Source organism: Nycticebus coucang, chromosome 19, assembly GCF_027406575.1.
Source record: "Nycticebus coucang isolate mNycCou1 chromosome 19, mNycCou1.pri, whole genome shotgun sequence".
Classification (NCBI taxonomy): domain Eukaryota; kingdom Metazoa; phylum Chordata; class Mammalia; order Primates; family Lorisidae; genus Nycticebus; species Nycticebus coucang.
Window position 1 is genome coordinate 36,552,114 of NC_069798.1, and position 288,358 is coordinate 36,840,471.

At 37.9% G+C, this 288,358-nt stretch overlaps 1 protein-coding gene and 1 non-coding gene across 8 annotated transcripts; one reads left to right on the forward strand and one right to left on the reverse strand.

Annotated features, from left to right (window-relative positions):
* The first annotated feature begins 22,248 nt into the window (after window positions 1-22,248).
* On the forward strand, window positions 22,249-211,755 carry LOC128571651 (phosphatidylinositol 3-kinase catalytic subunit type 3-like). 7 transcript variants are annotated; one of them, XR_008375948.1, is made up of 25 exons: window positions 22,249-22,390; window positions 24,943-25,131; window positions 30,602-30,745; window positions 44,856-44,985; window positions 67,622-67,708; window positions 70,422-70,517; window positions 73,286-73,357; window positions 77,399-77,503; window positions 79,104-79,196; window positions 96,828-97,013; window positions 104,998-105,152; window positions 106,909-106,999; window positions 116,871-116,938; window positions 125,046-125,151; window positions 126,686-126,802; window positions 130,676-130,807; window positions 134,803-134,931; window positions 135,786-135,855; window positions 137,983-138,047; window positions 139,334-139,418; window positions 152,627-152,701; window positions 185,799-185,967; window positions 191,604-191,797; window positions 193,578-193,668; window positions 199,163-199,206. XR_008375948.1 is itself a non-coding variant. In XM_053571250.1 (25 exons), exons 1-25 carry the CDS (start codon window positions 22,323-22,325, stop codon window positions 211,489-211,491), a joined length of 2,664 nt encoding a protein of 887 aa, XP_053427225.1. In that variant the 5' UTR covers window positions 22,249-22,322; the 3' UTR covers window positions 211,492-211,755. The 7 variants fall into 7 exon arrangements, 6 of the variants coding, with proteins under 6 accessions (XP_053427225.1, XP_053427228.1, XP_053427227.1 ...); XM_053571250.1 differs by lacking the exon at window positions 191,604-191,797 and adding an exon at window positions 211,477-211,755 and having other exon boundaries at window positions 199,163-199,288; XM_053571255.1 differs by lacking the exon at window positions 191,604-191,797 and adding an exon at window positions 211,477-211,755 and having other exon boundaries at window positions 22,293-22,390; window positions 25,061-25,131; window positions 199,163-199,288.
* Window positions 40,268-40,383, reverse strand: LOC128572249 (U5 spliceosomal RNA). Its single transcript, XR_008376142.1, has one exon. It is a non-coding gene; the product is annotated as a U5 spliceosomal RNA (small nuclear RNA).
* Window positions 211,756-288,358: the final 76,603 nt, after the last annotated feature.

The following is a 288,358-nucleotide window of genomic DNA, read 5'->3' on the forward strand; positions in this document are numbered from 1 at the left end:
GGACTAATTGGAAATTGCATTGTGCTTATCGGCCCCAAAGTTCAGGGCAGGTAGAGCAGATGAACTCCACTCTAAAAGAGACCCTGACCAAATTAATCATAGAGACTGGTGGTGACTGGGTGTCTCTCCTCCCCTTTGCCCTGTACAGGGTGAGAAACTCACCCTACTTAATAGGAAAAACTCCCTATGAAATTCTCTTTGGGAGGCAACCCCCTATAATCCCTAAGGTATACTGCAAGGCCCTTACCTCAGAGGATCCTGACCTTAAAACTTGGAAAGATTATGCAGTAACTTTGCATTTTTACCAAAAGGCACAATGAGCTGATTGGGAGAGACTCATAGCCCTCTACCGCTCAGGACCTGTCCCTGAACTGCACGCTTTCCGACCTGGAGACTGGGTGTATGTGAAACATCACTGACAAGAGACGCTGAAGCCCCGGTAGAAGGGCCCATACATCGTGGTCCTCATCACCGCCAAAGCACTCAAGGTTGACGGCATCACCTCCTGGATACATTACACGCACGCTCACCTAGCTGACCTGTTCGCCACCAAAGAGGACTCCACCCCCCAGTGGAAACTCTGCCGGGACACTGACAATCCATTGAAACTCAAGCTGCAGAAATGCCAAGACCCCTGAGGTATGTATTACTTACTGACTTACTCTGCCTTATTGTCTATTTCCCTCACTACTAACCCCCATCATCCCATTCAAGTAACATGGCTAGTTACCTATGCTGGCACAGGAACCGTGCTCAACCAAACCTCTGGAATTCACTCTAAAGTTACTTGGTTCCCGGAGCTCGTGGTAGACCTCCATGATTTACTAGGCATCACCAAACTTTGATGTCATCCTAGAATGACCAAGTGGATTTATATCTGCCCCGGGCACCTTCCTGATAAGTGTGGAGGAGCATATTACTATTTCTGTAAGTCATGGGACTGTGTCTCCACGGGGCAAATATGGAAGGACCCCCCTAGAAAAGGAGACTTAATTGAAGTAAAGTGAAAACATAAATGTCCTCCCATGAAGCCAGGGACCTGTAACCCAGAAGAAAACCCCAGATGTTATAAGCTTAGCATCAACTTCACTAAAAGAGGAAAACAGTCAGTGGAATGGGAACGTGGCAAATTGGGGGGTATACAATTGTATGACTCCACTCACACAGATCCAGGGGCTGTTTTCCAACTCAGAGTCATATATACCCAGTTAATGACAGGCCCGCTGCAGTAGGCCCCAACATGGTGCTTAAACCTCCCCCAGTAACCACACCTAAGTCTCCCGACTCTCCTAACTCCCTAGGCCAAGCACTCAGCACTCAAGGTTTAATTCTAAACCACACATTTGCATCTACCTCAGATACATTTGCATCTACCTCAGATCCTGATCCACTTGGGAAATTAGTTGCTGCTACATACCAGGTTTTAAAAACTTCCAGACCAGACCTTACTAAGTCTTGTTGGTTGTGTGTAGAAGCTAAACCCCCCTATTATGAGGGAATTGCCCTAATAAGTAAACCTAAAATCAACTCCCAAGCTAGTGACTGTCACCGGCAGCAGTCAGGACCACGAGTAACCTTACAGTCCATTCTAGGACAAGGAACCTGTATAGGTCAAACACACACACACACACCCCATACCAGCATTTATGCAATCAAACTTTCTTCTGGGATGGAACGGGGTATGTGATTCCCACCAACAATTCCTGGTGGGCTTGCTCTACAGGAGTCACCCCATGCTTGCATGGGGCAGTTCTTAACCTAACCCAAGATTTTTGTGTATTAGTACAGCTCATCCCCAAGCTGCTCTATCACTCGGAAGAAGATCTGTGCCGAGCATATGAGCCGGTTATGAGTACAATTAATAGAATTAAAGGAGAACCGGTCACTGCAATAACCCTAGCCATGATCATGGGACTTGGCATAGCAGGGGCAGGTACAGGAATATCATCCTTAGTTCTCCAAGATAAAAACTATGGTACTTTGCGTGCTGCAATAGACTTAGACATAGAAAGAATTGAAAATTCCATCTTCCACCTTCAAGAATCTCTAACTTCCCTCTCTTAAGAGTGCTCCAAAACAGGCGGGGGCTGGACTTACTGTTCCTTCAGCAAGGTGGATCGTGTGCAGCCTTAAAAGAAGAATGCTGTTTTTACTTGGGAGTAGTTAAGCAGTCAATGGAATTAGTAAGAGAAAGTCTGTGTAAAAGGAAACTCGAATGGGAACAATCCCAGAGCTGGTATGAACCTATGTTCAGCAAATCCCCCTGGCTCACAACCTTAATTTCGACTATAGCAGGCCCACTTGTAATCCTATTACTACTGTTGACTTTCGGTCCCTGCGTAATTAACAAGTTACTAGCCCTCATCCGATCCAGGATCAATGCAGTTCGAATAATGGTTTTACAAGCACAGTATACCCCTCTCAGCTCTGGATTCACTGGCGATGGCATAGAGCTAGAGCCCGTAGAACCTGCTGAAGACCCATGATTGGATCTTCTATGCACTAGAAAAGGGGGGAATGAAAGGACCAAGCTAACTCCATTTTGTTAAAACTAACTCCATTTTGTCTCACAGCCTTCACTGACCCCACTTTGCCCCGCTGCCTTCAATTTGCAGCTGCATACCAAAGGTGACAGGCAACCTACTTCCTCCCCCACCCCCGCCCCAGTGTGTCCGCCCCCAGAGATAACGGCACCCACCCTCAGCCCCAGTAGTAGTAAATCTTTCCCCTAAGCAATCAACCCAACTCAAACATTGTTTAGGTCCCTAAGCCCCTATCCTCCCCTCCCTTTTTCCTTTCTGTATCTTAAAACTGCTCTTCCCTCTGCGGTCGGGGCTTCTCTGCCCTCCTGCTGCACCAGGAATGAGAAGTCCAGACCTGGGTCTGTGAATAAACCACCTCTTGCTTTTGCATTGGACTTGGTTTTCGGGTGATTTATGAGGGGTACCCCGTGACCTGGGCACAACAAGTGCATCCTGTAGAGAAAGCAAATGTTCATCAAAATGGAGGTAGAAAAAATGTTCTGAATCCTTATTTTCCCTGAAGCTCCCTAAATTCTTGAAGTGCAAAGTAGAGAGAAGAGCTCAATGCATGTGCAGAGAGCTCTTGATGCTATAAAAGCCAGCCCACTGCCTGTGGCTCAGTGAGTAGGGCGCCGGCCCCATATGCCAAGGGTGGCGGGTTCAAACCCAGCCCTGGCCAAACTGCAAGCAAAAAATAGCCGGGCGTTGTGGCGGGCACCTGTAGCGCCTCCCAGCTACTCGGGAGGCTGAGGCAGGAGAATCGCCTAAGCCCAGGAGTTGGAGGTTGATGTGAGCTGTGTGACGCCACGGCACTCTACCAAGGGCAATAAAGTGAAACTCTGTCTCTACAAAAAAAAAAAAAAAAGCCAGCCCAAGAGAATGACAGGCAGCACTCATTAGGCAGGTGCAGAAGAAAGCCTTTTCTTCTAAAGGCAGGAGGCAAGTTAGCAGCTGACTGGGCACACATGTTTGTTTTAACTTAGGCTTGGTCCTGGGACTGCTCAATGGGGAAGAATGATTGCCTGGGGTCAGACAATGACCCTGCCCCAGGCATCTCTCTCTCTTCCTCTGTCTCTCTCTGTTAAAATGCAGATTTATATTAGGAACAGCCCAGCTTTGTAATTATGGAGACTGCCTCTGTGCAGACATAATCTCTAATTGATGAGGTTTGGGGATAGAAGGAAAATGACAAAAAAGAGTTTATGAATTCACTCTGAGATTCAAATCACATCAATGGCCCTGCTAGCCTACTAGGTATAAAATTTGGCCCCACAGAAATCAGCACTTTTTGGGTTGATGTTTCTCTTTCTCCCCCTTTTCTCTGAATCTCCTCTACTCTCTTAACAACCTACTGAATGTACAGAATAGAGCAGTGATTTTCAACTGGTGTCCTGTGGCACACTGGTGTACTATGAGAAGATCTTAGATGTGCCACAAAAAATTTTAAGGATTACTATATTAATTTTCGAAAGAAGTTCAAAACACAGTAAATATATTCTGGTTTTTACTTTTTTTTTTTTTGATCAACATAATTTAAGTGTGCCATGGAAGTTTAACTATAGGTTCAAGTGTGCTGTGAGATAAAAAAAAACGTTGAAAAATATTAAAATAGAGCCTTACCACCACTTCTTCCCTTCCCAACCTTCTTACCTAAAGCAAAACAGAAGTGGAGATTTTTACTTTTTTTTTCTCTCTCTCTCTCTCTTATGTCATCACTCTTTCCGGGGCTACTTAGCATAGCAGGGGCAGGTACAGGAATATCATCCTTAGTCCTCCAAGATAAAAACTATGGTACTTAATGGAAAAATGAACTTAATGGCTCACGTTTGAAGAAATTTTTATTCTAGTTGCTCCAATGGGATGCTGTAAAGTTATTTATTTTACTATTTGCTTCACTATTTAAAAGATTAGCATATTGATAAAGCTGAGGATTTATAAATGCTTTTACTCTCCTAGAAGCAGTTACTTGAAAGATAAACAATTCTGCTAAACAATTTAACATCAACACTTTTGTGTTCGAGTGCCAATATCTGTCAGGCACTATTCTGAGATCTTTAGTAAAATAAGTAAAACATAGGTCATATGCCAGGTACGATTGATTGATGTGCAGTGAAAAAGCAAACACATGTAAAAATAGCAAAGAAAAGGCAGCATGCTGGCTCAGCACCTGTAGCTCAGTGTCATACACCAGGGCTGGAGGGTTCGAACCCGGCCCGGGCCTGCCAAACAACAATGACAACTACAACAAAAAAATAGCTGGGCATTGTGGTGGGCACCTGTAGTCCCAGCTACTTTGGAGGCTGAGGCAAGAGAATCGCTTAAGCCAAGAGTTGGAGGTTGCTGTGAGCTGTGACGCTACAGCACTCTACCAAGGATGACATAGTGAGATTCTATCCCCCCCACAAAAAAAGAAAATACAGCATGCTAAATAAAAAAGTGCCAGTGGGCACAGCAATGTACCTCATGCATTCTAGGTGCTGCACATCTGTGGTATAGTTTACATATAGTAATACCCATAAATACATGGGGGCATTTTGTAGTTTTGGGAACCTCACCCATGTTAACATGCAAGTCTGATTCAAATGGATTTTAAAAAGATGAGGTCCTTTTACTTTCGAGCTAAGGCCATTTGTTTCACTGAGGGGAAAAAAAAATCAGCAAACCATGGAAAGATTATAAGTCATTACAGGATTATTCAAATTACTATTAGAAAACTAGCATTTGAGAACAGCACCTTCTATAGGAAACTAGACTCTTTAGCTTCTGTACTAAAAATGATTCCAATACAGTAATACTGAAAGAAAATATTACCATGAGAATGTGACCACCTCTCACTCCCTACCATAGGAATGTGACCACCTCTCACTCCCTACCATAGGAATGTGACCTTTTGTAACTGTTCCAGGAGATAGCCCCAGGAGCTGCAGCAAATGTTTACTATTAAGCAAATATTTGACTGTTAGTCTTGTCTTAAGACAGTTGAATAATGAACCAGAGTTCTTCTTATCTGGAGAGCCCCTGCTATGTCTACACCCCCCCCCCCACTTTATGGTTAGAGTCCCTGCTATGTCTGCTATTCCCGCCTACTTTGTAGTTTTTGCCTTTATAAGCTTGTAAAAACTGCTGTGCAGGGCTTGACTCCTTGGCTTCTAAAAGAGTTGTGGGTCAAGCCCCGGCATGCAGGAATAAAAATCCTCTTGCGTTTTTGCATCAAGTGCCGTCTCTTGCGGCTGATTGGGGTGGTCAGAGCTCCGGGCAGAGTGGGGGGTTCTGCCCCAAGTCTTTCAATACTACAGTTGATGGGGAAAGTGAATACTAAAATGCATTTAAAATGTATTTGTATCATACTAAATATGTATTATCAGGTACTATTAAAAATAAAAATAATGGCACATTGTATAATTTTACCATCAGAATATTTTTCTTTCTTCATATAGTTTTATCCTTTTGGTTTAAATTATAAATATTTAGATACACGAAGATTTTTTAAAATTTTTATCAGAGGGGTTATTGTATTAAGAGAAGTCAGCCCCTTTGCAGAAAGTCCCAATAACAATATGTTTATCAATAGATGTAAAAACTTCAAGATGAAATTCCAGCTATCAAAAGGGAAAAGAGAAGGTAGATAGAGGTGACAAGAGTACAAAGTGGATGGTGGGTGCAGTGGCTCACGCTTGTAATCCTAGCGCACTGGGGGAGTTGAGGCGGTGAATGGTTTGAGCTAGGGAGTTCAAGACCAGCCTGAGCAAGAGCAAGACCTTGTCTCTGACTAAAATATAGAAAAACTGGGCAGCGCCCGTGGCTCAAGGAGTAGGGCGCCAGTCCCATATGCCAGAGGTGGTGGGTTCAAACCCAGCCCCGGCCAAAAACCAAAAAAAAAAAAAAAAAAATAGTGGGTGTGGTGGCACACAACTGTAGTCCCCGTTACTTGTGAGGATGAGGAAATAGGATTGCTGAAGCCCAACAGTTTAAGGTTGCTATGAACTATGATGTCACAGCACTTTACCCAGGGTGACAGAGTGAGAGTCTGTCTCATAGAAAAAAAAAAAAAAGAAAGAAAGAAAGAAAGAAAGAAAGAAAGAAACTAAGGTTGTTAGAGAGGAAATAATTTCAGTGAACTAACAAATCGTCAATTACATACAGGGTTACATTCCAGGGCTGTTTGGAGGCACTTGGAATCTGGGACCCAGAAAAGTAAAGAAATTGATTTTATTCAGGCTATTGAAATAGGGAGAATACCACAAATCTAAAAACCACTCTTTCCTGGCAGAATGGTTTTGCTGGTACTCAGAAAACAATATCCAAAATAAAGGCCTCGGAAATATTGTAAGAGACAAAAGATTTTTTTCTGGATTTATCTTGTTCTCCTGTCTCTCAGTCTCATTTCCCCCTGAAGCCAGTCATTAAAACTAGACTCCTTTTTCTCCAGGCCAGAAAAACCAGAATCTCTTTTCCCCAAAGCCAGTCATGAACCTTAAAAATCTTACTGTAACTTTTCCTCACCTTTTTGTGTAAAAACCGGCCATATAAAAATTATTCGACTTACTTTGTTTTACCATAGGTCATAAGACCCCATTTCAGAGAGCATCCCTTTCCATACCCAGAAGGAAAGAATGCATACTTACGGAGGCCAAATAAAATTTACATAGACAGGCCTGCAAGGCTTTTCCATTCAGCCATTAACATTAGATTATACCTCTTTATCTAATTATATATCTATGTGGCTGTCTATATTTTGTTAAACCTAAGTAGAAAAAATACACAATTTCCCATATTTTGCATCTCTTTTCTGAAGGCTCCCATGTATACATTAAATAAATTCATGTTTGTTTGTTTTTTTCTAATCAATCTGCATCTTGTGAGATTAGTTTTAAGCCAGCCTTCAGAGGACAAAAGGGAAGTTTTCCTTTAGCCTCAAAAAAGTTTGGTGTCCCAACACTATTAAACCTCTACTCTTCTGAAAGCCATAGTTAAGGGACTCCAGTACCTGATCATTTGGCAAAAGATAAGAATTTCTTACCAGGTAGGTTCCTAGCCTTTCTCTCTGTACAATCCGGTTAAATAGATGGTAAAAGTCACCGTTTCTTCTGCAAAAAAATGTGTTAGATAAGCTTCATTCAGGCATGAGTTATAGTGCTGCTGGCATGAGTTCAAGTCAATTAACAATATATACTAAATAAGGCATATGTAAACATAAACACACATAGAACAAGGTTATGTATCCATCATTTGATGAAAAATTTGCTACCAGAGGCTTGCAGAAACCTGATCTTGTACTTCTCCTAGGAGCAATGGCTCTGTGTTTGCTAATTCAGCCTTTGCTGTAACTTTAGGAATATTACCTGTTTCATGTTTCCATGGATGGAGCTGGAACATATTCTTCTTAGTAAAGTATCTCAAGAATGGAAGACAAAGTACCCAGTGTACTCAGCCCTATTATGAAACTAATTTAGGGTTTTCACATGAAAGCTGTAACCCAGTTACAACTTAAGAATGGAGGAAGGGGTTGCTGGGAAAGGCTGGAGGAGACATTGGACATGGCTTCCAATGTCCACAGGCACAAGAACTTAAAGAGCAAGAGGAAGTGAAAGGAAAATTAGGGCAAGGAAACAGATAAAAGAAATCACTCATGAGGAAGAATCAGCAGAAAACTCCAGGCAACATGAAGAACCAGTCCAGAACAACCCTGCCAAGGGACCATGAGGTAGCTACTGCAGAGGATTCCACCTATACAGAAATGTTAGGAATGACAGAAAGGGAATTTAGAATACACATGTTGAAAACAATGAAAGAAATGATGGAAACAATGAAGGAAACTGCTAATAAAGTGGAAAATAACCAAAAGGAAATCCAAAAACAGAATCAAATCAGAGATGAACGATATGAAGAATATAAAAAGGATATAGCAGAGCTGAAGGAAATGAAACAGTCAATCAGGGAACTTAAAGATGCAATGGAAAGTATCAGCAACAGGTTAGACCATGCAGAAGAAAGAATTTCAGAGGTAGAAGACAAAGTTTTTGAGATAACTCAGATAGTAAAAGAGGCAGAACAGAAGAGAGAGAAAGCAGAACGTTCACTGTCAGAATTACGGGACTTTATGAAGCGTTCCAACATACGAGTTATAGGAATTCCAGAAGGGGAAGAAGAATGCCCCAGAGGAATGGAAGCCATACTAGAGAATATTATAAAAGAAAATTTCCCAAACATCACCAAAGATTCTGACACACTGCTTTCAGAGAGATATCGGACCCCAGGTCGCCTCAACTCTAACCGAGCTTCTCCAAGACACATTGTGATGAACCTGTCCAAAGTCAAGACAAAAGAAAAGATTCTGCAAGCTGCCAGGAGTAAGTGCCAGTTGACCTACAGGGGCAAATCCATCAGAGTGACCGCAGACTTCTCTAATCAAACTTTCCAAGCAAGAAGACAATGGTCATCTACCTTTAATCTACTTAAACAGAACAATTTTCAGCCCAGAATTCTGTACCCTGCTAAGCTAAGCTTCAAAATTGACGGAGAAATCAAATCATTTACGGATATACAAACATTGAGGAAATTCGCCACAACAAGACCAGCTCTACAGGAAATACTTCAATCTGTTCTGCACACTGACCACCACAATGGATCAGCAGCAAAGTAAGAACTCAGAAATCAAAGGACAGAACCTAACCTCCACACTGATGCAAAAGATAAAACTAAGCAATGGACTCTCACCAAATAAGACGAATAGAATACTACCACACTTATCAATTATCTCCATAAATGTTAATGGCTTGAATTCCCCACTGAAGAGACATAGATTGGCTGACTGGATTAAAAAACACAAGCCATCCATTTGCTGTCTGCAAGAAACACACCTGGCTTCAAAACACAAATTAAAGCTCCGAGTCAAGGGTTGGAAGACAATTTTTCAGGCAAATGGAATTCAAAAGAAAAGAGGAGTTGCAATCTTATTTTCAGATACATGTGGATTTAAAGCAACTAAAGTCAAAAAAGACAAAGATGGTCACTTTATATTGGTCAAGGGAAAACTACAACAAGAAGACATTTCAATTCTAAATATCTATGCACCCAATTTAAATGCTCCCAGATTCTTGAAACAGACCTTACTCAGTCTGAGCAATATGATATCTGATAATACCATCATAACAGGGGACTTTAACACACCTCTTACAGAGCTGGACAGATCCTCTAAACAGAAATTAAACAAAGATACAAGAGATTTAAATGAGACCCTAGAACAACTATGCTTGATAGACGTATATAGAACACTCCACCCCAAAGATAAAGAATATACATTCTTCTCATCACCCCATGGAACATTCTCCAAAATTGATCATATCCTGGGACACAAAACAAATATCAACAGAATCAAAAGAATTGAAATTTTACCTTGTATTTTTTCAGACCATAAGGCACTAAAGGTGGAACTCAACTCTAACAAAAATGCTCGACCCCACCCAAAGGCATGGAAATTAAACAATCTTCTGTTGAATAACAGATGGGTGCAGGAAGAAATCAAACAGGAAATCATTAACTTCCTTGAGCATAACAACAATGAAGACACAAGCTACCAAAACCTGTGGGATACTGCAAAAGCAGTTTTGAGAGGAAAATTCATCGCTTTAGATGCCTACATTCGAAAAACAGACAGAGAGCACATCAACAATCTCACAAGAGACCTTATGGAATTGGAAAAAGAAGAACAATCTAAGTCTAAACTCAGTAGAAGAAAAGAAATCTCCAAAATCAAATCAGAGATCAATGAAATTGAAAACAAAAGAATCATTCAGAAAATTAATGAAACAAGGAGTTGGTTTTTTGAAAAAATAAATAAAATAGATAAACCATTGGCCAGACTAACTAGAAATAGAAAAGTAAAATCTCTAGTAACCTCAATCAGAAACGATAAAGGGGAAATAACAACTGATCCCACAGAGATACAAGAGATCATCTCTGAATACTACCAGAAACTCTATGCCCAGAAATTTGACAATGTGAAGGAAATGGATCAATATTTGGAATCACACCCTCTCCCTAGACTTAGCCAGGAAGAAATAGAGCTCCTGAACAGACCAATTGCAAGCACTGAGATCAAAGAAACAATAAAAAAGCTTCCAACTAAAAAATGCCCTGGTCCAGATGGCTTCACTCCAGAATTCTATCAAACCTTCAAGGAAGAGCTTATTCCTGTACTGCAGAAATTATTCCAAAAAACTGAGGAAGAAGGAATCTTCCCCAACACATTCTATGAAGCAAACATCACCCTGATACCAAAACCAGGAAAAGACCCAAACAAAAAGGAGAATTTCAGACCAATCTCACTCATGAATATAGATGGAAAAATTCTCAACAAAATCCTAGCCAATAGATTGCAGCTTATCATCAAAAAAGTCATTCATCATGATCAAGTAGGCTTCATCCCAGGGATGCAAGGCTGGTTTAACATACGCAAGTCCATAAACGTTATCCACCATATTAACAGAGGCAAAAATAAAGATCACATGATCCTCTCAATAGATGCAGAAAAAGCATTTGATAAAATCCAGCATCCTTTTCTAATTAGAACACTGAAGAGTATAGGCATAGGTGGCACATTTCTAAAACTGATTGAAGCTATCTATGACAAACCCACAGCCAATATTTTACTGAATGGAGTAAAACTCAAAGCTTTTCCTCTTAGAACTGGAACCAGACAAGGTTGTCCTCTGTCACCTTTACTATTCAACATAGTGCTGGAAGTTCTAGCCAATACAATTAGGCAAGACAAGGAAATAAAGGGAATCCAAATGGGAGCAGAGGAGGTCAAACTCTCCCTCTTTGCTGACGACATGATCTTATACTTAGAGAACCCCAAAGACTCAACCACAAGACTCCTAGAAGTCATCAAAAAATACAGTAATGTTTCAGGATATAAAATCAATGTCCACAAGTCAGTAGCCTTTGTATACACCAATAACAGTCAAGATGAGAAGCTAATTAAGGACACAACTCCCTTCACCATAGTTTCAAAGAAAATGAAATACCTAGGAATATACCTAACAAAGGAGGTGAAGGACCTCTATAAAGAAAACTATGAACTCCTCAGAAAGGAAATAGCAGAGGATATTAACAAATGGAAGAACATACCATGCTCATGGCTTGGAAGAATCAACATTGTTAAAATGTCTATACTTCCCAAAGCAATCTACCTATTCAATGCCATTCCTATCAAAGTACCTACATCGTACTTTCAAGATTTGGAAAAAATGATTCTGCGTTTTGTATGGAACTGGAAAAAACACCGTATAGCTAAGGCAGTTCTTAGTAACAAAAATAAAGCTGGTGGCATCAGCATACCAGATTTTAGTCTGTACTACAAAGCCATAGTGGTCAAGACAGCATGGTACTGGCACAAAAACAGAGACATAGACACTTGGAATCGAATTGAACACCAAGAAATGAAACTAACATCTTACAACCACCTAATCTTTGATAAACCAAACAAAAACTTACCTTGGGGGAAAGACTCCCTATTCAATAAATGGTGTTGGGAGAATTGGATGTCTGCGTGTAAAAGACTGAAACTGGACCCACACCTTTCCCCACTCACAAAAATTGATTCAAGATGGATAAAGGACTTAAATTTAAGGCATGAAACAATAAAAATCCTCAAAGAAAGCATAGGAAAAACACTGGAAGATATTGGCCTGGGGGAAGACTTCATGAAGAAGACTGCCATGGCAATTGCAACAACAACAAAAATAAACAAATGGGACTTCATTAAACTGAAAAGCTTCTGTACAGCTAAGGTGACGATAACCAAAGCAAAGAGACAACCCACACAATGGGAAAGGATATTTGCATATTTTCAATCAGACAAAAGCTTGATAACCAGGATCTATAGAGAACTCAAATTAATCCACATGAAAAAAGCCAACAATCCCTTATATCAATGGGCAAGAGACATGAATAGAACTTTCTCTAAAGACGACAGACGAATGGCTAACAAACACATGAAAAAATGTTCATCATCTCTATTTATTAGAGAAATGCAAATCAAAACGTCCCTGAGATATCATCTAACCCCAGAGAGAATGGCCCACATCACAAAATCTCAAAACTGCAGATGCTGGCGTGGATGTGGAGAGAAGGGAACACTTTTACACTGCTGGTGGGACTGCAAACTAGTACAACCTTTCTGGAAGGAAGTATGGAGAAACCTCAAAGCACTCAACCTAGACCTCCCATTCGATCCTGCAATCCCATTACTGGGCATCTACCCAGAAGGAAAAAATTCCTTTTATCATAAGGACACTTGTACTAGACTGTTTATTGCAGCTCAATTTACAATCGCCAAAATGTGGAAACAGCCTAAATGCCCACCAACCCAGGAATGGATTAACAAGCTGTGGTATATGTATACCATGGAATACTATTCAGCCATTAAAAAAAATGGAGACTTTACATCCTTTGTATTAACCTGGATGGAAGTGGAAGACATTATTCTTAGTAAAGCATCACAAGAATGGAGAAGCATGAATCCTATGTACTGAATCTTGATATGAGGACAATTAATGACAATTAAGGTATGGGGGGGGAAGTAGAAAGAGGGAGGGAGGGAGGGGGGTGGGGCCTTAGTGTGTGTCACACTTTATGAGGGCAAGACATGATTGCAAGAGGGACTTTACCTAACAATTGCAATCAGTGTAACTGGCTTATTGTACCCTCAATGAATCCCCAACAATAAAAAAAAAGAAAAAAAAAAAAAAGAATGGAGGAAGGGGGAAAGGGAGGGAGGGAGGGGGGAGGTAGGTAGAGGGAAGGGGATTGGTGGGATTACACCAGAGGTGCATCTTACAAGGGTATATGTGAAACTTGGTAAATGATCTGTGAAGCTAGTGAATGATGCCCCATGATTATATCAATGTACACAGCTATGATTTAATAAAAAAATAAATAAATAAATAAAAAGAACAAGAACCAACTCTATAGACAGACAACAACCACAGAGAACAACAATCAACTGGGTAAAGAAAATGATCTGAATATTAAATATGACAAAAGGGTATTAGTCAGAACTCATAGACTCAAACATTTTGATACATATAAAAAGCAGTAATTTCAAAACAGCTAAAACTTTGCTCCAATTCTATGTATTTCATTAAGCTCTGGAAAGCCTCTGTTCTTAACTGTGGTGAATAGCCTTGATGTAGAACACTTTTGTCTTTAGACAGAAAAAGAGACAAAGTTCCACCCTGCATGCTGGTTTGACTTGGTTTCTTGGAGAAGATGATGTTTTATTTCTCACATTCTCCTCATTTGAATCTTTCTCTCTCTAATTACTAATTTAATCGTTAGCCCAACAAGTATCCCTTTCTTCCTGGAAAGTGTATTAACTTTCAGAATTCTTAAACTAATACTTAGCTGAAATCTGAGCAGATTCTCAAGTCAACAATTCTCTTGTTTCCCCTCCCACCCCCCATTCTTTTTCATTCTAAGGTTTATTCTTAGTGTTTCCATAAGCATTTTGTTCTATCATTAAAAGGTATGTTCCTAAAATACAGTGTGTGTGTGTGTGTGTGTGTGTGTGTGTGTGTGTGTGTGTGTGTGTGTGTGTGTGTGTGTGTGAGAGAGAGAATCTTTCCTTCTTTTGAGGGCCTCTGTCAGTATTTTCTTGTGCATTTATAGAATTAGAACAGGAAGCAAAATAATTTAGAATGATGCCAGGAATTATGGGGAATTACTTGTGCCACTAATTGTTGTCAGTGGACTCACCTCTGCTCCTCCCCTTTACTGTCTCAGAGATGCAAGTGTAAGCGTTAGGTCATTAACATTCCTATGACCAAATATTCACCAATAAGCACAACTGCATACAGCGCAGGGCAATAAGTAGTGACAAAAAATAACTTAGCACAATAACTAAGAAAATGCCAGGAAGGCTATGTTAACCAGTGTGATGAAAATCTGTCAAATGGTCTATGAAACTAGTGTATGGTGCCCCATGATCACATTAATGTGCACAGCTATGATTCAATTAAAAAAAAATACATGGCTGTGTAAAAATAAGCATGTATAGATGCCTACATATGTAACCATAAATGGAAGGTACCAATTCTGTTTAGATAAACATACTGAGCTTTGGCATTTGGCATTAAGTTGATATCTGCAGTAAACTTGTAATTAAAATTGACCATCTCAGGCGGTGCCTGTGGCTCAGTGAGTAGGGCGCTGGCCCCATATGCCGAGGGTGGCGGGTTCAAACCCAGCCCTGGCCAAACTGCAACAACAACAAAAAATAGCCGGGCGTTGTGGCACGCGCCTGTAGTCCCAGCTGCTTGGGAGGCTGAGGCAAGAGAATCGCGTAAGCCCGAGAGTTAGAGGTTGCTGTGAGCCGTGTGACACCACGGCACTCTACCCAAGGGTGGTACAGTGAGACTCTGTCTCTACAAAAAAAAAAAAGAAAAAAAATTGACCATCTCTATTTATATGTAATAGAGAACATCTACAACTATCTGTTAGGTAAGCTACCTACACAATACGTGTATTCGTCCTCCCTTTTCCTTTATAATAAAGCCCTGGATTCATTTGGAAAAAAAAAATAAAAAAATAACAGCAGCAACTCTGTACTGTGAAATGTGTAAAAGTATAAGAATGAACACTGATTAGAACTGTAGCTCAAACATAATGCAGGCTGGAGATACACTCACTACCATGGGTTTCCCTACAACATGAGTTCTTAGTAACGTCCAAAGTTATTACCATCCCACAATATTTATAGAAAAAGTTTATTAAAGCTTTTCCAGGCCTATGATCTTATAGACTAGGTTGCATGAAGACATAGTAAATGCCAGGAGTTCCACCCTATACAGATAAGGTAGATACAGAGGTTGCAAAAAAAGAAAAATATGTATATATTCTTTAAGAAAGGAAAAAATGTATTAAAATTGTAATAATTATACTGATAACAAAAGATAAACACAAGTCACACTGAGCACCTCTTATAATTGCAGAAGTCAAAGGGGAAAAATTTCCCCTTTGAGTGTTGCAAATTTAATACAGTTTTTCCTTTCTTAAAATGTGCATACATTTTTTGGGGGCACCCTCTGTATTTTCTTTCTAGTGGGATTGAGGGAGCCAATATCTAGTCCAGTGCTAATGTAGCTGGTGGCACATTTTAAGCACTTACTATTTGTGAAATAAATGGATGGCCTGCAAGATGCTGAATGAGTCCAAATTTTTCCCCTCCATACAGCTCATATGTAATAATGAGTCTAGATATTTGCCTGAGACTATGAGAGGCAGAGGGATCAGTTGGCAGTGCTAAATAACAGAAGATTTTAAAGATACTGGCATTGATGATTTATTTTCTGTTGTAAAAGTTAGTTCAAGAATTGTTCTGAGATATTTCTTCACAGTTTGATGAAAATATCATGGCTGTTGTAAGTCAAGCACACTTGGCTTTGTCATGGATTAGCACTTAATCATATACAAATCACTTATAATCACTTTTCTGTAAAATAGGGTAATAACTTACTTCACTGATTTATTGAAATGATTAAATAAAATAATACACAAGAAATCATCTAACAGGACAGGTAGTTTTTCAAGTGCTATCTTATTTCCTACCTTCCTTATTTTAACACATGCTCTTGGCCAGGAACTAAATAAAGTAGAAAATGGGATAAGTGGTGTACTACTCTGCTCAGGTTGCTATCACAAATTAGTATAGACTGTCTTATTTAAACAACAAACATTTATTTTTTATATTTCAACAGCTGGAAGTCCGAGATCAGAGTCCCAAATGGTCAGGTTCAGGTTCAGGCCTTCTGCTGAGCTGCGGACCACTGATTTCTCATTGTATTCTTTCATGGCAAGAACACAAGAGAATTATCTGGCCACTTTTTTTTTTTTTTTTTTTAATTCAAGGTAGTACAGGATTAACTCTGACCTCTTTCTATAACAGCACTAATCGTATTCATGATGGCTCCATCCCTATGACCTAATTATCTCTTAAAGGCCTCAGCTCCAAATACCTCCATACTGGGGAATAGATTTCAACATGTGAATTATGGAAGACATAAACATTCAGTCCATAGTAAGTGTTAAGTAAAACTGACACAAACCCTTCCCTCACAGAGCCTGTAGACAAGTAAGGAAAATAGCTGTCAAACACATTATTTTGAAAGAAACTCCAGAAAGTGCTGTGCAAGAATATAAGAGATAGATTTTTAAGTGAGATGACTTAAGTATTGTTGGGGGAGGAGGGTGGCATCAGCTGAGGCTTTTAGAAAGGAATATTCTTAGGCTTGCAATGCAAAGATCTAATAGAAGTTCTTTATTAGGAGTAGGGGAGGATAGAAACTTTCTCAGGTTCCGGAAGGATTTTATAAAGGCCTGGAATTGATAGGACTTAGAGTTTTTTTTGTTGTTGTTAAATTGAAGTAAGTCTACAGTACCTAAAGAGAGCCATCTAAGCCAGAACATGCAAAGCCTTTAAATTCTGTTAGCGTTAGTGAAAGACTTGGGACAAGACCCCCACTCTGTCCTGGGCTACTGCGACTCCCAATCAACCGCAAGAGACGACACTTGATGCAAACAGCACGAGGATTTTATTCCAGCATGCTGGGGCTTAGCTCGTGACTCTCTCAGGAGCAGAGGAGTTAAGCCCCCAACAGCAGATTTTACAAGCTTATAAAGGCAAAAACCACAAAGTGGGCAGGGGTAGCAGACATAGCAGGGGCTTTAACCATAAAGTAGGAAGGGGGAGCAGACATAGCAGGGGCTTTAACCATAAAGTAGGAAGGGGGAGCAGACATAGCAGGGGCTTTCTAGATAAGAAGAACTCTGGTTCATTACTCAACTGTCTTAAGACAAGATTAACAGTTAAACATTTGCTTAACAGTTAAACATTTGCTTAGCCCTTTTATCTGCTTCAGCTCGGGGCTATCTCCTGGAACAGTTACAAAAGGTCACATTCCCATGGTAATACTTTCTTTCATTAGTAAACTTTTAGTTATATATAACAAAAAAAATTTTTTTAAGTGGCTTATTTTATAAGCATAATTATTGTTAACTTAATAAGAAATCCAGACTTAGTTGACTTTAGAGTTATTCAGTGTCTCCATAATATCACCAAAAATGCAGGATCTTTTTCTTCTCCCATTCTGGCAATTTCAACATTTTGGCTTTTATTATCAAATGCACATGTCAGGATTTCCAAATGGTAACAGATCTACACTTTACGTCATCACAAAAGAAAAAGGGATGGAAAAACGTGCCTCTCAAAGAAAATTGAAGCGCTGGTAACAAAGGAAAAAGGGAACAAACAGATCGTTTTTTTGGTCAGGGTGGCAGACAACCAAACCTGATGGCCACACCATGTTGAAGACTTTCAAACAGGATGGCAAACGCAGCACAGAATCAAAATTGCAACTCCAAAGGCAAGTTAAAATGAGATAATATAATCAATGGAGTAACCTACCACACTAAGAAAAACCCATGCCAATTAAGTTATTTTTCTACAGGCACACCATGGGTTCCTGCAATGAAAACTATGTTTTGTAAGTGTGTGCTATTTTCACGAGCTGTTAAAAATCATTCAGGAATGAAAAAAATTATTCGTCTCAAAATAAGATGCCTAAGGTTTCTGTCTCACCTTTGGAGATGGACTTGCTAATTGGACTATAGTACTCAAATCTACCAAAGAACATTTTCCTAAACTATGGTTGGTTTAGGAAAGAGACTGCTAGTTGTAGCTTCTGAAATTCTTACCACACATTTGTGACTTACTAAAATCTTTCTCCTTACTGGCACGTTAGTTTTTCTTGATGTAAATGTGATTTCTTGTGTTAAATATGATTACAATCAAATCTTCTAAGATTCCTCTACAATAAATTTTCAGTGTTATTTTTCCTCTTTCCTCTTGATGATAACCTTCAAAAAGTTAATAAATTGATCCTGAATTCTATGAATGAATATCTTGTAACTAAGTAGTGACATATGATTTTCAGGCCTTTATCTACATTATGTTTTCAACTGTTTGGGGGACAATTAATACTAGAAAAGAATAGAACTATGCTTAAAAATGCTTTGGAACCAATTTAAAGCCAAATGACATCATGCTGGTAATATTAAGATTTCATAACAATTGGGCAGCACCTGAGGCTCAGTGGGTAGGCACCGGCCCCATATTCCAAGGGTGGTGGGTTCAAACCCAGTCCTGGCCTAACTGCAACAAAAAAATAGCCGGGCATTGTGGCTGGTGCCTGTAGTCCCAGCTACTCTGGGAGGCTGAGGCAAGAGAATCGCCTAAGCCCAGGAGTTGCAGGTTGCTGTGAGCTGTGTGACGCCATGGCCCTGTACTGAGGGCTATAAAGTGAGACTCTGTCTCTACCAAAAAAAAAGATTTCATAACAATTTAAGTAGAAAAAAGAGGCTAGAAAAAGAAACTGTCATGAGGAATACAGCAGTATAGATCTGCTGAATTTCGAAGAACCAGTTCTGTGAGAGCAGGCAGTGACACATCCCACAATCACGGTACACTGCAGTAAGTTTCAACAATAAAACACTATCATATTAAGATTGTTAATTTGAAGTATTCATGTTTAATTTGTAAATTTGTTTGGTTTTATACATATATAATTTATGTAGCTTTATAATTAAATAACACTATAATGAAGGTGATTTAAGTCAACACATGGATCAGATAATTTAGTTCTTTACACATTGTCAATATTTTACTCAAATTTCAAAAACCTGTTTCACATTAAACTTCACACTGAGTGCTGCAGTGATGACATAAACAGAGTACTTGTGACAATTTGTTTTACTGTTGCACAACTCTAATGATTAGAAACTTTAATTTTTATTGTTTGTTGAAATTACTTTCCTGTAAGTTCCAAACACAGGTGGCAGCTGTACTTTGGAACAAATCAAATGTTCTAACTATCATGTTCATCTTTAGTCTGTTTGTGCCTTCCATGCTTCACAAGTATTTTTGATAGCTCACTTTTAGCAAAGCATAGTGCATTATCCATTGTTTTCCCCTTTCCAGATTAAATAGCTCTACAACTTTCAACTTTTCTTCGAAATGTTTTTTCTAGATCCCTCAACATTCTAATTAACCTAATTTGATGTCTCTCTGGTATCCTGCACCTAGAAATAAACACATAGAAAATGGAGACCGTACGGCGGCGCCTATGGCTCAGTGAGTAGGGGCGCGTCCCATATATCGAGGGTGGCGGGTTCAAACCTGGCCCTGGGCAAACTGCAACAACAACAAAAAAATAGCTGGGCATTGTGGTGGATGCCTGTAGTCCCAGCTACTTGAGAGATTGAGGCAAGAGAATCAGCCAAGCCCAAGAGCTGGAGGTTGCTGTGAGCTGTGATGTCACAGCACTGTACTAAGGGTGACAAAGTGAGACTCTGTTTCTAAAAAAAAAAAAAAGGAAAATGGAGACTGTCATGAGTAACAATTAATAAGGAGGAATTATAGGGTGGCGCTATGGCTCAGTGAGTAGGGCGCCAGCCCCATATACCGAGGGTGGTGGGTTCAAACCCAGCCCTGGCCAAACTGCAACAAAAAAATAGCCGGGTGTTGTGGCAGGCACCTGTAGTCCCAGCTACTTGGGAGGCTGAGGAAAGAGAATCGCCTAAGCCCAGGAGTTGGAGGTTGCTGTGAGCTGTAATGCCATGGCACTCTACCGAGGGTGATAAAGTGAGACTCTGTCTCTAAAAAAAAAAAAAAAAAAGAGGAATTATTAAACCCAGCAATATTCACAAGCATGGAAGGAGGTAGACACAAGAGTACATGGCACACAGCACACTATTCTTGCCTTCAAAGGGTTTTGAATCTAATTGGAAATAGCGATTACAATTTTCGATTTTATTAAATGTTATAAAAATAAGCATAATAGGGGACCAGAGGGTTCACAGTTGTGTTCTAGAGTTATTGCCATAAGTTTCCAGGTTAGGGTTGGGTCCCAAACAAAGCACCCAGGTATTTTGACCAAAGTAGCATAAATATTAGTAGTGTGTAAAATTGATACCGGAATTTTGCTTTTCAGTAGATCTTTGGTCTCGGGGATTCGAAGAATGAACCCACAGACCACAGATCAGTGGCAAGATAGGACTTTTATTAGACCTTAGAAAGGAATATAGAAGAAGTAAAAAGCTCTCGAGCTTCTGGAAGGGGCAAAGAAGTGAAGAACTCAACTTGGGAGTCTCCACGTGGGCTAATCCTGGCTCCTCAAACTTTTTAAACGGGGCCAGTTCATTGTTCAGTTGGAGGGCCAGACTATAGTTTAAAAAAAAACAACTATGAACAAATTCCTATGCACATTGCACACATCTTATTTTGAAGTAAAAAAACAAAACGGGAACAAATACTATCACACAGCCTCATGTGGCCCGCAGGCCATAGTTTGAGAACCCATGGAGGGCTGGCAGTTGGTAGATAGAAAAACATCTTTTCAAAGTTCAAATGAATGAATGTAGCTCCTCCTTCACTAGGGCAAGGTTATCAGGTCCTTTACAGTCTTTGTTCCTGAGAAGGGATTAGGGTGTGTATTCCTGCCCAAGGTGGAACCACCCAAAAAACCATTAAAGGCTGCTTTGTTCATGATCTTAGCAGAGCCCAGAGGGTGTGACCCAAAAAAGGCAGTCTGCTCCTGCCTAGAAATGCGGGTCTGACCTCTGAGCTCACCTGGGCCTAGAGAATGAGGGGCTCCCTGTCTAGCCCTGAGTGGTGGAATCCGGTATCAAAATAAAACCCAGATTTTTTTGTTTCCTGCTTAGTCTTTTCTTTAGTCTCTAGCAGGATATCTAACCTGTGCCCCGGCCATATCCCCATCACATTAGAACTTTTTGTCCAATTTGTGGTGTAGGGTATCCCCAAAACTATGCATCGACTTCTTCTTCTTCTTTTGCACAACAGCCTTCTTTAGCATTTGTGTATTGCATATGTGGCCCAAGGCAACTCTTCACTCTTCCAGTTGCCCAGAAAAGCCTAAAGGCTGGACAGCCCTGCAAGAGAAAATCTTTGCTTGACATAGTAAATTAGTGATCATATCTACAAGTTTTGAAAAGACCAATGGAATTAAAACCTGGCAAAATTCTAATTTTGTGCTTGTTACCTACCTGTTTAGTCTGCAGCAAAAGAATCGAATTTCCTTTGGGATTTATTTTATTTTGTTATTATTTTTGAGACAAAGTCTCAAGCTGTCGCCCTAGGTAGAGTACCGTGGCATCACAGCTCACAGCAACCTGCACCTCTTGGGGTTTAAGCCATTCTCTTGCCTCTGTCCCAGGTAGCTGAGATTACAGGCGCCCGCCACAACGCTGGGCTATTTTTTTTTTTGCTGCAGTTGTCCCTGTTTTAGCTGGCCCGGGCCAGTTCGAACCAGCCAGCCTCGGTGTAGTGGCCGGCACTAACCCACTGAGCTACGGGCGCCGCCCTGGGATTATTTTAGCTGCAGCAAATCAATCTAGGGCAAATAACAGCGCCTCTGTTTCCAAAAAGAAAAAAAAAAGAGTTTGTCTAGCGAAACTGGAAAACTGGCATGGAAACCGACAGGCTACATTTCCGGAATCCTACTTACCCTTAAGCAAGATGGTGGACACGTTTGCACATGCGCCCTAGGAAATCTAGGGCGGGGATTTCCTTAGCGTCTAGTCGCGCTCCGGGCTGGGATTGGCGGCTTGCAGGCTGAGGGGAGGAACAGGAAGCGCGTGTGTCGTGGGGCGCAGCAAGTTCACTTCTCCGGTCTTTCCTGCGCTTAGTTTCTAGCAGTAGGTGGTGCCTTTGCCGGGAGTGCTATGGGTGAAGCGGAGAAGTTTCACTACATCTATAGTTGTGACCTGGATATCAACGTACAGCTTAAAATGTAAGAGAATCCTGGGGACAGAGAGCGGGATTGCATGAGCATAGGGGAAGGAGGGGCAGGGGCCTGTGGAAAGTAAACATGGTGACTGATTTGAAGACCGGGATAGGGTTCTCAGAGCGGGCTGTAGCCAGATTAGGGGAAGAGTGAATAATGGAGAGGGGCCATGTAGGAAAAGGATTGAAGACGCACAGCGGCAAGAATAAGCTTATAAGTTCCACAGTGTTTTACAGTCTACAAAGCATTTTGATGTTCAACGTTATGAGGGTTATTACTGTTTTATTTTACAAATGAAGAAATGAAATCTTGCTGTAAATAAAAGAGACGATCTTTAGAACGGGTCTGGAGGATGGAAAGGAGGCAGCAGAAATGATGGAGAGGCAGACTTAAGCAGATGTGATAGTTGAGAATAAGATGAGCACATGGGTGTAGTATTAACAGCATGGGAAGTGATAAAGGCTTAAGTTGAATCTTTGGGCAGTCTGGCATCGTTAAGACAGGGTGGTTGGGAGTCAAAATAAGGGTTCCCGGTGCAAAGGGACCCAGACAATATGAGAAAACAATCTTGCAGGAAAACCATGGGGGCGCTATAGTTGAAATAAAGACCAAGAGCATGACATCTTGAGATGAAAATAATGGAACAAATACAACAATAGGGGGTGGGCAAAACCGAATTGGAAATTATGTCGTTGTAAAAGTGGTTATGTAGGAGTATTGTCAAAGGTTTTATACGTCACGCCACGTCATTCATAATCAGTCAACATTGTGTATATTCAGTCAGTTGTCAGCAGACATGTGTCAGTAAGAGGGCCACATGTCTTCAGTGTGTGATAAGTCCATTTTCTTAGTTGTCAGATGTGCCTTGGAATGATTATTTACTTTCATTTTCGGAAGTCACTTACTTTAGTCTCTGACAAATCCTTAATTTTTCAGTTTGTGGTAGTAGTAAAAATAATAATGTCAACAACCATACGTACCTTTGTATGGTGCTTTACACACTTGTTTAAGGTCATTTTTGCAGCACTCTCCACTAGATTATATGTATAAGACCCATATTATCATCTGATAAAGGGCTTCCGCTCAGTCTTGTGTTTCTCAGTATTTCTTACACATACGAATGCATTTTTCGAAATTTTTGAATATTAAAAAGAAATGCAAGAAATGTGACCATTATTAACATACACACAGGCACAGACAATTGAGTATTTTGAGCTAAAGGTAAAGCATAAAGCAGGATTGGCAAAATTAAATACTAACAGTGCTGTAGCTTCTGAGACTGCAATTGTCAGGTGGTGGTTTTTTTTTTTTTTGGTTTCGGGGATGGAGGCAGAAAGTGTCACTTTGGAGTCATTGTCCAAGAATAGTAATTTTTTATTCTATTTATTCTCCTAGACCTTTAATTTTTTTTCCAATGGCTTCAGTAACAACTTGCACCTGTGATATTTCTTTTCTTAGTGTCATAAAAACTGCCCATAGGACATGGTCGCTTCAGATATCCTAAAGCTTGTCCAAAGTTGAGTATGTCATTACTTACCCATAACTGACCTTTCTGTCTTTTCTCTCACCTATTTTGGCGATTATTAGTTGCATCATCCAGCAAATTTGTTAACACACAAAACTGCAAGTCTTGCAGTCATGTGCAATTTATGTCCACCTGTATATTGTTCAGGCTCATTTCAGGCTTATATCTGGGATACTAAGTTCTTGCTCCCAAGCCAGGGTAAGTGCTCCTGAGACTCTTGGATTTTTTCTTATTCTAGGCAGAAATTCTCCTTAGCCTGGATTTTATTCTCAACTTTGTTACTTTCTTTCTAACCTTGGTTAATGAGTTTAATCTCTGAATCTCTGCCTCCTCATTTATAAAATAAGAATATGGTGAAAATTAAGAAATATATAAAATACCTGGCATAGTATTGGATAGAATCTTGATGTCCAAGAAATGTTGCTACCTCTTAAATAGTATCTTGTGGCGTCCATCTTTTATGAACAGATAATATATGTACATATATATAAAAAGGAAAGAATACAAAAAAAAAGAAAAAAAAAAACACATGTAAAAGTAAGTTTTTCTCCCAGAAGTAGTAGTTTAAAATTTTCTTTTAGTACTGGATTGTTTTCCTAGTGGTTAAAAAAAAAAAAAAAAAAAAAATACTGTATTGTTTATCTTGTCATTCATTTTTGGGCCCCTCTGCCTACCACAGTAAACATTTTTGGAAGAATAGGTGAATAAATGGGAAACTTGAAATTAATAAAATGAAACTAAGGCCTGGTAAGTTGGTGTCTTCTAGATTGTAGATCAAGAGTTGGTGGCAGAGTTTAAAATTCCATAGCCTGAAATAGGGAAATAGTTGGTAAAGATACCAATGAGCTTAGATACTAGGACTTTAAGAGATCAATATTACATGTAAAAGTGACTTTAATTTCATATACAGGGAAATGTTCCTTGACATAAAGCAATCTTATACAAAGAGCATGAAGTCTTTTTATTACTTGTGCATGTATGTATATGCTTAAAAAAATGCATGTTTAAAAGATTGTTGTTCTTGTGCTTTCAGAGGAAGCTTGGAAGGCAAGAGAGAACAAAAGAGTTATAAAGCTGTCCTAGAAGATCCAATGTTGAAGTTTTCAGGGCTATACCAAGAGACATGCTGTGACCTTTATGTTACTTGTCAGGTTTTTGCAGAAGGGAAGCCTCTGGCCTTGCCAGTGAGAACATCCTACAAGGCATTTAGTACAAGGTGGAAGTAAGTTGTTTTCTTGCATGTGGTGGATTGTTCTACCATTTCTTTATGGATGTTGCAAATGTAACTTATTGGGAATTACAGTAAATCCTTAATTTAATAGCTATATGCATTGATTGGATGGTTTAAAGCAGTAACATTAAGTATTATGCTTATCAGTATTATAACTGAAGTTGAAATGGAAGTTTTTTATTTGTGCTTGTATTCAATATATTGACATTTTGATAAACACTTAACTGATTTACGTGACTAAAACCAAAAACATCTGTAGTATTTTAAATTTCTACCATTCTCTGCCTTGTAAACTCTTCTGGATAGCCTGGAATATTGTCTAATCTTATGTTTGGAGCTCAGGTCTGTAGAGAGAGATCTACTGTCATCTGTTTAGATAAAATTTTTATTATTTAATGTATGATAATTTTTTTAAATTTTCATGATTTCAGCATTGTACGTAGCTAAAACATTGTCAGGATGCCGGGTAAATATGATGAACATAAATTTCTTGTTTTTCAAGAACAGTATTGTGGGTCCATAATCTAACCTCTTTTGACACTTCTTTGATAGACTCTCTAGTTCAGTTCCAATGTTCAGTCAGTGAATTTTATTCACTACTCCAGTAGGCTCGTTGCAGGATACATAGGTTGTATGCTTTTAAGGAAGGACCTTATGTCCACGGTATTCATGGAAGACAAGATGAGGCCACGTGGATAGCCCTGTGTACCAGGGATCACCCCGAAGCCTGAACTGTGGTGATTGGTTTACATCAAAACCAATTATTTTAGTGGTATAATTTCCTTAGAAGACTTTTTGTGGCTATATATAGCTATACATACACAGCATACATAGTATATATTTAATACTTTTTATTCTGGAAAATTTTTCTTTTTTTGTAGAGACAGAGTCTCACTGTACCACCTCAGGTAGAGTGCCGTGGCGTCACACGGCTCACAGCAACCTCTAACTCTTGGGCTTACGCGATTCTCCTGCCTCAGCCTCCCGAGCAGCTGGGACTACAGGCGCCCGCCACAACGCCCGGCTATTTTTCTGTTGCAGTTTGGCCAGGGCTGGGTCCGAACCCGCCACTCTCGGCATATGGGGCCGGGCGCCCTACTCACTGAGCCACAGGCACCGCCCTATTCTGGAAAATTTTAAACCTACAATGTAGGGACAGAATAATACAGCGATCTCCTAAGTTTCCATAACTTAATTAGTGAATAATTATTAACTCATGGCCAATCTTGTATTTCCACCATTATTTTGAAGCCAATTCTGAACATTATAGCATATTATCTATAAGTATTTCTGTATATCTCATTAAATTTAACTATACTACCATCATCACACCTAAAACAATGGATCAGATATCAGCATTTCTTAAAATGTAGTCAGAAAAATCTTTAAAACTCTTTAGATTATATGCAAAATTTTGTGCTTGTGTATTTTTTCAGGGACAGAGGTCAAAACTTTCAATAGATGTTTTTGGAGGCAACCTGTTACTCAAAAGAGAGTTAAAACAAATTTAGGTCTAGAAAGTAAAAAACTATGGTGAACCTCACTTTTCCTGGTAAGGAAAATGGTTTAGTGGTTCTGTTCCATACTTTGGCAAAAAAGGAAATTAGTGAAACCAAATTCCTAATTAGAGGAATGTTAAAATTTTTCTCCTCTTTGAATTTCTTAAATCTTCTTTGCATTATTTTTATATTATATATTTTCAAGGATGTGTAAACTCCCATGTCTGCTCTATAAAAGTTTGAAATTTTTAATTTATATTTTTTAAACTGTGAAACTACTCAATAAAGTACTATAAAATTATTAAAAATGACATTTTGAAATTAAAATGTCTGAGAGCTGTGTAGAAAATGGATTAAGAAAAGTGCCTTATTTTGGGTAGAGTAACATGAAAATAGGTTTTATTTAAAAATATATATATTTTTTAAGAAATTAAGGGAAAATATTTGTAAATTTTGTACATCCTACTCTTTAGTATTCAGAAGACGAATTTGTTACTAGTTTATCAAAACAAAAATTTCCCTTCTAAAATGAAGGAGAGAAAAAACAAAGCCATTATTCCTTATAAGTACTTACATAAAAAATATCCTATAAACTGGAAAGAATAAATTATGTTGGGCAGCGCCTGTGGCTCAGTGAGTAGGTCGCTGGTCCCATATACTGAGAGTGGCGGGGTTGAACCTAGCCCCAGCCAAACTTCAACAAAAAAATAGCCGGGCGTTGTCGCGGGCGCCTGTAGTCCCAGCTACTAGGGAGGCTGAGGCAAGAGAATTGCCTAAGCCCAGGAGTTGGAGGTTGCTGTGAGCTGTGACAGCACAGCACTCTACCAAGGGCGACAAAGTGAGACTATTACAATTTTTATATTTCCTTAGTTCAGATAGTATTTTGGGGGTATTATGAGATTCTAAATTATCTAAATCTATTTGAGAGTTCTAATAATGAGGAATTGATCCAGAATTTGTCTAAGTCTGTTCTATCATGTTCTATTTCACCCACTTGGAAACTTGTACTTTCCTTTTTTTTTGGCTGGGGTTGGGTTTCAACCCGCCACCTCTGGCGTATGAGACTTTCTTTTTTTTTTTTTTCTTGTAGAGACAGAGTCTCACTTTATGGCCCTCAGTAGAGTGCCGTGGCCTCACACAGCTCACAGCAACCTCCAACTCCTGGGCATAAGCGATTCTCTTGCCTCAGCCTCCCGAGTAGCTGGGACTGCAGGCACCCGCCACAATGGCCGGCTATTTTTTGGTTGCAGTTTGGCTGGGGCCGGGTTTGAACCCGCCACCCTCGGTATATGGGGCCGGCGCCTTACCGACTGAGCCACAGGCGCCGCCCGGGACTTTCTTTACTTACATTAAGGTATTCTCATTTTTAGATGTCTGTTCTATAAACTTACAAGTTTTTTTATGTGAATATCATTCTGTAAGCAAGTAGTTTAAATTCTTAAAAACATTTATATTCTACCTTGTCCCGTAAAGGATCTGAAATGGCTTTAAAGAAATACATATAATAACATTCTAATTCAAAAATTACTAAGTTAGGCTTTCTCAGTATATTAATCAGGCTAGAAAGTTTAGTATAGTGTTGTGTGTGCCTGAGCGTCACGCACGGGGGAGGGGGGATTGCAACGTCCAGATTTAGGTTTTACAATCTTGGGACGAGTTGAAGGTTGTCAGGTAAATTTAGTCTTGAGATTGGGGAGGGATAGGGAATGGGGAAGGGATGGTACATGAGCCGGCGGAGAACAAAATAGTGTTCAAAATATGCAAATTGTTGGTGTTACATTAGATCTTTCCTTAATATCAAGAAAAAATTTTCAAACTTTTTAGCTGCAGAATTATTTCCTTTAGAAGAACTCTTCTGCAGAAGCTTGGTATGTAAAGTGGATTAACAGTGTAGTTGCATTTATTCAAAGAGATGTTGTGGCTTGGTGTTGAGTACCAAAAGGTTTGAGACAAAAGATTGGTTGGTCACAGGTATTGTCTTCTAGTCACTAAAGGACAGAACATAGAGGTGAGAAATTTCATACTTAATTTTGGATATTATCACTGATTTTTTTTCTTTAACTTTAACCAGTATTAATTAACCTGTATGGTTTTTTCATTGGCAGAATGGCATTGTCTCTACTTTATCATATGGATTGAATTAAATAAATTCATTTAGTTGCATAAGCTTATCTGTAATAGGTGTGGCTTTCTTAGGCATGTGATTTATTATTATTATTATTATTATATAAATATAACAGCCTCAAGCTGTTACCCTGGGTAGAGTGCCCTGGCATCACAGCTCACAGCAACCTTCAACTCCTGGGCTCAAGCGATTCTTCTGCCTCCACCTCCCAAGTATCTGGGACTACAGGCCCCTGCCACAACCTGGCTATTTTTTTGTTTGCAGCCATCATTGTTGTTTGGTGGGCCCGGGCTGGATTCGAACCCTCTAGCTCAGGTGTATGTGGCTGGCACCTTAGCCGCTTGAGCCACAGGCGCCGAGCCGTGATTTATTTTTTAAGACCTTTATGGAAGGAAAAGCTTTAATGACTTTTTGCTTCTTTTTGAAATTGATAGCCATCTCTAATTTTCCTAAAGGTCTTTACATTTTTTTTTTAATTTATTTATTTTTTGTGTGTGTGTGGTTTTTGGCCAGGGCTGCGTGTGAACCCGCCACCTTTGGCAGATGGGACCAGTGCTCTACCCCTTTGAGCCACAGGCGTCACCCAAAGGTCCTTAGATTTATATGGTGAATATAAATGATTCCTTGTTTAAGACTTTGAAAATTGTGTTCAATTTTTTATCGATGTAGATGCCTTTGACCTAGACTGGGATGTGCCCCTTTGAGAATAATTTTGTGTAAATAGAGAAGTAGAATTCTCTGTGTCTGCTAGGTATTAGTTTATGTATTGTTTGTATGGTATTTTTTTGAGATTTTAAAAGCCATCTGCTGTTTTTAAGACAGTTGTAATTATCAAATGAATGCAATGTGAAGTTTAAATGCAGAAAAAAATACAGAAATGAATAGATGCTAAAAGAAGAGCTCTGCTGTCATTAGCTATATTATCAAGAACAAACATTCCTTAGTGAGATGATATATACAGATGTGGTTTGAAAGCATAAGGCACTAATAACTAAATGTTACCAATATTAATAGAATAACTTAAGGAAAAAAATCTCACATAAAAAGAAAATTGTTTGTCTAGGGCAGTCTGGTAACTTCTGTGGTATAGAAGATATTCTATGTTGATTTCTGTCAGGTTATGGTTGCTTTTTTTCTGTTTTATTCTCAGAAGTGCTTTTAAGTGTAACGTAATTTTCGTTATTTTATGTTCATAATGTAAACTTATGTTCTGAAAGTGGTTAATCACAGTTTGGTTCTAAAGGTCTCTAATAGGTTGAAAATGTTTTCCGAGGTTTTTATTAGCCATTTCCATATTCTCTTGTGTTTTGGTGGTGGTGTGTGAGTTTTTGAGTAAAGGTTGAACATTGCCATTCATTTTTCATGAGCTCTTTTTTTAAAAAAAAAAATTTCATGTCTCCTATATTTAAAATTGAAGTTCCCTTTAGCAAAATTGATGTAACTGACACATTATTTTTTAGAGTACTAATCTAATTTTTGGGAACCTTTTCCAAAGTTCTTGAATGATTTTTTTTTTTTATTTTTTGAAACAGAGTCACTCTCAGTAGGAGTGCTGTGGCATCATAGCTCACAGCAACCTCCAAATCATGGGCTTAAGCAGTTCTCTTGCCTCAGCCTCCCAGTTATCTGGGACTACAGGCGCCCACCACAACACCCAGCTATTTTTTGTTGTTGTTGCAGTTGTCATTGTTGCTTAGCTGGCCCGGGCTGGGTTCGAACCCGCCAGCCTGGGTGTATGTGGCTGGCGCAGTAGCCACTGTGCTATGGGTGCTGAGCTAATGATTTGTTAGTTTAAAAGAAAGATCTATATCTGTTTATGTTAACTTTATTTCTATAGCTGGAATGAATGGCTAAAACTGCGTGTGAAATATCCTGACCTGCCCAGGAGTGCCCAAGTGGCCCTGACCATATGGGATGTATATGGACCAGGAAAAGCAGTGCCTGTAGGAGGAACAACAGTTTCACTCTTTGGAAAATATGGGTAAGTATTCTATTTGTCAGATCTATAGGAGCGTTGTAGCTTTCGGGCCTTTTACTTTCTGCAGGGCTTTAATAGTATATACCCAGTGTAGTTTTCCAATGGGAAAAAAAGGTAGGTACATATGATTTGGTCATTCATGAGACTGAATTTGACATGTTTCTTTCAGGATATGCAGATAGATTAAGAAACATAGTTAACCTTATTCTGGTATTAGTGGTTATTCTGGTTGTAATATGATTTCTGTTAGAAATAGGAGTCATTGGGAACTAGAACCTGCTTTTACAGAAAAAAAGACTATTTGGCATGTACTATAACTTTTGTTACAGGGTTCTGCTTTGTCATAACAATGAACAAAAAGGAGGATAAACAGGATCGAAAAGCATTAACTTGCTAATGATACTAATAGGTTTTTTATTTTTTTTTGCAGTGAGAATGTTTATTCAAAATGGCTCATTACAAACAAAATATATTTATGTATAAAATCTGTGCAATGCAAAAGATCCCGTTCGTCCCCCTGTGGCTAGAGTGAACAAAGCCCACTGTTTCTCATGGCTTCTGAGGCTGCACTGAGCTCCAGGGTGGACCAGCTGGGCAGCTGTGGGTGAAAGTCCCTGAAATCCAGGCTCTCTCTCTGGTCTCATTTTGTGACTTGTCTAAAAACCCAAGTATGGCTTGCATACTGTCTGTGACCTTCCAGTTTGTTTGTTTGTTTGTTTGTTTGTTTTGTAGAGACAGAGTCTCACTTTATGGCCCTCGATAGAGTGCCATGGCATCACACAGCTCACAGCAACCTCCAACTCCTGGGCTTAAGCAATTCTCTTGCCTCAGCCTCCCGAGTAGCTGGGACTACACGTGCCCACCACAACGCCCAGCTATTTTTTTGGTTGCAGTTCAGCCGGGGCCGGGTTTGAACCCGCCACCCTCGGTATATGGGGCCGGCGCCTTACCGACTGAGCCACAGGCGCTGCCCCGATATTAATAGTTTTAATACAAAAGTTTATTTAGGTTTTTAAAAATTTACAAGTAAGAGAAATTATTAAAAAAGAATCCCATAGTCTTAAAGGGTATTTTCTGTATCCCTTTTCTACTGCAACAGAGGAATCACTGTATTTTTTTAAAAATTTATTTATTATTAAAACATTGCTGTGTACATTAATGCAATCACGGGGCAGCATACATTGGTTTTATATACCATTTGGCAGATTTTCATCACACTGGTTAACATAGTCTACCTGGTATTTTCTTACCCTGTTTCCCCGAAAATAAGACATCCTCTGAAAATAAGACCTCCTTATAGGAAAGATAAGACGTCCCCTGAAAATAAGACCTAGTGCATCTTTGGGAGTACACCTTAAAATAAGACACTGTCTCATTTTCGGGGAAACAGGGTAGTTATTGTGTTAAGACATTTATATTCTACATTTAGTAAGTTTCACATGTACCCTTGTAAGATGCGCCTTAGGTGTGGTCCCACCAATTACCCTACCTCTGCCCATCCTCTTCCCCTCGCCTCCCCTTCCCCTTTCCCCTTATTCTTAGGTTATAATTGGGTTATAGCTTTCATATGAAAGCTATAAATTAGTTTTATAGCAGGGCTGAGTACATTGGATACTTTCTCTTCCATTCTTGAGATATGTTGCTAAGAAGAATGTGTTCCAGCTCCATCCATGTGAACATGAAAGAGGTAAAGTCTCCATCTTTCTTTAAGGCTGTATAATATTCCATGGTGTACATATACCACAATTTATTGATCCATTCCTTGGTCAGTGGGCACTTGGGCTTCTTCCATGATTTAGCAATTATGAATTGGGCTGCAATAAACATTCTGGTACAAATATCTTTGTTATAATGTGATTTTTGGTCTTCTGGATATATACCTAGTAGAGGAATTCTAGGATCAAATGGCAGGTCTATTTTTAGATCACTAACTGTTCTCCAGACATCTTTCCAAAAGGAACATATTAGTTTACAGTCCCACCAGCAGTGTAGAAGTGTTCCCTTTTCTCCACACGCATGCCAACATCTCTGGATTTGGGATTTTGTGATATGGGCTAATCTTACTGGAGTTAGATGATATCTCAAAGTAGTTTTGATTTGCATTTCTCTGATGATTAAGGATGATGAGCATTTTTTTCATGTGTCTGTAGGCAGTGCGCCTGTCTTTTTTTTTTTTTTTTGTAGAGACAGAGTCTTACTGTACCGCCCTCGGGTACAGTGCTGTGGCGTCACATGGCTCACAGCAACCTCTAACTCTTGGGCTTACGCGATTCTCCTGCCTCAGCCTCCCGAGCAGCTGGGACTACAGGCGCCCGCCACAACGCCCGGCTAGTTTTTTGTTGCAGTTTGGCCAGGGCTGGGTTTGAACCCGCCACCCTCGGCATATGGGGCCGGCGCCCTACTCACTGAGCCACAGGCGCTGCCCGCGCCTGTCTTCTTCAGAGAAGTTTTTCTTCAAGTCCCTTGCCAAGCCTGAAAGGGGATCATTTGTTCTTTTCTTGCTAATACGTTTGAGTTCTCTGTGGATTCTGGTTACTAAACCTTCGTCGGAGATATAACCTGCAAATAATTTCTCCCATTCTGAGGGTTGTCTACTGACTTTACTTACTGTGTTCTTGGCTGTGCAGAAGCTTTTTAGTTTGATCAGGTCCCAGTAGTGTATTTTTGATGTTGCTTCAGTTGCGGGGGGGTGGGGGGTGGTGGGGGGTCCTCCTCATAAAATATTCGCCCAGACTAATCTCTTCAAGAGTTTTCCTTGCAGTTTCTTCTAGTATTTTTATAGTTTCATGTCGTAAGTTTAAATCTGTAATCCAGTGAGAGTCTATCTTAGTTAATGGTGAAAGATGTGGGTCCAGTTTCAGTATTCTATAGGTCGCCAGCCAGTTCTCCCAGCACCATTTGTTAAATAGGGACTCTTTTCCCCACTGAATGTTTTTAATTGGCTTGTCAAAGATCAAATAACGGTAAGTAGCTGGGTTTATCTCTTGGTTTTCTATTCTGTTCCATACATCTACCTCTCTGTTTTTGTGCCAGTACCATGCTGTTTGGGATCACTATCGATTTATAGTATAGTCTGAGGTCTAGTAGTGTAATTCCTCCTGCTTTGTTTTTATTTCTGAGTAATTTCTTGGCTGTTCGAGGTTTTTTCTGATTCCATATAAAATGAAGTATTCTTTTTTCTAGATCTTTAAAGTATGATGGTGGAGCTTTAATAGGTATTGCATTAAAATTTTATATTGCTTTGGGTAGTATGGACATTTTAATAATGTTGATCTACCCAGCCATGAGCATGGTATGTTTTTCCATTTTTTAACATTTTCAGCTATTTTTTTTTTTTTTTTTTTTGAGTTTCATAGTTCTCCTTATAGAGATCCTTCACGTTCTTTGTTAGGTAAACTCCCAAATATTTCATCTTCTTTGGCACTATTGTGAATGGAATAGAGTCCTTGACAGTTGTTTCAGCTTGACTATTGGTATATATAAAAGCTAGCGATTTATGAGTGTTGATTTTGTAACCTGAGACGCTGCTGTATTCCTTGATGACTTTTAAGAGTTTTGTGGTAGAATCCCTGGTGTTTTCCAGATAAGCAATCATATCATCTGTGAAGAGTGAAAGTTTGATCTCTCCTGACCCTGTATAGATACCCTTGATCGCCTTTTCTTCCTTAATTGCAATGGCTAAATCTTCCATTACAGTGTTAAAGAGCCTGGAGACAATGGGCAGCCTTGTCTGGTTCCTGATCTGAATGGAAATGATTTCAATTTAACTCCATTCAATACGATATTGGCTGTGGGTTTGCTGTAGATGGCCTCTATCAGTTTAAGAAATGTCCCTTCTATACCAATTTTCTTAAGTGTTCTGATCATGAAGGGATGCTGGATATTATCAAAAGCTTTTTCAGCATCAATTGCGAGAATCATATGGTCTTCGTTTTTTAATTTGTTTATGTGCTGGATTATATTTATAGATTTACATATATTGAACCAGCCTTGAGACCCTGGGATAAAACCGACTTGTTTCTGATGTACAGTTTGTTTGATGTGTTCCTGGATTCTGTTTGTTAGGATCTTGTTGAATATTTTTGCATCTATATTCATTAGTAATATTGATCTATAATTTTCTTTTCCTGTTGGGTCTTTTCCTGGTTTGGGGATCAGGGTGATGTTTGCTTCGTAGAACGTGTTGGGCAGTATTACTTGTGTTTCTATATTTTTGAAAAGGTTGAGTAATATAGGTACTAGTTCCTCTTTAAAGGTTTGGTAGAATTCTGACGTGAAACCATCTGCCCCGGGCTTTGCTTTTTAGGGAGATTTTGTATGGTTGATGCTATTTCAGAACTTTATAAAGACCTGTTCAACATTTCCATTTGATTCTGGCTAAGTCTTGGAAGGTGACGTGCTTCCAAGTACTGGTCAGTTTCCTTCAGATTTTCATATTTCTGAGAATAAAGTTTCTTGTAATAGTTATTAAGGAATTTTTGAATTTCTGAGAAGTCTGTTGTTATTTCATCTTTGTCATTTGTGATTGATAAAATTAGAAATTTTACTCTTTTTGTCCCTGGTTAGGTTAGCCAAATGTTTATCTATTTTATTAACCTTTTCAGTAATCCAACTTTTTGAGTTATTGGTCTGTTCTATAATACTTTTGTTTTCAATTTAATTTCTGCTCTAATTTTGGTTATTTCTTTTTTTCTACTGGGATTGGGGTTGAAATGTTCTTCCTTTTCCGCTTGCTTCAGATGTCCCATTAAGTTGTTAACTTCCTGTCTTTCGGTTCTCTTGAGGAAGGCTTGAAGTGCTATAAATTTCCCTCTCAGGACTGCCTTTGAGGTACCCCAAGTGTTCTGATAATTCGTGTCTTCACTGTTGTTTTGTTCCAAAAATTTGGTAATTTCCTTCTTAATCTTGTCTGTGACCCAGTTATTATTCTGCATTAGGTTATTTAACTTCCATGTTTTTGTATATGTATGCAGATTCCTGTTGTTACTGAGTTCATCTTTTATTCCATGGTGGTCCGAGAAATGCAAGGAATAATGTCTATTCCTTTAAATTTAACGAGGTTAGACTTGTGTCCTAAGATGTGATCGATTTTGGAGTATGTTCTGTGGGCTGATGAGAAGAAGGTGTATTCAGTTTTTTGGGGATGAAATGTTGTGTAGATGTCTGGTAAGTCCAAATGTTGAATGGTTAAGTTTAAATCTAAAATATCTTTGCTCAGCTTCTTATCGGAGGATCTATCCAACACTGCCAAAGGAGTGTTAAAATCTCCGACTATCATGGAGCTGGAGGAAATAAAGTTGCTCATGTCTGTTAGAGTTTCTCTTATAAATTGAGGGGCATTCTGGTTGGGTGCATAAATATTAATAATTGAAATGTCATCCTATTGAGTAGTACCCTTAACAAATATGAAGTGACCATTCTTATCCTTCCTTACTTTTGTTGGTTTAAAGCCTATTGTATCTGCAAATAGAATTGCAACACGTGCTTTTTTCTGATTACCATTTGCTTGAAATGTGGACAACCATCTTTTCACCCTGAGTCTATATTTATCTTTTAAGGTAAGATGAGGTTGTTGTATGCAGCAGATATGTGGCCAGAGTTTTTGTATCCAGTCAGCCAACCTGTGCCTCTTTAGAGGACAATTTAAGCCATTCACATTAATGGAGAATATTGGTAAGCCTTGTACAATTTTTGGCCTCGAGTTTTTTGAACGTCCAGTGATCATTTTTAATTTTTTCACCACTGTGGAAGTTGGAATTTGATCAAAAGTTTCTGAGTGAGTTTATTTTTGTGGTAGAGGATCATGCTGGTCATTATGGAGGACAGGTTTGAGAATATCCTGGAGAGCTGGTTTAGTTATGGCAAGTTTCTTCAGCATGTGAATGTCAATAAAGTATTTAATTTCTCCATCATAAATGAAACTCAGTTTAGCTGGATACAGGATCCTGGGTTGAAAGTTATTTTGTTTTAGGAGATTAAAAGTCAATGACCACCCTCTTCTAGCTTGAACGGTTTTGACAGAGGTATGCAGTCATTCTAATATTCTTCCCTTTGTAGGTTATTGTTTTCTTATGTCTGACTGCTTTCAGAATTTTCTCCTTCATATTAACTTTAGTGAACTTAATTATGGTGTGCCTGGTGGATGTCTTATTCAGACTGAGTCGTGCTGGGGTTCTTAAAGTGTCTGCTCTCTGAATTTCAGAATGTCTGGACATGTCTGGGAAATTCTTTTTCATAATTTCATGTAGAAGAGCCTCTGTGCCTTGCGAAGCCACTGCATGACTTTCAGGGATTCCTCGAGGTGAATGTTGGCTTTCTTCGAATTATCACAGAACTCTGAGAGAATGATCCTTTTTCGTTCTCCATTTCTCTTCCTCTTTGAAAGTTTGGGAGCGTTTAAAAGCATTGTCTTCTATGCCAGAAATACTTTCTTCTGCTTGCTCTACTCTGTTACTGAAGTATTCTACTTTATTTTTCAAATCTTTGAGGACTGCAGATTCTTGTCTCAATGTGTCAAAATCTCTGCTGATTTTGTCTTTAAATTCGTTGAATTTTTGAGACTTTTGATTTCCTCCTGGAATTTCGAATTCTAACTTTTCCTCGTTTGCAATCCAAATTCTGAATTTGATTTCTGACATCTCGGCCATCTGTTTATGAATGGGATCTTCAGTTGTGTCTGCCATATCTTTCCTTGTGGGGGTTGATCTACTCTGGTTATTCACATTACCAGAGTTTTTATGCTGATTCCGCCCCATGATTATTTTACACTGTTTTAGTAGATGAGCAGATAAATAGAAGTTGGGTTGTGGGCTCCAGGAACAGTCATTAACCATCCCTTTGCCCAAAAGCTGGGACTGGTATGTGTACCTTTTCCCATGGAGCTTTGCGAAGGACCCGTGTAGTGCTATGGCCTGAGACACTGTGGACCTGCTTGGTGTGGTGGGGCTATGTGGCTCTGTCTTGTTTTCAGCTGGTCTCTGTACAACCCTAGTGAATCAGTTACTCTGGATTGAAGCCTCAGCTGTGGAGAAATACCAGCAATGAAGTCACCTCTCCCCCATAGGCAACAATTGGAAAAGGAAAATCAAACCTTCCCACAACCACACACCCACGGTACTACTTGGATCGTCCTCGGGCAACTGGCCCAGTTCAAGAGGTCCAAATCAATTGTCTCAGTCAGCACCTATCTCAGGTGGGAGAGTTTAAAATGTCTGGCAACTAGATCTCAGGGGTCTGCTGACAACTCAAATATGACTTGCTCTGGTGCTCTGTGAGGTCAGGAGGACCCACGCAGCAAATAGATAAGTCTGGGAAGGTTGATGCCTCCTTCCCTACCTTGCACCTCTGCCAGACCCAGTCATTGATAACCCCGCAGTGCTGTGACCCAGTTGCCTCCAATGAGCAGATCCTCCATGGATTTGCCCCTGCCTGAATCATAGGGAGATCTTTGTCTCCTCAGTCAGGCCGTTTCTCTCTGCTACTATCCGGCAGGCGGATGTGAGTCCTGACAACCTCGGGTGTTTAGTTCCAGCCCCGCCCCTGATTGATGTTACTGACAGAACAGAACAACTTTGTAGAATTTGTTTCTGTCCTGGCTGTATTCCCATGCAGAACATTCCCAATGCTGTTTGAGTTCACAGACTCTGGGACTCAGCCCCTGTCTATTCCGCTACCCAGTCTTGGCTGCAGTTTGTATTTGAGCAGCATGGTTAACTGTCAGTTCCAGCCTCTGCCTGTCCTCCTTTGTCTCAGCTAATGATCCCTGAGGGCCGGTTGCATCTTGGGCTCAGTAAAGTAGTCCTCTGGGTCAGCCCCGCCCTGGGAATCTTCCGGCCGTTCGTGTGTGTATTCTAGGCTCCATGGTCCATACCCGTTGGTACTGCCTCAGGGAACCCCTTTACTCTCGGGGCCTGCGTTTCCATCCCAGAGCTTTTCCTCCAGTGGCTGCCACCAGAGAAGATGCCCAGCCTCCTCTGGTTGCCCAGAGAGACAGGGCGTGTGCCTCCGCAATATCCATGGGTCAGCCCTATTTTTGCTGCTTCTGCTGGTGCTGTGTGCCTCGGAACACCGCCGATCCTGTATGGTTCCCTCTCAGCTGACTGTCGTCTCCTCACTCCTGTGCAGCATAATCAGCACTGACTAGCAACAGTCCATGGCCTATTCACCTCTTGAGAAAATACCCAAGAATCTGTACTCCTGGGGGACAGGCTACCAGACCTCAGAGCGAGAGTGGAGGGGAGTGCTGGAAGTTCAGAATTACAGGTAGAGAATATATACAGTTTTATGCCTGGCAGGAGTGTGCCATGGCATCCTAATATGGGAAATAGATCCAGTTTTTAGAGGGTCTCTCCCGTGGGATATAATGGGAGGACTTTTGAACTCTGCTCGCTTGTTTGTATGGAGTACTCTGAGCTGTTGTCATGGGGCAGGGGACTCCCGTCTGCTTGGTGATGGATTTTGTACCTTTTGTTTGTATTCTTGGGGTCACAGCTCCCCTCGGCAGAGTTGATGTGAGTTCTTCAACCTTCTCTCTTGTTGCAGCTCTAATCCACCAGGTTACTTGCTAAACCTCTGTCCTTTAACTCTCCTTCTGCACGGGAGCCTCTGAGTCCCTGGCTCCTTGCACTTGCCCCGTAGGCGGCCCAAATGATTCGTTAGCCAGAATGGAGCTCTGCCTTTGCCAGCTCTTACGGAAGCCCGGAAGCCCGGAAGCCCAGCCTGCCCGTTGTGGCCATGGCCACGGAGCTATCCTCTAGAGCTGGGCTGCTGCTGTTGCTGTTGCCGCTGACTTTCGTTGTCACCGGAATCACTATTTTTAGAGAATTGGTGACATTGTATTATTCTTTATATGTTTTTTCATTGAATTTTTTTCTCAAGAACTTGGCCCTTTATTAAATATTTAGAAACCCTGGTATATAGTTCATATAGGAAAGACAGAAAAATGTTTACCTTTCTTCTAATTTTAAGAATAATGAATTATGAAACTAATGTAGGACCTTCACATGAAAGCTATAACCCAGTTACAACCTAAGAATAGGGAGAAAGGGGAAAGGGAGGGGAGGGAGGGGGAAGCAGGGGGATTAATAGGATTACACCTGCGGTGCATCTTACAAGGGTATATGTGAATCCTAGTAAATGTGGAATGTAAAGGTCTTAGCAAAATAACTAAGAAAATGCTACAAAAGCTATGTTAACTAATGTGATGAAAATGTGTCAAACGATCTATGAACCAAGTATATGGTGCCCCACGATCATACTAATGTACACAGCTATGGTTTAATAAAAAAAAAAAAAAAAAGAAAGAAATCAAATCTATCTTCCCATGTTAAAACATATTTTGATTAATAAAACAACTTACTGTTTATTAGTAGATTTTTTTAAAAAAATAATGAGTTTATGTGCTTGTAACTTGCAAAGGTGATGATTGATGTAATTTGTGTTTACCTGTTTGTAAATTTTGTCATGAACTTTTGGACTTAAACATTTTTGGTATGTTATAGTCATTTACTGTTTTTATTTTTTTGTAGCCTTGGAAATGCAAGACCTCAAAAAATTAGGTATAGACTCAGAATTGTTACTCTCAATGGAAATCTTTAGTAAAAGGCAAAAGATTTATACCATCTGAAGAGAAACCAGAGTATGTCTTCATGTTTTATAATGTCCAATAAATTCTATTTTGGGCACTAGGAGTCCTTTTGAGAGTACTTTATTAATAGTCATTGACAGCTTCTTTGCTTTTTGGTAAGCAATCTATACTAGGCTCATTGGGTATTTTTCTTCTTCAGAGAGATACTTTTAGTGGGAAATAGTATAGACCTTAAACTGGACACTATTGGATGCCATAAGTTTTACTCACTTTACAGTTGTAAAATGTTTCTTTGTGTAATTTGTGCATTATTAAATATGAACAAGAATGATCAATTTTGATGTGTTTGTTGACTGTTTGTGTTTATGTTTCTGTATATTGTTTTTTGGTGTGCGTTGCCTTTTTTTTTTCCACATTGTTATCAGTCAGGCTTTATTTTTATTGTATGAAAGTGGTGTTCATTTTTTCTCCTTTTTCTTTCCTTTTTTTTTTTCTTTTTTAATTTCAGGTTAATGGGAGGGTACAACCAGGTCACAATATTTGAGTTTGTTAGGTAGAGTCCCTGTTGTAGTTGTGTCCCACACCCAACAGGTGTGCCTTAAACTCTTACATTGTGTCTATTAAGTGGGAGAACCCCAAACTCCTCCTCCTCCTTTCTCGCCCCCTGACTTGGGTACTCTGCCCCAACTTGAAATGAGTTTTTCTTTTCTTCTTCTTCTTTTTTTTTTTAGAGACAGTGTTTCACTTTGTCGCCCTTCGTAGAGTGCTTTACTGCCACAGGTCACAGCAACTTCCAACTCTTGGGTTTATATGGGGTTGGTGCCCTGCCCCCTGAGCCATAGGTGCCACCCTGAAATGAGTTTTTCTCCTATGTGGGCACGAATTAGATCATCTACTGGCTTCATATTAATACTGACTACATTGGATACTTGCTTTTCCATTCTTGTGATACTTTACTGAGAAGACTGTGATTCAACTTTGTCCAGGTTAATACAAAAGATGTAAAATCATCATCTTTTTTATGGCAGAATATTATTCCATGGTATATATTATATACCACAGCTTGTTAATCTGTTCCCGAGTTGGTGGGCATTTAGGTTGTTTCCACATCTTGGCGCTTGTCAATTGAGCTCCAATAAACAACCTAGTGCAAATGTTTTTATGATAAAATGATTTTTTTCTTCTTTCTTCTTATTATTTAATTATTTTAGAGACAGAGTCTCACTTTATTGCCCTTGGTAGGGTTCTGTGGTGTCACAGTTCACAGCAACCTCCAGCTCTTGGGCTTAGGTGATTCTCTTGCCTCAGCCTCCGGAGTAGCTGGGACTACAGGTGCCCACCAGAGTGCCTGGCTATATATATATATATATATATTTTTTTTTTTTTTTGCAGTTTTTCTGGGGCTGGGTTTAAACCCACCACCCTCTGTATATGTTGGTATTTGCTGGCACCTTACCCACTGAGCCACAGGCGCCGCCCGTTTTTTTTTTCTTTTGTGGAGATGCCTAGTACTGGGATTGTGGGATCAAATGGGAGGCCTAATCTGAGTTCTTAAAGAATTCGTCATACTTCTTTCCAAAGAGGCTGTATTAGTTTGCAGTCCCACCAACAATATAAAAATATTCCTTTCTCTTTTTTTTTTTTTGTAGAGACAGAGTTTCACTTTATTGCCCTCGGTAGAGTGCTGTGGCGTCACACAGCTCACAGCAACCTCCAACTCCTGGGCTTAGGCGATTCTCCTGCCTCAACCTCCCAAGTAGCTGGGACTACAGGCGCCCGCCACAACGCCCGGCTATTTTTTAAAGATTGAAAAAGTATCAAGATATTCAAACATATCTTATTTTTTAAAATTATTAAGTGCAAAGGTATACAAAATGCCTTAGATTTTACTACTTTAAAAAGTATCAATATATCCAAACGTAACTTTTTTTTTTTTTTTTTACTACTCACCTACACACATTTCTAGTTTTTTCCTTTCCATTCCGGTTGATTACTTGCTCGTTCAGCTTTGGTAGAGCTACTATATTTGAGTAGAGCTCATATTTGGAAGTCCTTGTTCAAAAAATATTTAAAAAAGAAAACACATTAATAGAAGATCATCTTTAACTCTCCACAAAAAACAGACCAAGAGACTCAACAATAACATGATTAAAACACACAGTTGTCTAAAGCTCTTTATGATTTTATTTAATCTTTAGATCTTCTTGGTAGCTTTTTGAAAGAAACACGACAGTTAAAAGGTAATGAATGATATCTGACAAACAAGTTCGCAAACTTGCCATCATACGCTTCATTGGCAGCACCGTCCAAATAGCTCAGTAGGTTTCATAACCTTGATTATCAGTGTCTCACAGCTGTGCTCATGTTGATGGGTGCCAGTGTCTTGCTGAATGGAGTTCATTATTGCTATTACATGTTTGTGTGCTGTTGCAAGAATGTTGAAGCTTGAGTTAGAGCAATGAACAAACATTAAATTTTTTTTTTTTTTTTTCAGACAGTTTTACTTTGTTGCCCTCAGTAGAGTGCCTTGGTATCACAGCTTACAGCAAAGTAAAACTCTTGGGCTTAAGCGATTCTCTTGCCTCAGTCTCCTGAGTAGCTGGGACTAGACACCTGCCACAACTCCTGGCTGTTTTTTGATTGCAGTTGTCATTGTTGTTTAGCAGGCCTGGCTGGGCTCGAACCTGCCAGCTTTGGTGTATGTGGCCGGCACCTTACTCACTGAGCAACAGGTGCCAAGCCACAAACATTAAATTTCTTGTTAAACTTGGCAAGAGTGCGAGTCAAAGCAGGGACACTTTAGTACACCTTTATGGGGAAAATGTCAAGAAGAAAATGTCAGTATACAAATAGATTAAACATTTTTCTGATGGGAGAGAAAGTGTCACTGATGAAATGAGGTCAGTAGCAAGTAAAATTGATGAAAACATTCTAAAAATTAGTTGAGTTGTGTGACTCAATGGCTGACTGTGAGCAGCATAGCAGACCAAGTAAGCATGGACAAAGACACAGTTGTGAATATCTTGGCATGAGAAAGGTTGTGTGCAAAAAATAGTTCTGAAGGCGCTCACCCAGTATTGTCTGTGAGGGAGATGTTAGCACTGAACAAATTAACATCCTTCCTACTCATCTGATCTGGCCTGAAGGACTTTTTTTCTTTATCTGAAGATAAAGGAAATATTGAAAGGAAGGCATTTTGATGACATTTGGAACATTAAAGGTAATACTGTGGCAACTCTGGCCTTAGCAGGAAAAGAGTTAAAAAATTGCTTAGAAGGGTGGACTAGGAGCTGACATCAGTGCATAGCTTCCCAAGGGGTGTATTTTGAAGGTGACTGTAGTAGTACTCAGCAATGAGGTGCATGTATTGCTTTTTCTAGGACAAGTTCACGAACTTAATTGTCAGGTCTTGTTTTCTTTCACTTTAAAGCAAGATAACCAAGCTTAGGGTGAATTTAGAGTACATGCTAAATTTCTTACTGTAGACATCGGAATTTTTTTTATATGAACGCATTATTGTATTCATTTTTATCTTACTTTAAAGTGAAAGAAAACAAGACTTGACAATTAAGTTCATGAACTTGTCCTAGAAAAAGAATTTGATCATAATAGCTAAGTCATGGAAAAAGCCCAAGTGCCCATCGATCCACGAATGGATTAATAAATTGTGGTATATGTATACCATGGAATACTATGCAGCCTTAAAGAAAGATGGAGATTTTACCTCTTTCATGTTTACATGGATGGAGCTGGAACATATTCTTCTTAGTAAAGTATCCCAAGAATGGAAGAAAAAATACCCAATGTACACAGCCCTACTATGAAACTAATTTGGGACTCTCACATGAAAGCTATAACCCAGCTACAACTTAACAATAGGGGGAAGTGGGAAAGGGGGGGGTGGGTAGAGGGAGGGGAATCGATGGGATCACACCTGTGGTGCATATTACAGGGGTATTTGCGAAACTTGGTAAATGTAGAATGTAAATGTTTTGGCACAGTAACTGAGATAACGCCGGAAAGGCTATGTTAACCACTGTGATAAAAATGTGTCAAATGGTTTATGAAGTGAGTGTATGATGCCCTATAATCATATCATTGTATACAGTTATGATTTAATAAAAAATAAAATAAAATAAAATAAAATAAAATAAAATAAAATAAAATAAAATAAAATAAAATAAAAATAAAAAAAAAAAGAAAAAGAATTTGATCAAATTCTTAATTTTGTTATTTTTAAGATTACCGCCAGTGTGATGAAGTGGGTATGTTGTCTACTGATCCATCTCTCCTTTTTTTCTGTAGTAATACTAACTGCTTGGAGGAGAAAAGAATGGCATGTGGAAAATAGTATGACATGGATTTTAGCTGCTTACTTAATTGCTTTACATCCCAGTGGAGACTTAAAGCTTGGCAATAGAGACATGCATTTCCTTGTGTAGAATTCTCTTTATTTTGAGGAATCTAAAATGTCCTATATGAACTGTATTAATTTACTTCTACTTTGAAAATTCTCTTTTTCCCTAGCATGTTTCGCCAAGGGATGCATGACTTGAAAGTCTGGCCCAATGTAGAAGCAGATGGATCAGAACCCACAAAAACTCCTGGCAGAACAAGCAGCACTCTCTCAGAAGATCAGATGAGCCGCCTTGCCAAGGTACAAAAGAGATGTTTGGAACAGGTGGAACGCTCTGAAGGATGCTTATCATAATATAGCATGATATTATGCATTCTGTCAGATTTTTTGAAATTGAAATTTAATTTTTCGTAACAGTTTTTTGAGATATAATTTACTTACTGTAAAATTCACCCTTGGAAAATGTACAGTCTAATAGTTTAGTAAATTCACAGAGTGGTGTATTTACACCACTATGTGTATATATATATATATATATTTATTTATTTATTTTATTTTTTAATTTTTTTTTTGAGACAGAGCCTTAAGCTGTCACCCTTATAGAGTGCTGTGGCAGCACAGCTCACAGCAACCTCCAACTGTTGGGCTTAAGCGATTCTCTTGCCTCAGCCTCCCAAGTAGCTGGGATTACAGGCGCCCGCCACAACGCCTGGCTGTTTTTTTGTTGTAGTTGTCCTTGTTTCCGGGCTGGATTTGAACACGCCAGCTCTGGTGTATGTGGCTGGTGCCTTAGCTGCTTGAGCTACAGGCGCTGAGCCACCACTGTATATTTTTAGAATATTTTCATCACCCCTAAAAGAAACCATGTACCTATTAGCAGTTACTCCCCATTTCCTCCTCCATCCAGTACCTGGCAAATACGAACCTACTTTCTGTCTCTATGGATTTGCATGTTCTGGACTTTTCATATAAAATATGGCCTTTTATGTCTGAAAGTCAACCAGATTTGAAAACGTGAAGATGTTGGAGATGTTTTCAAGATGACCACCTACTTTTTCTGGTGATACAGCATTAAATATTCAAGTATTACTTGCTGGAGATTGTTATGTTTTTTGGAAGCAAATTTCCTCAGATAATTAACTCGTCTAAATTTCTTTCACCCTCCTTTTTATAAGCAGACTGTTACTATTTTTTGTTTTTCACAATTGTTTTATCAACTGTTTTCACTTAAAAATACTCAATTTTGCTCGATTTTGTACTTAAAATGAACCACTGGCATTTATTTTATGAATCTCTTTCCATATAGCATTGAGTTAGATACTGTTTAAAGATGCTTTTACAGTTGTTTTGTAAAGAGAATTTGTTTTAATTCTTACATGTATTTTTCCTTTCCAATCTTATTAGTGTGAATGATGATGTCTGGAGAAAGTTTTGATGCCAAGCATTTAACAGCTTTTTGCTTTCACTTACATGTGGCGGAAATCTTAATTATAAAGAATAAGTGCTTGTGTTAGCTAGGTTTTGTGCTTCAGGTAGATTTTTTTTTTTTTTTTTTTTTGAAACAGTCTTGCTCTGTTGCCCTAGGTGGAGTGCTATGGCATCATCATAGCTCACAGGAAGCTGAAACTTTTGGGCTTAAGTAATCCTCTTGCTTCAGCCTCTCGAGTAGCTGGGACTACAGGCAGCTGCCACAACACCTGCCTAATTTTTCTATTCTTAGTAAAGATGAGGTCTTGCTCTTGCTCAGGCTAGTCTCAAACTCCTGAGCTCAAGCAGTCCACCCACCTTGGCCTCCCAGATTCCTTAGATTATTGGTGTGAACCATCATGCCTGGCTACAAAATAATATTTTCCTTAAGTCCATCCTTTCGTTTTGTATTGCTCTTTTAAGGAAAAGTGCTGTTTTAGCTACTTAATAAGCATATTGACCAATATTCTCCATAATTAATAAATAAAATTTAATATTCAGTTTCCTATCTGGGATTTTGTTTTCATTCTTACATAGGACGTAGGAAGGCTCTCATTTGTCTACCCTGTCTTTAAGAGTTTACCTTTTTTTGGGCAGTGCCTGTGGCTCAGTGAGTAGGGCGCCGGCCCCATATGCCAAGGGTGGCGGGTTCAAACCCAGCCCCGGCCAAACCGCAACAAAAAAATAGCCAGGTGTTGTGGCGGGCGCCTGTAAGTCCCAGCTGCTCGGGAGGCTGAGGAAAGAGAATCGCGTAAGCCCAAGAGTTAGAGGTTGCTGTGAGCCGTGTGACGCCACGGCACTCTACCCGAGGGTGGTACATTGAGACTCTGTCTCTACAAAAAAAAAAAAAAAAAAAAAAAGAGTTTACCAGGGCTAGGTTTGAACCCACCACCTCCGGCATATGGGACCGGCGCCCTACTCCTTGAGCCACAGGTGCCGCCCAAGAGTTTATCTTTTTTAAACCTCTATTTATGACTTTTATGAATCTTGAATTGTTAATAGAATATTTATTGGAATCAGCTCATTAGTAGCCTGTGAGCTACTCTAATGTGAAAAAGCTTAAATCTCTACTGTGAGAGGAGTGTAGAATATATTGAAGAAGCAAGAGCTTTTAAATTGTCTTTTAAGAGCAGCACATTGTAGATGAAATCCTAAATTTGAGGGGGAAGGGGCAGAGTCAAGAGATATAAAGCTTTGTGGTTGTACAATTTATTCACTTTATTTCTCTATTAAATTATTTAGGCTTTTGTTCATGTTTCTGATTTTTTACCATAATTATTTTTGATAAAAAATTTTAAAAATAAGTTTTGCAACAACTATATTTTTTCAGAGATTAGTTCATATGGCATAATTATTGGATTTATTTGAATTGGACTTCTGGCTTTTTAATGTACCTGTTATGTTTATTATTTCTCATTTTAACCTTTAAAATTTTATAGTAGAGAAAAAAATGAGATTTGGTATTGATCGACATTTTTTTACAATTGAAATAGTAATTACCTCTTAATAGTTGTATGAGTTCATATTTATTCATTAAAATAGCCATGTACATTGCAACTCTAAAAATGATGACTAAGCATATACAAAGTAATGAGGTATTGGAAAGAAACTTTTTTTTGAGGCAGAGTCTCACTATGTTGCCCTCTGTAGAGTGCTATAGTGTCACAGCTCACAGCAACCTCAAACTCTTTTGGGCTCAAGCAATTCTCCTGCCTTAGCCTCCCAAGTCGCTGGGAGCCCGCCACAACACTTGGCTATTTTTTTTTTTTTTGGCTGTAGTTGTCATTGCTGTTTGGCAGCCCAGGCTGGGCTCGAACTCACCACCTCCGGTGTTATGTGGCTGGCACCCTAGCTGCTTGAGCTACAGGCGCTGAGCCATGGAAGGGAACTTTTTAATGTTTTTGTTAATTGGTAACAATAATTGTCAACAAATTCCTTGTAAAGGAGTGTGTCAAGAGGTTCCTACTTTTTCAAGAGATTGTTATTAAAATTTATATGCTGTCTGCATTGCTCAGAGTGGTTAACAATTTTCAGATGCATCCTTGTTGGTTTGTAAATCTTTAAAATAGGAATAAAAATAAATGAGAATAAGCATATGCAGTCCTAATGGTACGTGAAAATTAGAGCAGAGCTCTTTTACACACTCTTTTACCCCTAACAGAATTGTACTCTTAACCTTTGAAGTGTGAACTTCAGAGCTTGCTATGCTGTGATAGCTTGCTTTAGTGTTAACTTATGTTCCCCAAAGACTAAATAGAAACCATTACAATCAGTAGTTAGACTTTTTTGTTTTTTGCAGTTTTTGGCCGGAGCTGGGTTTGAACCCGCCACCTCCGGCACATGGGGTCGGCACCCCACTTCGTTGAGCCACAGGCGCCACCCCAGTAGTTACATTTTTTAAGGGGAAAAATACATCCTGTTTGTAGCATTGTTAAGAATTGCTCTCTCTTTAAAGGAAGCTTTTTAAAATTTCTTGGTGCTTTGGGCTAATGCTGTGTTCCATCCTCGATGCACCATTTGGTTCTGCTATTTGAGGTTTCAGAACTGTTATAAACCTGCTGCTATTGAGGAAAAATGTATTTTAAAACTAATGACCTAGGTTTACAAAACTGGAAGCTTTACACTGGGAAGTACTTTATAGTGGGAAGAATATTGTATAAGTATCTTGGAGAAAATAATTTTGAGCCTGTAAAATCAGAAGTTCACAATAGATGATTTCTGAGGTCTTGTGCAACTCTTTATCTTCTGTGATTCTAAAAGTACTGGCATAGCGAGTAATTGGGATTATTTATCTACCTGTATTTTATAGTTTTCACTTTAGTAGAGGTTCAAGTTGTGGTTATCAGGTTGCAATTGTGAATGTGTTGCGTTCATGCCATTTCATTTCTTCTACAATGCCTGTACCTAGAGTAAAGCATTACATATACAGAGCTTGCCTAAAGCAAATATCAGGCTGTGCTCTTAGATTTTATTGTTAGACTAGTAACTTCTTAAGTGAGACAGACTTTCTGATAAACAGCTCTTTTCTCACTTAAAGCATGATTTATGTGCCTTGCCTTTTACCAGAAAGAGTATACTTTAATTGTTGAGAAGAAAGTTAGCTTAAGAGTAAGAAGTTGTACTTAAATTTTAATTAATAGCAAAGCATGGTTACTATGTATTATATTCACAAGCCTAAACAAATATTAATTGCATGGCAACAGTTTTCAAACTGCCATGTAAGAAAGTTGATTGAGTTGTAGGACTGCTTCAATCTTGATTGCCTAGGTGTAGTAGACAAAAAGATTGTGAAATGAAGATTAACTATTTGAACTGTGAAAAAATAGTGTTATATAATTGTTAAGCAGAGAACCTTAACTCCAAGTTGGCTTAATACTCTTATTCTGATTTATAGCTCAACTGTGAAAACTGAATTCTAAGTACAATTTAAATATCTGAAGTTTAAACACCTACCATGTTTGACAGTTTCAAGTCAAATCCTTTCAGAATGAACTTTGGTGAAATTATCCTCTCTAATGATTTTACATCATTTTGTGAACATGACTAGTTTTCCTTTGAGGAATAATGAGTATGAGAAAAGAAAATAAAACTGCTTTGCTCAGTTCAGGTTTCATTTTTTATAATGTGGATTTCTTAGACTTCTAGTAAGGAACAGGAAGAATGAAATGTATTAAAATACACAGTTTCTTACCCCACATCTTCTCTTTCCCATCTCCAAATTTCTCTAATTAGGAACTATCTTTTTTTTTTTGGCTAGGGCCGGGTTTGAACCCACCACCTCCGGCATACGGGCTGGTGCCCTACTCTTTGAGCCACAGGTGCCGCCCAGAAGTATCTTTCTATTTGAATTGATTTGTGAAAATCGTGAGACCAAACTTCTGAGGTATTGATTAAAGTTATATTGTCTAAGATCCAGCCCCCCCCCTTTTTTTTTTAAATTAAATCATAGCTGTCTACGTTAATGCAGTCATGGGGTACAATGTGCTGGTTTTAATAATACAATTTGAAACGTTTTCATCAAACTGGTTACCATAGCCTTCACGGCATTTTCTTAGTTACTGCGTTAAGACATTTATATTCTACACCTAGTAAATTTCACATGTACCCTTATAAGATGCACTGTAGGTGTGTTCCCACCAATTACTCTCCCTCCACCCATCCGCTCACCTCCCCTCCCTCTCCCTTTTCCCCTTCTTTTTGGGCTATAATTGGGTTATAGCTTTCAGAAGAAAGCTATAAATTGGTTTCATAGTAAGACTGAGTACATCTGAAAAGCTTCTACACAGCCAAGAACACACTAAGTAAAGCAAGCAGACAGCCCTCAGAATGGGAGAAGATATTTGCAGGTTATGTCTCCGACAAAGGTTTAATAACCAGAATCCACAGAGAACTCAAACGTATTAGCAAGAAAACAACAAGTGATCCCATCGCAGGCTGGGCAAGGGACTTGAAGAGAAACTTCTCTGAAGAAGACAGGCGCACGGCCTACAGACACATGAAAAAAATGCTCATCATCCTTAATCATGAGAGAAATGCAAATCAAAGCTACTTTGAGGTATCATCTAACTCCAGTAAGATTAGCCCACATCACAAAATCCCCAAACCAGAGATGTTTGGGAAGTGGAGAAAAGGGAACACTTCTACACTGCTGGTGAGAATGCAAACTAACACGTTCCTTTTGGAAAGGTGTTTGGAGAACGGTTAGAGATCTAAAACTAGACCTGCCATTTGATCCTATGTGACTTACGGGCCTTCCTTGGGCAAATTTGCCCATTCTTCCCATCTGTTCTGTCTTTTAGCTAGGAGTTCTGTGACTAGAATACCCGTGCACCTGGGGTTTTGGATGTGCCTACCCAACTTTTGTGTTTGGTTTATATTTGAATCCATGTCTTTAGACATGAAAGGTTAGTGTGAAAGCATGCTTCTCTGCTGTCTCCATTTCATTTTAGCTGCTCTGCTTGATGCCTTTGGAATGTGCTTTAGTTTCTGTCAATTTGATTAAGAAGAGGCAAAGAGAAAGTAATGACTAGTTGAAAAATTCTTTGTGGTCTGTGTGACGCAGATAGATTTGGGAATGTTGAGTAGACAGGGTGTAGAGTGATGGTGTGGCAAAGTGTGGTGGTGTTTCAGATTGAACCTCAGAGTTCAGAGTGCCTGTGTGGGTTTGCTGTGGGTTCAGGCACCAAACCTTAGATTTATTGCAATAGGAATGGATTTTTTAGTTTGTCTAAGAATAGTTTCTTGAAATTAGCATCTTGCTAAGCATTTCTAAGAGTTAGAGCTGTGTTGTCTCTACAGATAGCCACAAGTTACATTTACGTTTAGGTCAGTTTGGGGCTGGGCTCATGCCTGTAATTCCAACACTTTGGGAAGCCAAAGCAGGAGGACTGAAGCCAAGGTCAGGAGTTTGAACCCAGTCTGAGCAAGAGTGAGACTTATCTCTACAATCAATCAATCAGTCAATCAAAATAGATAATTAGTCAGGCATGGTGGCGTATGCCCAGTCTCTGCTGCTTGGGAAGATGAGCTAGGAGCATCACTTGAGCCTGGAAATTGGAGGTGTAACTGTGTGAACTGTGTGAGCTGTGATCATGCCATTGTACTCCATTCTGGGCAACAGAGTGAGACCCTGCCTCAAAAAATAAATACATACATACATAAAAATAAATTTAAGTCAATTAAAATTTGATAAAATTAAAAATTGAGGTTATGGCTCTATCACCATAACCACATTTTAAGTACTTAAAAGCCCAGTGTAGCTAGAGGCTGTGTATTGGACAGTGCAGATGTGGAACATTTTCATTATTGCCAAAAGTTGTCCAGGATACTGCTGATCAGAGTGCCAATTTTCTAATTTGTAATGGTTCAGTGCATCTTTCTGGAAACCATACCAGTTAAGTTTGTTATCCAGGACACCATTTTGTAAGAGAGTTTAGAAATTAAATTAGTCTTCATGAGATTGTTAATATTTTTTAGTGAGCTAGTGAAGCAGGTAGAAAGTTTTATGAGCTATTTCTCTCAGTTTTGACAAATTGAAAAAGATTGTGTCTCTTTATAGTTTCAGTATTATTCCAATGTTCTGGTTATGCTACATCTTTTGAATAAATATTGACAAATTATAATTAAAATAATCCTTTAAAATTAAGATTGATTAAGATAGCTCTAGTCACACATTTAGTTTTGTAAGGTGGAATTGAAGTATTTCCTTTAAATTATTTTGTAGTACTATTTGACCCACTGAAGTATTTGTCCTTGAAAGAAAATGTTTTGTATCGGTTGATTGCATTGAATAGATATTTGTCTTTAGGTATTGCTTAGCAGATCTTCCTGAGATTTTAGCTTTCTGTATGTGAGCAAGTGCTCTTACCCCCACCAAATTCACTTGGCATGTCAAAGACATGCTTTCAAATGTGGAAGATCAAAAAAATATATTACTAAGTTCCTGATGTCACTATTAGTGCCATTATGACTAACATTAACTATATTTATTATCATTTTGCCTGTATAAAGTGCTTTAATATCAATGACACTTTTAGTATAGATTGCAAGCTGAAATGCAGAGGGGTTAAGATCATGGCTTTGGAGACCATTTTTCATTCAGATTCCAGTTGTGCCTCTAGGTTTGCTATAATCTTAGACTAGCTATAGACTAGCTATTTAACCTTTACTAAGTCATGAAATTTTCATCTGTAAAATAGAAATGGTAGTTTTATCTACTTTGGGGCATTATTATAAAGATGGAATATTAGTGATAAAATGTTTATTTGTCCAGCAGATACTGAGTACTACTATATATTAGCTGTCATTAATTTACTTGCTTTTATTTGATTCTGATAAGGGTAGGATTAGGACTTAATATAACCTTTCTTGTTTTTAAACTTATTAAAAGATGGAAATTTAGAGAAGTTAAGTGGTTTATTTGGAGTCTCATGTTTGGTAAATTGACAAGCCAGGTTCTTGTGTAAATCTCTTAACAAAGCTAAGTATCAGAGACATCTGTTTAAGATTTAAGGATTGAGAAGAACTTCTTTGCATGAAGAATATATCGTTCTTATTCAGAAAATTAAAATTGCGAAACACATGTATGTGCTATGAATGGAGTTATGAATGATAGTTGTGGCTTCGTTTGTTAAGAATACATTCATTAAAACAACTAAAAAGCCTAGTCAATCTTAAGATTTCTTTTCACTATAGTGAATATAACTTTAAAAGAGAAAGGCTTAAGAAAAAGGAAACGTGGGGGGCGGCGCCTGTGGCTCAGTCTGTAAGGCGCCGGCCCCATATACCGGGGGTGGTGGGTTCAAACCGGGCCCCGGCCGACCTGCAACAAAAAAATAGCCGGGCGTTGTGGCGGGCGCCTGTAGTCCCAGCTACTCGGGAGGCTGAGGCAGGAGAATCGCTTAAGCCCAGGAGGTGGAGGTTGCTGTGAGCTGTGTGATGCCATGGCACTCTGTCTTTACAAAAAAAAAAAGGAAAAGTGAAGGTGAAAAAGGTGTATGTTGTTCAAGGAAACTACTAATAGCATAGGAACTTCTGGGTACAAACACATGTGAGAACCCCATGGTAAGTATATAAAAGACAAAACTAACACTAACACATAGATAACAATATAATATTGTGGAAACATTTTAGAGTTGTGGAGAGGAAGTGGCTGATACTTGTGTAATCGTGAAAAATGATGCAGCTAGAAAGGCAGTAGTGATGGTAATGATAAAGTGATGGTTAGTAATGAAGTCTCAATTATTCAGTTCAAGCTTTGTCAAAATATTGATTTGATCACTGGATCATTTTTCAAAAGGTTGAGGAGAAAAAGACTATCCTTTTCTAGGCTAATTATAACAACTATGAAAGAACTGTTTGATGACAGGAACTAACAGGAACTTTGGAAAAAACTAAAGATGTCGCATTATACTTTGGATTGCAATTATAGTCAAGAAGAGGAATAGCAAACCAAGTTAGAGATAAGTCATTTCATACCAGGTTTGGAGAAGGGAAAGACTTTCCATTGATTTGAGACTCTAAAAGGTGAGATGGCCTTCCACCCCACAAACCAGTGATTTTTAAGGGGGTGATTTGGCCTGGACATAAGGCTGTGGTTACAAGTGCCTAAAATTTAGAAGGAAAAAATCCCTAAGGATAAGAGAATAATTTTTATATTTTTCCTTTTGTTTTGAATGGATTAAAGCACAAAGAAAAAGGAGATCTGTGGTAGACAATCCAATTGATTTTGTTGAGGTTTGTGGGCTTTATCAAACAAAGTGCTCTTCAATCTAGGGGAGTTAGCCTGATAATTTAGTTAAGTGGTAATTGAAGCTCAAGATTGGTGAGAAGAGGTAGTAAGAAGGCACTCATTGACTAGATTTATTCAGTTTTCTTAGTCCCGGCAAGTTAAATGCCAGAGTTTTAAAGTTATGTATGTATTTTGGGCGGCGCCTGTGGCTCAAGGAGTAGGGCGCCCGTCCCATATGCTGGAGGTGGTGGGTTCAAACCCAGCCCTGGCCAAAAAAAAAAAAAAACAAAAGTTATGTATGTATTTAAATTTTTATTTTTATTATAGAACAGTTCAAACAGAAAAGTACACAGAAGTATGTGATACTTATCCATATTCATGATCAGTATTAAACATATATTAACATTTTGTATTTTGTCTTATTTTACATTTTAAAAAAAAGATTAAAAACAACAAAGATTTCCTTCATTCTTTCCTTTTGTAATTCTTTTAAATTTAATTAATGCTTTTTTTTTTTTTTTAGTATTACAATTGTTACTATTTTTTTATTTCAGGTTAGTTTAAGGGTACAAAGAATTAGGTTACAATGTTTGCATTTGTTAGGTATTGTCCCTGCTGTAGTTGTGTCCTGCCCCCAGGAGGTGTGCCATATACCTTTAGTCACAGCCATATACCTGTGAATCTGAGGCAGGAGGATTGCTTGAATCCAGGAGTTCAAGTCCAGTCTTGGCAACATAATGAGACACCCTCTCTCTTAAAAAAAAAAAAAAGAAAAGAAAAAAGTTTACATAGCAGCTCTAAGGCTGCTATCTCTACAAGGGTCTGATTGCAGTTTTGGCCCTTGATTAGTGTCTGAGAACAGGGTTTCTGAAACAAGTCCTCACTGATACATGTGTTTTACTATGTCTAGATTGTGTAATGTGATTTATGCTGAACCTGGTTTCTTTCTGGGAGTCTAGAATTTTGGTAGGTCTGAGGCAGAGAATGCCTGTGTTACCAACCCCCAATAAAATCCTGAAACACTAAGTCCAAAATGGGCTTTCTAGGGCCACATTTTTTCTGTTAAGAGAAATAGACATACTTGTATGTATCTCTTCCAAGACAAGGAGGGGTGAACATAGAAAATCTGTGTATGTATTTCTTCTGACCCCCATCTACATCGTTTTCCTTTGTTGACCTGTCCAAATGTATATCCTTACTGTATCACCATCATAAATCTTAGCTGTTGGCTATAACTGCCTCTGAGTCCTGTGAGCCCACTTGGTATATCACTGAACCTGTGTGTTATCTTGGAAGGGAGTCTCTGCAACAATAATGCAGTGGATTTACATTAATTTTCTGTGTTAAACTGTTCTTCCATTCTTGGAATAAGTCCTGTTTGGTCATGGTTTTTTTTTTAATCGCTTAATATAGTTTGCCAGTTTCCTCTGAAATTTATAAGTCAAAATTGCCTATAATCTCCCTTGTTTTCACTTTCCTTTCTACCTTTGATATTATGGTCAATGATTTTAGCAGGTTTTGTAGAACCAGTTTATAAAACCACCTGACTTTCCAAAGGGGAAATTCTTCTGTACTCAATACTAAGGCTTACTTACTGCTAGAGTAGTAATAACATCTTATCCTTTCCTTTGTGTTTTGGTTTATGTTGTATGTCTTTATTTTATTTTGAAATACTTATTTTATTTCTAATGTTTGGTTAGCTCAATTTCTGGTGGATGTATTCCTGTTGTTAGACTACTAACTTTAGATTTTATTGGATTGTTATTTTAGATTATAAATTTAACTTTTGCAAAGTTTACCTTCTAGATTTTTATACTATTTTTACTGTTACTTTGCATTTTTATCTGTTGTGGAAGCATTTTCAGATTTTTTTAGTTTTCTGAATTTCTGAAACTAATCAAACCAAATGTTATTTGCTTATCTGCAATTGATGTTAGAGGTACTTATGGAAAGAGAAAAGAGAGATTGAAAAGCTAAGATCAGATGTTTTGGGTTTTAGGATTGTGTTTCAAGAAGTGATTTTTGTTGTAAGTGGGACATCACTTCTTGTTACAAATCCTTGAATAGGTTATCAAATTGATGGTTTATGTGGATTTTTAAATCTATACCCAGGTAATGTTGTTTTGCAGTTATAGCTTAGAAAAATAGCAAACAGTGTAGCACCTTATGTATGTAGTTAGTCTTAGAGAAATAGAAATAGTATCCAGGGAAGTGTTTTTAAAAATGAAGTAATTACTTTCTACTTTCCGCTTTTAAGATTAACAGAACTATCAAAATTGTTGGAAGATTTTCATAATCATGGGATACACTATAACTGGGGAGAAAAGTGGCAGTCAAGACCCTTGAGTTACAGCTCTCACTTACAGTGGATTATTGAATAAATGATTATTTCTGTATTTTGGATATTTTTCATTGTTAAAATGTGGCCATTTTAGCATTATATCTGCTAATTATAAGAATTATAATAATTCTGTCATTATCGATACCATATTTTTAGCTATTCTGAATAGGAAAATTAACCTCAGAGAGTTTTTGTTTTTTTATGGTAGGTTACAGCAAGTTAAGCATACTTTCCTTGGATTATGAACAAATTTCTGCCTTGAAGAAGTTATATTAAAAAATGTTTATGAATAAATTGGTATGCTGGATAAATTAATAGAATAAATTATTTAGAAGGATCTAATAATGATCTTTTCCCCTTATTATAATTATGTAATTTAATATTTTTATAGTATAACACTAAGTTCCTAAAATTACTTTCTATTGATTCTGTACGTTTGGACATTCTTGGGAAGTTGGTATTCTTTGTAAGAAATATCTGTGCTTAGTTAAGACTTCACTTGGTTAAGCACCTCACATAAAGATTACCAACTTTTGCTGCTGTACAAATGAAAACATAGAATCCTGGCTCAGCGCCTGTAGCACAGTGGTTACAGTGCCAGCCACATACAACCAGACTGGCAGGTTTGAACCCAGCTCAGGCCAGCTAAACAATAATGACAATTGCAACAAAAAATAGCCAGGCGTTGTGGCAAGTGCCTGTAGTCTCAGCTAACTGGGAGGCTGAGGCAAGAGAATTACTTAAGCCCAAGAGTTTGAGGTTGCTGTGAGCTGTGACGCTACGACACTCTACCAAGGGTGACTCTGTCTCAAAAGAAAGAAAGAAAGAAAGATAACATAGAATCCTGGCTGTAGAATTTAGGTTGCATGGAAGAGTCTCATTTTTTTTTTTTTTTTTTTGAGATAGAGCCTCAAGCTGTCACCCTGGGTAGAGTGCTGTGCCATCACAGCTCACAGCAACCTCCAGCTCCTGGGCTCAAGTGATTCTCCTGCCTCCGCCTCCCAAGTAGCTGGGACTACAGGCGCCCGCCACAACGCCGCTTATTTTTTGGTTGCAGCCGTCATTGTTTGGCTAGCCGGGCTAGATTCGAACCCACCAGCTCGGGTGTATGTGGCTGGTGCCTTAGCCGCTTGAGCCACAGGGCTGAGCCAAGAGTCTCATATTTTCTTTCTTAAATGTTTTATAAATGATGATAATGAAATTATGATGATAACCACTGCAAGGTATTTAAGATATTTAAGGCTATCAGACTTGTTCTCTTGTACCGTTGACATCACGAAATATAGCTCTTAGCTACAGGTTTTTGTATGAATGTGTTATATAACTTTATAAACAGTTTATTTGATTTGATTCTATTTTGCCCTTTTGTGTTATAACAGAAGGTCTTGGATATAGCTTGTAAATTTATTCATAATGCTTCATGATAGCATCTTTTTATTAGTCACTTAGGTTTGTTTACTGTTACCTAAGATTATGAAAACTTTCAGATTTGTCTTGGAACCAATGGTTGCAAGTAAACTAAATTAGTTTTTTCCAGTGTACGATTGAGCCCTAAAAGAATATTGATTTATGTTCTGCTCTATAAATCTATTGTCTGTCTTTTCAGCTATAGTTCCTGACAGAAAAATAGAACGTAGCATGCTTTTAAGACTAGATTTATCTTTGAGAAGTTTAACTAAATGAAACTTTTATGAGACAAATATTACCCTTCCTAAATCTACATGTATATTCAGGAAGGGTAATCTACAGGTAAGATCTACATGTAAAGTTTGAGAGTAAAACTGAAAATTTGTTGCCAAGACTTCATTAATCAGGAAGATAAAAGAAATTCCAATAGTTGCTAAGAATTAAATACACAGGCATATTGTACATATTCTCTAACACACATGCATACACTCATAATTCCATTTTAAATTCCAGTAGTTTAAATGAATTCTTATGTACAAGTACGTTTTGTCTGAAGTCATAAATTACTGAATATAAATAAACGTATTTAGGATTCTTATTGTCTTAACATTTTTTGAAGAATTATACTTTTAATAATAGAAATTTATGAGAGAGCCATGTTAGCAGACCAATAATGATATTTTGTCCAAGAACTTATTCGTTTAGTTCAATTCTGTTGAAGGCTCAGAGAGGCATTTGGGTTCAAAGAGTAAATGATGGCCTTTAACTTGAGGGAGTTTATTTAGAGGAGCAGGGTATGAGGTCATTGAAGAAGTGCAGTCTTGTCATGCTGGAAAAAATATTCCTATGTATGTTAGTATCAGACATTTTGATAGGCCATTATGGCTACAGATGTTTCAAGAGAGCTATTTTGAACATTTATTTAGGTTTTGTGAATGTTTTCTTCACTTAGTGACAGAGCAGATTTGTTTTATTTATTTATTTATTTATTTTTGTAGAGACAGAGTCTCACTGTACCGCCCTCGGGTAGAGTGCTGTGGCGTCACATGGCTCACAGCAACCTCTTAACTCTTGGGCTTACGCGATTCTCTTGCCTCAGCCTCCTGAGCAGCTGGGACTACAGGCGCCCGCCACAACGCCCGGCTATTTTTTGGTTGCAGTTTGGCCGGGGCTGGGTTTGAAGCCGCCACCCTCGGCATATGGGGCTGGCGCCCTACTCACTGAGCCACAGGCGCCGCCCTGTTTTATTTATTTTTTAAGTGGCGGAGAAAAGTTGAAAAAAATATAGCTTTGTCAATTGTTTTTGCCTTAGATTTCCCTAAGAACACATGTGTGTCTGGCTCAAGCATCATATTGTCTAGCTGTTTTTTTGGGGTGGGGAAGGGCTTTTTTTGGAAAGTCCCTTTATCTTATAACTCTCTCTTCTTAAAGTTTCTTGAATAAGATTTAGTATCCAAGTCTGTAAATTTCCAGTTACAATATTAAGCATGTATTGAAAAATGGTAACATTGCCTGATTTATGTCGGTCTTTAGTTTTAGTTGGATCTAGTTGAAAGCCCGTTGAAAGAAAAAGAACAATCATGTTAATACTTTATTCTCATTTAAGATGGTCAAGTTAGTTTAAATTGATTATCTAGGCTTTATTCTTTGAGTTTTTATTAAGATGTAAAATCACTTTATTTAGTGTTATCTCTATAAATGCTAATCTTTAGTGCTTTTTCTTGATGAAATTTCTCCACAATTAAGTATTTTTGAAATAAGTTTACCTTTTTTCTTTCTCTTTATTTTTTTGAGATAGAGCCTCAAGCTGTCTCCCTGGGTAGAGTGCCATGGCATCACAGCTTACAGCAACCTCCAACTCCTGGGCTTAAGCGATTCTCTTGCCTCAGCCTCCCAAGTAGCTAGGACTACAGGTGCCTGAAACAATGCCCAGCTACTTTTTAGTTATAGTTGTCATTGCTGTTTGGCAGGCCGGGCTGGGTTTGAACCCTCCAGCTCTGGTGTATGAGGCTGGCGCTTGAGCTACAGGCGCCGAGCCAAGTTTACCTTTTAAATAACTTTTTTTTTTTTTATCATTAAGATAATACTCATCTTCTATAGTGGTAGAATATTGTTAAAACACAAAGAAGACTATGAAAATTACCTTTACCCTACTACTCAGAGAACTATCATTAATATTTTAGTTACTATTTTCAGTAAATATACATGTATAAATAAATATGTTGTATAAGAATGTGCATGCCTTTTATTTCTAAATTGGAATCATATGTTTAATTGAATTCTGCTGTTCTATTTAATAGTGTCCCTACATTGTTCCCGATCATTTAAGATACTTGTATAACATTGTTTGTAAAGATTGGCAGGTTTTACATAGTGTGGATATGCCATAATTCATTTCAGTACTCCTCTATTTTTTTTAATTTTTGTTCTAACTTGTGGTTCTCTGTTTTTTCTTCTATAGTTTGATATTAAAAATGCTTGCAATCTTTTGCTGTGATAAGCCCATTATTAACTTTAAATTTCCTATCAATTTGAAATGAAAAGGGAATATGTAAATGCTTAAAATCAGGATCGAAGTTTAGGGAGTATCTTCAAATGCTTTTATTTCATCAATTAATATTTTGTCTTATGTACTTATTTTTGTTTTCCTAATTAGATATTAACTTCCTTAAAAATTGTACCATCTCTTAATAAAACTAGCCTACTTTTATAGTATCTGTGAACGTGAGCCATGTATCTGGTATTGTTTAATAAGTGTACATTGATTGATGTCTGAGGGCAGGAGGGGTGTGAGATAAAAACTTATCTGGTACAATGTACATTATTCTGGTGAAGGGCACACTAAAAGCTCTTACTTCAGCACTGTATAATACATCCATGTAATAAGAACACTCATACTGATATTTTGAAATAAAAATTATTTTTTAAAAAAGATGAAGTAGGTACATGAATATGGAAGAAACTAGCCAAGGCAAAATTTCTAAAGCAGAAATCATTTTCTCTCTCTTTTTCTTTTGAATCAGTGAGTGTCTGCATTCTTTTTGTCCTTTTCTCTTGTGTACTTCCCACAGATTCTTAGAAAGACTTGAAAGAAAGTCTTTCTAGAAAGACTCACATTGTTTTTCAGTCCTCCTTTCTCTTTCAGTTACAAGAATCTAGATCATGATGAACTACAAGAAAGCTGATCCCAGTGTAGCATCTTATGTATGTATAGATCTTCTCTCTTTCCACTCTGAACAAAACTTGAGTTATTTAGGAAATAGTTATTGAGGGCTGCAGTCCTGGTCTCTCTAATGAGATCCATTAAATTTACTGATATGTTGAAAATCAGGTGATTTCCTTTCCCTGGAATGTTTCATCCTGTATGTTTGGTTGATTCCTTATCCTTCAAGTCTGCTTAAATGTTGCCTAAGAGAACTTAGGACTTCCCCCCCACCCCCACCCTCCCATCCCTGCGTGAACTATTACTTTCCTATCACAGTTTCAATTTATAGTTGCACTTTAAGTCTTTACTATATGAATGACTCACTTCTTTCTACCTTGAAGTTCTATGAAGACAGAGAACTTCTTTTATTCAACATTCTATGCTTATATTGAGGGTAGAGAACATAATGGAAGTTTGTTACTCATAGCAGCAATCAAGTAACACGTATTTATGTTCAAAGTGTGTAAATACTAGGACAAAATTGAGTGAGAGCAGGAGTCATTTTTTCCTTCCAGATGTCTTTTGAGTGTTGCTCCCTTCTACCCCCTGATCTTGTTCCCTAAGACTCTAAAGCTGTAGGGCAGAATTCCAAAATAATCAAGGACTGTTTTTTATCCTGTCACCCTTCCACAAAGAAAGGCTTTTAATAAGTGTAAGTAGGCTCGGCGCCTGTGGCTCAAGTGGCTAAGGCGCCAGCCACATACACTTGAGCTGGCGGGTTTGAATCCAGCCCTGGCCCGCCAAACAACAATGACGGCTGCAACCAAAAAATAGCCAGGTGATGTGGCGGGTACCTGTAGTCCCAGCTACTTGGAAGGCGGAGGCAGGAGAATCTCTTGAGCCCATGAGTTGGAGGTTGCTGTGAGCTGTGATGCCATGACACTCTACCCAGGGCAACAGCTTGAGGGGCTGTCTCAAAAAAAAAAAAAAGTATAAGTAGTCATTGAATGGTAAGTGTTAGGTTCCGTCAACCATTCATAGCCATAGCACCTAGTAAATTTACAGTCTAGTAAGTGAAATCAGAGTAAGGAGCAATGAACCGTGAGTTGTGATCATGGACATCTGTTTCCAAGGATCATGTCTGCTTTGACATTACTTTTCCTTGCTGTTCTTAGTCTGTACATAGTACAGCTACTTTTAGCTCTGCCTTTGTTACTTTTATTAAACAACTATTCATCTCAGAGATTGTGGAGCACAGAATTTTGTTATTCCATTAAGTCTGATAATGCATATCTAGCATTCTAGGCATGTTGTTATTTGGTTCTTGGAGACCCTCTTATTTAAATATCTTTTTTAAACCCCTTACTGTTTAATTCTTGCAGAAGTTAAGTTAGAGCTTACTTATGCCATTTTTGTGACAGTGAGGTTTTCTTCCAAACTCTATGTGACTTTTTTTTTTTTTTTTGAGGCAGAGTCTCACTTTGTTGCCCTCAGTAGAGTGCTGTGACATCACAGCTCACAGCAACCTCCAGCTCTTGGGCTTAGGTGATTCTCTTGCCTCAGCCTCCCAAGTAGCTGTGATTATAGGCGCCCACCACAACACCTGGCTATTTTTTTTTTGTGGTTGTTGTTGCAGTTTGGCCGGGGCCGGGTTTGAACCTGCCACCCTTGGTATATGGGGCCGGTGCCCTACTCACTGAGCCACAGGCACTGCCCTCTGTGTGACTTTTATAAATTCTGTAGAAACCTATTTTCCTTAAAAGGAGAGAATGTCACTTTTTAACTGATTTTTTTGGATCTATCTCCTTTCTGGAATGGGCATCCTAGTGAGGATTATTTCTTCATAAGCAATGGGAACAGAACTACTATTACCCTGCTGCTTAACAGAATACAGATTTTCTTTTTGGAAAGATGTAGGTTACTAAATATTTCAGACCCAGAATGAAATAAAAATTGTTATTCCTTATCAAGGTATATAGATTTTCCTCATTTTTTTGATTATAGTATCTCATAGCATGTGTGTAACTTAGCAAATGATGGACATTCATATTCCCCCATGTCTAATTTTTTTGTATTGCAGAAATAATGGTGCACAAATGTGAATATGTTGAACATAATTTACCCTTGTCCTCCATAGTGGCTTTACCAATTTTAGTACTGCCAGACTGACCATACCTTCTTTGGTGGTTCTTCATAAGATTGAGAAAGGTCGTATTTGGTATTCTAAGACTTCTAATTATTGTGGATAATTTAGGAAGTAGAAGAAAAGGCCCTCTATGTTTGCCCACGTCTAAACTTAAATTTACTATTTCTAGTTCTCTCCTCCTAGGAACTTAGTGGAGGTTCAGCTGTTGTACCATAAATATGAAACAAATGTTCCATAAGTGATGAAAATTACTTGAACTTCAATCTCTTAGTAATAGTGTATCAGTAGAGAGAGTATATAGTGAAGACTTGCGGTAGGAGCATGGGGTTTAGAATTATACAGTCCTGGGCAGCGCCTGTGGCTCAGTGAGCAGGGTGCTGGCCCCATATACCTAGGGTGGTGGGTTCAAACCCAGCCCCGGCCAAACTGCAACAAAAAAATAGCCGGGCGTTGTGGCGGGCGCCTGTAGTCCCAGCTACTCGGGAGGCTGAGGCAGGAGAATAGCCTAAGCCCAGGAGTTGGAGGTTGCTGTGAGCTGTGTGACGCCACAGCACTCTACCGAGGGCAATAAAGTGAAACTCTGTCTCTACAAAAAAAAAAAAAAAAAAGAATTATACAGTCCTAGGGTTGAAATCCTAACTGTATCACTTCATAGAAGTAGTTGGTAATCATCTACAAACGGGGCTCAAAAACTGCCTATTTAATAGTGTGGTTAAAAAGTGCCAGAATTTGGATATGTTAAAAATACGGTTAGTTTTCCCCCTATTATTTTAGAAGTATGTAAGCTCTTTTTACTAATTTTTATGGTTATTTTATTCATACAAGCAAAAGAGGGAATATTACCTTTTATATTTTTACTTATTTTAAAAACCAGTTTGGAACATGTTGCAAAGTGAGAATATAAGCCCTTAATGACTACACGAAATAATACCACCTGTCATATTTTGCATCCATTATATTATAGGAGTTTTGGAAGTTAGAATAAAAGTTAATAATTTATTGATGTGTGTTCAAAAACGACAGAATTTAAAAATGGAATGGTAGGGTTAGAACTCAGGTCTTGTGGCTCCTAGTCTAGCATTCTTTGCTTTAGCAACATCTGATCTGTACTTTGCCATGTAAAATGTGCTCCCATGTATAATGCCCACCCACGTTTTTGGTCAAACTTTCAGGAAAAATGACCCTCAAGAAAGTGGACAGTTCTCATACGGAAGAGAGACACATCTGGGGCAGCTAATGCTCCTCTGCTAAATGTGCAGATCGCACCACCCTCCTGCAGTTGCTGGCTCTAAGAAGGCTACCCCTTCCCTTCCTCCTGGGAGCCTTCCCACCCCACCATGTCATGGGCCATGGCCTTACATGTGGCCAATGGGGCAGGAGCTTCTGAAGTTGCTCAGCCCACTGCTGTATTTGGGGCCTGCTTTGGGCTTCCAACTCCATGCAGCCAGGCCTCTGGCCTTCAGCTCTCGCCCTGAGGCAGCCATGGCCTGCCTTGCCAGCTCTGCCTTGCCCTCTCCCCAATCTTGGTGCTCAGTGGAGCTTCTCAGGGTCACTCCTATTAGAACCTGGATCCTCTCTGACTAGGACTCTGTGTACCTGGTGGCCCAGGCAAGAAGGTGCCAACAGCCCCAGGAGGCCCACTGGGTTCCCCTGTTCCTAATGATACCGGAATTTCATCTTCAGTAGGTTCTTGGTCTTGGTGATTCGGAGAATGAATCCTGGTAAGACAGGATTTATTTACAGAAAAAAAGAATACAAAAACACCAAAGCTCCTGGCAGAGAGAACCCAGGTTGGGGAAAAGCTCTCTGGCTCCCTCTTTCTGTCTCTCTCCGGGCTCTCTGCTCAGGGGTATATATAGTTGCTTGGGGTTATTTAGCCAGTTTACCCGGTGTGGGTCCTCTATTCAGCCTGAATTCAGTTGTTACATTTAGTGTCTTGAGGCCAGAACTCAGTTAATGAAGGATTACAATCCCTTTCCTTCAGGCCTAGGAAACTTAACATGAAATTGACCTGGCCATGAAATTGACCAGGCCTAGAAAAGGTGGAGTTTCCTGTTCAACCAGAAGTGCAAGGGGAGGGAGACCTAAGGTGCTGGTGTCCCCCTAGCAGTTGTCAGGCCTCTCTGGCTACTGGACCCTATCCCCTGCCCCCACCCTCCAGCCCGCTGCTGCCACTGCACCAACACCAACACCACCAGGGGTAAGGCAGCCCTCCAGCTCAGCTCAGCTCAGCTGGCTGGGGCTTCACCTGTCCTGTATCACTAAGATGAACTACCCATGCGTGACATACATCATTATTTTCCCCTCAAAAATTTGGGCATAATTTTGGCATGTTATATTTGCCAAAGTATAGTATTTATGTGTCTTTTGCCATGTGGCTGGCATATTTGTCTAATATTCCACCAGGACCAGCAACTAAAAATATTTAGTTATGGGTGGCGCCTGTGGCTCAAGGAGTAGGGCGCCGGTCCCATATGCCAGAGGTGGTGGGTTCAAACCCAGCCCCGGCCAAAAACCACAAAAAAATAAAATAAAATAAAAATAAAAAATATTTAGTTACTGCTTTGTGTGAGTAATTAATGCTAGGGACTTATTAATACCATTTATGCATATTCATTTAGAGATTACCTCAGATGATAAGGAATTATTTTTAGATGAAAGCTACATTGGTATTATTTTTATATTACGGTGAACCTCAGATTTTGTGAGGTCAGTGTTTGTATTTCTGTGGTAGCGTGACCCATAGTTGTGATGAGAGTTGAGGAAGATGAAGAATATTAATGAAGATATGTAGTTCTGTGAGAGAGATTGGTGTTAGTGCTTGGCGTCCTTATACGAATGTTGTCATGCCACGAACAAGGAAGAGGAAGATAAGTGGTACAGATTAGCTAGTATGCAAAAGCCTTGATGCCCAGTTTTGCTTTGTGCTATGAATTTGTTTAGAAAGAAAGAGAGGGATCCCAGCACTCTGGAAGGCCAAGGTAGGTGGATTGCTTGAGTTCACAACTTCAAGACTAGCCTAGGGCGGCGCCTGCGGCTCAGTCGGTAAGGCGCCGGCCCCATATACCGAGGGTGGTGGGTTCACCCGGCCCCGGCCGAACCGCAACCAAAAAATAGCTGGGCGTTGTGGTGGGCGCCTGTAGTCCCAGCTACTTGGGAGGCTGAGGCAAGAGAATCGCTTAAGCCCAGGAGTTGGAGGTTGCTGTGAGCTGTGTGATGCCATGGCACTCTACCCGAGGGCCATAAAGTGACACTCTGTCTTCACACACACACACACACAAAAGAAAGACTAGCCTGAAAAAAAGTGAGACCCCGTCTCTAAAAATTAGCTGGGCGTTATGGCAGGTGCCTGTAATCCCAGCTGTTCAGGGGGCTGAAGCAAGAGTATCGCTTGAGCCCAGGACTTTGAGGTTGCTGTGAGCAATGATGCCATGGCATTCTACCCAGGGTGACAAAGTGAGACTTTGTCTCCACCGAAAAAAAAAAAAAGGGAGTTTTGATACACACATAAAGCTGGTATGTAGTATTACACTTTGTAATACAAAACCTATTTCTAATTTGGGGAACTTAAAACTTAGCTTGAGCTTTCTGTGTAGTCGAAGAGTCAATCTATTACTATTTAATTCATAAAACTAAGAGTAGATTGGTATGTGAGAACTCACAGGACTCTAACAACTTCCATGCTGGAAAGTCAAATCTCTGTTGCCACTGTTTTCTAAAGTTAAAGCATATATACATAAGTGTGGAGCTTAAACCTTAAAAGTATTAATTTTTAAGTCCCAGAGAAAATGCCTTAATTTTGCATAATGTTGCTAGATTGAAAAATGGGAAGAAAATAGAAAAGGTGGTTTATTTACCATTCAAGAAAGTATTCTTTTTATAATTCTCTCTCTTTTTAATAGTCAAAATGTAAGAAATGTAAAACATAAGGATAATTTCAGGAAAGATTTTTTTACTTTTTAGCATGTCAACATAGCAGATTGTGGACCCTTCATAGAAAAATGTTTCGAAATTGTTTTTCTTCAAAAAAAAACAACAAAAAACAATGATTTATCTTTTGCCAGATTTGTTATCCTGATAGTAGCATATGGTTTTTGTTGTGTATAGGAATATATCATATGTGAAATTGATATTACCATTCTTTATTTTCCTTTCAGTTAGATCTGCATTAAAACTTTCCCCGTTGTATTTGTTCTGCAGCTTACGAAAGCTCATCGACAAGGACACATGGTAAAAGTAGATTGGCTGGACAGGTTGACGTTTAGAGAAATAGAAATGATAAATGAGGTAAGTTGTATCCTTCTTTATTATTTTAAAATATTTTCTCTAGATTTCTAAGTTGACAATGTTGATAATTGTTTATTTTTAGGTATCTCGCAAATGTGAGATTATCAAGTTAACCCCTATATGAGTATTTTCTTTTTTCTTTTTTTTTTTTTTTTTTGTAGAGACAGAGTTTCACTTTCTGGCCCTCGGTAGAGTGCCGTGGCCTCACCCAGCTCACAGCAACCTCCAACTCCTGGGCTTAAGCGATTCTCTTGCCTCAGCCTCCCGAGTAGCTGGGACTACAGGCGCCTGCCACAACACCCGGCTATTTTTTGGTTGCAGTTTGGCCGGGGCCGGGCCTGAACCCACCACCCTCGGCGCCCTACCAACTGAGCCTCAGGCGCCGCCGTGAATATTTTCATAATATATTATATTCTCAAACGGAAAGAAAGCTTTATTTTATTGTTTTTAGAAAGCTTTATTTTTTCAATTTTTATAATAGTCACATTCTAAAAATAGTTTAATTAAAATGCTTGTTATTTTTCTATTCTTCAAGGTAGGTATCTCTGGGTATAGAAAATGTAATGTTAGAGTTTATTTCCTCCAGCCTTTCTCATACTCCCCACCTCCACTCCTTAAAAGATAGGAGACCATTACCATAATAGACTATAATATGCTTCATAAAGCTGAACAATTTAAGTAACCTCTTTAGACCTTTGTGATTGTATGCATTAAACTTAAAGTCATTTTTAGAGCTGTTCTGGGTCAAGGCAAATCCACCTTTTAGACTTCAGTGTATTTTCACTTCATCATCCCCATAGTACAGTCAGGAGCTTCCTAATGACATTTATGGTCATGTATAGACCACATGTACAATAGTGGTCCCATGAGGTTATAATAATAGATTTTTACTGTACCTTTTCTTTGTTTAGATATGTTTAGATACACAAATAATTAACCATTATGGTATAATTGCCTACAGTATTCAGCACAGTCGCACACAGTGTAGGTTTGTAGCCTAGGCAAGCAAACTTGATGATGTTTGCACAGCAAAATTGCCTAATGATGCATTTTTCCGAGTGTGTTCCTGTGGTTGAGTAGTACATGACTGCATTTTTATGTCAGAGAAAGGAGTAATTATTCCTCCTTATTTTTAGAGTGGCTAAAAGTTTCCAAATGATAAATTATGTTAAGACCATTTATAAGTTGTGAAAAACTTGCAAAGATTATACTTAGTAAGGTCAAATGGCCCTCTGTTTAAAATATTCTTCTTTTTTTTTCCTTTACTTAATTTCTGTAGTTGGCTTAGTCATATTAGTTTAAGGATGAACTTCTCTTTGCTTAAAATTGTTAGAAGTACAAAACATCTACTTTTATTTTTGGCATAAAATAGTTCTTGTGCAGATGTATGTAAAAGACCTTCAGGTTTTTCTGTAATAAATCCCAAATTACTGATAAAATGTTAAGTTTGAAGAGGCAGTTATAAGTACTGAATAAAACAGTAGTGCTCTATAAAAGGTGAACATAGTTTGTGTGCAATTTAAAATAGTTGTAACTTTAAGTTGCATGAACTTTATTTTTTAAAATTTATTTATTATTAAATCATAGCTTTGTACACTAATCCAAACATGGGGCACCATACACTGGTTTTATATACCATTTGACATATTTTCATCACACTGGTTCACATAGCCTTCCTGGCATTTCCTTAGTTATTGTGTTAAGACATTTATGTTCTACATTTAGTAAGTTTCACATGTACCCTTGTAAGATGCACCTTAGGTATAGTCCCACCAATTACCCTCCCTCTGCCCATCCTCCCCTTTCCCCTCATCTCCCTTTCCTCTTTTCCTATATTCTTTTTTTTTCCTTTCCCTATATTCTTAGGTTATAATTGGGTTATAGCTTTCACATGAAATCTATAAATTAGTTTCATAGTAGGGCTGAGTACATTGGACACTTTTTCTTTCATTCTTGAGATACTTTACTAAGAAGAATATGTTCCAGCTCCATCCATGTTAACATGAAAGAGGCGAAGTCTCCATTTTTCTTTAAGGCTGCATAATATTTCATGGTGTACATATACCACAATTTATTAACTCATTTGTGGGTCGATGGGCACTTGGGCTTCTTCTATGACTTAGCAATTATGAATTGGGCTGCAATAAACATTCTGGTATAAATATCTTTTGTTAATAATGTGATTTTTGGTCTTCTGGGTATATACCTAGTAGAGGAATTGTAGAATTGAGTGGCAGGTCTATTTTTAGATCTCTAAGTGTTCTCCAAACATCTTTCCAAAAGGAATGTATTAGTTTGCATTCCCACCAGCAGTGTACAAGTGTTCCCTTCTCTCCACATCCACGCCAACATCCCTGGTCTTGGGATTTTGTGATATGGGCTAATCTTACTGGAGATTAGATGATATCTCAAAGTAGTTTTGGTTTGCATTTCTCTGATGATTAAGGATGATAAGCATTGTTTCATATGTCTGTAGGCCGTGTGCTTATCTTCTTCAGAGAAGTTTCTCTTCAAAAGTTGCACATGAACTCTATGTCCACCCTGTATAATAATAGTGTTGTATAAAATACTTCATGTATACTATTAAAAAAATTGTTGTATTTTAACTTGTACTTGATATAGGTGTGTATTACTGAATTGGGAAAAATAATACATGCTGATAAGATAATATTGAAAATGATTTTTTAATGAAAATCTTTTTTCTTTGTTTTAGAGTGAAAAACGAAGTTCTAATTTCATGTACTTGATGGTTGAGTTTCGATGTGTCAAGTGTGACGATAAGGAATATGGTATTGTATATTATGAAAAGGTATTTGCCTTGGAAATGTTTTTGGTCTCTAAAGTAGAGGGGAGGGGAAACATTAAAAAAATTACTGTTGTTCCTGCTGAGATGAATTATTTGGTTGCAGGATAGCATCAGACAGCTGTCACCAGCAGCTGTTTATGTATACACAAACCAAATCATATAGCTGCAACAAGATTACAAAAGCCAATTATTCGTGTAATGTGGTTCTGGGTTATGGGATTCAATAAGCATGCAAGTGATTAAAAAGTTTTTGATTAATTGTTCTGCAAATTGCCAAGTAAGACACTTAAAGTAATAGCTTTATTTACAATTATTATTCATGTAAAATGTAAAAAGAGGAAATCACATTTTTAAAGTGGTAAGCTAGGCGAAGCTAAGCCTATGTTTCTTGTGCATATTTATAAGGGGTTAGAATTCTGTACGTGACCCTAACAAGTTTATTTATTTATATCGTATATACAAAAGTAAGAAAGTCATGTTACCATCAGGCTGAGTAATAACAAATGTGCAATTATGGGTTTGTTCTGGTTGGCTCATTATGTGGAAGAAAGTAGTTGTGTGTCTGGTATGTAGCTACTTGAAAAATAACTTCCTTTGAGTTCTAAAGAATAATTTTGTATGCATAGTATGAAACTGCATAGACTATGTATATTCTATTAGACACTTGTCTAGACAAGTGCATCAGGGCAAGTGACAGCAGAGTTTTGATACATGGAGTAATAGTAGATTAATATTTTTTCTGGCATATCACCAAGTTTGTATACCATACATTTGTTCATTAGGCCCAGCCCTTTTAAATTACATTTACACTTTATTGTTATTTGTTGGCACTATCCCAAGTTCTTCGAAATACTCATAGCTTTATAACTGTAAGGTACTATTTGAAAGCTTATAGTGAAGGTTTAGGGTTTGTATAGTTAACTTATGACCACTTTTTTCAAGTGAAAATTTATATTTTTTTTCTTTAGTTTGTATCCCTTTTACTTTAGTGAAAGGGTAGGAAACATTAGTTTTTACTCCTTGGGGAAAAAAGAAGATAGGAAAATAGACAATTTAATGTTGTTCATTAATTTATTAGAAAAACTATCAGAAAGAAAAGGAAATGTAGGTGAGTGAAATTGTTTTGTCACAAGTATGTTTTAATAAAATATCTTATGTGATTTCATTAAAAGCAGTATTTTCTGCCATATAGAGTTTTATATTGCAAAAACATGCTAATGGAGATGAACATCAGAGATGTGAGGGGTTTTCTGAAAGACAGCTTTGATAGCAGATGAAATAATAACAGAATAGAAATTAGAAACATTTCAAGCATTTTGAAAAGGTTCTTCACCCCTTTCTATTGCTTCCTGAAAATTGCTCATAAATTAATGCCTGTCTACCCACTCTTTCATATTTCCACTTAGTGTGAAGATTGCTAGGCCAGTGTATTGGATCTAATGGAAATAGACTTTCTTGTCACCTGTCTTTTGTGACAAATAGCCTTAGTGAAGATTACTTGTCACATTTGGGCTGATAAATATGTTTTCTGGTGTTGTGACTGAGAACAAGCCTGTTAAACAACAGCTATGGGAATTTGTGGTTTTCTGTATGACTCAATTACTGAGCTGAAGTAAAGTTGCAGTGCTTCCCCTCTTTCTGTCTCTCTTGATTTTGAGGCACATATGTAAAATCGAATATGCACTCACATTTGGAAAGTGTTAGAAAAGCTTGATGATGGGTATATAATCATGAGAAAATAAATTTCACCTTAATTAGTTTAGTCTTTTCTGATATATTTTGGAGTGACATTTATTATGCTGCATTACTTTTCTTAACTGAACTGGATAAAAATAAAAGCCAGCATTCTTCAAAAATGCTAATAAAATAAATTAGCTTTACTTCTTAAAAATTGATTGATTTTTGTTCTTCAAGTCTGGATTGTGGTGAGTATCTATACCTTTGAGAAACAGTGTTGTTGTTTCTCTAGCTGTTTATAAATTTGAGTAATATTAACTACTCTTAAAATTCTGCTCTTCTGAATGGATCTCAATTGTGGTACCTGGAAAAGTTACCAACCTTCACTTAGGTTTTGCAAATGATGTAACATATCCATTGTGCCATATTGTAATTATCTTCTAAGGTTTCTTGAAAATTAGCACATACTTTTTGATCAACTGTTTTAATAAATGATGCTATTAGATAAAAAGAACAACCAAAAACAAATCTATTAATTTCCAGACCGTGTTTTTGTAAAACTAATTAAAAATTTTTGTTAGATTTTATTTTATTATTATTATTATTTTTTGAGCAGAGTCTCACTTTGTTGACCTCGGTAGAGTGCTGTTGCATCACAGCTCACAGCAACCTCCAGCTCTTGGGCTTAGGCGATTCTCTTGCCTCAGCCTCCCGAGTAGCTGGGATTACAGGTGTCCGCCACAAAACCCAGCTATTTTTTATTTTCATTTATTTATTTATTTTTGTTGTTGTTGCAGTTTGGCTGGGGCCGGGTTTGAACCTGCCACCCTTGGTATGTGGGGCCGGCGCCCTACTCACTGAGCCACAGGTGCTGCCCTAGATTTTATTTTTTTAAAACATTTTCTCAACAACAAAAGAGGTAAAAAGTAGACATGTATTTTATAGTAGTTGAAAGAAAATAAGGGATTTTTTAAAGAGAGGAATGATGTTCATTAAATAGGATTAAAATGCATTGTAAAATACAACATCCTGTATTATTTCTTAACATTTGGTTAAATTTTCTTTTTTTCTTAATTTATTGTGTTGTATTCTAGGATGGTGATGAGTCATCTCCAATTTTAACAAGCTTTGAATTAGTGAAAGTTCCTGACCCCCAGATGTCTATGGTTAGTTTTCATGCAATTTTTTATAAAAGCCCTTTTCTCTAGAGAGATTATGAGTTAACCACACTATGTACTTTCTTAAAATACATAGTAAGTAACCACCTCTGTTATCTAGAAGTAATTTGTAAGTTCAGTTCCACTATCTGGAATCAGTTGCAGATGGAATTTTTTCAAGGGATACTAATGCCCTAAAAATAATAGTGTAGGGTAGTGTAGGATTGGGCAATCATTGTATTTTAATTGTTGAAAGAGCAAGAGTCTATAAACTGCAAGTGAAGTCTTGACAAAACTGGTATTTGAAAGACAGTCATCGTACAGAAGGAAAATTAGTCGGGAAGATTCTATAATTGAATTAATGGATGAAAATTATAGGGAGACCAATTTTGTTGTAAAATAAGGAAGATCATTGTAGCTAGTAGAATTATACAGTTTGGAACATAGTATTTGGGTGATAATGGAATACCTGCTTATTAACAAATTTTTGAGGTGATAACTGTTTCTTAGAGGTGTGAAAGAGTAAATATTTTTTAATAGAGATTTAATCAGACATTTTTAAATTTAAAAAATTTCAGGCACAAAATCCTTTGGCAGAACAATAGAATCCATAATATTCACAGGTACAACTTATTAACATCACTCTGAACCTTTTCTTTCTTATGTTATACATTTTAATTAGATTGTTAACCTCCCTAATCAGCCCAAAGTAGATTGCCATCTTTTGCCATGTTTGATACACTTCCATGTATAATGCACACCCACATTTTTGGCCCAAACTTTCAGGAAAAATCTTTCATTTTAATTTTTTAATTGAAATTTTTATTTGTTTAGCTATTTGGTTTTTGAATTATAAATGAATTTTGACTTTTGCTTTTTTTCCTCTTTTTTAAATTTTTATTATTAAATCATAGCTGTGTACATTAATGCGATCATGGGGCACCATATACTAGTTTCATAGACCGTTTGGCACATTTTCATCACTCTGGTTAACATAGCCTTCCTGGCATTTTCTTAGTTATTGTGCTAAGACATTTACATTCCACATTTACTCAGTTTCACATATACCCTTGTAAGATGCACCACAGGTGTAATCCCACCAATCCCCCTCCCTCTGCCCACCTCCCCCCTCCCTTTCCCCCTTCCCCCTATTCTTAGGTTGTAACTGGGTTATAGCTTTCACATGAAAGCCCTAAATTAGTTTCATAGTAGGGCTGAGTACATTGGATACTTTTTCTTCCATTCTTGAGATACTTTACTAAGAAGAATGTGTTCCAGCTCCATCCACGTAAACATGAAAGAGGTAAAGTCTTCATCTTTCTTTAAGGCTGCATAATATTCCATGGTGTACATATACCACAATTTATTAATCCATTCGTGGATCGATGGGCACTTGTTTTTTTCCCATGATTTAGCAATTATGAATAGGGCTGCAATAAACATTCTGGTACAAGTATCTTAAATCCACAGAGAACTCAAACGTATAAGCAAAAAAAGAACAAGTGATCCCATCGCAGGCTGGGCAAGAGATCTGAGGAGAAACTTCTCTGAAAAAGACAGGCGCGCAGCCTACAGACGTGAAAAAATGCTCATCATCTTTAATCATCAGAGAAATGCAAATCAAAACTACGTTGAGATATCATCTAACTCCAGTAAGATTAGCCTATATCACAAAATCCCAAGACCAGAGATGTTGGCGTGGATGTGGAGAAAAGGGAACACTTCTACACTGCTGGTGGGAATGCAAATTAATAACATTCCTTTTGGAAAGATGTATGGAGAACACTTAGAGATCTAAAAATAGATCTGCCATTCAATCCTATAATTCCTCTACTAGGCATATACCCAGAAGACCAAAAACACACCATAACTTTTACTTTTTAACATACTATGGTACAAGAAATTTTATGTACCAGGAACACGTTGATAGTGCTATTTATACATCATAGAAGGCCAAGAGCTCTTTGTCACCCTCAATATCAGAAAGATTATCTTCTTCAATTTTTACATTGCTGATAATCTTCTGAGTCTCTTTCCTCATCACGGTAAATTTCATCATCTTCACTTCCATCCTTAATTGTTTTTAAAATTGTTTAAAAATTGTTTTTAAACAATTTCATAATCACTTCCTTCTTGACACCATTTCATGATCTTAGGACCTAGTCAGAAACCTGGACAATGGATACCTTCTTGATTCTGCCTGTAGGTGTTAAATTATTACCAGTTGACTGCATCTACGATGTCCACTCTTTCTTCATTAAAGCCTTAAATGGCTTGTTTGCCTACATATCAAGAAGTTGCAGTTGGTTAGTTATCCCAGGAGGTTTCATAGCAAGTTAGGTTTTCAAGTCTACAGTGATTGCTCTTGCACTTTAAGTAACTTGGGCTTTGAAGTGATTGAAAACAAGCAAAGCTGTTTTTTTAAGTAATCAGCCAGGCCTTCACGAGTAGAGTTTGTTAAACCAGGTTTTCATGCCTTCTTCATTCACTCATCTTTTTTCACCCACGTGGACAATGACTCCACTTGGAGTCTTTTCTTTCAGAAATGGTTTTCCTCTAAAGATGATCATGGTTGGAACCTTGCCCCATCTGCACAAAGGGCTGGAACAACAGTGAAATACATACGTTTTCTCATGTCCACTACTTTTTAACAGCCACGGTCTTTGTTCCTTTGACATCACAGTTCTGTTGGATGGCATATCAAATGCCAATGAAACCTCACACATATTGGTGATTGGCACAACTCAAAGTTTAAGTCCTTTGAAGATTGATAACATGAGAATAAAATTCCAAAACTTGATTCTCACGGGCTGCTAGAAATTTTGGGTCAAATTTTATTCATGTCCTCATGGTCAGACCTCTCTTCATAAAGTAAGAACACCATTTAGATGTCCCCCCAAAATCATCCATTTTTTTTTATGTTATCTTTTTATACTTTTCTTGTATTGTCTTAGTCAAAACAGAGATCTCAGTTTGACGCTGCTCCAGAGTCCAGTCTTGACCTCCTGCTTCACCTGAGCCACTCTGAAGTTTTTCCTCTCATTTCTGCCTTTTGTCTTGGCACATGAAGAAGCTTTTCTTCCTGTTGGCTCCACCATCTGATGCAGCTCTTTGTGGGAGGAGGTCCAGATTATCTCTCAGCAGCTTTGTTGCCATGCTTTTTAGCATATTTAATAACTGTCAACTTAAAGCTTGCAGTGTGCAAAAGCCATTTCAGTATTTTCCAAGAGATTTTTTGATAATTTTTGTAAAAATATCAGCTCGCTTGCTAGCTTCTGGCTGAAGTATATGAAGAAAAATACATTGTTCTTCATTGGTGGAAAATGCTTCTCTTGCGAGTTTGTCCTAATTTCAGCAAAACCCATTACCATCCTCCAGACTATTATTTTGCATTTAGATGCCGTTATTGTGTTCTAGATTTATACTTTTTAACACACAAGCACAAATAAAAGAATTAAAAACATATATATACAGAATTAGTACTACCCAGGTATAATGCATATACTTATTTTTCCCTCAAAAATTTGGGCGAAAAAGTGCACATTATACACAGAAAAATATGGTAAAAGAGACAAACTAGACAAGGTAAATAGAGGTCATTAAAGCAGGTACTAATGGCTGAACCCTAAATCAAAACAAGAGATAATGGGAGAAAGAGTATGAAAAGTTAGAGAAAAGGTCACTTGAGGATATTACAGGAATACACTTAATACCTTCATAGTTCCTATGTAGGATTTGAGAGGATGGAGGATTGGAAAACCTTGACTATGTGGAGAGTGAAAGGTAGCTATTTTAAGAAGCTAGAATGGCATGCCTACATATGAGTATTATGACACTATGGGAGTTGGAGTCATACTTAGTTTCCCAATCTTGAAATGGGTACATACATTTAAAGTTTACTAGGAGGTTAAAGCTGTATCAGAATAAGACATTTAAGTATTATAAAATGGTCTTAAATAAATACCTATTTACTTTTATATTTCTGACTGGCTGTTGAATTTCTTTTTGGTGAAGTTGTATTCTCAATTAATATTTTTAAATAATCTGTAGGAGAATTTAGTAGAGAGCAAACACCACAAGCTTGCCCGGAGTTTAAGAAGTGGACCTTCTGACCATGATCTCAAACCCAATGCTGCCACCAGAGATCAATTAAATGTAAGATAATTTATGAACTATTAATATAAAAATAAATGCTTATTTTGGGATTTTGGGTATAGCTGATATATCGTTTCACTTCAAAATTCTGATGTACATTTTTTCCAGGATGATAAACCCTGCATAATGTCAACAATTTCACATCTCTGTAGTTCTATTATCATTTAGGGCTGCGGTTCTCAACCTGTGGGTCATGACCCCTTTTTAATAATGAAAATACATTGCAGCATTAGGAAGGTTGAGAACCTCTGATTTAGGGGCTTTTAGTCAATTTATTAGTTTTGAAGACAGATACAAATAGTATATATGGTAGAACCTTCATTGTTGACCACCTCCCTACATTGGCCACCTCATTAAGTTGGCCTAATTTTCATAGACTAGACATACACCAAAAGTACATTATTATTAGTACAGTAGGCCTAGTTCCTTATGTTGACCACTTCTGTTTGTTGACCAGTTTGTTATAGTCCGTGGGCTGGTCAACTTACAGAGGTTCTACTGCACTTTCCTTATATAGCATTCTCAGAATAAGATACAACCTGTTGGGGCCAGGTGTACTGGCTCATTCCTGTAATCATAGCACTCTGGGAGGCCAAGGCGGGTAGATTACCTGAGCTCACGGGTTTGAGACCAGTCTGAGCAACAGCAAGACCCTGTTTCTGAAAATAGGCAGGTGGTGCCTTGTAGTCCCAGCTACTTGAAAGGCTGAGGCAGGGGAATCACTTGAGCTTTGAGGTTGCTAGGAGCTATGACACCACGGCACTTGACCTGGGGTGACTAAATGAGACGTCTCAAAAAAAAAAAAAAAAAAAAAAAGCTTATAAAAGACATTGCTGGGCGGCTCTTGAGGCTCAAAGGAGTAGGGTACTGGCCCCATATGCTAGAGGTGGCCAGTTCAAACCCAGCCCTAGCTGGGGGGGAAAAAAAAAAAAAGACATTGCCTGCAAAAGGGCTTTGTATGTACACAGGCATTATGGTGTACATTGGCTTGACAAGAGAAGAGTTTACTATTTGTTTTTCCTTTTTTTTTGGTATGTGAGGATGTTGTATTTTAATTTGTTTTGTTTTGGTTTAATTAAATGAGTTCTGTTATTACATACTTTTATATGGAGTATGACTTTCTTATTTCTTTTCTCCTCACATTCTTCTTTTTTTAAGACAGAGCTTCAAGCTGTCACCCTGGGTAGAGTGCCGTGCCATCACAGCACACAGCAACCCAACTCCTGGGCCTGAGTGATTCTCTTGCCTCAGCCTCCTAAGTAGCTGGGACTACAGGCACCCACCATAATGCCCGGCCATTTGTTGGTTGTAGTTGTCATTGTTGTTTGGTTGGTCCGGGCTGGATTCGAACCCGCAAGCTCTGGTGTATGTGGCTGGTGAGCCCTCACTATGTGGTGTGAGGCGCTGAGCCCTCACATTCTAGTAATACACTTTTTAGATGGATAAGTGTAACAAATTTAACTCTTAATTGGCAGGATATACATTTTTTTTATATTAGAATTCTAATATAGAAATATTGAAATGAAAATTTGTAGGTGAAATGGAGATATATAGGAATTATATCGTTGATAAAATTAGTTCTTTTTCTTCTTTGTTGTAGATTATTGTGAGTTATCCACCAACCAAGCAACTTACGTATGAAGAACAAGATCTTGTTTGGAAGTTTAGATATTATCTTACTAATCAAGAAAAAGTGAGTGCCTTAGAAATTTTCATGTGTCCGATATATCTCCAGACTGTTACTAATGATCAGATGAGGGAACTGCCATGGATATATAGAGTCGTCACCTTAAAAAAAATTGCAGAGAAATATATGACATATTCAATTTTTTAAAAATTACAAAGGTAATACAGTGATACATGTACCTGTTCACTGTTGTGTACATGGTACGTGAATGGGTTTTGATATCAGACTTCCGTTTATTTTCCGGCATCACATCTTATACTTATGAGGTAGGATGAAGCAAATCATTTTTGAAACTTGGTTTTCTTATTTTTCTAATGGAGACAACTGTCCTTTATAGTAAGATAATATGGGTAAATAAGCTGGCAGAGTACACAGTGGCACCTAGTAGGCACATCCTGTCTTATTTATTCTTTTGTCTCATTCTTTTTAACTCTTTGAGCCTGGGTGACTAGGAAAATACTTACACCATTACAAGAACTACACTACATTATTCTAGAGGAGATGTGGCTGGTAGGAGAGTATGAAGAATACAATTTGAAATTTGAAAATCAAGTTGGTGGAGTGGCATGCAAGAGAGGGGCTAGGTCAGGGCTAAACATTTGCTCTCCATAGTGAAACTCTGAAGCAGATTATGTTTCTGGAGAGAGAATTACAATGAAGTAGTCAGTGTAAAATGTGAGCCGGCAGACTTGGTTTTGAGACTCAGAGTTGCCACTAAGAAGCTTTTTGACTGTAGCCAAATTACTGTATCTATGTAAACTTTAGTTTACTCATATTTAATATGACATGATCACAGGACCATGAACTTTATCTCTTTTAGTTCTTAAAATAGTCTGTAAAATCTAAGAAAAGAAATCCAAGGTTATAACTCTTAAGGTGTAATAATAACAGCCAGTGTTTATTAAACAACCGCTATATACCAGGAATCCTTTAAATCTTGTAATAGCTCTGTATTATTAGTACATATTATTTTCACTGTTCTACAACTGAGGAAAATTGAGTCTTAGAGATATTAAGGAACCCATATGGAATCACAGCACTTATAAATAAATGCGGCCTCTTAATTGATATGCTCATATTTATGAATTAGAATAAGGGGAACTCAGTAAAGATATAGAGAAAACATTTGCAACATCATGGACATGCCTTAGCAGGAATTCTGAAGAGCATTAGAGGTGGAACAGAGGAGCATTAGGAAAATTAATATCTGTCATGAAGATGTTATATAATTATGTAAGAATAAGTGAATGAATTAATGTTTGCAGTCGCGTGAGATGGTCTTTACTTTGTTTTAACTTGTTTTCTGAACCACTTGTATTTCTTTTAGTTTCTAAAGTAATGATAAAAACTGTTTACAGCTCCTCGTTAACTCTTCAGCTTTTCCTTTTTATCATTTATCGATGCCTTGGGTAATTTTTCAAGATGAATCATACTTATTCTTCTTTATATCTATAATAGGAATGAGAGAGGAATTTTAAATTTACCATAGCTTTGAATGTTATTCTCCTCATCACTGAACAAAAAGAAATACTCATTAGTAGAAACACAAGTTTGTGATTTTGTGTTTTATAAAATGCTCGAGTGATTATCATGATACTGTGTTAATGAAGAATAACCCTGGTCACAGATTTTGCATCTTGAATTCAGTACAGTGTCATCTAAAAATACACACTGAGATATTGAATTAAACTTGTTAGAATGTATAGATTCAAGAAGCATAGAATAGATTTATAGAGCAGAATTTCCTGAGATAGAAAGGCTTGCAAGAAAAATTGTTTGTTTAAACAAGTAGCCACTTCCCACTGAAATTCAATTACTTCTAGATACATGCAAAAGAAATAAAATGCTCAAGTGATATAAAGTATGTGACAAGTTTCATTTAACTAGCTGATTTCAAGTTTTCGAAAGGTGAGTAATGAAACTTCATTTTTCAGGACATATTAGAGGATTCTTATGACCACCAGAGTAGAGTGAACAATATGTTTTAATGTTCCATAGTCCCTTTTGATAAGGCTATTCAAAAAGCTTTATTGATAGGCTTTGAAGTGCCCAAAGGAATTATTCACATAGCCACATTTGTATCTTGGTAATAATTTAAAATGGGTTTTGTGGAAAACAAGGGTTCTTAAACCCATGACCCTTAATTTATTTACACAAAAAAGTTATTTCGGTCTCCGACCCTTAGAAATTGTAACTTACTTATTTGGCATTTAGGCCTTAGGGCTGAAATACTTTCCTAGGAAAAAGAAGGTAGTGCTCAGAAAACATATTGGAGGAATGTCTCTTACAAAGTTCTACTTTTTATTTTTTAATTAAATTCAGTCTTCCTGTAATACCTTTTGTATTTTAAATGACCTGTCTTAAGTATTTCAAATGAAAACTCTCTAGTCTGGACTTCATGTACCTAAAAAGTTCACAGTGATAATGTTGTCTAGGTGTCTGGGAGTGGTGGCTCACACCTGTAATTGTAGCATTCTTGGAGGTCAGGGTGGGAGGATGGCTTGAGTTCAGGAGTTCAAGACAAGCCTGAGTAAGAGCAAGACCCTGTCTCTACCAAAAATGGAAAAAATTAGCCAGGCGTGGTGGCATGCGCCTATGGTCACAGCTACTTGTAGGCTGAGGCAGGAGGATTGCTTGAGCCCAGGAGATGGGGTTGTAATGACCTGTGATGATGCCCCTACACTCCACCCAGGGCAGTAGAGTGAGACTCTGTTTCAGAAAAAGCAACAAACAAAAACCATTTAACTTTATGAAGCATTTAATTTGTGGTCCATGACAGATAGGCGGGGACTCATTTCTGTGGAACCTAAAATGTGAATATTGTAATGTTTCAAAACCAGCATTTCTTTTCATAAAAATGTTAGTTAAAAATAAATGATATTGATTCTGTACCTTTGATTATGATAAAGGGACAAAAATAATAGGAAGAGTCACATACAATGAAGATAATAGAGAGATACATTGCATGTTCCTATAAGGCTGCTCTGAGGCAGTGACATCAAGACAGTTATCAGATTTTTGTCTTCTGACAAGAAGTTGATGGTGAACCATAGCAAAAAGGAATTTAGTTCAGCAAGCGTTTGTCATCAACTCTTCACCTGACATATAGGCCATATATATGGGACTCTGGACTTTGAGGTATCATGTCACTGTATTCATAAAAATGAAAATTGTTTTAGAGTAAGACTCTTTACACAGAATAAAAATGGGGACGTATAGGATAGTAATTGATTAAGGGACACTGTCTTGGTAAACTTGCCTTAAAGTTTGAACAAAGTGGCATTTTTAATTTGATGATCATTTTTCATGGGGAAGAAAAGCATGAGTAAGGCAGTTTGTTAGGTTCTAAAGATAGAAAGTTTTATATAAATGATTATGAAATAAAAAACTGTGGCATCCAATTGCGACTAGCCTTGAATTCCATCCTCATGAGTTGGAGTTCACTGGAATAGGAAACACTAAAGTAGGAAAATGTGTCTTAACGTGATATTTTATTTATTTATTTATGTATGTATTTTATTATTAAATCATAGCTGTGTACATTAATGCGATCATGGGGCACCATACACTGCCTTCCATTTGACATATTTTCATCACATTGGTTAACATAGCCTTCCTGGCATTTTCTTATTGTGTTAAGAATATATATTCTACATTTACTAAGTTTCACATGTACCCTTGTAAGACGCACCGTAGGTGTAATCCCACTAATCACCCTCCCTCTGCCCATCTTCCCCCCTCCCTCCCCTGCCTCTCCCTCTTCCCCATATTCTTAGGTTATAAATGTGTTACAGCTTTCGTATGAAAGCCATAAATTAGTTTCACAGTAGGGCTGAGTACATTGGATACTTTTTCTTCCATTTTTTGAGATACTTTACTAAGAAGAATATGTTCCAACTACATCCATATAAACATGAAAGAGGTAAGTCTCCATGTTTCTTTAAGGCTGCATAGTATTCCATGGTGTACATATACCACAACTTACTAATCCATTCATGGATTGATGGGCACTTGGGCTTTTTCCATGACTTAGCAATTATGAATTGGGCTGCAGTAAACATTCTGTTACAAATATCTTTGTTATAATGTGATTTTTGGTCTTTTGGGTATACACCTAGTAGAGGAATTATAGGATTAAATGGCAGGTCTATTTTTAGATCTCTAAGTGTTCTTCAAACATCTTTCCAAAAGGAATGTATTAATTTGCATTCCCACCAGCAGTGTAGAAGTGTTCCCTTTTCTCCACATCCACGCCAACATCTCTGGTCTTGGGATTTTGTGATATTGGCTAATCTTACTGGAGTTAGGTGATATCTCAAAGTAGTTTTGATTTGCATTTCTCTGATGATTAAGGATGATGAGCATTTTTTTCATATGTCTGTAGGCCATGCACCTGTCTTCTTCAGAGAAGTTTCTCTTCAAGTCCCTTGCCCAGCCTGAGATGGGATCACTTCTTCTTTTCTTGCTTGTACGTTTGAGTTCTCTGTGGATTCTGGTTAATAAACCTTTGTCGGAGACATAACCTGCAAATATCTTCTCCCATTCTGAGGGCTGTGTGCTTGCTTTATTTACCGTGTTCTTGGCTGTGCAGAAGCTTTGGAGTTGATCAGGTCCCAGTAGTGTATTTTTGAAGCTGCTTGAATTGCCCTGGAGGTCCTCCTCATAAAGTACTCGCCCAGCCCGATTTCTTCAGGGGTTTTCCCTGCACTCTCCTCTAGTATTTTTATAGTGTCATGTCTTAAGTTTAAATCTTGAATCCAGTGAGAGTCTATCTTAGTTAATGGTGAAAGGTGTGGGTCCAGTTTCAATCTTCTACAGGTCGCCAGCCAGTTCACCCAGCACCATTTGTTAAATAGGGAATCTTTTCCTCACTGAATGTTTTTAATTGGCTTGTCAAAGATCAAATAACAGTAAGTAACTGGGTTCATCTTTTGGTTCTCTATTCTGTTCCAGATATCTACCTCTCTGTTTCTGTGCCAGTTACCATGCTGTTTTGATCACCTTCGATTTACAGTATAGTCTCGGGTCTGGTAACGTGATTCCTCCTGCTTTGTTTTTATTTCTGAGTAATGTCTTGGGTATTTGAGGGTTTTTCTGATTCCATATAAAACGAAGTATTATTTTTTCAAGATCTTTAAAGAATGACAGCGGAGCTTTAATAGGGATTGCATTAAAATTGTATATTGCTTTGGGTAATATGGACATTTTAACAATGTTGATTCTTCCCAGCCATGAGCATGGTATGTTTTTTCATTTGTTAACATTTTCAGCTGTATCTTTTCTTAGAGTTTCATAGTTCTCTTTATAGAGATCTTTTATGGCCTTTGTTAGATAAACTCCCAAATATTTCATTTTCCTTGGCACTACTGTGAATGGAATACAGTCCTTAACTGTTTTCTCACCTTGACTATTGTTGGTGTATATCAAGGCTACCGATTTATGTATGTTGATTTTGTAATCTGAGATGCTGCTGTATTGCTTGATCACTTCTAAGAGTTTTGTAGTAGAATCCCTGGTGCTTTCCAGGTATACAATCATACCGTCTGTGAAGAGCGAAAGTTTGATCTCTTCTGACCCTATATGGATACCATTGATCACCTTTTCTTCCCTAATTGTGATGGCTAAAACTTCCATTACAATGTTAAAGAACAGTGGAGACAATGGGCAGCCTTGCCTGGTTTCTGATCTGAGTGGAAATGATTTCAATTTAACTCCATTCAATACGATATTGGCTGTGGGTTTGCTGTAGATGGCCTCTATCAGTTTAAGAAAAGTCCCTTCTATACCAATTTTCTTAAGTGTTCTGATCATGAGGGGATGCTGGATATTATCAAAAGCCTTTTCAGCATCAATTGAGAGAATCATATGGTCTTTGTTTTTTAATTTGTTTATGTGCTGAATTATATTTATAGATTTACATATATTGAACCAGCCTTGAGATCCTGGGATAAAACCGACTTGTTTCTGATGTATAATTTGTTTGATGTGTTGCTGGATTCTGTTTGTTAGGATCTTGTTGAATATTTTTGCATCTATATTCATTAGTGATATTGGTCCATAATTTTCTTTTCTTGTTGGGTCTTTTCCTGGTTTGGGGATCAGGGTGATGTTTGCTTTATAGAAGGTGTTTGGTAGTCTTCCTTCTTTTTCTATATTTTGGAAAAGGTTGAGTAATATAGGCACTAGTTCTTCTTTAAAGGTTTGGTAGAATTCTGACTTGAAGCCATCTGGTCCCGGGCTTTTCTTTTTAGGGAGATTTTGTATGGTTGATGCTATTTCCGAACTTGATATAGGCCTGTTCAACATTTCCAGTTGATTCTGGTTAAGTCCTGGAAGGTGACATGCTTCAAATATTGGTCAGTTTCATTCAGATTTTCGTATTTCTGAGAGTAAAGTTTCTTGTAATATTCATTAATGATTTTTTGATTTTCTGAGGACTCTGTTGTTTTTTCTTCTATGTTGTTTCTGATTGATGAGATTATAGATTTTACTCTTTTTATCCTGGTTAGGTTAGCCAAAGGTTTATCTATTTTATTAACCTTTTCAAAAATCCGACTTTTTGAATTATTGATCTGTATAATTCTTCTGTTTTCAATTTCATTTAATTCTGCTCTAATTTTGGTTATTTCTTCTATTCTTCTACTGGGTTTAGGGTTGGAATGTTCTTCCTTTTCCATTTGGTTGAGATGTCCCATTCAGTTGTTAACTTCCTCTCTTTCCGTTCTCTTGAGGAAGGCTTGCAGTGCTATAAATGTCCCTCTTAGGGACATACTGCCTTTGCGGTATCCCAGAGGTTCTGATAATTCCTGTCTTTATTGTCGTTTTGTTCCAAAAATTTGGCAATTTCCTTCTTAATCTCATCTCTGACCCAGCTATCATTCAGCATAAGGTTATTTAACTTCCATGTTTTTGTATGAGTACACAGATTCCTGTTGTTATTCAGTTCAGGTTTTATTCCATGGTGGTCTGAGAAGATGCAAGGAATAATTTCTATTCCTTTAAATTTACTGAGGTTAGACTTGTGACATAAGATGTGATTGATTTTGGAGTATGTTCTATGGGCTGATGCGAAGTATGTGTATTCAGTTTTGTTGGGATGAAATGTTCTGTAGATGATGCTAAATCCAAATGTTGGATGGTTAGGTTTAAATCCAACAGTTCTTTGCTCAGCTTATTAGAGGATCTATCCAACACTGGCAGAGGAGTGTGGAAATCTCTGAGATTTAGGGAGCTGGAGGAAATCAAGTTGCTCATGTCTGTTAGAGTTTCTCTTTTAAACTGAGGTGCATTCTGGTTGGGTGCATAGATAGTAATAATTGAAATCTCATCCTATTGAGCATTACCCTTAACAAATATAGAGTGACCATTCTTATCCTTCCTTACTTTTGTTGGTCTAAAACCTATTGTGTCTGCAAATAGAATTGCAACACCTGCTTTTTTCTGATTACCATTTGCCTGAAATATGGTTGACCATCTTTTCACCTTGAGTCTGTATTTATCTTTTAAGGTAAGATGTGATTCTTGTATGCGGCAAATGTATTGCCTGAGTTTTTGTATCCAGTCAGCCAACCTGTTCCTCTTTAGAGGACAGTTTTAGCCATTCACATTAATGGAGAATATAGATAAGTCTGGTAAAATTTTGGGGATCGAGTTTTTCAAAAGTCCAGTGAACATTTTTAATCCTTTCGCCACTGTGGAAGTTGGAGTTTGATCAAAAGTTTCTGAGTGAGTTTACTTTTGTGGGAGAGGATTGTGCTGGTCATTATGGAGGATAGGTCTGAGAATATCCTGAAGAGCTGGTTTGGTTATGGCAGATTTCTTCAACGTGTGTAGGTCATTAAAGTATATAATTTTTCATCATAAATGAAACTCAGTTTAGCTGGATAAAAGATCCGTGGTTGAAAGTTATTTTGTTTTAGGAGATTAAAAGTCGATGACCACCCTCTTCTGGCTTGAAAAGTTTCAGCAGAGAGATCTGCAGTCATTCTAATATTCTTCCCTTTGTATGTAATGCATTTCTTTCGTCTGGCTGCTTTCAGAATTTTCTCCTTCAACTTTAGTGAAGTTAGTTATGATGTGCCTGGGGGATGTCTTATCCTGGTTGAGTTGTGTTAGGGTTCTGAAACTGTCTACTATCTGAATTTCAGAATTTCTTGGTGTGTCTGGTAAATTCTCTGTCATCATTTCGTGGAGAAGGGCCTCTGTGCCTTCTGAAGCCACTTCATAGCTTTCAAGGGATTCCAGTGAGGTGGATATTACCCTTCTTTAAATTATCCCAGAGCTTTCTGAGGGAATGATACGTTTTTGCTCTCCATTTCTCTTCCTCTTTGAGAGTTTGGGAGCGTTCAAAAGCTTTGTCTTCCATGTCAGATATCCTTTCTTCTGCTTGCTCCAGTCTGTTACTGAGCGAACTCTATTGTATTTTTCAGGTGTTTGAGGACTGCAAATTCTTGCTTCAATGTGTCATAATCTTTGGTGATTTTGTCTTTAAATTTGTTGAATTCTTAAGACAACTTTTGAATTTTTCCTCGAATTTCTATTTCCAAATTTTCTACCATTCTATTAATCTTGTTTGTAATCCAAATTCCGAATTCGATTTCTGACATTTTGGCTATCTGTTTATGAATTGGATCTTCAGTTACATCTGCCATATCTTTTTTTTTTTGTGGGGGGGGGGTTGTTGATCTACTCTGGTCATTAATGTTACCAGAGTTTTTCCGCTGATTGTTCCCCATGATTATTTTACACCATTTGACTTTTTCCCTGGAGCTTTGCTGAGGACCTGTACAGTGCTATGGCCTGAGAAACTGGGGACTTCTTTGATATGGTGGGGCTAAGTGGCTCTGTCTTGTTTTCAGCTGGTCTCTGTTTGACCCTAGTGAAACAGTTACTCTGGGTTGAAGTCTCAACTGTGGACAAATATGAGCAATTAAGTAAACCCCCCACAGGCAACAATTGGAAAAGGAAAATCAAACCTTCTGACAACCACACACCCAGGGCACCACTTGGATCGTCCTCTGGTGATCGGTTCAGTTCAAGAGGTCCAAATCATTTGTCTCAGTCAGCACTTGTCTCAGGTAGAAGAGTTTAAAAGGTCTCTGGCACCTAGATCGCAGGGGTCTGTTGACAACTCAAATATGACTTGCTCCGGTGCTCCATGAGGCAGGAGGACCCACCCAGGAAATAGATACGTGTAGGAAGGTCGATGCCTCCTTCCTCACCTCAGTCACATCCAGTCATTGATAACCCCACAGGGCTCTGACCCAGTTGCCTCCAATGAGCAGATACTCCAGGGGTTTCCACTTGCCTGAATCACAATGAAATCTATGTCTCCTCAGCCAGACTTCTCTCTGCGCCTATGTGGCAAGGGGCGGTGAGGCCTGACAACCTCCGGCGCTTGATGGAGGCTGGGGGCTGTTCACTCAGTTCTAGCCCTGCCCCTGATTGATGTTACTGACCGAACAGAACAACTTTGCGGAATTTGTTTCTGTCTCGGCTAAATTCCCCTGCAGAAGAGAAGCTGTTTTGAGTTCATAGAACCTGCACCTCAGGCCCTGTCTTTGCTGCTGCAGGTTTGTATTCGCAGCATGGTTCGCTATTGGTTCTAGTCTCCTAACTTCCTTTGTCTAGGCTGATGATCCCTTGGGGGTCAGGTGCATCTTAGGCTCCGTAAAGTGGTCCTCTGGGTCAGCCCCACCCTATGAGTGAGCCAGCACTGCACGTGCGTTTTCTAGTCCCCACGCTCCACCCAGGCTGGTACTGCCTCAGGCAAACCCTTACTCAGGGGCCCTACGCTTTCGTCCCAGATCTGTTCCACTGGTGGTTGCCAATTGAGAAGATGCCCGGCCTCCTCTTGTTGCCCAGAGAGACAGGGGTGTGACTCCAGAATATCCAGTGGTTCGCCCTATTGCCAAAAACGGCTGCAGGTCTGCGCCTCGGGGCACCGCTACTCCGATGTGGTTCCGTCTCAGCCGGCCATCCTCTCCTCACTTCCGTGCCACAGACTCAGCATTGACCAGCTGCAGTCCATGCCCTGTCCACACCCCTCAAGAAATCACCCGAGAATCTGGACTCCTGGGGGGCAGGCCTCCAGACCTCAGAGTGAGAGTTGAGGGGAGTGCTGGGAGCTCAGAATTGTAGGTAGAGAATATACAGTTGTACACAGTTTTGTGCCTGGCAGGAGAGCGCCCTGGCACCCTAGTAGGGGAAGTAGGTCCAGTTTTTAGAGGGTCTCTCCTGTGGAGTATAATGTCAGAACTTTTGAAGTCTGCTCGTTTGTTTATGGGGTACTTTGTGCCGTACTCATGGGGGAGGGGACTCCCATCCGCGTGGTGATGGATTTTGTACCTTTTGTTTGTATCCTTGGAGTTGCAGCTTGCCTAAGCAGGATTGATATGCGTTCTTCAACTTTCCCTCTTGGCGCAGCTCTAATCAGCCTGCTTGCTTGCTAAAGTTCTGTCCTTTAACTCTCCTTCTGGACGAGAGCCTTCAGCTCTTACTGGGTTATTATCCGTCATCTCTCACAAACTGGCAGGTCTGAGCTCAGAGAGGCACACAGAGAAACTCCAGATGGCAAAGAATCCCAACTCTTGTAACCCGGTTAAAAGATCCCCTGAAAACAAGTGAGGTGAGATCCTACTTCATTCCCCACAATCCAAGAAGCAAGGAGTGACCTTCCAGGAGTCTCCATGGTGCTGTTAAGATCCATCGGAGTTCTTAGCAAATCAGCGTTGGCAGGCCCTCCAGCCTGGGAGGACCCAGCTCCTCTCGATGCTGGGACGCTGAACCCAAATGCAGCTCACTGAGGATCAAGTGTGACCGACTCCACCAGCCTGTGCCCCGACCAGAAAGTCATATTTTAAAGAAGACAAGGTGGAGTAGATTGACGCAGAGCTTGGAATGAAGAAAGAGACATAATTGGGAGGCTCATGGACTGACTTGGAGAATGGTGTCAGAGGGCAAAGGAATGAAAGGGAACAGTAGGAAGTGGGTTGTACAACTGTATAGGCGGGTTAATGTTTCCCGGGGAAGAGCCCTGAACCTGACGTAAGGAAATATGACAGGTGGAAGAGTACTGTGAAGAGATGTTTTTATTTTTTAGTACTTCAAGCTGGAAGTATTAGAAAAGCAACAAAATAGAAACGTCTAATAATTGACTTGGTAGAAGTTAAAATTAAAAATGATAAATATAGTATTTTCCGTTGTAAAGTGATCATGACTGTGATTCTACAAATAAGTAACAGGAGATTTTAAGATCAGAAAGGAGATTGACAATATTTATTACTGTAATGTAAAACATAGTATTAAGTGTAATAAGGTTAACATTTGACCATAGATTCAACATTATCAGAAATAGAATAACAATGGTAACTGATAAAATAATTAACTTTTACTGAGTATTTATTATATGCAAGGTACTGTTCTAAGCATTTTACATGTAGTAACTTAATCTTTACCACAATCCTATGATATAGGTCCCTGAAAAGTTAAATTATGTGTTGTAAGTGACTCAGCTATTTGATGGAGCCAGCAATTGGAATTTGAACCCAAACACTGTGGCTCTAATGCCTGTACTCTCCAGTTACCTGTGGAAACTCTAGAGATAAAATTGCATTTGAACCTTCTACTTTTACGTTATGAGGATCAGTAAAGCACTTATAAAAGACCTGGGGTTAATTGTCACCATTATCATTACTGTCTTCAGGTTTTTATACTTGGTTTTCATTCTTTTTCTCCTTGTTCCCTTCTTTATTCTATCTCCTCCTTGGTTACATTTGTGACGTTTAACATTATAAAGTTGTGAAATTCCTTACACAGTGCCTTATGTTCTTTGGGAGCAGTGTGCTCTATAAATCTTACTAATAAGCCTATAAATCTGACTCCTTACAAAGATCCAGCAACAATAGAGTGATGCCGTTGGGGTCTAATCCTGGAGAGACACCTCCCCAACTCTGAGGATGGCCAGAGGCAAAGGTGAAAAACAATCATGAGGCAAAATCAACAGAAAAACCCTGGCAATATGAAAAATCAGAGTAGATCAGCTCCCCCAAGGATCAATGCAGCAGACACAGCACAAGATCCCATCCACTAACAAATAGCTGAGATGTCACAAATCGAATTCAGAATCTGGATAGAATTCCAAGCAGTAACCCAAAAGATATCTCAAGAATTCAACGAATTCAAAGACCAAATGACCAAAGATTTTGACACATTGAGACAAGAAGTTGCAGCCCTCAAAGATCTGAGAAACACAGTAGAATCCCTTAGTAACAGAATGGAGCAAGCAGAAGAAAGGATTTCTGACATTGAAGACAAAGCTTTCGAATGCTCACAAACTCTCAAAGAGGAAGAGAAATGGAGGGCAAAAACGGATCACTCTCTCAGAGAGCTCTGGGATAATTCAAAGAAAATCAATATTCGTCTTACAGGGATCCCCGAAAGCGACGAAGTGGCTTCACAAGGCACAGTCTCTTCTCCATGAGATTATGAAGGAGAACTTTCCAGACATGCCAAGAGATTCTGAAATTCAGATTGCAGACAGTTTCAGAACTCCAGCACAACCCAACCCAAATAAACACATCATAATCAATTTCACTAAAGTTAATATGAAGGAGAAAATTCTGAAAGCAGCCAGACGAAAGAAAACCATCACCTACAGGGGCAAGAACATTAGAATAACTGCAGCTCTCTCTTCTGAAACCTTTCAAGCTAGAAGAAGATGGTCATCGACTTTTAATCTCCTAAAACAAAATAACTTTCAACCTGGGATCCTGTACCCAGCTAAACTGAGTTTCATTTATGACGGAGAAATTAAATACTTCAATGACATTCACATGTTGAAGAAATTTGCCACAAGTAAACCAGCTCTCCAGGATATTCTCAGACCTATCCTCCATAAAGACCAGCATAATCCTCCACCACAAAAGTAAACCCACCCAGAAAGTTTTGATCAAATTCCAACTTCCACAGTCTCAAAAGGATTAAAACTGTCCACCAGCCTCTTGAAAGGCTTATCAATATTATCAATTAATGTGAATGGTTTAAATTGTCCTCTAAAGAGGCACAGGTTGGCTGGGTGGATACAAAAACTCAAGCCAGATATCTGCTGCATACAAGAATCGCATCTTACATTAAAAGACAAATATAGACTCAAGGTGAAGGGATGGTCATCTATACTCTAGGCAAACGGAAAGCAGAAAAAAGCAGGCGTTGCAATCCTATTCGCAGACGCAATAGGCTTTAAACCAACTGAAATAAGGAAGGATAAGGATGGACACTTCATATTTGTTAAAGGTAATACTCAACTTGATAAGATTTCAATTATTAATATTCATGCACCCAACCAGAACGCACCTCCGTTTATAAGAGAAACTCTAACATACATGAGCAACTCAATTTCCTCCACTTCCATAGTAGGTGGAGATTTTAACACCCCTTTAGCAGTGCTGGATACATCCTCCAAAAAGAAGCTAAGCAAAGAAAGTTTAGACTTAACCATACAACATCTGGACTTAACAGACAGACATGTACAGAGCATTTCATCCCAACAAATCTCAATACACATTTTTCTCATCAGCCCCTGGAACATACTCCAAAATTGACCACATCCTAGGCCCCAAATCAAACCTCAGCAAATTAAAAAAAAAAAAAAAATAGAAATTATTCCTTGCATCTTTTCAGACCATCATGGAATTAAAGTTGAACTCAATAACAACAGGAACCTGCATATCCATATAAAAACATGGAAGCTAAACAACCTTTTGCTGAAGGATAGATGGGTGATAGACGAGATTAAGAAGGAAATCACAAAACAACAATGAAGACACGAGTTACCAGAACCTCTGGGATACTTCAAAGGCAGTCCTAAGAGGGAAATTTATAGCACTGCAAACCTTCCTCAAGAAAACAGAAAGAGAGGAAGTTATTAACTTAATGGGACATCTGAAGCAACTGGAGAAAGAAGAACACTCTGACCCCAAACCCAGCAGAAGAAAAGAAACAACCAAAATCAGAGCAGAATTACTTGAAATTGAAAACAAAAGAGTTATACAACAGATCAGTAAATCCAAAAGTTGGTTTTTTGAAAAGATCAATAAAATAGATACACCTTTGGCAAAAAAAAAAGCCTATAAATCTGAGAATCTAGGGGTTAGATTGTTTCAGTTATTGAATTAAGTACATTGGCATGTTGTAAGATTTGCCTATAATAAGTACACATCACACATCTCTATTAAGACTGCTGATGTACTGTGAAATGGAAAAGCTTTCACTTTAGTTATTTAAGAAGTATTGCTTGTTTCTATATTTGAGCTAGAAATACATTTTGGAAGTACAAAATAAATTCATGGAACAATTTATTAGGGCAATCTGTTTTCTGTATGGAGAGAGGAAGCATTAAACTGAATGGTGTGTGAGAGGTGTAGAGAAAATGGACAGCTAGCTATCCTTGGGGAATGCAGACTCCAGTTGTAGAGATAAAAATGCCCACAAAAGCATTTGGCAATTGGGGGCCAGTTCACTGTCCCTCAGACCATTGGAGGGCCGGACTCTAGTATTTTCTTTTTTTTTAATTGTTGGGGACAGAGTATAGTATTAAAAATAAAACAAAACTATGAACAAATTACTATGCACACTGCACGCATCTTATTTGGAAGTAAAAAAACAAAACGGGAACAAATAGAATCATACCACCTTACGTGGCCTGCGGGCCGCAGTTTGAGGACCCCTGAAAATGATAGTAGCAAGATTGAGACAACTTCAAAATGAAGGGCTACCTGAAAGTTGTTGAAACCTTTCTGGAAAATTTGAGTTTTTGACAAGCTGGCTTTAAAGAAGTTATAGCTGTTTAGGTTGAGATGATAAGAAAGGCTTGTCAACACAACTTGGAGTCATAGATAGCATAGGCTGAGCTGAAGCATTAAAAAGTAGTGGGAGTTCCGTGAAATAGGGGTCTTCATTGTGGTGAGAGGTGTCAATGGGATGTTTTCAGAAAGCAGCCAATGCTATCTATTTATTTTTCAACCAGGGTGACTGACATCTATCTGAAACCACATTATTATGGTATGGCTGTCATCTTCAAGTATTAGAAAGCTGTCCTTGTGTGGGGGACAAAATTTACCCTCATTCTCTCCAATGAGAGGTTACATGAAGATGTTTTTCTTTTGGTTCTTTATAGTTAAAATAAAAACAAAATGGTTTTGGTGTCCATAAATATAATGGCCACTCTAGAAATTAGTTCCAGGAATTGCTTAAGTAAATATTGGGCTTCTTTTTGGCAGTACTGTTGTAGAGTAAATTTCTGCTGACAATGGAAAATTTGTGCTAACATCACTCCCAACTTGAGCTTCTAAGAGTTCGTGTGAAATGTTTAGAAGGGAAATTATTATTGAGGTTCTTTGAAGGATGTGTCAAACTCTAGATGGGTTATATAATGAGAATCAGACTGAGGGGAAGTACAGGAGATATTGTTAGGAATAATTGACAGGGACAGGGAGTAGATTTAGGATATCATTGTTGGTGAAGTAATGGCTGCAAGGCTCATGAGTTTAGCTAATTAGGGAATGGCAGTGCCTCACTGGCAAAGAAGTACTATGGTGAGAGAAGCAGCTGGTGGAGAGTTGATGGGCCTGGGTTCTGGGTCTAGCTCACTCTCTTTATGAGGCAACGAGCAAGCCATTTAACTTTCCTGAGGTTTTACATGTGTATAAGATTTAAGCCTTTGACTAGATCATAGTGCTGTTTTTCTTATTTTAGTGAACCGTAGTTCATTTTGTGTCACAGTAACCCTAAGTTGTGTTTTGTTGTCCAAATGGACATTGTTTTTGAGAACTTGATTAATATTACTAATAAAAAATTTTACTTAGGGAGGGAAGGATGTAAAGTTTTAAAGTTATTCTGTTCAAGAGATAATTCACAGATAAATTCCTAGAGGAATGGAAAGAAGAAGAAAACATCTTGGGTTCAACCAAGAAAGTGTTTTCATTTAGGAGATCGGTAGTAGGGGTTGCTCTGCTCTTTATGGAAAATAAGTTTGTACCTTTCTTTTTTTTATTTTATTTATTTATTTTGTTTGGGATGGGGTCTCATTATGTTTCCCTTGGTAGAGTGCTGTGGTGTCACAGCTTGCAGCAACCTTGAACTCTTGGGTTTAAGTGATTTTCTTGCCTCAGCCTCCCAAGTAGTTTGGACTACAGTTGCCTGCCACCATGCCTGGCTATATTTTGTTGCAGTTGTCATTGTTGTTTAGCTGGCCCGGGCCGGGTTTGAACCTGCCATCCTCAGTGTATGTGGCTGGTGAAATAACCACCATGCTATAGGTGCTGAGCCATGCATGTACCTTTCTTAAAAGAGCATTTATTATTTATGAAACAAGTGATACACTCCATGGTAATTTGCTTAACTGACAGTCTTGTACCCTGTCTAAAGAAGGGAAAGAAAAATGCTGCCAACAGCTAACTGAATCATAGACTATTTGCTGCTGCTTTTTTTTTTGAGACAGTCTCACTTTGCCCTCAGTAGAGAGTTCCGGCATCACAGCTGACAGCAACCTCTCGCTCTTGGGCTTCGGCGATTCTCTTGCCTCAGCCTCCCAAGTAGCTGGGATTACAGGTGCCCACCATAACATCCGGCTATTTTTTTTATTGTTGTTGCAGTTTGGCCGGGGCCGGGTTTGAATTTGTTACCCTCCGTATATGGGGCCGATGCCCTACTCACTGAGCCACATGCGCCGCCCTGTTGCTGCTTTTTGTACTTAATTATTTTTATGAATGTGTTTTGAGTTTTTGATTGCCTTTCTGTTCTAATTTGTTTGAGTACTCATGGGAAAATATCTAGGAAAATCAGTAATCATATTTTGGGAGGTGATAGAGACTGAGACTAGTGGTGGAAATCTCTACCCTTGTTGGCTTGTGAGACTCATCTCTAATGGTTGTGGTGTTTTGTGTAACACTAATTTTTTTGTTTTTTGGGTTTTTGTTTTTTTTTTTTTTTTTTGAGATAGTCTCACTTTGTCTCCCTGGGTAGACTGCTGTGGCAGCTCACAGCAACTTCAAACTCCTGGGCTCGAGCAATACTCTTGCTTCAGACTCCCAAGTAGCTGGGACTACAGATATGTGCCATCACACCCAGTTAGTTTTTCTATTTTTAGTAGAGATGGAGTCTCACTCTTGCTCAGGCTGGTCTCAAACTCCTCAGCCAAAGCAATCCTCCCACTTCCTCCTCCCAGAGTGCTGGGATTACGGACATGGAGCCACTGCGCCTGGCCTGTCACATAGCTGATGTTGTAAAATGAAGGTTGTTACCAAGGCATCTTAGAGTTCATGAGACATGTCTCAACTATTTTCATGTTTGAGGCCTCTGGCATTTTAAAATAATAAAAAGTCAAATATTTTAAAATTTATAGCACTCTGCAAGTGGTATATAGCAGGGAAAATGTAAAGTTACGGGCAACGTACCTTTTTTTCTGTCATACAGCACTTCTCTAGGATCATATGTTTAACTTCGTGTCATGTTGACATAAGTAGTCTATCATTGACTCTGTCTTTGCCATCAATGGAACTCTCCCTATTCATCCTTGACTTTCTCTATCCTAGGGAATAGATTCTTATTTCTAATTTTAGAATTTTTTTGTGATTTTAGGCTTTAACAAAATTCTTGAAATGTGTTAATTGGGATCTACCTCAGGAGGCCAAACAGGCCTTAGAACTTCTGGGAAAATGGAAGCCAATGGATGTAGAGGACTCCTTGGAGCTGTTGTCCTCTCATTATACCAATCCAACAGTGAGGCGCTATGCTGTTGCCCGGTTGCGACAGGCCGATGATGAGGTACGTTATTATTCATTACTCCTGTTCAACTGGGTTAATTTTAAACTAGAGCCTAATTATAGAATCTGCGTATGTATGAGAGAAAGAGGGAGCACATATGTGTGTGCTCACACACCCAAGAGAGGTTTTTAGAAGGGAAGAGGATATCCTAGGTATGTTTTCAGAAGGAAAATTAAAATATTCCTCCAAGGACTCCTCTGTGAAATGAAAATTTACTTTCTTATCTGTTACATGATAGGACAGTCTCTCCCAGGACATTTACCTGGCAGCAGAGCTTGTATTGCTCTGTGTGGAAAAATGAATTCTAATGAAAAATGGTTTAATGCAGCACCAGCTAGGGAATAATTCAGATCCCCTCTATCAGTCAGTATACAACAAGACACATTTAATTGTAGCCTTGAAAAGCCCTTGGGGCCTTTAAAGCATAGAGATGTATGGTCATCTTACTTTCCTTGAAATTCTCCCTTTAAACTTTCAGCTGCTGACAATTACGTGTATATGTTGATTTTCTGAAGGTGTTTTAAATCCTCAGGAAAGCAGATTTCACACTTTATGCTAACTATTTTCATATAGTCATGTGTCGCTTAATGATGGGGATGTGTTCTGAGAAATGCATCCTTGGCCGATTTTTGGTTGTTGTGTAAACATCATTGAGTCTGCAATGGATATTCTAAAGGATACAAATGAACAGCCAGATGGAGAGATAGATAGAGTGAGGTCCTGAGGCAGGAGCTTCTGTCCTGTGGAGTTTAGAGTGCACTACATTTTTCTGTAGAAAAAGAAAAATACTACCTGTATTCTGGATTTTATGGACACCTGTTATAAGGAAAAAAGTATTTTTCCTTCTATCCTTCTAGGTTCTCTGGCAGGGGGCTTTAACAAAGGATAGATCTTCAAGAAAAAAGCATACACATTTATTTAACCTAGGTTTTACATAAACAGGAACGTTTGCAAAGAAAGGAAGGTCTAAAGAAATGGTTAAGTGTGAGCATTTTTATTGTAGGTATGATGAAGATTGGGAAGTCATGGAAAATGTGAAAGGACAAAAGCATGTGAGCTAAGAGTAGTATACAGGGAGAAACAGCCTGTTCCTTCCGGTTTTTCTCCATGTCTCTGTCTTCGGGGATAAGTATGCCTCTAGCATAGGAAGGGTCTTATGACTTGCTTTCCTGGTGGTCATGGAGTCATTCCCGGACCTGCTATTTTTCAGAGACCTTCAGCTTAAAATATTTAAATGTGAAGATGTTCTATTTTGGGGTAGCGTGTCTTGAACACCGCTACTATATATCTGCCTCATTATTTTTAAATAGCAGCATATTTTACTGAGTGTATTTTTTAATTTGCTCAAACAGTGAGTTTCCTTTGCTAGGCAGTATTTCTAATCTTTTTGCTATAATTATTATTTTTTTTAGAGCAATTTGATAATATTTATTAAGTGTTTTAGAACATTCCTATGGACTTAAAGCTATAACTACTTTAATGAACAGACTTATGTATGTGTATACTAAGTGTATATATATCTGTATGTTCTTTTTTCCATATTATTATTATTATATATATTTTTTGAGACAGAGCCTCAAGCTGTTGCCCTGGGTAGAGTGCTGTGGCATCACAGCTCATAGCAACCTCTGACTCCTGGGCTCAAGTGATTCTCCTGCCTTCGCCTCCCAAGTAGCTGGGATTACAGGCGCCTGCCACAATGCCCGGCTATTTTTTTGGTTGCAGCCATCATTGTTGTTTGGCTGGCCCTGGCTGGATTCAAACCCACCAGCTCAGATGTATGTGGCTGGCACCTTAGCCGCTTGAGCCACAGGCGCTGAGCCTTTTTTCCATATTCTTAAGTAAGTTGCTGGCATTAGAATTTTGGGACCAAAAGAGGTATGCTTTTTACGTTTCGTGATAATCCCCTATAAGTCTACTATTTTTGTTTTTGTATCACCCTTAAAAAGATTATAATGGCTTTATAATAATTTAAATATATGGTTAGACAAATCTCCCTTTTTTATAATTATTTATATAATCTTTGTACATTTATTCTTTATTCTGAATTTTAGAATAATGTCATTTGCTTAAAACTGCATCAGAATCTGAAATGGAATTACCTTAAGTTTATATATTAGAAAAATATTTACACCTTTATGATATTACACCTTCCTTCCTGACAACATACGATTTTTGTATTCATTCATGCCTCAATTTTCTAAAAATTTTACTTATTTAAAAAAATTACGTTTGGGCGGCGCCTGTGGCTCAGTGAGTAGGGCGCCGGCCCCATATGCCGAGGGTGGCGGGTTCAAACCCAGCCCCGGCCAAACTGCAACAAAAAAAAAAATAGCCGGGCGTTGTGGCGGGCGCCTGTAGTCCCAGCTGCTCGGGAGGCTGAGGCAAGAGAATCATGTAAGCCCAAGAGTTAGAGGTTGCTGTGAGCCGTGTGACGCCACGGCACTCTACCTGAGGGCGGTACAGTGAGACTCTGTCTCTACAAAAAAAAAAAATAAATAAATAAATAAATAAAAAAATTACGTTTATTCCCTAATAATGTTATGATGGAACTACCCTGTGGCATTTATCTTTTGTTTACCTTTGTTAGTTAAAAGGAAAACTGAGTCTTTGTTACATATATAATATTTGCTTTATCTAATCACTTTATTGATATTTCATATTCTAATCACTGTTAAGTGGGTTTTATGTTTTCCTAGGTACAGCATTATGCTATCTCACAAATGTCAGTATATGTTTTCTTTAAATTTACATTATTTTCTTTCATTATTATTATTATGCCAGTGACAGTGTTCATCTTTCCTTGTTGCTCATTTTTATGGTAATCCTTTCAGTATTTCACTCTGTAATATGTGTTTCTTACTGGTTTCAGTTAAATGCTCTTGTTTATGTCTAGAAAGTCTCTCTCTTTCCTTTTTTTCCTCTCACCCTTCTTGCTCTCTCACTTCCTCTCTTTCTAAGTCCAGAATGGCTTCTATATGTTGCTACAGACTCTTCTGGCACCTGTTTATATCATATAGTCTCTCATCTTTAGTTTGTTAATGTACTGAAAGTATGCTGATAGATTTCCTAATGTTCTACCAGCCACGTACTTATAAATCTTAATCTAATACCTGTCTTTGGTTTACTGATATTTTATTTAAAATTTTTAAAGTCATATTTTTACCGCTGGGCAGTTCAAAAGGAGAGAGTTTCTGCATTGCAATTTAATGAGGAAATGTTTTCTGAGGTAGACATTGAAGGAAGTGTAGAATATTTACAGTGGAGTTTATATTCCAAGTGGAGAGAGCAATATGAGTGAACACAAAGAGGTTGAAAAGTGTGGGAAGGAGTATGATATATATGTAGGTGGGAAGGCAAAAGCAGAACCCATGTCTCTAACTGAAAATGCCTATAGTTACATTTAATTCAGTAAGAAATGGGAAGTCAGTGAGTGATTTTGACATAGCACTTTGCATTTGCACTCTGAATCGTTCAAAGTGACTTGTTCTTGACAAAAATGGTGATCACCATCTAGTTAAAATTTCATAGCTCTTGGCAAATTTTTTATGGAATTGCCTAAGATAGAAACTTGAAGGTGTTTTTTTGTTTTGTTTTGTTTTACTCAAATGCTTATGTCCTTCACGCTTGGAGGAATTTTATATTTTTCAAGATGTGATTGTATAATGAGAAAACAGATTTTGTATTTACTGTTGAAGTTAATTCATTTCCATACAAATGAAGGAAAGTATAGTTTGAATATAGACTACCAAATGACCAACAAATCAGATGGCGGTAAGTACCTTAGAAAGATGAAAATTTTCTGAATTTCCCTTCCTGAGGACTTCAATAAAAATGCAGACCTTTTTACTTTATATGGTTAAGTTTTTTTCTGTAACTGGGAAACACACAGGCTAATAGATTCAGTATCATTGGGAATGAAGTTTAGCAATAAAACTGAATTACTTACACCTTCAAAGAAGTATACTTGTCATTAAACATATTGATCAATTTTTTGTTATGTTACATACTTTTGTATAAAGAAAACACATATAATTATGCCTCTGGTTATTGGATGCCATAAATCTTAAATATGATAATAGAAAATCAGATGTTTATTGTTCCAATTAATAAATGGGTGTTATAAAGGTGCTTTAATAGTCGCTTGTATTCCCTGACATATTTGAATAAAAAATAATAAGCCACTTAACCTTTCACTGAATTACTATTCATGGTAAATTCATGTAAATTACTTTGTCAGTGTTTCCCTAATGATAAGATTGTTTACTATGTTGGTGTAAGATATAAATTCTGAAACAAAAAGAAATATGCCACATGCTTCAGAGATATTGCAGGTTCCGTCCAGGCTACCACACTAGAGCAAATGTCACAATAAAGCAAGTAACATGAATTTACTGGTTTCCCAATGAACATAAAAATTATATTTACATTATACTAAAGTCTGTTAAACATACGGTAGCATTAGATGTATATAAAAAAGGTCTTTTACTTTAATTAACAAATAATTTATTGCTTATTTAGCTAACAATCATCTAAGACTTCCATGAGTCATAACCTTTTGCTGGAGGAGGGTTTTGCCTCAGTACTGATGGCTGCTCACTGATGAGGATGGCGGTTGTTGAAGGTTGAGGTGTCTGTGGAATTTCTTAAAATGAGACAATAATCAACTTTGCTGTAGTGAGATATCTTGTAACATGTGATGCTGTTTCATAGCATTTTCTCCATAGTATAACTTCTTTCAAAATTGGAGTCAGTCCTCCCAAACCCTGCTGCTGCTTTATCAAATGAGTTTATGGAATATTTCGAATCTTCTTTTGTCATTTCAGCAATGTTCATACCCTCTTCACCAGGAACAGATTCCATCTCAAGAAGCTATTTCTTTGCTCATTCATAAGAAGCAACTCTTCATCTGTTCACTTTTGATCATGATGTTGCAGTAATTCTGTCACATCTTAAGGTTCCACTTCTAATTCTAGTTCTCTTGCTGTTTCTACCACATCTGCAGTGCCTTCCTCCACTGAAGTCTTTTGTTGTTGTTGTTGTTGTTGATGTTGTTGCCGTTTGGCTGGTGCCGGGTTCAAAACCACCCCCCTTCGTATATGGGGCCGGCGCCCTACTCACTGAGCCTCAAGCACCGCCCTTCACTGAAGTCTTAAATCCATCAAAGTTTTTCATAAGGGTTGGAATTGACTTCTTCCAAACTCCCTGTTAATTTTGATATTTTGACCTCGTCTCATGAATCATGAGTGTTCTTAATGGCACCTAGAATGGTGAATCCTTTCTAAAAGGTTTTCAATTCAGTATGCCCATATTGATCAGAGGTATCACTATGTATGACAGCAATAGCCTTAGAAAATGTATTTCTCAAACAAGACTTGAAAGTCAAAATGGCTTGTTGATGCACAGATTGCGAAATGAATGTTGTATCGACAAGCACGAAAACAACAGTAATCTCCTTGTATGTCTCTATCAGAGCTCTTGGGTGACCAGGTATGTTGTCAATGAACAGTACTATTTTGAAAGAAATCTTTTCTCTTAAAGCAGTAGTTCTCAACCATGGCCTTATAGTATTTAGTGAAATATTCATTTAAACAGATGTACTGTCATCCAGGCTTTGCTGTTCCATCTCTAGAGCACAGGTAGAGTAGATTTAGAATAATTCTTAAGGGCTTTAGGATTTTTGAATTGTTAAAGATGAATTGACTTCAACTTGAAGTCACCAGCTGTGTTAGTCTCTATAAGAGAGTCAGACTGCTTATTGACGCTTTTAATTCAGGTGTTGACTTCTCTCTCCTGTCTATCTGTGAAAGTTTTGTATGGCATCTTTCCCAATGGAAGGCTATTTCACCTGCATTGAGAATCTGTTATTTAGTGTGCCCACCTTCATCATTTATCTTAGGTAGATCTTCTGGATAATTTACTGTGGTGTCTCCATCAGCACATGCCTCATCTTACACTTTTATGTTATGGAGACAGCCTCTTAAATTTGATAAACCAATGTCTGCTAGCTTTACGCTTTCTTCTGTAGCTTTCTTATCTCCCACACTTCATGGAATGAAAGCTTTGCTCTGGATTGGGCTTTGGTTTAAGAGAATATTTGTAGCTGGTTTGATCTTTTTCTAGATCACTAAAACCTTCTCTATATCAGCAATAAGACTGTTTTGCTTTCTTATTATTTCCTTTGAGAACTTGCCGTTTACATTCACATCGTAGCTGTTTGGAGCAAGAGACCTAGCTTTGAACTTGTCCCAGCTTTCGGCATGTCTTCCTCACTAACCTTAATCATTTCTAGCTTTGATTTAAAGTGAGAGACCTGTGACTCTCTCTTTCACTTGAACACTAAGAGTCTATTGTAGGGTGGTTAACTGGCCTAAATTTAATATTTTTGTATCTTAGGGAATACAGAGGTGAGAGGAGGGGAAGAGAGAGAGGGGAATGGCCAATGAGTGGAGCAGTCAGTCATGTACACATTTATCAGTTCACTTTATCATCTTGTAAGGGTGTGGTTGTGGCTCCCCAGACAATTACAATAGTAACATCAGAGATCACTGATAACAGATTAGCATAACACCATAACATATATGATAATAATGAAACAGGTTGAAATATTGTGACCTTTACCAAAATGTGACAGAGAGAGAAGTGAGTTGTTAGAAAAATGGTTGATAGACTTGTTTGGAAAAGGGTTTTCTACAAACAATATATACATGCATATTTATTAAAAATATGTATGTGTATTAAAACTCAATATTAGAAAAGTAAAATAAGGTATGTTTGTAGTATTAAATAAGGAAATGTAGTTTGCTGGAGGTGTTCTCTGTCCTTATGGAGTTTATAAAATAGTGGAAAGGACACAAGGGTAAATAAGCAAGTAATTACAGTTGCTATAGATAGATGTTACCAATAGGAAAGAATGGGCTATAAAATATGGTATTCATGGGAGATTTAACCTAGTTTGTGGGGTTGAAGAGGAGACTGACATTGAATTGGTAGTCTCAAAGTTATTTAATTAGAAGTTTCAAGTGGCTTGCAAGGCGTATAGCAATTGGAAGATAATAGATACTTTTTAATTTTTTTTAGTTTTTAGTTATTTTTTAAAGTAAATGTGCTAAGAGTTTTCTTAATGGTATGTACTTGGGAAGAGCTAAGAAAAGCATTTATAGGGTAATACAGGAAATATTTCTGTCCTAGATATTAAACTTGGTTTTTTATGTCAATGAAAAACCCAGAAAAGTTAAGTTACTTTGTTGATGGCTTTTCAGTCCTAAGTATTTCATTGTTTTTTTTTTTGAGACAAAATCTCACTATGTCGCCCTCAGTAGAGTGCTGTGGCATTTCAGCTCACAATAACCTCCAACTCTTGGGCTTAAGCGATTCTCTTGCCTCAGCCTCCAAAGGAGCTGGGACTACAGGCTCTGCCACAATGCCCAGCTATTTTCTTGTTGCAGTTGTCATTGTTGTTTAGCTGGCCAGGGCTGGGTTTGAACCCATCAGCCTTGGTGCATATGGCTGGTGCCATAACCACTGTGCTACAGCACCCAGCCAATTTCATTAATTGCTAGTAGACTTATGAGGAATTTAGGCTTAGCAGTTTATTTTCTTCATACTTCCCTGGTTTCTTTCTTGATTCCTTTTCGTATTTTTTTTTTTTCTTTTTCCTTTTTGGATACTAATTCTTGAAACAAGTCATTTACTGGCCACTTACTCTGTGCCAGACACTATTCTGTGTTTTCCTTTTAAACTGACTCCATCCTCATGTTCTTCTCTGAGGTGTTATTATGTCCATTTCATAGATAGGGACTCTGTGAGGCATGGAGAAGTGAGGTAACTTAGTAACATGCCAAGGGCAACACAGCTGAAAAGTAACAGATAAACATAAAATATTACCCTGAAATTTTGGAAAAAATTATGTCTGTAATCATAATTCGTTTGTTCTTCTAATTTTAGCTTATTTTTTGTTTTTTTTTGTTTTTTTTCCTCCCAGGATTTGTTGATGTATCTGTTACAGTTGGTCCAGGCCCTCAAATATGAAAACTTTGATGATATAAAGAATGGATTGGAACCTACTAAGAAGGATAGTCAAGGTTCAATGTCAGAGAGTGTGTCAAGTTCTGGAATAAATTCTGCAGAAATAGATAGGTATGGATATCCAGGGAGGGCATATTTTCAAATTTGATAGTTTTCCTCCCTTTCAAGTTGTTTTCTCCTTTCCTTGCCCCCCAGATACACCAAACCCCACTCCTACTTATTTTGAATTTTTCGCCAGTGAATATGGCTTGGGCACTCACAGTGCAAAAATAACTATATTAGAGACCAGTGTTTGCAGGCTACGGAGTCAGGGTACCTGAGTTAAAAATCTTAACTCTGCTACTGACTAGCTGTGCAAACTGTGTGCATTATGTATTCTCTATGTGTCCCCAGTTTATCTTCTTAAAAAAAAAGGATGGCAATAATAACTGATCTTTAAGAGTTGTTTGATCACTAAATGAGTTGATATTCATAAGAAATTGTCTAATTACATAGTGCTAGATGTGTGTTAGCTACTGTTACTTATTCATCTTAAAATGAAGAAAAGGGCGTATTGGTGAGCTCGAATAGTTTAATGAAAAATTGTATTTCTGGGGCGGCACCTGTGGCTCAAAGGGGTAGGGCGCTGGACCCATATGCCAGAGATGGCAGGTTCAAACCCAGCCCTGGCCAAAAACTGCAAAAAAAAAAAAAAAAAAATTGTATTTTTTTATTAATTGTTTTTACCTCTTTAGTAAGTTACACTCGAAAAATAGCACGTTATTTGAATCGTAAGTTAAATGTTAAAAATAATAACAATTAGGATACCCACCTTTGTATCTGATCCTGTGCAACGTGGCCCACATCCATTATCAGCTATCCTCGAGGTTGGTATGAATCCCTAATTTAGAGATGATGGACTTAAGTAAATTGCTCAAAGTCTTACGCCTTACAAAAGGTAGAGTTGATTCCAAAGTTCATTTTCTTTCTATTTTGCTATTTTGCTTTTCAGAAAATCTTAAAATTTGAAATAAATAGAACTTTTGGGTGAAAATTCTGAGGCTCAGTGATACAAAATGGTTTTTAGGAAATCATGAGGTTTGTTAATAGCAAGCAGGTCTAGATTTCAAATTGCCTAACTCCATCCAGTCACATCAATTATAACATGAGCTGGAGATTGGATTCTTAATTTTTCTTTATGATGATTATTGTTACACTTTATCTTCTGTGTTTAATTTGGAGAACTGAAAAGGGGTAATAATTTTTTTTTGTTTCCTAGGCTACTTTATTTCTTTTCTAAGAAATATTTGATTCTAAGAAAAGAGACCTTTTATGTTTTCCTATTCTAAATCAGAGGTCTTCAATCTCAAGTCATGGTTATTTACCTTCCTTACTTACGTCTTATAGAATGTTTTACTGGGCAAAGTCTATTCAAAATTTTATGATGGGATGAAACTGGAACCTATGATTTCCAATTTATGGTCTACTACACAATAATTTGTCAAGTTTTGGGGGGAGGATTTAAAGCTTTCTTTTGTTTTGGAAAAAAAAAGGTAAAAAAGAGCTGGGGTCTTGTAACTGGATAAGTTTGGGAAATGCTGGTTTAAAGTTAAATGGCTTTAAGAAAAATACAATATTTATCAGAGCCTTTAATGTGCAAAATTGCATATACATTTCCCAAGAAGCTGTAACCCATAATTTTGAACCATAGAGCATAATGTGAGTTTTTCCAGAGAATAATGTGATTCTAATGTTACACAGAAATAGTTTAGGTAGTGATGCATTAACCATACATACATGACTGAGGTGAATTGTGCTAAAAAATTTATGTTTTTTCTTATGTACACAGTATTTTACATTTCAGAGATATCTCCTATTATTCTTTCAGCTCCCAAATTATAACCAGCCCTCTTTCTGCAGTATCTTCCCCTCCTCCTGCATCTAAAACAAAAGAGGTTTCAGATGGTGAAACTCTGGAGGTGAGTACAAAGCTTTCAGGCATCTCATAGGAGAGATCCCACCAGATAAACAAGTTATGTCTTTAAAGCCTTGATTTTGAGTAAATAACCAAATATTACAATTGTATTAAATAACTCATTTTTTGATGCATGTTTATGACTTTCTTCCTCAGCATAAAGTACCAGATAAGCCGCAATTCAAGTCATTTTATTGGTGCTTTGGGCATATAAATGGATTCATATGCAATATGAAAATAAACAGGGCTTAAATATTTTATTAGGGAAACTCAGAATATTTATGAGCATAACGGATTGTTGGTGTTTGTGATTACATTGTAGAAATGTATGCTTTGGTAGTAGGGATAATAAACTAAGCAGCTGCTTTTAACCATACATACAGTAGACTAATTTTTGAAGTAAAACAGACTTATTAGACTAGTCCCACTCTGAAAAGTACATTGGAAGTGAATTGCAAAAGCTCTTTTAGTATGTATTGTTGAATTTATCACCAAGGCTTCTAATTTAAGAAGAATCTTTCATACCTCGATGTTAAATAATACATGTTTTGATATGAAAATTGTTTTAAGGAAGAAAACCTACTAAAACGTGGGCAAAGGTCATGAACAAGGCATTTTTCAAAAAAAAAAAAAAAGACTTACATATGACTAAAAAGCATTTGAAAAAATGTTTAACATCACTAATTATCAGAGAAATGCAAATTAAAGCCATAAAGAGATATTATCTTACACCAGTTAAAATGGCTATTGTTAAAAGGTCAAAAAACAACAGAGGGCTTGGTGCTTGTAGTTCAGCCACTAGGGCGTCAGCCACATACACCAGAGCTGGCAGGTTCGAATTCTGCCTGGGCCTGGCAAACAACAAGGACAACTGCAACCAAAAAAAAAAGAAAAAAAAAAATAGGTGGGCGTTGTGGCGGGCGCCTGTAGTCCCAGCTAATTGGGAGACTGAGGCAAGAGAATTGCTTAAGCCCAAGAGTTTGAGGTTGCTGTGAACTGTGACATGGCACTCTACCCAAGGCGACAGCTTGAGACTCGGTCTAAAAAAAAAAAAACACAAATAAACAGGTTAGCAAGGATACAGAGAAAAGAGAAAGTTTATACAGTGTTGGTAGAAATATAATTTATTACATCCTCTGTGGAAAACAGTATGGAGATTTTTCAGAGAACTGAGAATAAAAGTACCATTCAATCTAGCAGTCCATCTGCTGGCTGTCTACCCAAAGGAACAGAAATCATTATTTCAAAAAGACATCTATACTCATGTTTTTGGCAGCACTATTCATAATAGCAAAGATATGGAATTAACCTAAGTGTCCGTTAAGGGATGACTGGATAAGGAAAATGTGGTATAGGTGGAACACTACTCAGCTAAAGAAAAGGAAATCATGTCTTTTTCAGCAACACGGACGGAGGCAGAGGCCATTATCTTACGTAAAGTAACTCAGAAAGTCAAATATCCTGTGGTCTTATAAATGGAAACTGATAATGTGTCTACATAGAGTATAACAATAGATATTGGAGACTTAGAAGGAAAGGAGGGGGTGAGAAAGTATTTAATGAGTACAGTCTACATTATTCTGTTGATAGTTACACTAAAAACCCAGACTTCACCACTACACATATATGTTCTTATAACAAAACTGTACTTTGCTTCCTAAATCTATAAAAAGGAAAAAAAAGAAAGGTGGGGTGCAATGACTCATGCGTGTAATTGCAGCACTCTGGGAGGCTGAGGTGCCTGGATTGCTTACACTCACAGGTTTGAGACCAGCCTGAGCCAGAGAGAGACCCCACCTCTAAAAATAGCCATGCACTGTGGTGGGCGCCTGTAGTCCCAGCTACTCTGGAGGCTGAGACAAGAGAATCGCTTAAGCCCAAGAGTCTGAGGTTGCTGTGAGCTGTGATGCTATGGCATTCTACCAGGGGCTGCAAAGTGAGATTCTGACCCCCCCTACCAAAAAAAGAGAAAAAGAAAAATATTTAAAAATAAGAGAGATAATAGATAGAAAAAGTTCACTTGCTTTTTTATTCCTTTTAGTCAGATTTTAGTAATGACGGAATGCCTCTTTTTTTAACTATTAAATATTAAACTTTGCATGTTTGCATGCCTCTTGATATAAGAACTATTTTTTTTTAATTTATTTTTTATTGTTGGGGATTCATTGAGGGTACAATAAGCCAGGTTACACTGATTGCATTTTTTAGGTAAAGTCCCTCTTACAATCCTGTCTAGCCCCCAGAAGGTGTGGCACACACCAAGGCCCCACCCCACTCCCTCCTTCCCTCTCTCTGCTTTTCTTTTCCCCACCCCTCCCTCCTTCTTTCTACTCTCCCCTTCCCCCACCCCTACCATGACCTTAATTGTCATTAATTGTCCTCATATCAAAATTGAGTACATAGGATTCATGCTTCTCCATTCTTGTGATGCTTTACTAAGAATAATGTCTTCCACTTCCATCCAGGTTAATACGAAGGATGTAAAGTCTCCATTTTTTTTAATAGCTGAATAGTATTCCATGGTATACATATGCCACAGCTTGTTAATCCATTCCTGGGTTGGTGGGCATTTAGGCTGTTTCCACATTTTGATGATCGTAAATTGAGCTGAAATAAACAGTCTAGTACAAGTGTCCTTGTGATAAAAGGATTTTTTTTCCTTCTGGGTAGATGCCCAGTAATGGGATTGCAGGATCAAATGGAAGGTCTAGCTTGAGTGCCTTGAGGTTTCCCCATACTTCCTTCCAAAAAGGTTGTACTAGTTTGCAGTCCCACTAGCAGTGTAAAAGTGTTGCCTTCCCTCCACATCCACGCCAGCATCTGCAGTTTTGAGGTTTTGTGATGTGGGCCATTCTCGCTGGGGTTAGATGGTATCTCAGGGTGGTTGTTGCGTGACCAGAGACGCGAACGAACAGCAGCTTTGCCGTGGGTGTAAACTCGCTCCTGTGATTATTAAGTCAAGAAACAGACTACACAAAATGAGATGGCGTGTAGCAAAAATCTTTATTCCAGGTTTTGACTTTATACTTTTCTAGTCACGTACACACTTAATCTGTTATCTATTAGTTTCATCATTATCTTATTTTACCTATCTGAAATTAACTTGAAAGGAAATATTTTGTTATCGTATCAATATAATCACCTTTGTAGTAAACCTCTTCTTCTAAACATTGACTAATTCCTGAACAGGTATGTAAAGAAAGATCACAGAGAAGAAAGTAGCCACAGGGGAACAGAGTTAATAGAAAAATATCTTCAAGCATTCACTCAGTTTACTCAGTATAGAGTAATGACTGTGTCTTTCCTTCAGGGCAGAATACCTATAAACCTCTGACAATATGTTATTAACATACGTCAACCCTCTGGCCCGTATTTCTGAGGAAGGACAGCATGCCCTTTGATCTCAAGGCTTCACGGGGTGTACAGCTTCAGTGAAATGGCTTATGGAATGTTTAACTCCAGGCAAGCCAACTCTGCATGTGTCCCGGGGGGTCCAGGTCCCTTAAGCCTCTGGAAGAAAAGCAAGTTATTTTAACTTACACTGAATTTACTTTGTGGGCTTGATGTAGGATATGTTTATTTCTAAATATTATCCTACAGTGCTTTTGATTTGCATTTCTCTAATAGATAGGGATGACGAACATTTTCTCATATGTTTGTTAGCCATTCGTCTGTCTTTTTAGAGAAGGTTCTATTCATGTCTGTTGCCCACTGATATATGGGATTGTTGGCTTTTTTCATGTGGATTAATTTGAGTTCTCTATAGATCCTAGTTATCAAGCTTTTGTCTGATTCAAAATATGCAAATATCCTTTCCCATTGTGTAGGTAGTCTATTTGCATGGGTTGTTGTCTCCTTAGCTGTACAGAAGCTTTTCAGTTTAATGAAGTCCCATTAAACTATTTAACTGAAAAAACGAATTTTTAAATCATAGGATCATAGAATCCTTAGATGAGCCCTTTACACCATCCACTTATAGTTATTTTGCTCTTTCAAAGCTAAGATACTGATTCATTCATTCATACGTATTTTTTGAGCTCTTACTGTGGACCAGAAACTGTCCTAGGTGCTGAGGTTGTTGCAGCAGAAAACAAAACAGTCACAATCTTTGTCTCATGGAGCTTACTTTCTATGATTGGGGTGGGTGATAGTCAATAATATTTATATATAGTAGAAGAGATGATGATACCTATCTTCTATTGGTAAAAATAAATGAGAGAAGGATGATAAAGAAGTTTTGGGTTGGGGATAGTTACAGTCAGGGAAGGCTTTGCTGAAAAAGTAACTTCTGTGTAAAGATGAAGCACGTGAGAGAATAATTCCCATGTGGCTGTCTAGAGGGACGGCACTCAAGCAGAGGGAAGCAAGTGTAGAGGCCCTAAGACCAGAGCTTAAGTGCATGCGTTTGTGAAACATCCGAGACTAGCATGTCTGTTCACAGAGTGAGCAAAAGTGAGCATGGCAGATCTGACTCGAGAGAATTGAGGCCAAAGCCTCTAAGATAAGACAACTGAGGAAAGTTACGTGATTTGTCTGTAGTCGTGCAGGGAGTCTGAAGTAAGATTTCTGCTTGTGAAGAAATGGCTGCCTCTTTTTCATTCTCCTCATCTAGTGGGGTCATAAAGTTCTGGCACCAGGTTTGCTTTCAGTGTCTCAGACCCTGCCCCACCATGGAAAGTCCTCTCCCCCATCCCAAAGGAGCTGGAAAGATGTTAGAAGATGGCTGTTGAGAGATTCCTCTGTGAATCTATTTTCAGCTGTCAAGTGGCATCCACACTGAAACAGGTGAAACATTATCAACAAGGTCCTCGGATAGAAAATTAACTGGTTTGGTAGAAGAGCTGGATTGAGCTGCTGCTGGGTTCATGCCCTTTTCAGGTTGATGATGCTGCTGCCTGGTTACCCCTGATGGCAAGTGCAGAGCCAGCAAGGGTCTTTCTTACAGCTTACACTACCATCCCAAGGGACACAGCTACGTCACTGAATTGTTAATTCACATTTGTACTTGGTTTCTCCTGTCTATCCACAGACGACAAATACTTAAACATATTATTTTGCAGGAAAAATTTTTGTTTATTTTTCAAAAGTGTTGAGAATTAAATAAAGACAGTGTCAGAGAACCAAGAGGTTTAACTGTTAAGAGATATTCATAAAATTTACCCAAGCAAGGTAGGGTATATGCCAGATTTGGAGAACTGAACGCTGTTCATCTGTCATCCATATAGTGCTTAGAAATCATCATCAGTTAAGTCCAAGGTCAGGATCTGTGATTATAAAATGCATTTCTGACCTAAAACAGTTCTTTTTGCAGATGAATATGATTTCAACTCAGGACCTATCCAAATGAGAGATTTTAAAATGTTTAGTTTTTTTCTATTTTTAGACATCTAATTATGTAGATTTTAACTTTTTCTAACCTCTTCTAAACATGCCAAATGCTGGCAAAGAGAATTGGGTTTTGAATGTTCTATCACTTGTAAATATAGCAAAATATTTTTAAACACAGATATCCTGAGTTCATTTTATTGGTGGACTCAAGCAATTTATAGCAAATTAGTCCTTTCAGAGAGCTCAAAAAAAAAAAAAAAAAAAGAAAAGAAAATAGAGACAATTGGATATCATTTTATGCAGGGCTTGTAGACCATTGGACTGAATGAGTTTTACTTGGAAGCTAAGCTACATGGGAATAATTCAGGTGAGATATGTTGGTGGTTAAGTCACTTGGCTTCCATTCTCATTCTGGGAAGCTATGCTGAGGATATTGTTTTGTAAATTGTACATCACCTGTCATTCAAAACTTTTAGGCTAGGGCGGTGCCTATGGCTCATTTGAGTATGGCGCCAGCCCCCTATACTGGAGGTGGCGGGTTCAAACCCGGCCCCAACTAAAAACTGCCAAAAAATCCAAAAAAACCTTTTAGGCTAAAAATAATAATTGTTTTTATATATTTCTGATATTTCTCTTTTGACTGATAAACTATCTTTGTTAAATCACTAATTAAGCCACTTTACTCTCAGAATCAAGTGGAAATCATTTGAGTAGCGTTTCCCTCCTCTCTCTGTTGCTCAAGTAATAATATTGCAGAAGCATTCATCACCTTTAAGTTAATATTCAACCAAGCTAAATTCATTTTCTTCTTATCACGACTGAAGATACTGTCATTCTTGTCTTTTTCCTGACATCTGAGCAGTGTCTTATGTCTTTCCTTATTTCTTTCTTGCAGTTTTAGAAACATTTTACCTGTCCTTGCTAGATATTAAAAAGAAGGCAGGAAGTCAGTTCCATTGTCCAAATAATGGACATATTTTATAAATTCCCATGGGTTATTGACGGTGTATTCTCTAACTATTGGACACAGAAGTCACTAGAGCAAACTTATTAATTGTAATGTTGAAATCTTTTTTACTCTGTCCTAATGTTTTTTCCTGCTTGAGCTGTGCATGAACTAGGTTAAAGTTCCTCTGTATGACGGTGGAATTACAATTTCCCCATATATTTATGTTAATATTTGCTTTAAATATTTCGAAGTTCTTTTATTAAGTACATTCAAGAAAACGGAATCTTTTGTCACTGTTTAGTAACCTTGTTTATATCTAATAATACTTTTTACCCTAACACTTGTTTTTTCTGAAATTAAGAGAGCTTTGTCATGATTAGTATTCACTGGTATACCTTATTGGTCCTTTCCTTTCAATGTTTGTAGCCTTACATTTTAGTTTTAACTCTTGTACACATATAGTTAAATTTTATTTTAATCCAGTTTAACATTATGTTTTTAAATTGAAACTTTTATCCTACTTGTTTTTATTATGATTACAGCTGTCTTTGGATTTATTTTACCATCTTATGTAGTATTTTGTATACTGTTATATATATATATATATTTTTTTTTTTCTTTTTGCCTATCTTTGGCTGAATCTTTCTCCCCTCCCTCCACTTCATCCCATCTTGATATTTAACTCCAAATTACATAATATTACTGTTATTATTGCATACACTCAGTAAATATTTGGAGACACTTATCTCTAAGGATATCCTATCTCTGATTTATAAGATGAGATCATTTTGTTTTTTCATAAAGCACACCTTCTTTAAATTGCCTTAAAATTTTAGAGCATTGCTCATCTAAGTTGAGTGTAAAAATTTACAATACACATTTCCCATTTCATGATTTTTTTTTTTTTTTTTTTTGGCTGAGGCTGGGTTTGAACCCGCCACCTCCGGCATATGGGGCTGGCACCCTACTCCTTTGAGCCACAGGTGCCACCTCCATTTCATGATATTTTTAAAGTTAATTCTTTCCTACTTATGTTCTTTAAATAATCTCTATGAAAACATTTTGGATTAAAATACATACTTCACTATATAAAAGTATAATGTCCTTGTTATATAGGCAGAAGATAAACTTTAGGTCTAAATTCTGCCTGATAAGCTCAGGGATTCAGCGTGACATGCTGCTTTCTTTTTTTTTTTTTTTGGAGATAGAGTCTAAAGCTGTCAGTGTGGGTAGAATGCCGTGCCGTCATCATAGCTCACAGCAACCTCCAACTCTTGGGCTCACACAATCCTCTTGCCTCAGTTTTTCCAATTTTTAGTAGAGACGGGATCTTGCTTTTTGCTCAGGCTGGTCTTGAACTTGTGAGCTCAAGCTATCCACCCACCTCAGCCTCCCAGAGTGCTAGGATTACAAGCGGCAGCCATGGCTCCTGGTCACATGATGGCTTGCTGATTGAGGAGTTTCTTTGTTGGCTTTTGTTGCACATTTAAAATATAGAACTAAACCTTTAGGTCTAAAATTGGAGATAAAATCTTTAGCTGAAAGCATTGGCACATATACTTTGTAATAACAATCTCTTGATTATGTGCTCACTTAAAACTCCTACTCCAATGAAACTTCTAATCCATTGATCTCTGCCCTTTTCTTTGTTCACCAACCTTCTTTAATATTTGCTTTTCTCTAAATACAGCTTTTATCCCATGGCTCATCATTTTAATCATTCTCTTATAGTTCCTCTGGCAAAATCTCAGTTCTTCTTAGTTAATAACCTAGTTCTAACTTAGTTAATAACCTAGTTTCTCTACGCCTGAATATTGCTGAAGAAAAACACATAGCTTGGCATGTTTGTGTCCCTGTAAATTCATGAAGACAAACATCATATAAACACTCAATGCTCTCTGCCAACTTACATTTCCCTAAGTAGGTTAATCTCCCTGCTCTGCAGAGATTTTCTCATACATACTCCACTCTGTTCTTCATACCCTGCCTCCACGTCTTCGGATAATAATTCTGCCTAATACTTAATGGAAATGGAAGAAAATAGAAGTCACTAGGTGAGACTAGTATTAGTTTCCTATCACCAAATTTATAGACGAGAATCCCCTCCCATACTTTCCTTCCGTTTCTTTGCACAGAAGAAACACAACTCCTTTCAAAAATGTGCTGTTTTCCTGATAGGAATATTCAAGTGTTCTTAAGTGCTTTCTATTTTAAAAATTAAAAAAAAAAAAAACAAAACAAAACAGAGAAACAAAACAAAGCTCTCCCTTGACACCACATCCCTCAGAATATCACATTTTCTTACTTTCCTTTTCAAAAGAATTATTTATATGCATTTTTTTCCTTCCTTTCCAGTCTTTACTCCATGTCATTCTGGCTTTTGCTTAAAACTTATTTTGCTAAGTTATTAAATGACTTGTTGTTTTTGATTATGTACTCTTGCAGTTCCTTTTAGAGTACTGAGCAAAGTAACTAACTTTCTTCTTGAAAATGAGCTCATCTCATGGTTCAGGTGATACATATATCTCTTGTGTTCCTCTTCATCTCTCTTGCTTTTCCTTCTTAGTTCCCTTTATCAGCACTTTCTCCTCTGCTTGATATCTTAATATTCTTCAGGGTCCTCTTCTCTTCTCAATTTATACTCTTGCCCTAGACTATACTAATAAAATCAAATTTATATTTCTAACTCAGATCTCTTAGATATGAGTTTCATATTCATATATTCAAATACCTACTTATCTCCATTGTATATCTTGCAGGTATTTCAAACTTATTATTTCAAAATATAACTCAATCCATAACCAGCTCCTTGTCTAAAATTTCCATCTGTGAAATAACAAATCAACCTATTTGCTAAATCCAGAAATTTGAGAATTATTGTCCGTTCCTTTCGCTCCTGTTTCCTATCCATCTGCAGATCTTGTTCATTATGCTTCAGTGTATTTCTTTAATTTGTCTCCTCTCCATCTGAACTCTCATTGTTCACTCTTCTAGACTGCTATAAATAGCATCCTTACTGATCTCAGGTCCGTACTCCTCAGACCAGCCAGAGTCATTTTCATAAAACGTAAATCAGATCATCTCACCCTCCACTTAGGATCTTTTGTTGGGTATCTTTAGCTTTTAAAATCAAATCCATACCCAATAATAAGTGTGTGTTAATTTAAAGGTCACATCATTTGACCCTTTCCTACCTTAATAACCTCTTTTACTTTAGTATTCACTGTATTTTAGCTATATTTAAAGTTCCTCATACAAGCTAAGCTCAGGCCTCGGCCTGAATATCCTGTCCTCATTGCTGCCTTTTCTAACCTCCAAACCTAAATTATTTCTATGACCATTTCTTTAATGTCTCTCTTCTCCCCAACAACTACTAAGCTCCAGGGAGACTAGGAGCTCTGCAAGGAGCTGTGGCATTTTAACCTCTTATATATTGTCTGGTTTAGAATAAATATTGGATGGACGGATGGATGGATGAAATCCTGATCTATGACATAAGGTATACAGATAAAAACTGTATAGTAACATACTGACTTGCTTACCTCACCCCTGTTAATAGTAGATGGTAACACATACACATTTCTTTTCATTCTTTCAGCAAGATCTCTGTACCTTCTTGATATCAAGAGCCTGCAAAAACTCAACATTGGCTAATTATTTATACTGGTATGTGGAAATAATTTTCTTTTTTTTTTTTCTCATTGCTCCTAAGGACTTTTCTTTATGCTGTAAATGTAAAGATAGTTTAAGATGTGAACAATCATCAAAAGTCTAGATACAGTATTTATATCTAGCTGTATTCATTTATAGCTGGGCTTATAGAAGTGTTTGTTTCCACCCCTGTTCTCTTCCCTATGCTAACTTTCCAGGAGCCAGGATGTATGTAGGCAAAGTAATGAGTATTTTCAGTTTGGTATCTGGTGTCCTTTTATGCTATTTAAGTAGTGTGAGTGTTGTACTTCACAGTCCATCAGGAGTATCTATTTTCATATTATTTACCCAAACATTGGAATCATTTAAAAATAGGAAGTAGGAATTCAGAGTTACCTTATCTCATTTTAAACATGAGGACACTGAAGCTGAGGCTTTCTTTAAATAAACTTGTTAGGACCTGACTTACAAATACATCATTTTTCTACCATTTTGCCATCTGCAGAGAATTTCAGGGACCTCTTTTCATTTGTCCCTGTGCGGTTAAATGAGGTGAGCGTAAGTATCTTTATTTTACATGAGAACAATGTCCTGAATGAGTTGGTGAAAAGAGGAACTGAGGCATAGAATGTTTGACGCCCTGAGCCAGTCATATAGTAATATGAAGAATGGCTTGCTGTATCTGTCACAGAATTCTAAAGGGTGAATGACAAATAATTTAAGCCAATCAGAAATATTTTAGTTCAAGAAATGCAACCACTAGGATTAAACACTAGTTAAGAGAGACTTATCCAGTTTTACAGAATAAACAAAGGGCAGAACCATCTGGGTAAGCCCTAAGCTTTACCTGAGGCCTTCTTTACATTTGACAGAATACTTAAAACGAAATATTATTTTTTAAACTTCTGGACATATTTGCAGTTTTTTAACTGTAGAAATGATCTTTGATCTAGTATTGCTATTCTGTTTGCAGCCTTAACTTAAATGATACAAATTAATAGATGACCATTCTAAAAGCAAGTTGAGTATCCAAATCCAAAAATCTAAAACATGAAATGCCCCCAAATCGGAAACTTCTTAAATGCTTACCTGGTGTTCAATAAAAATTACTTATTGATTGGAGCATTTTGGTTTTTGGAGTTTCAGATTTGAGATGCTAACTATATAATGTAAATATTTCAAAATTTGAAATCCAAAACCCTTCTCCTCACATGATTTCAGATAAGGGATGCTCAACTTGTATTTTTGAAGAATAATGAGGCATTTTGCTTTACATGAAATTAGGCAAAATACTTTCATGCTTTAAACTGGGCTTAGAGAAACTCTTCTGTGGGTCAAATCAATCTTTAATTTCCTTCTCTCTCTAAAGATATTATTCTAAATATTGCCACTGTGGCCAAGAAATAAGTAGTACACCAGACTAAACCAAAATAGTCTTTTAACACACATGTTCCTTATTTACATAAGCAATAATTATTTATTTAATCTTTTATATTTCTCTTTATAGAAAAGAAAAACTGTTATCAGCCATCTTAACTAAATCAGTCATTTTGTTTTTCCCTTTTAGAGCCTGTAACTCCCTCCAATCCCCATTGGCCTCAATAGTGAGAAGAAAAATAGTTCCTTGGTTTTACTTTAGCAGTTTAATATATAATATTCATAAAACTACATTTCCCTCACATTCAATTTCAGTACGTTCTTGAGAATACACCCTCAGAATGTTTTGGCTAGTATTAATCACTATTTTTTTTATTAAGTTTACTTTGAAATTCTCATATTACCAAATTGCTGCTTTCTCTTTTTAATGTAACCTGTTGCTTCCTGATGTTCTCTATATACCATTGTTACTGTGTATGTCTGTTCACTGTATTATGGAAAAATATTTTTCACAAAAATATAAATATTTAAAAGAGAATAAAGAGAAAAAATGTTTGGGGTGTATTGCTTTATATTTGAGTTTTTCTAAAGTTCTTAGGTATTTTCAAAATTGAGATTTTAAGAATTCCTTTATAGATATTTTCGTTTCCTTGCAATATTCATAGAAACTTTTCTCTGGCTCAGAACTTAGTAGAGAGTAGTCACTATTGTGAGTTTAAGGGCTTGTATGTGTGTATATTGACTGTTTGGAACTTTGAAATTATGTATTTTTTGGATTTGACTGTAGACCAGGTTTCATTATAAAATTCGAAATTAGTTTTGATAGAATTTTTCTTTGATCTCTTATTGTAAGTAGGAAGAATTTACAAATCATTCTGAAAGCTGACACACAGGAAATCTATTGGATGAACAGTTTCCAACACGGCAGCTATTTCTGTTCAGAAACACCACTTTGTTAAAAAAACATAGACAGTAAAGTACAGCCTGAGTTCCTAGTCTTATAAGCATTCTATCAAATTTAGATATGATTTGTGTTTTCCTACTATATCTCTGATTCACTGAAGCAATAGCACATGCTGTATCTGCTTAGTCTCTAAGGAGTAATTGTTTTTCCCATATTTACAGTCTGCCTACTACATATTCAGAAAAACTCATGGGGAGAAAAGTTATGGATGTGGACTCTTGACTTTTATAGACTTTTTTTGGTTTAAAATGATCCTTCTTTTCCTTTGAACATGGACAGAATTGTATAAAAATAATCAAATGTAGGAATTTAAATGCCCTCTCATTCTAAACTTATTCTAATATAATGTTTTACAATATAAATTTTAATTGTATCATTTCCTTTTGAACATTTGAACTTCTTTTTTTCACTTATTTCCTTTTTAGTGATTTAAACAGGATTCTTGCTATAGATAAATCCTGAGGGGCTTACAGATATGCCAACAGTCCCTTTAAAATGAATAGTGTCAACCTTTTAAGCCACAGAGGGGACTTATAGTCTCCAAACTGTAAAATGTTTGACATCAGTATCTATAAATTGTTGCAGTTTTTTATAGCCATTCCAGTGTCCTGAAATTGAACGTAAACTTTGGATGCTTTGACATGTTTTCTATAATTTTTAAGACCTCTCAAGGTAATAAAGGTTATTTACTCCACAAAATTAAATAGCCAGGAAACAGGTAGCCCACTGATGTTATCTTACAACGGGTAACTGGACAATTTGTCTGCATTTCTACTTTAAGATGACAGTTTTCCAAGGAATGCCTTAGAGTACTTTGTCGAACCTAATTTATTGGTGTGAACAAAAAACTCAGAAATGATTCAAATCTAGGTCTCCTAGTCTTGATATCTAACCTTGTCTTTCCTATTTGAAGATAAGATTGTCATTTTTATTTTAGATAGACTTTTTCTTTGTGACAGAAATTTGGCTTGAATGACTTTTGAGAGGTGTTGACCCTTACCATGAACATCAATGTAACCAGAAATCACTCAGCCATAATAGTGCTTGGTGGTCAGAAAGACCTGAACACAGCAATGGGCCTGACTATGGTGGTCATCTGTATGTTTATTTAGGAATGAGTTTGCCATATAAACATACAGGAAAAGATAACTGAATATACTAAAATAACCGAATATACTAAGATACTAAAAGATAACTGAATATACTAGACCAAGCAAGGACTTTAACTAAAGGTTATGGATCGGATTTGAATAATACTATATTGACAGTTACACAGTTTAGAACCACTGCCTTTTTGACATTCTTTTTTTTTTTTTTTCTTTTTGACATTCTTAAGCGCTGTCCCGAAATGACCAAACATTCTGGAATGCCATGAATAGGAAATATGAGCTTATTTCTTAACTGTTCTTAGCTTAATCATCTATGCAGTGATGGAAGTGATCTTCTGTGGTGTGTATAGCTACTGAGCACTTGAAATGTTGATAATGTGACTGAAACTGAATTTTGAAATTTATTTTAATTTAAATAATTAATTTAAATTAATTTAAACAGGTGTGGTTCTAAGCACTAAAAGACATTCTTTTTTTTTTTTCTTTTTTTTTTTTTTTTTTATTGTTGGGGATTCATTGAGAGTACAATAAGCCAGTTACACTGATTGCAATTGTTAGGTAAAGTCCCTCTTGCAATCATGTCTTGCCCCCATAAAATGTGACACACACTAAGGCCCCACCCTCCTCCCTCCATCCCTCTTTCTGTTTCCCCCCCCATAACCTTAATTGTCATTAATTGTCCTCATATCAAGATTGAGTACATAGGATTCATGCTTCTCCATTTTTGTGATGCTTTACTAAGAATAATGTCTTCCACTTCCATCCAGGTTAATACGAAGGATGTAAAGTCTCCATTTTTTTTAATGGCTGAATAGTATTCCATGGTATACATATACCACAGCTTGTTAATCCATTCCTGGGTTGGTGGGCATTTAGGCTGTTTCCACATTTTGGCAATGGTAAATTGAGCTGCAATAAACAGTCTAGTACAAGTGTCCTTATGATAAAAGGATTTTTTTCCTTCTGGGTAGATGCCCAGTAATGGGATTGCAGGATCGAATGGGAGGTCTAGGTTGAGTGCTTTGAGGTTTCTCCATACTTCCTTCCAGAAAGGTTGTACTAGTTTGCAGTCCCACCAGCAGTGTAAAAGTGTTCCCTTCTCTCCACATCCACGCCAGCATCTGCAGTTTTGAGATTTTGTGATGTGGGCCATTCTCACTGGGGTTAGATGATATCTCAGGGTTGTTTTGATTTGCATTTCTCTAATATATAGAGATGATGAACATTTTTTCATGTGTTTGTTAGCCATTCGTCTGTCGTCTTTAGAGAAAGTTCTATTCATGTCTCTTGCCCATTGATATAAGGGATTGTTGGCTTTTTTCATGTGGATTAATTTGAGTTCTCTATAGATCCTGGTTATCAAGCTTTTGTCTGATTGAAAATATGCAAATATCCTTTCCCATTGTGTAGGTTGTCTCTTTGCTTTGGTTATTGTCTCCTTAGCTGTACAGAAGCTTTTCAGTTTAATGAAGTCCCATTTGTTTATTTTTGTTGTTGTTGCCATTGTCATGGCAGTCTTCTTCATGAAGTCTTCCCCCAGGCCAATATCTTCCAGTGTTTTTCCTATGCTTTCTTTGAGGATTTTTATTGTTTCATGCCTTAAATTTAAGTCCTTTATCCATCTTGAATCAATTTTTGTGAGTGGGGAAAGGTGTGGGTCCAGTTTCAGTCTTTTACATGTAGACATCCAGTTCTCCCAACACCATTTATTGAATAGGGAGTCTTTCCCCCAAGGTAAGTTCTTGTTTGGTTTATCAAAGATTAGGTGGTTGTAAGATGTTAGTTTCATTTCTTGGTGTTCAATTCGATTCCAAGTGTCTATGTCTCTGTTTTTGTGCCAGTACCATGCTGTCTTGAGCACTATGGCTTTGTAGTACAGACTAAAACTAAAAGACATTCTTAATTCACGATTTGGGAATGCCTTCTTAACTTTTGGTTTGGAATTCTTGGGAATATGATCTAGTAGATATAGTGTCATGGCTCAGTTTCTAATGTCACTTTATAGAAAAGTCTGGGTTACGTGACTCAGGACTGCTTCAACATCTTTTATTCTCCTGGTAAAGCATTGCACTGGGAAGTAGGAAAGGGAAAGCTCTTACCTTTATCAACCTTTAAAAAACTTTTCTTTGTATAAGACTTTATCAGATATTCATGGGATACTGAAAAGCTTTTAAGATTGACACCTGGTTATCGATTTCTTTATTACCTATGAAGGGTTCTAAGTAAGAGTTAAACATGTGAAACAGTGACAAGCAGGGAATGTTTTCAGCACTAATTGTGTGAGATGTTATGCCTATTCTACCAAGTCAAGAGAAAGAAGTTGTGAGGGTCCATGAGACCTCCTGGAAGAGAAAATGTCAGCTAAGCTTGAAGGATGGGTAGAATATGGAAAGAGAATAGAAAGGGAAGGTATTTCTGGATAATACTACAATATGAACAGAGCACAAAGTGGGTACCTATTGAGGGGTATTATAGCATTGACCTGACTGGAGTGAGAGCATAAATTGGGGACAGTGGAAGTTTGAAACAGAAACTTGGAGCCATAGAAACTGTTTTAAAACTGTAGAAAAGAGGTAATCATTGATGCTTTTGTCAATACAGAGGAGAAATGAAAGTATTTAAAAGATTGCATAATATGTAGTTTCTTTTTAGAGTTAGAGAGGCTAGAATGTATGTCGTATCTGCTATTTGGTCCCAGATTGGACTGCATATAGTACAGAACCATTGTAAGAGGCATTTAATAGGAAAAATCAATAAGGTCTGGTGATTAATTGAGTATAGTTTTCTGAGGCAGGGAAATATGAGCTAAGTTTGACTCTAGATGAGTGGGCAACAAATTGAACACAATGCCATGAAAAGTTTTAGATAGGGTTTGTGTTCTCTGATTTGGTAGCAGCCCCACCTCTTCCCTCTTTTCTTATATTCAAATGATTGAAACATTTGTTTCTCGCCTGACTTTTGAGAAAACTTGTGTTTGTGAGCCCTGCCACATGAGAATTTCTAGCCCAAGTCCCTGGAATAAATATTGATAGTACCTTCAGTGAAGGTAGAAAGAAAAATCTCTTGTGTGATAAGATCAGTTTTACGCATACTCAGTTAAAAATGACAAGCAATATCTTGAAAAAGGGATCTGACACACAAACATTACGGTGGATAAGTGTGAAAGCAAACCACATAGTATATGCAAAATTAGACCTTAGATGTTAAAAAAAGAAATATACATATTTGAGAATTATCAATATTGAGCTAATTAGCTAAATCCATGAAAGTAGAGTTTTCACTCGTTCCAACAATAATATATTGAGCATCTGTTATGAACCATGCATGAAAGTATTTAGGGTATATAGTGGAGAACAAGAACAGGTAAGCTCTGTGCTTCCATGAAGTTTACCTTCTAGGTGGCTGAATAGCATAAAGGATAATAAGCATCTGTGAGTTGAAATTTGGGAAATGCTTTCAGTTAAGCAGGCTGAAAAAGTGTTTTGTAAAGATAAAACAGTGAGATCTAAGGTCCTATGGGGCAGCGCCTGTGGCTCAAAGAGGTAGAGCGCCGGTCCTGTATGTCGAAGGTGGCGGGTTCAAACCCAGCCCCGGCCAAAAAAAAAAGTCCTAGGTTCCAATCTCAGTTCTGTAATCAATTAATTGTGTGCCGTGGGCAAGACACAACCCCTCTACTCTCAAGCTTCACTGGTAATAAAGCAAGCAAGTTGATCTAAATTTGTGTTTTTCAAACTATACATCATGATCCCTTGAAAGTAACTTAAAGCTTCACAGGAAAGTATTTGTTATTTAAAGAAAAATGAAATGGAACAGAGCGGCAGATATTAACACATTATTCATAGCATATTGGTTTGTGAAATTTTTAGGTTTATGCATCTGTGTGCATGTATATGGCTTTGTTTACCAAATTGTGATATAAATGTTACTTGTTATTATGGTTTGTTCCCATTGGAACATTTAGAAACACTGGATTAGATGACCCCTAAAATCTTATGCAGATGATTGTTTATATGATTTCTGTAATTCTATGAGCAGATTAAGTTTAGGAAAACATTGAAAATTTCTTTAACTCTCTAAAACAACAGTTTTATAATAGAAAGTTGAAGATTATACATAGATTTTTTTTTTCTATCTATATAGAGAGTGAATTGACATCTGATGGGAAAGAAAAGCTCAATTTAAACATTTTATTCATCTTTAACACTGTGTTACAGAAGTAGCCTCAGTGTAGTTTTCGGAATAAGAGAACATTTGTAATACCAAAGTATTACATAGACTATGAAAATTATAGTTCTTATACTTGAGTTACTTGACGTACACACACACACACATATATGAGGTTAGATATGTTTAAGGATGTAATTATTCTAAGTACCTTATAAATTAGTAAAAGAAAATGCTTTTTTGGTGGCATTTAATTTGGAGATCCTTTTAATTTAGGATGTTGCACAAGTTAAGGCATTACTACTGTTAGTTTACCTACTACTAATGATTGTATATGTTGCTCCTTCATTTTTCACTTTTAGGAGTAGTGATAAAATGTGTTTATTATTCCAATTTAATTATTTTTGTAAATGTGAATTTATCTGTTTTAATGAAAAAGTATTAATATTTTCAAAATGAATCTCAGTTCGATTTTTTATCACTTGAGTAATTTAAACATATATTTAAGGTATGTGATAGTGGAATGTGAAGATCAGGATACTCAGCAGAGGGATCCAAAGACCCATGAAATGTACTTGAATGTAATGAGAAGATTCAGCCAAGCATTGTTAAAGGTAACATTTAAAGTGGGGGCTGACAAACTGCATTACATGGGCCAAATTTGGCCTCTTCCCTGTTTTGCTACATCCCATGAGCTAAGAACGATTCTTACATTTTTAAATGGTTGAAAACAAATCAAAAGAATATTTTGTAACGCCTAAAATTATGTGAAATTTTTCAGCGTTTATTAAAAAATTATTGGAACATGTAGTCATACTCAGTTGTTCTCATATGGTCTCTTACTACTTTTGCACTACGATAATAGTTTAATGGTTGGAATAGAAACTGTATGGCCAAGAATCCCTAAAGTATTTACTTGTTTGGTCTTTTACAGAAAGTTTGTTAATCCCTGATTTAATGAAATAAATGAATTTAATGAAATAATCCTATACATGGAATTAAAAAAAAAGAAAGCTTTGCTTTTTTTTACTTCCTTTTCTAGTTTATATTCTTCTTATCAAAACTATATACATTCCCAGAAATATGTCAGTAGTTATATTGCAGATACTTTATATAACTTATATATTCCTAAAATACCTTTGCTTCTTTAACAGTTTTTAGGGACTTGTGAAGCTATTTTACTCCTTTATTCTTCTAATTCCTAAAGCAATGTCACAGGTCAGCCAATAGAGGGTGCAAGGGCAGTGAGAAGAATACTCGCAGAAACATTTTACTTCATAGTGTCTTTTATTTTTTATTTATTTATTTTTTTTACTTTCCTAGTGTCTTTTAAATCTGCTGTTTCATGTTTCATGTTCTTAAAATTTTAAATCACATCTTATTAAACGTGTTGAGACTAAGCTTTTATATAGTTCTCACAGCTCAAGGCTTCTCAACATCAAACTTACTGACTAATAACCCTTGGTCTTTTCTTCTAATCTCACTTTTGTCAGTTATATTGTCTGTCATCCCATGAAGACATTTCAGTTTCTCTAAGCTTAAATTTCCTCATCTTTGAAACGGGGATAATAGCATTTGCCCAGCTGCCCTTCCTGGGGTAATTGGGAAGATTAAATGAGAAAATGTATTTTACATTATTTTATGAACTGATTATCACTATATAGCATTTAGTTTTTATGGCTTATATTTTTCTAAGTAAGCACATATTGTGGTGCTATATGATTATTTTTCTTTTTTTTAGTAGATTTTTAGTTCCTTAAAGATAATCTGTTTGTTTTCGCCATATATATATGTATACCCAGCATATTTATAAAGACATCATAGGCTTCCAGATACTCATTGAATTAAATAATGAATGAATTTTATTTTATCACATGGTTGTTTGGGGGGGGGGGAAGTGCTGTTGTAGTTAAACCAGTATTTGCTGAAGACTCATATAATTTTCAGTTGTGAATGCACTGGTGATGTTTAGCTAATACAGCAGTTTACTCATTATCTCTAAGTCAAGATAGTTAATCTTTTGCAGTTTTGTTTTGTATTAAAGTCTATAGTTTTTAGTAGTGCAAATAAAGATCACCCATGCTATTAAAGAAACCCTGATCGTTATGCTACATAGAACTCATTCTCCTTTACTTTGATTCCCTTCAGGGTGATAAGTCTGTCAGAGTAATGCGTTCTTTGTTAGCTGCACAGCAGACATTTGTAGATCGGTTGGTGCATCTAATGAAAGCAGTGCAGCGTGAAAGTGGAAATCGTAAGAAAAAGGTAAGCCTGTGGTGTTTGCTTTTGTTTATGACTACTAGTGGTATGGCATTATAAAATACTGAGTTTTGGCTATTATCTCTTTGAATTGATATATTATGTGAACTTCTTTTCATGCAGTTATAGGAACACTTACTTATAAGCACTGATTATTCAATTTACATACATCAATACAGGAAGTCCCCAAGTTACAAACATCCAGCTCTTATGTAGCTCACACATATGAATGGAGGCTATTACAGTAAGTCCCCAAGTTACAAACATCCAACCGACGTCTGACTCACATTTACGAACAGAGACTTACAGGTAATAGGCAAATGTACCTGTTCCAACTTACAAATTCAACTTAAAAAGAAACCCATATAGTACTTAATCTTCACAACAACCCTGTAAGTTAGGAACTGTTCTGATTGTGAGAGAAAACAGGCAAAGAGAGGTTAAATAATTTGTCCAGCGTCACATAGCTAGTAAGTATTAGAATTGGGATTTGTGCTTACACATTTTGAGTTCATATTTTTACCTACAGTGCTGTACCATCTCTCATTTTAGAATCTTAGTATATTTTACAATATAATAGATAGAACATGGAAAGAATCTCTAGAGATCATTTAGATTAGAAATCTTCTAAGAAAATTAAGGTTCAGACTTTCCTGAGGTTACAGAGCTGGTTGTGTTCTGCTGGCTAGAACATTGATCTTTCTCCCAACTCTGAGGCTTCCACTTGATGAGTATGTTTCGTCCTCATATGTCATTTTTTTCTGAGCATCATGCTAAATGATATGAAGGATTTTCTTGGTATCTTCTCTTTTTCTTATCCCATTAGATAATAGGCAGATCTTTCTTAGTGACTTTTATAAACAATACAACATGTTTTACTGTTATTCTTTGGACCTGTGAGAGGAAAGCAGAGAGAGGAAAACATGAAGAATTGAGTCAGAAGTTCCAAAGAATCAGGTTTAATGAGAAACACTAGCAGAGATATCTACAAAAAATAATGTTCATCTGGTTAGAGAAGGGAAAATAGGCTGAGGAGAAACATGTTTAATTGAGTTGGCATTTGATTTGTTGTTGAGCAAAATCACAAATCACTGTCAAATAAATAAATCCCTACTGCTCTTCCCCGTGGAGGACTTCTCCCCACAGGTGCCTGTGTGAGAAGCAGTGTAATTCGAATTCTACCAGCAGAGGGAGTGTCTACTCTTCTGAGATGCAATTTGTGGCTTACATTTGGAAACCACTGTTTTTTTAAGTCCCAAGCTCTTCTATTCAGCAGACATGTGCAGTTTTAGCTGTCCTGGAGGACTACTACCTATTTGAGACATCGTTTAGACACACTCCCACAAAATAAATTTGTGTTTGCCACATAGCCTATTTTTTAAGTCAGACCAGCTAAAATCTTCTAAAGCATTTTATAATATGACACGATAAAAGACAACTTTGATTTTATTTACATGGATTTACTAGAATCAAGTCCTGGTACCTGGAGAAATACAAAAGTGGCTTTTTACTACCATTATTTGTGTTAATACTGGTAATGATAAAATAACCACAAATAATTTAACATCATAGATAGTACTTTTTCATCCCTCATAATTAATTTGGTAAAACTATATCAGGGTGAGTGTAAGCACCGAAATTTTAGACTTGTAGTAGGGTGTATTAGTCTGTTTTATGTTAATGTTTTGGAAATAACCTGAGCCTGGGTAATTTATAAAGAAAAGAGATTTATCCGACTTATGATTCTACAGACTGGACAGGAAGCATCTTTTTCTGGTAAGGGTTTCAGTGTGCTTCCAATCAAGGTGGAAGGTAAAGGAGGAGCAGGTGTGTCACATGGCAGAAGAAGGAGCAAAGGAGGGGGAAGATGGTGCCCAGCCCTATTAACCAGCTCTTGCATAAATTAATAACAGGGAGGGATCTCATTCATCATTGCTGGGAGGGAACCAAGCCATTCATGTGGGATCTGCCCCCATTACCCAAACATCTCCTACCCAGTCCCACCTCCAACACCGAAGATCAAAATTCAACATGAGCTTTTGAGGGGCCAAACATTCAAACCAATATCACAAGGTAATTTCTGAGTTAAGTGTCAAATGGATAAAACAAATGATAAAAATGATAATATTGTTGCTTTTTTTTTTTTTTTTTGAGACATAGTCTCATCTTGTCACCTTCAGTAGAATGCTATGCCATAGCTACATATGGCATATGTAGTGCCATAGCTCACATCAACCTCAGATTCTTGGGCTCAAGCAGTTGTCTTGCATCAGCCTCCAAGAAGCTGGGACTACAGGCTTTTCATGTTAAGCTTAGTACCCAGTGTACTACCCACCACAACTCCCGGCTATTTTTAGAGATGAGGTCTCGCTCTTGCTCATGCTGGTCTCAAACTCTTGAGCTCAGGCAATTTACCTGCCTCGACTTTGTGTATAATATTGTTGCTGTCTTCTTTCCTTTTTTGACCTTTAGTTTAGGAAAAAGTTATTAGAAGTGGTCTTTGAATCTGTATATTTGAGTTGTAATAAAAAATACTTTTTCTATTGACATTTAAAAAATTAACCCTATCCTTTGTTTTGGTGGTCCTTGAAACATGGTTTTTGTTTGTTTGTTTGTTTGTTTGAGACAGAGTCTCAAGCTGTAGCCCTGGGTAGAGTGCTGTGGCATCATAGCTAACCGCAACCTCAAACTCTTGGCTTTAAGTGATTCTCTTGCCTCAGCCTCCCAAGTAGCTGGGACTACAGATGGCTGCCACAATGCCTGGCTATTTTATTTTTTTGGTTGTAGTTGTCATTGTTGCTTTGGCAGGCTCAGGATGGATTCGAACCTGCCAGCTCCGGTGTATACAGGCACTGAGCCAAAACATGGTTTTTCTTAACTTCTATCTCTGTGATTCCAGAATTCTTTGCTCTGATGCATACACAGCAACATCAGGCACTTATACTTCATAGTATCATTATAGCTGAAGCACCTTGCGTTGCTGGGATTAGCAAGTGAAGTTTTCCCTCTTAAAAAAAAAAAAAAGTTCACTTAAAGAATGCAAGACTCTTAGCTTTTAAAGGATATTGTTCCTAGTCGGGAGGCTGAGGCAAGAGAATCATGTAAGCCCAAGAGCTGGAGGTTGCTGTGAGCCGTGTGACGCCACGGCACTCTACCGAGGGCAGTAAAGTGAGACTCTGTCTCTACAAAAAAAATAAATAAAGGATATTGTTCTTTTGAAATTGAGTAGAAGAGCTTCACATGAACAGTATAGATGTTGCTAAATAATGAAGCTGTTTCACCCTGACTTAAATTTATCACTTTCTGAAATGTTAGCTTAATGCAATGAATATATGAGCTAAAATTGACGATAATATCTCAGGGAAAGTTTGATCACGCAAAATCAATAAAAGGTAGAAAGTAGGGTCCAAGTTCCTGCAAGTGAATTAAATTTCCTTTTTAAACTCAAAAATTGGACTGGCAGCATAATAAAATTCTTGTTTAATATTTGGTCATGCAAAATTGAGCTTCACATGAAATTACAGTTTCCCTCTGTGGTTTCACAAATCCTTGGGAAGCAGAAATTGAATTTTCAGGTCCAACTTGAATATATTACTGATTCTTTCCTAGCTGTAGCAAGTGAAATGTATTCTCTGTCCTTTCCTTCACAGTCCAGCCTTTCATAGTCAAGGGATTGCTCCTTTTAAAGCATGCTACTGTTATTGTTAGGTGGATTATTTATAAGTGCTGTCTTTCACACAGGCACTATCTCCTTTACATTTATTTGGTGCTTTGTAAATATTTTCAAATTAATAGAATCATTTTTATATCTTTTTGGTATGTTTTAGAAACAACTCTTCCATTTTAACCTAATTAATCTTTTCTGATTTGTTCTTCTAGAATGAGAGACTACAGGCATTGCTTGGAGATAATGAAAAGATGAATTTATCAGATGTGGAACTTATTCCATTGCCTTTAGAACCTCAGGTGAAAATTAGAGGAATCATTCCAGAAACAGCTACTTTATTTAAGGTAATTGTGATGGATATTTAATGTGTATGATTAGAACATAGTTCTTTATAACTAAATCAGATTTTACTTTGGAAAATTACATGCAGAAAATACCTATAATTTTATTTGATTTACAAAGCATTAGGTTAAAGGGTACCTTTTATTTATCATTGTGTTTTAAGATCTTTTTGTATTACCAGGGCCTAAGCATTTTTATATGAAGTATATAAAATGATTTTATATGTAGTGGGTTTTTTCATATGTAATTCTTTTTTGTTGTTGTTGTTGTTGTTTTTGTCTGGGGCTGGGTTTGAACCCACCACCTCCAGCATATGGGGCCGGCGCCCTACTCCTTGAGCCATGGGCACCACCCTTTATATGTAATTCTTTAAACTAATTGTTAGACAAGTCTACAACTACTATTGTTCATGTAAGTTGTTTTTCTTATAAAAGGTAAGTTGAAAAACCTATGTGTTTAGTTTATGAGTTCAGATAGTTAGAGATGAGTTCCAGTGGACCTTTTTAACATTTCTCAGTCTGATATTTGTTCTATGAAACTCAAGGATTTTTTCTTTTTTTTTCCTTGAGGCAGAGTTTTATTTATCTCCCTCAGTAGAGTTCTGTGGCATCATAGCTCATAGCAACTTCAAAATTGTTGAGCTCAAGCAATTCTCTTGCCTCAGCCTCCCCAGTACCTGGGACTAAAGGCTTCCACCACAATGCCTATTTTTAGAAATGGGGTCTTGCTCTTGCTCAGGCTGGTCTCAAACTGCTAAGCTCAGGTGTTCCACCTGCCTTGGCCTCCCAGAGTGCTAGGATTATAGGCATGAGCAAGAGCGCACAACCCATTAAGTTTTTTTCTTATATTTGTAAGTAGCAATTCCCTTTAGTCCTTAATAGCTCACCAGGTTTGGTGGCCTTTAGTTCAGGTAGAAATAGCTGATGCAGTTTCCTTCTCTAATTAGGCCAAAGGACTGAACATCATACTGAAAGATCTCTGTGAAACATGGAGTTTTGGATTTTGAGATTCAAGTAGTGAAAGGGCATAAGTTGCATGGAGTATTTCTTTGCAGCCAGTAAGAAAGGGCTCATAGAACAGTAATTAATGTATATAAAAAGGAGTGCAATTGTCGTAGAAAATAGTTCATATTTTTTAAGAGGTATATTTCAAGGCAACTTGTTACTATTCATACAACTGAACCATAAGTTTCATGAAGCAATACTTACTTAACCTTACTGCAGGTTATGGATGATTGGTTTCTGTTATTTAAAAAATTATTCTATTTTTTTTTTTAATTTGTCTTTTGCTTTAATTTTTAGTTGTTTTTTGCTTATAGCCTTTTTAGTTGTTTTTAAAACTCATTAATAGATTGCAACTTGAAAATAGTGGGGATATAATATAAATATTTTTTAGTTTGTGTTTAGGTTATAAGCACAAATATAAAAAGCTGTATACAAGGTCACATACATGTAACAGCTGACATTTCTCTGGGCTAGAACTCCCAGACAAGACCCCTTCTGATGTTCTTATTTTCTAAGGACTGTTCAAGAGCAGTGAATTAAAAGTAAGACATAGAGCAGGGGTTGTAAGAGTGAAATATAAGAATGTACATCTGCCACTATTATTAGGTGAATTCTAGATCTGTTTTCTCTTTAGTTATAAAATATTATAATTGTACCTTATATACAGAAAGTAAATGGTTAATCAAATATAATGGGAAATCTTTTATTATTTTTTTGCAGTTTCTGGCCAGGACTGGGTTTTAACCCACCATCTCCGGCATAGGGGGCTGGTGCCCTATTCCTTGAGCCACAGGTGCCACCCAGGGAAATCTTTTATTTTAATCTGAATTTCCAGTCCTGATTGTTTTTCTTTCAGCCCCTAAGTTATATGAGCATTCTTGAAAATTCTGAGTTGGAGGTTAGGGTTAATGGTTCTGTGGCACTTACTACATAATTTTAGTTATGTAGCTATCTCTATGTGGAGTTACTACCTAACTAGACAATCCATAATCATTTTTAGGTCATGGATACCTTTGTGAATCTGATGAAAGTGATGCGTTGTACACTTCCAGGTGCTTACAAATGCACAAAATTTCTGTGTACACTTACAAGGGATCTGCAGATTCCTATTGCCCGTTTATGAACTTCTTAGAACTGAAAAGATTAGGGACCCTGTTTTGTAGTATTTTTAAAGAGTGTTTTGTAGACATGAGCCTAGATATTCATGGGGAGTAGACCCCTTGGGGCACTGGAATTAGTGCTGCTTATCCTGTGGTTGTCATTTTGCTGTAGATTTCAGATGACATCTAAATTCAGGTTCAGTTTTGAATGTGAAAGGGGAAATCACAACAAAAATCCTCCTGCCTGTCACTTGTCTTTACGAAGATCACTTTCAGTTTTTTTCTTGAACCTTTGTGAACTAGGGCTTTAGGTATTTTAGAAAATACTTTGTCAACAAGGATGGTAAAAGGCTATTTCAGGATTTTAGCCTACTTGAGTTTAACAGTTCTAAACATTTTCTTTAAAGCACTTTTCATGTATTTTTCCCCAACATTCTATAGGAAAGTTTTCAAACATACAACAAAGTTGAAAGAATTTTACAGTAAACAGCTGTGTATTTACTACCTCAGTCCTGTCATAACATTTTGCTGTTTGCTCTGTCTGTTCAGCCCTCTATGTGATACCTTCTATGCTATTATTTCCCTTGGCTTATGCAAATTAAGATTATTATTGTTTTTTAAAATCTGTCTGACTTAATTTTTTTTTGGGGGGGGCTTATTATAAATTTGCCAAATTCCCATCTTATATCATTTTTTTCTCAATAATCCATATCAATAGGACCTGTCTCCCAAGTTGTGGTCTTCTTAGCATGCCGTTTTGCGTGTGTGTTTTTTTTTTTATGATTTCCCCCTTGTAAAGAGAATTTGATGTATTTTTTGTTGATTTAAGCATATACTTAAAAAAAAAAAACATATACTTAAACTAATTTAGAGGGTTTGTGTAATTAAAGGAAAGATTCTGGGGAAAATGTATAATTATTCCAGAATAAAAGATGGATATTTGAGATCTCCATTCATTATATAAATGAGAAGTTTGAGTCTTAACGCTGCCCAACAGGTGCAGATTAAACATGTCTAAACCAAAAATACAAAATCTAAGATGCTGCAAATTCTGAAATATTTTGAGCACTGACATGATGCCACAAAGTAGAAAATTCTACACCTGATTTAATATCAGGTCACAGTCAAATTACAGTCAATATTTTGTTTCATGTACAAAACTATTAAAATATATAGTATAAAATTACCGTTCTATTATGTGAAATGTATATTAAATAAATGAATTTCATGTTTAGATTTGGACCCCGTCTCTAAGATATCTCAATACATATATGTAAATATTCCAAAACATGAGAAAGTTCAAAATCCAAAATACTTGTGGTCCCACACGTTTTTGTTAAGGGATATTAAACCTATAGTACTCCTGCAATTAGAAAGCATTGACCTTGACTTTTCATTCGTTATATTTTTATGCTGTACTATTTAATCATATTTATTCCAGTATTTCTCTAATAATAGGAATAATGATGATGGACATATATGGAATTTCTGCTGTGTGTCAGGCGTGGTGCCAGACCCTTGACCTATACTGTTTCCGATTTCCTTAACAACTCTGCAGAAGGGGGTATTAACCTTATTTTGCAGGTGAGGAAACAAGTTAAAAAATAGGTACAGGTTCATCCATTTAGTACCTGGCAGAGCCTGAATTCATATTCATGACTGATTTCAGAGCTGTGCTCTCTGCACCATGTGATATCATGTGAATTTCCGATATTGGCAAGCTCATTATTCTCTCCAGGGTACCCTAATTTATCTCACTGACAACCCAACTTGGTTTTGTAGGTCCTGTTTACTTGTGTGTTTATTGTCTATATCAGCATTTTCTTCTGTGTATGATAAATCTTTGTGCATTAATTTACATCCGAATTGGAAAATAGTATTTTTATTTTCCAGAGTGCCCTTATGCCTGCACAGCTGTTCTTTAAGACAGAAGATGGAGGGAAATATCCAGTTATATTTAAGCATGGAGATGATTTACGCCAAGATCAGCTTATTCTTCAAATCATTTCACTCATGGACAAGGTGAAAATAACCTCATGGTGATGGGGAACATTATTTCATTTTAGAAAACTATGGTTTGGCATATACGCCATTCACAGAGGTAGAAGTATTTCTTTCTTTCTTTTTTTTATATTTTTAAAATTTTATTCATTTATTTATTTATTTATTTATTGTTGGGGATTCATTGAGGGTACAAGAAACCATGTTACACTGGTTGCATTTGTTAGGTAAAATCCCTCTTACAATCGTGTCTTGCCCCCAAAAGGTGTGGCACACACCAAGGCCCCACCCACCTCTCTCCTTCCTTCTCTCTGGGTAGAAGTATTTCTAATATTCAAGTATAACCCTTTAAAGTTCAACAGTTTCCACTTGACATTGAAAAAGGTTATTTTTATACACTTGGAAAGTGGTCTTATGATGATTAAAAAGAAACCACATGTATTCCATTAAAAAATGTTTTCTAAATTGAGTACTGTCAGTGTCAGATTTAGTAAGGTTTTTCTTAACTCTATTTTATTACTTATTTATTTATTTATATTTAAATTTCCATTCTTTACACTGGTTTTAAAAATATTTTGCCCTTATTTCCTTTTTTCTGAGTTCCAAAGTATTTTATGTCCAGAAAATACTTCATAAGTAGTAGGAGGAACCCTTATTGTTCATTGAAAACTGCTGACAGAATTAGAGTGGATCACAAATTTAGCATACCATCATGTAAGTGCTTAATGAATTTAATTTTGATGATAAAAATTAATTTAGTTAATTTACATTTACCTCCTAAATCTGCAATATGTTAAATTCCTATAATATTTTTTCACAAAACTGTTTTAACAATCTTTACATGTAGTTAAAATATTTTATCTTTTGATCAAAAGCTGTTACGGAAAGAAAATCTGGATCTGAAATTGACGCCTTATAAAGTATTAGCCACTAGTACAAAGCATGGTAAGTTTATTTTACATCACAATTGCTTATATCAGTGTCCAATAATTATGTGTATCTCTCTTTTTTTTTAAATTTCAGATTAATATATGGATACAAATGATTAGGTTACATTGTTTGTATTTATTAGGTAAAGTCCAAGTTATAGTTGAGCCCTTCGCCCAGGATGTGTATACCCCGTTATTGTACCTGTTAGGTGAGAGTTTACCAAACTCTCCCCCTCCTCCTCCCACCCCCTTGTGGAATTTAAATCTGTTTTTGTGTGTGTGTGTGGGCATGTAGTTGTTCATCTATCTACTAGTTTCATATTCGTATTGAGTACACTGGATGTTTGCTTTTCCAGTCTTATAATACTTTACTTAGGAGAATGTTCTCTAAATCCATCCAGGTAAATAAAAAAGATGTAAAGCGTCTCTTTTTTAATTTGGAAATTGTTAAAAATGTTAGAGATTGAACTTATTTATATACCCACCACCCTCCCTCTTCTCGCTTTTTCTTCTTCTCCTCTCCCTCTTGTTCCTTTCTTCCCGTTATTCCTTCCTCTTCCTTCCTTCCTTCCCTATCCCTCCCTCTCTCCCTTCCTTCATCATAAAATAGGATATTCAGAAAAAATTAACATTTTTTATCATTTTTTTTTTTTTTTTTACATCCAATCTAGTGGAAATTCACAGTAGTTTCTTACAAGGTAACCTGTGTCCTGAGTTATAATTCCAAGACCCAGAAAGGCTTCATGCTGTGTTCAGCTTTTAAAAGCTATTCAGCAAATGGTATCAACTAAATCCTATTTTATGTATTTCAACTTACTTTGTGAGTGCGTGTGTATACGCAGACCTCATGCATCTCAGTCTTTTTAAGATTGGATAACCTCTTAAAGTTTGGCAGAAGATCCCCTAGGTATTCTTGCCAAATGCTTATTATAAATCCCATAGTCTTATTACTCTTAGAGCTTTATGCAAGTAGCTATGGTAGGTTGGAGAAACAAAATTCCTGTTTTAGTTTTCCTGTCCTTCTTCCTGGCCACTACCAAATCTTTTTCATGGTCTAATTCTTTTTCTTTTTCTCTCATGATGATCTTTTAAGAGTGCTAATGTGATTCAATTCATAGCTTTCCTCCGTAATGTTACCTATTAACTTTATTATGCTTAAAAAACAGCTCAAATGTGAGATATCCTTTGATCTCTACTAAAACTCAAGTCTTCCTGCACTATTCCCTTTCATAGTACCCTTTCAATCACAGTATCTGTCCCAATAGAAATTGCAAACTTTATGAGGTATGTAAACGGCATCAAGCATTTATTTTTGCTTTCTTAGCAAAGTTCTTGCTACGTATTAGAATAATAATAAATACCTGTTAGATGAATTAATACTGACTATTCTGTATCTGTGATATAAGAATAAATGAGACTTTTCTTACTTCAAAGGGTATACAAGCTTATCATTTGCTTGAAAATTATAATGAAAGGCTCACCAAACTAGATCATGATTATTTATGATTCTGAAATAATGTTTCCTTCATTCAGCTTTATATATCTATATACCTATATCTATGTATTTGTTGTTTTACCCTCCTATCTTGTCCCCAGATTTACTAGATGGACTTTTTCTCAGTTTTCCATTTAGTATCCCCTTTTATTTCTCTTTGCTAGTTTAAGTGATTTATACTTACCTCTCACATCATTTCTAGGAAATAACACAAAAAGTATTAGACAAAAGGAATTGATTTCAAACCCATTACATGGGGTTTGTGGATTGTATTCTACAGCCCCAGATTTCTTAGAGTGATTTCAAACGTGGAATGTTTTTAATTGGTGTGTGTTATAAAACTAGAGAAGGAAGAAAATTTTTTTGCTAAATTTAAGAAACTTAGTTATGACTTTGTGTCCCTCATGTTCAATAATACAAATTAGCCTAGAGAAACACAGATTAAATCAACTTAATTAAAAAAAATTTTCTTTAGTTAGTATGACATAAAAGCTAGTATAAACTTAATGTAGTGTTCATAGACCTTTTTAAGTTATTCATTTGTGGAGTATTTATCCAATTATGAGTGAAGATGACTCTTAGCAGAACTTCCGTTTTTATTTCTTGACCATTATCTGTGCTTGACTCAGTGCATTCATTTCTGTATAGGCTTCATGCAGTTTATCCAGTCAGTTCCTGTTGCTGAAGTTCTTGATACAGAGGGAAGTATTCAGGTAGAGTATCAATTTTAAAGATAAATTCATAAAGATGTTCATATTAAAAAGTCACTCATTATAAAAAGTATATGGAGTTAAGAATAAAAGTCCTTTTTAATTATCCTTTTTTACTTAAGTTTCCCCCCCTTCTTCAGAAGAAAACAATTTCCAATTGTTTGCAATTGGAAATTCTTCTGTGTTAACGTATATAGATTATCATTTCCTTGAATGAGCATATTATGTATATGACACATAATAGTAGATCAGGAGTTAGTTGGTAAACAGAGTAAAAATTTGTTAGTTTATGACTGCGATATTTTTCAAAGTACAGAAATACTGTAATTTGACCTTTAATTGCTAAATTTTTTGATTATTTCAATTTTTGTTACGATTCAAAACAGGGTTACAATGATATTCTTATTCATATATCATTTTGTACAGTTGTTTTTATTTATTTAACTATTATTATTATTATTTTTTTTTTTTTTTTTTTTTTTGAGAAAGAGTCTCACTTTGTTGCCCTTGGTAGCTTACCATGGCATTGCAACTTACAGCAACCTCAAACTCTTGGGGTCAAGCCTCTTAAGTAGCTAGGACTACAGGCACTCGCCACAGGCAATCTACCTGCTTGGACAATGATAGGATTCCGCCCAGCCCTTGTGTACTTATTTTTTTAAGACCCTGTCTTCTCCCTCCAATCAATCTCTTGCTTCCCTTTAATATGAGAAAAGGTGAATTGTTCCTTACAATAAAGGATAAAGCAGTATGTATCTTTGGAATTTCCTTAGCCTTTAAATATGTGGATTAATTCTTACCATATTTGAATGATTTATTTTGTAATTTTTAAAACATAATTTTTCTTTTTCTCTATGTAATAAAAATGTTTAAAATATAAAAATATTCATTTGTTCAGAGACAGGGTCTTACTTTGCTGCCCAGACTGGAGTATAGTGGTTCTGATCATAGCTCACTGTGACCTCCCACCTCAGCCTCCTGAGTACCTAGGACTATAAGCATATATATTACACCTGGATAATTTCTTCTTCTTCTTTTTTTTATTTTTTAAGAGATGGTGCCTTGCTATATTACCTAGGCTGGTCTCATACTCCTAGCCTCAAGAAAGCTTCTTGTGGTGGCCTCTCAAAACACTGAAATAATAGGTGTGAACCACTGCAACTGGCTCTCTTACTGTATTTTTATAAATTTTTAAATCAGATACTTGTTGGTCATTATATATAATTTTAAAATGCCTAATTTTTTTTGACTGTTTTCAATTCTTAAACATATAAATAATGTCTTTTCAGAACTTTTTTAGAAAATATGCACCAAGTGAGAATGGGCCAAATGGGATTAGTGCTGAGGTCATGGACACTTATGTTAAAAGCTGTGGTAAGTTTTTCAGGTTCTTTGCATTGATACATTTCAATACAGAAGAGCAGGCCATCCTGATACTGCCATGTGCATACACATTTGAAACATATTAAGATTTAAATGCTCTTTAAGAAGAAGAGTAAAAGATAAGTTATTGATAAAAGACTCATTAATGTTTTGACATAATACTACTATTACAGCAAGGTATAAATTCTATTTATTCTTTAATGAATTATCTTTGCAATCACTGAAATATTTTACATTTACAAATGTAAATTTGTATCTTTTTACAAATTTACAAGGTATCTTTTCCTAGAAGATAATTTTCCTCTAGATGAGCGGTTCTTAACCTTCCTAATGCCGCAACCCTTTAATACAGTTCCTCATGTTGTGTAACCCCCACAACCATAAAATTATTTTCGTTGCAACAAAGCATGAGGAACTGTATTAAAGGGTTGCGGCATTAGGAAGGTTGAGAACCACTGCTCTAGATTATCCCTATTTTTGAGTAACTCCAACTATGTAGGCCATGAGAAAGACTCAGTCAGAAATAATTGTGCTTTGGATACAACTCAAGAGCTAAGATAATGGTGCCTGCATGGTATTGTTTATGTTCATATTTGTGCCTGTTTTTAAGCAGGCAGAGCCAGGGGAGCAAGAAGAGGGCTTTCTGGACATTTTAGAACTGCATTTTAGCTTGTATATATTATTTTATGATTTAGTAACTGCTTTCTTACACAGTATATTTTTGGTTTGCACAACATTCCCGTGAAGTAGTATTTCACATTATTTTTGACTTCATAACTTATTCCCAAATTTATTCTTAATGCTAAGTGTTTGTATAAAGAAAATGAACTTTGAGACTACTGATAAAAAATTGTGTATACATATATTAAAATTCTTCATAGTTTTAACTTTTATTTTTACTGTAGGAATATAAACATCTTTCATACAAAGGAGGTGTATTTAGATTTTTTCTTTATTAAACCATAGCTGTGTACATTAGTATGATCGTGGGGCACCGTACACTTGGTTCATAGATCGTTTGACACATTTTCATCACATTAGTTAACATAGCTTTTGTAGCATTTTCTTAGTTATTTTGCTAAGACCTTTACATTCCACATTTACTAGGATTCACATATACCCTTGTAAGATGCACCGCAGGTGTAATCCCATTAATCCCCCTCCTTCCCCCTCCCTCCCCCCTCCCTCCCTTCCCTTTCCCCTTTCTCCCTATTCTTAGGTTGTAACTGGGTTATAGCTTTCATGTGAAGGTCCTACATTAGTTTCATAATAAGGGTGAGTACATTGGGAACTTTTTCTTCCATTCTTGAGACACTTTGCTAAGAAGAATATGTTCCAGCTCCATCCATGTAAACATGAAAGAGGTAAAGTCTCCATCTTTCTTTAAGGCTGCATAACATTCCATGGTGTACATATACCACAATTTATTATTAATCCATTCGTGGATCGATGGGCACTTGGGCTTTTTCCATGACTTAGCAATTATGAATAGGGCTGCAATAAATATTCTGATACAAGTATCTTTGTTATGGTGTGATTTTTGGTCTTCTGGGTATATGCCCAATAGGGGGATTACAGGATTGAATGGCAGATCTATTTTTAGATCTCTAAGTGTTCTCCATATCTCTTTCCAAAAGGAATGTATTAATTTGCATTCCCACCAGCAGTGCAAAAGTGTTCCCTTTTCTCCACATCCATGGCAACATCTCTGGTCTTGGGATTTTGTGATATAGGCTAGTCTCACTGGAGTTAGATGATATCTCAAAGTAGTTTTGATTTGCATTTCTCTGATGATTAAAGATGATGAGCATTTTTTCATATGTCTGAAGGCCGTGCGCCTGTCTTCTTCAGAAAAGTTTCTCTTTAAGTCCCTTGCCCAGCCTGCGATGGGATCCCTCGTTCTTTTCTTGCTGATGCGTTTGAGTTCTCTGTGCATTCTGGTTATTAAACCTTTGTCGGAGACATAACCTGCAGATATCTTCTCCCATTCTGAGGGCTGTTTGCTTGCTTTACTTACTGTGTTCTTGGCTGTGCAGAAGCCTTTTAGTTTGATCAAGTCCCAATAGTGTATTTTTGAAGCAGCTTCAATTGCCCGGGGGGTCCTTCTCATAACAAACTCGCCCAACCCAATGTCTTCAAGGGTTTTCCCTGCACTCTCTTCTAGTATTTTTATAGTTTCATGTCTTAGGTTTAAATCTTTAATCCAGTGAGAGTCTATCTTGGTTAATGGTGAGAGGTGTGGGTCCAGTTTCAGTCTTCTACAGGTTGCCAGCTAGTTCACCCAGCACCATTTGTTAAATAGGGAATCTTTTCCCCACTGAATGTTTTTAATTGGCTTGTCAAAGATTAAATAACGGTAAGTAGCTGGATTCATCTCTTGGTTCTCTATTCTGCTCCAGACATCTACTTCTCTGTTTTTGTGCCAGTACCATGCTGTTTTGATCACTATCGATTTGTAGTATAGTCTGAGGTCTGGTAGTGTGATTCCTCCTGCTTTGTTTTTATTTTTGAGTAATGTCTTGGCTATTCGAGGTTTTTTCTGATTCCATATAAAACGAAGTATTATTTTTTCAAGATCTGTAAAGTATGACAGTGGAGCTTTAATGGGGATTGCGTTGAAATTATATATTGCTTTGGGTAGTATGGACATTTTAACAATGTTGATTCTTCCCAACCATGAGCATTGTATTTTTTCCATTTGTTAACATTCTCAGCTATCTCTTTTCTAAGAGTTTCATAGTGCTCTTTATATAGATCTTTCACGTCCTTTGTTAGATAAACTCCCAAGTATTTCATCTTCTTTGGCACTACTGTGAATGGGATAGAGTCCTTAATTGTTTTTTCAACTTGACTATTGTTGGTATATATAAAGGGTACCGATTTATGAATGTTGATTTTGTAACCTGAGACACTGCTGTATTCCTTAATCACTTCTAAGAGTTTTGTAGTAGAGTCCCTAGTATTTTCCAGATATAGAATCATATCATCTGCGAAGAGCAAAAGTTTGATCTCTTCTGACCCTATGTGGATACCCTTGATCGCCTTTTCTTCCCTAATTGCGGTGGCTAAAACTTCCATTACAATGTTAAAGAGCAATGGAGACAATGGGCAGCCTTGTCTGGTTCCAGATCTAAGTGGAAATGATTCCAATTTAACTCCATTCAATATGATATTGGCTGTGGGTTTGCTGTAGATGGCCTCTGTCAGTTTTAGAAATGTCCCTTCTATTCCAATTTTCTTAAGTGTTCTGATCATGAATGGATGTTGGATGTAATCAAAAGCTTTTTCTGCATCGATTGAGAGAATCATATGGTCTTTGTTTTTTAATTTGTTTATGTGCTCTATTACATTTATAGATTTACGTATTTTGAACCAGCCTTGAGACACTGGGATAAAACCCACTTGGTCATGATGTATGATTTGTTTGATATGTTCCTGGATTCTGTTTGTTAGAATCTTGTTGAATATTTTTGCATCTATATTCATTAGTGATATTGGTCTATAATTTTCTTTTCTTGTTGGGTCTTTTCCTGGTTTGGGGATCAGGGTGATGTTTGCTTCATAGAATGTGTTGGGTGGTCTTCCTTGTTTTGGAACAGGTTGAGTAGTATAGGTACTAATTCCTCTTTAGAGGTTTGGTAGAATTCTGACGTGAAATAATCTGGTCCCGGGCTTTTCTTTTTGGGGAGATTTTGTATGGTTGATGATATTTCTGAACTTGATATGGGCCTGTTCAATATTTCCACTTGTTTTTGATTAAGTCTTGGAAGGTGACGTGTTTCCAAATAACGGTCGATTTCGTTCGGATTTTCGTATTTCTGAGAGTATAGTTTCTTGTAATATTCATTAAGGATTTTTTGGATTTCTGAGGAGTCTGTTGTTATTTTGTCTTTGTTATTTTTGATTGATGAGATTAGAGATTTTACTCTTTTTTTCCTGATTAGGTTGGCCAAAGGTTTATCTATTTTGTTGACCTTTTCAAAAAACCAGCTTTTTGATTTATTGATCTGTTGTATTATTCTTTTGTTTTCAATTTCATTCAGTTCTGCTCTGATTTTGGTTATTTCTTTTCTTTTACTGGATTTGGGGTTGGATTGTTCTTCCATTTCCAGTCTCTTGACATGTCCCATTAAGTTGCTTACTTCCTCTTTTTCCGTTCTCCTGAGGAAGGCTTGCAGTGCTATAAATTTCCCTCTGAGAACTGCCTTTGCTGTGTCCCAGAGGTTCTGATAGTTCATGTCGTTTGTTCCAGAAATTTGGCAATTTCCTTCTTGATCTCATCTCTGACCCAGCTATCATTCAGCATAAGGTTATTTAACTTCCATGTTTTTGTATGTGTATGCAGATTTCCTGTTGTTACTGATCTCAAGTTTTATTCCATGATGGTCCGAGAAGATGCATGGAATAATTTCTATTGCTTTAAATTTGCTGAGGTTAGACTTGTGACCTAAGATGTGATCGATTCTGGAGTAAGTTCCGTGGGCTGATGAGAAGTATGTGTATTCAGTTTTGTTGGGATGAAATATTCTGTAGATGTGTGCTAAATCTAAATGCTGGATGGTTAGATTTAAATCTAGAATTTCTTTACTCAGCTTTTTTGTTGGAGGATCGATCCATCACTGCCAAAGGAGTGTTAAAATCTCCGACTATTATAGAGTTGGAGGAAATCCAGTTGCTCATGTCTGTTAGAGTTTCTCTTATAAATTGAGGTGCCTTCTGGTTGGGTGCATAGATATTAATAATTGAAATCTCATCATTTTGAGTCTTACCTTTAACAAATATGAAGTGACCATTTTTGTCCTTCCTTACTTTTGTTGGTTTAAAGCCTATTGTGTCTGCGAATAAAATTGGAAGTCCTGCTTTTTTCTGGTTACCATTTGCCTGAAATATGGATGACCATCCTTTCACTCTGAGTCTGTATTTGTCTTTTAAGTTAAGATGTGACTCTTGGCTATGTTAACCACTGTGATAAAAATGTGTCAAATGGTTTATGAAGTGAGTGTATGATGCCCCATAATCATATCATTGTATACAGTTATGATTTAATAAAAAAAATTAAAAAAGAAAAAAAAAAAAAAGATGTGACTCTTGTATGCAACAAATGTCTGGCCTGAGTTTTTGTATCCAGTCAGCTAACCTATGTCTCTTTAGAGGGCAGTTTAAGCCATTCACATTAATGGAGAGCATTGACAAGTTTGGTGAAATTTGGGGTATTGAGTTTTTTTAAAGCGCAGTGGGCATTTTTAATCCTTTTGCCATTGTGGAAGTTAGAGTTTGATCAGAAGTTTCTGAGTGAGTTTACTTTTGTAGTAGAGGATTGGGTTGGTCATTATGGAGGATAGTTCTGAGAATATCCTGAAGAGCTGGTTTGGTTATGCAAATTTCTTTAGCATATGTATGTCATTAAAGTATTTAATTTCTCCGTCGTAAGTGAAACTCAGTTTAGGTGGGTACAAGATCCGGGGTTGAAAGTTATTTTGCTTAGGAGATTAAATGTTGATGACCACCCTCTTCTGGCTTGAAAAGTTTCAACAGAGAGATCTGCAGTCATTCTAATGTTCTTCTCTTTGAAGGTAATAGATTTCTTTCGCCTGGCCGCTTTGAGAATTTTCTCCTTCATATTAACTTTAGTGAAGTTAATTATGATATGCCTGGGGGATGTCTTATTGGGGTTGAGTCGTGCTGGGGTTCTGAAGCTATCTGCTATCTGAATTTCAGGTTCTCTAGGCATGTCTGGAAAATTCTCTTTCATAATTTCATGCAGAAGGGCCTCTGCGCCCATTGCGGCCACTTCATCTGTTTCAGGAATTCCTATGAGCCGGATATTTGCCTTCTTCGAGTTATCCCAGAGCTCTCTGAGTGAGTGATCCATTTTTGCTCTCCATTTCTCTTCCTTTTTGAGAGTTTGGGAGCGTTCAAAGGCTTTATCTTCGATGTCGGAGATCATTTCTTCTGTTTGGTCCATTCTGTTGCTAAGGGATTCTACTATATTTTTCATATCTTTGAGGGCTGCAAATTCTTGTTTCAGTGTGTCTAAGTCTTTGGTGGTTTTGTCTTTAAATTCGTTAAATTCTTGAGACAGCTTTTGAATTTCTCCACGAATTCCTAATTCCATTTTGTTAATCTTGTTTGCCATCCAAATTCTGAATTCGATTTCTGACATTTCAGCCAGTTTTTTGTGAATGGGATCTTCAATTACATCTGCCGTATCTTTCCTTGGGGGGGGTTGATCTATTCTAGTTATTCACGTTACCAGAGTTTTCCGCTGATTCTGCCCCATGATTGTTTTATTCCCTTTGATTTTCCTCTGGTGTTTTGTCGAGGACCCGTACAGTGTTGTGGCCTGAGAAACTGGAGCCCTGTTTGGTGTAGAGGGGCTAAGTGGTTCTGCTTGTTTTCTGCTGGTTTCTATGTGACCCTAGTGAAACAGTTACTCTGGGTTGAAGTCTCAGCTGTGGAGAAATATCAGCAATTAAGTCACCCCACCCACCACAGGCAACAAATGGAAAAGGAAAATCAAACCTTCCTACAACCACACACCCAGGGCACCACCTGGATAGTCCCCAGGTGAGTGACTCAGTTCAAAAGGTCCAAGTCAATTGTCTCAGTCAGCAGCTGCCTCGGGTGGGAGAGTTCAAGAGGTCCCTGGGAACTGGATCCTAGGGGTCTGGTGACTGCTCTAAAATGGTTGCTCCAGTGCTGCGTGGAGTCAGGAAGAGCCACTGGTAGATAGATCAGTCTGGGAAGATTGATTCCTCCTTCCCCACCTTGCAGCTCTGTCACACCCAGTCGCTGCTAGTCCCACAGGGCTGTGACCCAGTCAGTTGTCTGCAGTAAGCAGATACTCCAGGGGTTTGCACCTGCCTAAGTCACAGGGTAGTCTGTGTCTGCTCGACTAGGCCGCTATTCTCTGTCTTTATCCAGCAGGGAGTGGGGTGGCCTGTCAACCTCGGGCATTTGATGGAGGCTGGAGGTGTTCTCAGTTCCAGCCCCACCCTTAGTTTATGTTACTGGGTGAAGGGAACAACCCTGCGGGAGTTTGTTTCTGACCTTTCCAGATTCCTCTGCAGAGGAGAGGCTGATTTGAGTTCCCAGAACCTGTGTCTCAGGCCCTGTCTTTAATCCTGCAGGTTTGTATTCGCAGCACGATCAGTTGTTGGCTGTAGCCTCTTGGCCTTTTTTGTCTATAGGCTGGTGATCCCCTAAGGGCCAGGTGCATCTTAGGCTCAGTAGAGCGGTTCTCTGGATCAGCCCCACCCTAGGAGTTTCCCGGCTCTGTGGGTGTGTTTTCTAGTCCCCGTGTTCCACCCAGGTCGGTACCGTCTCAGGAAAACCCTTTACTCACGGGGCCTGTGTTTCAGTCCAGGTCTGTTCCATGGTGGTTGCCATCTGAGAAGATGCTCGGCCTCATCTGGTTGCCCAGGAAGACAGGAGGAGAGGCTATGGGATATCTAGGGGTGGGCCTTGTTATTGCTGAAGACAGCTGTTGCTCTGCACCTCGGGGTACCAACGCTCCAGTGTAATTCCCTCTCAGCCGACCGTTGTCTTCTCGCTCCTTTGCTACAGAGTCAGCACTGGCCAGCTGTAGTCCAGGTCCTGTCTACACCTCTTGAGAGTTCACCCAAGAATCTGGACTCCTGAGGGGGCAGGTCTCCAGATCACGGAGTGAGAGTGGAGGGGGGTGTTAGGAGCTCAGGGTTGCAGGTCGAAACACCGAGCTCATTGAGACCAAATGAACAAATAAACAGATACAAAGGTTACCAGGCGCATGGGCCCATAGATACAGAGACAGACGGAAACACATAAACATACAAGCAATGGCCACGACAACAGCAATGTAAGAACAACTGCAATAAAAATAGTGATAATCGTAAAATAATTGAAAGAAAGGGAAAAAAAGAGAGAAGAAAGTGGTGTTAGAAGGTATGTTAGGTGAGAAGAAAGAAGAAATTAAAATTAGAAAACATAGAAATAAAAAAAGTCTATATGAAATGTAATAATTAAAAATTATCGAAATCTCCTCTAAGAAAATGGTGAGGAAAAATCAAACAAAAAGAAAACAACAGCAAAAAAAAACAAAATAAACCCCCACGAAAACCAAAACAAAACAAAAAGAGGCACCAACTCCAAAAATATTCTTGTGGTAGAAATATACCTATAAATATCTATATGTCTGCTGTAGGGATCAACTTTCGTAGGAATATATTCATACTGCAATATACTTTCTAGACACCAGGTGGCGCTGTGAGTGGTTTCGAGACTTATACCTGGTTTACAGTTTATACCGTTACCATGGTAACCACCTTCCATGGCTGATCGCCATTTTGGAGGTTCCGTAAAAGTTAGTCACCTAAGAATTGTGCAACCTCGGCTGTTCTTTTCCAGACAGCACTTGCGACCGACCTTCCCACTCAGTGCAGGTGTCCACGCTTCCTAAGTCTCTCCACTCTGTTCCCAGGTTCCCCCGCAAACTGGCAACTGCAATCGGCCATAAGGGGAGTGGTGTTGAGTTCACGCGGTATCTCCTGTAGCTGGTTCCCAGGGCTTCAGCGGCCAAAGCCGGTCCGCGGCTTCAGTAGCCAAAGCCGGGTCCTAGGCTTCAAGCCGGTTCCCGTGGTTGGAGCGCTCAGGGGATTTATTCTGAGTTTTATGGTTCAGAGTTTTGGATGGGCGTCAGCCAGTTCGCTGCGTAGCCTGAACCGCCAGTCCCCTGTAACACCTGGGGGAAAGGTGCCCGCCCTTTTGGGTAGTTCAAAATGTCTGTTTCCCGGGCAGGATCCCTTCCCTTCAATTGTCCAACAGTTTGCCCAGCTCCCCGAGGTTTTGAGTGGCTCTCCTTTCAGATGCCTCCCTCAGTTCAGGATTAATTACTTGTCAATTGGATTTTGTCAGCATTTACAAGCTGCTGACCTCCGTGGGGGAGGGGCCTGCTGGCCGGCACTGCCGAGCAGGGAAGAATCTCTACAACAGAGTCTGACTTTAAATTACCCCTCATATATAGCAAACCGCCAGTTCGCTGGGCGTCTCCAGCTGTCTGTCCACTCCAATAATCCACACACAGGGAAGGTCCAGACCGCCTCTCACCTGGTGTCTTGGGAGAGGTGGGCTACACGTCTGTCCTGTCCGCCATCATTCTCCGCACCCTTTCTGTGTATTTAGATTTAAAGACTAAATATTTCTGATTGAAGCCTTTGAAAGAAAGTGGTTCCTCTTGCCTTCTGACTCTGTATTTCTACCTCTTTCCTTTGTTTTCCTTCCTGCTTTCCTTCCTGCCACCACCCCCCCCTTTTCTGTTTTTTTCCAAACCTTCAAGTCTGTGTTTTCCTGTGATCACAAAACTACAAAGCATTTAGACTTGAGGACACCAAAAATAGATCGCTCACATGACTGGCATTCAATACTTTCTTCTAGCTGGGTTTGGCAGTAGATCACCTATACATGGCCTTTTTGTGGCTTGAACTTCTCAGAGATAGGTTCCGCAAGCAAACATATTCTAGAAGACAGGAAGTGGAGAATGTTAATTTCTGAATTCCTGATCTGGAAAGCTAGTGCTGTATCACTTCTGTCATATTCTATTGATCAGACCAGTCATGGAGCCTGCCTGGATTCAAGGGAAAGATATAGACCCAACCTGTGGATGAAAAGTACATGAAAGAAAGTTTGGCCATCTTTTAAAACATCACACCTAGTATTCTTACAATGCAGTGTTTTGTGTACCCTAAAATAATTGTATTTAATTTCCTTAACTGACTTTCAGAATAGTTACTATAAACCTTTTTGGCGACAAATCTGTCACAAATAAAGGAATTTTAACTTTTTCCACTTGAAATACCTATTTACACATACCCTATAAATATTGACTAAAATTTGAAAATCCTGTTCACTTAGTAAAATTATCAGAACACTATATTACAGGCACATGCTTAAGTGTTGTAGTATCATGTCTTTTTATATAATGGTCCTTTGTCCCCCAAGAGCTATTGAAAATATGACTGACTTTTTCATGTGGAAAAGAAGTAGAAATTTAAATTATCAGACCTACTGGACAGTTAAATTCAAATTAGATCTTATTCCTCTCTCGTTTCCCAACATTTATTCATTCCTCAATAACTGATTTGATGGCAGGCCTTTTCTTCATCTTGAATAGCCTTCTTTTGTTCTGTGTGTCTTGGTGTGTTATCAAATCTGTTATGTTTTTGTGAGTTGGAAGATAAAAGCAATTACTTGAATTTTTTATTAGAAGATTCAGTATTTAATAAAGTTGTTCTTTTGGGCTAGGATCTTGATTATTAAACATTGTCATAGCAAAGTATCTCAAGAATGGAAGAAAAAGTATCCAATATACTCAGCCCTATTATGAAGCTAATTTATAGCTTTCATATGAAGGCTATAACCTAACTATAGTAACTTTTGTTTTTTTGTAGAGACAGAATCTCACTTTACCACCTTCGGTAGAGTGCCATGATGTCACAGGACTCACAGCAACCTCTAGCTCTTGGGCTTCTGCAATTCTCCTGCCTCAGCCTCCCAAGCAGCTGGGACTACAGGCGCCCACCACAACGCCCGGCTATTTTTTGGTTGCATTTTAGCCGGGGCTGGGTTTGAACCCGCCACCCTCGATATATGGGGCCGGCGCCCTACTCACTGAGCCACAGGCGCCACCCTAGTAACTTTCATTTTAGAAAGTAACATTTTGAGGTTGGGTGTGATAGATTGCCTGTAATCCCAGCAGTCTGTGAGGCCAAGGTAGGTGGATTGCCAGAGTGGGACGCTGTCTCTAAAAAAGATAGCCGGTCGTTGTGGTGAGAGCTTGAAGTCCCAGCTACTTTGGAGGCTGAGCCAAGAAGATCACTTGAGCCTAGGAGTTTGAGGTTGCTGTGAGGTACGATGCCACAGCAATCCACTGAGGGTAACAAAGTGAGACTTTTGCTCAAAAAAAAAAAAAAACTAACATTTTGGGTTTTTTTGGTAAGGCGTTAGAAGAAGAAAGTGATGATAGCGTGGTGATATTTTTGTAGATTATGCAAGGTGTCAAGACTATATCATCCAAGTAAATGTGGGACTACATAGTACTAATTATTCTCACATATCTTTATTAAGTGAAGGGAAGTAGGATTATATATGTTTTTCTCTACATTTTACGTGAAGTCAAAGTTGTATAAAAGCAATTTTAAGATGTTGTATATACTACATGTGGTGCTCAAGACAATCTGTAAGTGAAAGGTGTTGCTGTGTTCCAGTAAACTTTACGAAAACTGAAGGGTACAAACTTGGTCCTCAAGTATGGTATAGTTTGTTCTACTTCTACTCTCTTCTAGGTACCTCTTAAGTCCTCCCCAGTGGACCACTAAATGTGTTAACAATTTCCCTCAGCTGCATTTAACATAATCTTTTTGTAAGTGGCTTAAAAATGCCAGAGTTTCTTGTTGTAACAAGACCAGGTATTTGGGATTGCTGTTGTTTAGCTGCTTAAGGTGAGTCAGAGCCAGCCAAAGTCTTTGTGGTTCTCCTGGCCTTTTCCTCATGCTCCCAAACACTGCTGCAGCTGCACCCATCATGTTTGATGTGTAGCCGGGGAAGGAGAAAAGAACCTAATGAGTTAATCTCCCCCACCGAATCAGTCCCCTCTTCAAAAGTGCTTTCCATGTGACTACATTTTCTTACATTTCACATTAGATACACACATTAGACCAGTGAGCTTGGACAATCTGATTAATTCTTGGAGCCTGAGGTGTCTCATTTGAAGAATGGCTATAATATTTAACTGGTGTCATTAAAGGGGCTAGAGATGATGAATATAAGATGCCAGCTAAGAGCCTAGTCTTTAGTACATTGTAACTGATTATTATTAACTAATTAATGAATTGTTGCTCAGGTTCCTTTGGATTTGTGCAGTGGTCTTCAGAACCTTCGAACAGGGTTAATTTGATTATTAACAGGTAGTTCAATCTTGTTTCTATGTATAGGCTGAAATAAACATGGTTTGTAAACATATACTTGCATATATTTGCATATTATGTTTGTTGTCAGTTTACTAATGGGAGAAATAAACATAGTGGGAAGAAGAGCTACAAGAAGGTGCTATTTGCTAAATTCTGTTTTGTAGATTCAATAAATGGTAGGTTTTCAGACTTTTTTTAGAAGAGAAAGGTAAACGAGAATAAAACTAGAGCCAACAATTCTGCCTCTAGCTTGACCGTGTAATTTTTCATAACACTTTAGAAGATGATTATGTGATGCTCATAATTACTTTACCATTCAAATACATTTGATTTTCTAGGTGCTAGCATGTCAAGATTGTTTCCCTATGTAGAGAGGTTGTTTTTTGTTTTTTTTTTTAAACTCTCACATACTTCTGTTATCTTATTGATAACACGGTTATGGGTTGTGGGAGGGTTGATAGTTGACTTTATTATGTGTACTTCTGTACAGACTTCTTTTTCTTTTCCTTTTTCTTTTTTTTTGAGATAGTCTCACTTTGTCGCCCATGATAGAGTGCTATGGCATCGTAACTCACAGCAACCTCAAACTCTTGGGCTCAAGCAATTCTCTTGCCTCACCCTCCCCAGTAGCTGGGACTACAGGCACTCGCCACAATGCCTACTTTTAGAGATGGGAGTCTCGCTGTTGCTCAGGCTGGTCTCAAACCTGTGAGCTCAAGCATTCCACCCACCTTGGCCTCCCAGAGTGCTGGGACTATAGGCACTTGCCGCAATGTCTGGCTGTTTTTAGAGATGGGGGTCTGGCTCTTGCTAAGGTTGGTCTCGAACCTGTGAGTTCAGGCAGTCTATCCACCTCAGCCTCCCAGAGTGGTGGGATTATAGGCATGAGCCACCGTGCCCAGCATAATTCTTCTTTTTCAGTGTTATCTTTAATGTGTGTCCAATTTAAAATTAGAAATAGTAGACACATGTTATAATTAAGGTTCCTGAGGCCTAACTTGGTTTCTAATACAAGTGACTTTTACAATTTAACAAAATTCTACAAGTTATTTTTTCTGTAGCAAATAGTAATTTCTTTTGAGTTTCAAGCAGTAGATTCTTCATAGAGTCAAAGTTTGTAAATCTGAGAATTTAAATGAGACATCAAAGGCAGTAGGAAGCAAACTGAAATGAAAATAGCACAGATGCTTTTATATGCAGTGAAATATATAACCGGGTTTTCATGTGTTTTTCACAATTTTTGTTCTGTTTTTGCAGCTGGATATTGCGTGATTACATATATACTTGGAGTTGGAGACAGGCACCTGGATAACCTTTTGCTAACAAAAACAGGTAACAATTAATGGCAACTAGCTGACGTACGTTTTATATGACAGTGATTTATATGCTGGAATCCACTTATTAAGTAAATAAATTACATAAAGTAAATTGGAAAGTCTTAACAGTCTCTTTAAATAGTACCATGGAAGAACATTTCAAGAAACTCCCACGCCTTATAAGAATCACTTTAGTAGAAATTCTACAGATGATCATCTTACCCTTTCTTTTGTACTTGAAATACCTCTGTTGTGGAAAGCCTGTAATGTATGCAAGTAGTCCAGTCTCTCACTGTATAGTTCTGGTTAGACTGTTAGTCTGTCCTATCTCTTGCAGACTATGCTTATCTCACTTTAATATTTCTTTAATTATTTTCTTTTCCTCTTGGAGATCGATTGAATCATCGCCTCATCCCCCTTTTTCCTGATAACTCTTTAGACCTAGGTCTTTGAATAATATCTCTATGCGAACAACTTCCAAACTAAAAATTCTCTACCTCAATCCATTTTATTAACTTCAAATTGAAATATCCAACTGTTTACTTGAAATCCTAATTATATTAGTTATAAAACTTGTCTCCTTTCTCTACTCCCTGCTTAAAACCTTCCCTTCACCTCATTTTCCCATTTCAGTAGGTGGCAATATCATTGCCATTGTTCAAGCCCTAGACCTGGAAGTCATTCTTTTTATTTTTTTTTTTTTGCATTTTTTGGCCGGGGCTGGGTTTGAGCCCACCACCTCTGGCATATGGGCCGGTGCCCTACCCCTTTGAGCCACAGGCGCCGCCCTGGAAGTCATTCTTAATACATCTTTTGGCCTTGTGACACATAACAGACCTATTGACAAATCTTGTCTGCTCCTTACCTCCAAAATACATCATGAAGTTACCTACTACCTTCATTTCCACTGTTTTTACCTCTTTTGAAACCTCTAGCATATTTTGCCTAAACAATTTGATTAGTATCTGAACTCTTTACTATGACTCTGTGGCTTGCTAACGCTGCTCATCTGTGTGAGCATCAAACCACTCATATCTCAGGCGAGTGCCCTGGCTGACTTTAGTTATTAAGTCTAAGTTCTAATGGCATCTCCTTAAACAAGCTTTTTCTGGCTTTCTGATCTGTCATAATGTATTTGCCTTTTCCTCCATTATTCTCTACTTGTTACCAAAAGCTTGCCACTTATCTCCAAACCCACATCAGAAGAAGGAGCATAAATTCCCTTTCCTCAATTTCTAGCAACTTCTAATAATTTAAGAATTTTTATCTTTAGCCATCTTTTGCTGATAGTATTTACTGGTAGTCCTATTTCAAAGCAGTTCAAAGTTATATTAATTCTATATAAGTTAAAAATAGACTTTGTAGAGTTTCCAGGGGTGTCCAACCTTATTCTTCCTCTGCCAAACATTGAAAGATAGTAGTTTCCTTGGGCCATACATTCAACACAGAAACACTAATGGAAGCTGATTAGTAGAAAAAAGGTCAGGGCATACTTTTCATATATATGATACCATAGATAAGCAAAAGTGGTCCTCACAAAATCAGTATGCAGACGTAAGTCTGCAGGTTTGGACACCCTGCAAAGTGAATTTAAAATGTGTTTCATGATAGGAAATATGTTTCATATGTGTTTTTAGTTAAACTGCCTCAACTATCATGAATCATCTTCTGTTGTATATTTTGGGTCCATTATGCCTACAATTTGAGAACTTTGGATTTTCTTATGTAACTGTCCGATCCCTTACTGGCTGTTGGAGCATTTTTTTAATATACCAAGTAACTTTTCTTTTCTCTCCTTTTGCAAAGTAAAACACGTTTGTCTTCTGTTGACTCTGACTCTGCTATGGATTGAAGTGGTTTTGAATTATAATCAGAGTTCCACTGTGTGTCATTCACATCCAATTCTTGGTATGAGGTATAAAGCATAACAAGGCAACACCCAGATTTCATTTCACTGTGTCTTTTGGGAACTTGTTCCTGAAAGACAAATGCAATCAGTTTAAAATACAGATAAAATAGCAGATGATCGGGTTAAGAACTCTAAATGTATGTGAAGGAAAATTACTCACTGTGTATAGACAATGTCAAAATTTATACAAAGGCAATGTGCTGAAATGCAAAATACGATTCTGAATTATAGATTTTCCAGAAATATTTTTTTGCCCATGCTTTATTTGGTTTTAGATATTTTTTTCTTTATTATTTTTTTAAACTTTTTATTTTATTTTTTTTTTTATTGTTGGGGATTCATTGAGGGTACAAAAAGCTGGGTTACACTGATTGCATTTGTTAGGTAAAGTCTCTCTTGCAATCGTGTCTTGCCCCCAAAAGCTGTGGCACACACCAAGGCCCCACCCCCCTCCCTCCTTCCCTCTCTCCACTCTTCCTTTGCCCACTCCTCCCTCCTTTCTCTCTCTGCTCTCCCCTTCCCCCACCCCCACCGTGACCTTAATTGTCATTCTTTGTCCTCATGTCAAATTGAGTACGTAGGATTCATTCTTCTCCATTCTTGTGATGCTCTACTAAGAATAATGTCTTCCACTTCCATCCAGGTTAATACAAAGGATATAAAGTCTCCATTTTTTTTTTAATGGCTAAATAGTACCACAGCTTGTTAATCCATTCCTGGGTTGATGGGCATTTAGGCTGTTTCTTCCACATTTTGGCGATTGTAAATTGAGCTGCTATAAACAGTCTAGTGCAAGTGTCCTTATGATAAAAGGATTTTTTCCTTCTGGGTAGATGCCCAGTAATGGGATTGCAGGATCAAATGGGAGGTCTAGCTTTGAGTGCCTTGACGTTTCTCCATACTTCCTTCCAAAAAGGTCGTACTAGTTTGCAGTCCCACTAGCAGTGTAAAAGTGTTCCCTTCTCTCCACATCCATGCCAGCATCTGCAGTTTTGAGATTTTTGTGATGTGGGCCATTCTCGATGGGGTTAGATGGTATCTCAGGGTGGTTTTGATTTGCATTTCTCTAATAGATAGGGATGATGAACATTTTTTCATATGTTTGTTAGCCATTTGTCTGTCTTCTTTAGAGAAGGTTCTATTCATGTCTGGATTATTGGCTTTTCTCATGTAGATTAATTTGAGTTCTCTATAGATCCTAGTTATCAAGCTTTTGTCTGATTCAAAATATGCAGATATCCTTTCCCATTGTGTAGGTTGTCTATTTGCTTTGGTTGTTGTCTCCTTAGCTGTACAGAAGCTTTTCAGTTTAATGAAGTCCCATTTGTTTACTTTTGTTGTTGTTGCAATTGCCATGGCAGTCTTCTGCATGAAGTCTTTCCCCAGACCAATATCTTCCAGTGTTTTTCCTATGCTTTCTTGGAGGATTTTTATTGTTTCATGCCTTTTAAATTTAAGTCCTTTATCCATCTTGAATCAATGTTTGTGAGTGGGGAAAGTTGTGGGTCCAGTTTCAGTCTTTTACATGTGGATATTCAGTTCTCCCAATACCATTTATTGAATAGGGAGTCTTTCCCTCAAGGTATGTTCTTGTTTGGTTTATCAAAGATTAGGTAGTTGTAAGATTTTAGTTTCAGTTCCTGGTTTTCAATTCGATTCCAAGTGTCTATGTCTCTATTTTTGTGCCAGTACCGTGCCGTCTTGACCACTATGGCTAAAATCTGGTATGGTGATGCCCCCAGCTTTATTTTTATTACTAAGAACTGCCTTAGCTGTATGGGTTTTTTTCTGGTTCCATACAAAACGCAGAATCATTTTTTCCAAATCTTGAAAGTACGTTGTTGGTATTTTAATAGGAATGGCATTGAATAGGTAGATTGCTTTGGGAAGTATGGACATTTTAACAATGTTGATTCTTCCCAGCCATGAGGATGGCATGTTATTCCATTTCTTACAGTCCTCTTCTATTTTCTTTCTAAGGATTGCATAATTTTCTTTATAGAGGTCCTTCACCTCCTTTGTTAGGTATATTCCTAGGTATTTCATTTTCTTTGAGACTATGGTGAAGGGAGTTGTGTCCTTAATTAGCTTCTCATCTTGACTGTTATTGGTGTATACAAAGGCTACTGACTTGTGGACATTGATTTTATATCCTGAAACATTACTGTATTTTTTTATGACTTCTAGGAGTCTTGTGGTTGAGTCTTTGGGATTCTCTAATCATGTCGTCTACAAAGAGGGAGAGTTTGACCTCCTCTGCTCCCATTTGGATTTCCTTTATTTCTTTTTCTTGCCTAATTGTATTGGCTAGAACTTCCAGCACTATGTTGAATAGTAAAGGTGACAGAGGACAACCTTGTCTGGTTCCAGTTCTAAGAGGAATAGCTTCAGTTTTACTCCATTCAGTAAAATATTAGCTATGGGTTTGTCGTAGACAGCTTCAGTCAGTTTTAGAAATGTGCCACCTATGCCTATACTCTTCAGTGTTCTAATTAGAAAAGGATGCTGGATTTTATGAAATGCTTTTTCTGCATCCATTGAGAGATCATATGATCTTTCTTGTTGCTTCTGTTAATATGGTGGATAACGTTTATGGACTTGCGTATGTTAAACCAGCCTTGCATCCCTGGGATGAAACCTACTTGATCATGATGTATGACTTTTTTGATGATAAGCTGTAATCTATTGGCTAGTATTTTGTTGAGAATTTTTGCATCTGTATTCATGAGTGAAATTGTTCTGAAATTCTCGTTTTTAGTTGTGTCTTTTCCTGGTTTTGGTATCAGGGTGATGTTTGCTTTGTAGAATGTGTTGGAAAAGATTCCTTCCTCTTCTTTTGGAATAATTTCTGCAGTACAGGAATAAGCTCTTCCTTGAAGGTTTGATAGAATTCTGGTGTGAAGCCATCTGGACCAGGGCATTTTTTGGTTGGAAGCTTTTTTATTGTTTCTTTAATCTCGGTGCTTGAAATTGGTCTGTTCAGGAGCTCTATTTCTTCCTAACTAAGTCTAGGGAGAGAGTGTGATTCCAAATATTGATTTCTTTCCTCCACATTGTCAAATTTCTGGGCATGGGCATAGAATTTCTGGTAGTATTCAGAGATGATCTCTTGTATCTCTGTGGGATCAGTTGTTATTTCCCCTTTATCATTTCTGATTGACGTTACTAGAGATTTTACTTTTCTATTACTAGTTAGTCTGGACGATGGTTTATCTATTTTATTTATTTTTTAATATGGCTTGTGAGTTTGTTAATGCGCTCTCTTTCGGTTTTTCGAATGTAAGCATCTAAAGCGACAAATTTTTCTCTCAAAACTGCTTTTACAGTATCCCACAGGTTTTGGTAGCTTGTGTCTTCATTGTTGTTATGCTCAAGGAAGGTAATGATTTCCTGTTTGATTTCTTCCTGCACCCATCTGTTGTTCAACACAAGGTTGTTTAATTTCCATGCCTTTGTGTGGGGTCGAACATTTTTGTTAGAGTTGAGTTCCACCTTTACTGCCTTATGATCTGAGAAGATACAAGGTAAAATTTCAATTCTTTTGATTCTGTTGATATTTGTTTTGTGTCCCAGGATATGATCAGTTTTGGAGAATGTTCCATGGGTGATGAGAAGAATTTATATCTTTATCTTTGGGATGGAGTGTTCTATATGTGTCTATCAAGCACAGTTGTTCTAGGGTCTCATTTAAATCTCTTATATCTTTGTTTAATTTCTGTTTAGAAGATCTGTCCAGCTCTGTAAGAGGAGTGTTAAAGTCCCTGTCATTATGGCATTATCAGATATCATATCTCTCAGACTGAGTAAGGTCTGTTTCAAGAATCTGGGAGCATTTAAATTGGGTGCATAAATATTTGGAATTGAAACGTCTTCTTGTATTTTTCCCTTCAGCAATATAAAGTGACCATCTTTGTCTTTTTTGACTTTAGTTGCTTTAAATCCACATGTATCTGAAAATAAGATTGCAACTCCTCTTTTCTTCTGAATTCCATTTGCCTGAAAAATCGTCTTCCAAACCTTGACTCAGAGTTTTAATTTGTCTTTTGAAGCTAGGTGTGTTTCCTGCAGAGAGCAAATGGATGGCTTGTGTTTTTTAATCTAGTCAGCCAATCTGTGCCTCTTCAGTGGGGAATTCAAGCATTAACATTTATTGAGATAATTGATAAGTGTGGTAGTATTCTGTTCATCTTATTTCGTGAGAGTCCTTTGCTTAGTTTTATCTTTTGCATCAGTGTGGGAGTTAGGTTCTGTCCTTTAATTTCTGAGTTCTAACTTTCCTGCTGATCCATCGTGATGGTCAGTGTCTAGAACAGGTTGAAGTATTTCCTGTAGAGCTGGTCTTGTTGTGGCGAATTTCCTCAATGTTTGTGTATCCGTAAATGATTTGATTTCTCTGTCAATTTTTTTAAAGCTTAGCATAGCAGGGTAGAGAATTCTGGGCTGGAAATTGTTCTGTTTAAGTAGATTAAAGGTAGGTGACCATTGTGTTCTTTCTGGGAAAGTTTCAGTAGAGAAGTCTGCAGTCACTCTCATGGATTTTCCCCTGTAGGGCAACTGGCGCTTACTCCTGGCAGCTTGCAGAATTTTTTCTTTTGTCTTGACTTTGGACATGTTCATCACAACGTATTTTGGAGAAGGTCGGTTAGAGTTGAGGCAACCTAGGGTCCGATATCCTTCTGAAAGCAGTGTGTCAGAATCTTTGGTGATATTTGAGAAATTTTCATTTATAACATTTTCTAGTATGGTTTCCATTCCTCTGGGACATTCTTCTTCCCCTTCTGGGATTCCTGTAACTCACGTTGGAACGCTTCATAAAGTCCCATAATTCTGACAGTGAACCTTCTGCTTTCTCTCCTTTTCTGCCTCTTTAACTATCTGAGTTATCCCAAGAACTTTATCCTCTACCTCCGACATTCTTTCTTCTGCATGGTCTAACCTGTTGCTGATACTTGCATCTTTAAGTTTCCTAATTGCTTCAGTTCCTTCAGCTCTGCTATATCCTTTCTGTATTCTTCATGTCGTTCATCTTTTATTTGATTCTGTTTTAAGATTTCCTTTTGGTTATTTTCCACTTTATTAGCAGTTTCCTTCATTGTTTCCATCATTTCTTTCATTGTTTTCATCATATTTATTCTAAATTCCCTTTCTGTCATTCCTATCATTTCTTTATGGGTAGAATCCTCTGCAGTAGCTACCTCATGGTCCCTTGGAGAGGTTGCTTTGTACCGGTTCTTCATGTTGCCAGGAGTTTTCTGCTGATTCTTCCTCATGACTGATTTCTTTTATCTGTTTCCTTGCCCTAATTTTCCTTTCACTTCCTCTTGCTCTTTTAGTTCCCATGCCTGTGGACTAGGTTTTGATGAGTCCTTTTGGTACAGGACCCGAAGGATGAGAAGGTTGTAGAGCATGAAGGGATAGAAGAAATAAAAAGAAAGAAAGAAGGAAGAAAAAGAAAATGGAGAAAGGATATGGGGTGGGTAAAAGGGAATATTGACAAAAAGAAGAGAGGCACAGAAAGAGCGAGACAGAGCAATCTTGGTGTACATACAGTAGGGTACTTTGACACAACCTTAAAAAAAACCCAACCTCAGGGGGTGCCCAGTTGGGTGTGGTTCCCTTGAGGTCTGCATCTCTTTGCTAACCTGATCGGACACAGTACCCCACCTGCACCAAGTAGACAGGAAAGACAAAAATGGTGTAAATCAAACCAAAACAAGCAAACAGAAAACTTTACGGATAAAATTGGGTGAAAAACCAAATAATAGCAGTAAAAACACTAGCAAAAATAAAGTTCTAATTATTGAAAGAGGTAGGAATGGGAAATTGTATTTAAACTAGAAAAGTGGAGAAAGTAAAGAAAGAAAAAAAAGAAAAGAATATGTATGGAAAAGGTCGAAATTAAAAAACAACAACAAAATAAAAAACAAACAAACAAAAAACAGGTAAAAACAAAGCAGTATATATATCTTGTTGAATATTGTCTGGGCCACAGGGTGATCTTCTGGGGTTTGAGACGTTAATCACAATGCTTATACGACTGGAGGCATCCGCTGATTTCTCAAACCCCACAAGGTGGAGACCCGAAATCTCTCTTCAGCCCTCTTAAAAGGCACTTTAGATGTCTAAACCTGGCTAAACAGAAGCTTTCCCAGGAAAGTGCTTGTCACTGGGATCTCTGCTGAAGTGGCTATCCACTTACCCAGTGTGCCAGAACAGGTCTCACTCTGCCCCTGAGGGTTAAGGCTGTAAGGCGGCTCAGTCCCAGCCTGAGGCTTCCCAGTCACTAGGTTACTAGCTCCCGCCCGATCCTTGCTCTGCGACCCTGAGGGCAGAGCTTGCTGGGGCAGTTCTCTCACAATGGCTCCCTACGGCCCACAGCCAAACACTATTAGCTGGGGCAGTTCTCTCACAATGGCTCCCTGCGGCCCACAGCCAAACACTGTTAGCTCCGTCTGGCTCAGCTGCTCAGTCTGGGGCCCTAGACAACGCCTAAAGTTCTCTGCCCTCCTGCTCAAGCTCTCCCCAAGGCAGTTGAACTGAGTGCCAAGTCCAAAAACACCAAAACAGTTCACAGGTAAGGCCTTTCCGGTTTGCAGTCTCACTGCTACTGCACTTACAGCTGCTGGCGGGATTACACCGATGGAATACACGCAACCACTTGCCAGTTTTCCACTGTTTTTGTCTTTCTCTTGGGGTCCAGAAGTCTCTCGCTGACTCCCTGTATCCTTAAAGGGATGATTATAGGCAGGTTCCCCCAGCCAGAGATGCCTGGAATGTTATCTCCCCTGACTCACGGTGCCCAGTTTCAGGGAAGCTGTTACTCGGCTGCCATCTTGGTAGTTTCTATCATCTGGTTTTAGATATTTTTAGCTTGGTCAAAGTTTCCTCGGTTTATGCAGCAGAGGGCACGGTATATCCACCATAATTGTGAAACTAAGGAAATTCTTTTGTCAGTGTAATACCATGTGGTCAGTTAAAACACTGCTTTCATGAAATTTGGGATGAGTGATAATTCACTTACTAGTGAATTACCCTAGAATTCTGTAGGAAGTTACAAAATCTGAGCTGTGGTATAACATTGAAAAATAAAGATTTTTTTTTTTTTTTTTTTTTTGCCAGAGTTGCTGTCTTTATAGGAAGCTTTAAGAAACTTACTTAAGGTGATCAATGTGACAGGGTTCAAATGAAATATGGTTTGGATTTATCTCCACTCTTTGGAGAAAGGTTTATTTATTTTTTGTTTTTATTTTTGAGAATTCGAGGAAGGAGGGGGCGGTATAACTGAAAAATGTGTCCATTACTATGGTCAACACAGTTTAAAATAGAATTAATATGTTAAATCAGTAACTAAAAATCATATGCAAATGAAAACAGGGAATGGCTGTCTGTACCAAATGAAAAGTTAGTTATAGGTTAGAAAACTTTGAATTGTCCATCTATGAAAGGAATAGTGGCTTTTTTTGCCTATCTTGGCACTTCAGAGTAATACACTTTGAACCTTTTGTCAGAAAGCTCAGACAAAAATAGTCATTGTTATACTAATTAGAGTTTTTCAATACATCTCTTACCTGATCTTCTTTATCATTCTTTAATTTTATGGGAAATTGATTTGCTGTTTTGAAGATCTGAGTAGCAATCTTACCTAGCAATTAATATGTCAGGCTCTCAAGTCAAATTTGGAATTTAATTTGCCCTTTTTCCCCTCAGGTGACTTTGGGTAAGTTACCTAATACATTTATGAGTCAGTCTTTTCTTCTGTGTGTATAAATAACAATAGCACCTTTTTCCTGCTGGCATTGTAAGGACTGAATGAGATATGGTAGGTATTTGCTTGGTATTACACACATCATAAACTTTCATTAAGGGCTAGCCATAGGTTTTGTTTGTTTGATCACCTTGAGATGAGAATGCCTTCCTTTTTTGTTTATGTAGTTGTTACAATGTTAGAGATAAGAAAATAGTTACTATATTTCAAAAATACATTTTTCTTACCTGCTGTAATTTGGATATTTGACCCCTTCACATCTCATGTTATAATTTGATTCCTAATGTGGGATATGTGGGGGTGGAGAGGGAAGTGGCTCATGGTGGCACATCCTTCATGAATGACTTGGTGCTTGTCCTCTTGGTATTGAGTTCTTGGCTGACTGTTAAAAAGAGCCTGGCACCTGACCATGCGATCTCTTCACATACCAGCTCCCTTCACGTTTATATCTTATATGTCCTTTGCTATTCAAAACTGTTACTGAGAAATATTACATCATTACTGTGCTTTTACCTGTAAGCGAAAATACCTCTAGCTAAATACATCATAAGGTTTTAAGTAGTAAGTATTGAAAACAGTGGAACTGTAGGTATAGGGAGCCTTTTTAATTCCAAAAATGTATATAACAACAAATAGTTGTTTTGTCACTTTCTTTTGTTTCTAGGTTCAACGATAGAGCAACAGGAAAAATATAACGTATAACAAAAATGACATTTTGAGCAAATATGGTAAATGCAATATTGTATAACCAAAAGCTGAAGAGAGTGGGAAGCTCACTGTGAAGTAGAATGTCTGGGAAGAAATTTTAGAGTTGGAGATTGTCTGGAATCTTTAAAAAAAACAGATTTTGGTTTATGGGCAACAGCAGAAGAGAGTCAAATAGAAGGAGAGTAAGCAGAAGTATGAAAATGGAATAAATACGATTTCAAGATTGTCACATTTGTTACACAAATAGAAATTACGAAAACTACTATTAAATGCTATTAATTTCATCACTGTCTATATTCTTTAATCCAAGAACTACAAATGCCTTGAACTACACTTTTAGAAATAAGTTTATGTCACTTGTGCAAATAACAGGAAAATTTAGTTAGCACCTCTTTCTCTCTTTGTATGCCAAGTCAGGGACAAAAGGAGGTAATTATAGTTAACAAGCAGTTTATTTTAAGTGTGCTTTATCTCCTCACTGTTTAAGGTAATAGATTTGAATACGATCACACTCTCTGAACTTCTTAATTAAATGAATTTTTATTTCATGAAATGCATTTTTAAAATCCTTACGAGTCACATTTATAGATATTAACTTTTAAAAAATGATCTCCTTTGGTCTTTTGGTATGTATGATGAATTTTCTTAAAAAATGAATAGCCTCTTCAAAATACATGGCTTTTTGAACTTGCGAAGTATAATAATATTTTCATTGTTAGATACTAAATCATTTATGTCTGATAATTAAGTAGTAATTCTATTCTTTGAGAGTTTTCTTACAAGGATAGAAATATACTCTTCATTTACAAGCAGAGATGCATAAGCAACATTGGAATTCTGCAGTTTATGGCTGGGGCTGGGTTTGAACCTGCCACCTCCAGCATTTGGGGCCAGCGCCCTACTCCTTAGAGCCACAGGTGCCGCAACACTGGAATTCTGGTAATGCTTGTAATGAAATGAAAATTGGGACTATTAAATAAACCATGTGGGATGGCACTTTTATATCACAGGTTGATCACATTGATCATCTTTTCAAGTGTACAGTATCATTAGGAATGATGTTGATAACAAAACATTATTTAAATAATGAAATGAAACTGAAGAAAGATTACACCTATAATATAGTGAGCCTCTCATCTCTTTACCTCTTGCAGGGTATTGTATCCAGCAAGGTAGAAAATAAATGGGAATTTAATAATTTAAAGCACTGAAGTGCTTAGCTTAGTTGAACAGAGAATATTCAGTTGAAGGCCCTAAAATTCTTAGCCAAAGTTCATCATGGACTTTTCGCCAAATCATAGAAAAGTGTAATGATAGCATGCACTCCCTGAACCTTAAGAAATTAGGAGAAAATGGTATTCTAGTGAGTACTGAAGTTATCAAATTCCTTATTCTAAAATTTGCTTCTTATATTTTTTGAATCAAGAACTTCCCTTGGGAATCTGTCGAAAGGGTGTGAATCTCCCCAAAAATCAATTTCATTGTGCTTAAAGAATACCATTTTGGTATTCTGAAAAGGTATCTCTTGGCTATGAGTGTCATCGGGATTTTGTTTGAATGGAAATGAAACCTCTCATGTTATCATATTTTAAAACCTTAAATATTTACAGCATGAAACTTGATACTAACTTCTTTGTGTCTATTCCTACTACATAGCATAAAATAAATAGAAATTTATAAATTAAACCAATTTTAATAACTATCAATATTTAACATCACTAATGTCATAGGTGATATACTATTGACATTAAATGACCACTTATGGTATGAATATGGTGTGAAGAACGTAGTATAAGTTTGGAGGATTTTTGTAAGATTCTTACGATGCTTTTCTCCATTTGAACTATTTTAAATCTCTGTGTGCTCCGTATGCTGTCATACAATTAATTTCAAAGTTCTGTTAGTATTACCCTACGTTAATTTAACATAGCATTGCTGTGTGACACCAGCTAATCAAAAACCATGAAATCACATAGCAGTAGTGATAACCAAGTGATAAGGTTGCTTCCAGATGATCTGGTCTCGCCTGTATTATTATAGATCATTGTGGAAATGAAGATACAGAATTTTAGAAACAAAACAAATTCTCATAAGAACTATCAAACTTCTAAAAGAAAATTCAGACATCAGCAGTTAAAAGTTGTCTGAGCTAATTAAGTTGTCTATTGGTTTTAAAAGACAAAATAAATGGTTTATTCCGGTATGCTAGGCAATTGTCCTAGATTTCAGTACTATATTAAATGGTATAAAAAAAATTTCTTGATTACAATAATGCTCTCACTGGTTCATTAGGAGTTTAATGAAAAGCTTATGAACTTAAACTTCTATTAAGAGAGAGATAAATGATCAAATAACTTCCATATATACTTAGCTAAGGGGGTATTAATAGATATAGTTGAAGTAGGAGACTTATTAGTAACTGCTTACCGAATATCTCCTGATTTATTTATTTATTTATTCAGTTTTTTATTAAGTCATTTGTACATAGATAAATACATTTATGCCATTATGGGATTTAAGGTGTTGATTATTTGTACAAATTTGAGTGCTTACAACCTACTAATCAACATAGCCTTCACCTCATTTAACCATTTACAGCATTAAGACATTTGTGTTCTACACCTGATAGATCCAACTTGTACTTGCAATATGCTCCATAGTTGTGATCCCCCTACTAATCTTCCCTCTATTGACCCACCCCTCTTTCCCCTCTCCCTCCCCTTTCCTCCTTCATCCTAGGCTATAGTTGTGTTTCATTTTTCATTGCAGTTTGGCCGGGGCCGGGTTTGAACCCGCCACCCTCGGTATATGGGGCCGGTGCCCTGCTCACTGAGCCACAGGCGCCGCCCGTGTTTCATTTTTCATATGCAAATGTGAGTGATTATAAATTTGTTTCACAGTAGTACTGAGTTCATTGGATATATTTTTTCTCATTCCTGAGATACTTTACTAAGAAGAATATTTTCCAGCTCCATCCATTTAAACATAAAGGAGGTAAAGTTTCTGGTTTTTTTGTTTTTTTTTTTTTTTGATGCTGCATAGTATTCCATGGTATACATATATTATAATTTATCAATCCATTCATGGGTCAGTGGGCACTTGGGCTTCTTCCATGACTTGGCGATTATGAATTGAGCTGCAATGAACAATCTGGTGCAAATATCTTTATTGCAAAACGATTTTTGGTTCTTTGGCTACACCTAGAAGAGGAATTGCAGGATCAAATGGCAGATCTACATTTAGATCCTTGAGTGTTCTCCAAACTTCCTTCCAAATGGAATGTACTAGCTTGCATTCCCACCAGCAGTGCAGAAGTATTCCCTTTTCTCCACATCCACGCCAATGTCTGTAGTTTTGGGATTTTGTGATGTGGGCTACTCTAACTGCAGTTAGATGGTATCTCAGAGTGGTTTTGGTTTGCGTTTCTCTAACGATTAAAGATGATGAGCATCTTTTCATGTGCCTGTAGACCATGCACCTGTCTTCTTCGGAGAAGCTTGTGTTCATGTCTCTTTCCCACAATGAAATGGGATCATTTGTTCTTTTCTTAGTAATAAGTTTGAGTTCTCTGTGGATTCTGATTATTAGACCTTTGTCGGAAATATAACTTGCAAAAATCCTCTCCCATTCTGAGGGCTATTTGCTTTACTTAGTGTGTTCTTGGCAGTGCAGAAGCTTTTAAATTTGGTCAGACCCCAGCAATGTATTTTTGATGTGGCTTCAATTGCCCAGGGTGTCCTCCTCATAAAGTGTTCTCCCAGGCCAATTTTTTCAAGCGTTTCCCCTGCGCTCTAAGAATTTTTGTAGTTTCATGTCTTAAGTTTAAGTCCTTTAACCAGTAAGAGTCAATTTTTGTTAGAGGAGAAAGGCGAGGGTCCATTTTCAGGCTTCTATAGGTTGCCAGCCAATTCACCCAGTACCATTTATTGAATAGGGAATCTTTCCCCCAATTTATATTTTTAATAGGCTTATCAAAAATCAAATGATGATAAGTGTCTGGGTTCACCTCTTAGCCTTCAATTCTGTTCCATACATCTACCTCTCTATTTTTTTTTTTTTTCCCCTGTGGTTTTTGGCCGGGGCTGGGTTTGAACCTGCCACCTCCACCATATGGGACCGGCGCCCTACTCCTTGAGCCACAGGCGCCGCCCACTACCTCTCTATTTTTGTGCCAGTACCATGCTGTTTTGATCACTATCGATTTATAATATAGTCTGAAGTCTGGAAGCATGATTCCTCCTGATTTGTTTTTATTTCTGAGTAATGTCTTGGCTATATGAGGTTTTTTCTGTTTCCATATAAAACAAAGTACTAATTTTTCCAGGTCTTTCAAGTATGACAGAGGTGCTTTAATAGGGATCGCATTAAATCTGTAGATTGCTTTAGGTAGTATAGAGTCCTTTCCCCTTGACTATTGTTGGTATATATAAAGGCTGCAGATTTGTGAGTGTTAATTTTGTATCCTGAGACGTTGCTATATTCCTTGATAACTTCTAGGAGTTTTGTAGTTGATTCCCATGGGTTTTCCATATCTTCTGCGAAGAGTGACAGTTTGATCTCCTCTGGTCCCATTTGGATCCCCTTGATTGCCTTCTCTTGCCTGATTGCAGTGGCTAAGACTGCCATTACAATGTTAAAAAGCAGTGGAGACAGTGGGCATCCTTGCCTGGTTCCTCATATGAGTGGAAATGATTTCAATTTTACTCCAATACTATATTGTATAGGGGTTTGCCATAGATGGCCTCTATCAGTTTAAGAAATGTTCCTTCTATACCTATTTTCTTAAGCATTCTGATCAAGAAAGGATGCTGGATGTTGTCAAAAGCTTTTTCTGCAACAATTAAGAGAATCGTATGGTTTTTGTTTTTTAATTTGTTTATGTGATGTATTATATTTATGGATTTACGTATATTGAACCATCCTTGGGACCCTGGGATAAAACTCACCTTTTTGTGATGTATAATTTGTTTGATGTATTGTTGGATTCTGTTTGCTAGGATCTTATTGAATATTTTTTCATCAATATTCATTAGAGATATTGGTCTATAATTTTCTTTTCTTGTTGGGTCTTTTCCTGGTTTGGGTGTCAGTGGAGGGGTCCCGGCTCCCCAACCAAAACAAGTGACATGGCCTCATGAGCTTCCCAAGAAATGTTGTCCTAAGATGGAAAAACTTCTTTCTTTGTCAACATGCCCGTGCTAATAAGAACAATCAGTTAAATGTTCACCAAAAGGAAAGTTACCGGAGGGCTTTGCACGGTTGCAGCGATGGGCTGGGCTCCTGCGGAGGTTACGGGAAGAAGTACTCTGTTCTATTCTCCTTTTAGCAAATTATCCTTTCTTAAGTTTTAGAGAAGTAATCAACAGAACAGACAGCTAGGCGCCGTTGTGGTTAAGCCTTGAGCAAAGTGTGCTCGATTTAGATTAACTATGTATGTGTCTAACAACATATGCAGTGAACAAAGAATTTTGTAGCAGTCTCTATGATTGCACCATTATAAGTTCCCTTTTCTATATCTTTTTTTTTGATTAGTGTTGCGTATAACAGACACCCAATAAATGTGGGTAGTTGCTGAGAGCCCAAGGGAACCTCAGACTCCCTTTCCTAATATCCATTTTGCATGCAGTGCTTTCCTTTGCACCTCTAAGGATCTAGTTCTAAGGACAACAACAATCAGATTGCTATTTGCTTCATAGAATGTGTTGAGAAGTATTCCTTCTTTTTGTATGTTTTAGAAAAGGTTAAGTAATATAGGTAGTATTTCCACTTTAAAGGTTTTGTAGAATTCTGTTGTGAGGCCATCTGGTCCCAGGTTTTTCTTTTTGGGGAGATTTCTTATAGTTAATGTTCTTATAGTTAATGCTATTTCAGAACTTGTTATAGGCTTGTTTAACATTTCCACTTCTTTCTGGTTAAGACTAGGAGGGTGGGATGTTTCCAAGTACTTATCTATTTCCTTCAGATTTTCATACTTCTGAGAATAGAGTTTTATGTAATATTCAGTAACGATTTGTTGAAGTCCTGAGAACTCTGTTGTTACTTGGCCTTTATCATTTCTGATTGATGGAATTAGGGATTTTACTCTTGTACTTCTGATTAGGTTAGCCAAAGGTTTATATATATTATTGACATTTTCAAAAATCCAAATCTTTAATTTGTTGATCTGTTGTATGATTCTTTTGTTTTCAATTTAATTTAGTTCTGCTCTAATTTTAGTTATTTCTTTTCTTCTGCTGCGTTTAGGGGTGGAATGTTCTTCCTTTTCCAGTTGCTTGAGATGTCCCATTAAGTTGTTGACTTCCTCTGTTTATGTTTTCTTGAGGAAGGCTTGCAGTGCTATAACTTTCCCTCTTAGGACAGCCTTTGCGGTGTCTTAAGAGGTTCTGATAGTTCGTGTCTTCATTATTGTCTTGTTCCAAAAATTTGGTAATTTCCTTCTTAAATTCATCTATGACCCAACTGTCATTCAGCATGAGGTTATTTAGTTTCCATGTTTTTATATACGTATGCACATTCCTGTTGTTACTGAGTTCAACTTTTATTCCATGATGGTCCAAGAAAATACAAGGAATGATTTCTATTCTTTTAAATTAGCTGAGGTTAGACTTGTGACCTAAGATGTGATCAATTTTGGAGGATGATCCATGGGCTGATGAGAAGAAGGTGTATTCGGTTTTGTTAGGATGAAATGTTATGTAGATGTCTGTTAGATGCAAATGTTGAATGATTAAGTTCAAGTCTAAAATTTATTTGCTTAGCTTCTTTTTGGAGGATCTATCCAATATTGCCAAAGGAATGTTAAAGTCTCCAGCAGTTATGGTGCTGGACTAAATCAAGTTGCTTATGTGTGTTAGAGTCTCTCTTATAAATTGAGGCACATTCTGGTTGGGTGCAGAAATGTTGATAATTGAATTCTCATCATGTTGAGTGTTGCCCTTAACAAATATGAAGTGATCATCCTTATCTTTCCTTACTTTTGTTGGTTTAAAGCCTATTGTATCTGCGAATAAAATTGCAACACCTACTTTTTTCTGATTTCCATTTGCCTGAATTATAGATGACCATCCCTTCACCCTGAGTCTATGTATATCTTTTAAGGTAAGGTGAGATTCTTGAAGGCAGCAGATGTCTGGCCTGAGTTTTTATTTATGTATTTATTTATTTATTAAATCATAGCTATGTACATTAATGCAAACATGAGGATCATACACTGGGTTTATATACAATTCGAAATATTTTCATCACACTGGTTAACATAGCCTTCCTGGCATTTTTTTAGTTACAGTTTTAAGACATTTATGTTCTACATTTAGTAAATTTCACATGTACCCTCGTAAGATGACTGTAGGTGTGGTCCCACCAATCACCCTACCTTTCCCCATACTACCCCCTCCCCTCCCCTTCCTTTCCCCTTTCCACATATTCTTACGTTTTAATTGGGTTATAGCTTTTACGAAAGCTATAAATTAGTTTTATAGTAGGGCTGAGGGCGGTGCCTGTGGCTCAGTGGGTAGGGCGCCGGCCCCATATGCCGAGGGTGATGGGTTCAAACCCGGCCCCGGCCAAACTGCAACAAAAAAATAGCTGGGCGTTGTGGCAGGCGCCTGTAGTCCCAGCTACTTGGGAGGCTGAGTCAAGAGAATCACCTAAACTCACAAGTTGGAGGTTGCTGTGAGCTGTGATGCCATAGCACTCTACCGAGGGTGACAAAGTGAGACTCTGTCTCTACAAAAAAAAAAATAGTAGGGCTGAGTACATTGGATACTTTTTCTTCCATTCTTGAGATACTTTACTAAGAAGAATATGTTCCAGCTCCATCCATGTAAACATGAAAGAGGTAAAGTCTCCATATTTCTTTAAGGCTGCATAGTATTCCAGGGTGTACATATAGCACAATTTGTTAATCCATTCGTGGGTCGATGGGCACTTGGGCTTCTACTTCTACCATGACTTAAAAATAAACATTCTGATACAAATATCTTTGTTACAATGAGATGTTTGGTCTTCTGGTTACATACCTAGTAGGGTAATTGTAGGATCGAATGGCAGGTCTGTTTTTAGATCTCGAAGTGTTCTCCAAACATCGTTCCAAAAGGAACGTATTAGTTTGCATTCCCACCAGCAGTGTAAAAGTGTTCCCTTTTCTCCACATCCATGCCAACATCTCTGGTCTTGGGATTTTGCGTTATGGGCTAATCTTACTGGAGTTAGATGATATCTCAAAGTAGTTCTGATTTACATTTCTCTGAAGATTAAGGATGATGAGGATTTTTTCATATGTCTGTAGGCCATGCACCTGTCTTCTTCAGGGAATTGTTTCTTCAAGTCTCTTGCCAAGCCTGAGATGGGATCACTTGTTCTTTTCTTGCTAATACTTTTGTGTTCTATGTGGATTCTGGTTATTAAACCTTTGTTGCAGACATAACCTGCAAATATCTTCTCCCATTCTGAGGGCTGTCTGCTTACTTTACTTACTGTGTTCTTGGCTGTGCAGAAGCCTTTTAGTTTGATCAGGTCCCAGTAGTGTATTTTTGATGCTGCTTCAATTGCCCGGGGCGTCCTCCTCATAAAATATTCACCCAGGCCAATTTTTTCACGAATTTTCCCTAAACTTTCTTCTAGTACTTTTATAGTTTCATGTCTTAAGTTTAAATCTTTAATCCAGTGAGAGTCTGTCTTAGAAAATGATGAAAGGTGTCGGTCCAGTTTCAGTCTTCTACAGGTCACCAGCCAGTTCACCCAGCACCATTTGTTAAATAGGGAATCTTTTCCCCACTGAATGTTTTTAATTGGCTTGTCAAAGATCAAATAACGGTAAGTAGCTGTGTTCATCTCATGGTTCTCTATTCTGTTCCATATATCTACTGCTCTGCTTTTGTTCCAGTACCCTGTTTTTTTGATCACTATCGATTTATAGTATAGTGTGAGGTCTGGTAGCGTGATTCCCCTTGCTTTGTTTTTATTTCTGAGTAATGTCTTGGCTATTTGAGGTTTTTTGTGATTCCACTTAAAACGAAGTATTATTTTTCTGAGGTCTTTAAAGTATGACAGTGGAGCTTTAATAGGGATTGCATTAAAATTATATAATGCTTTTGGTACTATTGACATTTTAACAATGCTGATTCTTTGGTATGTTTTTCCATTTGTTAACATTTTCAGCTATTTATTTTCTTGGAGTTTCTTTTTTTGTTTTTTTTTTTTTGTAGACACAGAGTCTCACTTTATGGCCCTCGGTAGAGTGCCGTGGCCTCACACAGCTCACAGCAACCTCCAACTCCTGGGCTTAAGCGATTCTCTTGCCTCAGCCTCCCGAGTAGCTGGGACTACAGGCGCCCGCCTATTTTCTTGGAGTTTCATAGTTCTCTTTATAGAGATCTTTCGTGTCCTTTGTTAGATAAACTTGCAAATATTTCATCATCTTTGGCACTAGTCTGAACGGAGTAGAGTCCTTGACTGTTTTTTCGGATTGACTATTGTTGATATATATAAAGGATACTGATTTATGAATGTTGATTTTTGTCACCTGAGATGCTGCTGTATTCCTTGATCACTTCTAAGAGTTCTGTAGTAGAATCCCTAGTGTTTTCCAGATATAGAATCATATCATCTGTGAAGAGTGAAAGTTTGATCTCTTTTGACCTTAATGGAGACCCTGAATCATCTTTTCTGTTCTAATTGCGATGGCTAGAACTTCCATTACAATGTTAAAGAACAGTGGAGACAATGGGCAACCTTGCCTGGTTCCTGATCTGAGTGGAAATGATTTCAATTTTACTCCATTCAATACGATATTGGCCATGGGTTTGCTGTAGATGGCCTGTATTAGTTTAAGATATGTCCCTTCTATACCAATTTTCTTTCGTGTTCTGATCATGAAGGGATGCTGGATATTATCAAAAGCTTTTTCTGCATCAATTGAGAGAATCATAAGGTCTTTGATTTTTCTTTTTCTTTTTTTTTAATTGTTAAATCATAGCTGTGTACATTAGTGCAATCGCCTGTACCCATTCTAAGATGCACCATAGATGTGGCCCCACCCATTATCCTCCCTCCACCAAAACTTCCCCCCTCCCTTCCCCTTCCTTGGCCCTTTCCCCATAGTCTTGTGCTATAGTTGGGTGATAGTCTTCATCTGAAAGCTATAATTTAGCTTCATAGTAGGGCTGAGTACATTGGATACTTTTTCTTCCATTCCTGAGATACTTTGCTAAGAAGAGTATGTTCCAGCTCCATCCATGTAAACATGAAAGAGGTAAAGTCTTCATCTTTCTTTAAGGCTGCATAATATTCCATGGTATACCTGTACCACAATTTGCTAGTCCATTTGAGGGTCGATGGGCACTTGGGCTCCTTCCATTGCCACTTAGCAATTATGAATTGGGCTGCAATAAGCATTCTGGTACAGATGTCTTTGTTATATTGTGACTTTTGGTCTTCTGGGTATAAACCTAGTAAAGGAATTATAGGATTGAATGGCAGGTCTATTTTTAGGTCTTTAAGCATTCTCCAAACGTCCTTCCAGAAGAAACGTATTGGTGGGCATTCCCACCAGCAGCGTAGAAGTGTGCCCTTTCCTCCACATCCACGCCAGCATTTCTGGTTTTGGGATTTTGTTATGTGGGCTACTCTTACTGGGGTTAGGTGATATCTCAGAGTAGTTTTGACTTGCATTTCTCTGATGATTAAGGATGATGAGCTTTTTTTCATGTGTTTGTAGATCTTGCGTCGGTCTTCTTTAGAGAAGTTTCTCTTCAAGTCCCTTGTCCACCCTGAGATGGGGTCATGTGTTATTTTCTTGTTAATACGCTTGAGTTCTCTGTGGATTCTGGTTATTAGACCTTTATCGGAGGTATAACCTGCAAATATTTTCTCCCATTCTGAGGGCTGTCTGCTTGCTTTACTCACTATGTTCTTGGCTGTGCAGAAGCTTTATAGTTTGATCAGGTCCCCGTAGTGTATTTTTGACACTGATTCAATTGCCTGGGGAGTCCTCCTCATAAAATATTCACCCAGGCCGATTCCTACAATAGTTTTCCCTGCACTTTCTTCAAGTATTTTTATAGTTTCATGTCTTAAGTTTAAATCTTTTATCCAGTGAGAGTCTATCTTAGTTAATGGTGAAAGGTGTGGGTCCAGTTTCAATCTTCTACAGGTTGCCAGCCAGTTTACCCAGCACCATTTGTTAAATAGGGAATCTTTTCCCCACTGAATGTTTTTAATTGGCTTGTCAAAGATCAAATAACGGTAAGTAGCTGGATCCATCTATTGGTTCTCTATTCTGTTCCAGACATCTACTTCTCTGCTTTTGTGCCAGTACCATGCTTTTTTGATCACTATGGATTTATAGTACAGTCTCAGGTCTGGTAGCGTGATTCCTCCTGCTTTGTTTTTATTGCTGAGTAATGTTTTGGCTATTTGAGGTTTTTTCTGATTCCATATAAAACGAAGTATTATTTTTTCAAGATCTTTAAAGTATGACAGTGGAGCTTTAATGGGAATTGCATTAAAATTATATATTGCTTTGGGCAGTATGGACATTTTAACAATGTTGAGTCTTCCCAGCCATGAGCATGGCATGTTTTTCCATCTGTTAACATCTTCGGCTATTTCTTTTCTTAGAGTTTCATAGTTCTCTTTGTAGAGATCTTTCACGTCCTTTGTTAGGTATACTCTCAAATATTTCATCTTCTTTGGCACTACTGTGAAAGGAATAGAGTCCTTGACTGTTTGTTTCGCTTGGTTATTGTTGGTATATATAAAGGCTACAGATTTATGGGTGTTGACTTTGTAGCCTGAGACATTGCTATATTCCTTGATCACTTCTAAAATTTTTGTAGTAGAATCCCTAGTGTTTTCCAGATATACGATCATATCATCTGCGAAGAGTGAAAGTTTGATCTCTTTTGACCTTAATGGAGACCCTGAATCATCTTTTCTTTTCTAATTGCGATGGCTAGAACTTCCATTACAATGTTAAAGAACAGTGGAGACAATGGGCAACCTTGCCTGGTTCCTGATCTGAGTGGAAATGATTTCAATTTTACTCCATTCAATACGATATTGGCCATGGGTTTGCTGTAGATGGCCTGTATTAGTTTAAGATATGTCCCTTCTATACCAATTTTCTTTCGTGTTCTGATCATGAAGGGATGCTGGATATTATCAAAAGCTTTTTCTGCATCAATTGAGAGAATCATAAGGTCTTTGCTTTTTAATTTGTTTATGTGCTGAATTATATTTATAGATTTATGTATATTCAACCAGCCTTGAGACCCAGGGATAAAACCAACTTGTTTATGATGTAGAATTTGTTTGATGTGTTGCAGGATTCTGTTTGTTAGGCTCTATTTGAATATTTTTGCATCAGTATTTATTAGTGATATTGGTCTATAGTTTTCTTTTCTTGTTGGGACTTTTTCTGGTTTGGGGATCAGGGTGATGTTTACTTCATAGAACGTGTTGTGTAGTATTCCTTGTATTTCTATATTTTGGAAAAGGATGAGTAATATAGGTACTAGTTCCAGTTTAAAGGTTTTGTAGGATTCTGACATGAAGCCATCTGGTCCCGGGCTTTTCTTTTTAGGGAAATTTTGTATGGTTGATGCTATTTCAGAACTTGATATAGGCCTGTTCAACATTTGCAATTCATTCTGGCTAAGACTTGGAAGGTGACGTGCTTCCAAGTATTGGTCATTTCCTTCAGATTTTCATATTTGTGAGAACGAAGTTTCTTTTAATAGTTATTAAGGATTTTTTGAATTTCTGAGGAGTCTGTCATTTTTGATTGATGAAATTAGAGATTTTTTTCCTAGTTAGGATAGCCAAAGGTTTATATATTTTATTGCCTTTTTCAAAAATCCAACTTTTTGATTTATTGATCTGATGTATAATCCTTTTGTTTTCAATTTGATTTAATTCTTTTCTAATTTTGCTTATTTCTTTTCTTCTACTGGGTTTGGTGTTGGTTCTTCTTTTTCAGTTCCTTGAGATGTCACTTTAAATTTTTAACTTCCTCTCTTTCCGTTCTCTTCAGGATGGTTTGTAGTGCTATAATTTTCCCTCTTTGTGGTATCCCAGAGGTTCTGATAATTCGTGTCTTCATTGTCGTTTTGTTCTAAAAATTCGGCAATTTCCTTCTTAATCTAGTCTATGACCCAGCTATCATTCAGTATAAGGTTATTTTGCTTCCTTGTTGTTGTATGAGTATGCAGATTTCTGTTGTTATTGAGTTCAACTTTTATTCCATGGTGGTCTAAGAAGATGCAAGGAATAATTTCTATTCCTTTTAATGTACTGAGGTTAGACTTGTGACCTAAGATGTGATTGATTTTGGAGTATGTTCTGTGGGCTGAGGAGAAGAACATTAATTCAGTTTTCTTGGGATGAAATGTTCTGCAGATGTCTGTTAAATCCAAATGTTGAATGTTTAAGTTTAAATCTAAAATTTCTTAACTCGTCCTAATCCTTCTTATTGGAGGATCTATGCAACACTGCCAAAGGAGTGTTAAAAACTCCCACTATTATAGAGCTTGAGGAAATCAAGTTGCTCATGTCTGTTAGAGTTTCTCTCATAAATTGAGGGGCATTTTGTTTGGGTACATAAATATTAATAATTGAAATATTGTCACTTAACAAATATGAAGTGACCTCTCACTTTTTTTGTTTTTTACTTTTGTTGGTTTAAAGCCTAGTGTATCTGCAAAAGAATTGCAACACCTTCTTATTTCTCATTTCCAATTGCCTGAAATATAGACAACCATCCCTTCACCCTGAGTCTATATTTATCTTTTAAGGTACGATGATATTCCTTCTTTTTTTTTTTTTTGGCCAGGGCTGGGTTTGAACCCACCACCTCCAGCATATGGGACTGGCGCCCTACTCCTTGAGCCACAGGCGCCACCCCGATGATATTCCTGTATGCAGCAGATATCTGGCCAGAGTTTTTGTATCCAGTCAGCCAAACTGTGCCTCTTTAGAGGACAATTTAAGCAATTCACATTAATGGAGAATATTGACAAGTTGGGCGGCGCCTGTGGCTCAGTCGGTAAGGCGCCGGCCCCATATACCAAGGGTGGCGGGTTCAAAGCCGGCCCCGGCCAAACTGCAACCAAAAAAAAAGCCGGGCGTTGTGGCGGGCGCCTGTAGTCCCAGCTACTCGGGAGGCTGAGGCAAGAGAATCGCTTAAGCCCAGGAGTTGGAGGTTGCTGTTAGCTGTGTGAGGCCACGGCACTCTACCGAGGGCCATAAAGTGAGACTCTGTCTCTACAAAAAAAAAAAAAAAAAAAAATTTCATTATCAAGTTTTTCTAAAGTCTAGTGGACATTTTTAATCTTTTTTGCACTGTGGAAGTTGGAGATTGATCAAAAGTTTCTGAGTAAGTTTATTTTTGTGGTAGAGGATTGTACTGGTCATTGAGGAGGCTAGGTCTGAGAATATCCTGGAGAGCTGGATTAGTTATGGCAAATTTCTTCATCATGTGAATGTTGTTAGAGTATTTAATTTTTCCATCATGAATGAAACTCAGTTTTGCTGTATACAGGATTCTGGGTTGAAAATTATTTTGTTTTAGGAGATTAAAAGTCTATGACCACCCACTTGTTATTTGAAAGTTTTCAACAGAGATATTTGCAATCATTCTAATATTCTTCCCTTTGTAGGTTATGGTTTTCTTACTTCTGGCTGCTTTCAGAATTTTCTCCTTCATATAGTGAAGTTAATTATTTGCCTGGGGGAATTGTTATTCAGGTTGAGTCATGATGGGGTTCTGAAAATGTATGTGAATTTCAGAATCTTTTGGCATGTCTGGAACATTCTCTTTCATAATTTCCTGGAGAAGAACCTCTGTGCCTTGTGACGCCACTTCATTGCTTTCAGGGATTCGCATGAGGTGTATATTAGCTTTCTTTGAATTATCCAAGAGCTCCCTGAAAGAATGATCCTTTTTTGCTCTCCATTTCTCTTCCTCTTTGATAGTTTGGGATCGTTGAAAAGCTTTGTCTTCAATGTCAGAAATATTTTCTGCTGCTTGCTCCACTCTGTTACAGAGGGAATCCAATAGATTTTTCATATCTTTGAAGACTGCAAATTCTTGTCTCATGTGTCAGTATGTTTGGTGATTTTGTATTTAAATTCATTGAATTCTTGACACAATTTTTGAATTGCTTCTCGAAGTTCTATTTCCAGCTTTTCCTCCATTCTGTTAATTTTGTTTGCAATCCAAATTCTGAATTCAATTTCTGACATCTCAGCCATCTGTTCATTAATGGGATCTTCTGTTGCGTCTGCCATATCTTTCCTGGGGGTCAGGAGGTTGATCCACTCTGGTTATTTATGTTATTGAAGTTTTTCTGCTGATTCTGCCTCATGATTATTTTACACCATTTGACTAGGTAAGCAGATAAAGAGAATTTTGGTTGGGGACTCTTGGAGTAGTGATTAACCAGCCCTTTGCCCAAAAGGTGGGACTGGTGTCTGTACCTTTTACCCTGGAGCTTTGCCAAGGACCCGTACAGTGCTACGGCCTAAGAAACTGGGGACCTGCTTGCGTGGTGGGGCTAAGTGCCTCTGTCTTGTTTTCAGCTGGTCTCTGTTTTACACTAGTGAATCAGTTACTCGTGGTTGAAGTCTCAGGTTTGGAGAAACAGCAGCAATTAAGTCTTCCTTTTCCAGTTGCTTGAGATGTCCCATTAAGTTGATAACTTCCTCTCTTTCCATTCTCTTAAGGAAGTCTTATAGTGCTATGATTTTCCTCTTAGGACTGCCTTGCGGTATCCCAGAGGTTCAGATAATTCGTGTCTTCATTATAGTTTTGTTCCAAAAATTTGATAATTTTCTTCTTAATCTCATTTATGACGCAGCTATCATTCAGCATAAGATTATTTAGCTTCCATGTTTTTGTATGAGTATGCATATTCATGTTGTTGCTGAGTCCAACTTTTATTCCATGATGGTCTGAGAAGATGTAAGAAATAATTTCTATTCCTTTAAATTTACTGAGATTAGACTTGTGATCTAAGATGTGATCGATTTTGGAGTATGTTCCATTGGCTCCTGAGCGGAATGTGTATTCAGTTTTGTTGGGATGAAATGTTCTGTAGATGCCTGTTAAATCCAAATGTTGAATGGTTAAGTTTAAATCTATAATTTCTTTGCTCAGCTTCTTATTGGAGAATCTATCCAACACTGCTAAAGGAGTGTTTAAATCTCTGACTATTATGTAGCTGTAGAAAATCAAGTTGCTCATGTCTGTTAAGAGTTTCTCTTACAAATTAAGGCACATTTTGGTTGGGTACATAAATTTTATTTTAATAATTGAAATCTCATCATATGGAGTATTACCCTTGACAAATATGCAGTGACCATTCTTACCCTTCCTGACTTTTGTTGGTTTAAAGCCTATTGTATCTGCAAATAGAATTGCAACACCTGCTTTTTTCTGATTTCCATTTGCTTGAAATATGGATGACCATCCTTTCACCCTGAGTCTATATTTATCTTTTAAGGTAAGATGAGATTCTTGTGTGCAGCAAATATCTGGCCTGAGTTTTTGTATCCAGTCAGCAAACCTGTCCCTTTTTAGAGGGCAGTTTAAGCCATTCGCATTAATGGAGAATATTGATAAGCCTGGTAGAATTTTGGGTATTGAGTTTTTCGAAAGTCCAGTGGACATTTTTAATCCTTTCGCCACTGTGGAAGTTGGAGTTTGATCAAAGGTTTCTGAGTGAGTTTACTTTTGTGGTAGAGGATTGGAGTGGTCATTATGGAGGATAGGCTGACAATATCCTGAAGAGCTGGTTTGGTTATGGCAAATTTCTTCAACATGTGAATGTCATTAAAGTGTTTAATTTCTTCATCATAAATGAAACTCAGTTTAGCTGGATACAGGATCCTGGGTTGAAAGTTGTTTTGTTTTAGGAGATCAAATTTGATGACCACCCTCTTCTGGCTTGAAAGGTTTCATCAGAAAGATCTGCAGTCATTCTAATATCCTCCCTTTGTAGGTTATGGTTTTGTTACGTCTGGCTGCTTTCAGAATTTTCTCCTTCATATTAACTTTAGTGAAGTTAATTATGATGTGCCTGGGGCATGTCTTGTTTGCGTTGAGTCATGCTTGGCTTCTGAAACTGTCTGTTATCTGAATTCCAGAATCTTTGGCATGTCTGGGAAGTTCTCTTTCAGAATCTCACAAAGAGATTATGTGCCTTGCGAAGCCACTTTGTCACCTTCAGGGATTCCTATGAAGTGAATATTTGTTTTCTTTGAATTATTCCCAAGCTCTCTGTGAGAATGATTCATTTTTGCTCTTCATCTGTCTTCCTCTTTGAGAGTTTGAGAGCGTTCAAAACCTTTGTCTTTAATGTCAGAAATCCTTTCTTCTGCTTGCTCCATTCTTTTATTGAGGGATTCTACTGTAGTTTTCAGATCTATGAAGGTTGTAAATTCTTGTCTCAATGTGTCAAAATCTTTGGTGATTTTTGTCTTTGAATTCTTTGAATTCTTGAGACAACTTTAGAAATGCTCCTGGAATTACTAGTTCCAACTTTTCCTCTATTCTATTAATCTGTTTTTGCAATCCAAGTTCTGAATTCGATTTCTGACATCTCAGCCATCTGTTTATGAATGGGATCTTTAGTTGTGTCTGCCATGTCTTTCCTTGGAGGGAGTTGATCTACTCTGGTGATTCATATTACCTACTTTTTCCGCTGATTCTGTCCCATGATTATTTTACACCATTTGACTAGATGAGCAGATAAAGAGAAGTTTTGTTGGGGGCTCCAAGTGTAGTGATTAACTAGCCTTTTGCCTCAAAGTTGGGACTTGTGTCTATACCTTTCCCCCTACGCTTTGCCAAGGACCCGTATAGTGTTATGGCCTGAGAAACTGGGGACCTTCTTGGTGTTGTGGGGCTAAGTGGCTCTGTCTTCTTTTCAGCTGGTCTCTGTCCTACGCTAGTGAATCAGTTACTCTTGGTTGAAGTCTCAGGTGTGGAGAAATAGCAGCAATTAAGTCACCCCGCCTTACATAGGCAACAATTGCAAATGTGAAATCAAACCTTCCCACAACCACACACCCAGGGTACCACCTGGATAGTCTGCACGCGATGCCCTAGTTGAAGTGGTCTAAATCAATTGTCTCAGTCAGCACCTGTCTCAAGTGGGAGAGTTTAAAATCTCTCTGGCAAGTAGATCGCAGGTGTCTGTTGATGACTCAAATATGACCTACTCTGGTGCTCTGTGAGGTCAGAAGGACCCACCCAGCAAATAGAATAGTTGGGGAAAGTTGATGCCTTCTTCCCCACCTTTCACCTCTGTCACACCCCGTCACTGATAACCACGCAGGTCTGTGACCCACTTGCCTTCAATGAACAGATTCTCCAGGGGTTTGTTTCTGCCTGAAACACAGGGAGATCTATGTCTCCTCAGCCAGGCTGCTGCTCTCTGCCACTATCAGGCAGAGCGGAGGTGTGGCCTGACAACCTCAAGTGCTTAATGGAGGATGGGGCAGTTCACTCAGTTCCAGTCCCGCTCCTGATTGATGTTCCTGACAGAACAGAACAACTTCGCAGAATTTCTTTCTGTATCGGCTGTATTCCCCTGTAGAAGTGAGGCTGTTTGAGTTCAGAGAACCTATGACTCAGGCCCTGTCTGTGTCGCTGCCGGGTCTCGGCTGCATGGTAGCTGTCAGTTCCAGCCTCTGCCTCACCTCATTTGTCTCTGCTAATGATCCCCCGAGGGCCGGTTGCTTCTTAGGCTCAGTAAAGCCGTACTGTAGCTCAGCCCCTCCCTGGAATTCTCCCAGCTCTATGCTTGCATATTCTGGCTCTTGCCCTCCGCCCAGGCCGGTACGGCCTCAGGCAAACCCTTTACTTTCAGGCCTGCGTTTCTGACACAGATCTGTTACGCCAGTGGCTGCCACCAGAGAAGTTGCCCGGGCTCTTCTGGTTGCCCAGAGAGACAGCAAGTGAGACTCCGGAATATCCATGAGTGAGCCCTGTCATTGCTGCTGCCACTGTTGTTTTCTGCCTCGGGGCACCGCCGCTCCTGTATGGTTCTCTCTCAGTTGCCCATTGTCTCCTCACTCCCATGCTGGACAATCAGCACTGTCCAGCAGCAGTCCATGCTCTGTCCACTCCCCTCATGAAAATACCCTGGAATCTGGACTCCTGTGAGACAGGCTTTTAGACCTCAGAGTGAGAGTGGAGGGGAGTGCTGGGAGCTCAGAATTGCAGGTAGAGAATATACACAGTTTTATACAGTTTTAGACCTGGCAGGAGAGCACCATGGCACCCTAGTAGGGAAGTAGGTCCAGTTTTTAGAAGGTCTCTCCCGTGGGATATAATAGGAGGAGTTTTGAACTCTGCTCACTTGTTTGTATTTAGTACTGCGAGCTGTTCTCAAGGGGGAGGGGACGCCTGTCCACTTCATGTTGGGTTTTGTACCTTGTGTTTATATCCTGGAGGTCGCAGCTCACCTCAGCAGGGTTGATTTGCGTTCTTCAACCTTCTCTCTTGGCACAGCTCTAATCCACCAGGTCACTTGCTAAACTTCTGTCCTTTAACTCTCCTCCTGCATGGGAGCCTCTGTGGAAAGCTCGCTTCAGTCAGCCATCTTCCCTCCCTCGTGGCCTGTGTTTTTGTATCCAGTCAGCCGACCTGTGCTTCTTTATAGGGCAATTTAAGCCATTCACATGAATTGAGAATATTGATAAGCCAGATAGTATTTTGGATATTGAGTTTTTCGAAAATCCAGTGGACATTTTTAATCTTTTCACCAATGTGCTATTTGGAATTTTATCAAAAGTTTCTTGGTGAGTTTACTGTTGTTTTGGAGGATGAGTCCGAGAATATCCTGGAAAGCTGGTAGCTGGTTTAGTTACGGCAGATTTCTTCAACATGTGAATGTCATTAAGGTATTTAAGTTCTCAGGCATAGTTGAAACTCAGTTTAGCTGGATACAGGATCCTGGGTTGAAAGTTACTTTGTTTGAGAGATTAAACGTTGATGACCACCCTCTTCTAGCTTGAAAGGTTTCAGCAGCAAGATCTGTAGTCATTCTAATCTTCTTCCTTTTGTAGGGTATGGTTTTCTTACATCTTACAGCTTGCAGAATTTTCTCCTTCATATTAACTTTGGCTTCGTTAATTATAATGTGTCTATGAGAATTTTTATTTGGGTTGAGTCATGCTGGTATTCTGAAACTGTCTGCTATCTGAATTTCAGAATCTCTTGGCATGTCTGGAAAATTCTCTTTTATTATTTCGCGAAGTAAAGCATCTGTATCCTTCACAGCAACCCATCACCTTCAGGTATTCCTATAAGGGTAATATTAGATCTCTTCAAATTATCACAGAGCTCTCTGAGAGGGTGATCTGTTTTTGTTCTCCAGTTTTTTTCCTCTTTGAGTGTTTGGAAGTGTTCAAAAAGCTTCGTCTTCAGTGTCAGAGATCCTTTCTTCTGCCTGCTCCATTCTGTTACTGAGCGATTCTCAGATCTTTGAGGGCTGCAAATTCTTGCCTCAGTGTGTCAAAATTTTTGATGATTTTGTCCTTGAATTCATTGAATTCTTGAGACATCTTTTGAATTATTGCTTGAAATTCTTCTGTTGATCCTATTTGCTATCCAAATTCTGAACTCGATTTCTGACATCTCAGCCATTTGTGTATGATTGGGATCTTGTGCTATGTCTGCCTTATCGTTCCTTGGGGAAGTTGATATCCTCTGATTATTCATGTTGCCAGAGTTTTTCCACTGATTCCGCCTCATGATTGTGTTTCACTGTTGACTAGATGAGTTTAAGGTGAAATTGGATGGGGAGTTCCTGGAGTTGTGGTTAACCAGCCCTTTGTCAAGGATCTGGGACTGATGAATGCAGCTTTTCCCCCTGTAGCTTTGCAAAAGACCCATACATTATTATAGTCTGAGGCTGAGGAAATCTGCTTGGTGTGATGGGGTTAGGTGGCTATGTCTTGTATTCAGCTGTTTCTTGTATGATCCTAGTGGATCAGTGACTCTGGTCAAGTCTTAGCTGAAGTTTGCTTTCTTGTAGTCGCAGCTTGCCTCAGCAGAGGTGACCTGTAGTTATCACTCTTCTCTCTTGGCTGGGCTCCCAGTCTTCAGCTTAATTTGGTACTTTTTAGATATTATCTTTCCCTCTCGACAGGAGCTTCTGTCGGAGGCCATCTTGCCCCTCCCCTCCTGTCTCCTGATTTACAGAGCTTTACTGTGAGCTAAAGGAATCATTTAGCCAAGCTGTTATTCGGCCATTTTGTCCCTCCCCTCCTGTCTCCCGATTTAGAGAGCTTTACTGTGAGCTAAAGGAATCATTTAGCCAAGCTGTTATTCGGCCATCTTGTCCCTCCCCTCCTGTCTCCTGATTTAGAGAGCTTTCCTGTGAGCTATAGGAATCATTTAGCCAAGCTGTTATTACCTTTTGGGGGGTTAGGTGGTACAAAGTCATTTTTCTATTCTGTATTTGTGATTTTGCTATTTATATCTATTTATAATTCCTTGTTATCTCATTTCCCTTATATATCATTTACTAGACTAGATACATCTATTTCTTAAAAAAAAAAAAAAATTCTCAGTTAACTTTGACAGTCCATCAACCTGAACAGACAGTGTTGAACCTGGTCTAAGTGAAAAAATAAATAAAAATTAAGAGGTGATTTAGAGAAATGAAAAATTGGTTATATTGACAATAACTACTTACTCTATAATCAGATGATAGTATTGCTTCAACATTTGGGTAGTTGTTTTTATGATCATTCATACAGAGGCTATTATTGCTTTTTTTATGTGGACACAGCCCATGTCCAAATTTGTTCCTATGTATTATACAATGTCTGACATGACAAGTTGTGATGCAGTTTTTCTTACTGTTGTGTGAAAATAGAGCTACTCTCTGTCTTAAATTTTACATAAATTGAATATTATTGTTACCTAATATTGAAATTTTTTTATTATCTGACTTTGGCAGATTTGAAATTATTTGTCATTTTCAAACTTATATAAAATTTCTAACTTTATTTTTTTGTTTTTCCTTCTGAGGATATACAAACGAGTTATAAAAAGTTGAGTTATTTATCCTTTTAGTATTTAATTTTACTAATTTCTCACATGTGATCTCACATGTACTAGACATAAATATTTATTCAATATATACAGACATCTCTAAAATGATAGTCTTAGTATTGTAGTTCAGTATTTAGTATGGTAGGTAGCATTATTACTAATATCTATTTTTTAACAAGATCAGAATTTTAATTCTAAGTGGTGTTTGAAATACTTAAGATAAACATTTCTAAGCAGCTTTGAAGAGACCTAGTCATTGCATAATAAATGGCTTGCATAATTCCTATCAGACAAAAATGATTTTTCTCTTCTGAGTGTAACACAAGAAATTTGCTACAAGATTTTAAGTTCTGCTGAAAAATTTATCTAGGCTTTGGCAGTCTTTGATTCTTGAGACCTAAAAATGGCTTTAAATTTTTAAATTAATACTACTATGGAATCTTTTTAGGCATAGTTTCATCTGAGTGAATATGAGTTAAAGTGAGATAACATATGCTTTGAAGGTCCCTCAAACCTGAAGTTAGAAAATGAAACAATTTAATAGGCTTATCAGGAAGTAATATTCTTTATGAAAAGACACAGCTTATAAGTTGTATGACATATCTCCTGTCCAGTACTTTAAGATAATTCTGGAAACAGATGAATTTCTTGTCAACATCCAGGCAAACTCTTCCACATAGACTTTGGATATATCTTGGGTCGGGATCCGAAGCCTCTTCCTCCTCCAATGAAGCTGAATAAAGAAATGGTTGAAGGAATGGGCGGCACACAGAGTGAGCAGTACCAAGAGTTCCGTAAGCAGTGTTACACGGCTTTCCTCCACCTTCGACGGTAAGTTGATTTGCTTAATATAGTGAATTTTGGTAAATTTTATTTTATAGTGCAAAAGAAGGAGTTGTTCAATGTATGCATTCTTTAATAATAATCTATTTCAAAATGACATATGCAAAAATATTTTCTAATATGGATTTGATCTATTTTGATAGGCAGTCTGATATCAAAGGAAAAAACACAAATGTTTTGCTTTCTCAGTAACAATCTTACTGCTAGATTTCACCAAGTAGGAACCTGGCATTACACAAGATTAGGAAGACATAGAGGCTTTCAAGACGGTAGGGTGACATCATTTTAATAAGGTGTGCTTTGATAGTACTAGGATAGAGAAAAGGTTAGGGAACTTAGTGCCAATTCAGATCTAGCTGAAACAAGACAAACAGCCCTGGAGAATTCCATCCTGGGTTTTCATCCCATCCTGGTTTTTCATCCTCTGTAGCTGACTCTCATTTCTTTATCAAAGAATAAAGGACTTAATTACTTAGAAGGATATTAGTTCAGTAATTTGTTGTTGTTTTGTTTTAGAGACAGAGTCTCACTTTGTCACCCTCCGTAGAGTGCTGTGGCGTCACACAGCTCACAGCAACCTCCAACTCCTGGGCTTAGGCAATTCTTCTGCCTCAGTCTCCCAAGTACCTGGGACTACAGGTGCCCACCACATTGCCTGGCTATTTTTTGTTGCAGTTTGGCTGGTCGTCATCCACAGGCACTGTATTAAAGGGCTGCAGCATTAGGAAGGTTGAGAACCACTGCTTTAGTGCCTTTATCAACCTCAGTTTGGGGTACATTTCAAGAATACAAGTATGTAGAAGTTTGTTCAATGATTGCAGTAAATGTTACACATGATTTTTGTGGTTTTTTTTTTTTTTTTTAATACATCACCAGTCATTCTTGCTGCAAACAATGTTTTTTCCTCTATTTCTTCTTTTTTTCTTCAGTGCCACTAAATTTCTGCTTCCTTCATACTGAGTTCCTTACAACTGAATATTATATATCTTCAGGAAAAAAAGGTCATGTTTGTTAAATTCAGTACAGGTCTCTGACAATTAGTCAAAAACAACAGGGTGATTTGACTCTGATACTATTTTTAACCTTACTATGCAAAATGAATTTTCTTAGTCCAGCAGATAATTCCAGCCCAGGAGACATATTTATTTGCTCTTCCACATGAAAATTTAACCATCAGATAGTGAGTTGCCTGTACATGTGGACACTGTCTTCCTTGTAACCTCAGTTACTATTCCTTTGGTGCTTGGAACATAGACTAGTAAGTGGATGACAGCTTTCACTGTCTGTGTGAGAATTCTCAAATTTTCTGCTTCATGTCTGGGGTAGAACCGTCTTCCTACGTGATGTTAGTGCTTTTGGTCCCAGGAAAATGGCTTTCTGGTGTTAATCAGGTTTCGTCTTTTCTAAAGACTAGGCCCTCATGGTAAACTTAACTTTTCTATCTATCACAAACTCTACTGCATACATCTTAAAAATGGTCACATTATTTTTCCATGGGTTGCAGAATGGTTTAGTTTTACCCCCCAGAAATGCCAAAAGAATAATGAGAAGATCAATGCTCTTTCAGTTTTCTTGGTGATCAAAAGGACTTTCAGAGAAATTAGATAAAGTTCCATTTTCATATCTTGGATTTTTAATTTAAAATAGTCAAACCCTATAGAAAACTAGATAGAACCAGATGGAAATCTCAGTGAGGTAGCAGACAAGATGGTTAGGAATGTTAGCTATAGAAATATCATAGGTGCTCTATCTTATTGAAAGCAGAAAGAAAACAATGTGCTTTACAAACTGTTAATAGATTAGTAGCAATTCAGTAGAATGAGAAAACAGGCAGGCTATTAATGGAGAGCCAGAGTTAACTTTCTCTCACCACAAAGAACAATCACAAAGACATTAATCTATATGATCATATGCTGAGTTTTAATGAAAATTGTTTTCTTTTTATTTTAAAAAATTTCCCTGTATTTCACTTACGATAGTTGGACTCTGATATTTTAACCAAAATTTATTTTTTAATTTTGTATTTTAGAGTATGATTCAGTTGGTTAAAAAAAAAAGATAATTGTCTTTAAGGCAAGAAAATTAACCTGACAATTGAAAACTTGTTTGGAGCTATTACTATTTTATTATTATTAGGGCTTTGTAGATATGACCAAACTATTCTTTTATTAAAAGTTTGTTTTTGCTTAATTTCTTCAACAAGAAACCCCTGAATGATACTATACCATGTAAACAGAGTAGTCCTTTATGGTTACAGTTGTACAGATGTGAAGATTTTCATGTTACAAAGTATGTTGTCATTTCCTATTAAGCAGTAGATATCACACCAGTAATTAATTGGTAAATTTATTTTTGAACTCTCTTGGCAATTGTACTGAAACATTTTAATATTAAGTGTTTAAGGAAAAACATAACTTTCTCCTTACTGATGTTTATGCCGAACACCATACTAAACACTGATAATAAAATGGCCTCCATTTTTTTGATAAAAACCTCCAATACAGAAATTAAGAATTCATTTTAATATATCAAGCAAGGTTCTTTTATACTGTCTGAGAGAATGTTTGCCTAGTTACCACACATCAGTGAATTTGTTGGTTGCACATGTCATTGACTACATTGCTTCCCCTCTTTGAAGTAGTATACTTACTAAGTAAATATTCTTACAGGATTCAACTGGGTATTCGTTGCATGCAAACTAGATGGAATGTAGAAGAAAGAGGCCTCTGAAATACCATAAGAACTTACCTCATGTAGTTAAATGCATTTCTATTTGCAGTATTGAAGTTTTTTACTGAAAAATTATACCATATTTGTATGTAGCTTAATGGTTGGCTAAATGTGAGTGAAGAGAAAGAGTATACTTTCCCTGAACTCTGTATTCAACTGCTGCTTTTTGAAAACCCAAATTATATAACATCCTTTCTCACAGTCTTAGCTTGGACTCAATTTTGCACACTTTCCCACCTTATTATTATTTTAACCTTAACCTCACATTATCTTTTAATATGGTTATGAAGATGTCTTTATGTCTTTACAAAACACCTTTACATTTGTGTTTCTGAGTAAGATATTAAATGACTACCCTTTAATAAATACTTTCTATTTAGTTTCACTTGTTCTGTCTTAAATAGAAAATGCTGATTAATGATAACAGGTGGAGAAGGTTGATATGGTTAAGATGGTAACAGATTATCCACAAAGTATATTGGCATTTAAGCTCTTTATAAAATATTTCATTTTATATTCATTTAATATTTTTCCTTTTGCTATAACAATAGAAACATGGATGGTTAATTTAAACCAGGAGATAATCCAGAAAGCATTAATACTTCCCTTTTAAAAAAGAAATGCTGCATTCTGCTTCCATAAATGTTTTACCATAGATCCTAGTTGTCCATTAGGGCAGTGGTCGTCATCCATTTTGGCACCAGGGGCCAGTTTCATGGAAGACAATTTTTCTGCAGATGAGGTTGGGGGTGAATATAGACAGGAGGCAGAACTCAGGCAGTGATGCCAGCGATGGGGACTGGCTGTAAAAACAAATGAAACCACTCAGCTTGCTTGCCATTCATCTTCCCTGTGCAGCCTGATTCCTAACAAGTCACTTTCTAGAACCTTTTTGGCACTAGGAACTGGTTTTATGGAAGACAGTTTTTTCATGGACCAGGGAAGGGGGTGGTGGGATAGGAGGGGAGCTCGGCCAGTGATTGTCATGCCTAACAAGCCACACACCTGTAGCCATGGCCAGGGGTTTAGGGACAGTTCTGGGCTCCCTCATATTTAATTAGTCTGGAATTAGACCAAGGCATTGACAGATTTTTTTTTTTTTTTTTATTGTTAAATCATAGCTGTGTACCTTAGTGCAATAAAGGGGTACAATGTACTGGTTTCATATACAATCTGAAATATTCTCATCAAACTGTTCAACGTAGACTTCATGGCATTTTCTTAGGGCATTGACAGATCTAAGAAACTTCCCAGGTGAATCTAATGGGCAGTCAGGTCTGAGAACTTTTAGTGTGTTCTTGTCAGAATTGAGTTTTATATCCTCCCTGTTACCCTGTAGTAGATTCCTAAAGATTCCATGGAAAATGAGAAGAAGGTATGTACCTACATAATCAACAAAGTATGCAAAGTGAATAATGTAGGGTTATTTGAAAGAGCATCTTTTTTTGCATAGCATAGTGCATAATAGCTGGCCATACACTGTTGACACATGTTCCTTATAGCCCTCTCAAGTGAATTATTTTTATTTCCATAAAGAAGGGTTGGTGCCCTTCTTGCTCCCTGCTGCCACCCGAACCATTTCTTTACCTCTCTCCTTAAAGAAGAAAAGCACAGGCACACACAACTCTACTGAAGAGTGCGCAATCACATGTACTACCCACTGGTAACCATTATCTACCTACTTCCCCATCACACTCACTGAAAACTTTTGTTGTCACCTTCCTGTCTGCTCCTGTGGCTTCACCATCTACATGGAAGGTCCAACCATGTATTTGGCCTTACAGGGCCTTGTTCTTCGCATTCAGAGCTAGCTTTTCTGCTCTCTTTAATCAATAATAGCAAAATTTATCCCTTCAGAATTTCAATCCCCAGCTTTCTGTCTCTTGTCAACACTTCGTATTCCTACAGCTCATTTTTAGATGTGTCTTCCTTCCAACAGGTCTTTCACCTCATTGATAGTTCCTTCTACCTTATATAATCAGACTCATATTCTCACTTTGATTCCTTTTTTCCACTGAATTTTATGGCTCCAAACTGTATTCATTCTTACTGCCCTTATCTCTCAACTCTCTCTTAAGCATTTTTATCAAGTCCTACAGCCTCACTTGTTGAAGCCCCAACTCTGATTGCAACTATCTTGCCTTCCTGCTTCAATTGTACAGGGCAACAGCTGTATGTTACTAAAGGCAATCCACACCACTGGTTTTAAATCAGTGGTTCTCAACAGGCCTATATTGTACTTTCTTTTCTCTCTTCCCGCCAGGACACATTTTGCAATGACAGGAAACGTTTTTGATGGTCACAGCTGGGTGAGTGCTGCTGGCACCTGTAAATCCAACAATTACAGTGATTCTCACCACTGGTTTTAAATCAGTGGTTCTCAGTTCAGGCCTGTGTGGCACTTCCTTTTCTCTCTTTCCGCAGGACATTTAGCAGTGACAGGAAACATTTTTGATGGTCACATCTGGGTGAGTGCTGCTGGCACCTAGTGGAGAGACCAGGGATGTTGCTGAATGTCCTACTCCTCCTGTGCTTCCCCACTGTCCTCGCCTCTTTTTCTTTATCAACTTTCTCCAGCAAAGCTTTCCTTTCTACTCTGCTATCGAAACTAATTTTATCAGGATAAACAGTTAGCTATACCAAATCCAGTGGCTACTTGTGCTTCCAGTAGCTTTTGACATAGTTAACCACCCCCTTCTCTCTGAAGACTTTTCTTAGATTTGATGTAACCCACTTCCAAGCTTTCTTTTTTTCCCCCACTGGCCACTGCTGCTGCTTTGCTGATTTCTTCCCTTTTCTTATTTCTACATAATGAACTGTCTAGAGGTTTCATTATCATTATCAAATGTTTAGTTTTGGATCTTTCCACTTTCTCCTTAGCCATTTTCTTCCAGTCTTATGACATTACATACAAGCCAAATGCTGATGGCTGCAAGCTAATACCACCAGCCCTGATACCTCCTCTGAGATGCATCACACAGCTCTACTAAGAATTTAGTAGGTACCTCAGACTCTACATGTCCAAAATGGAATTCTTGATTACCTGCCTAAAATCCTGTTTCTCCTCCATTCAGCCTTTCCTATTTTGGTGAGTAACACTTGTGTCCATTGTTACTTAGGCTATTCAGTTCCTCTGCCCTCCCCCTCACACACTTCATGGAAACTATCAGCACATACTATATACTTCATCTCCAAAATATAGACCAATAGTCTTCATGTTATTTCTTTTCAACCTGGAAGTCTCTGATATGCTTTCCCCACCTCTATTCTTACTCACCACAGATGGACAGAGTGAGCTTTTATGCCTGCAAGGTGTATCATTCTGCTCTTTAAACTCACTTGCTTCTTCCTGCATTTAGAATAAACTTACACCTCCTTACAATGGCTCTTTCTATTCCTATCCTTCATCTCTGACCCATTTCCTTTTTTTTTTCTTTTTAAATCCTTTAATCAATCAACTAGACATAAAATTACCATGTTTTTCAGTTTATTATGTGAGTTTTCACTTTCCTTCATGATCAAACTTCATGAACGTAGAGACCTTGTTTGTTCAATATACTGCCGTATTCTTAGTGCCCAGAGCAGTGTATTTATGCAGTGAGTACTCAAGTAGATGTTTGTAGGCCAAATGACTGAAATTACTCTATGAGTAGAAATGAAATAATATCTAAGTATACTTTTGTCAATTTCCACAAGGAAATCAGTAGCTTTTTTTGTTTTTTTCCCTAAGAGTATAAGTGAGTTAAGGGCCTGATTTGATTGTAAGACTATATCAAGGTAGAAATTTTCATTATAGGGCGGCGCCTGTGGCTCAAGGAGTAGGGCGCCGGTCCCATATGCCAGAGGTGGCGGGTTCAAACCCAGCCCTGGCCAAAAACCAAAAAAAAAAAAAAAGGAAATTTTCATTATAGTTCTTCTGCTTTTTATGGGTAAAATAAAATTCACAAATGATGATAAAATAGGTCCCCTCAGACCTCTACCAAATATTAAATAGTTTTTAAATAACAGTTTTTTGTTTTTTGTTTTGTAGATAGGTAGATGGCTAGAATTCCTTTACTCATATCCATCCTCAAAGGATAACCTGAATTAATTTTTTTTATTAGTTCATAGTTTCATTAGTTCATAGTTCTAAGAAGGAACTATCTAGAGAATAACTACCTAAGCTGGAAAGTGTTCTGGAACAAGAGGTGGAATGTACCCAGTGTAGACTTATTTAAACCTTTTCACACAAGACTCCACCTTTAAGAATAGTAAACACATTCATTTTCCTTGATTTGGGGAAGAGGAAGAGTTTAGGGTTGAAGATAAACTGCTAGTTCTTATTAGGGACCAGCACACTCCAAAAATGATATTATTTTGATATCTTGCCTGTTTTTAATGTAGTAGAGTACTAGCTATTTTCTTCTTCATTTAGAATTACTTTTACCCAGGTCAGTCACGGTAGTTATTGAAGTCAGGATTGGGATATCAAGAAGATACTCATGGAATGACATTATTTCCCCTTCATTTATTTAGCCATGACACACTAAGGTAGTCTTAAGGCAGTAGATTGTTAAAATACTCATTAAATATAAAGTAGATTCCCCTCAAACCTCTACCAAAAAAGAGTAAATATACTTTCATCCAAAAGATAAAAAGAATGTTGGGATTAGGTGACTGCTTCAAAAGTCTGTACTATGAGACCTAGAAGTGGAGTTATGAAGAACCCTAGAATAAGATATTTTTTCAAGGTTTGCTTTTCATTGAGACAGCTGATGAATAATCTCACATTCTGTTTCCCAGTCTAGTTTTCTAGAAACGTCTTAACATAAACAAGAAATGCAAAATTCTAATTCATTGCTCCTTTTTTCTTTCCTACACCTCTTTAGGTATTCTAATTTGATCTTGAATTTGTTTTCCTTGATGGTTGATGCCAACATTCCAGATATTGCTCTTGAACCAGATAAAACTGTAAAAAAGGTAATTTCCATACATCCTCAGATATCATAGTCTACTTTTCATATATAAAAGGTATTAAATTTTTAATAGTCTATTTCCTCACATCCCAGCGCCTAAACTCCTAAGTAATAAAAATTAAGACAGAGATTTTGTGTAGTTTTCTCACATTTCAAATCTGGAGGTGTCCTGAAAGATTCCTTACATATTCCAAATAGGATTCTTGATTCCTGGCACTCCCAGGCAAAGCATACTAAGGATATAGCGCCATACAGAAGGGAGAGCTACTCTTCATTCTTGCCATCCATACCCTTTGTTACAGGGGTTTCTAACTGTGTCAGAGAGACTTGCTTTTTAACTGATCCTGCAAAGAGAAGAGCAAAGGAAAGTCATCTTGTAGGCGAACAATTATTCACAGCTTTCTTATCTTGCTTTCTAGCAACAGAAGGGAGGAAGGGCAGTGAATTTGAAAGTTTTATCTGAATTAATTTTTGATTTTCTTATTCATTGGTGGGTTATACAGAAAGTACTTTATCTACCCGAAGGTAATATAAGATGATCTTAAATATCACTATGATTATTAATATTGAACTTCAAAGAAAGAAAGTTTAGTTTTGTAACTTGTAAAAGTATAAAATCACTGAAAGGCAGAAGCAGCCTCAGAGATGTGGTTGCTCTGGTGATTAAAAATAATAATTAGCGTCAAAAAGCTCTAAGTTTTACTATAGCTGACTCTGAAGGTTATCAGATACCTCTGTGAATTCAACATGAATGAGACTAGTCTTTTCTAATTTCACATATCTTTGACAAGCAGTTAAGAGAGATTTTAATGTAAATTTTGTATTATTTAACTATTTAAGAAAATTATACTCTTATCAGGAATCCATTTATTCTTTACTGAGCCAGCTGTTTCAATAAAAATTTCTTTTTCCCATCTCCCTTAGTAATAGACTTACTTATCACACTAGTTTTTGGAACATCTTTTTGTCACTATTTTTTATTGGTTGATGAATTTTTTCTTAGTTATAATCTGGCTGTACCAGATTTTCAAAGCTGTTACTTTGTTTGTTTGCCTTTACTGTAGTCAGGGTCTGTTTTGCTCTTTATTTTAAATCCATTTATCTCATACCTGTCATATATTCACTTTTCCGTACCTTTATTCACATTCAAAATCCATTGTCTGGCCCGGGGCCTGTAGCTCAGTGGCTAGGGCACCAGCCACATACACCAGAGCTGATGGGTTCGAATCCAGCCCGGGCCTGCCAAACAACAATGACAACTCCAGCCAAAGAAAGCTGGGCATTGTGGCGGCGCCTGTGGCCCCAGCTACTTGGGAGGCTAAGACAAGAGAATTGCTTAAGCCCAAGAGTTTGAGGTTGCTGTGAGCTGTGATGCCACGGCACTCTACCCAGGGCAACATAGTGAGAGCTATCTCAAGATAAAAGAAATAAAAAGCCATTGTCACTTGTGAAAGTTCTAGCAGTATTTGTCAAACTGAGTCCGATAATTTCTTCTGTCAGGTAAGCTATGTTGTTCTTGTTCTTATTAATAAATCTTTTGTTCCATCTCTTTCTGTTTTAAGAAATCATAATTGTCTCTGTTATCAGCAATCTTTATAACACTGTCTTTTAAAACATGAAACAATTGGGTGGCGCCTGTGGCTCAAGGGGTAGGGCGCCGGTCCCATATGCCGGAGGTGGCGGGTTCAAACCCAGCCCCTGCCCAAAAAAAAAAAAAAAAACATGAAACAATTTATTTTATGGAAAAAAACAAAAAAACCAAAAGCATGTTTATTAGTCAGCTTTTTTTCAGACTAGTCCTCTAGTTGTTTTCTGTAATTTCAACTAAGTGGGCCCTTAAAAAAAAGCATTCATCGGCACTCTACCCAGGGCAATAGCTTGAGGCTCTTTCTCAAAAAAAAAAAAAAAAAAATGGCATTTATCATATTTTTCCTTCAAAGCCTATTTTATAGAAGGCTTCTTTGCCTTCTGGTATTCCATCAAGAATGTGAAGTAAGCAATTGCTACATAAATTTTACACTGAAGTCATAAATATCGGAAAGTTAACATGGAATAGGCTAAAATTTGTGTTTCATATTGGTTAATTTTTTTTTCAAATTTTTTTATACTTTGATGAAAAATGATTCTGACACTAATTGGAAAATTTTTGTGATGGCCTCATGACTGAGAGCCAAATAGAGAAACAGAGTAGTGCTTTTGAGTCTTCAAAGAAATACAGATTATTCAAGTTATATGAGTAATCATAACAAAGTGCAGTGATAGTTCTACTGTCTTGATAATAGCAAAGTGTTATGCTGTATAACTAAAGCATAGTAATTAGACTAATCATCGGCATTAAACAAGGGGATAAATATTATAATATAAATGTAAATATTTATATGAAATACCATAGAACTTCTATAAGTTTAGGTTATAGAGACTGTAACAAACTGGTCAACATAAGGAACGAGGCCTACTGTACTGATATGTACATGTAGTGCATGTCCAGTCCATGATAATTTAGGTCCACTTAAGGAGGTGGTCAGTGTAGGGAGGTGGTCAACTATGATGGTTCTACTATATTTAAATTATATAAAAACACAGATGCTCATGTAACAAACATCCATTACTCAATGCCCACACTTAACAAATGTTAATGTTTTACCCTATTAACTTTAGATCTTCTCATGTTAATGAATGAAAATGCAGTAATTAGTGTTGAACTGTACTCACTTGTACTCCTCTAATCAAAGGTAATTATTTCTCCTACAGTGTTGTATATATTTCCTGTGAATATTTTTTGTACTTCATTCGTATAACTTTTTTTAGCTATTCATCAAGTACTGTCCCAGTGTTTGTGTTGTAGAAATACACACAACCAACTTCCCTGTGCTCATGGGGCTTGCTTTGTAGTAAGGGAATTAGATAAGAAAGAAGATAAAATAAGTAAAATATACAGCTTATTAGATTTTAGTCAGTGTTATGGAGAAAAAAGTAGAAATTAGCTAACAGTGGTGTTGGAAATTTTAGATCTAATAGCCAAGAAATGCCTCACTAAGAATGTGTGAGTCAGCTCTTTTTGAAAAATTAAAAGGAGATATTTTATAGATATGTGAAATGGAAATTAGACCTCTTGGGCAGCTTCTCTAGAATGCACACTACTAAGTAGAGGAAATTTAAGACATTTGAGATTAAAAACATGTGTATTCCCTATTAAATCAAAAACTTTGCTAAGAAAAGAAAAATTAAAAGTGTATTTTATTTTGCTTCATTTTGTTTCACCTGCCTAAGGCTAGGGTCTGTACTAAATACCTTCTAAAGTTTTTACCAGTTCTAGAAGTTTTTCATCATGGGCACATACAGCAAGTGATGGTTTAATTGGTTGCTGCCCAGCTTCCAGTTGACTTCAAGCTTAATGTAAACTAACTGGTAGATGGCTAATATAAAAACACATAACAGTTATAATCTACAACTTGACATACAATGTCAGTATTAGCCCCACCATATTCTGTGTCATTTCTGTACTTAACTAGTGTTTTATTCCTTAAGATGAATATAGACACGTGACAGATACGGACATGTAAATGCTAGAAGAAAAATGGAAGGAATGTCTAATGCAGTGTTGAAAGGTTTGGAAGGAAAAAAAAAAGATACCAGAGAAACTTAATCAAAAGTAAGATAAGATATAAAAGAACCAATACAAAGAAAGGGGTAAACTTACATGTGTAACTTCTGAAGAGCAAAACTAAATTGAAGAAATACGCTTTAGACAGACATGTTGTTCTAGATGATTTGAGCAACTAAGAATGGTGTTGGGAAAATAGGCTCCTCCAAATGTAGTTAATTACTCACTGTTGACATGTTTTAATAACTGGCCAAATGAATGTCTTTCAGAGAAGCTATTTCATTTCCCATCAATGGTTGGTGGTTGAAAGTGGTTCCAGTATAGTGCAGGATTGCAAGGGGATCTTTAAGACTGAGGGTGGTAATTCTATTTATAAGATGGAGAAAGAGACAATATGAATATTAAGTTGTTTCCCCTGATCTTCTGATATATACCCAACATAGTAAGCATCAGAATACCCCATTTCAAAGACAGAGACACTGATCCAAATAACAATTCTAAAATATTACGGTAAAAATAAAAGCACTGGGAAATAACCAAAAGCAGACATAAGCACAAAGGATGTTGAAAGATGTGAACAGCAGAGGATGTGATTCTCAAGTTTGTAACTTTTCCTTGAAGGTACTTTCCAGATACTTTTGGGTATAAACATATTGATAATGTGTAAAAGATTAGAGTTTTGAGCTGGTGCAATAGCAGGAAATTAGTAAAGAAATTCTGGAAAGGAGAAAGTCACAGAGAAAGTGAGCCCTCATCTTTCCCAGCTAAATAAAAAATTTTTCCAAGAACCCACAGTCCCAAAAAAGAGGGAAGCAGCAGCATGAAGCTTAAAGAAAAGAGCAGAGTTTTCAACTATGGTCCATCACAGGGAAGACACATTTTGGATTTGATTTTAGCCAAGTTAAGCCTGATAGAATGAATCTTCACAGGAACACAAAAGAATTTAGAGCCTCTATAATATATCGTTCAGAATATCCATTATCTAATTTTAAAAGTTACTAGATATGTGAAGAAACAGAAAAATGTGACACAATGTCGATTAAAAAAAGAAAAACATTCGGTGGAAATATACCCAGGGGTGGTGTAGATCCTGCAACCACCAGGAAAGAACTTTAAAACAACTGTTACAAATGTTCATGGTCTTAAGGGAAAGTAAATGCATAATAAACTGAACAGATGGGAACACCAAAAGAGAAAAACTAGGAAGAAGAAAGAACAAAATGAAAATTCCAGTAGCTAAAATGAAATATTAGCTGGATAAACTTAATAGCAGATTGGATATGGCATTAGAAAGATTCACTAATTTTAAAGATAAATCAATAGGAATTACAAGATCCAAAGAATAAAGACAATGTGGCTTGAAGAAAATGTAGCAAAGTGGGATTAAATTAATATTCTCCTTTACCTTCACAGTCTGCGCAAGAACAGGAAGTATGTCAATCACTGGCAAAAGAAACTAAATCTTGTTACAATATCTCCTGTCCTATGGAGTTTTCCTATATCCTTGCAAAGTACTAGTTAAAGGGGTCTATAATTTTAAAGATTTTTTTCTTCTCCCCTTGTTGACTGATACCTGGGCTAGAATGCAGTAGCATAATTATAGCTCACTGCAGCCTCCAGTGCCTGGGCTCAAGAGATCCTCCTGCTTCAACCTCCTGAGCAGCTGTAGGCTAATTTTTTTTTTTTTTTTTTTTTTTTTGTGGAGGTAGGGTCTCACCGTGTTGCTCAGGCTGGTCTTGAACTCCTTGCCTCAAGTAATCCTTCCACTTCGGCACACCTAGGATTACAGGTGTGAGCCACTATACCTAGCTGAGAATTTATTTTTTAGTTTATATTAAAGTTTTAACGTGTCCCTACTTTTCTTCATTAAGACTAACAGACTCTTATCCTGTAGGTTCAGGATAAATTCCGTCTAGACCTGTCAGATGAAGAGGCCGTGCATTACATGCAGAGTCTGATTGATGAAAGCGTCCACGCTCTGTTCGCTGCAGTGGTAGAACAGATTCACAAGTTTGCTCAGGTAAGTTCTCTGAGGACAGTACATCTTTCTCACCTTCTCCATGTATCTACTACCCCAGAGTCCACTGAGCCACATTTTCCTCCTGCCAAATTGGTATCGTTTCTGTTTTTTTGGTTAGCCTGTTTGACATCTTGTTAGCCAGTGGAAGTAAATCATGTTTTATGCATTATTAACTCTAAGGCATCTAGTAAAGACTAAATTTGCAGTTAACATAGGTATTATTGTATTTTGTGGACAGTGGTGATTATAAATTCTTGAGAATGATTTAGGATCTAGCACAGACCTTGACAAATGAGACTCAGATACTTTTTGGGTTTTGGTAGACAGAGAAGTGCTAACATAGTAGTCTAGGAGCTAAGAAAAGCACTTATCTCCATACACTGAAAGGGCTATACATACACTTGTTGTTAACAGTATCTACAAATATGTAAGGCAGCGGTTCTCAACCTGTAGGTCGTGACCCTTTGGGGATCAAATGACTCTTTCACAGGGGTCACCTAAGATCATCCTGCATATCAGATATTTACATTACGATTCATAACAGTAGCAAAATTACAGTTACGAAGTAGCAATGAAAATAATTTATGGTTGGGGGTCACCACAACATCAGGAACTATATTAAAGAAAGGGTTGTGGCATTAGGAAGGTTGAGAACCACTGAGGGAAAACCTTTTCATGCTAGTCTGTGATGGTCAACCGTAGATTTAAAACCTGTTTTATTTATGAATGACATAATGAAGGTGATTGTGAAAATGGTTAGCAAACAAAAATCATAAGTTGATTTCTTCTCGCACATGCTAGCATTCTGTCGTTGTGAACTCCTTCCTGACTTTACACATTCACAATGATCTAAGTGTCTGTTTTAACTTCTCTCTCAGCCAGTATGCAGATGTCACCACGTCTTATTGGCGTCTTTGATCCGTTTTATCCAGTCTTTGTGTTCTTCTTTATAAACTTTATAATACTTTGGATAATTAAAGCTCTTCATTCTTCTTCTTCCTTTTTTTTTTTTTTTTGAGACAGTCTCACTATGTCACCTTCAGTAGCGTGCTATGGCATCACAGCTTGCTATGGCATCACAGCTCACAGCAACCTCAAACTCTTGGGCTTAAACAATTGTCTTGCCTCAGCCTCCCATGTAGCTGGGACTACAGGCGCCCACCATAACGCCCAGCTATATTTTTGTTGTAGTTGTCATTGTTGTTTTAGCAGGCCCAGGCTGGGTTTGAACCAGCCAGCTCCGGTGTATGGGGTAGGCGCCATAACCACTGCCCTTCAGGGGCTGAGTCCATTATTCTTTTTCATGTTTAAATCGTTTTCAAGCATTCTAAATATTACAATCAGCAATATTTTTTATAAAATAATGTTTTACCTTGCTGGCTTTTTATAAATTTAAATGTGTACAGGGTTTCACCATTACCTAACAGTGAAGTCTGATCTCGGGCAACTCCAGGCCTTTCAGAAGGTTGTAGTCTCTGCTACTGTCCAAGCTGTTCCCTAATACTCTTTTTCCCTGAATATTTTTTTTTCTTTTTTGTCTTAATGACTGTTTTGCTGCTACCATTTCTTTAGCCCAGAATATCCATCTTCTTAATAATGCATGTTCTGTAGACTTCCGTACGCCAAAATGCAACCTATCCTCCAAGAGTTGTTCTTTTGTTGTTCTTTTTTTTTTTTTTTTTTTTCTGAGAGAGAGTCTCACTCATTCACCCTGGTAGAGTGCTGTGGTGTCACAGCTTATAGCAGCCTCAAACTCTTGGGTTTAAGAGATCCTCTTATCTCAACCTCCTTAGTAACTGGGACTACAAGCATCTGCCACAAGGCCTGGTTAGTTTTTCTATTTTTAGTAGAGACAGAGTCTCATTTTACTCAGGCTGAACTTGAACTCCTGACCTCAAGCAGTCCACCCATCTTGGCCTCCCAGAGTGCTAAGATTACAGGCAGCATATGCTGCTTCTGGGCACTCCAAAAACTATTCTTAATGCTACATAGATTCGTCTTTCTCTGAATTCCCACGATACTTTATACATTTATTATGAATTACGCTTATGATTTGGACTCTATTATAGATAATCTGGATAGCCTTGTAACTCATAAAATGTAAACTTCCTAAAGACTAGGCTTTTTACTCACCTAGTAACTATACAATGCCTTGTATACTTAGAAAAAAATCTAATGAATATAAAGGAATTACAACTTCTAAATTTTAGCATATACTCTTTTTCTGGCATAACAAAAAGTTTCTTTTCCCTGAACATCGACCTTAATCATATTTTTATTACAAGGGCCACTTCAGGGTCTGCTTCATGGGCCATTAATTCTAACCAATCATTTCTCAAAAGCAAATGGTGACTCAAATAGTAGATCAGTGACTTGTCAGAGTTAACCAGCTAGTCAGTCTGGTTCTACACATAGCATAGGAAAGTATTTATAGCTATATGGGGGAAAAAAGTCCAAACAGGACTTTACTTTACTTACTTAACATTATGTGACTAATGAAGAGCAGAACCAAGAATAGAACCCAAGTCTTTTGACTCCTATATCCAGTAGTTTTGAAACCAGTATCTTGCTTATCACTATATTATGTTATGTATCTGTGAATCTTTTCTGGCCACAGCCCACACAATCCTGTTATCATCTGTCTCTCTCTCTATATATACACCTTATTTTTCCTTTTTAAGCTCAACTAGTTACAATGTGCTTGAGGTCAGAAACTCTTAATCTCTCTGTCTTTGCATTTCTATAATAGGGGATTTACCTATTATAGTTGGTCTTTTTTTTTTTTTTTTAATCTTGCTCCATTCCTATCTGTAAGTGTATGAATTTTTGGCCTTCATGGATTTTCCTCATCCTTATTCTATACTTGCAGATTCTGTTTTTCTCCCTTCTTTCCTCAGCAATTACAATATGTAATGGAGCTAAAAAAAAAAACCCAGACTTGGAATTCGTGCTTCTGCCCTCACACCTTATTTCAGATATTTATAGCTATATAAGCAACCCCAAAATCATTAGCTTAAAAAACAATAATGATTTATTATTTCTTAAGATTTGTAAATCAGGACTGTGGCCAGAGCCCAGCTACAATTGTTTCCTGTAATGTTAGTTGGGTTCACTCATTCATCTGTATTCAGCTGGTGGTTGGATTTTTGTAGAAGGTCCAACAAAGCTTCCCTCACAGTTCTGTCAGTTTAGTTCTCCTTTGCATGGACTGTCTCTCTTTTCTCAGTTTATTTCTCCTTTGCATGGACTGTCTTTCTTTTCTCACCCTTTAGGACTGCAGCCTGAGCTGGTGCTAGGCAGCATGGTCACTGATTTCCTGAGAGTATGTGAAAGCAGAAGCAGCAGCCATCCTAAAATAAGTCCCGAGGACAGCCCAAATTCATAGGGAGAAGAAATAGATTCTACCTCTTGATGGAAGGAAAGGGTTACATATGCATGAAGAAAAGAATTAAGTGTGGCATGCTTTAAGGTTTAGCTGGCACTCAACCTAATATGCTGCTGCTTAAATTTGGAGCCTTCAAGTTCTCTAAAATGAACAAGTGGCATACTTTATTTAAGTAGTCTCATTTTGAAATTCTATTGTTAATTTGCATGAGATGCCCATTTTGCTAGTGGATCTAGCAGTAGGACTGTTTTTCTTAAAACAGTGTATGTATTAAAGATGGAAGAGAGAAAGAGCCTGAAGGGGAGGGAATCTACAGCCTTCTAATTTCAAGATGGTTCTTTTTTAAGCATCAAAGGAGGCAAGAAAAACTTCATCTTTCTCTGCTACGCCCCTTTCAATAAAAGGATTTGTTCTATAAAATTTGGACTCAGTCAAAAGGCTGCATTTAAGGTCATGTCACGCCCATCCTGAGGCGTGGACCTTGGTTTACCAAAGTCTCTGGGCCTCATCTATCTTTAGTGCATCTATAAAATGACTGATATTGAAGTAAAACTAACATCCTTTTTTGACATAGATCTAATCTCTGAGATGCAGAAAGCTTAATTGCTTATCATGAAGTTAATATTGACTCACAAGGTTTAGTAGATGAAATTTGCCTCCCCCCAGATTTGCCTCCCTCCTTCGTAGGGATGGTTAAATTGTGAAAGTTGTGGAGAACTCTTTTGAGTTATTGGTGTATACCTTCTGTTCATAGAGAAAATATGAATACGGAAGGGATGAAATGAATTGATAATAGAGATGGGCATACTCTCAATTTAGACATTGAAGAGATCATTTTATAAACATTAACAGACGATTATAATTCTTGGAAAGAAATATTGTCTGTTTCTTAGGTTCCTATTTTCTAGTTCTTCATTGAAATAGTAGGTAAGATATAGAAATCCTGGATAGCTAATTAATATTATTTTCGCTTTTGTTGTTACAAGCTCTTTTGGACTAGGATAGTTTCATGATAACAAGATAGTGTAGAAAGGCAAGGTTATAGAACATATAATAAGAGATGAGAACAAATATCTGAATGATTCCAGTAATGTAAAGATTATTATCATCTTAGACTGGTAAAAGTGGAAGTTTAATGCAGCATTAGAATATCTGTGTGTCGGGCGGCGCCTGTGGCTCAGTCGGTGAGGCGCCGGCCCCATATACCGAGGGTGGCGGGTTCAAACCCGGCCCCGGCCAAACTGCAACCAAAAAATAGCCAGGCGTTGTGGCGGGCGCCTGTAGTCCCAGCTACTCAGGAGGCTGGGGCAAGAGAATCGCTTAAGCCCAGGAGTTGGAGGTTGCTGTGAGCTGTGTGATGCCATGGCACTCTACCGAGGGCCATAAAGTGAGACTCTGTCTCTACAAAAAAAAAAAAAAAAAAGAATATCTGTGTAGATAACGTTTTTAGATCATATCTCCCCTCTCCATTTTATAATAAGCACAGTGACTGAAACAATAAAAGCATCGTTATTTATTTGGCATTTTATTCATATAGTGCTTCCCCATCTTTTAATACATAATCCTTACTCTAAGCATACACGTGTGTTTTGGTATTTTGTGTTATCCCTATTTTATAGATGAAAAATATTAACCATACAAAAAGTTATTTCTTAGCTTATCAAATTCAGGTTCTCTTTCCTAGAATCCCAAATTCCATATGCTAAAAGACAAACTTGAAAATTTTCATGCTGTTCTTTGGGTCTGCTAAAATATGTCATCTGTACTCTTACTATCCTCCATTTGAAAAAATTATTAAAATAAGAGTTAACTAAGGATATTTAATTTTATTGGAACTTGCTCAGGTATTGAATTTTATCTGGGATACTTAAAAAGTCTTAGCTTCATATAAGTCTTTTCAAATTACAAAATTATAGAAGCATAGCTCTTGTCTCTGGGGAAGCTAATTTTCCTTTTAAACTCACATTTCTGTGTATATTGTTCAGGTATTGATACTAATAAATCACACAGGCACTCAGATGCTAATGACTAACATCCATTTTTTTGTCACTCATAGCATTTATTATAATGACACAATATTGCTAATTGATTTAAGGTAATTTTAGTGCATTTGCATTAATTATTATGGGTTGTAGGACCAAGTTTTTTAAAGAAAATGAGAGTTAGATACACACTAACAAAAACTATAGTTATTTCAGCAGAAAAGAAATTAAATTCCAAAAGGAGACTAAGAATTGCTAGATACAACTATTATGTCAAGATGCTAACAAGGCTTGTTTTCTTTCATCATGAAATTCCTAAGGAAGGGTAGAGAGTTAACACTGCGCTATTTGTTGCCTAGCACCCATTAGTGGTGCAAATTTTCCTCTGAAAAACACATTTCTTTAGATCATTGTCTTTGAAATTGCATCATTGTAATTCTTCTCTCTGCTGAAATGATCTTTAAAGGACTTTCTAGCCTTGTCTACACAGGCAAGGTAAAGGTTCACATAGTTTGGGTTATATAGGCCTTTCAGGGGTAGTCTGTCTCACTGCAGTCCTTTTCCTGTTTGCCCCTCTGTTTATTTATTGATAGTAAAAGTCTAGAGAAAAGGATGTGATTTCCATTAGTCTTAATACACATTAAATCTCATTAATTGAATTTTGGCAGATTAACTAGAACTAGAAATACCTTTTTTGCAGACTTTTAAAAAGTAAGACTAGATTGGGTTCAGGACCTTTACCTAAGATCCAGTTCCAGGTACTAGGAACAAATCATGCCGTCCATCTTTTTAGCAAGAATCCTTACTTAGTACCTGTGATGTTCAAGCAGGTAATCATAGGTCAAAAGGGCACATGAATCTGTAGTGACATATTCTTAAAGACCATGTGCCTTTAACCTAGGGCTTTTCTTGGGTAATTTGATTTGTTCATCTTCCTGTTCTGCCTTATGTACTGACTTTAGCACCTGAGCCCAGAATAGGGTGATTCACTGTCACTACTGTACTCTCTCATCTTCGTGACAAGACAATATTCTAGGTCAGTGAATGACTCCCTTGGTGTTCAGAATTGGGGAACTAAAGCCATGTGAGCGCATTTCTCCATTTATTTATTTATTTTGTTTGTTTGTTTGTTTGTTGGGTTTTATTTTATGTTTTTCTTTTCCTAGGTAATGAACACACATTGTGTCCAGACTGTGCATAACCTTAGTTGTATTAGGTTGATGTGCTTAATCACATAAACCTTTGACAGTCAAGAAGTCAGTACCCGTGCTAGTATTAACACTTCTATTTGATATCGGTTATATGAAAGTCAATATTTTATGGGTCAGTGCAATTTTGTTTTTGTTTTTAAGCCTTTGTAACAGTAGTAAATGTATTAATAACAATGGTAGATGTTTAGATGTACTTACGGACCCTACTCCATATAGTCTTAAGTATACCATAATGTATGTCTGTTGAACTTTATTTGATGTTTGAACTTTTATGTTGCCTTAACAAAGCTAGCTCTGTTTAAGGGCCATACATCAGGTAATAACCATTGTGGGAAAGGAAAATTACTAGACACTAGATTTTTTTTCTTTACTTTTTTCTTTATTAATTTTATTTAAAGTCTTCATAACCATACCAGTAGTAGTATTTTGAGTACTACTTGTAAGAGAACAGATAAGTAAAAAATAAATTATACCTTAAATTTATAATGAGAATATACCCTCTCCTAATAAACACATAATTGGCCTTAATAGTCAAAATGTTGATAAACCCCCCCAGTTCACAAGTTAATTATTTTCTGCTGCAAATATTAAGTTGACCTTTAGCCTTTAGCTGCACCACAGATATGTAAATATGTAGATACAATAGAACTAAACTGTTGTAGATTTAATGCATTACTAGTACTCATATGTTAAATCTAAGTACAGATCTATGTGTGTCTTTTTATAATGTTATTCATACTACCCTGATTTTTTTCTTTTAGTGACCATTTTTGCCTCCTCCTCTATATGTTTTTAAACACATATATATGTATATAAATATATATACATATATTCAAATTATATGTATATAATTTGTCTTTACAAATTGAACATCTTTTCCTTTTCATGATCCCTCTTTCAAGTTAGACTGGAAAACATGGAATGTTTTGTAGTTTTAAGTCTCGTTTACTTACGTGCCTTACTTTTCCATACAGTTTTCTCATATGGTTGAAAACTACATAGCCTTGAATACTCATACAGGGGTGTCCAACTTGCAGCTTGAGGGTGCATGCTAATTTTGTGAGCCCTTTATTTGATTATCTGTGGTGTTGGATAGCATGAAAAGTATGTACGTAGTTTTGGGGTGTTTTTGCAAATCAGCTTTCTTTAGTGTTTGTGTATTTAGCGTGTGGCCCAGGCACCTCTTATTCAAGCAGTGTATAGCAGAGAAATAAAAAGGTAGGATACCCCTGCATAGATAGGTACAGAGCCAAAAAGGTAATGTTGCTCAGTTTGACTAATTCAGGCAGTCTCCCTTTATATTTTGTGGCCCTTATTTTGCCACTTTGAACAGCGTTGACTATTTGTATAATAACTAAAATTTGTTTGGAACATTAGGTTTCATCCTATTTTATAAATGCAAAATGATGTTTAAAAATAAGAGAATAGTGCGTTATTTCTGGATTTCTCTCATATGGGCTTCATTTTACCCTTAAGAATGAAGAATAGCAGTGTAAAATACTTCATTGAACAAAACAAAAAATGGAATTATGTGATCAAATAGAAATAATTCTTCTCTAAAACCATTTTTTTTTGTAATTTAGTAAATAATTTTCTAAAGAGCTAGGCGATTCTTCTATGAGTAGCTTAAATAATATAACACCATAATTTGTAAGTAGTCCAAAATTATTTCCTACCACTTTTTGTGTCCCAGATTTAGTTCTAATTTGTTTAGATTGTTCTGGGAGGAATGACAACAACAATGGCAATGAAACAACAATGATAACAGACTATTGAACATTTAAATGTACTAGGAATTAAGGAAAGTGCTTTCTTGGCATCACCTCGTTTAATTCTCACACTTGTGAAGTATGGTTTTGTTTTATAGATGAAAAAACTAAGGCTGATCTGTGACAAAGCTCAGATTCAAACCCAACTCCTGGTTTGTAAAAATAGACACTAGTTACTAAATAACTTCTATGTATGCTTCTAAGCTTCAGTTTATTAGGCATGAATAGTTTTTGTTGTGAATAGTGAGTTCTTAAAAATTTACTTGTAAATTTAGAAAATGATTCTTTAAGGGTTTTGGGGGTTTATTTTTGCAGTTTCGGCCGGGGCTGGGCTTGAACCCGCCACCCCGGGTCTATGAGGCCGGCGCCCTATTCCTTGAGCCACAGGTGCCGTGCGATTCTTTAAGTTTTATTTCCTTAATCTTTTAACCATTAAAGGAAAAATAAAATCAGCTGGGCAAATAGCCACGAGTGTATGATATATAAAAAGAGTCACTGCGAACAGTTAACCCAAGATAAACAGGATAAATATGGGATAACATTTATTTTGCACATCGGCCAAAACTAGCCTTGAATTTCATTTACCCACCTGTGCTGTCTGGTTGAACTGCAGTTATAATTGCTACACAGCTACCCATTAAAACCTGTGATACTTTAAAAAGCAAATATTATAATACAGTCACTTGCTGTATGACAAATGTTTTCAGGTCTTAAGATTAATTATTGTAATAGCAGCCAGTCAACAAAATGCCCTGTAATTTTCAGCTATAATGCCCTGCAGTTTAATTCTCAATCATACACATTTAATTTCCTATCTTCTCTAAAGAAGGATATTAGATATTTGAATATCATCGTTGGTAAGGTTTACTTGTGTTTGTCTTATTTACTTATTTATTTTTTGGCTGGGGTTGGGTTTGAACCTGCCACCTCCGGTATATGGGGCCGGCGCCTTACTCATTTGAGCCACGGGAGCCGCCCTGTGTTTGTTTTATTAACTGCTTGTAGAAAGATAGTTTTATACTAACTGTTGATTTTTTTCTCCTATCAAACTTTTTAACAAAAACTCCTCATATGTACAAGGAGTTAAATATTTTAGTACTGGCTCTGCTATACAGTAGACACAGACATTGTGAGGTATACATGTAATGGATCATTACAAAAGTATTGAGATACACAAAAATCAAGAAGCATAAAATATGGACAAACAAATGAATCCCACCCAGCAACACCGATAAGCTGAGCAAGTTGAAACTTGCACAGATGAATCAGAAAGGACACTGTTGACTATGTTTTTTGGAAGTGAAATAATGGACCAAAGCTTTCTTAGTTTACAGGCTGTCTCAAAGCTTTCTTAGTTTACAGGCATATGTAGAAGATAATTAAAGGTTCTATTCCAGACTACTGCAATAAAGCGGGTCATAGGACTTTTACTTGAATAATTGGAGGTCATTGTAGGTTTCTTAATTGGCCTGATTTCAACAATATTGTGTCTTAGGGCATAGGGAGGCCCAAGGAGAGGAAGAGAGATGGGGAAATGGCTGGTCAGGGAAGCTGTCAGAACACACACTGCATCGATTAAATTTGCCATCTTCTGTGAACGAGGTTTGTGGCACGTCTAAACAATTGGAATAGTAACATCAAAATCACTGATCACAGATAATCGTGACAGATACGATAATAATAAAAAGGTTTGAAATACTGCAATACTTACCAAGTATGACACACAAAGTGAGCACCTGCTATTGGAAAAATGGTGCCAATAGACTCACTCAAGGCAGGGTTGCTACACACCTTCAGTTTATAAAAAAGTGCAGTATCTGCAAAATACAGTGAAGTGAAACATGATAAAACAAGGTTTGCCTGTAACTAAAGACCATCTGTTCAGTAGCAGCATTTTTTTTTCACACATACAAACATACATAAATACACACAAGTTTTTAATTGCTTCCCATTTAATTCTAGGCTATTTAGACATCCTAGTATATCAGTATGGACCCTTCACAATGTGGTTTTTACCTGCATTTTCAACCTTCATCATCTTCCAACAGCCTTCAAAAAAGAACCTACTTTGTAGATCTGATGATAATTCCTCACAGCCAGTATCCCTCTCCCCCATACAAGTAATATCCCTGTGCTCCTTGCCTGGGATGAGTTCCCTACCCATTTGCCAAAATTGTAAGTGTGTGCATGTATGTGTGTTATGACTCTGTGTATACTAATTTAGTCCTCATACAGTTTAAGTATCTTTGAGACCTCCAACAGAACTGGAACCACTTTCTAGCACGTACTAGGCACCAAGTAAATGGATGATGTTTTATATGAATGCCAATGTCCATTTCCTCAAGAAGTTTATTTTTATTTTCTCTGATATTACCTTTAATAAAAATACCTGAATTGCTTCTTAAAGTGTAAAGTATTTTTACACTATTTTTATTAGGATTGAAAATAAATCTTGCCGTATTCTTTCTAGAATTGTTGATTTAAATCACATCAGATTAGAAGCAGTCAGCATGCTGGCAGTTTTCACGTTTCTTCATGTACACATATATCTACACATACTCAGACATACTTGTCAACAAAATTTATTTCCTTCACTTTTTCTCTGAGAGTCATAATGAGGTGAAGTTCATAGAAAGTTAGTTTTGTTACCCATGAACAGCGTTCATAATTCCTTGAAGATAATATAAGCATGAATCTTATTAAACAAAAAGGGCACATGAGGTATGGATGACTCAATGTATATTCACCCAAAGGAAGAAATCTTTGTTTCTTTTATTTCTACTGTCTGTGTCAGTATTCAACACTGTTGACTGTGTTGATCCCAAAATAGCTCTTCAGTGGGCCTCTCTTGTTCTTTTAGGACTACTTCCTTTGATTTGATTTCCAGACCATTTCTGGAATGACGTGGGTACACTCTGTGGAATAAGCTACAGGGTTTTTTTTGTTTTTTTAATTAAATCATAGCTGTGTACATTAATGCGATCATGGGGCACCATACACTGGTTTATAGACCATTTGACATATTTGCATCACACTGGTTAACATAGCCTTCCTGGCATTTTCTTAGTTATTGTGTTAAGACATTTATATTCTACATTTACTAAGTTTCACGTGTACCCTTGAAAGATGCACCGTAAGTGTAATCCCACCAATCACCCTCCCTCCGCCCATCCTCCCCTCCCTCCTCTCCCTCTCCCCCTTCCCCATATTCTTAGGTTATAACTGGGTTATAGCTTTCATATGAAAGCCATAAATTAGTTTTATAGTAGGACTGAGTACATTGGATACTTTTTCTTCCATTCTTGAGATACTTTACTAAGAAGAATATGTTCCAGCTCCATCCATGTAAACATGAAAGAGGTAAAGTCTCCATCTTTCTTTAAGGCTGCATAGTATTCCATGGTGTACATATACCACAATTTATTAATCCATTTGTGGATCGATGGGCACTTGGGCTTTTTCCATGAAGCTGTAGGTTTTCACAGCCTCTCTAAAAAATGTGGAATTAAGCATGCTACTTATAATATTAATCTTCTAATAACTATGGAATTCAGTAGAAATTTTGCCTTTCACGTGCTGATGTTTTTTTTGCTTACCACATAATAATTGTGTTATGCTTGAGTCAGCAAACACCCTGTCCCCTAAATATTTTCTCATATAAACTGATTTTTAAGGCATATTGTAGTTAATTGCAGCCCCCTGATGGCATCTAGCACAGTAATTCCTTCACTTTTTAATAGAAATAATAGAAGTCTTTTAAAACTGTAGACTCTATTGTTTATCTTTCCTTGTGAACAGTGAAGTAAATTGTTTTCTGTTTATTTGTTTTTACTTTTTGTAGTACTGGAGAAAATGAAATTGAGATTATTCCATCAAGATCTTTGGCTCAATAACAAAACTACTTTAGAAGCAACCTGTGTATTATGAAGACTTCAGAGTACCCAGCAGGGAAGGGAAAAGTTAACCTTCAAGATAACATTATTTTCTGAATGTTACATGGTCCCTGAATTCCATTTCTTTAGATGTCATTGCTTAAATATTATCTTAAAGGGTTTGTTTTGAGATACTTTATATATTTATTTTCAAATGTATTCATTGTTAATAAGGTAAGAAGTAAGAAGTTTATTCCAGGATTATGTACATATCATGGGAATTTTAAAGGAATTATATGTTGAAATAGTACAGCATTTCAGGCTTTGAGTTTAAAATGTCATTTTTTCCCACTTTACCTCAGTACAGCAGTTACATGAATTTGGATTAATTATCTCAGTTTGGATGAGTTTTTTGTTTGTTTTCTTCTCCCTCCTTCTTTCTCTTACAAGTCCCTGCCCCACTTTTGTTTGTTATTTGTTTTTGCCTAGTTTACACATTTAAAGTTTTACTTAAATTTTTTACGTGGTCTGGCTCATTCTTTTACAATTCAGGAATTGTTCCTATTTTGAAAAAAAAAAAAACATTTTCTCCTATATTGTTTTAATGAAGACTATGGTTTACAGTTATCCTAGGTTGTTAGTAAGTAGAATATGAAAATGTAGCTATCTGATATGAACAAAATTTCTCAAAAGGAATTTGGAGGACAGAGACTTTATTCTAGTGAACAGTTTGCAAACCAGGTAGACATAGCCTTTGGTGTAAAATTAAGGTGTCTTCCAGGGAATAAAGGGAGGTTTTGGCTTTTATAGAGAAAATCCCCACCCAAGGTTCCCAATAAAGTTCATGTATGCAAATGGAAATGTCAAAATTATTAGTTCTGACTGGTTGACACAGCTGAGTTTTGATTGGTTGAGGAGGCCACACATATTGGTTAGTTCAGGTTATGAGAAGTCTCAAAGTTAGGCAAACATACAAGTGGTGATTGTAGTTAGCAAATGGCCATTTGGCTCTATTTTTAACTGAGGCCCAGTCAGCCACTTGGGGAATTGGCTGTTTGAGGTTCACACTGGCTAACTGGCCAAAAGGTAATATGCCCACAGATGTTAGTATTGAACATAAAATATTTATACATATTCGTGTAAGATGATATAAATTCTTCTTAACAGTAAATTATTTTTTGATGCAAACTTGGTTTTCAAAAACACGTTTGAAATAGCTCACTTAGATCTATTAATGTAGATTTTTCTTAATTACATTCTTTCTGATCAAAGGGAACTATTTTTTTGCCTTTAAGACTAGAAGTCCTACTAGTCTATCTAGTTTTTTTTGCCTATGGAACTTTGGGAGAAAGGAACATAATGCGATGAGGTGAGCAACACAATATAATATTTGCAGGTTAGGCTCGGTGCCCGTAGCTCAGTGATTAGGGCGCTAGCCAAATACACCAGGGCTGGCGGGTTCCATACTGGCCCGGGTCTGCTAAACAACAACAACTACAACAACAAAAAAAGCCCAGCATTGTGGCGGACACCTGTAGTCCCAGCTACTTGGGAGCCTGAGATAAGAGAATCCCTTAAATCCAGGAGTTTGAGGTTGCTGTTGCCCTGTGATGCCTCTACTCAGGGCAACATATATAGTAAGACTCTGTCTGAAAGAATCAGAGTATTTTCTTTTTTTTTTTTTTCAGGTTAATATACAGTCATGTAATTTTGTCTCAGAAGAAAAGATCTCATTCTTTTGGTGCTAAATTTTTAAATATCAAGTGACAGATAAGAAAGGTTAAATTGTGGCACAGTTTCAGATAATGCCATTAATTATAATGTTTATTTGTCACTAAATTTCTGTCTCTGAGCCTGCCTCTGTAGAGTGGGGTTACCAGCTGCAAAGCAAGCATATAATTAAGAGAAATCCTAGTGGCATGTGGAATATGATTTGTATAAAACATAACCAGATTAGAAAAGCAGTAAAGATGAAAAGACCTTTGTAAATCATATTAAGAGAGTTTGTGCCTAAAATAATTGGCAGACTCCATCCTCTGGCTTATTTTTCCTTTCTTTCACTTATTTATGTCATTTTTTTATTCCTCAGAAGTTTTTAACCCTTCTTCATGCTCCTTCTTCTAGTGCTTTTTCAATAGATACTGTCTCCATTTTTTTTTTTTTTTTCTAAAAAATGTTATTGAAAGTGATCTCTCCCCTTCTTAAGCTCCTGGAATTACTTACAACTTTTTAATTGACATGTAGCAAAGTTCAGTATTTTTGTTATACTTGCATCTCCTATTTTAGGGATTGGCATCTTTTTTCAGTAAAGGGCCAAGAAAGTAAGTATTTTTATGTTTAGGACACATATGGTCTTGGTGGCAGCATATCATCCCTGCTTAGTTGTATGTAAGTGGAGCCATAGGAAATACATAAACAACTGGGCATGGTCGGAGTTGACTCTTTGGCCATAATCTTTGTTTTAATTAATTGTAAAGCCATTACATCTTACTCATCTTTATAATCTTCACACAGCTTTGCATAGATAGTAGTATATTTATAGAGAGCTAAATAAATAATGTTTGCATTAATATGAAATTTTATAAGGGCAAATGCTGACAAATAGGAGGGCCGATCATGAGTAACCTTGTATCCAGTGCAGCCTTAAGAATTGTCAGAGGGGTAAAGCTTCCAGGAAGAACGATGCGAAGTACTGAGTGAGGAAAAGAGCATTCATCTCTCAGAAGAATGGACAGTGGTTGTGGTTTTGCAGAAAGTATTTTGGCCATGACTGGTAAGCCTATATCAGAAGGAAAACTGACTTACCATTTTCTATTGCGCAAAGAAATTTCCCCAAATTCCATTGTCTTACTGTCAGAATACTGTCTTAATTTGCCATGCAAATTCTTTGGTCAGTTCTATAGTGTTTCAAGTACAATGTTTGCTTTGAGTTTAGTATTTGTTAGGACACATTTTAATTCAGAAGTGTACCACAGTCATTAAGTATTTACAATGTGATTTCCAAGTGGAAGGGAGAGAATGTGGATAATTTCCATTAAGAATGGGGCCATGGAAAAGAAGTAGTGTGGTTAACATTCCCAAATAACATAAAGGGGAAACACAACCTGGATTTTGCTAGGGTTAATAAAAATCATTCTCCACATTCTAGAGTTAGATATTCCCCAACTCATTTGCATTATAGAGTTTTCAGTTGGGTATATATTGTTATTATAGGAGGCAATATTATTTAAGGATTTAGTATTACATGTCAGAAATATACTAATTGCTTCATGAAGTAGAATCACCTGTTCATTTTCCAGTTGAAGTAACTGAAGTTTAAGATAATGGAATCATCTACCCAAGAATAAGCTACTAGTGAGAAGAGAGTTTGGATTTTAAGGTGAGTTAGATGCCAGTGATCAAAGCCTTGACCATCAAATTTTAGCCTTTATATTTCACTGAGATAATGGTGGTAAAAGTACTGACATCTGCTGTGTACATGTGTGGTATGTGGTCCATTTGAATTGTATGCCCAAAATACAATGCTTATTCCTTTCCTAATTTTTTGTCATGTTTTATTTTTCCATTTCTTTTAGCAGGATTACCAAAGGCACAGTTAATAGTCAGTAAACATGTTTAAGAAACTATATTGTGTCAGCTTGCCACATATTCATACTTGACTGAGGATGGGGAAAAAAATCATTCAGTAAAAACATACAGGTAAAACAAATCTTATCATGCAGTTTTGTTTTTTTTTTTTTTTGTGGTTATTGGCCGGGGCTAGGTTTGAACCCGCCACCTCCGGCATATGGGACCGGCGCCCTACTCCTTGAGCCACAGGCGCCACCCCTTATCATGCAGTTTTTAACCTACAATCATGATGCACCTTCTGTATATCCTCACACATAGATCTAATATTGTGATTAAAAAAAACATCAGGAGCATTTTATAGGTAATAATTGGATACTTATTAGCACTTGTTTTAGATAGAGCCCACAGCTTCAAATTTTAGAGTGAGCATCCTGAGAATAAACCTTTATGCCAAATAGAAAAAAAATTTTTTTAAACAAATTACAAAAACAACGTGGAATTCCAATTATACGTATAGAAAATATACTAACTTGCCAAAAGAAAAATAATTTGATATTTTAGTACTTCACTATAAAGAATGCATATCATCTGAATGGAATCAGGGAAGAGAAAAAGAACGTCAGGTAAAAAAATGAAGGAAATCTGAATAAAGCATGTAGTAGTTAAAAAAAAAAAAATGAGTAGAGTAGCTGCAGGAGACAGTGAGCATCCTACCTGGATGGCCACGTGGAGAAGCTAAGCTGGGACTCTTGCATCTGATATAGAGGAAAGGGCTGCACTAAAAGGAACTAAGTTCTGCCCCAAGACCAAGGGAGAGGCTGGATGTGTCAGAACCTTCTGGGAACTTTGTTAAGCTTGCACATCCCAGTCCCCACTTGTGAGCAGCTAAATGAATATGTGGGTGGGACTTGTGAGTCTCCACAGGGAATTTTGATGCCACTAAACTAGATGTTCTTTTAAGTTTTATTTTAGTCCAGAGAATCCATGGGCCAATGGCAGGGAACAGGGCAATGGGGGTTGGGAGTTGGTGAGGGACTGTGGGAGGAAGCATCCGGACAGAAGATACACTTCAGGTTCTCAGTTATCCTGATCATCTATCCCAGCCAGATTCTTGCTGTATTCTAACTGTATTTTCTTTTTCTTGTCTATAGTGGAAAGAAAAAAATTAAACTGGCTATATAGGCTAAAAAAATAAATTATGGATAATCAGTGGTTTATGTTAAGAGTGGTTACTACATAAATGCTGGTGAGTGTTCATTTTGCACAGTGCTATGGGCTGGTACATTGCATTTCAAATCTATTTGATCTACCTGGAGGGTAGATAACACATATTCCAAAATTTAATGCTTATTTTCAGTTGTTGCTGGTAACATTTGAAGCAGTATGTACAATATGCTTCAAAAATTTCATATACTTAATATGGAATATGCAAAACTTTTTAGGAAAACATTTTAGGAAAAATTGATTTTTTTTTTTTTAAGGAACAACTATGTTTTGGTGGTGGTATTTTATCAGCAAATGTTAATACAGATATCACACATTAATATGTACCAGGCTTACTGTAGAACACTAGGAATGTTAGAACAAGAAGATGAGTCTAATCGATCCACTATATGGTGTAACTTTGGGTTGAACTAATTAAAGAATTTGAATTAAAGAACTTAAAGAATGTTTTAATCGGGTGGTGCCTGTGGCTCAGTTGGTAAGGCGCCAGCCCCATATACTGAGGGTGGTGGGTTCAAACCCAGCCCCGGCCGAACTGCAACCAAAAAATAGCTGGGCGTTGTGGCGGGCGCCTGTAGTCCCAGCTACTCGGGAGGCTGAGGCAAGAGAATCGCTTAAGCCCAGGAGTTGGAGGTTGCTGTGAGCTATGTGAGGCCACGGCACTCTACCAAGGGCCATAAAAAGTGAGACTCTGTCTCTACAAAAAAAAAAGAATGTTTTAATCACAGAAATTTTCCATTGGTCTGCTTTAAGAACTAACTCATAAGGTGTCCGATTTTTCCCTGTATTGCCAGTCTAAACTCTGGAGTCTAAACAGGGGAAATAGATATGTCAATTCGAAATAAGTAGAGTAATCCATATCTGAATGAACCATAGTATCTGTATCTTTAGTGTTTGTATTGGATCATCAGCACCACTATCTACCTTGTAACCATCCGAACTAATCACCTTGTACCCTTAAATTTCCGTCAGTCATCCTGAGAAACTCAGACCTCCTTAGATGTCCCTCATGCCCAGGTCCTCATCCTCATACAGCTTTGTGCAACCTCTTCTCCTCAAACTTTAGAACATGGGCCAGCATCAACAGAGTTCGTGAGTGCCACAGTTTACCTTTTGTAGTGTAAGACTTGGTACTAAAACATGTTTTTCCCTTGTTCTCTCTTTTGAAAAGAAAACAAAACCAAGCAAATTAGTTTTCGGAATTCAGTAAAAAGTCTTATTGTATATCCCACGGCCCGTGTACCTTCAGCCCCTTTACACGGTGCTAAATGATGACTCATATTCATAATCATGGGCCTTTGTTAGCTTCCAGCCATCAAAGAAAGCCAGTGATGTTTAGTTAACTGTATCTAATAATTGAATGATTAGTATGACTACCTCAGTAGCAGTGTTTCATAAACAAGTAAATGAATGGTTAAATTTCAGTTTACATTAATTTGAACTTCCTTCACCAAATTTAATTTTTTTTTTTTTTTTTTTTTTTTTGTAGAGACAGAGTCTCACTGTACCGCCCTCGGGTAGAGTGCCGTGGCGTCACACGGCTCACAGCAACCTCTAACTCCTGGGCTTACGCGATTCTCTTGCCTCAGCCTCCCCAGCAGCTGGGACTACAGGCGCCCGCCACAACGCCCGGCTATTTTTTGGTTGCAGTTTGGCCGGGGCTGGGTTTGAACCCGCCACCCTCGGCATATGGGGCCGGCGCCCTACTCACTGAGCCACAGGCGCCGCCCAATTTAATTTTAATCAAACATTCCCTTTTAAATCTAATAAAAAGATATGACTTTGGTATTTTATTAAAAGTTTAACACCAATTTAGCATACAGCGTGCAGTTTCACTCCTAGATATCTGTCCAAGAAATATGAAAACATATTCACAATAAGACATGTGCACAAATTTCCAAGCATGAGTCATAATAGCTGGAAAAGTGGAACAACTCAAAGTGCACCAATTGGTGAACGGCTAAAAATAATAGCTGTATTCTCAGGATGGGATATCTGCTCAGCAAAAAAGGGCACAGACACCTAATAATTGCGCCGATTTTTTTTTAAATTTTTTTTAATTGAGAGAGAGTCTCACTTTGTTGCCCTGAGTAAGAGTACTGTGGTGTCATAGCTGACAGCAGCCTCCAACTCTTGAACTCAAGCAGATCTCTTTCCTCAGCCACCCTGGTAGCTGTGACTACAGGCGCCTGCCACAATGCCCAGCTTTTTGTTGTTGTTTAGCAGGCCCAGGTGGGTTCGAACCCACCAGCCTTAGAGCATGTGGTCGACACCCCAACCACTGAGCTATGGGCACCCAGTCAATTGCGCCGATTTAGATGAACTTAAGGGATACCGTACTAACACAAAAGGCTCCATTTCCAAAAAGGTAAATATTTCAAGGCAAAAAGCAGGTCAGAGGTTGCCAGGGGCTGAGACTGGGAATAGAAATTGACCCGAAAGGTGCGTTAAGGGAACTTTCTGAGGAGATAGAAAGGTCCTATAACTGAATTTTGGTGATGGCTGGGACAGGTATACATTTACTAAAAGTCATGAAATTGCACTTACAGTGGATGTGTTTCATGGGCATTTAAATCATGTGTAGGCAAAGCTCGTTTTGAGGAAACAGACCCACCGCTCTAACAGGCAAAGAAACACTGGCTTTCCACCCAGCAGGAGGAGGCAGACGCGCGGCGAGCAGGGACGCTCCGCCTACCCAGAACGCCTCGCCACCTCTCGCTTTTCTTTACTCTTCTTGAATCTCCACTGACCCACCAGATGCCGTCTGCGGTTCCGTGACGGACGCAGAGCCTAGGTGGTCGTGTCCTCTGGCCGGCTTTTCCGAGCCGGGCCCTTGCACCACTGCGCGGACTCTGGGTGTGCCCCGGACTGGGCCTACCGGCTGCGGGGCGCGAGCTGGCTCTGGGGAGGACGACCCGGCGCGGGCTGCCGCTGGCTAAGCCACGGAGGAGCCTGAGGCCGGGAGCCCCTTAGGCACCGAGTTCGGGAACGGCTGGTCTGGCTCAGTGCACGTAGCAAGTCCAGTTTGCTAAGAGACCCCGCTCTTGAAAGAAAGTGTGGTGCCTTATTTAACCCTTTACATGATATGAGACGTCAGATCACCAACTTACAAAACTTTGTGATTTCAAAATTGGGCATGAGGCAGAAATCAAACAGGCAAAGCTTAACGAAAGTAAAGGCCAAAGAAAAAAATCTCAAAGACGTAACTGAGGCAAAACCTGAAGAATTCAAGGGAACTTCTATTTTGCTCGCAGTTTTAAAGAATGTTCTATTGGTTCTGTGACTGAAAAACATGATGAACTTATTCTAAAATATATGAAAAGATGTTGAACTAAAGTTCTCAGATCCTAACAAGTCCCTAAAGTTGCACAGTGCAGTTTCACTTGGAACCCAGTATTTTCAAAACGAAATGCTGAAAAAGACATACAAAGTCCTCACCAGAATTTAAGTGAAATCCTTACATTTCACAAGGATTTTAAATTCACAGCTACATAGGATGTCAGCTAGATTTGAAACAGAATTACTGTGAAAACCATTAAATGCAGTGAGGATGGAAAAATTAAAAGTGACTTAAGTAGTTGGGATGATTCATTCATTCATTTTTTTTAGTCCACACATAGTTCCTGACCAAGGATACCTGGATGAAAAATGGAAAACAAAACAAAACAAAACAATCAGCTCATTTGCTCCCTTTTGAACTACTTTGCCCTTGCAGGCTTAATTATATCCAGAAAGGAGGACACTTGTGTGCTGGTTTATCTGCGGTCAGTTGAGGAGATCCTCTGTCTTTTTTTGATGCATGTGTAACCTAGAAGTTGAATGTAAATTGGCTTAGTTGGGAAAAAAATAATTTAAAATGCTGGGAAAAGTTCTATGATACTGGCATTCTTAAATGTTGGTATGTTGGGCGGCGCCTGTGGCTCAGTGGTAAGGCACCGGCCCCATATACCGAGGGTGACGGGTTCAAACCCGGCCCCGGCCAAACTGCAAATCAAAAAATAGCCGGGCTTTGTGGCGGGTGCCTGTAGTCCCAGCTGCTCAGGAGGCTGAGGCAAGAGAATGGCTTAAGCCCAGGAGTTGGAGGTTGCTGTGAGCTGTGTGAGGCCACCGCACTCTACCGAGGGCCATAAAGTGAGACTCTGTCTCTACAAAAAAAAAAAAAAAAAAAATGTTGGTATGTTAACAGCATTTAATTTGTAGGCAAATACAGGTGATTTCTATGTACTTTAAGATAATCTTAATTCATATGGACATGTCAAAAGATTGTTTTCTTAATAAGCTGGGGAGTTACGAAAATACAACTGAGATCAAAACAAAACAAGAAAACTATCCTTGTTTAGAACTTTAAAATAAGTGAGATAATGCATGGTGATGCAATTGTCAAGTCAGTATTTTACCTTACAGAAGTTTTTCATTTTTCTCAAGAGGAATCCGATAATATGACAACATACTTGATGAGGATGGGAAGAAATTTTTTTTTATTATTAAAGAGTATGAAGAATATCTGACTGGCCAGCCACAGTGGCTCATGCACTTAGGGAAGAAGAGGCCGGTGGGTTGCTTGACCTCAGGAATTCCAGACCAAGCTGACCTAGAGCAAAACTCCATCTTTAGTAAAAATAGAAAAACTAGCTTGGCATGGTGGTAGGTACCTGTAGACCCAGTTACTTGAAAGGCTGGATCAGGAGTATCACTTGAACCCAAAAGTTTGAGATTGCAGTGAGCTAAGATGATGCCACAGGACTCTTGTCACCCTGTGTAAAGTGAGACTCTGTCTCAAAAAAAAGAAAAAAAGAATATCTGGCTAGAAATACATGTACTGCAAGTTGTAATGTATAAATGTTAGTGGTAATAATTTATAGGCAATAGCTATTTAGAATCTTTTGTCTATTATCTTGGTGGAGTTAGTTTTAGGACATGCCAAGATAGTTTTTAAGTACTAATTAATTCTTAGATGTTATAGTAGTATTGTCTGCAAGATGTGGTGAATGACTTAAGTTCCGTAAAACAAATGAATTTGTTCCTATGTGCTTTGTTTGTGTGAAGTCTTTTGATAAGTACCACTTCAACTACAACAACAAAATTTATTTGAACTATTAAATATGATATATATTTACAAACATATTTAGTTTGGGCTCAGTTGAAGGTATTTTTCTCCTAGAACTAGAGGTATTTTGTTTTTTCTGCTAAAGCAATGCAGTGACTTATGAAATTGCTACGTAGTTTTTTTTTTTTTTTTTTTTTTTTTTTGTGGTTTTTGGCCAGGGCTAGGTTTGAACCCGCCACCTCCGGCATATGGGACCAGCACCCTACTCCTTGAGCCACAGGCGCCACCAAATTGCTACGTAGTTTGCTTTTTAATTTGCTAAATCAATTATTAGTCCACACTTAAGAATTTCCATTAAAGTGTCAATTAATTGTTAATAACGTTGCTTTATTAGGTTTTTCTTTTTTTTTTTTTTTTGAGAAGGAAAGAGGTTTATTTATTACTTTGCCAGCAAAGGAGGAAAATGGCAGACAATGGTCTCAAAATCCAAACTCCTGCTTCTAAGAAGAAGCAAAAAGCTGTTAAAGGTTCTGATCCCGTAACCCCATAGTGAGCCAAGACAATCTCCTGGCCTCAGCAACAGCCTGGTGATCTCCACCCAGATTAATCCCATCTTCAGCTAAAAGGACCTGGTGACCTCCGCCCAGATGATTTCCTTGAGCTATGGCTTCTGTGCTACAAAATACAAGAGGCATTCCTTGCCCCTCCTGAATTCTGGCCTGATGTAGGGATGCAGGTTTGGGTTCCAAAAAAGTTGGAGAGACAGAAAATATTTTTTGCCATTTTTTTTCAGGCCATTTCCTCTGCAACAAAACATTGTGTTAAAAATCCATAGTGGTGGTTGCAATCCAAAAAAAAAGGTAAATAAAAGTACACACTGGTGGTTTGGAAAGGTACTTCTTGAATATGACTCACTAAGCAAACCAGCAGGGCCCTAGGGGTCTCTTAGGATGATCACATGGGGCTGTACCGCCAGTTAGGGGCAGTGTTATCTGGTCTCTAGAACCTCAACTTTAAAAGTTAGACAAGTATCTTCAAACGTTAAAACGAAAGAATTTTAACTCTGGTGAGGCCTTGGCTATTATTTTGAAGGGAGATTTCTGCAGTAGAAAGAGAACCAATCGTGCAGCGGCCTACTTCTCATCACCCTTGGCAGCAAAAAGGCATGAATCTGCCAAAGCCATTCATGTTCTGAACTCCTAACTCCCAGTCCAGGACTCTTGGCGACAGAACAGCGTTTCAGGGCACAGAGCAGTGTAAGTCCTTGGTGTCTGCAATGAGCTGACGTCCAGTGGACAGACCGACGGACGCTGTGGATGTCTGTGTATGGGGACTGGGTAAGTTGGTCACTCACCATGTTCCTCCAGGGGGTGGGCTTCTGCAAAAACTTACTCCAGAATACCTCCATAGGCCACATCCTCCGAGGGGGCAGCACCGGCTCCCGAGGGCTCAGCTCCTGGTCCTTCAGCCATCGCCTTCTCAGCTCTCGCAGCTGCTGCATCGCAGTTTCTCATCTGGCGCGTACCCTGACATGTCGCGTATACCAAGGCAAAAGGACACGGCGCACCGTCAAATTCGGGTATGCGCGTTCCCGTTCTTCAAAGCGACCTATCAGGTTTTTTGATATGACAGCAACCTATAAATAATTATTGTGGGGTATTTACTAATATTAATATAATGTTCTTAAATGTTTGCATAATTTTATATAAGATGACAAAGGATGTGTTCTTTATTATATTTCATTGAATGTTCATTTTGTATTTAATACAGTTCAGCAAAATTTGTGCATGTTCTTTTATTGCTCTGAAATGTCAAAAATAAAACAAGAGGAAGATATATCTCTGTAAGAGAAGATGCATTATAGTAGTTAAATAGACAACTTTTAGCTTGTCAGACTAGGGTAATAATAGCATATATAATTAAAATTAGAGAAATTTCCTACATTGCTATTCTTCTGCAAACATTTTTCTTGAGTAGATAAAACAATTTGCTTCCTTTTATGGTCTTTTCTCCAGTAGAATCCCAAATAATAGTGAAAGGATTAAAAAATAAGAAAATAGAATAAGCAAACAGAACAAATAGCCAAACAGTTTAATAAGATAAAATGTGTTTATTGATTTCAGAAAGGGTTTAATATGAAATAAGAGAAATTTAACATAATCTATCTCTATTACCTTTTTTATTTATTTATTTATTTATTTATTTTTAATTTGGCCAGGGCTGGGCTTGAACCCGCCACCTCCGGCATATGGGACCGGTGCCCTACCCGCTGAGCCACAGGCACCGCCCTATCTCTATTACCTTTTAAAAATTGTATTTTCTGACAGGAAGTTGCTGCCATGACAATTATTTAAAAATTACATTGTTTTCAAAAGCTGATTAGACAGTGAATTAGTAATAAATATTTTACTAATTATGTTATTAATAATAAATAATAATAAATATTTTAATAATAATGAATAAGTATTCAGCCATAAAAGGAGATGGAGACTTTATGTCATTTATGTTTACCTGGATAGAGTTGAAAGACATCCTTCTATGTAAAGTATCTCAAGAATGGGGAAAAAACTATCCAACGTATTCAATATTATTCTGAAACCCAATATAAAAACACACTCTCTTATGAATGTTAAAACACAAATATAGTCTAACAAGGGGGATGGAGGGGAAGGGAGAAAGTGTTTGGTGGGAGGAGGGAGGACATTTGATAGGATCTCTACTAATGTGTACAATACAAGGTTGTATATATTTTTATATTGAGACAGTCTCAATATTGCTATATTCTCAGGATGGGATATCTGCTCAGCAAAAAAGGGCACAAACACCTAATAATTGTGCCGATTTATTTTATTTATTTATTTTTTTAAATTGTCACTTTGTCACCCTTGGTAGAATGCTGTGGCGTCATAGCTCACAGCAACCTCAAAGTCCTGTACTCAAGTAATTCTCTTGCCTCAGCCTCCCTAGTAGCTGGCACTATAGGAGCCCGCCACAGTGCCTGGCTATATTTTTTTTGTTGTGGTTGTCATATAGTAGGCCTGGGACAGCCTGGGAGCATGTGGCTGGTGCCCTCACCACTGAGCAACGTGCACCCAGCCAAGGATATATTTCTAAACAAGTAAGAGTAAACTGTGAATGTCTTACCACAAAAAAATAAGTAAGTGAGGTGATGGTCGTGTTAATCAGTTTGATTTAAGCGTTCCATTTGTATGTCAAATCATCACATTGTACCCAATAAATGTATATAGTTATGATTTAATAAAAAGATTTTAAAAATAATGAACAAATAATGTACTAATAACAATTTGTGTTAAGTAAAAGGATGGGAAACTATTAAAGCTAGCAAACTTGGATTCAGAATGGGCAGAGGTTTGCATAGTGGCCTGATGGCCAAGAATATTTGAATCCTACCTTATTTCCAGGAACGGTCCACCAAGGAGATAGTAGCATAATGGAAATGAAACTATCAGTGGTACACTGTGTTGACGGAAAAGAAGCCATACTCAGTACAATAATTGTTTTTTAATTTTTTTTTTTATCAGTACAATAATTTAAGAAAGTTTTTATTCTGAGCAAAGTTTGAGGACCATGACCTGGAATCACACCCAAGAAGCCTTCAACAAGTGGAATCACAGGGTTGCAAGTTTGGTTTTATACATTTAGAGAGACAGGAATTACAGGTGAGGTCATAAATCAGTATGTGGAAAACATACATTGTTTTGGCAAAAAAAAAAAACGGTACAGGTAATAGGTGGTTTTTAAAAATTCTTTAGCTGACAATTGGCTGAAAGAGGCTTTGTCTAAAAGACCAGGAGTCTATGAAAGAGAATGCTTCAGGGTGGCGCCTGTGGCTCAGTCGGTAAGGCGCTGGCCCCATATACCGAGGGTGACGGGTTCAAACCCGGCCCGGCCAAACTGCAACCAAAAAATAGCCGAGCGCTGTGGCAGGCGCCTGTAGTCCCAGCTACTCGGGAGGCTGAGGCAAGAGAATCGCTTAAGCCCAGGAGTTGGAGGTTGCTGTGAGCTGTGTGAGGCCACGGCACTCTACCGAGGGCCATAAAGTGAGACTCTGTCTCTACAAAAAAAAAAAAAAGAAAGAGAATGCTTCAGATAAAGGGTCTGTTAATTAGAAACAAAGTACTAGACAGACTCAGTGTTTTGTTATGTATATTGAGGACCTACAGAGACAGAGCCAAGGAGAGGATGCCAGCTTCCCTAAGTCAAATCAAAAATCCTCTCCCTCCTTAAAGACTCATGCCTCCCTGATATACATCAGTATGGTATAGTGGTGTGTATAGATGGCCTGACCCAGAGTACCTGGGTTTCTAAATCCAGATTTGCTTATATCTTACCTTTGTGATATTGAGGAAGTGGTTTATCTTTTCTATACCTCGATTTCCTCATCTAAAAAAATGGTATAATAGGGCAGTGCCCGTGGCTCAAAGGAGTAGGGCGCCAGCCCCATATGCCGGAGGTGGCGAGTTCAAACTCAGCCCTGGCTAAAAACTGCAAAAAAAAAAAGTATAATAATGAAATTGTTACATAGTTTAACAAATAATTCCATTTAAAGGACTCATAACAGTGCCTGGCTTATAGAGAATTATATAAATTTTTTGATTATTAATTTTTTGAAAACAGGTAAAAAGGTGTTTACTCGAGTAATCATCTATTGTACCCTTATTTTGTGCTTAGCACTGGAGAGACAGTAGTGAAAACAGCAGACATGTTTCCTACCTGCATGGATCTGATAAGCTAGTAAGACAACAGGTAGATACAAAAGGAAGACCTAGTATAGCTATAGCCATCAAAGAAAAATGTTCTGAGCAGGTAATACATATACTTAAGCCAAGAATAGATAATCAAAGGAAGCATGCCTGGAAGATTAGGGGGTCAAGGCAGAAGAAGGAACATTTTGGTTAGAGGGAGCATCAAGTGCAACAAGCTTGAGCCATGAAAGGACTTGCTTTTATACAAGAACCTGAGAGAAAGCTGGCATATTTGGAATCTGGTGGTGGAGATGAAACGTCAAAATACAAGCTAGGAGAGATGGGTGGGATCAAATCATACTTCGGTTCATAAGCCATGGGAAAGATTTGAAATTTTATTTTAAGTACAAAGGGAGTCCGTGAGCAAAAATCATCTACTTTTAAGTTTTTAAATTATTACTTTGTTTCTTGTATAGGAATGTACCTTTGAGGAAAAATGAGGAAGACCAATTAGCAATATAGGAGTCAATTATGGTGGTTTGGTTTAGGGTTATAAAAGTGGATATGGGAGGCCCGGGTCAGTAATCCTAGGACTCTGGAAGGCCAAGATGGGTGGCTTGCTTGAGATCACAAGTTTGAGACCAGCCTGAGCAAGAGCAAGACCCTGTCTCTACAAAAAATAGAAAAAGTAGCCGAGCATTGTACCTAGTGCCTGTAGTCCCAACTACACAGGGGGCTGAGGCAAGAGGATTGCTCAAGCACAAGAGTTTGAAGGTGCTGTGAGCAATGATCCAGGGTGACAGAGTAAGACTTTGTCTCAAAAAAAAAAAAAAAAAGTGGATAGGGGAGAAGTAGATTAATTTGAAATATGCTTTAAAGGAGAACTGGATAGGACTTGCTGATAGAGTGACTGTGGAAATGAAGAAGAGGGAGGAATGAAGATTGACATCCAGGTTTCTGGCATGAGCCATGAAGTGAATTGTAGGGGCACTCACAGTGATTACGAAGACAGGAGAAGTGGAATGTTTTGAGAGGAGTTGTAGTGACGAATTTTCAGTATAGTTTAGACTCTTTGGGTTAGCTATGAGGCATTCAGCTGGGGCTGCCAATTAAAAGACATAGCTTCAATAAGAGTCCTAGCTTCAGAAAATGAATTTCAGAGATAAAATTTTTGGAGTTGTCTTTTAGCAGATTGCATTTTTATGGAGAACATAAATTGATCGAGTGTAAGTGATCAAACATACCCAAAACAATATTTTAAAAAACCCTCAAATTTAGAGAACTCAAACTCTCTGGTAAACTTAACTACAAAGCTACAGTAATCACGACAGTGTGGTACTGGCATAGAATGGACACACAGATAAGTAGAATGAATTTGTGAATCTGGAAATACACCATTAATTTGTAGTTGATTAACTTCTGACAGGAAGGCTAAAATAATTCAATGAGGGAAAGAAAATAATCTTTTCAACCAGTGGTGCTGGGACAACTGGATAGTCATGCAAAAGAATGACATTGTAACAATGCCTTTAAAAAAACTTAAAATGGATTTAAAAATTAACCCAAAATGAATCATAGAAGTTAATGGAAGAACTGAACCTACTTAAAATGCTTAGATATCTCATCCACAAAAAAGGTCATGAGCTGAGGAGTGGTCCTCTGGAATGGAGACCACTGCCTTTGTCACCTTGATCTTGACTTTGAGAAAAGTATAAAACACAGTGACAATTTGAAACAAATTATCTGGATGGAGAGAAGGAACAATGAATAGGGTGGAGGAACTGCCAAGGATTCATTAGGACAACAGATATCAATTGCCATGTCTCCAGGAACTTGAAAAATTAGCTGGGCGGCTGGCAAGGAACCATTTCTTTTTCAATATGACTGATGGAAGGGATCAAAAAGCAGGATTTAGCAGAGGTTTGTGAATCTAAATAAGCTGCTTAATGTTGCTGAAAAGAAAAAAAAAATCTAGATAGATGTTTTGAGCTTGCTTCTTAGGAGGTTGGAATAGAGAAAAAAGACAAATTAGTAGTGACAACTTTCTGTGGAATGAATCTGAACAAGGTAACAGTCATGAGAAGAATTGAAATTCTCTGAAAGTTTTTTAAAAAGGGAAAACCAAAAGCTTAAATATTGGATCTACCTTTACATAAAGAGCCTTTGTAATTGGTAAATATGTAAACCTTATAAAAATCTATGAATTATTGATCAAAGGAAAAGTCTCATAGAGAGTTTATTTGGGGGTTGCTAAACACGAATGAGCAAGAACACAAGATAGGATTTGATATTCAAAAACTCTAAGTGAAAGGTCTATGATATCGTAATATTAATTGGGAAAGTATTGTAATATTTCTTAGCAGTACATAATAGAGTCAGGATGAAGCTTCACTAATGTTAGTGAGTTAACAAAACTGGCATTAATGAAACTCTTTGATGGGGACCCAGATCCCGCCCCCCTTTCCTCCAGCATCTACTTGCATCCCCTTCATTTCCCATAACACAGTCTTAAGTCCAGGTCCTGGCATTTTTTTGCATGGTTAGGAGCCAGTGTACGCCCCACTCATGTACCCTCTTCAGTTGCTTCATCAAGGAATGCCTTTGGTCAGGTCCCATTTGGAGCAATCTGGCAAGGGAAGTTCTTGGCTGGCTTCCTAGAGTTACTCTGGCTCCTGAATTTTACTCCATGCCAAAGAGCCCCACACTGCTGACAAGAAAGCCTTGCTCAAGTGTATGTTGCCACATTATTTAAAAAGGCAGAATGCTCAAAAAGCTCCTACTAAGCTAAAATCTTAATAGGAGCTTTCTGAGCATTCCATGGTTGGTGACATATTCTCACTTTTCCAGGCTGCCCCACAGTTGGACACGCTCCTGCTGGGAACAATGAAAGCAAGGAGACTCAGTGCAAGCCCAGAAGACCAAGAGTGGCCACTGAAGCAGCTCTGTCACCCCCTGAATGTAACTCTGGGCCTTCTTTTTTGGGGCTTCAATTTCTTCATCTTTGAAATTAGGGTATAGGGTGAGGGGCCAACAGTTTTCCTTCTTGTCTGATAAAGGTCATTGAATCAATAAAAACAGACTCTCTCAACTTTTTATTTTCTTAAATGAGTAAAGGTTCTGTACTTGTTTTAATACCAGAAACAAAACCTATTCTTATATTAGTAAGTGCAGGGGTCCCACCTCAGGGACGGGGTCCTTAACACCTGTGAAACTGGTAGCAATTGACTAAGGAAATAATAAAGTTAAAAGCAGTGAAAGATAAAAAGATAAGACGGAACAAAATTTTCAAAGGTGGGTCCGCTGGGTCCCAACCAGGGGACAACCACTAGTTTATAGAGGTCCAGCGAGTAGCCCTGAGTGTTTGTTCCACTCAGCTTTTATTGAAGGCTATTTTCTCATTTAGCCGAGAGAGTAAGCTGAGGAAGGGAACAAAAATGTTAGCAGTTTCTTTAAGTAAGCTTGTTAGTTCTTATTCTATCTATAATCATTAACTTTAAGGGTCTGGGCAGCCTTGAGAAATCTGAAATCTGAACCTTGGGTGGCGGCAGCCTTCTGTCTGTGGTCACACACAGATTCCTTGGGGGAGATTAATTCCCTTTATTTTTGAGGGTTCCTCTGAAGAATCAGTGGAAAAGAGGAATTTCTCTCCATGGTTAGGTTATAGGCCTCTTGTCCATGTCTCATGGCTCCAGCTGTTCCCTTGATCTCTGCCCTAGCCGTACTACAAATCCCTACAATGGGTATTTGTTGTGACTATTGATTGGGTAAGTGACAACCTGTTCCTTCCCAGGCCTTGCAAGCAGCTTCTTCTATAGCCATTGTTCTTCAAAGTGCTTACAGACCCAGCAGGGGTGTTTGCAAGCTCTATCTCTTATAGGCCAGACTTCTAGTAAAAGCAGAAACTGCTCAGACAAGTAATTTAACTGTTAGTTTAAAAGTAAGCTAGCTAAACTCTTTATTCTGCCTTGCTTAGATTATTTCTGTTTTTCCTTTTTTCTAGGGTTGTTTTCTCTTGCCAAGAATGGGGTCTTCGGTCTCCATTCTCCCTGCAAGTAAGAGTACAACAAAGAGTTCAACCAAAGGAATAGAATTAGCAGGAGATATATCTTTAGATTTATTGCAGGGAATTGCTTACCCTGTGGTGGGGTCTGGTGAGCCACATCCAAAATCTGTAGGGCAGGGCATCAAGAAGGGTAGGCTGGAACTCTTAGGCACAATTTCATACCCACAGGAAGAATTTTCTGGGAAATTCAGTTCTGCTCTTAAAGCTTTTCAAGTGATTGAATAAGGACTATCTAGTTGTCTAGGATAAATTCTTTTACTTAAAGACCACTGATTATGAATGCTATTTGCATCTACAAAAACTCTCATAGCAACACCTAGAAAGTGCTTGATGGAATAACCAAGAACCAGAACCTAGACATGCATCCATAAGGCTGATGTCACTGCACTCATAATAACAGCTCCCATTTGACATTTATTTCTGAGAGCAGAATTTCCCTGCTAGAGAGCACAGCTCCCTTCAATGAGCTGTGGAATGACCTTCCATGCCATGCAAAGATTGTCCAGCACTGGCTTGAACTGAGGCAATCACAGGAGAATGGGTAAAAACAGAACATCTGTTCTACAGGCTCCCAGCATACCCACCCCTCCCTTGACAGATTAGCATTTCAGAGTAGGACACAAAAGCTCCATTTAGGGTCCTCCCCTTCTCCTCACTAAAGAGAGTTCCCAGTAAAAGAGAACAGGTGCTCTGCAATGCTATTAATCCAGAGTTGAGAGAAGAGGAGCCAGATGAAAAGGAACTAGCAAAAGAACCCTAGAAATATACACATACCCCCCCCCCAAATAGTTCAACACTCCCATGGGATCACATTGGAGCTATAATGGCAGACTCCACCCACAAGGACATTTCCAAAATGACAGAAATGGAATTCACAATATGGATGGCAAGCCACTGTGAAGAGAGTTGAAGAGAACGTTGAAAAGCAACAAAAGGATCCAAAAAAAATTTCAGAAGTCAATGAAAAAGTCATTAAAAAGCTAGATGATGAAGAAGGGATATAATAGAACTTAAAAAAAAAAAGAACCACTTAGAGAATTTCGAACATAACTGAAAGCTTCAACAACAGACTAATGCAAGGCAATGAAAGAATCTCCAAGCCTAAAGGCAGCACTCTTAAGATAACTCAGTCATTCAAAGAGGCAAAGAAGAATATATAAAGGCCTAAACAATCACTGAGGGAGATATGGGACTATGTGAAGTGAGACACATTTGAATTATAGGTACCCCTGAGGGAGAAGAAGAGCTAAAAGCACAGAAAGTCTATTTGAGGAAGTTGTTGAGGAAAACATACCTGGTATCACCAGAGATTCAAGCATATAGATACAAAATGGTCATCAAACATCAGGAAAAGTTATAGCAAATGGGACATCTCTAAGAAACATTGTAATATGGCCAAAGTCCAAATGAAGGAGAAAATTCTACAAGCAGTAAAATGAAAGCAACAAATAACCTTAAAAGAAACTTTATAATGTAGAAGGAATTGGGGCTCCATTTTTTTTTTTTTTTTTGTAGCGACAGAGTCTCACCTTATCACCCTCGGTAGAGTGCCATGGCGTCACACAGCTCACAGCAACCTCCAAATCCTTGGGCTTAGGCGATTCTCTTGACTCAGCCTCCCAAGTAGCTGGGACTACAGGTGCCTGCCACAACGCCCGGCTATTTTTTGGTTGCAGTTTGGCCGGGGCTGGGTTTGAACCTGCCACCCTCGGCATATGGGGCCGGTGCCCTACCTGCTGAGCCACAGGCGCCGCCCGGGGCTCCATTTTTAATCTTCTTAAACAGAACAACTTTGAGCCTAAAATTTTGTCCTGCGAAAACTACATTTCACAAGTCATGGAGAAATTAAATCTTTTCAAGACCAGAAAACACTCAGGGAATTTTGTATGTTCATTCCTACCCTGCAATACATACTCAAAAATACATACATACTGTGTTATATATGAATCAGCACAACAAACACCCACTAGTGTAAAATAACCCCACAAAACAAACCTAAAACTCGCTACTCTTATAAAACCATAGCACAAGAGGGGGGAAAAAAACAAAATGGTGTCACCCAGCATGATGAACAGATAAGCTTCCCACATATCAATTCTGTCACTCAACATTAATGGTCTGAATGCTCCTTTCAAAAGACATTGGCTGGCTGAATGCATATAAAAACACAACCTAAGTATCTGCTGTCTACAGGAAACACATATTAACCACAAGGACAGACACGCAGACTCAGTGAAAAAATAGAAAAAATATCCACAGAAATGTAAATCAAAAGACAGCAGGTGTAGTCATTCTCTTATCGGATAAAATTGACTTTAAGCCAGAATATAATGGTTAAGGGAGTAGTTCAACGAGAACACATAATAATCCTAAGTATATATGCATCAAACACAGCAGCTTCCAGATGCATAAAGCAAATTTTTCTAGAGCTAAGCAAAGAATAAATAGCACCATTGTGATTATCATGAACCTCAACACCCCACTGTCAGAGCTGGACAAATCATCAAAGCAGAAAAATAAAAAATGAAGAACAATAGACTTAAACTAGATTCTAAATCAAATGGACCTAACAGATATGTAGAGAACATTCCACCCCAAAACTACTCAGTATACATTTCTTTTTTTTTTTAGCAGCTCAAGGGACATTTTCTGAGATTGAGAATCATATCTTAGGACATAAAACAGGTCTCAGCAAAGTAAAATAAATAAATAAAAAATCATGCCATGTATCTTGTCAGATCACAGTGGAATAAAACTAAAAATCACAAGAGAAACATTCAAACCTACATAAAATCGTAGAAATTAACCTGCTGCTGAGTAATTATCAGGTCAAGAATGAAATTGAGATGGAAATCAAAAGATTCTTCAGACTGAATGATAAAGGGGACCCAAGCTATCAAAATCTCGAGGACTCAGCAAAAGCAGTCCCCAATGGAAAATTCATAGCCTTCAAGGCCTACATCAAAAAGACAGAAATGGCTAGATGTGGTCGCTCATGCCTTTAATCTTAGCATTCTGGGAGGCCAAAGTGGTCAGGTGTTCAAGACCAAGCTAAGTAATAGTGGAACTCCAGCATCTCTACTAAAAATAGAAAAATTAGCTAGATTTTGTGGCAGGTGTCTGTAGTCCCAGGTTGAGGTTGCTGTGAGATAGACTGATACCATGGAACTCCAGCCTGGACAATAGAGTGAGACTTTATCTCATAAAAAAATAAAATAAAAAAAAAAGAAAGAAAGAAAAGGGCATGGTGCAGTAGCTTATACATATAATCTTAGTATTGTTGGAGTCCAAAACATGAGTCCTTGAGCTCAGGAGTTTGAGATCAACCTGAGCAAGAGTAAGACTCTGTCTCTACTCAAACATAGCTGGACATGATGGCATGCACCTGTAATCCTAGCTACTCAGAAGGCTGAGGGAGGAGGATCACTTGAACCCAGGAATTTGAGCTTACACTGAGTTAAGATGACACCACTGGACTCTAGCTGGGGTGACATAGAGAGACTCTGTCTCAAAATAAAAGGACAGAAAGATCACAAATTAAGAAACTAATGTCACATCTCAAGGAACTGGAAAAGGAAGAGCAAACTAAACTCTGGCTTCATCTTAATCAGCTTTGAAGACTGTGGACTGATGTCTCTGTTTTCCCACCCCTTCTCCTATCAGTTTTCTTGGCATTGCTCTTGCCTGGTTTTCCTCCTACATCTGCAGCGGCTCCTTCTGAGTCTCCTCTCAGCCTCCTCAGCTCCTCCTCTACCTGGCCTTTACTTCCTTCTCTGTACTCCATCTTTGTATAACTTCATTCTGTCTTCTGCTGTGGAACACCATAATATGCTGGTAACTTCCCAAATAAAATCTTTAGCTCAGGGGCGGCACCTGTGGCTCAAGGAGTAGGGTGCTGGTCCCATATGCCAGAGGTGGCGAGTTCAAACCCAGCCCTGGCAAAAAAAAAAAAAAAAATCTTTAGCTCAAAATGCCCCTTTGACTACAAACTCAACAACCAATGGCTTATGTTCATCACCTCATGCCAGAAATCATCGTCCTAGATTTGATTCCTCCCTATCTCTCCTGTATTTCATCCGAACCAACCCACGGTCCTGCTTCTTGTGCCACAAAAATGTATCTGACATCCACCCCTCTGCTGTTCCCACACAAGAATTGCTGCCATTCTATAAAAACCATCTCACTTCTTGTCAGAACAACTGCAATTGCCTTTTAACTAGTCACCCTTCTTTTCTTATTGCCTTTCTTCAATCAAGTATCCAGGGAGCACTTTTAGTGGTTTTAAAAATATGTAAATGAGATGACATCACTGTACTTAAAATTATCCTCCTTGTCCTGTATATATGAAGTACAGAGGTCCTTGCTATGTCCCGTCAGGTCTCTTGTGTCCTGGCCCATCTCAAAGCTGTTTCCTCTCTCTCTTCTTTCCTCCCTTGCTTCCCTCCCTCCCTTTCTTTCTTTCTTTTTTTTTTTTTTTTGCCTCCCTTCCTTTCTTTCTTCCTCCTTCCTTCCTATCTTTCTCCCTCTCTTGACTCAAACTCTGGGCTCAAGTCTCTTCCTGCTAGTCTCCTGAGTAGTTTGGACTACCGGTGGGTACCACCATACCTAGCCTTGGTACCATTTCTGGATGCTGTTTCCTCTGCCTGAAATGCCCTTCCCTGGCTTTCTGGATAGCTTCATTCTCATCCTTGAAGCCTTATGTTCAATGTCACCCTCTCAGAGATTTTCATAACAAATCTTTTAAGTCTATTTTTTATCCTCTATCTCAGCACTCCCTTATCTTTCTTATCTCATAGCACTTGTCAGTATAGTACTTATATTTGTATCTGTTTAGTTTTACTGGTTTATTGTCTGTGTGGTTGTGCCTTCTCTCATTCAATTATCTTGCAGTGCTTCAGTAGAAAATTAGAAATTCAATTCTGAAAATAGGGGATAAACACAAATTAATAATTAAGAAATACATATGAAATGGTATCAGCATGAATTCTAGGAATAACAGCTTTTCAGTGAACGCTGAGTTGATTTAATCCCTTCTCTAAGCAATGATTACATTCTGTAACCTCTTTATCTACAGTTATTGCAGAAAAATGGAATCCATTTTTCATGTTTTTCTTAGTCCTAAAAATTAAGTTGGTCTGAATATTTGATAGAGACTTCCAGTTGGTTTGGTGTCTGGTCTCCTGCTTTGCTTTCTCTGTAAACCACAAGAGGGAAAAACATGGAAATGGAACTAGAGAGGAGTTTTAATCTCAGCTCTGTTTCTTTTCTGCTGTGTGGTTTGGAGCCTGTCAACTCACTCCTTAAGTGAGGGGCATTGAACAAGGAGCACTCACGGGGTATAATCATAAAAGCAACCTCATTTGACTCCCTTCATCCTTTTGTACTTGCTCTGTGTGGGAATTCCTTTGTTGTCCTTGGATGAAAGTTTGGCAAATCTTTTGGGTTCTCATGTTTAGGTAATAAAATTTCCTACAGTCTCTTTAAATCACAGTACATGGTTTTAGTTTAACACTTAGTCTCAGGTAACAGGCAAAGCTTTCAATTTTACTCAGAGTTATAGCTGTTTCCCTTTCCCCAGCTGGGTCTGATGAAGGCAAAAACTAGCCAATGAAGAGGATGGTAGGAGGGATAATTATCCATCTCCTCATTACACCTCTTCCACCCATTCTTGCTAAGGTGTCTTTTGATCTTTCAAAGGTAGGGAGTTGGGAAAGGAGGAGAGGGAAGGGGTCTGGGAAGTTATTACTTGAATGGTACTACTTTGAGACAGCTTTGTGATGTTTGGGTCCAGTAGGAGTTTTAGGTTGTCTCTTTCTCTCATGGGTGTTTGAGTGGGCTTTTCAGAGTCCCCCATTAGGAACTACCCCACCAATGGCCTCCTCCAGCTGGCCTTGGCCTCATGTCTTCTCATTGGCCATTTACTCTCTGTGCCAGAACCCAATGCCCATTCGTGCAGTTTTCTTACATGGGATTTAATATGGTTCCAGGACAGCTCTCTCCTGTGTGATCCATATCTCGTCCATGAGGAATTTGTCTGTATTCTTTGTCGCAATGAGTGACAGTACTTTACTATCTCTCCAAAGCCATACACCAACCTTCTCTCTCATCCTCTGTGTCTCCTGGAGTTGATTGAGACATGAATTCACTAAGCACTCTCCTTACTGCATGGAACCTATAGAGTTGTCACCCGCAGCCTCTTATCGTATTCTAGAAAATAAATTTTAATATGTATATTTAAGGCGTGAAACATAACGTAGTCTCTTCTTTTTAACACTTAGTTACACAGCTAAAACACAGGAGAAGCTGAATCAGAGGAGAAGCTGAGTGAGAAACTATAGCCGGGCTCAGAATCTTTTCTTCCTTTCAATCTTGAAAATTACCTCTTTAAACTATGTGTGTCTTCTTTTGCCTTTTCCTTAGACTATGCAGGCCATAGTCTTCGTAAGACTATGCAGGCCACCCTAGAGACCCTCTAGACATATAAAATGAGGATAATAGTTCCCACCTCATAGGGTTGTGTGAAGGTTAATTGAGTTAATGTGTGTAAAGCACTTACGACAGAGTTGGTACATAGTAATTGCCATGTAAGTACCAGCTATTATTGTAATTACAATGCCATGCGGATGAAGGTCCTCTGGTTCATCTTACAGTTATACTAGTTCAATGGGCTTTAATTTTTTCGGTAGATAGGTGGCTGTGGAGGTGGGAGAAGCAAAGAGAATTAGTCTTGGTACTAAGATTGGGATACTTAAGTATTTTAGGTTTAGTATTTTAGTATTTTAGATCTGAAAATTAAGTTTGTAAATTTGTGCTTACATTGGCAGCACTGTACAAAACAACTTGGTAAGATTTCATAACCTTGGTGTATCAGAGTCTCACAGCTGTGTTTGTGTCAATGTGTGGCAGTGTCTTGCTGAGTGGCATTCATTATTGTTGTGAGGTTTTGTGTGCTGTCACGAAAATGGAACATGATTTGAGCAACAAAACATTGAATTTCTTGTTAAACTTGGCAAAAGTGGAAAATCAAGGACATGTTATTCCACGTTTATAGGGATAATTCCATGAAGAAAACAGCTGTGAATAAATAGGTTAAATGTTTTTTTTTTTTCTGAGGGGGAGAAAGGATTACTGATGAAGAGATGTCAGGGCAGCCAATAATGAGAACTGATAAAAACTGCAAAAATTTGTCAAATTGTGCCTCAAAATCATCTGCTGGCTGTGAGAAGCATAGCAGACCAAATAAATGGATAGAGAAACAGATGGGAAAATCTTAACTGAAAACAACCTGAACTTCGCTCTAATTCATGGCTCTTGCATTAGAACGGTGTATCAGTTCACATGGCACTGTCTGTGAGGGAGTGTTAGCCAGTAAACAAAAATTGTATTGGAACACCCTCCTAATCACCCTGATGACTTTTTTCTTTACTCGAACATAAGGGAAACATTGAAAGAAAGACATTTTGATGACATTCAAGACATCAAGGGTAATAAGATGACAGCTCTGATGACCATTCCAAAGAAGGAGTTCCAAAATTTCTTTGAAGGGTGGACTAGATGCTGAGGTTAGTGCATAGCCTCCCAGGGGAAGTACTTAGAAGGTCACTATAGTGATATTCAGCAATGACACATGTAGCACTTTTTCTAGGATGAGTTTTTCAACTTAATTGATAGGATTTGTATTAGCTTGATAAGAAGTAACTAATTAAAAACAGTATTATTGAAATTACTTTGAGTTATGCTTCATGAAAAGGAAATGTTGATCAGACAGTGAAATAATAAGATTATGCATTTGACTGGATTGGAAGAAACAACTGATGGCACAGACTACCTTGTAAACTATATGCAATAATCAATCCTTTATGCAGTGAACTAAGTAAATTTTAAAAATCCCTATTTATGCCTCAATGTCTAAATGATTTGGCTAAGATTTCAAAAGGAAACTTGAGCTGAATAGAATTTAAGATGCCAAATCATTAGTCCGTGAGTAATCAATATCTACCTGTCAGCAGTTGGGTTATTGTCCATTTTAGGTATTAAGTTGCTATTGTTCTGTTTTCTGTGTTCTCAGGCTATGAAAGGTGCAAAGTACATATATCTTTTTTGTCCCCCACTACCAGATAATGCCTGGTAGTGAGTGCTCCATAAATGTGCATTGAATATTGAACATTCCTTGGCCTGTAACATCAGTCCTATATTATCCAGATTTTATAAAATGAGCACATTCTTTACAATAAAATAAAAAAGATCCCTCAAACATGAGCCAGTGAGCCCTGCTTGAGTCAGTGTTCACCTGCTTCAATTGTTCTTTCTACATATCGGCATGTCTGGACTCCTATCAGCTTTTGCTGGTCCCCTTGTCTGCCAGTTTCAGGAGCTTTGCTGACAGCCTTTCCATGTTTTCAGATCCTGCTGGCTGTGTCTCCTCTCTCCCAAGAACTGCATCTAAAACATGGTAGGTTCTTCACGTTTTAATTCAGCCACATTGATTCCATTGACATCTTGTCAGACACTCTGGAGCCTGAGGCCTCATCAGACACAGAGGTCAGATCAGAGATGGGCCCTCTGGTCCTTTGACCCTGATTATTCTTTCTTTTTATACTAATTTTCTCTTGATATTATAGAATGATGTGGAGGAGAAGAGCCTGGAAGAGCCTGGGAAAGTGGGAAGGAAGAGAACAAGGAGGAGGCCAGAACTCACAAACAACAAAGACAAAAGAAGTCTAAATTGAAATCTCTCCCTCTGTAGCCACCTTCCTGCTTCCCTTCAAAAAGTTGATGCTGCTCCATGTGTTATCTCCTGAGGAATCCCAGTTCAGGGATGGCCTGTACTAAGTGAGAGCTGCCTACTCAGTCTCTAATCAGCCCTTCCTAGGGCTGTCTCTGGGCAGTCAGGCTTCCTTCCCCAGGTGGGACTGTCCTCTGCCTTCAGGCACTTCACACTCTAATTATTTATTAAGGGGACAAAAAAGAATTGTTGATGAAACCCAGGGTTAGAGAGCAGAAAGTATTCATGGGCCACTGCTGCAGGGGTGCCCTCTTACTCGGCAAATGTTAGACCAGGTTTGTCTTTGTTGTTTTTATTTTGTTTGGATGTTTTATTACTTTTGTTATTTAACACAACTAAAGATATTATGTGCCCTAAGGGCATTTCCAGAGCATTGCCAACAATCCTGATAAATCAGTTCAATTGGTTTTCAAAATTTAAGTCTTTGGCATTGCAGTTTCCTATAATATTTGAGCCTGGTTTGTACATGAAGGTGAGTCGGAAATGGGGAATCTATGAATAATATATAGTATATGCAATTTGTATCCATCTGCAGAGCTAATAAAATGGGGGTGGGGGGGAATATGTGTGTGTGTGGCGGGGGGGGGGGAAGTAATCTCTGTATTTGCATCCTGTATTTGCAATTTAGAATTTTAAGTGAAAGTTGGTAGCTTTATCTGACCTGTCAGCATTATAGATGATACTGTATATTTATAAAGATATTTGCATATCTTTTATCAGATAAATGGTTTTAGTTGATTTGGTATTCCCAGCTTTTATTTGGAAAATAAATTATTATTTTAAATGAAGATGAAAAGCACAGAGGATTTGACTCACTGCCAGTCTTAGAGTTCCTCTTGTAGTTGCAATGTGTGACCGGTTGGGATTCTTGCTGGATGTAGTCAAATTAATGAAACAGGAGACTTTGTACTTCTCTTTTTTTACCATTTACCTACGGGCCTATCTGTATTCAAATCCACAAAGGTTTATTTTAGTCTCTACTGTTCACTAATTATCATTTAAGATGCAAACTACTGGCTGGGCATGGTGGCTCAGGCCTATAATCCTAGCACTCTTGGGAGGCGGAGCTGGGTAGATTGCTTGAGCTCAGGAGTTCAAGACCAGCCTGAGCAAAAGTGAGATACCCCCATCTCAACCAAAATAAAAACTAGCTCAGCATCATGGCAGGGGCCCTACTACTCAGGAGGGTTAGGGAGGAGCATCACTTGAACCCAGGAGTTTGTGATGTCAGGGCACACTGTACCTAGGTGACAGAGCGAGACTCTGTCTCCAAAAAAAAAAAGAAAAAAAAAAAAAAGGATGCAATCTACCTTTTATGGTTTTAAATGGACATTATAGAAGACTAAAAGATCAAGAAGAAGAACAAAAGCAAACTCTAGCCCTGGTGACAAGGTGCTATTTTTCATTGATCCATAATAGTTGTACATATTTTGGGGGTACATGTTATATTTTCATATATGCATACAATGTGTAATGATCAGATCAGAATAATTGGGAAATCCATCATCTCAAACATCTATCTGTTCCTTATATTGGAAACACTTCAATTCTTCTAGCTATTTTGATCCACAAAATACACAATGTTTACTACAGTCATGAACAGCAGATTTATTACTTCTCTATTACTGTATACGAGGGTGCCAAAAACATATTTTAAGAAAGGAAAAAACTGTATTAAAATTGTAATACTCAGTATATACTGATAACAAAACGATGGATTCAAGTCACATTTAAGCACCTCTTGTAATTGCAGAAGTCAAATGTGACTTGAGTATTATAATTTTAATACGGATTTTTCCTTTCTCAGAATGTGTATACATATATTTTGGCACCTCTGTATTTATGTTCATTAACCAACCTCTCTTCATCCCTCCTCCCCTACCGTCCCAGCCTCTGTTAACCACCAATCAACTTTCTACCTCCAGGAGATCCATTTTTTGAGCTCCCACATATGAGTCAGAACATGACGTATTTTTCATTCTATCTCTTATTTCATTTAAGATAATGACCTCCAGTTACATGTTGCTACAAATGACAGAGTTTTCTTCCTTTTGAAGGCTGAGTAATATTCCATGATATATATATATATATACCATTTTCTTTACCCATTCACATGTCGATGGACATTTAGGTTGATTCCATGTCTTAGCTATTGTATTATAAATAGTGCTATAATAAACATGGGGGTGGAGATATCTGTTAGATATATTGATTTCTTTTGTATATATATATCTAGTAGTAGAATTAATGGTAGTTCTATTTTTAATTTTTTTGAGGAACCTCCATTCTGTTTCCCATAGAGGCTGTCCTAATTTACATTCCCAATGTAAAAAGAAAATCAAAATCTCAGGGCTACCTTCCTCAACTCTTATGCAGAAGAGAAGGTAAAATGCATCAGGCACCTATGAAGAACTGGCCCCACCGATCATTCATTTGGGAAATTCCTTGCTGACCTTTCATAAACAAGGACATGGAAATTGTACCTACTTGTGTGTCTAGCACCTAAAACTGAAACCTATTTCATTCCATGGGAATAATGAATTATAAGTTTATCTTTACGGGTAACAGAACTGGAAACACACAGAATCAGACATTCTTCCACCTACCCAGGGACAAAGACATAATTGATGCTACTTTCACTCCTTTTTTCTTTTCTAACTTTCCTCTACTATATGTAAAATGTAGATTTCTTGGGCCTCACAAGAATGTAACAATTTTGCCTCATCAGCTCCCCCCTCCTCTTGACTTTTCCTTTCCCAGTATATGCCTTTAAATGCTATAGGTTCCAGTTTCCCTTTTAGAGAAAACAGCCACAACTTACCTGTGGGACACAACTACCAGAGAAATTCCTCCTAACAACAAATTCAAATATTGTGGCCTGATTGTACACTCACATTAACCTGAAATAAAAACAAACAAAACCAAATAGCTAAGTGATTCAGTCAAGCCTTGGGTTTTCCAAATAGGTTTTTATGTGGAGGTAAAATCTTATTTCATTGAGTTTTCTCACGTGGCTGCCTAATATACTTATTTGGAGAGTTCATCTAGGGAACTAGAAAACAAACTTGAAGCAATAACGTCAAGAACTGTGAAGGGTTTTATCCCAATGCAAGGTAACAAACTGTTCTACCCCAATTTTATGGGCACTGGCAGAAGACATGAGTTTCCCAACTCAGAGACAAAGGACATTATTGCTCATTGCACAGTAAGCAGCATTAGTTTCATGTTTGGGAGACCACCTATATTAATGTAAGGCCATACGGTAAGAACTACAGTAAAAGTCTGATTTCCACAGAAATATATATATAGCTAAGAGTTAGCCAGCCATTCATTCTTTCAGAGTTTGCCTTTCAGTACCTGCTTAGTGCTTAAGAGTCATGTATTCTTGACTAGTGTAAGATTTGTTACGTCCCCAATCACTTTTATAGATAACATTATTCTTGTAAAACCTTAGAATGGTCCTTGAGATATCTTCTAGACTCTGCATTTGTGGGGGACCAACTGATGCCAACCATACCAGTGGCCATGCCTTGGAACTGACTCAATAGGTCAACTCTCTGCACCTCTGCACCTCTTTTCAGCAAAAAAGACAATTTCTTCTTACCAACTCAACGAGTTCATCCCTCGCCAATCAGCAGACGCAATTCCTAAGCCCTTTATTTTACAAACTACCTTTAAAAGTCTTAGACCCAAAATTTTTAGGGAGATGGATTTGAGAAAATCCCTCCCATCTCCTCATGTGGTGCCTTGTGGGATTAAACCCTCTGCTGCAACCTCTGCTGTCTCAGTATATTGACTTCCTCCTGGCCAGAGGGCAAGGAACCCACTTGCACAATAATATTCGTGTCAGTTTCTCTTGGCTCTAAAGTTCAGAGTTAACATGGAATAGATGCTGCATACATGTTGCTTTATATCAGAGCTGAGAAACTTAGGAAATTTCAATATTGAGATTGCAAGGAAACATGCCCTACCTTTGTTGCAGAGGGAGTCATTATTTTATTATACTGAGCAGTGAACAAACCTACCCCTGGACCTTGAGGGAGAAGTCATCTGAGGCTTTTGGCTATACAAATATACTTAAGAAGATAGTCAAGAACAAAGGGAGTCAGTGCCTCTCCTTTTAGGATTTGCAGAAACTGTTGTCTAAAGACCCATAGAGAGCTAGTCTCACTGTAAATGACATACACATACTTTGTTAATGTAATAACATCCACTAAAAGCCTATTGTGAACTAAAATAACATCTTAGGGCTTCCCCCGTCCTGTGACTGACTGACTAAACCCCCTCTTGGCCGAGGGGAAATCCCTACAACAGTTGCTTAGCCATGACGAAAGAGATCAGACAGGCCTCATCATGCCACCTCACTTTCTTAGAGATGCCCTGAGTAACAGGGCACCTCACTTTCTTAGAGATGCCCTGAGTTAAGCCTTTAACAGGCTTAAGGCTATTCAAGACCTACCTTCAGGTCTTCAATATACATAATAAACCACTTGAATCTGTTCAGTCCTTTGTCTCTAATTAACAGACCCTTTTGTCTTAAGCATTCTTTTCACTGACTCCTGGTCTTGTAGACAAAACCTAAGTCTTTCAGGCAATTGTCATCTAAAGAATACTTAAACCCACCTAAAACCTGAAAGCCTCCATGCTTCTAGATGGTTCACCTTTTTGGGTCAAACCAAAGTAGGTTTTCCACATACTGATTTATGACCGCACCTATAATTCCTGTTTCCCTAAAATGCATAAAACCAAACTGTAACCCACCACTGTGAGTTCACTTGCTCAAGAGCTTCTTTGGCATGGCTCTGGCTCATGGTACTCAAATTTGGCTCAGAATAAACTTATTTAAATTATTGTACAGAGTATGGCTTCTTTTCCATCAACATTACTGTATATAAAGCACTGTTTGTTTTACAATGGCTCAGTGACAAAAGTCAGTAAATTGCCTAGAATTGAGAATTCTTTCATAATATCTTCTAGAATTTCTCTCTGAAAATATTAAGAAACTTTTCTGGATTGCGTTTACTTTTCTTTATTGGCAAACTGGCCATGATAGGGTTATAAAGATTAGAAGGTGCTTTACATGTGGAATGAGAAACAAACTTCTGTAGGCCAAGATTAAGATTCAAAAGCATAGACTTTATTTTGTCTTAGAAAGAGGGTGTAAGAGAGGGAAGAAAGTGCGGTATCAGAGAGACAAGAACTAGGAGATGGCCAGGCATCCCAAAAGAAAGAAAAGGGAGAATGCCTGCAGCTGAGGTCAAGCAGTTGCTGAATTTAAGGGGGGACCAAAAAAGGTGACTGCAGGCGAATTCACAAAGTATTGTTAATGCAAATGCTGTGTCCAGTTTTTCCTCCACCAAGGTTGAAGGCAGACATTTTTCCAGGTTTGTCCAATCCTGAGGCCTGTTGTTCACATTTTATTACTCATCAGGATACTCAGTGGAATCACTTGAGGCTATGGGAGCAAATTCTACAAGGCAGAGGAGCTGGTGAAATACAAAGAGAAAAATTTTCATTTTCTTTTGGTCTACTGAGCTCCTCAATAGTTTGTGAAAACAAAAATCCATGGCTAGCAAGAGAAAGAGAGCCGGCAGAGAGGAGAGAAAGAGATAGACTGATTTAGTCTTTACTGAAAAACTATGAGTTAATATATATATATATATATATTTTACTTTTTTGCTATAAAAATCATCCTTACAGGCCAGAACTTTTATTTTTAAAGATTACTCCCTCCCCAGTTAATGAAAATATTTGTCACTGAGCCCTTGTGCCAGTCACAGCTGATGCTTCTCATGCATTAAATTGTTTATCTCTATTTTTCAAATGAAGAAACTTTGGCCAAAGTATTAAGGCAGCTTCACCAGAACCACATGAGTGATTAGTGGCAGTGATTGCACTGAAAGATCTTTGGATTCTTTTCCATCCCAATGGAAAAAAGAAAAAAAAAAAAAAAAGAAGAAGAAAACTTCAAGGTAGTTTTTCCTTCTGAAATACAATAGATGAACAGAAGACCAATGAGTAAAAATAGAACGAGAAACAGAAACAAGAACGGAAAAAAATCTCTTCACGTTTTATAGTCACCATTTAAGCTGCTATATATACAAGGAATGCTTGGGGAAAGCTGTAAGATAATTAATAGTGCAGGGGAGGGACATTTGTATTTCAATTGTCTACATTAAGAAATGCTTTGCATATCCGTCCATGGCTTCCAGTCATGGTCTTGAATATGAATGAGAGAGGACAAAACAAAGAAGGCCCAGAGGCAAGAGAAAAGCAGTTAGAGGACCTTAGACAGGGCAGTCAGTGGCTGAGAATCCCAGGCACTACCTTGGTGCCAGGCCAAGTAGAAGTCCAAGTCCTGTTTTACTCTGGTTTCTCATTGAGAATCCAGTACTCTTCCTGTCTCTTCCTGATGTATCAGAACTGTGTCCATAATTTTCTTTTCTTTTCTTTTTTCTTTTTTCTTATTGTTGGGGCTTGAGGGTACAATAAGCCAGGTTACACTGATTGCATTTGTTAGGTAAAGTCCCTCTTGCAATCATGTCCTGCCCCCAGAAGGTGTGGCACACACCAAGGCCCCACCTCCTCCCTCCTTCCCTCTCTCTGTTTTTCCTCCCCCACCATGACCTTAATTGTCATTAATTGGCCTCATATCAAAATTGAGTACATAGGATTTATGCTTCTCCATTCTTGTGATGCTTTACTAAGAATAATGTCTTCCACTTCCATCCAGTTTAATACGAAGGATGTAAAGTCTCCATTTTTTTAAATATCATAATTGGCTTTTGTGGGCCACGTGCAATAAAGATTATTGGACTCTAACCAGTCACTTAATAAACTTGCAGATGTACTAATTAGGCTTATATGTGCCACAGTCATAGAAGGAGAAAAAAACCAAAGTTTTCAGCCAAACTTATCTACATAAGGCCTGGAGAATTCCGTTAGAGCAAAAATTAACTTTCTTCTTTTAAGTGCAGCTATGAACTAATAATAAAGACCCTGTGGCTTTTCATGACTTCATATTTTTCACACCATCAGATAACTTGGCACTATTATTCCCAACTTTATGCACGAGGCAGCAGATGCACGGTTAAATGACTTTCCACGGGCCAATTGTCGATCAAGCTGAAACAAGAAACAAAGTCCATTCACTAGATGGCGCTGCCCACTAAGCTAGAGGCTTGGGGCTGCGCAGCCAACAGTCCGCAGGGCTTGTTTCTCTGTACAGATGCCTGAAACATGTCCTCCTCCCCCTTAAATAACTGAAAGAAGAAAGCTACGTTATATATTCTAGGATTTTCCATAACTTCTCTCTGTTCAACTGTAATTTAGCGTGGCCAGCATCATAGAGTAGACCTGAATGTGGTATTTCTGGAATAAGAAATATTTTATAGAAGACAGGTATTTTGGAGGCAGCAGTTATAAAGCAAATTTCTGAAGACTGGAATTTTTTTTAAACTTTGTGGTCACTTTTAAAAAGTGATCTTGTGTAATTAATTAAAAAAGTGATTTTTAGAAATCACTTTATATGATTAGATAGATATGAGCATCAAGAAAAGAAATCATAAATCCCAGATAGGGATTTCTGTGGGCCTACAGAAACAAGAAACAAGGATAAACACGTAGAATAATACTGTTGAAATAAAATCATAGCATTTGGATATGGTCTTGAAAACAAGAGTAACTCCTCAGAATGATCACAAGGAGAAATAGTCTTGAGACGTCATTTTGATTTGCAGCTATGCAAGGAAAAAATGTAACATGCAAAATTCCAGCTTTGCTGTGTTCAGTTAATATGCTCTTTTCATTCCAAATATTCTTTTTAAAAAACCTGTTAACAGAATCAAGTGGAAATGTTGAACAGGCCCATATCAAGTTCAGAAATTGACGAGTTTCCAAGTATCGGTCCATTTCCTTCAGATTTTCATATTTCTGAGAGCAAAGTTTCTTGTAATATTCATTAAGGATTTTTTGGATTTCTGAGGAGTCTGTTGTTTTTGTCTTTGTCATTTCTGATTGATGAGATTAGAGATTTTACTCTTTTTTTCCTGATTAGGTTGGCCAATGGTTTATCTATTTTGTTGACCTTTTCAAAAAACCAGCTTTTTGATTTATTGATCTGTTGTATTGTTCTTTTGTTTTCAATTTCATTTAGTTCTGCTCTGATTTTGGTTATTTCTTTTCTTCTACTGGGTTTGGGGTTGGAGTGTTCTTCCTTTTCCAGTTGCTTGAGATGTCCCATTAAGTTGCTAACTTCCTCTCCTTCCGTTCTCCTGAGGAAGGCTTGCAGCGCTATAAATTTCCCTCTTAGAACTGCTTTTGCGGTGTCCCAGAGGTTCTGATAGTTCATGTCTTCATTGTCGTTTTGTTCCAAAAATTTGGCAATTTCCTTCTTGATCGCATCTCTGACCCAGCTATCGTTCAGCATGAGGTTATTTAACTTCCATGTTTTTGTATGAGTATGTAGATTCCTGTTGTTACTCAGCTCAAGGTTTATTCCATGGCGGTCCGAGAAGATGCATGGAATAACTTCTATTCCTTTAAATTTACTGACGTTAGATTTGTGACCTAAGATGTGATCGATTTTGGAGTAAGTTCCGTGGGCTGATGAGAAGTATGTGTATTCAGTTTTGTTAGGATGAAATGTTCTGTAGATGTCTGCTAGATCTAAATGCTGGATGGTTAGTTTTAAATCTAAAATTTCTTTACTCAGCTTTTTGTTGGAGGATCGAACCCTCACTGCCAAAGGAGTGTTAAAATCTCCGACTTTTATGGAGATGGAGGAAATCAAGTTGCTCATGTCTGTTAGAGTTTCTCTTCTGAATTGAGGTGCATTCCGATTGGGTGCATAGATATTAATAATTGAAATGTCATCATATTGAGTGTTACCCTTAAGAAATATGAAGTGACCATTCTTGTCCTTCCTTACTTTTGTTGGTTTAAAGCCTATTGTGTCTGCAAATAAAATTGCAACACCTGCTTTTTTCTGATTACCATTTGCCTGAAATATGGATGACCATCCTTTCACCCTGAGTCTGTATTTGTCTTTTTTTTTTTTTTGTAGAGACAGAGTCTCACTGTACCGCCCTCGGGTAGAGTGCCGTGGCATCACATGACTCACAGCAACCTCTAACTCTTGGGCTTACATGATTCTCTTGCCTCAGCCTCCCGAGCAGCTGGGACTACAGGCGCCCGCCACAATGCCCGGCTATTTTTTTTGTTGTTGCAGTTTGGCTGGGGCTGGGTTTGAACTCGCCACCCTCAGCATATGGGGCCGGCACCCTACTCACTGAGCCACAGGCGCCGCCCTCTGTATTTGTCTTTTAAGTTAAGATGTGACTCTTGTAAGCAACAGGTATCTGGTCTGAGTTTTTGTATCCAGTTTGCTAACCTATGTCTCTTTAGAGGACAGTTTAAGCCATTCACATTAATGGAGATTATTCATAAGTTTGGTGAAATTTTGGGTATCGGGTTTTTCAAAAGTCCAGTGGACAATTTTAATTTTTTCACCATTGTAGAAGTTGTAGTTTGATCAGGAGTTTCTGAGTGAGTTTACGATTGTAGTAGAGGATTGGTTTGGTCATTACGGAGGATAGGTCTGAGAATATCCTGAAGAGCTGGTTTGGTTGTGGCAAATTTCTGCAACATATGAATGTTGTTAAAGTATTTAATTTCTCCATCGTAGATGAAACTCAGTTTAGCTGGGTACTAGTTCCGGGGTTGAAAGTTATTTTGCTTTAGGAGATTAAAAGTCGATGACCACCTTCTTCTGTCTTGAAAAGTTTCAGCAGAGCGATCTGCAGTCATTCTAATGGTCTTACCTTTGTAGGTAATGGCTTTCTTTCACCTGATAACCTTGAGAATTTTCTCCTTCATGTTGACTTTAGTGAAGCTAATTATGATATGTCTGGGGGATGACTTATTGGGGTTGAATCGTGCTGGAGTTCTGAAACTGTCTGCTATCTGAATTTCAGAATCTCTAGGCATGTCTGGAAAATTCTGTTTCATAATTTCATGCAGAAGGGCCTCTGTGCCCATTGATGCCACTTCATCATTTTCCGGAACTCCTATTATTTGTATATTTGCCTTCTTCGAATTATCCCAGAGCTCTCTAAGAGAAAGATCCATTTTTGCTCTCCATTTCTCTTCCTCTTTGAGAGTTTGGGAGCGTTCAAAGGCTTTATCTTCGATGTCAGAAATCCTTTCTTCTGCTTGGTCCATTCTGTTGCTGAGGGATTCTACTGTATTTTTCATATCTTTAAGGGCTGCAAATTCTTGCTTCAGTGTGTCTAAGTCTTTGGTGGTTTTGTCTTTAAATTCGTTAAATTCTTGAGACAACTTCTGAATTTCTCCTCGGATTCCTAATTCCATTTTATCAATCTTGTATGCAATCCAAATTCTGAATTCGATTTCTGACATGTCTGCCAGTTGTTTATGAATGGGATCTTCAATTACAGCTGCCATTTCTTTCCTTGGGGGGGTTGATCTATTCTGGTTATTCATGTTACCGGAGATTTTCCGCTGTTTGCACACCATAGTTGTTTTACTCCCTTTGATTTTTCCCCTAGGGTTTTGTTGAGGGTCCGTTCAGTGTTGCAGCCTGAGAGACTGGGGCCCTGTCTGGTGTGGTGGGGCTCAGTGGTTCTGACTTATTGTCAGCTGGCTTCTGTTTGACCTCAGTGAAGCACTTACTCTGGGTTGAAGTCTCAGTTCTCTGAATCGGCCCTACCCTGGATGTTTCCGGGGTCTGTGAGTCACCTCAGGCAAATCCTATACTCAGGGGTGGCCTCCTCTGGTTGCTCAGGGAGGCAGGGGGTATGGCTTCAGCCACCTCAGGGAACTGCCGCTCTGATGTGGGTCTCCCCCAGCGTCACTCCTGTGTCCCAGAGTCAGGACCGACCAGCGGCAATTTGGGCACTGTCCACGCCCCAACAAATCCCTCAAGAATCTGGACTCCCAGGGGACAGGCCTCCAGATCCTAGAATGAGGGTGGGGTTGGGTGCTGGGAGCTCAGAGGCACTGGCAGCAAGCTCACTCAATTCCTCCCTATCTTTGGCTCCACCGCACTGCCGCAGCCCAAGCCTCCAGGCTTCAGAGTGAGGGCAGGCTGGGGGAGCAGCTGGAGCCCAGAACCACCAGGCAGCAAACAGACTCAGCTCCACCCAGTTCCTTGCCCAGCCACTCGGCATGTGCTCAGGTCTCCAGACCACAGAGCGAGGGCAGGGGGAGCTCCAGGAGCTCAGAGCCAGTAGGGGCTCCAAGCTGCAGGGAGCCCGGTCGACAGTGAGCAAATTCAGTTCCTCCCAGTCTCTCGCCTGGTTGTACTGTTGCAGCACAAACCTTCAGGCTTCAGAGTGGGGGCGGGGTGGAGGGAGCGGCTGGAGCCCAGAACTGCCGGGCAGCGAAAAACAGGCTCAGCTCCACCCGGCTCCCTGCCCGGTCACATGGCAGGTGCTCAGGTCTCCGGACTACAGAGCGAGGGTGGGGGGAGCGCCAGGAACTCAGAGCAGCAGGGAGCTCAGAGCAGCTGGTAGCGAGTTCGACTCAGTTATATGCCTGGTTGTATTGTTGCCCAAGGAGGGGAAGCACCGCCCTGGTGAGGGTCTCCCTTCACTGACTGTCCTCACCTCTCTCCCGTGCCCCAGAATCAGCACTGACCAGCCGCAGCTCGGGACTGTCCTCTCCCCTTTAGGAGTCACCCAAGAATCCAAACTCCTGGGGGACAGGCTTTCAGACCTCAGAGAGAGTGGAGGGAAGTGCTGGGTGCTCAGAGTTGCTGGCAAAGGATATTTACAGATTTATACAGTTTTATGCCTGGCAGGAGAACGCCTAGGCATCCTAGTAAGGGAGGTAGGTCCAGTTTGTAGTAGGTCTCTCCTGTGAAGTGTAGTGGGATGGCCTTTGATTTCTGCCCTTTTGTTTGGGGGGCCCTTAAGCTGATCAGGTGGGGGAGGGGGGACTCCCGTCTGCTTGGTGATGGGTTTTGAACCTTTTGTTTCCTTCCTTGTGGTTGCAGCTCTCCTCAGCGGGGTTGATGTGTGTTCTTCAACTTTCTCGCTTGGTATTTCTCGAATCCATCAGGTTACTTGCTAAATTTTCGTCCCCTAACTCTCCTTCAGGACAGGAGCCTCTGTGGAAAGCTGGCTTCAGTCCGCCATCTTCCCATCATCCCACATCAAGCAAATTATACATCATGACCAAGTCGGTTTTATCCCAGGGTCTCAAGGCTGGTTCAATATACGTAAATCTATAAATGTAATCCAGCACATAAACAAATTAAAAAACAAAGACCATATGATTCTCTCAATTGATGCAGAAAAAGCTTTTGATAATATCCAGCATCCCTTCATGATCAGAACACTTAAGAAAATCAGTATAGAAGGGAGATTTCTTAAACTGATAGAGGCCATCTACAGCAAACCCACAGCCAGTATCATATTGAATGGAGTTAAATTGGAATTGTTTCCACTCAGATCAGGAACCAGATAAGGTTGCCCATTGTTTCCATTGCTTTTTAACATTGTAATGGAAGTTTTAGCCACCGCAATTAGGGAAGAAAAGGCGATCAAGGGTATCCATATAGGGTCAGAAGAGATCAAACTTTCGCTCTTTGCAGATGATATGATTGTATATCTGGAAAACACTAGGGACTCTACTACAAAACTCTTAGAAGTGATTAAGGAATACAGCAGCATCTCAGGTTACAAAATCAACATTCATAAATCGGTAGCTTTTATATATACCAACAATAGTCAAGTTGAAAAAACAGTTAAGGACTCTATCCCATTCACAGTAGTGCCAAAGAAGATGAAATATTTGGGAATTTATCTAACAAAGAACGTGAAAGATCTCTATAAAGAGAACTATGAAACTCTAAGAAAAGAAATAGCTGAAAATATTAACAAATGGAAAAACATACCATGCTCATGGCTGGGAAGAATCAACACTGTTAAAATGTCCATACTACCCAAAGCAATATATAATTTTTTTTTGGTTTTTTTGTACAGACAGAATCTCACTGTACCGCCCTCGGGTAGAGTGCCATGGTGTCACATGGCTCACAGCAACCTCTAACTGTTTGGCTTACGCGATTCTCTTGCCTCAGCCTCCCAAGCAGCTGGGACTACAGGCGCCCGCCACAACGCCCGGCTATTTTTTGTTGTTGTTGTTGTTGCAGTTTGGCCAGGGCTGGGTTTGAACCCGCCACTCTCGGCATATGGGGCCAGCTCCCTACTCACTGAGCCACAGACGCCGCCCAGCAATATATAATTTCAATGCAATCCCTATTAAAGCTCCACTGTCATACTTTAAAGATCTTGAAAAAACAGTACTTTGTTTTATATGGAATCAGAAAAAACCTCGAATACCCAAGACATTACTCAGAAATAAAAACAAAGTAGGAGAAATTACGCTGCCAGACATCAGACTTTACTACAAATCAACAGTGATTAAAACAGCGTGGTGGGCTGTTTGGAATTCTATTTTTTTCTTTTTTTTTTATTAAATCATAGCTGTGTACATTAATGTAATCATGGGGTATAAAGTGTTGTTTTTATATACCATTTGAAATATTTTTTTAATTTATTTATTTTTATTGTTAAATCATAGCTGTGTACATTTGTGCAATCAAGGGGTACAATGTGCGGGTTTCATATACAATCTGAAATATTCTCATCAAACTGTTCAACATAGTCTTCATGGCATTTTCTTAGTTACTGTATGTAGGCATTTGTATTCTGCATCTCATCAAACTGTTCAACATAGCCTTCATGGCATTTTCTTAGTTACTGTATGTAGGCATTTGTATTCTGCATTTAGTAAGCTTTGCCTGTACCCATTCTAAAATGCACTGTAAATGTGGCTCCACCCATAACCCTCCCTCCACCGAAACCTCCCCCCTCCCTTCCCGTTCCTTGGCCCCTTCCTCATAGTCTTGTGCTATAGTTGGGTTATAGCCTTCATGTGAAAGCTATAATTTAGCTTCATAGTAGAGCTGAGTACATTGGATACTTTTTCTTCCATTCCTGAGATACTTTGCTAAGAAGAATATGTTCCAGCTCCATCCATGTAAACATGAAAGAGGTAAAGTCTCCATCTTTCTTTAAGGCTGCATAATATTCCACGGTATACATGTACCACAATTTGCTAGTCCATTCGTGGGTTGATGGGCACTTGGGCTTCTTCCATGACTTAGCAATTATGAATTGGGCTGCAATAAACATTCTGGTACAGATGTCTTTGTTATATTGTGACTTTTGGTCTTCTGGGTATATACCTAGTAAAGGAACTATAGGATCGAATGGCAGGTCTATTTTTAGGTCTCTAAGTATTCTCCAAACATCTTTCCAGAAGGAACATATTAGTGTGCATTCCCACCAGCAGTGTAGAAGTGTGCTCTTTTCTCCACATCCATGCCAACATCTCTAGTTTTGGGATTTTGTTATGTGGGCTACTCTTACTGGGGGTAGGTGATATCTCAAAGTAGTTTTGATTTGCATTTCTCTGATGATTAAAGATGAAGAGCTTTTTTTTCATGTGTTTGTATATTGTGCGTCTATCTTCTTTAGAGAAGTTTCTCTTCAAGTCCCTTGCCCACCCTGAGATGGTGTTACGTGTTATTTTCTTGCTAATATGTTTGAGGTCTCTGTGGATTCTAGTTATTGGTCCTTTATTAGAGGTATAACCTGCAAATATTTTCTCCCATTCTGAGGGCTGTCTGCTTGCTTTACTTACTATGTTCTTGGCTGTGCAGAAGCTTTTTAGTTTGATCAGGTCCCAGTAGTATATTTTTGATACTGCTTTAATTGCCTGGGGAGTCCTCCTCATAAAATATTCACCCAGGCCGATGCCTTCAAGAGTTTTCCCTACACTTTCTTCAAGTATTTTTATAGTTTCATCTCTTAAGTTTAAATCTTTTATCCAGTGAGAGTCTATCTTAGTTAATGGTGAAAGGTTTGGGTCTAGATTCAATCTTCTACAGGTTGCCAGCCAGTTTACCCAGCACCATTTGTCAAATAGGGAATCTTTTTCCCACTGAATGTTTTTAATTGGCTTGTCGAAGATCAAATAATGGTAAGTAGCTGGATTCACCTCTTGGTTCTCTATTCTGTTCCAGACATCTACTTCTCTGCTTTTGTGCCAGTACCATGCTGTTTTGATCACTATGGATTTATAGTACAGTTTCAGGTCTGGTAGTGTGATTCCTCCTGCTTTGTTTTTATTTCTGAGTAATGTCTTTGCTATTCAAGGTTTTTTCTGATTCCGTATAAAACAAAGTATTATTTTTTCAAGATCTTTAAAATATGACAGTGGAGCTTTAATAGGAATTGCATTAAAATTATATATTGCTTTGGGTAGTATGGACATTTTAACAATGTTGATTCTTCCCAGCCATTTGCATGGTATTTTTTTCCATTTGTTAACATCTTAAGCTATTTATTTTCTTAAAGTTTCATAGTTCTCTTTGTAGAGATCTTTCATATCCTTTTTTAGGTATACTCCCAAATATTTCATATTCTTTGGCACTATTCTCAAAGGAATAGAGTCCTTGACTGTTTTTTTGTCTTGGCTATTGTTAGTATATATAAAGGCTACAGATTTATGGGTGTTGATTTTGTAGCCTGAGACATTGCTGTATTCCTTGATCATTTCTAAAAGTTTTGTAGTAGAATCCCTAGTGTTTTCCAGATATACGATTATATCATCTGTGAAGAGCGAAAGTTTGATCTCTTCTGACCCTATGTGGATACCCTTGATCGCCTTTTGTTCCCTAATTGCAATGGCTAAAACTTCCATTACAATGTTAAAGAGCAATGGAGGCAATGGGCAACCTTGCCTGTTTCCTGATCTAAGTGGAAATGATTTCAATTTAACTCCATTGTATACCATATTGGCTGCAGGGTTGGTATAGATGGCTTCTATTAGTTTAAGAAATGTGCCTTCTATACCAATTTTCTTTTTTTTTTGTAGAGACAGAGTCTCGGTAGAGTGCCGTGGCGTCACATGGCTCACAGCAACCTCTAACTCTTGGGCTTACGCAATTCTCTTGCCTCAGCCTCCCGAGTAGCTGGGACTACAGGCGCCCGCCACAACGCCCAGCTATTTTTTTGTTGCAGTTTGGCCGGGGCTGGGTTTGAACCTGCCACCCTCGGCATATGGGGCCAGCGCCCTACTCGCTGAGCCACAGGCACCGCCCCCATATACCAATTTTCTTAACTGTTCTGATCATGAAGGGATGGTGTATATTATCAAAAGCTCTTTCTGCATCTATTGAAAGAATCATATGGTCCTTATTTTTTAGTTTGTTTATGTGTTGAATTACATTTATAGATTTATGTATATTGAACCAGCCTTGAGACCCTGGGATAAATCCCACTTGGTTATGGTGTATAATTTTTTTGATGTGTTGTTGGATTCTGTTTGTTAGGATGTTATTGAGCATTTTAGCATCAATATTCATTAGTGATATTGGTCTGTAATTTCCTTTTCTTGTTGGGTCTTTCTGTGTTTTGGGGATCAAGGTGATGTTTGCTTTGTAGAATGTGTTGGGTAATATTCCTTCTTTTTCTATATTTTGGAAGAGGTTTAGTCATATAGGTATTAGTTCTTCTTTAGAGATTTGGTAGAATTCTGACATAAAGCCTTCTGGTCGTGGGCTTTTCTTTTTAGGGAGATTTTGTATAGTTAATGCTATTTCAGAACTTGATATAGGCCTGTTCAACATTTCCACTTTGTTCCGGCAAAGTGCTGCTTTGAATTCTAATTTGATCTTATTTGCTATCCAGATTCTGAATTCGGTATCAGAAATCTCAGCCATTTGTTTATGCATGGGATCTTGTGCTGTGTCTGCTTTGTTGTTCCTTGGGGGCATGACCTACTCTGATTATTTATATTGAGGGAGGTTTTCCATCGATTCCACCCCATTATTGTTTTTCACCATTGCCTCTGGCCTTCCTCTGAGTTGGGGAGGTGTCTCTTGAAGATTTGACCCCAGCAGGATCAGTCTATTGTTGCTGGATCTTTGTAGAGAGTGACCCCGTGTTTCTCGTCTGGGACTGTCCCAGACAGGGAGTTCTGGTCGTGGGAACAGCTCTGGGGTGTTGCACACCCAGATCCAGCAAAAGGGTGGGGATGATGCACACGGTTGGTTCTGAGAGTATCTGGCTCCCAGTGAATTTGGCACGGAGAGCCCGGGGCTTTATCAGTTTCTGGCCAGGCAGAGGGCTCCGAGCAAGGCAGGGAGGGCTCTGGAGGATGCGGGTCACGTGGCTTCCAGAGTCCCTAGCCAGACAAGTGGGGCTGGTGTAGAGGCAGGGAGGGTACAGGAGGGAGGACCCGAGTTGCGCAGCTCCTGGAGTTCCTGGCTAGGGTGGGCAGAGGCCCGGTGGGCGCAGGGCATGAGTCATGGGGCTGCGAGGTTGCCAGCTGGGTCCCTGGCCAGGGCGGGTGCTGGGCACAGGCTGTATGGTTTCTGGAGGATTCTGGATTGTTTATTTTCTTATTGTTGAGTTCCAAGAGTTCTTTATATATTTTGGATACATGTCCTTTACTCTGTGGCTTGTGTGGCTTGTCTTTTAATTCTCTTAAAAGGATTTGTTTTTTAAGACCTATTTTAAAGGTAACAAGAAATTTGATTTATTCTTTCTGTTGATGTGGCCTCTTTATATGTAAAAAGCTTCTCCATCTCAAGGCAAAATCTTCAAAATAGAGAAAGACGGTTCCCTCTTTCAGCATCACTTTCTTTATACGTAAATACAACTAAGTTGAGTTGGATTGTTTCTAAGATTGCTTGTACCTTGCATGTTCCATGAATCTAACTGATGACTACCAGATCAAGCAGATAAGAATTTTTCTGAATCTGATGTTCTCTAATTCTCTGCATATATTGATCTCAGAAATAGAGAATTCATGCTTTTTTGGATTAGATGCTACTCAATCCTATCTTGAAGTATTGATAATTCTGTGCAAAGGATTTATGATGGAATACTACACAGCAAGATTTACACACACACAGAATAATGAAATAGAAATGGTAAAGTTGGAGAAAGAAGAGTAAAGGAAAATAGAAACACTGGAGTAGTAAAGAAGACTATTTTAGGAAGAATGGTGGAAGACAGTCTTTAAGATGATATTTAACATTCCGTTTTAGAAAAAAGAAAATGAGACTCTTCAGCCCTTCACACCTGGGAATTTGGGTTGAGCAAACACTCACATGGACATATGGGATAAACAGAGACTTTGGACTTGGAAGTCCAAAATGAGAGAATGAGTGAGTCCTGCAGAGACTGTCCAGGATTTGGATTCAGTTTATTTTGGGGGCTTGTTTTCCATTTTTCCATTTGTCTGGGAATAACCCATACCCACTTTTGCATCTGATTTCTGTTTGAAGGGCTGAGACTTTAAAATTCTTCTTTCTTTTACTGATTTGAAAGTCATCTGTATTTTTCTGGTGGTTGTTCTCATATTTTTAACATAACATAACTCTAATCATGACTAAAATTAATCAATATTTTTTCTCTTCTGACACACCCTTTAAAGTACTTATCATTCTCTTTTTCTTTTTCTTTTTAAATCCTTGAACATGTTACACTTCTAAATGCATTTACAGTATTTACAGTCTCCTTTGCTCATTGATTCCTGCATTCTCTTTCTTCCTCCTGTGTTTAATTTCCTTTTTGGGAAAACATATCTTTTACATCGTTATTTCATTAGAGATTTGTAAGTTGTTAACACATCCAGTTTTTATATTTGTGAAAATGTTTTTATTTTACTCTTTGGTCTTGAATGATAATTTAGTTGTCTGCTGAAATCTGTTCTGACAATTATTTCCAAAGTTCTCTGAAGATGTGTCTTTGGTCTTCTCCCATCTATTATTGTTTATATACATATATATATATATATATTTGGGAAACAGTCATTTCTTCCTGTTGGATGTTGGAATTTCTCATTTTTTTCTCCTATATTTTGTGGGTTCAGTAGGACATGTCTAGTAGGGATTAAATTTTGTTTGTCTTACGTAGGACTCATTGTACATTTTACATCACAAAATTCACATCTGTCATTGATTTTTGCTCCAATCTTTTCTGCTTACATTGTATCTCATTTATTCTTCTTATTCTAATACCTTAAGGTATTAGAAGCTATAATCATTAATTTGAGGGTTTTGTTTTTTTCTAATATTGATGATTATGCAATAATTTTTTTCTAAGTATTGCTCTTATTATACAATAGTTGACATGTTGCTTTTTTATTTTCTTTCTTTTCTTTTTTTTTTTTTGAGACAGAGCCTCAAGCTGTTGCCCTGGGTAGAGTGCCATGGCATCACAGCTCACAGCAACCTCCAACTCCTGGGCTCAAGTGATTCTCCTGCCTCCGCCTCCCAAGTAGCTGGGACTATAAGTGCCTGCCACAATGCCCGGCTTTTTTTTGGTTGCAGCTGTCATTGTTGTTTGATTGGCCAGGGCTGGATTCGAACCTGCCAGCTCAGGTGTGTGTGGCTAGCACCTTAGCCACTTGAGCCACAGGCACTGAGCCTTCTTTCTTATTTTCATTTAGTTCCAAATACTATCTCTAATTTCTTTTTTAATCCACGGATTATTGAAAGGTGAATTATTTAGTTTGCCAAGTATTGGAAAACATATCTAGATATGTTTATCTTATATATTTCTAATTTATTTCCATTGAGGTCAAGAAAAATATTTTTGTCACTTTTTGGAAGGAATTGGTTTATAATGTACTTTGGTTTAATTTTCTTCATGACCTTCTGCTTGGGATTTGTTCAGTTTCTTGGATCTGTCAGTGTAAAGATTTTTCCTTAAGTTTGGGAAAGTTTCAGTTATTATTTAACTAATTTTGTGCCTCTTACCCCAAAGACTCCAATTATCTATTTATTGGAATGTTTGAAATTGTTCCACAGCTGATGCTCTTTTTTTTTTTTTAATTTTATTTATTTATTTATTTATTATTTTTTTTTGTAGAGACAGTCTCACTGTACCGCCCTCGGGTAGAGTGCCGTGGCGTCACACGGCTCACAGCAACCTCTAACTCTTGGGCTTAACTCTTGCCTCAGCCTCCCGAGCAGCTGGGACTACAGGCGCCCGCCACAATGCCCGGCTATTTTTCCGTTGCGGTTTGGCCGGGGCTGGGTCAGAACCCGCCACCCTCGGCATACAGGGCCGGCACCCTACTCACTGAACCACAGGCGCCGCCCTCTTTTTTTGTTTTTTAAATTATTTTTCAGTATTTTCCTTTGAATAGTTTCTATTTCTGTGTCTTCAAGTTCACTAATCTTTTCATATTCAATGTCTAATCTGCCTCTAAATGTATTCTATGTATTTTTTTCCTCATACATTGTAATTTTGCACTTTGGGAGTTTGATTTTGTTTTTTTGCCTATATAATTCCTATTGCTACTTAGTTTTTTTTGGTAAAAATCTTCAGTACAGATTTTTTTGAAATGTCAATCCTTAAGTCTGCTATTTTATTATTGTTTTCTTTATCTTTATTGTTTCTTGTTTTTCTGACCACCTTTTGTCACTTTTTGTGTGACTGAAATTTTGTTTTATAATTCCATTTCCATATATCTCTAATGCTTTTAATATATCATTATATGGTTTTTAGTGGTTGCCCTAGGCACTAAAATGTACATATGTAAAATCATTATTTACATTTATATCCTTTTATAATTCCCATTTTTAATACATAAATATTTTTAGTATCTTAGCAGAGATACTATAAATACTATGTTAGATGATACTGTAATTTTTGTTTCATTAGCTAAATGTAATCTAAAAAACGCATGAGAAAAAGGACAGTCTATTTACCCATATTTTTTCCCATTCCATTTTCTTTCTTCCTTTCTTAAGGTCTAGTCACTTTCTTATTTTTTCCTATTTAGAGATTGTCGTTTAGCTACTTTTGGAATAAGTTTGTTGGCAAAAAATTTTCCTAGTTTTCTTTCTTCTGAGTTTGACTTTATGTCCCCTTTTATTACTAAGAGATATTGTTGGTAGAATAGAGTTCTTTTTTCTTAGCACTTGAAAAGCACTGTGAAATTCTTATGTCACTTCATTCTGACTTCCTTGGTTTCAGATAAAAATCTGTTGTCATTTGAATCACGTTTGTCTTTTATTATAGAGGAGGCTAATTTCTTTAAAGAATGTCTTTAGTTTTAAGATTTTCATTTTTGTATGTCTTTGTGTGAATTTATTTGGTTTTATTTGGTCTGGGGTTCACTCATCTTCTGAAATTAGGTTTATTCCTTTCATCAAATTTGGGGATTTTGGGCAGTGCCTGTAGTTCAGTGAGTGGGGTGCCAGATAAACTGCAACAAGAAATAGCTGGGTGTTGTGGCTGACGCCTGTAGTCCCAGCTACTCAGGAGGCCAAGGTAAGAGAATTGCCTAAGTCCAAGAGCTGGAGGTTTCTGTGAGCTGTGACGCCACGGCACTCTACCGAGGGTGATAAAATGAGACTCTGTCTCAAAAAAACAAAACAAACAAAAAGAAATGGGGGGATTTTTCAATCCTTATTTCCTTCAATATTTTTCAGCTTCTTTTGTAACATTCTTCACTTTTCTTTAGTAACTCAAATAATATAAGTCTTAGGATTTCGGTTATTTTTGCACAGGTTCTGAGGGTCTATTCATTTATTTTTCCAGTCTCTTTTCTCTTCATTGTTTATAATGGGGAACGGGTGTCTTTTAAGTTCACTGGTTCTTTCCATTTTGTCTCTAATATACTTTTATTTTGTTGTATTTTATTTTATTTAAGATAGAGTTTTGCTCTGTCACTCTGGCTAGAGTGCAGTGGCTCATAATTCACTGCAAACTCAAACACCTGGGCTCAAGCTATCCTCCTGCCTCGGCCTCCCAGAGGCTAGGATTACAAGTGTGAGTCACCACATCTGGCCTCTAATCTACTTTTTAAGTCTGTCCAGGGTTTTTTCTCTTTTGGCTATTATATTTTTAATTTCTATATTTATTATTATTTTTTAATATCTGGTTTTTGTTGAAATTTTATACTTTTCATTTGTTTTAAAAGTGTTCATAATTACTATGTCAAAAAAATTTTTTTTCTTTTTTTTTTAATTGTTGGGGATTCATTGAGGGTACAATAAGCCAGGTTACACTGATTGAAGTTGTTAGGTAAAGTGCCTCTTGCAATCATGTCTTGCCCCCATAAAGTGTGACACACACCAAGGCCCCACCCCCTCCCTCCGTCCCTCTTTCTGCTTCCCCCCCATAACCTTAATTGTCATTAATTGTCCTCATATCAAAATTGAGTACATAGGATTAATGCTTCTCCATTCTTGTGATGCTTTACTAAGAATAATGTCTTCCACTTCCATCCAGGTTAATACGAAGGATGTAAAGTCTCCATTTTTTTAATGGCTGAATAGTATTCCGTGGTATACATATACCACAGTTTGTTAATCCATTCCTGGGTTGGTGGGCATTTAGTGGAAATTAAACAATCTTCTGTTGAATAACAGATGGGTGCAGGAAGAAATAAAACAGGAAATCATTAACTTCCTTGAGCATAACAACAATGAAGACACAAGCTACCAAAACCTGTGGGATACTGCAAAAGCAGTTTGGAGAGGAAAATTCATCACTTTAGATGCCTACATTCGAAAAACAGAGAGCGCATCAACAATCTCACAAGAGATCTTATGGAATTGGAAAAAGAAGAACAATCTAAGCCTAAACTCAGTAGAAGAAAAGAAATATCCAAAATCAAATCAGAGATCAATGAAATTGAAAACAAAAGAATCATTCGGAAAATTAATGAAACAAGAAGTTGGTTTTTTGAAAAAATAAATAAAATAGATAAACCATTGGTTAGACTAACAAGGAATAGAAAAGTAAAATCTCTAGTAACCTCAATCAGAAATGATAAAGGGGAAATAACAACTGATCCCACAGAGATACAAGAGATCATCTCTGAATACTACCAGAAACTGTATGTCAAAAATTTTTATGATTGCTGCTTTAAAACCTTTGTCAGATAATTCTGACATCTGAGTCACCTGAGTATTGACATCTATTGATTCTCTTTTCTAATCAATTTGCAATAGTTGTAGTTCTTGGTATGAATTATTTTCTTTTTCTTTCTTTCTTTTTTTTTTTTTTTTTTTTTTTTGCAGTTTTTGGCTGGGGCCAAGTTTGAACCCGCCACCTCCAGCATATGGGGCTGCTGCCCTATTCCTTGAGCCACAGATGCTGCCCTCTTTTTCTTTCTTTCTTGCTTATTTATTTTTGAGACAGAGTCTCAAGCTGTCATCCTGCCTAGAGACCTGGAGCGTCATAGCTCATAGCAACCTCAAACTCTTGGTCTCAAGCAATCCTCTTGCCTCAGTTTTTCTATTTTTAGTAGAGATGGGGTCTTGCTTTTGCTCGGGCTGGTCTTGAACTTGTGAGCTCAAGCCTTGGCCTCCCAGAGTGCTAGGATTACAGGCATGAGCCACTACACCTGGCTGGTCTGAGTTATTTTCTTTCTGTGCAAATTTCTCTTCTTTAGTACTCTGTCTCGTGAACTCTAGCTGCCTTGGGCTTCTCCAGACTGTCATCTCTAACCCTCCAACTTAGGCAGTCTTCTGGGTTCCACTCAGGCTCCACCTTCCCATGCTGCTACTTTTCCTGAGACAATCATACCTCTCTTGTCTCTTAGATTTTACTCTCCTTCATTGCATAGTGCCCAGTCTCTTGAAACTACTATTTTATATTAATTGCCATTTTAAAAAGTTTCAGAGGGAGAGTCAGTGCGTGTGGCTCAAAGGAGTAGGGCACTGGCCCCATATGCCAGAGCTGGTGGGTTCAAACCCAGCCCGGGCCAAAAACTGCAAAAAGAGAAAAAAGTTTCAGAGGGAGAGTAAATCTGGTGCTTGTTACTCCATCCTGGCCAGAGCAGTAATCTTATCTGAATTCTTAAAAAGAAAAATAAAACCACACACAATGTAAGAAAATACAGTTTTGGGTATAAATATGAGGAAATAAGAAAAACCTATGGTCAAGTGAAGTTAAAGGTGTTAATTATACTAGTCAAGAAATGCTTACTACAAAACAAACACAATGTATATTTCCTCTATACTCTGCCACAATGTATACTCTATACACAATAATTAATTAATAGCAGTAGTGACAGAACCCTAAAAGATGCAGCTAGGACAGCTGTCCAATGTCTGCTTTTAGGTTTATCTAGGGGACAGTGGAATGAAACAACCCCCTTCACTCATTTCCACACCTCACTTCTCTTTTTCAGGTGCTTCTGGAATCTTTCTGAAGCCAAACTTCTTTTCTTCTTCATACAGTCATTCCATGCATCTAAGTCTCACAATGATTAACTTTACTTTTTTCCAGATTCAGAAAATGTCATGACTGGAACAATTTTAGAGGTCAAAAGTCTTTTATTTTACATGCAGAGAAAGGAAATTGAGGTGGGAGAGAATTGATCAATGCAGTTCTAGACCTGGTATTCCTTTCACAGTAGTCCTGGAAACAGGGAGGTAAAGTCAAAAGCAATCTGAGAAATAGGATTCCAAAACATTGGTGTCATGACATTGTGATGTAGAAGCCAGAATGTGGAAATTTTCATCCTAGCTCTGAAACAGAAACTATGAACAAAGTTAATATAAGAAAGAGGAAGACCTTTTCTCCTATTGTAATATTTCACAATTTTCTCCCACTTTCAATCCCTCAATATACTACAACCACCTGTACTAGGAGAACTTAACTTAGATAAGTGCATTGGGATGGTCTTTATAAACAGTGGGAGAGCAGGATGTTTTAGACTTTTTGGCACAATCACAGTCATTGAGGCCTCTCATGTCTGAAATCTACAGCCTTGGCAGATATTGCAATGCATTAATTGTTTATAATATCAACTTCATTGGTGGGGGAGCAGAGATGAAAATATAATATCCCAAAAGAAGAGAATTACAAGTTATAAATAGCTGTCTCTGTTTAACAGACTAAAAAAAGTGGCAGAACATGCAAAAAACTACTAATTAAACTGGCTTTGATTCCAGATCTTTGATGTTTGAACAACCACCCCAGAACTTTCTTATTTCTGACTACAGCAACATTATTTAACATTTTACCCTGTATGCAATAATGCCATTATTACAAGAAAATTTGAAAAAATAGAAAACAGCCAAGAAATTTTTTGAATAATGAAATGATATCTAAGTATTCATTGGTGATTCCATTGGTTCAAGGATTCAAAGGCTCAGTGTTACCTTTGGTAATATCCCAAAGATCAAAATTCCTGACACAGTTTCTTTTCTTTCTTTCTTTTTTTAAATTAAATCATAGCTGTGTACATTAATGCAATAATGGGGTACAATTTGATGGTTTTACATACAATTTGAAATATTTTCATCAAACTGATTAACATAGCCTTCACAGCATTTTCTTAGTTATTGTGTTAAGACATTTATATTCTACACCTAATAAATTTCACATGTACCCTTGTAAGATGCACTGTAGGTGTGGTGACTTAATTGCTGGTATTTCTCCACAGCTGAGACTTCAACCCAGAGTAATTAATTCACTAGGGTTTGGCAGAGACCAACTGAAAACAAGACAGAGCCACTAGCCCTACCACACCAAGTAAGTTCCCAGTGTCTCAGGCTGTAGCACTGTACAGGTCCTTTGCAAAGCTCTAGGGGAAAAGCTAAAGACACCAGACACAGCTCTTGGGTAAAGGGCTGGTCAATTACTACTCCAGGAGCCCCCCAACCCAACTTCACCTTATCTGCTCATCTAGCCAAATGGTGTAAAATAATCATGGGGCGGAATTGTGGAAAAACTCCAGTAACATGAATAACCAGAGTAGATCAACTCCCCCAAGGAATGATACAGTGAACACATCTTCAGTTGTGTTCTTCTATTCATAGACAAATGGCTGAGATGTCAGAAATCAAATTCAGAGTTTGTATTGCAAATAAGATTAATAGAATGAAAGTAAAGTTGAAATTAGAAATTCAAGGAGCAATTCAAAAGTTGTCTCAAGAATTCAATGAATTCAAAGACAAAATCACCAAAGATTTTGACACACTGAGACAAGAATTTGCAGCCTTTAAAGATCTGAGAAATGCAGTAGAATTCCAGAGTAATAGAATGGAGCAAGCCGAAGAAAGGATTTCTGATATTGAAGACGAAGCTTTTGAATGCTCCCAAGTGCTCAAAGAGGAAGAGAAATGGAGAGCAAAATGGATCATTCTCTCAGAGAGCTTTGGGATAATTTGAAGAAAACTAACATTCGTCTTATAGGAATTTCTGAAGGCAACAAAGTTGCTTTGCAAAGCACAGAGGCCCTTTTTCATGAGATTATGAAGGAGAACTTTCCAGACATGCCAAGAGATTCAGAAATTCAGATAGAAGACCGTTTCAGAACCCCATCATGACTCAACCTGAATAAGACAATCCCCAGACACCTCATAATTAACCTCACTAAAGTTAATATGAAGGAGAAAATTCTGAAAGCAGCCAGATGTAAGAAAACCATAACCTACAAGGGGAAGAACATAGAATGACTACAGATCTCTCTGCTGAAACCTTTCAAGCTAGAAGACGATGGTCATTGACTTTTAGTCTTCTAAAACAAAATAACTTTCAACCCAGGATCCTGTATCCTTTCAACCGAGTTTCATTTATGATACAGAAATTAAATACTTTAATGACCTTCACATGCTGAAGAAATTTGCCATAACTAAACCAGCTCTCCAGGATATTCTCAGACCTATCCTCCATAATGACCAGCACTATCCATCACCACAAAAGTAAACTTACTCAGAAACTTTTGATCAAATCCCAACTTCCACAATGGTGAAAGGATTAAAATGTCCACTGGACTTTCAAAAAACTCAATACCTAAAATTCTACCAGGCTTATCAATATTCTCAATTAATGTGAGTGGCCTAAATTGTCCTCTGAAGAGGCACAGGTTGCCTGACTGGATACAAAAACTCAGGCCAGATATCTGCTGCCTACAAGAATCTCATCTTACCTTAAAAGATAAATATAGACTCAGGGTAAAGGGATGGTCATCTATATTCCAGGCAAATGGAAAGCAGGTGTTGCAATTTTATTCAAAGATACAATAGGCTTTAAACCAACAAAAGTAAGGAAAGATAATGATGGCCACTTCATATTTGTTAAGGGTAATACTAAATATGATGAGAGAACTCAAATGCATTAGCAAGAATAGAACAAGGGATCCCATCACAGGCTGGGCAAGGGATTTGAAGAGAAACTTCTCTGAAGAAGACAGGGGCGTGGCCTTCAGACATATGAAAAAATGCTCATCATCTTTAATCATCAGAGAAATGCAAATCAAAACCTCTTTGAGATACCATCTAACTCCAGTGAGACTAGCCTATATCACAAAATCCCAAGACCAGAGATGTTGGCGCAGATGTGGAGAAAAGGGAACACTTTTGCACTGCTGGTGGGAATGCAAATTAATACATTCCTTTTGGAAAGAGATATGGAGAACACTTAGAGATCTAAAAATAGATCTGCCATTAAATCCCGTAATCCCTCTACTGGGCATATACCCAGAAGACCAAAAATCACATCATAACAAAGATATTTGTACCAGAATGTGGGACCTGTTTAGATCCCTGGCAGATGAAAGACAAGTTGAGCTTGGAAAATGGGCACCCGATCCCAGCTGCTGTGTTTCCCTGGGAGCAGAAAACTCTAACCTCAGGGAATCAGTCTTGAGTTCCTTCAGGCAGTGTAATGTTCTTTTTCTGACCAGAGTACAGGTTCTCCCAACTGCATTTAAGAAATAGACTAACCAAGAAACTCTGAATGATGGCCAATGAATTGGTCACTACTTCTAACAGTATGACAGAAGTTGAGAGCAAGTGAATAATAATAAGGGAATGCAAATTTCAACTTGCCTTTACTTCCTATCCTACTGAACTGCTCTATCTTTGCCTACACCTTCCCACTCTCCAGTCTTTTCACCTCATCTCTCTTTCTTGCTTTTAGTACACTTTAATTTTTAGCAGTTTTAGGTTCACAGCAAAATTGAGCAGAAGGTACAGAGGCTTCCCATATATCTCCTACCCCAATACCACAACCCTTCACCCCATGGCTGTCTCCCCTACAGTGATACATTTGTTCTGAGGGATGGACATTCACTGGCTTTCATTGTCACCAGAGTCCACAGTTCACATTAGGGTTCTCTTGGGGCTGTATACTCTTGGATTTGGACTATAGGGGGGCAAAACTTTACCTCTACCCTCTTAGAGAGTCTCTGGCTCGGCCTGAGAGTTAAATTGATTAAGGAGAGAAGCATGCAAATTTTTACACATGCACAGTAGCCTCCATAGGAAAATGAAGACCCAAAGAAGAGGAGAAACCTGTATGATAGGCTGGGCACAGTGGCAGTTGTGGAAAGTGGCTAACATGTAAGAAGAGGCTACAGGAAGAAAAGACTTATCTTAACAATGTTTGTACAGGCATTTTGAGCCTTGAATCCCCATATTTTGTGAGGAAAATGATATGTTTGTACAGACTTTTTGAGCCTTGAATCCCCATATCCAGTGACAAGAATACTTCCTTTTATTCTGGTACAGAGAGGGTATCCTTCACATAAGAGGTTTCTCCTATCCCTGGGAAAATGAAAAGAAAAAAATGTTTATTTGCTCTTGGTGGAAAAAGGTCAGAATGAACTTTTTGTATATGCTATTTTTTTTTAAGTGTCTCAGTTCAAAACGATCCTTATGCCAAAGTGGCATATTTTAGGGTGGCATACTCTGCCACGCTTCAGGAAAAACATGTGATGACATATATCTACCACTACAGTATTACAAAAAATGGTATCACTGCCCTAAAATCCTCTGTGCTCCCGCTCTGCATCTCTTCCTCCAACCTCCAACCTCTGGCAACCAATGATCTTTTTTACTGTCTTCATAGTTTTGTTTTTTCCCAGAAGGTCACATAGTTGGAATCGTACAATAGGAGCCTTTCCAGATGGTCTTCTTTCACTTAGTAATGTGCATTTAGGGTTTCTCCATGGCTTTTCTTGGCTAGATAGAGCATTTCATTGTAGTGCTGAATAATGGTCCACTGTCTGGATGCACGACAGTTTAGTCAATGCAGTTGCCTGCTGAAGGGACATCTTGGCTGCTTCTAAATTTTGGAAATTATGAGCAAAGCTTCACTAAATATCCTAGTGCAGGGTTTTATGTGGACATGTGTTTTCAAGTCCTTTGGGTAAATATAAAGGAGTGAAATTGCTGGATCATATGGTACCATGGACTCCCAAGTTCATATGTTGAACCACTAATCCCTGGTGTGATAGTATTTGAAGATAAAGCTTTGGGGAGATAATTAGGTCATGAAGTGGCACATTGTGAACGGGATTAGTGTCTTTATAAGAAGGTACACATGAGAAATGGTCTCTCTCTGTCCGCTGTGTGAGGATACAGGAAAAAAAGGCAGAGATAGGTTAAACAGGACCTTGGTGAGAATTCTCACCAAGAACCCAACTATGCTGGCTCCCTGATCTTGGATGTCTAGCCTCCAGAACTACAAGATATAGATGTTTCTTGTTCAATCTACCCAGGCTCAGGTATTCTGTTACAGACCAAAATGGACTAAAATATATGGTAAGGTTAGTTTTAGAAGAAAGTACCAAACTGTCTTCCACAGTGGCTATACCATTTTGAATTTCCACCAGCAAAGAGTGAGAGTTCCTGTTGCTCCACATCGTTACCCGCATTTGGTGTTGTCAATAATCAGGAGTTTGGCCATTCTCATAGCTATATGTTAGTTTCTCATTGATGCCTCATCTCTTTTAAAATCTCTCTTATATATGTTGCTCCTCCTTATCCCTCCTTTATGGTAGTTTGTGACTTTTTTTATGTTTTGCTAGTGCCTCAATTGCTCCATTTTCTTGTTCTTCCTATCATTCATTTTTGTCTCTTTAATTCCTTTCTAATAATTTACTCATATTCCTCCTTTCCACTCTTTCTTTCATTTGTTTCCTTTTACCTACATTTTCCCCCTCTTCCAACCCAACTTTCATGAAATTAAAGAGTAATATATATAAGTAAAAATACATATATATGTAATATATACATATATATATTTCCAGTATATATTAGTTGTGTTGAATATGTTAGTTAGTTTTTAATAAAAATAACAAGTGTTGCCCATTTTGGATTTATTTAAAGGAAACATCACCAAATAAGTCAAATTCCTTTTTGTAGGTAGCTCTTGACTTACGTTTTTCTATAGGGTCATTAAATCTCAAAAGCCATTTCTTTTGATTGCCTATCCCATTATTAGTCTGTCATCTACCCACAAGGATTTTTAGTAAAGGGGGAAAAATAGATTCTGAACCTATTTCTAATCCTTTAAAAGATGATATGCTCAATCTTGTATTTCTCAGATTGAAACTGAATCTTATTTTCTCTTTTTATTCGGTATTTGAAAGTACTGTTTTCCCCTAACAATGTGTGGGGCCTGGAATGCCAGGTCACTGGCCCTGGCCTATCTAACTGTCCAGATGCAGACTGCTATACTACCTTGCTCGGGATCAACTCTGCCTTAGGTGCTGAAGGGCAATTCGTCTTAGCAGGGGAGAGAGAGAGAGAAAGAGAGAGGGTGGAAGAGAGAGAGAGAGAGAGAAAGATAGAGAGAGAGAGAGAGAGAGAGAAACAGTCTTGTAGGAGAATAAATCTTAGCAGTCTTTGTAGAAGGTGCTGGGCAGGCGCCCTGAGAGCAGGAGGAACAAAAGAGAGCAAGGAAGTGAGAGAATGAATTAACGTCTCTTGCAGCTACTTATAGAAGTGATTCCATGGCTATTTGCAACACAGGTGCGGAAACTGCCAAGCACGAGCGCTCATGCTCTCGTGCTCTCCTGCTCTCATGTTAAGGAGAGCCAAATCCCTTCCCCATGTCCTTATTACCAAGGTGTTATCAAAATGTTATATCACAGGTGTTTCTTACAGTTACAGAGCATTCAAAGCTTAACTCTCACTTCTCCTTCCCTTGAACTATATGGTCTCCTACATAATGCACTTGAGTGAATAACTGAATGGCCTTGTCAATGCAACTCTTTATTTCCACTGTTTCTCTCTACCTATATTCTACCATTATTAAGGAAAATTATTCAAAACTTGGAAATAAGGAAGGATGATCCTGCATGCTTTGTAAATGTCATACTAGAATATTTTTTTTTTTTTTTTTTTTTGTAGAGACAGAGTCTCACTTTATGGCCCTTGGTAGAGTGCCATGGCGTCACACAGCTCACAGCAACCTCCAACTCCTGGGCTTTAGTGGTTCTCTCGCCTCAGCCTCCCGAGTAGCTGGGACTACAAGCGCCCGCCACAGATCCCAGCTATTTTTTGGTTGCAGTTCAGCCAGGGCCGAGTTTGAACCCGCCACCCTGGGTATATGGGGCCGGCGCCTTACCGACTGAGCCACAGGCGCCGCCCCCATATTAGAGTATTTTATAACAAATGCACCCAAGAGTCATCTTACATTCTGGAGGAAGATAACTTTGGCTTATTATTTATTTCACTACAGTTCAGACTCTGCAAAGTTTGACACTAAATTGTAGAAGATGGATATGTTGCAAATGATTTTTATTAGGTAGAAAAGATACCTACCTTCAAAGTCTATGGTTTTATTGCCTTGTGGGTCAATGACCAGTTTTCAATCTTAAGTTTTTTTCCCCACTAATGTATATCAGTTTCTCAAATTCTGCTTCAAATCAGTTTTACCATACTGCTGATTCCTTCATTAAGGAGCTACATACATCTTTGACTGACATTTCTACCCATTTGAGAGTTAACTTTAGAAAAATGTCCTGATACCTTTAAGTTTAGTTCAAGTGACGTCTAATGCAGTGGCCTTCCCTTGTAACTTCTGCATCATCCATCTCGCCTTTCACAGTCATTTTGTAATTGATTTAAGTGAGTTAATATCTCTATATTTAGAAAAGTATAATATTTTAGAGGCAGAACCTGTATTTTATACATCTTCTATACCCAATTTTTATTTATCTATAAAAACAGAGACAGCCTCCTTAAATGTTTATTGGATTGAATAGAATTGAATGAATCTATCTCCATTGTCATCAGCCTCAGGCTGCTAACAATGGCTTTATGGAAAGAAAGCTTTCTCTCTCACAGAATATTAGTTATTGTAGATCTCCATTATTGTCTCTTGGGAGTATTTACGCTGGCTCATGTTTGCTCTTATAGCTGTTCATCCCTGCCCCAATTTTAGAGCCTTTTGAGGAACTCTCAGTAACCAGCAAAGCACATTCAAGTCACTTCCTTAATGGTGGTAAAATGCTACTCAGATTCCACCCTGGAGTATTAGGCTAAAACTAACTGTGTCATTTCTTCCTTATCCATGACTTTTATCTACATTGGGCAAGGTGCTGCCTTGGAATTATATATAATGTAACATTTAAGCCCTTATCTTTTTGTTTTCACATGCTGAAATTACTATGACATTGTGAAGATTCTAAACAGATGGGAAAAGGTCAATTTCTTTGTTGCTAAGTGTGTTTCCATGGCTACAGTAATGTGTGTGCATTGTCAGAAACGATCATTTGTTTGGCTGCTTGTGGCTCATTAGAGGAGGGAGGAGCCCCACCTTGATGGTTCTGGGTGGTGTATTTATGTTTGATTTTTCTTCTTATTATGAGAACCATAGTGATAGGTTGGGACACAAATAAGTCTGGTGGCTGCAAGTGGAGAAAACCCAAAATGGATCCACACTTGCATATAAGTGACACAGACAATTGGGACAGCTGAGCCCTGATTAAGTAAGCTTTGGGTATAATGAAGCAAAATCTGAACAACTGTATATCTGAATTCTACTTGTCTCAGGGCTCAGCACTTTGCATATAACCTGTCTCTTCTGTTCTTTTACTTCTTTGTCCTTTGCTGTTAGTGTCCAGGGCATCTCTATTTTCCTTTGCATTTCCTGGGTGATGCTACTTTCCATAACTGTGGCTTTTATTCTGTTTCGGGTGATCTTGCTCTAAGACATTTCTGGAATTGTAGCTGAGGACACATGAAGCGGAATACTTTGGACAAGGCAGTATTAGCACTGGGAGAATTGACAAAGTTGACCCTAAGGAAGTGGCCTGTAGTGCAAATGCTCACACAACTGTATGGCAAATTGAGTTTTAATTTAAGCAGAATCCAAAATATTCTGATAGGTTAAATTGGGGAGTGAGTATGTTGAAGCAGTAGGGATGCTTGAAGTCAGACAGGCTCTCTGGTTTTGAGCAGTACCATTCACTGGCTAAAGATTTGGGGCAATGGCCCCACTCTATGGAGAGAAGTAGGCAAGGCAGGCTTTAAGGGACCTCATTCAAGGGAGACTGAATTTTGAATTAATGTTTCAACCCCAGTGAGCACATGGAATGGGACAGTGCCATAGGTAACGTTCCAGACTTAATAGTAAAGCAACCTTCAAACTTCACTAGCCAGTGGGTCTGTGATTCCTGATTTGCTGTCCACTTCAACCAAGCACTGCCCACCTCGATAAGGACTTGTTTTAGGCCTGGTACAGCCCTGGGATTTGTTTGTTCTGCATTTCCAATGCCGGGTACCAGGGATTTTTCACAACAGGTTTAATGAACATTTGTCAGCGAATGTATGATCTGAGAGGGCTGTGTTAGAGGGATGGAGGATCTGTGTCTCTCCTTAGAGATACAGGAAGAGCCAAAAATTGAGAGCTTCTGCTACCTCTGTCAGGTACACTTCCTTGCTCTGTATCATGGTCTATCTGGACAATGGCTGATAATTTCTAGGGTAAATTCTAGTGTGATCAGGGGTGTGCTGGATGTACAGGATAGGGTCTTCTCCTTTATCTACCACCATTTTGGTCTCTTTGTGCTGTTATAACAAAACACGTGAGACTGGGTAATTTAAAAAGAACAGAAATTTGTTTTTCATAGTTATGGAGGCTGTAAGTCCAAGATCATTGTGCCAGTACATCCAGTATCAGGTGAGGACCGCTCTCTACTTCTAAGAGCATGCCTTTTTGTTGGATCCTCACAGGGTTGAAGCAGAAGGTCAAGAGAACAAAAGGAGGTAGTTGGTTCACTAGAGCCTTTTTTTTGTTGTTGGGGATTCATTGAGAGTACAATAAGCCAGGTTAAACTGATTACATTTGTTAGGTAAAGTCCCTCTTGCAATCGTGTCTTGCCCCCAAAAGGTGTGGCACACACCAAGGCCCCACCCCCCCTCCTTCTCTCTGCTCTTCCTTTCCCTAACCCTTTCCCCTTCTTTCTCTCTCTGCTCTCCCCTTCTCCCATCCCCATCGTGACCTTAATTGTCATTGTCCTCATATCGAAATTGAGTACATAGAATTCATGCTTCTCCATTCTTGTGATGCTTTACTAAGAATAATGTCTTCCACATCCATCCAGGTTAATACAAAGGTTGTAAAGTCTCCATTTTTTTTAATGGCTGAATAGTATTCCATGGTGTACATATACCACAGCTTGTTAATCCATTCCTAGGTTGGTGGGCATTTAGGCTGTTTCCACATTTTGGCGACTGTAAATTGAGCTGTAATAAACCGTCTAGTGCAAGTGTCCTTATGATAAAAGGATTCTTTTTATTTCTGGGTAGATGCCCAGTAATAGGATTGTAGGATCAAATGGGAGGTCTAGCTTGAGTGCCTTGAGGTTTCTCCATACTTCCTTCCAAAAAGGCTGTACTAGTTTGCAGTCCCACCAGCAGTACAAAAGTGTTCCCTTCTCTCCACATCCATGCCAGCATCTGCAGTTTTGAGATTTTGTGATGTGGGCCATTCTCGATGGGGTTAGATGGTATCTCAGGGTGGTTTTGATTTGCATTTCTCTAATAGATAGGGATGATGAACATTTTTTCATATGTTTGTTAACCATTCATCTGTCTTCTTTAGAGAAGGTTCGATTCATGTCTCTTGCCCATTGATACATGGGATTATTGGCTTTTCTCATGTGGATTAATTTCAGTTCTCTATAAATCCTAGTTATCAAGCTTTTGTCTGATTCAAAATATGCAAATATCCTTTCCCATTGTGTAGGTTGTCTATTTGCTTTGGTTGTTGTCTCCTTAGCTGTACAGAAGCTTTTCAGTTTAATGAAGTCCCATTTGTTTACTTTTGTTGTTGTTGCAATTGCCATGGCAGTCTTCTTCATGAAGTCTTTCCCCAGGTCAATATCTTCCAGTGTTTTTCCTATGCTTTCTTTGAGGATTTTTATTGTTTCATGCCTTAAATTTAAGTCCTTTATCCATCTTGAATCATTTTTTGTGAGTGGGGAAAAATGTGGGTCCAGTTTCAGTCATTTAAATGTGGATATCCAGTTCTCCCAACACCATTTATTGAATAGAGAGTCTTTCCCCCAAGGTGTGTTCTTGTTTGGTTTATCAAAGATTAGGTAGTTGCAAGATGTTGGTTTCAGTTCCAGGTTTTCTATTTCATTCCAAGTGTCTATGTCTCTGTTTCTGTGCCAGTACCATGCCGTCTTGACCACGATGGCTTTGTAGTACAGCCTAAAATTTGGTATGCTGATGCCCCCAGCTTTATTTTTGGTCTTGAACTTCTGGCTTTAAGCAATCCTCAGCGTCCCAAACACCAGCTTTATTTTTGTTACTAAGAACGGCCTTAGCTATACGGGTTTTTTTCTGGTTCCATACAAAACACAGAATCATTTTTTCCAAATCTTGAAAGTACGATGTTGGTATTTTGATAGGAATGGCATTATATAAGTAGATTGCTTTGGGAAGTTTAGACATTTTAACAATGTTGATTATTCCCGTCCATGAGCATGGTATGTTCTTCCATTTGTTAATATCCTCTGCTATTTCCTTTCTGAGGATTTCATAGTTTTCTTTATAGAGGTCCTTCACCTCCTTCGTTAGGTATATTCCTAGGTATTTCATTTTCTTTGAAACTATAGTGAAGGGCGTTGTGTCCTTAATTAGCTTCTCATCTTGACTGTTATTGGTGTATGCGAAGGCTACTGACTTGTTCACATTGATTTTATATCCTGAAACATTACTGTATTTTTTGATGACTTCTAGAAGTCTTGTGGTTGAGTCTTTGGGGTTCTCTAAGTATAAGATCATGTCGTCATCAAAGAGAGAGAGTTTGACCTCCTCTGCTCCAATTTGGATTCCCCTTATTTCCTTGTCTTGCCTAATTGTATTGGCTAGAACTTCCAGCACTACGTTGAATAGTAAAGGTGACAGAGGACAACCTTGTCTGGTTCCAGTTCTAAGAGGAAAAGCTTTCAGTTTTACTCCATTCAGTAAAATAATGGCTGTGGGTTTGTCATAGATAGCTTCAATCAGTTTTAGAAATGTGCCACCTATGCCTATACTCTTCAGTGTTCTAATTAGAAAAGGATGCTGGATTTTATCAAATGCTTTTTCTGCATCTATTGAGAGGATCATGTGATCTTTATTTTTGCCTCTGTTAATATGGTGGATAACGTTTATGGACTTGCGTATGTTAAACCAGCCTTGCATCCCGAGGATGAAGCCTACTTGATCATGATGAATGACTTTTTTGATGATAAGCTGTAATCTATTGGCTAGGATTTTGTTGAGAATTTTCGCATCTATATTCATGAGTGAGATTGGTCTGAAATTCTCCTTTTTGTTTGGGTCTTTCATGGTTTTGGCATCAGGGTGATGTTTGCTTCAAAGAATGTGTTGGGGAAGATTCCTTCTTCCTCAATTTTTTGGAATAATTTCTGCAGTACAGGAATAAGCTCTTCCTTGAAGGTTTGATAGAATTCTGGAGTGAAGCCATCTGGACCAGGGCATTTTTTGGTTGGAAGCTTTTTTATTGTTTCTTTGATCTCAGTGCTTGAAATTGGTCTGTTCAGGAGCTCTATTTCTTCCTGGCTGAGTCTAGGGGGAGGGTGTGATTCCAAATATTGATCCATTTCCTTCACATTGTCAAATTTCTGGGCATAGAGTTTCTGGTAGTATTCAGAGATGATCTCCTGTATTTCTGTGGGATCAGTTGTTATTTCCCCTTTATCATTTCTGATTGAGGTTACTAGAGATTTTACTTTTCTATTCCTCGTTAGTCTGGTCAATGGTTTATCTATTTTATTTATTTTTTCAAAAAACCAAATCCTTGTTTCATTAATTTTCTGAATGATTCTTTTGTTTTCAGTTTCATTGATCTCTGATTTGATTTTGGATATTTCTTTTCTTCTACTGAGTTTAGGCTTAGATTGTTCTTCTTTTTCCAATTCTATAGGATCTCTTGTGAGATTGTTGATGTGCTCTCTTTCTGTTTTTCGAATGTAGGCATCTAAAGTGATGAATTTTCCTCTCCAAACTGCTTTTGCAGTATCCCACAGGTTTTGGTAGCTTGTGTCTTCATTGTTGTTATGCTCAAGGAAGTTAATGATTTCCTGTTTTATTTCTTCCTTCACCCATCTGTTATTCAACAGAAGATTGTTTAATTTCCATGCCTTTGGGTGGGGTCGAGCATTTTTGTTAGAGTTGAGTTCCACCTTTAGTGCCTTATGTTCTGAGAAGATACAAGGTAAAATTTCAATTCTTTTGATTCTATTGATATTTGTTTTGTGTCCCAGGACATGATCAATTTTGGAGAATGTTCCATGGGGTGATGAGAAGAATGTCTATTCTTTATCTTTGGGATGGAGTGTTCTATATGCGTCTATCAAGCACAGTTGTTCTAGGGTCTCATTTAAAGCTCTATATCTTTGTTTAATTTCTGTTTAGAGGATCTGTCCAGCTCTGTAAGAGGAGTGTTAAAGTCCCCTATGATTATGGTATTATCAGATATCATATTGCTCAGACTGAGTAAGGTCTGTTTCAAGAATCTGGGAGCATTTAAATTGGGTGCATAAATATTTAGAATTGAAATGTCTTCTTGTTGTATTTTTCCCTTGACCAATATAAAGTGACCATCTTTGCCTTTTTTGACTTCAGTTGCTTTAAATCCACGTGTATCTGAAAATAAGATTGCAACTCCTCTTTTCTTCTGAATTCCATTTGCCTGAAAAATTGTCTTCCAACCCTTGACTTGGAGGTTTAATTTGTCTTTTGAAGCCAGGTATGTTTCTTGCAGACAGCAAACGGATGGCTTGTGTTTTTTAATTCGGTCAAGCAATCTATGTCTCTTCAGTGGGGAATTCAAGCCATTAACATTTATTGAGATAATTGATAAGTGTGGTAGTATTCTATTCGTCTTATTTGGTGAGAGTCCATTGCTTAGTTTTATCTTTTGCATCAGTGTGGAGGTTAGGTTCTGTCCTTTGATTTCTGAGTTCTTACTTTGCTGCTGATCCATTGTGGTGGTCAGTGTGCAGAACAGGTTGAAGTATTTCCTGTGGAGCTCGTCTTCTTGTGGCGAATTTCCTCAATGTTTGTATATCTGTAAATGATTTGATTTCTCCGTCAATTTTGAAGCTTAGCTTAGCAGGGTATAGAATTCTGGGCTGGAAACTGTTCTGTTTACGTAGATTAAAGGTAGATGACCATTGTCTTCTTGCTTGGAAAGTTTCATTAGAGAAGTCTGTGGTCACTCTGATGGATTTGCCCCTGTAGGTCAACTGGCGCTTACTCCTGGCAGCTTGCAGAATCTTTTCTTTTGTCTTGACTTTGGACAGGTTCATCACAATGTGTCTTGGAGAAGCTCGGTGAGAGTTGAGGTGACTTGGCGTCCGATATCCCTCTGAAAGCAGTGTGTCAGAATCTTTGGTGATATTTGGGAAATTTTCGTTTATACTATTCTCTAGTATGGCTTCCATTCCTCTGGGGCATTCTTCTTCCCCTTCTGGAATTCCTATAACTCGTATGTTGGAACGCTTCATAAAGTCCCATAATTCTGACAGTGAACGTTCTGCTTTCTCTCTCTTCTTTTCTGCCTCTTTTACTATCTGAGTTATCTCAAGAACTTTGTCTTCTACCTCTGAAATTCTTTCTTCTGCATGGTCTAACCTGTTGCTGGTACTTTCCATTGCATCTTTAAGTTCCCTGATTGACTGTTTCATTTCCTTCAGCTCTGCTATGTCCTTTTTATATACTTGATATCGTTCATCTCTTATTTGATTCTGTTTTTGGATTTCCTTTTGGTTATTTTCGACTTTATTAGCAGTTTCTTTCATTGTTTCCATCATTTCTTTCATTGTTTTCAACATATGTATTCGAAATTCCCTTCTGTCATTCCTAACATTTCTGTATAGGTGGAATCATCTGCCGTAGCTACCTCATGGTCCCTTGGCGGGGTTGTTCTGGACTGGTTCTTCATGTTGCCTGCTGATTCTTCCTCATGAGTGATTTCTTTTATCTGTTTCATTGCCCTAATTTTCCTTTCACTTCCTCTTGCTCTTTTTTTTTTTTTATTGTTGGGGATTCATTGAGGGTACAATAAGCCAGTTACACTGATTGCAATTGTTAGGTAAAGTCCCTTTTGCAATCATGTCTTGCCCCCATAAAGTGTGACACACACTAAGGCCCCCCCCATAACCTTAATTGTCATTAATTGTCCTCATATCAAGATTGAGTACATAGGATTCATGCTTCTCCATTTTTGTGATGCTTTACTAAGAATAATGTCTTCCACTTCCACCCAGGTTAATACGAAGGATGTAAAGTCTCCATTTTTTTTTAATAGCTGAATAGTATTCCATGGTATACATATACCACAGCTTGTTAATCCATTCCTGGCTTGGTGGGCATTTAGGCTGTTTCCACATTTTGGCAATGGTAAATTGAGCTGCAATAAAAAGTCTAGTTCAAGTGTCCTTATGATAAAAGGATTTTTTTCCTTCTGGGTAGATGCCCAGTAATGGGATTGCAGGATCGAATGGGAGGTCTAGGTTGAGTGCTTTGAGGTTTCTCCATACTTCCTTCCAGAAAGGTTGTACTAGTTTGCAGGCCCAGCAGCAGTGCAAAAGTGTTCCCTTCTCTCCACATCCACGCCAGCATCTGCAGTTTTGAGATTTTGTGATGTGGGCCATTCTCACTGGGGTTAGATGATATCTCAGGGTTGTTTTGATTTGCATTTCTCTAATATATAGAGATGATGAACATTTTTTCATGTGTTTGTTAGCCATTCATCTGTCGTCTTTAGAGAAAGTTCTATTCATGTCTCTTGCCCATTGATATAAGGGATTGTTGGCTTTTTTCATGTGGATTAATTTGAGTTCTCTATAGATCCTGGTTATCAAGCTTTTGTCTGATTGAAAATATGCAAATATCCTTTCCCATTGTGTAGGTTGTCTCTTTGCTTTGGTTATTGTGTCCTTAGCTGTACAGAAGCTTTTCAGTTTAATGAAGTCCCATTTGTTTATTTTTGTTGTTGTTGCAATTGCCATGGCAGTCTTCTTCATGAAGTCTTCCCCCAGGCCAATATCTTCCCGTGTTTTTCCTATGCTTTCTTTGAGGATTTTTATTGTTTCATGCCTTAAATTTAAGTCCTTTATCCATCTTGAATCAATTTTTGTGAGTGGGGAAAGGTGTGGGTCCAGTTTCAGTCTTTTACATGTAGACATCCAGTTCTCCCAACACCATTTATTGAATAGGGAGTCTTTCCCCCAAGGTAAGTTCTTGTTTGGTTTATCAAAGATTAGGTGGTTGTAAGATGTTAGTTTCATTTCTTGGTGTTCAATTCGATTCCAAGTGTCTATGTCTCTGTTTTTGTGCCAGTACCATGCTGTCTTGACCACTATGGCTTTGTAGTACAGACTAAAATCTGGTATGCTGATGCCCCCAGCTTTATTTTTGTTACAGAGAACTGCCTTAGCTATACGAGGTTTTTTCCGGTTCCATACAAAATGCAGAATCATTTTTTCCAAATCTTGAAAGTACGATGTAGGTACTTTGATTGGAATGGCATTGAATAGGTAGATAGCTTTGGGAATTATAGACATTTTAACAATGTTGATTCTTCCCATCCATGAGCATGGTATGTTCTTCCATTTGTTAATATCCTCTGCTATTTCCTTTCTGAGGATTTCATAGTTTTCTTTATAGAGGTACTTCACCTCCTTCCTTAGGTATATTCCTAGGTATTTCATTTTCTTTGAAACTATGGTGAAGGGAGTTGTGTCCTTAATTAGCTTCTCATCTTGACTGTTATTGGTGTATGCGAAGGCTACTGACTTGTTCACATTGATTTTATATCCTGAAACATTACTGTATTTTTTGATGACTTCTAGAAGTCTTGTGGTTGAGTCTTTGGGGTTCTCTAAGTATAAGATCATGTCGTCATCAAAGAGAGAGAATTTGACCTCCTCTGCTCCAATTTGGATTCCCTTTATTTCCTTGTGTTGCCTAATTGTATTGGCTAGAACTTCCAGCACTACGTTGAATAGTAAAGGTGACAGAGGACAACCTTGTCTGGTTCCAGTTCTAAGAGGAAAAGCTTTCAGTTTTACTCCATTCAGTAAAATATTGGCTGTGGGTTTGTCATAGATAGCTTCAATCAGTTTTAGAAATGTGCCACCTATGCCTGTACTCTTCAGTGTTCTAATTAGAAAAGGATGCTGGATTTTATCAAATGCTTTTTCTGCATCTATTGAGAGGATCATGTGATCTTTATTTTTGCTTCTGTTAATATGGTGGATAACGTTTATGGACTTGCGTATGTTAAACCAGCCTTGCATCCCGAGGATGAAGCCTACTTGATCATGATGAATGACTTTTTTGATGATAAGCTGTAATCTATTGGCTAGGATTTTGTTGAGAATTTTCGCATCTATATTCATGAGTGAGATTGGTCTGAAATTCTCCTTTTTGTTTGGGTCTTTCTTGGTTTTGGCATCAGGGTGATTTTTGCTTCATAGAATGTGTTGGGGAAGATTCCTTCTTCCTCAATTTTTTGGAATAATTTCTGCAGTACAGGAATAAGCTCTTCCTTGAAGGTTTGATAGAATTCTGGAGTGAAGCCATCTGGACCAGGGCATTTTTTGGTTGGAAGCTTTTTTATTGTTTCTTTGATCTCAGTGCTTGAAATTGGTCTGTTCAGGAGGTCTATTTCTTCCTGGCTGAGTCTAGGGGGAGGGTGTGATTCCAAATATTGATCCATTTCCTTCACATTGTCAAATTTCTGGGCATAGAGTTTCTGGTAGTATTCAGAGATGATCTCTTGTATTTCTGTGGGATCAGTTGTTATTTCCCCTTTATCATTTCTGATTGAGGTTACTAGAGATTTTACTTTTCTATTCCTCGTTAGTCTGGTCAATGGTTTATCTATTTTATTTATTTTTTCAAAAAACCAAATCCTTGTTTCATTAATTTTCTGAATGATTCTTTTGTTTTCAGTTTCATTGATCTCTGATTTGATTTTGGATATTTCTTTTCTTCTACTGAGTTTAGGCTTAGATTGTTCTTCTTTTTCCAATTCTATAGGATCTCTTGTGAGATTGTTGATGTGCTCTCTTTCTGTTTTTCGAATGTAGGCATCTAAAGTGATGAATTTTCCTCTCCAAACTGCTTTTGCAGTATCCCACAGGTTTTGGTAGCTTGTGTCTTCATTGTTGTTATGCTCAAGGAAGTTAATGATTTCCTGTTTTATTTCTTCCTTCACCCATCTGTTATTCAACAGAAGATTGTTTAATTTCCATGCCTTTGGGTGGGGTCGAGCATTTTTGTTAGAGTTGAGTTCCACCTTTAGTGCCTTATGTTCTGAGAAGATACAAGGTAAAATTTCAATTCTTTTGATTCTATTGATATTTGTTTTGTGTCCCAGGACATGATCAATTTTGGAGAATGTTCCATGGGGTGATGAAAAGAATGTCTATTATTTATCATTGGGATGGAGTGTTCTATATGCGTCTATCAAGCACAGTTGTTCTAGGGTCTCATTTAAATCTCTTACATCTTTGTTTTATTTCTGTTTAGAGGATCTGTCCAGCTCTGTAAGAGGTGTGTTAAAGTCCCCTGTAATTATGGTATTATCAGATATCATATTGCTCAGACTGAGTAAGGTCTGTTTCAAGAATGTGGGAGCATTTAAATTGGGTGCATAAATATTTAGAATTGAAATGTCTTCTTGTTGTAGTTTTCCCTTGACCAATATAAAGTGACCATCTTTGTCTTTTTTGACTTTAGTTGCTTTAAATCCACATGTATCTGAAAATAATATTGCTACTCCTCTTTTCTTCTGAATTCCATTTGCCTGAAAAATTGTCTTCCAAACCTTGACTCGGAGCTTTAATTTGTCTTTTGAAGCCAGGTGTGTTTCTTGCAGACAGGAAATTAATGGCTTGTGTTTTTAATCCCGTCAGCCAATCTATGTCTCTTCAGTGGGGAATTCAAGCCATTAACCTTTATTGAGATAATTGATAAGTGTGGTAGTATTCTATTCGTCTTATTTGGTGAGAGTCCATTGCTTAGTTTTATCTTTTGCATCAGTGTGGGGGTTAGGTTCTGTCCTTTGATTTCTGAGTTCTTACTTTGCTGCTGATCCATTGTGCAGTGGATCTGCACAGTGGTCAGTGTGCAGACCAGGTTGAAGTATTTCCTGTAGAGCTGGTCTTGTTGTGGCGAATTTCCTCAATGTTTGTATATCCGTAAATGATTTGTTTTCTCCGTCAATTTTGAAGCTTAGCTTAGCAGGGTATAGAATTCTGGGCTGGAAATTGTTCTGTTTACGTAGATTGAAGGTAGATGACCATTGTCTTCTTGCTTGGAAAGTTTCATTAGAGAAGTCTGCGGTCACTGTGATGGATTTGCCCCTGTAGGTCAACTGGCGCTTACTCCTGGCAGCTTGCAGAATCTTTTCTTTTGTCTTGACTTTGGACAGGTTCATCACAATGTGTTTTGGAGAAGCTCGGTGACAGTTGAGGTGACCTGGGGTCCGATATCCCTCTGAAAGCAGTGTGTCAGAATCTTTGGTGATATTTGGGAAATTTTCGTTTATACTATTCTCTAGTATGGCTTCCATTCCTCTGGGACATTCTTCTTCCCCTTCTGGAATTCCTATAACTCGTATGTTGGAACGCTTCATAAAGTCCCATAATTCTGACAGTGAACATTCTGCTTTCTCTCTGTTATTTTCTGCCTCTTTTACTATCTGAATTATCTCAAGAACTTTGTCTTCTACCTCTGAAATTCTTTCTTCTGCATGGTCTGACCTGTTGCTTATACTTTCCATTGCATCTTTAAGTTCCCTGATTGACTGTTTCATTTCCTTCAGCTCTGCTATGTCCTTTTTATATTCTTCATATCATTCATCTTTTACTTTATTCTGTTTTTGGATTTCCTTTTTGTTATTTTCGACTTTATTAGCAGTTTCTTTCATTGTTTCCATTATTTCTTTCATTGTTTTCAACATGTGTATTCAAAATTCCCTTCTGTCATTCCTAACATTTCTGTATAGGTGGAATCATCTGCCGTAGCTACCTCATGGTCCCTTGGCGGGGTTGTTCTGGACTGGTTCTTCATGTTGCCTGGAGTTTTCTGCTGATTCTTCCTCATGAGTGATTTCTTTTATCTGTTTCCTTGCCCTAATTTTCCTTTCACTTCCTCTTGCTCTTTAAGTTCTCGTGCCTGTGGACTAAGGATTACAGGACCAGAAGGGTGAGAAGGTTGAAGAGCAAAAAAGGGATGAAAGAAAGGAGGACCGAGTGATAAGAAAAACAAAGAAAAATAGAGAAAAGAGAGGGGGTGGGTTAAAGGAATATTGACAAAAAGAAGAGAGGCACAGAAAGAGGGAGACAGAGTAATATAGGTGTACAGTAGGGTACTTTGACACAACCTTAAAGAAAACCCACCTTCTGGGGGTACCCAGTTGGGTGGTTCCCTTGAGGTCAGCAGCTCTTTGCTAACCTGATCAGACACAGTACCCCACCTCCACCAAGTAGAGAGGAAAGACAAAAATGCTATAAATCAAACCAAAACAAGCAAACAGAAAACTTTCCAGGATAAAATTGGGTGGAAAACCAAATAATACCGGTACAAACACTAGCAAAAATGAACTTCTAATTATTGGAAAAGGCAGCAATGGGAAAGTATAATTAAACTAGAAAAATTGAGAAAGAAAGAGGATCTGTATGGAAAAGGTTGAACTTAAAAAACAAAACAACATCAACAGCATCAAAATAAACAAAAAAAAACAACCAAACCAAACCAAAACAAAGAAACCACACAACCAAAAACAAAGCAGTATGTATATGTTATTGAATATTGTCTGGGCAGCACGTGGTCTTCTGGGGTATGAAATGTTAATCACAGTTCTGATACGACTGGAGGCTGCTGATTTCTCAAACCCCAGTAGGTAGACACCCTAAATCTCTCTTCAGCCCTCTTAAAAGGCACTTTGAACTTGTTCACTTGCTGAGCAGAAGCTTTCCCAGGAAAGTGCTTGTCTCTGGAATCACTGCTGAAGTGGCTATCCACTTATCCTGTGTGCTAAAACTGGTCTCACTGTGCCCCTGAGGGTTAGGGGTGCAAGGTGGCTCCGACACCGCCCTTAGGCTACTTGGTCGCTGGGTTACCAGCTCCCACCCAATTCTAGTTCTGCGAACCTGAGGGCGGAGCTTGCCGGGGCAGATCACTCACAATGTCTCCCTGTGACCCACAGCCAAACATTATTAGCTCTGTCTGGCTCAGCGGCTCAGACTGGGGCCCTAGACAAAGGCCAAAGTTCTCCGCACTCCCGCTCAGGCTCTCCCCAAGGCAGTTCAACTGAGTGCCAAGTCCAAAACACCAAAACAGGTAAAGTCTTTCCGGTTTGCAGTCTTGCTGCTACTGAACTTACAGTTGCGAGCGGGTTTAGACGGATTGAACACATGCGACCACTTGCCATTTTGCCACTGTTTTAGTGCTCCTCTTGGGGTCCAGAAGTCTCTCGCTGACTCCCTGTATCCTCGCAGGTGTGATGATAGGCAGATCCTACCAGCCAGAGATGCCTAGAGTCCTATCTCTCCAGACTCACGGTGCCCAGATGCAAGGAATTTGTTACTCGGCCGCCATCTTGCTCCGCCTCCATTAACTTGTTTTTAAGACATAAAGAGATTGAAAAATTCGTACAAAATGGATCCTGGTTAATATCAAAATTTGAAAGCAGAGGATGTGGGATTAAACTGTTACTCTTTACTTAACTATTTTTTCATGGTTTAAATAATGGGACAATTACTAGAGTCTTTTCCTCATAAACTCTTGAACACCCACCCGGAATCCCCTAAAGGTAAGATTATGTTTATTTAATGTAATATTATGTTTATGTAATGTCATGTACTATGATGTAATATTTTGTTTTCCATCTGCAGAAGCCTTTATTCATCTCTTGCTTCTCTGTTAGCTGACTAGACAACTGTTTAACAGATGTGAAGAAAGAGAGATGACATTTGTTGAGTTCTTAGATGTCTGAGGGTTAATATTTTTTTTATAATTCTTACAAAAACTCTTTGCTGTACTTATATATTATCTTTTATTAATATAAGCTGCATGTTTTGAAAATTTGTCAGTGGAGAGTGCAGTTCTTTACTCATCATTTGTATCCACCTATTAGGAATGGAAGCTGAAGTCAAACTCTTATTTTCTGACTGATTCTATTAATGTTATGTCTGTCAAACACACTATTTAAGGCAAGGGAACTTTATAGCCTCTTAGACATGCGTTATCACATGGTTGATAACACACATTTGAAAACATTTTTTTGTTCTCAATCCTTTAGAAATTCTATTCTTCTCCTAGGCAACTAATAAGCAATTAATCACAGAAATGGAAGAACATCTTTGGCCCAATTTGCTCTTCATAAAATGAGAAAAGCATGACTTCTTTATTAGAAAGTGCATTTCTTTCTTTTTTTTTTTTTATTAAATCATAGCCGTGTACATTGATACAATGTGAAAGTGCATTTATTTCTTATTCCTGTGCACAGTTCTATTTCAAAAGTAACTTTCCTTTGCAAGAAGAGTGCTCTTGGTGAAAACACTCTGTTTCTAGATAAAACCAAGTTCTATTAGGGTAGGAAACACATTCTCCTGGAAATGCACAATCAATATGTTATTTTTGAATGTATGTTTTGCCACATAGTGGTTTATTTTGTGAAGTTAAAGTGTTGGGAAGAATTGTATTTTCTCTAACAATAAAGAAGACAACATAAAATTTGAAATAAAAAGGCAAGGGCATTTCATACCTGTTCAATATTAAGAAATCAATGAAAGTTAGTAGACAGAATGTGCTGGAAATGATGTGGGCTAGGAAAAAAATTACTTTATATATGGATCTTCTGTGGATCTGCAAGGTCATTTTGACTCTTCCCATAATTATGAAGGACCTAATTTCAAGTAAAGATTAAGTAGATAGCCAGTTGTTTGTAGAAGTTTGAGGGATGAGAGAAAATTTAGAGTGAGGAAATCATTGAATTAAAAGGCTGCAAAAAACTTAGAGCAGTGGTTTTCAACCTTCCTAATGCTGTGACCCTTTAATACAGTTCTAATTTTGTGGTGACTCCCAACCAAAAAATTATTTTTGTTGCTTAAGTTATGTGTATCATTTTTTGTAATGCTTGAGTCCTGGCTATTTACCCAAAGGAAAAAAAGTCATTTTACCAAAACTAAACAAAACACCTGTGCTAGAATGTTTATTGAAGCACAATCCACAATTGCAAAGATGTGGAATCTACCCAAGTACCCATCAATTCATGAGCAGATTAATAAAATGTGGTGTATGTATACCTTGGAGTACTACTCAGCAGTAAAAACATAAATTTATACCTTTCCCAGCAATCTGGATGGAACTGGAGAACATTCTCCTAAGTGCAGTATTACAAGAATGGAAAAACAAACACCACATGTACTCACTGTTAAATTAGAATTAATTGGTCAGCACACAAATGCACAGAGGGACATAAAACTCAGAAAAAAGCACTAGGGGAAAGAGGGGAGGAGGGGAGAGGAATAAGTTAACCTAACAAAGACTATGAACACTATTTGGGTGATGGGCACCTATAGCCAGGACTCAAGCATTAAAAAAATGATCCACATAACTTAAAACACGTGTAACCTCTTAACATTCTGAAATTTAAAAAATTGATTATAACAGAAGCAAAATAGCAAGTTCAGTGCATGCAATAAGACTGGATATTCCTGAACATGTTGTTTGTTACACACACACACACATATTCTCTCTCTCTTTCTCTCTCATTATTTGATTTAAAATGTCTTTATGGCAATGGGTGATGTCAACATGTTTAAAAACCATAACCCTAAACCTAATGCTTCATAAAGGCAGGGAAGTTATCTATTTTCTTCACTACTACACGTCTAAAGCCTAGCATGGTGACCAGTCCAAGTAAACACTTCAAAAAATATATGTTGAATGACTGATCTTGTCCACCCCTATTATGTTATAGTCACAACCCCTAGAGAGGTGAAATGTCTTCTCTGAAGCTATTAAACTGGCTAGTGACAGAATCAGGAGTTCATGGTCTAGAGTAATGTTTTGAAGTGCCTTATTTTCCATCTTTCAAAAAAGATTCTTCATAGAATTATCATTGCATTTGCAACTTAAACTATTTCTCCTTTTTCCTTTCCCGGGATTGAATCTTTTCCTTATCTCCCCAGTCCTTCCTGGGTCTACTCACTATTCCTGCTCACCTTCAATTTGGAAAAATGGACTTGGAATCTGTCCTCAAACCATTAGTCATGATTCTTGTCCCTTAGCCTGCCTGGACTTCTGGTCATGTTCTCCTTCATTTTGGCCCCTGTCATGCTGTCTTAGTTCCCAAGCTCCATATCCCAGACATAGTCAGCATTAACCAATAATTTTTTCTCTTCATTTTACTTAGTTGTGATAACATCATACTAATCATTTGCATTCTAATTCTTTTCTGCTAATATTTTGAATGCCATCATGTTTGATGATGATGATGAAATACTTGAAGAGAAAAGACTCATAAATAGGGTGGATTTTCAGAAAACCCAAACTTGAGTAATTTGCATGCTAATTAGATCAAAGAAATTGATTAGTAGGAATCGTTGTTTTCTGATGGTTAAGTAGATGCATTTCCCTATCAGGCTATAGTAATGGTCATTATGTGTCAGAGTAGCTTGCAGTGGAAACCAAGCATCTTTTCTATGGATGGTGCTGCTCAACATGATGGCATGGCTTGGTCTGAGGTCCTTCTCCAGGGCTAAGCAAACTGCCAGCTGTCAGGAGAGGAATAGATTCACTTCAGATGGCAAAGTGGAGTAGCTAGTGTGCTGGTGGGGTAATGCACTTTCTGTTTTGCACTTGGATCTTGTTTCTGGAAGTGGTGACTTCTTCCTTTTTTAATAACTACTTAAACAACTCTAAGAACAGAGCAGAGACAAAGTAACCTAGGCTTCTTTTTATTTATTTATTTATTTTTTATTGTTAAATCATAGCTGTGTACATTTGTGCAATCAAGGGGTACAATGTGCTGGTTTCATATACAATCTGAAATATTCTCATCAAACTGTTCAACATAGTTTTCATGGCATTTTCTTAGTTATT

Coding starts and splice junctions, on each gene's coding strand:
- LOC128571651 (XM_053571250.1), top strand. CDS start 22,323: ATGGGTGAAGCGGAGAAGTTTCACTACATCTATAGTTGTGACCTGGAT. Junction 130,808..134,802: donor AAACAGCTACTTTATTTAAG/GTAATTGTGATG, acceptor TTTATTTTCCAG/AGTGCCCTTATGCCTGCACA. Junction 138,048..139,333: donor ATACAGAGGGAAGTATTCAG/GTAGAGTATCAA, acceptor ATGTCTTTTCAG/AACTTTTTTAGAAAATATGC.